Here is a 278,054-nt window from a genome sequence, read left to right as displayed (position 1 = left end):
CTGGATACATGTTAGCCTGAGTTCTTGGAGAGGGTAGTAGGAAGTTCTCTGATTTAATCATTTTGGGTAGGAAGAAACCAGGCATTTGCTTGCTTGTAGTATTTCTTTCATAAGCCTTTTTGGTGGAAGTGTTGTACAAATAAAAAGTGTGGTAATTATTTTACAATAAAACTGTCTGTGTATATTTATCCTGTACCCAAGACTGAGTATATTTGTCAGGACAGGAAGACAAAACAGAGGAAAAAGGTACCCCATCAACTAGTTCCCTCTTTGAAGTTTCAAACAGAAAGGTTAATTTTACTGGGACTGTTTTATCTGAACTTTGTGCCAGTCCAGCCTGCGTGGTAAAATGATGTTGTTGTTCTAAAGGAGCAATTTCCAGACAAATATTTAACATGGCACTTCAGTATTCTAATTCATTTCTTTGCAGTCAAAAGAGGACCACAACCAAAACCACTCAATGTGAAACTCCAGTTACTTATTTTTAAACAGTTCAAGCTCCAATCCTGGTATTTTACCACAACAGAAGCAGCACAGGTGAAGGCTTAGAATTCAGTCTCTTTTTTTTTTTATTATTATTAAAAATGTTTCTCCTATTGTATAGAAACAAAAACACACAAGCAAGGCTAAGCAGCAATACCTGTAGCAGTGACACTGACAGGAACAAAGTTTTGCCTTGTTTTGTGCAGCCTGCTCGCTCACTGTGCCTCACATTAGCTGGAATCCCCCTTAGCACACACGTGCTGTATTTGGGGACAGAAGTGGCTACACCAGCATGAAAATCCATCAGGCTGCTGCAGCCTTTCACTGGATTTTGCTCCTGCAGGAAGGGTGGCGGTGCTGATTGCGCAGTAGATCTTACAGTCTAGACAGCAATGAAGCCATAGAATTTTCCTGACAGGCCAAAGTGCAGAGCAGGGAAAGGAAGGTATTTCTCATTAACTTTTTAAGCGGCTGCTTAAAAATGTCTGAAAAGTATTTTAGAACTCTGTACAAATAAAACCAGCCTCCTTAAGTTTCCTTTGGAAGGAAATGACACCATCAGACCAGCTGAAAATAGAACAAAGAATGATCATCGTTCTGCATAACACTTTCCACCTTCCAAGAAACTTCTGTTAATTCTCATTATACCTCCAGGCAGAAAAAGCAGATTCAGTACTCACACACATAAGACACAGGTTAGAGTCTATGTATCATAAAAGCCATAATTTGTTCAATTGATAAGGTTTTTCTGAGATGCAGGTTTAGGCCAATGATGTTAACATTAGTGATGTGAACTGCTGACAAGGTGAGTTACAGACACCAGGTTGAGAGAAATAAAAGTCAGAGAGAACCTGTATTTTTCTCTTAAAAATGAATGCATCCAAAATACTTAGCTCTTGTACAAATGCATGCTCTGAAGAGCACAATCAGCCTGTTCATGGGGTAAGTGAACTGCACACTCAATTCTTTTTACTTGATGTGAATACTAACAGAGGAACCATCTGGATTCATTCTGGGGTCTCAAAGCCCAGAACTTCTTTGAGTGTGATGGAGCACTGGAGCAGGCCCTTCAGAGAGGTGGTGGAGTCTCCTCCTCTGGAGACTTTCAAAATCTACCTGGATGCATTTCTAAAACCACCACAGTTTAGAAAACAGAATTTTAGACTTGTTCACATAGTTCACAAGTGTGAAACTGCAGAGTAGTGGAGTGTACCATGGGACTGATGTTTGCAGCAGCCAAAATAATTCTGGCTTCATAAAGAGCAGCACTTACATTCACACAAAGGTCAGACATGCTTGTGATTCATTTGTGCCATGTGGTAGCTTTTTGGGAACTACCACTGAAATTATACAAAGATACCAGACATAAGAGTATTTTGCTAACATACTTCCTTGGAAAAGAATAAAGTAAAACAGAGTTTGTTTCATCTACAAGGTTTAAAAAACAGTAGTCTGCCAGGTTTGAACTATTCTCATTAGGGCTACTGCATGTTACAAATATGTATTTTGGTAAAGGACTCAACCCTGAAAACCACACAGAAAACAAAACACTTCAGTGTGGACGTGCTATTAACCACTGTTATCTTCAGGATTCCCAGCTCTCATTGGAGATGCTAAATTGTTTCCCCAGTTCTCCATCGCATTACAAGTTGATCCAGAGATATCGGCTCCAATAGGAAGCACTCTCAGCGATAACGTGATTTCCCTTGCTCAATAACAAAACCAGAGAACTGTCTCTGGGTTTTCCTATCCAAGCACATTTTGCCAATAAGTTATTGCTGCCTAGAGAGCAACCATCCTTTCAAACTTGCATCTGCTCACACCTGAGCGTAAAGAGTATTTTGACAGGTTCTTCTGTAAGTGTAAATGAGCATCTTGGTTGAAAGTGATAAAGCTCTGGTTTCACCTTGGTCACAGATGTTGTCACATGTGTGGATTATTAGGCTAATCTGTCATCTGTGTAATTGATTAGGCAAAACATGATGTAGAATAACCAGGAACAACTGGTAAGAGGCCTTGTAGAATTAATTAAACTTTTTCCACATTAACCCTCTGTGAAGCATGGGTAACCTCAGCCACCCAGTATTTGGCTTTCCACTCCAGCACAGATCTGCTTTTCTCAGTTCATTAATGTAATGCAAGACATTGAGCAAATAAGCCAAGATTTAAGTGACTCGGAGAAGGCAAAGCAAAGTCTGCCCCAACCTCACAAGGACAGCTTAAAAGCTGAATGCACTTTATGGCTCTAAACCTCTCCTGAGTAAACCCCCATGCATATTCTCACCACACTGCAATTCAGCCTGGCTAACTCTCAAGCCTCTCTGCTCCCATTAGGCCCCCAGTAAATGATCCAACCTAAAAATTAAGCAGCAGCATCTTCACATCACACACCCCAGTTCTTGGATCCTTATCATTTGCTTCAGTGGTTATTGACACAAAAGCTTTCAACTAATTAAGTCATTCCTTATTGTTTCCTGGTGACCCAAATTTGTTTCCTGTTGATCAAGAACTTTTCTAAAGCTCACAACTGAGCCTTCTCTCTGTGGCAGCAGAAAAAAGGAATTCTACCAGTAAGAATAGCAGCAACCATTTGCTCTCCAGCCCAGAAGATCTGTAATACCAACATAAGCACATAAACCCCCCCACATTCAAACAAAAAAATCAAACAAACAAATGAAAGAAAAAAACCAAACACTCCTCCCACAAAAAAGAAAAAAGCCAAAACAACCAAACCAAAATCCTGCTAATGTAATCTCCACATCAGGCACAGCCCGAGTCAGGGATAGAATAGAATTAGGATAGAATAGAATTAGCCAGGTTGGAAAAGACCTTTGAGATCATCGAGTCCAACCTATCATCCAACACAGTCTAATCAACTAAACCATGGCACCAAGTGCCCCATCCAGTCTCTTCCTAAACACCTCCAGTGATGGTGACTCCACCACCTCCCTGGGCAGCACATTCCAATGGCCAATCACTCTTTCTATGAAGAACTTATTCCTAACATGCAGCCTAAACCTCCCCTGGCACAGCTTGAGACTGTGTCCTCTTGTTCTGGTGCTGGTTGCCTGGGAGAAGAGACCAACCCCCTCCTGGCTACTACCACCCTTCAGGTAGTTGTAGGGAGCAATGAGGTCTCCCCTGAGCCTCCTCTTCTCCAGGCTAAACAATCCCAGCTCCTTCAGCCTCTCCTCATAAGGCTCGTGCTCAAGGTATCTCACCAGCCTTGTTGCCCTTCTCTGGGCAATGTCCTTCTTGAACTGAGGGGCCCAGAACTGGACACAGTACTCACGGTGCAGAACCCAGCACTTAGATGTGTTAATTCTCATACCGTTGGACTCTGCCCATCTGTCCAGCCTGTCAAGGTCCCTCTGCAGAGCTCTCCCACCCTCTAACAGACCAACACCTGCCCCCAGCTTGGTGTCATCTGGAAATTTACTGCTGATGGACTCAACCCCCTCATCCATATCATCAATGAAGATGTTAAAGAGGATGGGGCCCAGCACTGATCCCTGGGGGACGCCACTGGTGACTGGCTGCCAGCTGGATGTGGCACCATTCACCACCACTCTCTGGGTTCGGCCCTCCAGCCAGTTCCTAACAAAGCGCAGAGTGCTGCTGTCCAAGCCACGAGCTAACAGCTTGGCCAGGAGTTTGCTATGGGGGATGGTGTCAAAGGCCTTGCTGAAGTCCAGGTAGACTACATCCACAGCCTTCCCCACATCCACCAGAAGGGTCACTTGGTCATAGAAGGAGATCAGGTTGGTCAGGCAGGACCTGCCCTTCCTAAATCCATGCTGGCTGGGCCTGATCTCTTGGCCATCCTCTAAGTGCTGTGTGATTGCACTCAAGATGACCTGTTCCATAATCTTGCCTGGCACTGAGGTCAGGCTGAGAGCTCTCTAATTCCCTGGCTCCTCCTTCTGGCCCTTCTTGCGGCTGGGCATCACGTTGGTATTCTCTCCAAGTAACAGAATAAACTCAGTACAGGTAAATTAAAAACTCATATGCAAATATTTTATTCTCTAATATTTTGCAAATCAGGCAGCAGTGTTTGGTAATAAAAAATAATACAGATTTATTTTTTTTCCCAGTCCACAGTCATATATTACCAGGTTTTCCACACTACAGACAAAACCGTCTCTTGCAGCCTAGAGACAGCATTCACTTTTGGTATACTCTGTACTTTCGTCTTCTTCAATATTAGTCTTCTGAACTATTTACAAATATATTACAACCTTTAAACCTCAAAGCAAAGGAGTATTTCAATAATCAATCTGACATAAGGATCAGTAGCTCCTACGTAACTTCAGTGTTTAAGAGAAACTCTACACGCAGGGCGGTAGGACTGAATAATTTATATCTCTTTAAAAAAAAAAAAGGCATTGAAAGTTCTGAGTATAAAACTTTCCCATTGCAGTGGTACCTACTGACCTGCCTCAACTGGAGGACAGGAATGTGAGGTGATGTCACTGTGCTTGTAGAGAGCCTCATCTAAGTCTAGTGCCTTGTTGCTCAGCTTGATGGTCATGCAGCCGTGGTAGGACGCGGTGACTGGAGTAGAAGTGACGGGAACATCTGTGTGAAAGAGAAGACAAACAGCTCGGATGGTTGGTTTTGAGTAAGTATCTGCCCTACCTATGCTCAGATGATTATCACTTCAATGAATTCAAACTCTCCTCTTCTCCATTCCAGTACTTCTATCTCCTCCCCTGCTCCTCCTACCAGAAGGCAAAAGCACAATCCCAAACACGGGGAAAATGCCATTTACTTCCACGCACACAACACTTCTCCCAGCCTGAACCTTTCCTCAGCTGCTCTGTGTCTCTGCAAGGCCTCCAGTCCTTATGAAACTCTGTGCTGCACACTGTGTTCACACTGCTTCCTGTCTCAGTATTTCCATGATCCTGCATCTGTGGCCCCAATACTTTGTCATTACCAAAGTTCTTATACCTTCCTCTAATGCTCTTCCCCTCTGTCTTCAAAATATCTGCCAAAAGATTATAGGAAGGCTCCTTGTATAGGCAGCCTCTACCACTTGCTGGACTCATCCTTACTGTAATTATGCTATGTATCAGCACAAGGAGGTTGCTGGTGTTCACCTAAAAGGCACTGGAATATATTAGTTGAGTGGAGATCCACTAGTGACATAATCAGAAACAGAAAAATAGCAAGGAAAAAGACATTTAGTGCAATCCAACAGACTAAAATTAGCCAATCCTATTAATAACTACTGTAATATCATGTACACACTGACCTTAAGTAAACAAAAAAACCCCACACAGTAACATGAAAATCTATGTAAACTGTGTCCTCTACCCTTCCCCAAATGTTATTAGTTTATTGACAGCACAGAGCCAACCCAGTGAAGCTGGTCGTGCTACAGAAAGCAGTGAATGTCTCTGAAATTATTTAACTTCACAATGATGCAGGTAGCTAAGTAAACCTCTTATCTGTACACTGAAGCAAGGACAACTTGAACAATAGGTTGTCCTGTTGACCTGAGATTGTGTGCCATTTAAAGTGTGCCTGGAGACACAAGGCCAAATTTGAAGCTGTTAACGATGAAACACAGCTCAGATAAGCTTTAGGACTGAGTGAGAGGAAGAACATCTGTGGGGGAGCTGTAAGTCACAAAGAGGTACTAAAACATTTTCAACTTCCTGGCTGAAAAGTATCATTGCTGGGTAGTTTCCTAACTAATCATTTTAGCTGTTTCCTGTTCCTCCCCATTTACAAAAGTTCTGTGAAGTTTGCTTAAGAGGAGGAGGCATCTCTGTTGTACCACCTCACATGAAAGTGAACTAAATCTTGACTCAGAAGAAGCTGAAGTGTTGGCTTAGCAGCTTGAACACTTGTCTAAGGAATCATGTTCATCACTGTTACATGTGCTACAGGGCTGACTGAAAGGGTGGGCTTTTGGGTGGATTTGTAAGATACTACCAAAACCAGTAGTAATAAAATAATTTCAAATAGGGTTTTTTTTTGTCTTACAATTGCAAATTGGGTCAATAATTTAGCGTTCTGTTATGACTAGAAATGGATCAGTCTGAAATATGCTGCTGCAAAGACTCAGAAGCCTTGCTGTAAGGCTCCTTCAGCATATGCATTGCCTGAAAAAACATCCATGTATCACATACATTACATAATTTGGGATTTACCAGAGCTCAAAACACCATAGAAGAGGTAGCAGATGCCTCTATGTTCTCTCTTATCTTTTGAAATTCTGAATGATATTTCTTCCACATCTGCACTATTAGCTGTACTTGGGATGGGACATACTACATATTTTGGCCCAGAATTCTTTCTTTATTTGTGGCAAATGGAATAAAGACATTAAATGTAACTTTGTTTTTTCCACAGAGTATGGAAATAGAAAAAAGCCAAACCGAACATAATGTTCTCAAAGTTGGAATGAGTCAAACTTACTTAGAACTGGCTGTTTGGTATAGTTATTTAACCCAGAGTGATGAATCCAACCAAAGTGCTGAAATGTTTATTCGTTTGACAAATGACAAGTGCCTGGTTCCTCTCAATGGCAAAAGCAGACCACAGACAGAAAGTCATGCTGCTGAGCTGAACAGACCAAATGTGGAAGGGCAGCTAAACCTACAGAAGCCAGCTGGGTCTACGCAGCCATAGCTATAATGTCTCACACTTAGTTATGGCTAATTAAAAACTGTGTTTCACTCAGCAGAGTTAGTCTAAGCGAATCACAGAGGACTTGGGACCCTGACAGAATGGGATTGTTTTCTGAGCTGTGAAAGTATCTTCTGTGCATTTGGGAGCTATCTGGAAGCAAGCAGATGACCTCTCTTGCTTGTGCAATGGTCAACTTGGACAATTCCATCTGACATTGGAAAATGTTGTGGTTTGGGATTTAGTCATTTAGTTTCATTCCTGTCAGGTGTGAACATCTCAGAGTGGGTGGCCTCCCCCTTTTAGGTGTGACTAGAAGCCGTTTACAACACTGGCATAAAAGAATTTGTACACTCTTGCTCATGGTGGGAACACTCATGTCATGTGTCCTAGCACACGCAGCACCTCAGCCACTCAGTTCCAGACTGGCTGCCTCAGCACCTACCAGGAGGCCAATACTGCTGCCTGTCTTGCTTGGGCAAGTTAGGGCAAGATTTTGCTTAGGCGCTGCCAACAAAATAGGATGTACTGGTGTGCATCAGAGACATAAGTGTTTCTTTAACTGCATTCCTTAGCAGTTGGCACTGACAAACCAGTTCAGCCAGAAGAAACAAATCCCCAAACTTGGCTGAAATTCAAGATTCAGATGGAAGTCTGACCTTCCAGGTTTAGAACAGAGCAGCAAACTGACCTCTCACGAGAAGCCCTGTTGTTGCTGGAAAGCCAGTAAAACTGTAAATGGTGGTAGCCCCTTGGTAGTGCCCTCTGCTGAGGGGAAATCTGTTAAATGTGCCGTACTGTGATCAGTTCAAAGAGAACATCAGTCAGGGAGAATCACCACACTGAGCTTCCCAAGCTTCAGTCAAATCAATGTAAGGCCCTGATACTCCTTTCAAGGATTTCTCACACATGCTCATTACATTAATGAAGCACTGCAAGAACTGGTGGTTCAGCTCCTAAGGATTTGACCCTGCTTACAGCTATCCTTCCGAGAAATCATTCCTTTTGCTGACCAGCCAAAACCTCCTCTGTTTTTGCCTTCAGCTGTCCTCAGAAGGACAGAATCATTCAGGAAAAAAAAAATGCTCCTGTCAAGCACACCCTCACATCTGTGAAGATCACACACACCTACATTGCAGACAAAGCCTGCTCAAGCAGAAACAGGAGGCTCCCATCTCAAATGAACAGAGAGAGTTTTCCTGACTGCCAGCTCAGCAAGGTGAGTTGGGAGTCTGTAGTTCATGCTACAAAACTGGATGCTCACCTGGCAGTCCTCCCACATACGTCTTCACTGCTGACTGCAAAGAGCTCTCCAGGATGGATAGACTGTCCTCTAACTCAGAGTTGCTTAGTTCACTCTGTCCCTCTATTCCATCTACCCTCAGGGACAACTGATCTTTCTTGAGGAGCATCTCCACAGAGTGTTCTTTCTTATCACAGAGATTTATTGCCAATCTGGACACAACTGTGCTCTCCAAAGCCACGATGACAAACTGGACAGCAGGAAAAAGAAAAAAAAATAGATGGTCAGCAGAAATAGACTTAACCAAGCCCAGAATTACCCCATTGTGGCCTTGTTTATAAAGATTTTGCAGATAACCAGCCAGAGAAATAGCCTTATTACTACTGCTGATTGTATTCTGGGCTCATTTGCATAGAAGACAAATCAATGAACCAGTAGGGCTAATTGTTAGTCATAACCGTTGTCTTCTCAGAGAGCGAGGGGAGGTTTAGGCTGGATGTTAGGAAGTTCTTCACAGAAAGAGTGATTGGCCATTGGAATGTGCTGCCCAGGGAGGTGGTGGAGTCACCATCACTGGAGGTGTTTAAGAAGAGACTAGATGAGGCACGTGGTGACATGGTTTAGTTGATTAGATGGTGTTGGGTGATAGGTTGGACGACAATTGCAGAGCTACAGGATGGGGTCAGAGTGGCTGGAGAGCTCCCAAACAGAGAGGGACCTGGGGGTACTGATTGACAGCCGCCTAAACATGAGCCAGCAGTGTGCCCAGGTGGCCAAGAAGGCCAATGGCATCCTGGCCTGCATTAGGAATAGTGTGGCCAGCAGGAGCAGGGAAGTCATTGTGCCTCTGTACTCTGCATTGATTAGGCCACACCTTGAGTACTGTCTCCAGTTCTGGGCCCCTCAGTTCAAGAAGGACATTGAGACACTTGAACGTGTCCAGAGAAGGGCAACAAGGCTGGGGAGAGGCCTTGAGCACAAGCCCTATGAGGAGAGGCTGAGGGAGCTGGGATTGTTTAGCCTGAAGAAGAGAAGGATCAGGGGTGACCTCATTGCCCTCCACAACTACCTGAAAGGTGGTTGTGGCCAGGAAGGGGTTGGTCTCTTCTCCCAGGCAACCAGCACCAGAACAAGGGGACACAGTCTCAAGCTGCACCAGGGGAGGTTTAGGCTGGATGTTAGGAAGAAGTTCTTCACAGAAAGAGTGATTTGCCATTGGAATGTGCTGCCCAGGGAAGTGGTGGAGTCACCGTCCCTGGACGTGTTCAAGGGGAGATTGGACGTGGCACTTGGTGCCATGGTCTAGTCATGAGGTCTGTGGTGACAGGTTGGACTCAATGATCCTCGAGGTCTCTTCCAACCTTAGTTATACTGTGATACTGTCTTTTCCAACATGATTAATTCTATTCTATTCTAATTGCCTGAAATAATAATTCTTAGTGTGGCTTACAGAGGTGGTTATATTGCACTGGAACCAAACAGACGAGAGATGCTGTACTATAAATGAAAAACTGGCTCACGGGTTTTAGTGAACTCATTCCTTATGTACACTGATGAAGTGCCAGAATCTATCCCTTTGCTATGAACACCATTAAACCAGTAGCTTTGGTGCTCCATCATAAGTGGCCTTTCCCAGCACCTGGAGTGATACCTAAAGCCTGTCACTTTTACTGATGTGCTCCAGAGAATTGAAATTATTTGCTTGTAGTATTAAACACCTTCTGTGCCACAAGCAGATAACAAAATACAGCTGCATTCAAGAGAATAGTTCCATCTTTTGCCTTGCATATAGCTCCTTAGTAGCACCTTACACATATCCTTAAGAAGCAGAACTTTGATGTCAACCAAGAACCTCAATACATACATAGAATAGAATACATAGAATAAACCAGGTTGGAAGAGACCTTCAAGATCATCGCGTCCAACCCATCAACCAATCCAACACCACCCAAACAACTAACCCATGGCACCAAGCACCCCGTCAAGTCTTCTCCTGAAAACCTCCAATGATGGCGACTCCACCACCTCCCCAGGCAGCCCATTCCAATGGGCAATCACTCTCTCTGTATAGAACTTTTTCCTAACATCCAGCCTGAACCTCCCCTGGCGCAGCCTGAGACTGTGTCCTCTTGTTCTGGTACTGGCCGCCTGGGAGAAGAGACCAACATCCATTTGTCTACAACCTCCCTTCAGGTAGCTGTAGAGAGTAATAAGGTCACCCCTGAGTCTCCTCTTCTCCAGGCTAAGCAACCCCAGCTCCCTCAGCCTCTCCTCGTAGGGCTTGTGTTCCAAACCCCTCACCAACTTTGTTGCCCTTCTCTGGACTCATTCCAGCAAGTCAACCTCCTTCCTAAACTGAGGGGCCCAGAACTGGACACAGGACTCGAGGTGCGGCCTAACCAGTGCAGTGTACAGGGGCAGAATGACCTCCCTGCTCCTGCTGGCCACACTGTTCCTGATGCAGGCCAGGATGCCATTGGTCCTTTTAGCTGCCTGGGCACACTGCAGGCTCATGTTCAGTCTACCATCAACCAGCACCCCCAGGTCCCTCTCAGCCTGGCTGCTCTCCAGCCACTCTGACCCCAGCCTGTAGCACTGCACGGGGTTGTTGTGGCCAATGTGCAGAACCCGGCACTTGGATGTGTTCAATCTCATGCTGTTGGACTCTGCCCATCTGTCCAGCCTGTCGAGGTCCCTCTGCAGAGCCTCCATGTTCTAAACTGGTGGAGCCAAATAAGCAGGCAGGCTGCAAACTTGACAACTGTTTTTCCACAATTACTTTCAATTCCCAGGAAGTAGCCACAAACCTCTGGAAAAATATGTAAGTCCCTACCTGTTGTTTCAGTTTCTTTGTGGAGTGATAGTCAACCAGTGATAGTGACAACGGGACAGATGCTTCTCCTGTAACTAGAGCAAACAGCACACCAGTATCTGTTGCTGGTTGAATTGCAGCATTTACTTCGATTTCCCAGCTTGTCTTGGTTTCATTTCCAGAAGAAAGTTGCACTGCAGAAAAGAAGAGAAATGTGCAGCATGACAAGCATAGCACTAACAAGTCAAAAGAGTAGGCTCTGCAATTTCTGCCTGGAGAAGAGGACAGATGGATGAGCATATGGAGGGACTGCCAGATTTCTTTTATATAAAATAAAAAGTCCAATGCACCTGAACATAAAATCAGAGAAGAAAATGGCATCAGTTTCCTCTTGTTACATTCTGCATTCTGCTGCCTTTCATAGTGTCAAAGGACAAGGTTAAGCTTTCTCATGACAAAGAGATAGTCAAATTCCCATGACTGTCAATCCAACAGATCCAAAGAACTACTGCAAGATAGGGCACCCAATTTTTCAGTAGTTCTTGCCTGTCCAAAGATCATTAAGGAATCTAAGTAAAAATCTGGCATACAGGAAACATTTCCATGAAAGTCTGTGTTAAACAGAAAAAGGACATAAGCAAAATACATGGATCACCTACTTAATCATTTCCTGATCACCATCCTCTCAGCATGACACGCTTTGTCTAAGTTGCTGACCTCTGAATTAAAACTCTCTCACATCTTTCTTACTGCCCCAGTGCCCTTGTAATTAAAAGATGATGCTGGCTACAAAGAAAGGTTTCAATCCTGCCTCTTCAACCTCCCTTCACAGGATTATTAGCTTTGCTGGTTCACTACATATTGAAAAACAATAAAGAAGTTCTTCATAAAGCTTACCTTTACACAGGAAAAAAAACCTCATTATTGCTTCTAGAGAAAAAAAAAAGACAGACATGCAGGTGCCTAGGCCTCCTCTCTGCTGAGTGCTGTCATCTGCACTTCAGATACTGCCTTGTCTCTACTGTGAAATTTTGGTATCCATGTGGTAAAGAAGACAACAAACACTTGGTACTCCCTGATTCAAATGGCACAGCAGAAACCTACATAACTGATGTACAGAGGGCTTGTGCAGAGGAGGACTTTCTCACCAAACTAAAATAGATGGTTGGCATTTTCATGGTTTAACAATGCTGAGAGCTGATTGCACATATAAACAGACAGGATAATCTAGAACAAAGAAAAGGTGCCTTTCTGAGTGCTACATTAATATGGCCGAGTTTGGTTTGAAACTTGTATCTAGGCCAATTTCATTCAGCTTGCATCAGGGATATGCTTAATGTAACTTAGTCCCAAGCATAGCTAATGCCACCCAATGATTAAAAGTGAATCCAAGATTGGACATTTTGATACAGACAACATTGATTTTCTGCCCCTCATAAACCCAAGATATAGCACTGTGGCTTGAAGCATTCCCTGTTTATCAGAAAGCAGTGGATAGGGCTGGAATCACTTATGCTGTTGACAGAGATGTGAAGCCCCCACTGCTGAGGAGGAGCTGGAACCAGCCTGGTTGTGAAATGGATTACTGGAGCTACACACTGAGAACCTAATGTGTGCTGGGCATATTTGTACTGGCTCTAACCATCACACAGAGGCCCTCCTTCACTACAAAGCACAAGTTTAGTTCTCCTCTACATCATACAGTCTCTTCTGCATTGATGACCCATCAGTCCTGCATACTTATTAAAGTGTTTATTAACCAAGTGTGGCAGAACAACACACCAGAAATAAAAAAATACAATTACTTACTATATGTAAGATTGAACACAGCAAAACCTCGTCCAGGATAGAATGACCCTCGTCCTGCTACAGCAAAGCACTGCATCTTTTCATTCATCTTTATGGTCTCTTGGATAGTGGTGTCCTCTCCATTCAACCAGTTCCATGCCCTCATGCAACCATCCAGCCGTGGGTTTACCTAGGAGGGCAGAGCAGTATCTCATACCTCTAACTGCTGTGCAGTGAAAAATAACTGATGATTTTGGGTGCAGTGGGATACTAAATTATATTATGATGCTAAATAGGAGAAATAGTTTTGATGTGTTTTACACATGCAGAACCATCAGTGACAAACCCGGTCCAGCAACCCCCAAACAAGTAAGTGGTCATCATTGCCCAGCAAACTCCCCTGAGCTCAGCTTGTCTCCACAGGACAAAAAGGCACTGGCTGGTGCAGGTGTTGATTTGGTTGTATTGATCCTGTTAGCTGCTCTACACAGTACACATCACTAGTACAATTTACTTCTAAAGCTCTGTAGCCAAAGCTCTTTGACTCACTGGACTTGCCTTGCAAATGCTGCAGGCTCACTTGCAGTTAAAAACCCCAACCCTTTGTGTCACTGCAAACAACCTTCATGACACACAAGATGTTGGACCTGATCATGGTATAAGCTGCTGGGTTCTGGCTTAAAGGAGGGGTGCCTGAACCACAAGACTGGCACACCATCTGTACACATCTGGTCCTTCCAGCTTCTAGTTACATTATCCTGTACCAAATGTCAGCATTAAAATGTCAGTATGCAAAGAGGAAGCTCCTTGCAAAGCATCTAAATCAGCACCATTACCCCCAATTAACTGAAGCAGAGAATTGTCTGAGCCAGGATAAAAACCTCAGGAGTTTTTGGCTCTCAATCCTACATTCAGACCACACCCCAGGCTTAATGTCTCAGGCAAGCAGTGGCCCTGGATGACTTCTTATAGGGAACAGGAGCCTTCCTCAGCTGCTGCACTGACAGTCACAGAGCCAAAAGCTTGTCACCTCATTCAGAAATAGGTGTCAACTTGAGTTTCAAGGTGCCAACTCTGTGTGTGGTGGACATTCAAAACAGCTTAAGCAGCAGCTATCTGAGAAACACCCAATCATCCAATCTCACCCAAAGAGCATCTTAACTTTTACTCATGAGCCCTACCTACTTGAATTCAAAAGACATTAAGAAAAATAAGCTGCTGTTTTACCTTGGGTCTTACTAAAACAAAACAGCAAGCAGAAGCAGAAAACCTGTGATACAATATACATGAAGTACAAATTGGTTACAAAAAGTCCCCCCAACTTGTTTTTGGACCTAGTAGGCACAATGGTATCCTCACATGGTGGTGTTTCCACTGACCCCATAGGGCCACTCATGGTCTCCAAGCCAGCATGACCCCTGTTAACTTTGTCATGTGTTCCACTGTTGCAATGCCCTAATTCTGCAGGCCAAGAGTGGGATATATTTCACCCAAACAAAGCAATTAAAAGAAAATCAGGAGTCCCACCTCTGCTACTGGCTTATGTTCCCTCTACAGTCAATGATGAGAAACCTGTATCCAGAAGGTGGTAATTCCACCTGTTTCAGGGCACGTTGAACTGCTCTCAGAAAGGACCTACATTACCCCAAGAGAAGATGAAATCAAGCCCTTCAGGAATGCAAAACATGAAGCATCCTGCTGTACTTACCGGCAAAATGAGGTCCTTTGTTTTGAAAGGAATGCCTCCTACTGTCAAATTCAGCTGATACAGTCCTTTCTCTAGAGTAAACAGATCCCCTGAGACTGCGATTTTCATAACTGCATCTCTGTTGACCTTAATAATCAAACTTCTTTCAAGCTCTTCAACAGAGATCTGGAAAGGTAAAATTGTCAACAGAATAATTCAGTATAAAAATATATCAACACCTGCAGTCTCAACTAAAGGACAGACACCACCAGTGAAATCCTCAAGATGGAGAAATATTTCTTTCCTGCACCCAAGCCTCACTGTCTGTCTTTTAAATTACATTCCACCTTGATATGTAAATCTGTACTCTAGAGAGCAATCTGGGGTTGGCCTAATGTTGAAGACAGTCCAGTTACTTCAAATCAGCTACACAATAATGAGGGTGGGTTGACTACATGACACCTGTAGGGTGCTCTATGCAAAATGAAAATGCAGTAACAAGTTATTAATGAGAAACTCCCTACTGCAACTGCATGTGAAAGGAAAAGCTGAAATGACAGATGTTTTTGTTGGACCAATGACAGATAAAGCAGAAGCCTTCAAGCCACAGTTTCTTAAATATTGACCCTTGAAAAAAGAGCAACAGGTGACACCATCTTCGAGGGAGTAATACAAACGAGTAACAGGCAATATTTTTTCTCTCAGAAGGTCTCTGCAAGTTTTACCTCCATGACTCTGAAGAGCTACTTCTAGGAAGATTCTATCACCACTACATTAATAAATAAGTAAATCAATCATCATCTTTGTTATGACCAAGCTGCAGAGAGATGCGCTCTAAAGCAGCCAGCTCTGCAGAGGGAGAGGAGGAGGTGAAGCATAAAGCTGACATGCAGCAGGCTACTGAATAACAGCATGAATTCTGCTGCCTTGGGACCTGGGTCCTGCTACCAATGGGGTATTCTGTGGCCATAGCACAAGACAACAGCTTTCTTCCTGCAGAGAAGAAAGGAGCACACCTCCATTACTTCACAATCTGTCCCTGCCCATGGCAGGGGGGTTGGAGCTAGATGATCCTTGCGGTCCCTTCCAACCCTGACTGATACTAATCTTCAAAACAGAACTCTGCCTTCCCACTCTGTAAGAGATACCCCACCCATCCACTCAATCCATACAGCTCTGTTCCCTGAGACACTCAGATGCTGCCTCCATCCATGAACCAAGTATCTATTTCAGTCACTGTTAAGACTTGTTCTTCCCTCTCCCTGCTCGGAGGCCAGGTCATGAGCACCTTGCTTTATGTCTGTAACATAAAGGAGGACAGGGCTGAGCAGGTTTATACCTGGACACTCCCTTTGTATTGCAGTCTTTCAGTAATGAAGTGAGTTTGATAGCTGAAAGATTATTCACAGACTATCAAACTTTCTTCTCCTGCAGACTCCATTACAGTCTGGTTCATAGTGCTAAAACACTCTACACCTGGTGTGTTGCTCTGTGCTGTACCCTACAGGACATGAATTTACTTGTTTGAAGCTCGCCTGTTTAAAGTGCCATTTACACCTCCTGACTGTGTTCCAAGGAGACACACAGGCCAGTCTCAAACAGGCATTTTTAGGCATTGGCAGGGTGTAAAGTCCACTCAGTGGGTGGGAACATAAACCTACAGGTCCCGGCAGCCACAGCCCAACTGGCTTAGCTTTACTGGCTCTCTATTTCAAATTCACTCAGCACCTCTGCTCGCTGTGGCACTCACCATTGCCCTAATGTACTGGGGTAGGTAGGGAACATGACAAAGAACTGCCACAGACCATTTCCCAGCTCCTAGCACAGATCATGGACAGCCACAGAGCAAACAGGAACGGGGTAAAACCAGCTGCAGCAATGCCCATGTGCTTCCTCTATGAAGAAATCCTGCAACTTGCATGGCCACCAAAATTCAGGGCCTTCTAAAATTTTGACTGTATAGAAAGCAATTACATAGACATTTAAAAAAATTAGCCTGAGCCCCATCATTCATGTAAATATGGCCTCAGCACAAGGAGGACATGAACATGTTGCAGGAGGTCCATAGGAAGGCCACAAAAATGGTCAGAGAGCTGCAACAACTCTCCTATGAAGAAAGGATTAAGGAGTTGGGGTTGTTCAGCCTGGAGAAAAGGGAGTCCTTATTGCAGTAGAGAGTCTTTAAGAAAGATGGGGACAGTCTTTTTATCAGGGGCTCTTGTGACAGGAAAGGGGTAATGGTTTTAAACTAAAAGAGGGTAGATTTAGACTTTTTTTTATGATCAGGGTTGTAAAACACTGGCACAGGTGGTGTATGTCCTATTCCTGGAAACAGTCAAGGTCAGGCTGGCTGGGGCTCTGAGCAACCTGATCTAGAGAAATATGTCCTTGACCACTGCAGAGGCTTGGACTAGATGACCTTTAAAGGTCCCCTTCAACCCAAACTGTTCTATGATAAACAAAGTAAACCAGTGGAAACTTCCATAGGAGAAGGGGTTAAGCCCAATGAAAGCTCTTAACAAATTCCAGTTTAGGAAATTACATTTCATGCTGCCCTCTGGCAGTTTCCGCTTCAGTTCCTTATATACAAAGCTCAATTAGAGCTTAATTCCTGGTGCACCACCATCACCTACAAACCAAAAGGGGAAGCACTTTGTTAGTTAGTGAACTGCTCTAATTATCTCCTTTTGTTGCAAAGAAAAGCTAGCTACCACTTGTCAGTGTGCTTGGGGATATTCAGGTGGGCAATTCCTGTAGCTAAGGGTTTCCCTACACTTAGCAATAAGTGCATAAGGGCAGCCAGCTTTGTGGCTTGGATTCGAGCACAGGATGGCTCATTGCACACTGCCAGCCTGTCGAGTCTTTGCTGAAAAGCCGTTGGACAGCACTGAAATGGGACAGGAATACAAGCAGCTGCAGGGTTAAAGCTAAATACAAATCTGCTTTTGATTGCTTAACCTTCAATTCTGACATTTAACACTGCAGGTAAGCTATTATTTTTGCTAACCATACTGCCCTCAGAACAGTACTAAACTAAACATTGAAAATAAGACAAAATGAGGAGTGTGTTGGAACTGCAAAACAAACAGAAGGTGAATGTGCTCTCTGCTGTCCTCAGTTCACACACAGCACTTCATCCAGTTGGATTACACAAAAATAACTATATCAGAAGGTTTTTCCCGAGGCCTGTTTGTATTTTCAATGATAGGAATGATCATTATGCAATGCATTAGAAGAGAGCAACACCAGAGAAAATACCTAGGCAGAAATTTGGGCTGAAGTTTTGAAAACAAGTTTGCAGCTTTTGCTCAAAAGGCCAAAAGACACACACACTGATGGTGCTTTTACATGTTATGCTTTGTTTTTCCATCTGAAAGTTTTCTTAGAGTTTTTTTTCATTCTGAAAGTTTTCATGATGCAAGTTAAACAGTAAAGTTACTATTTTCTCACAACCCCTATAAAGTTCTCCAAGGATCCAAGGTCCACTGCTCTAGGTCCAACTGAAACGAAAAGCTTGATCCTGTCTACATCAAAGTCCATATTAAAGCTCCAAAACTGTATTGGAGTCTGGACTGTGACCTCCAAAGGTTTGGGCTTGTCCTTCACAGAAGGTGATGCTGAATAAACACAAATCCATACTTGAAATGAAACGTGTGGCTACATGCTTTATTTATAAAAGGAGTCAGATAAAAATGAATAATCTTTCCTCAACAAACTAAAACCCACAACAAACAGAGGAAAAAAGGGAGTAATGAGGGAGGGCATAAACCAGAGGAACAGATTTCTAGTTGTATCACTCAGACATATATATTACACAGCACTCAGAGGTAGGGATGACATTGAACATTAAGCAGAAGAGAATGAAGTACCTGGAAGCAAGTGATAAAAAATAGAGCAGAGAAAGGAGAAACTGACAACACCCCAGCACTAGTAGCAGCATCCCAAGTCTCAAAGTTGAGTCAACCATGAAGTCAGGAGACTAAAGGCTGTCATTCAGCTGAGGGTAAATCCTTCTCCCTTTGGCCAGTATCAGGCACAGCATACCAGCTTCACTTTGGGACAGTCACCAGAGCTACGGCCATCGACCTGCTCTAGGCAAGCGCTCAAGCCCTGCATGATGCTCTCTCACCAGCTCATGCTGTGCTTTGTCTCTGGCAGCTGCCAGGCCCTGCTCAGCTCATCATAGGGCGGCACTGCTGGCAGCAGGAGCACCCCTGCCCCCTCATCTGCAGTACATAGCAGCCACAGCTCAGTCTGCAATGTCCCAAAAAGCCTTGCAGAAGGGCTTCCAGGGGATGTATACAATCTCTCAGAAAATGTGCAAAACGCATTGCTGCAGCAACTCAGCCAGAAAATTTACTGGTTATGATAATACCTGGGTATAAGAGCACTGACAGCTGGCAGGAGATCAGTAATTCTTGCCTAAAAATGATACTTACTTTTATCACACTGCCTTCCCTCCCTGCAGAGAGCAAGCACAACCAATTGTTTACACCATAAATCCCATGATTGAGCACTTTTGTATTACTTGAAGAAAGAAAATGCATTCCAGCTGTCTCACCAAAAACTAACATAGGAAAGTTTGTAGTAACCTCATAATGAGGTCTGCCACTTAACAAGTACATTACACTCCCACGTTAAATGGTTTGACTTGGTAATGATTGCCTTTTGTGACTCCCAAGTCACCCCCGTGGCATCAGCTCTGCTTTTCACATATTCTATCACCACCCTCTTTGTGCAGGCAAGTACAATTGCCGTATTTCAAACCAGCAGAACAAATCTCACTACCAAATGTCAACAGCTGACATTGATGCACGCAAGGATTTCTTTATTAGGAACAAATTTTTTCCCACTTTACATATTTTTCTTTAATGTGCACATCTGATTTTTTTAAAAACTACAATAAAACCAACAACCAAAACAAAAAAAACAAAAAACAACAACCCACACAACAGAAAATTATTCCCCCTTACCGCTATCTGTCTTATATGTGAATTAGCTGAGAACTTCCCACCCGCTCCTTAAGCAACACATCAACTTAAAGGATCTAATTAAATAATAAAAAATTAAAGGAGAGGAAAAGGCAGATGTGAGAAGGCAGAGAGAAACTGCTAAGCTACTGTAGAACATCCAGTCACAAATGGTAACAGTCATGATGCGTCCAGAATCACCAGGAAATGTTCAGTCAGACAGTCAAGAACATGAATCTTTACAAGTTCTATGATCATCTCATGAGATTGCTGGGATTATGCTACTAGTGAACAGGTTCTAATAGACCCCAGTATCTTTACAAGGGAAGTGGTCTGTTTTGTAGATAAACAAACATTAAAACTTTTAAAAAAGGATAGTGTAGCATAAGAGATTTGTCAAAGGCTCAATCTGAACACAGTGACTAAAGAAACAAACAGAAGAATAAACAAAAGCAACCACATTCATGAGGGTGTCTAGCCACAGGACAAGAGGGAATGGTTTTAAGATGAGGGAGAGCAGGTTTAGACTGGGTCTTAGGAGGAAATTCTTTAGTATGAGGGATGTGGAACTCTGGAATAGGCTGCCCAGGGAGGTTGTGGATGCCTCCTCCCTGGGGGTGTTTATGGGCAGGTTGGATGAGGCCTTGAGCAGCTGAGTCTAGTTAAGAGGCATCCCTGACCATGGCAGGGAGGTTGGAGTAATCTAAGATCCTTTCCAGTCTAAGCCGTTCTATGATACCAAACACCCTGGCTACAGAGTGAGTTCCCCCTTACTCCCAAACCTCACACGGAGGTTTGACACAAAGTTAGCTTAGCACTGCTGCACCTCAAAGACTGTGTCTTGTCCAGCTGTGCAGATGAGTGATGTAGTCTAGTTTACAATGGGTATGAAATACAATTCAGTTTGTTAGAAAGAATATCCCCTTCTCACCTTAGAATGTATAATACTCAGGCATGCAGTGAATGGATAGGCAAAGCTGGGAAAACATCTCAAGAATACACAGAGTCTGGCTGCACTTGCCAGAGCTTACCAGGAAAAAGCCAGGAATGGGTAAGACCTCATCAGTGGTCAGGACTCACCGTTTGCCACATGCCATGGTTGATGAGCGGTCCGCTGCTGGTCACGCGGCCTATCCCATTGTATTTCAGCTGCAGCTCGAGCCGTCCCTTGCGCAAAGCCAACACTACCCATGTGCTGTCTTGATGGCCTCCAGCAAAGAAAAGGATACCTTCAGGATCAAAGGTTCTAAAGTCGAACTCAGCCACAAGTCTGACCACACAGGTGCCAAGAAATAAATTAGTTATGCAGAGTTCAAAAACCACAGAGTATTTTCCATACAGATAGCATCAGTTCTAGCAGCTATAAAGCTCTGTTAAAACATACTAGCTTTTACTGGTCTCCTGAAAGACACAAGCTGTGAAAACAGGTTTTCCATCAGGGTTGAGAATGAAGAGTACATTTCTGTAGTTCAGTAATTATCCTGGCAGCTCTGTGATCAAGGCTGCCTTTCTCAGCTACTGGTTTGGATAATGTTTTGCCTTACAGGGCTCCATAATAAAAATAAAATAAAATATGATAATAGGACTAATTGTTACTGTAATGACTTAACTTCACTGCATGCATTGAAGCCAGACAGTGCATCCAACCATCATTCTAAATTGTCCTCACCTCGTCAGCTGCTTCCTTTTGAAGCGCAGCCTGATAACAGGAGTGCCGCTGAACATTCTCCCAAGGTACAAGGATTTAATACTTTTTCCCACAGCAAAAGGCACACATGGTATTATGTTCTATAAACAAAACACATTTTGGAGTGCTTATTCTCCCCACAGAGCAGAAAGAGATTCAGAGTATGCCTTCTCCTCTCATGTAGTTGCTATGCACACAGTAGGTTAGAGTACTTCAATGTTTATATTTTCAAAACAGTTGTCTCAGTACTGAGCACATTTCCTCTTTCCTTCCCTCCTCTCCACCTTGGAATAACGTTTTCCTGTTGCAAAATTAAACCATGAGGCACAGTATAAGGTTTTCTACTGCAGCATTGTGCCTGCAACAAAAGATGTGCTAAGAACTCGCTTGTTGGATGGGTTCTGCAAAGGCAGCCCATGCCACTAAAATTCACCTCAAATACCTGGAGGACAAAAATGTCACAGTCTGGTCTATAAATTACACCACATGACCCAAGACCTTCACACTATCCTACTGGGTCTAACTCAGAGAAACTTGTGCAGCCAGAGGTAACTCATAGCCAAAAAAAGGGCTGGCAGGGCTATCACTAGCGTGCTCTTTTTGAAATGGGGACAGGAGGAGCCTGAGAAGAGAGAATTTAAGGAGAATGTTTATTTTCAAGAGAGCTACCATCCCCAGTTCAGATAGCTTTGACAGTGTGATTCCTTTCCGCTGACCACTCAGCTCAATGTCTTCAATCCAGAGCCTCACCACTTTTTCTTACAGGTCTGTTCTGCTACAGCAATGCAGACTAACGTACCTCACAAGTATTCATGTCTTGGGAAAGCTTTACTCCCCCTCTGCCATCACAATGACAGGTATAACTCCCTGGTGAGTTGACACAGGTCTGTTCACAGAGCTTTTCTTCACATTCATTTATATCTACGTAAAATCAACAAAGAAGAGGGGAGAAAATGGCAGTTGAGTTTTAGAGTGAATCATCTAGGGAAGAAGAAATTGTTTTCAGTGTTGTTTTGTAGCACCTTTTATTTGAGCGTGCCCAAGTGCTCCACAGACAGTACTTACCCTATGCCACATTTCTACAGGAGGGAAGACTTAGAGTTAGCATCTGCACAAATCTGTTTCCACAGATAGATTCCAGCTGCCCAGAGATACACAGCAAGTCAGTAGGAAGGCTGGAAGCAGAGCTCAACTCCTTGCTTGCTGGTGCAGAGCCCTGGGCTTTAACTTCTAGGTAAGACTTCTTTCCTTCAGGCCCCTTCTGCTACACCTGTGCTGACTGGCTTCTGCTCCTTCAACTCAGGTTCAACTCTGTTTGCTTCATTGCTACTCAGCAGCTGGATCCTCAACAGACAAGTGAAAATTGAGTTTCTCATTCATTTTTTTTTTCCCCTTTAGCTTGCTTTTAGCTGCTTCACAAACAAATGCAGTAAAACATACTGTGATGGTCCACAGAGATCTTTCCAGGCAGAGATAAACACTTAGAGGCCAGTAGGGCTGGCTGGCACGTGATTGAAGTCATTGCATTAACTTGGGAAAAAGGCAGGGAACAACACTGGTTTTGGAATACTATCAAAACTTACTCCATTGAGAAATCTTGCAGGCAGTGTAGCCAGCAGAACTGTGCATGGTTCCAGTGCATATTAAACTCCTAGTTCAGAGTAATACCACAAGACAGGTTTTGAAAGAACAGCAGCTACTGCTCTGTAACTTTTCTTGTCCTACAAAGAGAGACAGCAACATGCACAGATGCTTCTGAGCTTGTAATAAATCCAAGAAATCTCAGTACTGTGGCTCATACAGATTGAGTCAGGTCATCAAAGATCAGTGGAAACTTAATGAACTCAAAGATGAACTCGAAGATGACTACAAACTGCAAACTGGCTCACAACTAGAACATGGGAACTGAAGTCCAATGTGTAAGTATGACAAAAAAACCCCAACCAACCAAACAAAAACCCCCAACCTTCTACTAAAACCTGAAATTAAATTTCAGGGGGTTATGGCTTTAAATCATGTAATAAATGCTAATATAATGTTATTTCATGAGCTCACCATGACAAGTCTTTCTTACTTCATCGAACTTGTAGCCTGCATCACAAAGACACTCGTATGAGCTCAAAGAGTTTTTACAGTGAGCTTCTCCACAGATGTCCCCAGATTCTGCACATTCATCTATGTCTGCAAAATAAGCAATTAAACAACATGACTTCAGTGTAATTATTTCACCATTCACACACTGAAGTGGGTCAAGTGATCCCTATGTTATTTTTGTAACTGGAAAAACAATCTCCTTAGGAATCTACCTTTAAGGTCAACCAGCTGCAAGAAATTACTTCAGGTTTTCAAAACCAGTTGGTCTTTCTTTCTTCAAGCTGTTAACCACTGCTGGAAAATACACAATGCACAGGAGAAAAACTGGAAACAAAACAACTCCCACCACTAGATTATACACGAGAAAAAAATTCTTCACCATAAGGGTGGTGAGGCACCGTGACAGGTTGCCAATAGAAGTTGTGGAGGCTCCAACCCTGGAAGTGTTCAAAGCCAGGCTGGATGAGGCCTCGAGCAAGCAGGAACTGAGGAATGTTATCAAAACACAGAAAGAACATGCATCCTGTGGAGCACCACAGATTTTTGCTCTCATTCCTCAGACAGGCAAACAGTAATTATTCAAGCATTCACAAAACTAAGATCTAAATCTGCTGCTCTGTAGTGGCAAAGGGAACCTGAAGCAGCTCCATTTGTCACAGAGAACATCTGAGAGATGTTGTGGGGTTTCAACACAAAGGCAGGCAATGGACTGGTATCAGAGTCCATAAAAACAAACAAGTGTTTCGATAACATATTAAGTAATACTCAGAAAAACCTTAGTGTTGACAAAAATGTTTGCAGTTTAATATTTACTTTTGCTTTCTAGTACATCTTAAAACTACAATTACATGTTACACTTCATGATTTTCCCACGGAGGAGTAAACTGGCCAGCAGTAATCTATCTAGCATGCTGTGCAGCCTAGTCTATGAATGAACAGACAAACCCTGACGTTTTAGCATGTACACACAATGACAGGAGTAACATGAAAAAAACCAAGCTGAAATGTAATGATAAATCTCAGCTAGCATTAACCACAGCTGACAATCACTTCAGCAACCGGAGGGTCACATGCTGAAGCTACAGAATGCTCACACTCTGTGCTCACAGTGCTCTAACAGACAGTACCAGAGTACAAAACTAATTGTGAGCCCACTTGCCCTCCATCTGTCCACACCAACTGGCATCAGATGATATTTTAAATGTCAAGTTGGTGCCTCTAAGCAGCTACTCCAATTAGGAAGGAATACCAGGCAATCTGTACAGTCATCGCCTCACAGTGGAAGTGGCACAAAATCCTGCTCTTTGTCTTTTTGCTGGTAGCATTAATATGTCTTTCAGATCAGGTATGCAGACTCTCTAGAAATATGTCACCCCATCCGTCTCTAAGAGGAGAGGTTTATACACAGACTGACCTGGTTTCTCATGAGATACACGTAACTTTAACAGTCACCTGCGATCATTACTGAGTCTATGTTTCAGCATGCCATTTCTTAACACTTTTTAAATCTCAGTTGCTTGTGTTTTATGTAAATTCGCTCTGCAGTTTCAATCAGATATTCCAGATCCTCACTTTCCATTCTCAGCTGCTACATAAAATAGCTGCCAACCTTCACTAGGGCCTTTCTACAGCTGTTAATATTCAGTTGCAGTGAATTTATCCATCTGTATCTATCTGAACTTATTAGCTGCTTCACTTACCTAAATTTAGAGAAACAAAGTAAGAAACACAGCAAATAAACCCAAATGGCTCCTAAGCTACCACACTGTGAGACTGGAAAAAAATCACAATGTGTCAGGACAGCCCTTCCTCCTCTCAATTTCAGGATATGAGGACTGATCAGCAAAAACAATTTAGTACAGTCCAAGCCACAAATTCTCTGTGAATCATGCCTGTGTTAGGATATTGGAGAGTAGCATGGTGTGACCACTGACAAGTTCAGGCATGTAGTGCTGGCTGGAGCATCCAGTACAATCCCAGCAGAGTGCAGCTATGAGAGTTTTAGGCTGTGCCTGGAAAATTTTCCACAGATCTTGAACAGAAAGTAGTAGAATGCAAATGAATTACTACTGGATGTAAAAAGGAAAATAATTATAAGGTCTAAATAATCCCATTGGACAACCTTGGTGATTCTGTGATTCTGTATTTAATTGTATTCTATGCATATATGTACTTGAGTACTGTGTCCAGTTCTGGGCACCTCAATTTAAGAAGAACATTGAGATACTTGAATGTGTCCAGAGAAGGGCAACGAGGCTGGGGAGAGGTCTTGAGCACAAGCCCTGTGAGGAGAGGCTGAGGGAACTGGGGTTGCTTAGCCTGGAGAAAAGAAGGCTCAGGGGAGACATCATTGCTCTCTACAGCTACCTGAGATTGTAGCCAGGTGGGGGTTGGTCTCTTCTCCCAGGCAACCAGCAACAGAACAAGGGGACACAGTCTCAAGCTGCACCAGGGGAAGTTTAGTCTCAAGTTGAGGAGACAGTTCTTCACAGAAAAAGTGATTGGCCATTGGAATGTGCTGCCCAGGAACGTGGTAGAGTCACCATCCCTGGAGGTGTTTAGGAAAGCACTGGATGTGGCACTTGAAGCCATGGTTTAGTTGTTGTGAGGTGCTGGGTAACAGGTTGGACCTGATGATCTCTGAGGTTTTTTCCAACCTGGTTGATTCTATGATTCTATGATACCTAACATAAAAGTTAGTTTTGTACACCAGCTTTCTCTCTTTTCATCTTCTGTGCTCTGGCAGATACTAACTTGTGCTTCTGCTGGCTTTGCTGACCCTGAATGCATTCTTCTTGTGGTCAAGTACTAACAGCAACTCTCTGGTCTTTCTCTTGTCTCATGTACAGGATGGAGGGAAGGGAGCAGGGAGGGGAGAGCTATTAGTAGCCCCCTGGTTTGTCCAGGGGTGGAGAGTGTCTTGTGCTGTTTATAAATTGTATATATATGTAAATATTGTATATTCTGTACATATTCATTGCATTTCATATTTAGATTGTAGTTCTGCTTGTAAAAACAGCTTCATTTGCTTTCTAACTGAGCTGGTCCGGCAATTTTACGTTGGGGGAAATTTTCAACCCACCACAATCTAACGGGAGTTAACAGCAAGTCTCCACTGAGCTAGGCTTGCTCAGTGCAACCCAGCTCTCCGAAACATGGTCACAAGTCGCTAAGCACCTGCTGAAGCAAATGGAGCAGCCCAGAAATACTTGCCTTCACACGTTTTGCTGTCTTTAAGAGCATAACCACTGTAGCAGGAGCAATGGTAGCTGCCTAGCTTGTTGAGGCAGAGTTGGTTACAGCCGCCATTCTGCACTTGGCATTCATCAATATCTACATCAAAAGAAAGTGTTACAGTCAGCTTTTCACCTCTATGAGGGTGATGGCAGTATAGGCATTAGGAAGCAGAAAGACCAAACACGAAACACTGTTACAGGTGCAACATAATGCAGCAACAAAAGGCTGAAAGACTTCATTCAAACACTTCATTAGCTCATACTTCAAGATCATGTAATAAATAAAAAAGGACAAAGAAGGAGCTGTAACAGCATTTCCTTCACAACTCTGAGAATGCAGAAGAGTATCCTCAGTCACTGTGGCGGTGAAGAAGTTTGTTTGCAGAAGGAAACTAATTATAATGAATGTATTCTGTATCATAACTAACTTTGAAAATTATACTATGAGCGGTATGCTCAGGGTGAAAGCTCTAAATAAAACAAGAGCAACATATTCTTACTGCTACAGAAATCAAGAGAACACAGAAAGTTCTAAGTTCACAGCTACTGAACTCTGTGAGCTAAACTGTGCTCCACTGAAGTTAGCAGCAAAAGCCTGTTAAATCCAGCAAAACCCGAGTTCCACCTTCAGTCTCCCCTACCTTCTCATTATGTCTGGCTTGATATGAGACTCTGGAGTGAGATGATGGGTAGAACAGCACATTTCATATTTTTATGTGAAAAATAGGGGATATGCTTCAGACTCTGCTTCAGACTCTGAGCTCTCAAAGCTGATTGCATACTGATCAGTCAACTGCCTCAAATGCTTAGATAAGTTCATTGTGAGTGATCCTATAATTTCCTTTCAATATTGACATGAAAAGGAAAAGCCTTGGATCTCCTGCTGTCTTGGTTGCCACAATTCTGGACTGCCTGAATGCAATTTCTGGCAGTTGCTTAATACTGGCAGGCAGAAAAGCAGTGGCCCTGACAGGAAGCCTTGTAAGCACAAAATAAAATAAAAAAGGAGACCAGAAAACAAAAGAAGGGAAGATAACTTTGGTATCTCAGAAAGGAACAGAGAAAGCCCTCTAGGGGCCTGGAACTTCTTGCATAAATAGATTCTGTTTGAATATTCTCTTTGGAGGTGCTGGAAATACATACTGGAATTAGGCAGATGTGGAATAAGGTCCTACCATCAAGGAGGCTTTAACAGACTAATTTCATTAGTTTGTGCACCATCAAAGTCAGACCCCAACCAGCCTGCTGAAAGTCACTATTCCCATTGTAGGGATGCCACAAAGGAAGGTGTGCCAGCTTTTCTGGCTCTGCAGTCTGTGAGATGTTCCAACAGGGTTCACAGCAGCAGTTGCCACAGTTCTACTACAACTCTATTTATGCTGCTCCTTTCAGAGGGGTGGGTCAGAAAGAGCAAGAGCACAACTCTTGCCAAGACCAGGCTGAGATCCACTGAAGTCATATAAAAATGTCGATGTGAGTGAGCTACCCAATTCACAGAGGGGTAAAAATACAAGTGGTGCATGAACCAGGTTCAGTTATGTGAGTCTTGAATTGTGCAGCACAGTATCAGTGACCATTTGAGAATACAGCAAAACTCAGTACATCTTTGTTACAAGTATGAATGATAATGAAACCAAATTACCTTTTTCACATGTTTTGCCCTGCCAGCCACGCTTGCATTCACAATAGAAGTCCCCCTTGAGATCTTCACATTTGACAGTCCCCTCTTTGTGACAAGGGTCCGGAGAACACTGGTTTGGCAAATCTAATTTACATAAGGAACAAAAAAATCAAAACAAGACAGAACAATATTCTCAAGTCACTGACAACCAGGTGCTTCACCCTCATTAAAAGTCAAGAAGCTTAAACACTAATGGGGAATCACTATCAGAAATCACACCTGGCAAAACTGGAAGCTAATTCTTAGTGTTCACATACCAAACAAGATGTGCCAGGAGTTTTGCAGAACACATGCAGTAGAATTAATTTAATTCCAAAAGGGATTCAGCTACCATCCCCATATCTGAAAGACACACCCTGAAAGAAACAACTCTGAGTAGTTCATATTTAAGAAATTCTGGTTTCCTTAGTTGTGGAGAAAATAGAAAGCAAGCAGCAACTAGTTAGTTGGATGGGTATTCATTTTCATTACTTTTGGTAGTTGAACTGAGGATCATACCAGGGCTGATGGATTGGTGGCTAGCAAAGATTTATATCTTGAATTGTTAGAGCTGCCCATTTAGGCTTTTCTGTTACACCGAGTGAAAATAAGAAGAAATACCAAAGTGTTAACTGCATAAGAATAGCAAACCACTAATCCAGTTCACAAACAGCTCAGTGTTCCTATGAGGACAGAGTAAAATCTGCCACTGATTGTCAAGCCAAGTTTCAATAGCTGGGAAGGGATTTTCTCCATAGGAAATCAGCAAAATAGTAGCCACCACCTTTGGAGAGGACTGGGGGAACAAATATAAAACTATTATGTATCTGCTCAATGAATGGAAGTCACCTGTCCAAATTCACCTACCCACCCATCTACAAAACACAAAGGGACTCTACTTTGTAGAGATATCTGAAGGATGAGAGATTATCCTTGTCCCCACAAAAAATGATTTGGTAGCCATCATGTAGTAGTAACCTATTGCGTTGGTGTCCTAGGTCAGTGATCTTCAAAACTCTTAATGTGTTAACTATTTCAACAGCCTTAACCAGGAGCAGAGCAGAAGATCATTCTGCAGACTGCAAAGCTCACCTAGTCAAAGGGCCTTCTGTTTACAGATCCTCTCCCAATGGGGGCTCAGGAGAGAAAAGGCACTTCTGCTCTTGAGTACTCTGCAATGGAAGCCACCCTTCTACACAGAACATCTGAACCTGACCATAGGCTTAGTAATCCTTAATGAACACATTCAAAATGGGACTGACCTTCTACAGTTAAACAGTCAGCCCCACTGTCCACTGAGGTCACCAACACATGGATTGTACTGGAAAAGGAAGTCCTACAACATGAATTCATGATGTTCAGGCTTCTCTTCTGATAAACATACATGGGAGCCTGTGAGTGCAGGCTGAAGTAAATTCCTTTGATGCCTTAAAAAGCACTGAAAAACATCTTTCCACTGACTGCCATGGATTTGAATATGAGTAATCAGAGACTTGTTGAGGTTGGCAGGCACCTCTGGCGGTCCTCTTGTCTAATACCCCTGTTCAAGCAGGGCCATTGAGAGACAGTTGTCCAGGACCATCTCCAAAGAAGGAGACTTCACAACCTCCCCAGGCAACCCATGCCAGTGCTTGGTCACCCTCACAGTGAATAAGTGTTTCCTGATGGTCAGGTGGAACATCCTTTCAGATTGCCCCACTGCCTTCTGGATTTTCAATTTGCTCTTTGGACAGCCATTAAGATTGGTGTTACATTAATCACAAAAAATATGACAAGAACTCAAATGTTGGATAGGATTGGTGTTAAATCAAGAAAAAAGTGGTCAGATTCTTGGGCTGCACTGCACATTGAATTACCTGAAAACTGAGGTTTCACACACACAGTGTTGCAGTTCATTCAGATTACCATGGAATATTAACTTCTTATTTCTTTATACTTATCTCATTGCACAGCATGAAAGCGTTCACCATTCCTTTCTCTATCAGGTGTTTCATTAAGCTTTGAACATCAAGACTAGTGCAAGTTCAAAAACTGTGATAAACATGCCTGTCTGCTATGCATATGTTTACAATAAAGTTTCCACAGTTCTTCTGAAGATGACAGATACCAGAAATCATCAGGTGATTGGCAATGTCTGTCATTAAATATGGTGGACTGAATCAAGCAGGACAAAATACATGAAACAAAGAAAGGAGCTTTGTAAAGGTCATAAAGGATCACAAATCTCCTCCACAACTGAAAGTTGTGATTTCATCCACCTCTACCAAAACACAGTCATTTCATCCACTCTCGCTTTCTGTAACCAAAGCAGCTTCAATCCCCAGCTAGATCTATTGCCACTGAGGAGATAAGCATTTATCTGGAGTGTCTGCAAGGTCTTCCACTGCAGACAAGGCAGGAGGAAGCCAGAAGGCTGATCAGGAAGGGAGCGTGACGTGGCCAAAGAAATGCCAGTTTTCAGTATTTCATCTTGCTTCTCATAAGCTGAGGAAAACTCTACAGGAAAAGCATGGGTACACAATGCTAACAGCCTCATAGAAAGAACCATCCACTTACTGCAAACAAGGCTTGATTACATTTCACCCTCACTGTTCCAGCTGTGCAGAGTTGGAGCAAAGCCACAGCCAAGGTAGAGGACAGGCAACAGAAAAGCAAACACAGCTACATGGGCTGCCTCAACATCCACCTGCCAGAATACCTCCTGATACATCAAGTACCCAGTAGACACACTGCTGGAGGTGAAGGAGTTGGGGAAGGAGAGGCCAGGTTAAGGTGGTGATGAGCCATGACAGAGCAGCTCTGGTCATCATGTTTCTTTTCCTATACAGGCTAGAATTTACTGTGTACAGGTAACAGAATGGTTTGAGTATAGTAAGCCAAGTCTGGGTTTTCTTGAAGCAGCACAAATTAAGCCTCTCAGACATATCAGTGTTTTCAAAGTCACTTGATAATGCAAAACAAGTCAAAGTAATTATGCATGACTTATCTGGTGTATACTCAACTTTTGATTATTTCCTTCAAACTGGATTCTGATGTGCTGTGCAGAAGCAGATGGTAGTAACACTGCCCAGCAGAATAACACACTATTGCTACGCATGGTAAATAGCAGGAACAATCATGGATATTTCCAACTGTGCCAATAGTTTGTTCCTCTTATCCTTAGAGTTTGAGAGCACGCAACACAGATTTAACACCTTCCTAGTGCTTCACAGCTACACAATTCTGCCAGCTTTGTAGAAGGTGCTCCTGGTTTAAACCATTACAAGAGAAAACGGAGCTTTTGTTTCCATTCACTCACATGAATTTATTTTTTGATATGCACAAAATGGTGCCAATTAAAACCTCATTGGGAAAATGCTACATTGTGAATTACATTCAAAAAGCAGACACATTTGACTAAACAAAAATCTGTGGTTTTTAAGGCCACATGCAGTTTCTTTTCCAAAAAAAAATGTAGAGTTTTCCAAATTCTTGCAGAACTGAGTCCCTAACTCGTAGCTGACCTACAGGACCTCTTTTAGAAAATGATCCAGATCTGCAGGCAAAAGGACAGGTATCTGTGTGTAAGGTAAGCTTTTACCTCCAGTGATGGTGGCTCCACGACCCCCCTGGGCAGCCCATTCCAGTGCCTTTCCAGATCATCCATCCCAACAAATCTTTATAGGAACATTGGCTTCCTTTTTCTGACCCTGTGATAGAAATGCTTGATAATGTCTTTGGGTGAAGAGAAAGCTCCAGGTGCCCAGGGAGCAAACAGCCATGCTGTTGTGGGGCAAAGCTAGCAGTCACTGTCCCTGGAGGGGTTCAAGAGGGGATTGGATGTGGCACTTGGAGCCATGGTTTAGTTGTCAGGAGGTGCTGGGTGACAGGTTGGACTTGGTGATCTCTGAGGTCTTTTCCAGCCTTATTGATTCTATGATTCTATGATTATCTGCAAAGCAGTTGTCTTGAACTCTCACTGCAGTCAGTGGAGATCTGGTCAGTACAACGAAGAGAGTCCACAGAGTAACCTTCATCTTTCCTCAGAGCAGACACAGTTTGATGAGTAGAATCACTCTAGAACCATTGACTCTGCTGACTGTGGTGGGAGTACTGCTCATGGAGGCACATATACTGGAAACATCAACCTCTGATTCTGGAGCTGAATCCCACCAGTAACCCTGATCATCATAAAGATCTTATGAAAATAAGAATCCTCAAATACTTTGCTATGCTGTCTAATCACTGTCACAGTTAACACTTGTACCTTATTTCTAGTATAAACTAGTCTAGTTAATCACCCTCCAGTCCATAGTTGTGCAATGTCTTTGTATGCCAAATTAAGAGACTTCAAGTACTTTGTTTTGGGCAGAGAAAGACTGTTAAGAAGCAAAATTGAAATGTGTCTTGCAGGCACAAGCCCACAGAGCTACACAGCCTTTTGGCAGCATCTGTAAAAAATTAAGCAGCATACTGGAATTGGCCAAGTACAAAGCCTGTCATTCTTCCAAGAGAGTTTCAGGCTCGTTCTCCATTACTTCTGCTGTGAATTGACAACAGCTAGCCAAAACTCATCCATTTAAAAATATTTTAGTGGGGGAAAATATTATCATTTTATTTCCAAACCACTGCATCAACAATGGACAAAATTATTCAGCTTTTACTTTTTCAGACTTTTTCATCACCACTCTTTAGACTTGCACTTCTAAAACACTCATTGGCTATTTGGAGCAAGTGTTCCCAGCTGATACCACCATTTTCAGCAGAAACTCCTGCCTCTTTACTGTGTCCCACACATGAGCAAAAGAAAGCATTCAGCTTCATGTCCCCTTTTGAACTAGCTGGCATACCACAGCCCATGCAGGTACCACAGGTCCAAGAACTTCCAGGTCAGAGGACTCTTAAAATCCCTAAGCGATACTGCTGCATTATATGAGGGCAAATCTTCACAGTGCAGTTTTTAACCTTGGAATTCACTCTTCTAAAAAGATTGCTGTAATACAGTTTATACATGTGGAAGGTCAACTAAATCCTGATCCTGCTTGCACTGGTATGAACACATGACTAATCAATCTTGACCACAGTAAGAGACTGAACCACAGGGAGAGAAATGAAAATAAATCTACATACATATGATTTTCTCCTCATTTGAACTGATCTGTTTTCTGAGCACATTTAGATAATTTCTGCAGCTTTATACTTTTAGCACTGCTAAGCTTCAAGAAGACTCTGGGAAGGTATTAGAAGAGTTGATTTAATTCTAATCTCATGTGTTAGTGATGAACCTCTACACATACAAGTCTGACTTCCAAATCAATTTGAATTTATAAAGACTGCAATATTTAGCAAATAGTCACATGATCCATGAAACTGATCTCCTTAATGTAAAGAAGTCTGACATGAGCCTGTATTTGACTTCAGGCTTTTTTAAAGGTTCCTTAACAAGGGTGAGCCAAAGTTAGCATTCAAGAAAAAAGAAAACGAAAGGCCAAGCATAGTGTACAACCTTATAGTAAATCCCATTTCTTGTCCCTCTTGCTTCTCAGATTGTTCAGACCTTGGGAAACTGGTGGGAAAGAAATGTCTTGCATCATAAAAGACTAAAGCACTGAAATATGACAGTGAGATGTCAATAGTTTATGAAAGGGTAAAGGTCTTGTTTTGCTGCTCAAATGATGTGGAATCGCACATCTAGGGAGTAGGAAGACCAGTACTAAAATACTATCAAAAAATGAAGATGGCTGAGCTGGTCCCACTCCTCCAAGTAGAATGACAGAGCATTTAACCACAATAAACAAAATAGAAATGCTTACTATGAACACATGTAAGGAAATCTGGACTTCTTGTATAAGGTGACCCATAGTTCTGAATACAAGCTGAAGAACAGAAAATGAAATTGTTATTACAACGATGACACGGCAGCTATTCAAAGCATGTCAAATGACACCTGGCCTGCTGACACATTAAGCAAGGCTTTGGAAGGTGGATGCAAAAACTATGCAATATTTTAATCTCCCAAATGCCTTAAAATGTTTTAGGTCTGAGGTAGAGTGGAGTTATAAACCATCCAAAAAGCATGATCGCTTAACCAGATGCCACTACGATTCTAAAAAGCATGTTAGTGGTTATTCAAATTTGAACTACTTAGACTCTTTAAAAATCTAAAAAGCACACAGTTTTCTCAAACTGCTGGCAATTGGGATCTTAAGTACTGTATATTAAACACAAATAGAAAACTATACCATGCAGTCAATAGAGTAAGTCAGCGGTTCAATCAGTAAAGGCACTTAAAAAGATTAGTTAATAGCCAAGTTATTAAAGAGTTAATAGCTAAGTTAATTAAAAATGGAAAAAGCTGGACGATCTCAAGTTATCTACTAATGCCGCAAGCTACAAATGTAAATGCAACAGAAACTTTTTAACATGCAGAAAACACATAAAAGATCTCTGTGCACAATAATAATAAACACACCTCGAAATCACATAAGGAACATACAGTCTGTCTTAAAAGTTAGCAATGTATGTAGAGGGCAATCAGGTTTCCATCACTTTCCGTAGCAGTGACTTCAGCTGTGACAAGCCCCGGTGTTAGGCATCACAGAATCACAGAATATTAGGGGTTGGAAGGGACCTTGACAGATCTTCTAGTCCCTCTGCTAGAGTGGTTTGTAACACCTGAAAGGTGGTTGTAGACAGGAAGGGGTTGGTCTCTTCTCCCAGGCAACCAGCACCAGAACAAGGGGACACAGTCTCAAGCTGTGCCAGGGGAGGTTTAGACTCGAGGTGAGGAAAAAGTTCTTCACTGAGCGAGTCATTCGTCATTGGAATGGGCTGCCCAGGGAGGTGGTGGAGTCACCATCCCTGGAGGTGTTCAAGGGGAGATTGGACGTGGCACTTGGTGCCATGGTCTAGTTGTGAGGTCTGTTGGGACAGGTTGGACTTGATGATCCTTGGGGTCTCTTCCAACCTTGGTTATACTGTGCTACTGTGATACTGTGATAGAAGTGGGAGGTTGACCTCTGTGATCACTCAGTGCTAGGTAGGTGAAACCCAATTTAAAAAACAGCCAGGTGATTACATTTTTGCTAACACTAAGCACTGAACAAAGAAGCAACACTTACTTTCATACCAGCACTGCCACAAAGAGAAAGTAAAAGCTGCAACTCACCCAAGTATTTCGGGTAAAAATATTCCTGTAGGAGGGAAAAACAAAAACAAAGATTTATTGAATGGTATTTCCTTCTGTTGTCACACTATTTATGAGCTGCAGGTAGTTTGTTGGTTGCATGGTAGCTGTCTTTAACAGGGTCCCAAACACCAATATCAGAACTTCTTTTTATGCAGAGCCAGAAGCAGCACAGTATGATCCATGCATTTTGTCTTTTCAAAAGGAAAGAAACATTAGCTCCAGTCTCAAGGTATTTTTTGACAAGCTGGCAGTGGCTGAGCATGAAGCCACTTACTCGCTATACAAGAGGTAAAGGTGCTGGTGATGGCATGAGGTAGTGGAAGGAAAAGGTACCTAGAGACAAAACTCCAGAGGGAAAGTACAGAATCAATCAGTCACTCAGCGCCTCTCAAGATGCCCTCTGCAGATGCAAATCACAGGCAAGACCCTGACACCACAACCACTAAAATAAAAGGGCATGTTTTGCTCTTACCACAAGCACCCTACAGATCTAACAGCACCCACTGCCACACCGCCCGTTCCATCACATTGTGGAGATGGTCTGCTCAAAGAAGGGAATAATGAAAACTGACATTCATTAACCTAAATCCGAATTGCAAAAGGCATTTCCACACTTCTGGTGATACTCGGCCATGTGTTACTGTTCCCTACCTTGTGTCAGCAATGTGCAGCCATATAGCAGTGACTGGCTGGAAAGCAGCCCTGAGGGGAGAGATTTGGGGGTGCTGGTGGATGAGAAGCTCAACATGAGCTCTCAGTGTGCAGTTGCAGCTTGGAAAGCCAATCAGATCCTGGGCTGCAGCAAGAGAAGTGTGGCCAGCAGGTCAAGGGAGGCGATTCTCCCCCTCTACTCAGCGCTGGTGAGACCCCACCTGGAGCCCCTATTACAAGAGGGATATGGACGTGCTGGAGTGTGTCCAGAGAAGGGCCATGAGGATGATCAGAGGGCTGGAGCACCTCTCCTATGAGGACAGACTGAAGGAGTTGGGGCTGTTCAGTCTGGAGAAGAGAAGGCTCCAAGGTGACCTAATTGTGGCCTTCCAGTATCTGAAGGGGGCCTACAAGAAGGCTGGGGAGGGACTTCTCAGGATCTCAGGTAGTGATAGGACTAGGGGGAATGGAATGAAGCTGGAGGTGGGGAGATTCAGGCTGGAGGTGAGGAGGAAGTTCTTCACCATGAGAGTGGTGAAGCCCTGGAATGGGTTGTCCAGGGAGGTGGTTTGGGCCCCGTCCCTGGAGGTGTTTAAGCCCAGGCTGGATGAGGCTCTGGCCAGCCTGATCTAGTGTGGGGTGTCCCTGCCCATGGCAGGGGGGTTGGAACTAAATGATCCTTGTGCTCCCTTCCAACCCTGACTGATACTATGATACTGTGATAGCAAGAGTAACTGCTGATGTGACTTGGATGTAATTTCACACATTAGAAAAATATTCAGCCTGGGGAGACCTTACCAGTCACATGATCACTGGCACCAACACAGAGAAACAGCAGGAAAATGCAACCGTGCTGCTTGGAAGAGTGGGAGATTGGCCTAAGCTGATCATTAAGCCACATTCTTAAAATGATAAGAAGAAGCGACCACCAATTCATGGCCAGGAAAAAGCATTTCTTTCCAACTTCACTTCATATTGGATTTCAAGATGTTTAAGTCATTAGTTCAAGTGCTGTTAAAATTTTAACTGGGGCATGCAATGAGGGAAAACTTGTGGATTTTATCAGCACTTAGTATTTTTTGGTTAAAATAAATAATTTCTCAGCTGATTATGAAAGTATATGCATACAGTTCTCACACACAGTATAATTCTTTTTCATACAACATGAGCAATTTTCATATAAATATCTGCAGTGCAATTGGAACAGTATGCATCCCATAGTCTACAAAATTAATTTGGACTATGCAATGTGCAAGATAAGAAATTATTCTATCTTCTCTTAGTACAGATGTTTTGCTAAGCTCATGCATATATACAGGCGTGTACATACAACAGAGGCAGGCACACATTGTGACTCAGTTCGACCTGGACTGTTGAATGCAATCAATTGCATGGCTGTCATTCACCAGAAAAATCAATTGCTTCTGCTAAATATTCCCCAGTTGCTGAAATGCACATTCAGCCCAAATCATGGGAACATCAATAAAGAAGCAGAAGTAGCTTACACTTACTGTAACTTTCAATTCTGACATGAGGGCAGTAAGTTTGGCATCTTTTCTCTCTTCAGGGTAATAGAGAAAGGAGCTCTTAACTCTAGCTCTTTTATATATATATATATATATTTATATATATACACACACACACACACATATATATATGTTTAGTTATACACAAGTCAAAAAACCACAATCTAAACAGTGTAAGTACTCAGATGAGTGCCCAGCTGTGCTATAACCACAAACTGAACTTTATCCAGCACTCAGAGAGAAAAAGATAGCAGCATGTGATGAAATACAACATTCCCCACCCCCCCATTATTTCCACTTTATTCAATATATGTCACAAGAATGTGCAGATGTGTTTAACCAGCAGCAGAAAAATCCAGAGGCTGTCAAGAACAACTTCTTCAGCGCTCACAGGACAAGAAATAGGAAGTTTCATATTCAGGGCATCCAGTTTAATTGTTCCAAGTCAGCAAAGGCATAAAACTTCATTTTGTCCTTGACCTCTGATGAATAAATTGACTGCTAGAAAAGTTTACTTTTCAATGAAAGATTAAGGCAAGTAGTTATTTTCATTGCACAAATAACCTTCCAAATGCGAACTGACTGTGTATTAATTCAATGCCAGCTGAACAGCAGAAGAGCGAAACTCCAAGACTCTGTACTACCATAAGCTTAATTCCCTGAATTGATTTAATCAGGAGGTTATTAATATAAATTTAACTCTTCTTTATCCATCTTCCTCATTTGCTGTGTTACAGAAAACTACTCGCTGATGAGTAGCCGGTTCTAATCTTACTCATTCTTGTATGATTAATTTTTTGGGTTTCTCCATAATCAATTCTCCTTGTAATGGGCTTCTGGAAGTGCAATGACAACCTATTTCCACTCAGACAAAAGTCAGACAGAAATACATCCAGACATGAATTATTTCTGATATAAGCACTCCACAATGCTTTTTCAGTCTTTTGTGCTGTACCAAGTCTTACTGACCCATGGATGTCAGGGAGGATGAAAACATTATACAGGGTCAGGTCCCTGTTAAAACCCTGAGACTCATCTTCTCTCCAGCAGAAGTCTTCAACTGTATTTTCAGGATCCACAAAAATGCCAAAAGAAATGCTTTGAGGCCTGTCAGGAAGGAGTTAGCAATGATTCTGTTTGCGGACTTCTCACCTTCAGTTTCCAGGTCATCAGACATCTCACCATCCAGAAAGCCATTCACAGAGAGTATTTACAGGATCAAATTGCAGGAGGTTATTTAACTGTGACTGTCATGGTAGCAAAACTCACCAGAGAATTAGAGCAAGAGTTACATTTTCAGCTTGAACTCTGGTAAAAGAAGCCAACATTTAAATGTCAGCCCTACCCCTTTGAATTTGCTTTCCTAATTACTGCTGAAAACAAAAGCAGGAGAAATGAGCTTTTTTATTTAAAAAGCTATAAACAAATACATTGGACATAAACATCCTCTGGACAGGCTGCTGTATAGACATTGGCTGGAAAGCTTGATGATGTCAATCTGTCCAAAACTAAAATCCTAGTGCGTGCAAAAGGAAGACACTACCTTGCAGAAGCATGAACCCCCTCAACAGACCAACTTTAATGAAAGTTGTTTCAGCAGGTTCAACCTCTGTGTCTGCTCCTACCAAGAAATCTTAAATCTATTTCCACCCATCCTTTTTTTGGGACTCAACACCCCTTCTGTTTGTCTGATTCAATTTCAGTAGTCAAGGGCTTTGGGACCAGGACATCCACTGTATGCAGACTGGCATGTAGTACGAGCTACACACCATATGTTATGTGCCACCATTAGTTTAATTCAGCAGAGATCTCAAGTAGCACTTCACATCTACTGGTCTCCACCCTTCCTCCAGTGAAGTGGAAAATATGGCATAAAGCCAGTCCCTCTAAGTAGATCCTGGTATGCTTATTTCAACCCAGTTCAAGAGAAGTGCGGAAGTACCTGCATTGGCTTCCCTGCAAAAGGAAACCAACAATGTGACTAGGGTCATCCTCTATTTTTGACTCTATGGTCAAATTCTTCCTTGGTCATAAAATCCATAAGTCAATATACTGGGTATGCATTAGTCCCACTGCATTCTTAGAGAACATGGAAGAACACCAAATCAGAACAGGCATTAACATGAATCACTGCATAAAAACAGCCCTTCCTAAAACATAACAATGACGTTGTCTACACAAGGAAAATGTTCTCACTGTTCCTCAAACTGAGTGGCAACACTGAAAACCTCAGCCAAAAAGGCCTGCCAGCTGCTTTTGTTTTGCTTAAGTACCAGGTCAGGCAAGCCCAATCAGCCCTGAATCTAATGCATGTAAATCTAACAAAAATCATGTTTGAGCTGCAGTGGCAGCAGGTAAAAGACATAATTTACAGAACAACTGTCTCTAGGTGATTCAGCTTGAATGGAGGGGTTGGACCAAATGACCTCCAGAGGCACCTTCCAACCCCTACCACTCTGTAATTCTGGCACTGCAGCACTGCTACCACTGGAGGATCTCAACAGACTTGTGGTAGTTACCAAAAAGCACTTTCTTAGTTACCTAGTTACCTCTTAGAGAGCAACAACTGCCACATTATGTCTTCTCCTTCTTCCTCTTTCCTTCAGGACTGAATGTTTGTCTTGAGCATCGCCTGACCTCCTCTTTTATAAACGCACCACACTTCCACACTGCTGGCCTGCACTGCACTTGCAAAGAAATGGCTGCTACCAGACATAACTGGCTGTAATAATGTTATACAGTTGTTTAGCTGTTATAACCTGAGGATGCAAATCTCATTGATGTTAAGGAACCCTCTGAGAGCTTTTTATAACTGGGCTCATGCTGAATGATTAGACCTTCCTTGTACACATTATGTGTGTAATTAAACAGTCCTGCAATTCAGAAATTTAAATATATAGATCCACTAGATATAGAACTTATGCTCAAATTAATTGCTTGCACAAGCTTTCTTTCTCATTGTGAGGAACCCCAGAATTAGTCAGGTTATTTTGGACCAATTTGCATTCTTCTTGCAAGGCACAAAGATAACTTCTCTCCACAGTTTGGTAAGTGAAGCTTTAGAGAAGCAAGTGGGTGATGTTGCAATGCAAAAGCAGCCTCCCAGTCTCATCTCCTACCACCAAAGTTTTATCTGCTTAGGGCAGCTTTTTAGTTTAGTGTCCATTTGCAAAGTACCCACTTCACACCATCCAGCTCTTCTGGTATGTAAAAACTATGACTGCCCCTTCCACTGAGTTGTTTAGCTCCCCAGCCAAGAAGCATTTAGGACCACCTTCTCCAGCATCACCCATTTCATACAGACTGGACATCTCTACAGAATCCTGAAGGCTGGAACCAAAACCCGTCCATTGTCATAGTTTCCTTTGCCCTCTTCTGAGGGGCAGTTCTACTTTCCAACAGCTTACTGAGGTGCCACTTTAGCAAAGATGTTGCTCTGTAATGAGGAAAAACCCTCTAATAAAGTGAGCAATTACAGGGGGGGAAACAGCAATGAAAGAAAAGAAAATGAGAAAAAAAAAGATTTTGTATGTCACAGCCAACCAAAACATCTGTGAAGATGTAAAGGGCACAGGGAGATGATTTCTATGCGCAGCCTAAGGCAGGGTTTGACTGGACAGTAATGGCATGAAATGGATGCAGCTGGTGCCAAGGGACAACTATTCCAACAAAAATTTGTAGAGTGATGCCAGTGAGTTGGTTGCACGTACTTTTAAGCTATACTTACTGCAGTCTAATCACAAATGAATTGACGGTCTTTACACTGCTTCAGGATTGAAAGGCTACTTTTCCTCCAGCTGTATTAATGTGCAATTTGAAGATGATCTCAATTTGATAATAGAGCTTCACTCAGTCTTGCTTGTTCAAATCCTTCCTTGCTGCAATAGTTAAAATACTTGCACATGTGGCTAAACTAGCTCAGAAACTTCAGTGAAATTCAGCAAATCAAGATCTGAGAAAACAGTGTAAGTAAAATGTTGTCTCCCTTCAGCATCCTATATTACAACATTATTTTGCAACTATTTAAGCTGTACTTAGCACAGAGTATATATATACATATAAAACACATTATTTTTTGTGTATATATATTTTATATATATAAAATATTATTTATTTATATATATATATAAAGAGAGAAAATCCTATTCAACATAATTTAAATGCTTTCAATCACTTACAGGCCCTGTAATGTTTTGTCCACTGAAGTGAAGAAATATTCTATTTTCCCTTTCCTTTAATCTAAGTTATATTGTTTGTTATGATTTTGTTTACCTGCAGAGGTTGCAACTCACTGCAACAGCAGTCAGATGCTTTAAGACTTTGCCTCAGAGGGCATAGGCAAGCAAGGAACAGGGAAGTGACATCTGCGATAACACCAGGCCCTTGTGACAGAATCTGATCTCATACTTCCCTGTACATTATTTTAATGGAAAACAAAACAAAACACAAAAAAACCCCAGAACTTTTTCTTTTCTGCTCCTGTCCCAAATATTTTATGGACTTGAACGAGGACTCCCTGTTCCAGGAGTCAGCCAAATGTGGTAAAGTGTGGTAGCTCTCCAGATGCATATGATTTTGTGCTAGCATGACCCATTCTCCTCTTAATTTATTCACTCTTCTGTCCTGGCAGGTGTGCAGAGTGAAGACAACACTACACTCGTCCCCCTTCCTGGATATCCTCCTTGCATTCCAACCTTGGTCTTCCTCTGGGTCCCACTGCTGATGCTCAAAAGAACAGGAGGAGAACTCAAAATAAATAAGGAAACTTCCCCACAGCCATGTGTCCTTGTGGAGAGTCTGGAGAGCAGCCAAACAGAAAGGGATCTGGGCGTGATAATTGACAGCCGCCTAAACATGAGCCAGCAGTGTGCCCAGGTGGCCAAGAGGGCCAATGGCATCCTGGCCTGTATCAAGAATACTGTGGCCAGCAGGAGCAGGGAAGTCATTGTACCCCTGTACTCTGCACTGGTTAGGCCACACCTTGAGTACTGTGTCCAGTTCTGGGTCCCCCAGTTTAAGAAGGACATTGAGACCCTTGAATGTGTCCAGAGAAGGGCAACAAGGCTGGGGAGAGGCCTTGAGCACAAGCCCTATGAGGAGAGGCTGAGGGAGCTGGGATTGTTTAGCCTGGAGAAGAGGAGGCTCAGGGGAGAGCTCATTGCTGTATACAACTACCTGAAGGGAGGTTGTAGCCAGGAGGGAGTTGGTCTCTTCTCTCAGGCAACCAGCACCAGAGCAAGAGGTCTCAAGCTGCGCCAGGGGAAGTTTAGGCTTGAGGTGAGGAGAAAGTTCTTCACTGAGAGTCGTTAGCCATTGGAATGTGCTGCCCAGGGAGGTGGTGGAGTCACCATCCCTGGAGGGGTTCAAGAGGGGATTGGATGTGGCACTTGGTGCCATGGTCTAGTCATGAGGTCTGTGGTGAGAGGTTGGACTTGATGATCTTTGAGGTCTCTTCCAACCTTGGTGATACTGTGATACTGTGAAAACAGCAATGAAGGCAGAGATACAGAAAGGAGACCTGCTGAAAAAACTTGAATCAGATTCTCCAAGGCTTGGTTGTTCAGTCACATCTTTGACACCATGAGCCCTGGCAAACCCCTTCTGGCACCTGTCCTTCCCATTCTAAACCCATGCTGCCCTTTCCACCTTTTGTGAAGCAGCATGGAGAACACAACTGGGGTACTCATCCAGCTGCAAAATTATTTTTTTCTACAGATTACTTTTCTTCAGATTCCTTACTTAAACCACTCCATGTAGTTGCCAAACTGCTATGCAGGAAAGGTGAACAGAATAGGCAAATGGGTTGCTGACTCAAACTAGATCAGATCAGCTCCCAAATCTGAGACCAAAGCCTGGAAACTAATGGGAGTGGATGAGAAGTAAAGCTCCTTGCAGTGCTGCTTCTTAGTTTCTTCCAAATCTCCAATGGCAGTTCCATCCTTCTTCTTCTTAATATTGGGAAGTGCCTGATAAGCAGTAAGTTCACATGAACCACAACTGCCAATTCATATAGATTCAATGCTTCTCTTATCTGATTTACCTCAACATGAAGAGAAACTTCTTTACAGTGAGGGTGACAGAGCTCTGGAACAGACTGCCCAGAGAGGTTGTGGAGTCTCCTTCTCTGGAGACTTTCAAAACCCACCTGGATGCATTCCTGTGTGGACTACCCTAGGGAACCCTGCTTTTGTCAGGAAGGGTTGGACTTGATCTCCGGAGGTCCCTTCCAACCTCCAATATTCTGTGATTCTTAAGTAGCTGCATTAACAAAATGTACTAATTCCCAGTAGGCTGCTCCTCTTTTTATATATATATATGTGGCCCATGGCCACAAAACTCTTCTCTTTATTTTTTTTAAATGGCTTTTTCCCCTCTCAGACACTTGTTAAAACTTATTATATTCCTCTAAACCAAAATTACTTACCCTAACTTTATCTGCTTTTTTCCATTATCTTCCTTCTTGGCCCAAACTTGTGTAACACCCCTGCTTCAATTCACCAAACTTAGCATCTTCTTCCATCCTATCTTCAGCCCCTCTGTGTACTCTCTCATTCTTTTGTCTTCTCTTCTGCAAGTGTCATAGTACCTTCATGACGTGTTTCACTATTTCCAGGTCTACTCTGAGATTCTGGGCTAAACTCACACAAGAGGAAACAGATCAAGATCATGTAGACATGAGTCCAGCAGAGCTGATGGAGCTGTGTCTGCTTCTAGAAGCAGCACACTTTGTTCACCATTCTCAGTATTTTTTGCTAAAGCAGCATTTTGATAATAAATGTATGGCCTGCCTTCTAAGAGCAAGCAGATTTTTGTCACCCTCCTGCTACTGAATTCCACCACCATAAACAAATGCTAAGCCTGTACCACCATGCAGATAGAAGCATCCCATTTCATAGTCCAATGTGCTTGCCTTCCAGATCAGTTGGACCCACTGGAGTTTGGTAAGACTCTCTCCTATTCTGTGCCTGCTTTATAAGAAACTACAGAGAGGAGGAGTATAGGGAAGGGGGGGCTCCAACAACCAGTGCTCACTGAGATCTCAACCAGTGCTCACTCAGATGGCATACATCTGGGCACTCCCAACTTTTCTGCTTTCTTCTTTTCTTCAAGCCATTACTAGACAAAAGTCTAAATCTCCCCTTATTTCCTTCTTGAAATCTATTAAGCAGGCACCACGGTGCCTGAGAATCCATTCTTCCATATACCAAGTCCAAGGAGCTCAAAGTACTCTGTTAACTCTTTTCCTCTCTCAAATGAATTCTGCACCAACAAGAGATACAAAAAACTTATAACAGCTATAAACCTAGACCTTCCTCCACACTGCCAAAATGCTGTAACAAATCAGTAGAATTTTCACAGCAAGTAAATCCACATTTTTGCCTGATTCTAGAAAGGAATATGCTATACAGGGATGATGATATATGTGCTTAAAGCTAATATCAGTATTTTTCATGTCTAGACTACACCAACATTCACTAAATTACTCAAAGAAATCACAGAATCAACAAGGTTGGAAAAGACCTCAGAAATCATCAAGTCCAACCTATCACCTAACACCACCTGACAACTAAACCATGGCTCCAAGTGTCACAGCCAATCTTTTTTTGAACACTTAGAGGGACGGGGACTCCACCACCTCTCTGGGCAGCACATTCCAATGGCAAATTACTCTTTCTATAAAGAACTTTCTCCTCACCTCGAGCCTAAACTTCTGGTTGCCTGGGAGAAGAGACCAACCCCCACCTGGCCACAACCCCCCTTCAGGTACTTGTAGAGAGCAATAACATCTCCCCTGAGCCTCCTCTTCTCCAGGCTAAGCAACCCCAGATCCCACAGCCTCTCCTCATAGAGCTTGTGCCTCGTTGCCCTTCTCTGGACGTGTTCAAGTGTGTCAATGTCCTTTTTAAACTGATGAGCTTAGTACTGGGCACAGTACTCAAGGTGTGGTCTAACCAGTGCTGAGTACAGGGGCACAATGACTCCTGCTGACCACACTAGTTCTGATATAAGCCACGATGGTGTTGGTCTTCTTGGCCACCTGGGCCATTTATAAAATGCTTTTTATTCTCCTTCACAGAAGTGGCACAGTGTCTGTTGTTAGAGTTGGAATCACTGTTGGAGCTATTAGAGTTGTTCTGGGAAACTGAGGAAGTAACAGCCACCCTTCTGGTATTGCTACCTCAGGTTCTGCCACTCTGCAGTTCCCTTAGTCTCCTGAAAAGATCATTAGCTGGTTGACCATCCCATCTGTTCATGTTCTCACCAAACTGATCATGCAGAGTTATCCAAATACTCCCACATAATTGCCTCTGTTGTCTGTTTTGGTTTGACCTGATTTGGAATGGCCTCTGTAGAGGACCTCTGCTTCTAACAGCTGCAACTTGTATCCATCTGGAGGAAGAAGAATTTACATTATCTCCTTGGGCCAATTTGGATATGGATCTTTTTAAATTCCTCCTTCAGCTCTTTCATACAATTCTCAATTTTTCCATACAGAGTTTCAATGGCTGAAACCAAAGAAACGCATGTGAGACTATCCTCCAGTTGTCTCATTTGGTCAGTGGAATGGCCAACCATAGGAGGAGCTCCACCATAATTTCTTGCCCTCATCCGTGGTGTTCCAGGGTTTAGGATTCCATGGAAGGTCATCTCTGGATGGGTACCTCATAAGAGCTGTAAAAGGCATGTCCACAGAGAAACCTTACCAAGACACCTGCCTAGATGTCTATCTATTCCACTATCTTTTGAGAGAGTTCCCAGCTGAGATGCTGACTTGTCTCCCACTATTAGAGCTGGTGTACATGTATCAAAACACCTGCCAAGCCAGGTTAGAATTGGCTCATTCTCTGCTCTGATGTAATCATTTCTCACATGCCTAATCTCCTGTCTGGGGGCGTTTGCTGCTTGGATGTCATCATCTTCTGTGTCTGTCTCATCTTCCTGAAGATGCTGTCCCCATAATCCTGATGCTACTCTCCTAAGGATTTCTTTAACTTCAGAAGCACCTCCATTAGCTGCTGTCCTACCAGAACTTATATCTTGTCCTGCATTTCCACTATCCTGTGATGGTCTCAATAATTCAGCTATGTCTTTAAGACAAACCTTCTCTTCATGCTCAGAAGGATCTTTTTTAACAGAAGGTCCCTCACCAGTACAAGAATCTTGCTGCTCTCCTCTGTCTTGCTGCTCCCCTGCATCAGCTCCTGCATCTGCCTTTTGCCTACCTCTCCTATCTAAAGCCACTACTTGCTTAATTGGGACTGTGTTTGAATTTACAGCAGGCTTAACAGAAGCTGACAGGTTTTGAGACACAGCAGCTTTTGCAGAGGCCACTTCTGGTCCTGCTGATGATGAAGGAAATGATTTTGCCTCTCTTAATGCCTGCCAGTGACACTGCAGCCACCATCTTAGGTGCTGCTGCTGGCTGATTGCCAGAATTAGCGGTGGTCCCGTTCAGAGCTGCCTTACTGATAGCTTCTCCCTTTCTGGTTCTAACTGCTTCCCCTATCTCCTCATCACTAGAAATCTGTAGATTTGAGTTAGAACTGCTTCTCCTACATCTGGGTCTGCGTTTAAAAATGAAACAGGTCTTAGATACTCGCCTCTCACGGTACAGTGCAATTAACATGTACACAACTGTTATTACCAACAGCAGATTCACACACAGCAAATAAATCACTTCTGGATCCCAGCTATTACTGAGGATGGCCTTTTTGCCTACTGGAATGCTAAACTTGTAAATTTCATAGAATCATAGAATCAATAAGGTTGGAAAAGACCTCAAAGATCATCAAGTCCAACCTGTCACCCAAGACCTCACGAGGCAGGCCCCATCAGCGGGTAATGTCGTCGCTGTCACATTCCCGTATCTCTTAAGCCAGAAAAATCCCCCCAATCAATCATATAACAACTGAATTTTATACTTAAATCAAAGGTACAATTTATACATCAAGTATCTCCCAAGCTTATACAACATTAATCCAATAATACACTTGTAAACAATCACGGTCAGAGCAGAATATATCAAATGCCACAGAATCCAAAATAACTTCATTTTTGCTTTCCCTAATCTGAACAGAAATAAATCAAGCAATCTTGCCCCACATCTGGAAGCCAATTATTTTGTGCAATGTGGTAGTTTAGCCCACCAGCATTAAAAAAAACTCAGCTCAACTCAGTTGGGGAAAGCAAATGGAAGCTATATTTACAAGCGAAACTACACTCTACAATGGAATCATAGAATCATAGAATTGATAGGGTTGGAGGGGACCTCAAGGATCATCTAGTTCCAACCTCACACTAGATCAGGTTGCTCAGAGTCACATCCAGCCTGGCCTTAAAAACCTCCAGGGATGGAGCTTCCACCACCTCCTTGGGCAACTTGTTCCAGTGTCTTACCACCCTAATGGTGAAGAACTTCTTCCTAACATCCAATCTGAATCTACCCATTTCTATTTTCTTTCCATTCCCCCTAGTCCTATCAATACCTGGTACCCTAAAAAGTCCCTCACCAGCTTTCTTCTGTGGTTTTTTTTTGCAGTCTGAGTGGTTCCAGAAAGGTCAGTAGGTCCATGTGTTAGATAAAGATACAGCCTCTCCAAAGCTGGAGTAACACCACCAGTCAACATAATTGTCTAGATATGGAAGTTAAATATTTCTTTTTCTCCAGAATTCTGTTTTCCAGGATTTTATAAAATATAGATATGAATGCAAATGCAAATGCAAATAGCCCTGGAAAGTCTGATTGGTCTCACTGCTGCACTCATCATGAGTGGGAGACTGGACTAAATGAGCGGAATAGAGACCTTCTGAGACCCTTTCAGCTTGAGTTACTCTGTGATTCTTGGTGTACCTGAAAAGCTGTAATTTTTAAAAGGACTTTTGATGCAAGACCCTCAAGAAGCAAGAGAACTTTTCCTCTGTGCGCCTGTGAATGTTATTCATATGCAAGCATATGAAAACCAGCTGGCTTTCCATGCTACTCTCTTCAGAGACTAATCCATAAACAATAAACACAGTTGGCCAGGATGACTTACATCAGTATTTCTGGTAGGCCTAACACTTCTTAAAGTACTCAGCATGGCAATTTCAACTGTGACCTGCAAGAAGACCAGTCATTCTTCAATGGCAACAGCCAGCAAGACGTGCAGTGACAGACACTGTATTGATAAAGTATGGCACTAACAGATAAGAGGCAACATTCAAACACCTTCCCTGTGAAGAGCCTTTCACAACAGAGAAACTCCTTGCACAAGGATACTTTTTTGCAGTATTCATTCTTCAGTGAAATCCAACATTTTCAAGAACACCAACAACTACACTCCCTTCTGCCCTCTGTTTTACTGACAAGAACGGAGACAGGGACAACAGCACTCAATATGAGTGATAGTAATCATCCAACTTTATTGTTCCACACTTCATTATTTATAGTCTTATCTTATACATAGATAATTCTATTCTAATTTAACACATGCTATTGGTTTCTCTCTAAAAGGTTACATCATTGTTTTCACTATTCTGTGGAATTTCTCTGCTCAGTCTAATTGCTCTTTTTCCCAGCTCTTTGCCTACTCCTTATCTTGTTTGCCTCCCTTCTCAGGGGCAGCTGGACTTCAGCATACCAAGCAATCAGAACTTTTCCACAACTCCTACTCCATTGCTGTATTAATAACAGAAAATCCTTCAAGGCCTGGCTTGCACAGGTGTTCCTGGGACCCATGTCCCCTCTTGCTCAAACCAATCCCCAACATTTTACATGCTTGGATGACCACATTTTTAGAACAGGTCAACCAAATTCCAGAGCAGTTTATCAGTCAGTTAACAAGCTGTGATACCTTGCCTGCATACCAAGGTCAAATATTTCTCTAGTACTGCTTTTTATAAGGCCTCATCAACATTTTAAATAAGATAACATTCTTATCTCTACATCCAAGATATTTTGCAACTTTATGCCATCCATCCCACTTAGCATATCTTTAACAGATCACATTTAGAAACAGTCCACATACCTCCCAAGAATATGTTTTCCATCCTTATTTTTCCCACCATATTATCTTTCAACTTTTCTGTTTGCTACCTCTAACACAAATTAAATTATAAAATAGGAAACATCCCAGAATTCTACAGTATTGAAGTATTCATTAAAAAAGATAGGCTGCAGGACTCATTAATCCAGACTCACACTTGCTTTTACCATGTATAGTCATATAAATGAGTTTTGTTCTGCCTCCTAAAAAAATCCCAGCCTAAAAATGTTTCAATTTATCTTCCTTCCTCCAGTCTCAGCAAGCTGATATTTGTATTTTCCGTAACATAAAAGACAAAAGCTGTGCTGGCCTGCAAATGAATGGCTACTTAGCCTGGCCTAATACACTATTCTTAGTTGCTGATGTAAGTAATCACACATGTGGCAACATTTGCATTCAGGTTTCAGAGAATCCTCTGCTGCCTGCCTGCAGATGTTGCTTTGGAAAGCTGGCTAGTGAACCAACATAAGGTATGGGAAAAGGGTGCTCTGGTGTAGCACACAACACTTCATTTCCATTTCCTTGCCTGTCCAGTAAATAGGTATCTTTCCACAAAAAGTTATTTTTGGCTAGATGTTGTAACTGGCTGGATCAAGCTATCATTTTATCTGGGAAGCATCAAGCTATGCGACAGCCTTGGTTAATCTTACCTGAACTTCTGGACCTAACTGATTGAATCAGCTAATGCAATGCCACAGAATATCTTTAACTCATAGATTCTGAAATTAGGCCTTAAAATTCTCTTCACACAGCCATAGGGGAATTAGGAATGGCAAGGTTTGTAAGGAAGAGTCATACATTTCATTAAATCATCTGATGGATGGGGACTGGGAAGAGAGACAACACTTCCACGCTCACATGGCAAGCCTTGCTTGAGGTCAAAGAAAGAAACAGCAGCTATTAACCAATCTCAAACTAATTTTCACTTCTCAAGGCTGCAAAAACATGGTTCCCATGGGACAGTAAACAGTCAGATGCCTACATTCATGCTCATCTGGTGCTTTAAAACATAAAACCTGGGAAATGAAACAGCACAGATGAGTAGTGTCCTGATGTGTCCCTCACAGTTTGCCTATTGCAAGGTTAGTCACAGGGCTCAGTGTGGGGTAAAAAGTGCTGTAGCTGTTTCTCCCTGCTATGACATAAGTAGTTAAACCCTGTGACCAGGTTCAGCTGGCAGAAACAAAATATTCAGCCTGTCTATACTACAAGGAATCATCTGCTGTCAGCAGCAATCTCTGTATTTCCCTAGTCAATAAAGTTGTCACCTTACCAGTACAGATCAGCTGCAGCCCAATAATACGCTAAAGCAGTTAGTTTAATTCCTCAAACTTCTAAACATTGTTTATCAACAGTTTTCATCTTTCCTGAGACCAGTCTGTCTCAGATAGCTTTCCTCTTCTGTCAGTCACCAGGACAGGACATGCAATGCAACATTCCCACTACCTCAGGTGTGTATTATGGAGATGTAAAAAGATCGAGTCATATAAAAATGATGAAAATACGCTACCCCTCAAATCCTCAGATTCTGTTGGAGGACTAGTCCCCTATGCCTTACAAAGCACTGAAGGATTCCAAAGTGTAGTGTAGTAACAGCCCACAAACACCACCTCTGCCACCACACATTAGAAAACTGCTACTGAACAGCAGCAGCTGCCTTCCTATCATATACTGATTGCAAAATGGATAGGAAGGGCCATAAATCCGCCTGACAGGCAGTGGCACTTTGGTTTCCCAGTGAAACTGAAGTGAAGTAACAGCAAAGAGTAGGACATAATGTACATAATAAGCAATTTCACAACTCTCGGGAGGTTTGTGTTAGAAAAGGTCACTGCAGACCTAAAAGTATTATAAAATACAGTACTTTGGTGCAGAAGCACAGGTAAAGTAAGCAAGGGGGCACAGATACTAGAAGCTCATCTAGATATCATGGGTTATCAGAACTAGAGAAAGACCTAGCAGCAGTAACAAATGAAATGCACCAAAAATGTCGAAGCTATATGCAATGATAGAAAGTTTGTGTTGTCATGCAAAACATGCTTCAACAGCATGAATGGATCTTACAGAATTTATATTACACATGAAAATACTTTAAAACAAAAATAACATCACTGTTTTCATTACAGTGGAAGCACTGTGTGTTTTTTCCAACATACAAATCAGTACCAAACATTGGTTAAAAACTCCTGACACATTTACACTACTGCTCTCTAAACTGACCTACCAATGCATCGCCTTTGGCTGCTTTCTTGGCCAGAAGCCAGTTAGCAAAACTGGTGACCTCAGATCACCTTTCTTCCAGAATGCTACAAAATCACATTTGAGCTATTTCTTTTTTTCCTGCATTCACTGCTATATGGTGAAAATTTAGGCTGAGCTTAAAGGCATGCCGTTCAACCTGAATAGTTGTGCCACCCACTTTCACTACAATTATCCATATTCTGTATCAGCTCAGTTTTAAAGAACAGAAGCAAACACTGCTGCAAATATATATGACTGCATGTACACATAAGAGGTCACATGCACAGCCTGGGCAAGGGCTCCATATAAAGCTAGTTAAAAAGAAAAGAAAGTTAAAAGCTAGTTATAAAGAAAAGAAAAGAAAGTTAAAGCTAGTGAAAAAGAAAAGCCGGGATCACAATGGTTCTTCTGTATCTACTACTGCCTTTCTGACAAGCTACTAGTAGCACTGTGTATCCAGCCCTGAGCCTGCTAATGGAGCACACATGTCAAGACTTGTCTGAAGCATAAAACATCTTCTCAGATCAGTCCCTCCCTTGCCTGTGGTGTGTGTGCCTCTGTGTGTACACGCACACTATTTCTCTCTCTCTCTGCCCTATCTTCTCCCTAGAGCATCATACCATTAACAGGAACATGCTGTGCAATATCAAGCTTCGGTTTGAACACCAAGAAAATCTACTTCCCACTGCTAAATTAATGCCAGATAATCTCTGCAATGAGAACAGCCTATACAAAACAGAGTAGAGGGAGAAGAGCAAGCCAAGCTTAGTAAAGCAACACAACTACATCCACAGGCTGTCCAAAGTGAGAATAAGGCTGAAGTAAAAGTCAGCCTTAAGACCAGGTCAGCTTCATGACCAGTGTGCAGGTTGTAACTGCATGAAAAGTGCAGCAATACTATGTTCTCACACACACATATTCTGCTGCTGTCATAGTGACAGGTCCTGAACCACCTAATTCCAAAATGCTGACCAAGCTGAATATGGCCCAATAGGATTAAAGTGTGTTTGTGCCATACTTCTGACATATGCCACAATCTTAAGGAGGTTCTAAAGACAGGTGGAATGGGAGGGTGAAGAAAAAAGGGATGGTAAGCTGTCCAGGCACAGAAGCCATAGCATTATGTCACACTGGTCTTGTTTCATGGATTTACACCAGCAGTGAATAGGACCCTTCCACTCTTTGGAGACAGCAGTCATGCCAGCAGGCTGAGCGGCTACCCAAGACCATCCTCAACCAAGGCATTTCTCATCAGCCAGCCCTTTCGAAGGCTGTGTGCTACTTCTGTCATGTGTCTTCCAGTCATTCACCTAATGGTTCTGGTTCCTATTCCCAGCAGCTTCCCCAGCTGTGCACATAGCTGGCACCCCGCTGGAAGAAGGGCGAGAGGGCAGCCCTGGCCAATCCACCCAAATCTCTGTGCCCTTACCGTCTCGGGGTCGTTCTCAAACACCTCTCGGGCCTCCTCCTTGCTGCAGTGCTCCTCCACGCACTCCCTCTCTAGATGCCCTTGCTTGGTCTCCTCGAATATCTGGTAGGCTCGCCGCTGCCGCTGTCGCAGGAACTGGGCAGCCTCCGGGGCGCGCAGCAGCACGGCTGGGCCGCCGATCGCCAGGGCAGCGGCCGGGGGAGAGGAGGAGGAGAGAAGGGGAAAGGAGAGGCAGCGATGAGCGGCTAAGGGGGCACACGTACACACATCCCCCAAAACGTCCGAGCGGGGGGCACCAGCCGTCCCGCCATGGGGCACCGAGTCCTCTCCTTGTCCGACGCCCCGCCCGCGTGTCTCCGCAGCCTAGGCGCGGCCCCTCACACCGGCGACCCCGCTGCCGCTCCGGCATCCCCCGCTGCCGCTCCGGCATCCCCCGCTGCAACTGCTGCCGCCGCTTCCTTCCCCACCGCAGCCGTGAAGCTGCGCATCTCCCCTCTCCACACCTCCATGGCAGCCCCGGCAGTTCCAGCACCCCGCACACACAGAGAGCGACGGGAGGTGCTTGAGCAGCGTGTGCGGAGGGACGGGCACCCCCAGGCCCAGTCACCCCCGGGCCCCGACTCCCTCCGCAGTACTCACTCTGCGAAGAGTCCGCCACCAGCAGCACGAACAGCAGGGCGGCCCCAAGGCGCGCCGCGGGATGCGGCATGATGCGGCAGCGGCAGCGGCGGCGGCGGCGGCGGCGGCTGGGGCCGGGCCGGGCCGGGCGGAGCGGAGCAGTGGCGAGCGGCGCACAACGGGGCGGGCGGCGGCGCGGGCGGGGAGCACGCTGCTACTGCGGGAGCGCCGCGCCAAGCAGCACAGCGGGGGGACCGGGGAGCCGATCGCCCGCCCTGCCCAATCGCTCGCCAAGTCAGCGCCGAGCGCGGCACAGGGACACACCTCACGGCGCGGCAGCGGCCCGGCCCCGCGTTACCTGCCCGGCAGATCGGGGGTACTGACGCGGGCTTGATGGGCACGCAGCGTGGGCGGGAGGGCATGGCTTTTTAATAGCTCTAGGGCTCAATGGTAGAGAGGGAGAAGCTGGCACCAAACCCAGCCTGGTTCTGCTTTCAGGCAGAAATGTGGGTTCTCCACACATCCCAGCGCACGTTTTCTTCACAACTAAATTGCCAGTTTGTTCCAGTATTTTAGGATAAACTCCTCAGAAAATAGATGAATGTGCTTTATACCGACAAACTGCAACTGTTTTACTGTCACTTGTCCGTCCGTAGTTACAGGAGGCTCATCCGATGAAGGAAACACTCTTAGCTGTAACCCAGAGCTGTTGGGTGAGAGCCCAGAGGTGCATTCAGACTGCGTTTTGCCGCTGCTATGAAGCCACCCCTGTTACGTGTACTGTCCTGCGGATGGGTGAAAGTGACAGGTAACCCCAAATCTATACATTCTTCAAGAAAACTTTAATGGCAAAACTTGTATGAAAAAAATAACTCATCTAGTGTACTTTCAGTACTTTTTTATCTAATACAAAGTAGTGTCTCCCTAATAAATTTCTCCATCTACAATGTAACAAGGATAAACAAAATATTTATATTTCACACTGGCTAAGTAAAGTACATGAAAGCATACGAGCCAGCCTGCTTGTCCAAGAGAGCCATCCCATGGCTGGTATCCTCCAGTCTTGAGAAGAGAAGGCTGAGAGGTGGTCTTACAAATGTCTAAAAATATCTGAGGGGTGGGTGTCAAGATGAAGGTGATATTGTCTTTTTGGTGGTGCCCAGGGATAAGACAAGGAACAATATGTACGAGTTAGAGCACAGGAGGTTCCACCTCAACACAAGGAGACACTCCTGTACAGTGAGAGTGACAGAGCACTGTAAGGGGGTTCCCCAAAGAGATTATGGAGTGTCCTTCTCTGGAGAATTTCCAAACCCGCCTGGACGCATTCCTGTGTGAACTGCCCTAGGTGATCCTGCTTTGGCAGGGGAGTTGGACTCAATTATCTGTTAGAGGTGCCATCCAACCCCTGACATTCTGTGATTCTGTGATTCTACCCAACAACAGCCAATAGCAGACATACAGGTAAGAGGTATAAAAACATCTAAGCCATGATGGACTGATTTTTTTTCTTTCTATTTTCAGCTTCTGAAGTGCAGAGGAAGAGCTCTCTTAGGTAAAAACTGTGTCCACTGTCACACTTAGAGGCATGAATGTACCTTTTCTCCATTCATTTTTCAAATTTTCAATTTTTGATCTATTGGTAAAATGTTTGCCAGGTAACAGGATTTGAGTCAGTTATTCTAAATTCTGATGAGTATCAGTTGATTTGTCTTCCTTACCTAATCCCAAAACAAAAGTCAAGGTAGGATTTGCCTTTCGGTGCAAGTCCTTCCTTTCTTCTTTCCTTCTTCCTGGGTGCACACCAAATATGCTCAGCACATTTAGATCTGGAACTAAAGTGGTGTGAACTACAGTTTGTACCCTGATGCCGTGAAAGAAGCTGGAGATTTCAAGGACAGGAAGGTCTGCACTGTCATCATCCCCTCTGCACCTGTCTTGATTACAGGTCAATGGGATTTCTTTTCATTAGAAATCAAAATGGTGACTGAAAATGGCTTTAGACACCAGCAAAAGGAAATTGCTTATCTAGGCAGTGGCACTGCATCTGTGGCAAGTCAGCCAGTGTGCAAACTTCTGGGTAGAGCATGCCACTGTCCTCCATGTGTGACCTCTCAGATTGAATGCACTGAGTAAAACCACCAAAACTCCTGCCCCAGCCTACAGTACATCACAGCTCTCTGTTCCTTAAATACTGCTGTAGGTCTTAAGGGGTCAGGTGGGGATGAGGGGCCAGAGGGTGTGGGTTTTGTGCAGTTTGAGTCCCTACAATGCAATTAGCACCAAGCACATGGGAGGCAGCAAGCCCCATGGTGCTGTTGTATTTGTCATTACAAGAGGTTGAAGAGAAGGAGAACCTGAAAGAGATTCTTTACATAACTGATTCTGCTTTGTACATTTCACTCCCTTTGAAAAGACTGCTTTTGAAAAGAACAGCTTTGCTTTCCCCAGTTTTGAAAAAGACCTCTGGATCCCTGGGATCCAAGCATTGGGAAAGAGAGTGAAATACTTTGTCCAGGAAGCCCAGTTCCTTTACCATGCATAGCTCTAGGTAGATGTAGGATGTCCCTGACAGGTAATTTACCTCAAAAAAGCAGCATCTCAAAGGTCCTACTGTCTTCACATGCACAAACTTTGATTATGTGGAACATCACACACAAAATACCGACTGAAACAGTGTCATTTAGAAGAGATGAGGATTTGCATTTCTGCTTCTTCCAAAGGTCAAAGAGCTCCTGCAGCAATGTGTGGAGCTTCCCCCGAGGGACCTAAGTTAATGAGAAAAATAATTGGTTCCTGGGCTAAAAAATTAAGAAATCTTCTCATCAGCAGCAGGAACTGAACTCAGAGTGCAAAGCAGGAATCTTTCTTGGTACCTGTGCAATCCCTGCTGCTTGGGAAACCCATGTGGTAGAACAGTCTGGGCCTTCTCTTAAGAGACCACTGACACTGATGAGCTGCAGGCTTTTGCACAGCCTGCATTTTTCTTTTCAAAACCAAGAGAGTTTGAAATTCGTCAGCATCACTTAATGTCTGGCAATAAAATGAATCAGAGAGTGGTGGTGAATGGTGCCACATCCAGCTGGCAGCCAGTCACCAGTGGTGTCCCCCAGGGATCAGTGCTGGGCCCCATCCTCTTTAACAACTTCATTGATGATCTGGATGAGGGGGTTGAGTCAGTCATCAGCAAGTTTGCAGATGACACCAAGTTGGGAACAGATGTTAGTCAGTTAGAGGGTGGAAAGGCTCTGCAGAGGGACCTCGACCGACTGGACAGATGGGCAGAGTCCAATGGCATGGCATTTAACAAGTCCAAGTGCCAGGTGCTGCACTTTGGCCACGGCAACCCCATGCAGAGCTACAGGCTGGGGTCAGAGTGGCTGGAGAGCTGCCAAACAGAGAGGGACCTGGGGGTGCTGATTGACACCTGCCTAAACATGAGCCAGCAGTGTGCCCAGGTGGCCAAGAGGGCCAATGGCATCCTGGCCTGTATTAGAAATAGTGTGGCCAGCAGGAGCAGGGAGGTCATTGTGCCCCTGTACTCAGCACTGGTTAGGCCACACCTTCAGTCCTGTGTCCAGTTCAGGGCCCCTCAGTTTAAGAAGGACATTGAAACACTTGAACGTGTCCAGAGAAGGGCAACAAGGCTGGGGAGAGGCCTTGAGCACAAGCCCTATGAGGAGAGACTGAGGGAGCTGGGATTGTTTAGCCTGGAGAAGAGAAGGATCAGGGGTGACCTCATTGCTCTCTACAACTACCAGAAAGGTGTTTGTAGACAGGAGGGAGTTGGTCTCTTCTCCCAGGCAACCAGCACCAGAACAAGGGGACACAGTCTCAAGCTGTGCCAGGGGAGGTTTAGACTTGAGGTGAGGAGGAAGTTTTTCACTGAGCGAGTCGTTCGTCATTGGAATGGGCTGCCCAGGGAGGTGGTGGAGTCGCCGTCCCTGGAAGTGTTCAAGGGGAGATTGGACGTGGCACTTGGTGCCATGGTCTAGTCGTGAGGTCTGTTGGGACAGGTTGGACTTGATGATCCTTGGGGTCTCTTCCAACCTTAGTTATACTGTGAAATAAAAATTGTAAAGTGTTTTGTATTAATGAGAAGAGGAAGCTGGAAGGATAAAGGCAAATAGGATGCAAGCCTTCTAAGATTTCAAAGCACTTGGTGTGAACAACGGATGGTCATACAACGCTGTTGAAAGATGTTACTAATGCAAGTGTGAAATCTTATTAAAAGATAAAGCTTGATGTAGAAAGAATGGTGATGAAAAAGCATCTGTCAGAAAGATGAGGAAGTGCAGCTAAAAACAACTAGAAAACATGTTTTGATTCAGACTATTTTCAGATCCCTGGATAAATGTGAAAAATTACTCTCCCTTTCCCTCTTCCAAATTTAAATCCTTTTCTGCAGCCACACAAACATGTCTTTGTTTACACCAGGTCAGTTTGTGGGAGGATGTGAAATTTCATCAAGAAGTCTCAAATAATGCTAATGGCATAAAATTCCTTTTATCTAGTATGTTTCAATTTTCTAGTGAAAACAAACACAAAAGACCCCATTATAGCACATAACTGCTTCACCCCGGTGATGAAGAAACTACAGTGGCTTGTCCAATTGCCTGGAAGGAGTCAAGAGAAAAGGTGGTGTCAGCACATGGAACCTGTTTCTGATTTACACTGAGGACAAGAGTTCAACAAGCTGGAACCCCCAAACCAGGCTCCCTGAATATGAATGAGCTTTTGAGTGATGTAAGGTATTTCCTAAATATTAATAGTGGATGTGATCTGTGTTTTATTAGCACAGATGCATATTAGTATACTGTGTGTGAAGTCATCATGGTTTCTTTTCCTACGAGTTCCATGTGTGTTTGTTTCTAGGGGATTTTTAGACACGTAAATAAAGCCTAACGTAAGTATAAATGAATTCAAGGGTGACAGGAGTAGTAAAAGAACATTGCAGCAAACCAGTAAGAGCAACCATAAGCCCCTACCATGTGTTATGCCCTACAAAACTGCATGAGGGATAGCATAAATCCTGGGTTGGATAGTAAATGAGTGTGAGCTGTGTCTCAGAGGCAGAAGGGAGTTGACTGGTGTCCATTACTACCTTTGAAACAGGTTTCTTTGTGGAAGAGCATGATGCATGATGCGTAACTTAAAAACTATGCAGAACAAAAAGTTGGCTTAGTGGAAGTCAGTGACTACATTCCCAGTTATATCGCCCAGTATAATAGGGCAGTGAGGGGTGAAACCATGGTTTTCAAGAGATGCAACTCTTGCAAATGCTCTGAGCTCTTAGAGGAGACCCCATACTGAAGCAGCCTCCATGCGCTGATAGGGATTTGGAAGAAGGGAGAAGAGCTGTCACTGCAGAGCAGCTCCCAAAGCCCGTTCCCTAGAGCAACTGCTGGTGATTGGGAAGAGTTGCCTGGTAACGAGGAGTTGCTTTCTTCTCATTTCCACCTGTTAAAATTGCATGGAAAGGAGCTGAATAACACCAGAATAGAAACCTAGCTTATCATTTGTCAGGTATTGTAACAAAATGTATGTAACAGGTATGTAACAAAATAGGAACATCTCTAAATTGTTTACCATGCTGACATACTTTCTTACTAGCAAAGTAAACAAGTAAGCAAAACTGTTTCAACCTTGTGCCACAGGGACATTTCTTCTGTGGATGTGTTTTATTTAAGCGGGCATAAAAGCTAGTAAGGGCTTGTGCTGATCAGTGCAGCAACACTGTGGTTTTCATGGAATCATCGAATCATTAAGGCTGGAAAAGACCTCTAAGATCACCAAGTCCAGCTGTCACCCACCTTTTTCTTATTAGCAGCAGAAAGCAGTGACCTCCTTACCAAAGCCAAGCACATCCATTCTTTTATTATCTCTAAATCAAAGTCAAACAAATGGGGTAAGATGAGTGAAAATCCCACAGATGTGAAGACCCTGAAAACAGAAGCCAGTTGCTATTTCTGGTTTATGTGCACATAACTGGCCATCTGTTTTTGTGTATAGATAGACGTACAGATTCGGTGGCTGAAAATACGTTCACTAAATATGACAAAGATGATATTTTGCCCTCTGGATGACATCTTCATTATTTTGTATTTAAAGGAGACAAGTCTTTGCAGTAGAATTCCAGTGGGCTGATGTTGCAGAATCGAAATGGGGATTTCTGTAATCTTAAATAGATTAGCTCCTTCTTCCAACAAGGTTTGTCAGTGGGATGCTGTAACCTCTGGCATGTGTGAAGGATGGGGAGAAATTAATAGGAGAAGGTATTGTGCCAGAGCAGGACAAGAAATAGACACAACCAAGACACTGAAAAGTCATTTCTGGAAAGTGCATGATAAGATAAGTATTAACCATCAAAATTTGGATTTACTGTTGAATGGACAATAGAATATCTGCTGTGCTGGTTTGTCCACTCAAATGAAAATAGATAAATCTGTTTTGATAATATAATATACATATTAATATAACAATAGTATTTTCTTAAGCCCTCAGCACAAGAAGGACATTCACTTTTTGCAGCAGGGAAGGGCCACAAAAAAGGTCAGAAGGCTGGCACACCTCTCCTGTGAGGACAGGTTGAGAAAGTTGGGGTTGTTCAGCCTGGAGAAGAGAAGGCTCTGAGGAGTCCTTATTGTGACTTTCCAATATCTGAAGGGGGCCTACAAGAAAGCTGGTAAGGGACTTTTTAGGGCGTTGGATAGTGATAGGACTAGGGGGAACTGATCCAAGTTAGAGGAGGATAGATTTATATTAGACATTAGGAAGAAGTTCTTCACCATGAGAGTGGTGAGACACTGGAACAGGTTGCCCAGGGAGGTGGTGGAAGTCCTATCCCTGGATGATTTTAAGGCCAGGCTGGATGTGACTCTGGGCAACCTGATCTAGTGGAAATAGTCCCTGCCCATGGCAGGGGGGTGTAACTGGATGATCCTTGAGGTCCCTTCCAACCCTGACAATTCTGTGATTCTGTAAAAGAGGGTGGACTTAGACTAGATAAAACAAATTTTGATACACTAGGATAGGGTGCCCAGAGAGCTGGTAGATGCCCCATCCCTGGAAACATTCAAGGTCAGGCTGTGTGGGACTCTGAGCAACCTGATCTAGTTAAAGATGTCCTTGTTCACTGTGGGGGACTTGTACTAGATGACCTATAAGGGCCCCTTCCAACCTTTTTTGTGGTAGGGCAAGTTCTAGCTGATTAATTTGGAAGGGAATGAGAGGTGACTGAGGCCTGTTAACATGTGTGTGGGATGCAAATTAAAATGGAAGGGATGGGTCAGACTGGAGCAGATGAAAAAGCAGGAGGCATGCACAAAATTTAGACCAGTCTATACCTCCACCCACAGAAGTACACAAATATGCACTGGTCTGTATCTCTGTATCCACATATGCATTGCCATGTCCCGTCATCCTATGAACCTGAATCCATTAAGATTCTTACAACGCTTCTCACAACACTTCTCTGAGACAGGAAGGTATCATTCGTGGTGTTGTGCTTAAGCACTGGAAGTCTTAACCATGGAGACAGAAAGTCCTCCAGGGGGTGCATAGGCCAGGAGGTGGACCCAGGAAATTGTAATTTTGTTATTTAATCCCATAATTCTGCTATCTCTTTGTAAACTGGCAGCAAGGCCAACTCGGTCTCTTTTCTCCTTCCTTTCATCTCTCCAGAGGGAGTCCTTATCTGGTAACATGGGGGAGTAGGGCTGTTTATGGCCTGCAGAGGCATGACTAATTTGTCCTGTGCAATGCTGGCCTGCTTAAGCCTAATGGAAGGAAAGCAAAAGGGGGGGTGGGGGGAGAAAAAGAGCACTGGGGCTTGTGGGAAAGGTTTTTGGGGTTTTTCATGCATTCCTGTATGCATATTAGGCATTAAGGATTCACATATTCTGTATTTTCCTGTACATTTTTGAATATAATTCTGTATTTCTCTCCAATTCAATGAGAGCATCTTTACTTGACTTCCTTTGGGAGTAAAATTCTCTCTGTCTGCTCTTTAAACGAAGACACCTGTTTGCAGGCTAGAATGTTGAAACCTCAAGGTAAGGAAGTTCAAACACAAAACCCAGGAAGAGCTGGAACTGACTTTGGTTTTTTTTAACTCCAAGGTTGGATGGTGTTGGTTTTGATTTTGTTTTATATCCAGTGTTTAGAGTACCATCTTTTCTTCCCAGTGTTTGACCTAATTTTGAAATTTCTATGGCACAGACAGAAAAATCATGGGATAGAGTGGTGTTCCAATAAAAGGAGAGAATTGTTTCTTTTAAAATGAGAGAGAAAAAGTAATTTCCTACTTTAGCTTCTATCAGAGCAGGAATTTAAAAAGGAAGGTCTGATTCTTCAAAAAGCAGTGTATATTTTTATGTTATTGATGCCAGCTGGGTCTGCAACTCTACCACAGGAAGAGGAAGCAGCTGACTGAATTACTCTTCAACAATGGGAATTAAAGCCGTTCTTGGATCTTAAAGACTGGAACCAGAAAAACAATGGTCTGAAGGATCCAGTCTGAAGGATCCAGTGCACCATACAAAACACATTAAAAGGAATAAACAGGGCACAGAAGGTCTAGAGGGGGCAGCAACCCCTTTTACAAAGTGCAGCAAGGGGTGAATTAACCCATCTCCACCACTAGACACAGACTGGGGCTTTCTTCAGCTGGTGGTACCAACCTTTTGACCCTGAGCATGCTTTCATGCACTCTTTGGTTGATAGTAGGCTGAACATGAGCCAGCAGTGTGCCCAGGTGGCCAAGAAGGCCAATGGCATCCTGGCCTGTATCAGGAACAGTGTGGCCAGCAAGAGCAGGGAGGTCATTCTGCCCCTGTACACTGCACTGGTTAGGCCACACCTTGAGTACTGTGTCCAGTTCTGGGCCCCTCAGTTTAGGAAAGATATTGACCTGCTGGAACGTGTCCAGAGAATGGCAACAAAGCTGGTGAGAGGTTTCGAGCACAAGCCCTGTGAGGAGAGGCTGAGGGAGCTGGGGTTGCTTAGCCTGGAGAAGAGGAGGCTCAGGGGAGACCTTATTGCTGTCTACAACTCCCTGAAGGGAGGTTGTAGCCAGGTGCAGGTTGGTCTCTTCTCCCAGGCAACCAGCACCAGAACAAGAGGACACAGTCTCAAGCTGCACCAGGGGAGGTTTAGGCTGGATGTTAGGAAGAAGTTCTTCACAGAAAGAGTGATTGGCCATTGGAATGGGCTGCCCAGGGAGGTGGTGGAGTAACCATCACTGGAGGTATTTAGGAAGAGACTGGATTGGGCACTTGGTGCCATGGTTTAGTTGATTAGATAGTGTTGGATGATAGGTTGGACTCAATGATCTTGAAGGTTTTTTCCAACCTGGTTAATTCTAATTCTAATTCTAATCCTAATCCTAATTCTAATTCTAATTCTAATTCTCATTGCCTATAATCACCACTATGAAGCTGTGGAGATGATGGACAACTGTGATACTGTGCAGTATGGAAAAGACACTCAGCAGGGAACAATCTGTCTCTTATGTTAGTAGTTTCTTTCAGTGTTTCATCTGGTGACTATATTGTATACAGGACCCAGCCTAACACTGAATACTGGGGTCTGCTGCAGGTTCTTTGCTAGATTTACTCATTAATGGCTTGCATTTACCCTCTCCAAAGAAACTTGGTCACCCTGTGGTTGCCTTTTGTCCATCATCACTTTGCTTTCATCTGTGGTTTGGCACCAGTTGCACTGGGAAAAGGCATATAATTATATATTCAAATTTTAAGTCACAGAAAATACACATTGGTTATAACTGAGAAAAAAGATTCAAGTATCCCTTTAAGGAGCCAGTGTTGAGAAGACTACTCCCGAGTAAGTCAAACCTATCACAACCCCCCCCCACACCTTAATATCTAGAGGAAAACAAAACAAAACCAAAAACCCAAACACCCACCCTTTAGTCATTATCTGGCTAGAAAATTAACTTCAGCTGTTTTCTTACTAAAGTTTTCCAGCTCTCATTTTTATTAAGTGTGCATTGTTTATACATTGTGCTCAAGAAATATTTATTACATAAATGTTTGTATTGAGGAAGGGAGGAAAGGGTGGGGAAAGAAACAACAAACAAATCCAACCTATTTAAGGCTTTTAGTCTGTACATACGCTGCAAGAAAGATACTCACGGCATGGCTCACTGCATGCTAGATGCATTTGCTGTCTGGGAATACCACCAGCAACTCAAAATTAAGAGATCTTTGATACTTCCATCACCTACATGGGCACCACCTTCCAGGGAAGGTGCATTAAATGCACAGCCAATGCACATTTTGGGGTAGAGCACAAGCCCTATGAGGAGAGGCTGAGGGAGCTGGGATTGTTTAGCCTGGAGGAGACTCAGGGGAGACCTTATTGCTGTCTACAACTACCTGAAGGGAGGTTGTAGCCAGGTGGGGGTTGGTCTCTTATCCCAGGCAGCCAGCACCAGAACAAGAGGACACAGTCTCAAGCTGTGCCAGGGGAAGTTTAGGCTTGAGGTGAGGAGGAAGTTCTTTGCAGATAGAGTTGTTAGCCATTGGAATGTGCTGCCCATGGAGGTGGTGGAGTCACCGTCCCTGTTCAAAAAGGGATTAGACTTGGCACTTGAAGCCACGGTTTAGGAGTCATGAGGTCTTGGGTGACAGGTTGGACTTGATGATCTTTGAGGCCTTTTCCAACATTATTGATTCTATGATTCTATGAAATCCCATGTGTAGTATCCTAAAGGCAAGGGACTCACTATGTGTGGGCTGTGAGAGCTACACACCATCGGCAGAGGAGCTGCCCTCACTGAACGATGTGGTGAGTTTGCAACAAGCCCAGCAAGAGATTTTCAAGGCATTTGTTAGGAGATGAAGGCTAAAGTTGCCATACTTGCTGCACTGCTGCTACCCTGCATCTCCTTATGGACTTTGTCACACTCTAGTCTTCAGGCAGAAAAAGTCTTATGAGGTCAAATCTTTGTGTTAGGTGCAAAATGTGAGTCTGTGACAATGCCAGTGGCATGATTCCTGTGTGCTGGTTAACCCATAAGACACATTAGTTCATGTGTAGTCCCATGCGCATACATCTTGCTTAGCTGATATTTGTTTACTGAGTGTGATGAAAGTGATTGCCCTCTGTGGCACTTCAGGTTTCTCAGCTCAAGGTGCTCAGCTGTGTCCAGACCACTGTGTGGGGAGTGATAAAACCTGCCCTCAGAACCAGCACCAACACATGTGGAACCAGTCCATAGACCCAGCATACACATACCTGACAAGCAGAGGCAGCTCTCTCCTTCTTTTTCTCCCTGTGTGCCAAGGTATCTCCTGAGTGACCCCTGCAGCCTGATACCTGCTGATGGGAGCCACAGAGAAGCTGCAATGCAAGCCATTCCCATGGGATAATCCCTGTACCCCAATCCTCTATCCTCATCCCTCACTGCACCAAGAGAGTGGTGTCCCTATCACACTGGGGTTGTGGGTGGCTCCTCTTTGCCCACCAGTTGCAAGGAGGGTGCTCAGCTCCTCCTTGGGAACACTGTCTATACCCCAAAAGGACTCACTTCAGGCACCCTCCCTTTTTCCTTCCCTGTGTTCAACATTAAATATATATTACTATAGCATTGAGAAGCTTCTGACAGGGGCTGATAAGCAACTTGCAAAAGCTCTTTTTATTTCTGGAAAGGCAAAAAACTAATACAAATGACATTCACTGGGGTTTCTGATGTGTGCAGCTTAATGTTTATCAGCCAGCTGTACACCAGGGAAAGAAATGGCAGCATTGTTCTCCTTGTCCTATATGGAGTTTAACAAGAAAAACTGTGAAACTCTTTGTGTTAGTTAGGAGTAACTGGGGCCTTCACATTTCCAGAAGTAAAGCAGGTTCTGCCACCAAATTAAAGAAAGTGGAGAACTGCCAAAGCAAACATTTTTGTCCAGCTTAGCTTATCTGATGTTACCAGCATGTAGTGATACTTTTATCGTAGTGAGTTATTTCCTCTGTTAAACATAGCAGCAAGAGCAAGGATGGATAAACAATGCATGCAACCAAACCCCAACTGCTTAACTATTTTAGTTTGCCATGGTGGGAAGCAGGGGTGGAGGGGAAAAAGATAAAATTAAGTGTTCCTCAAAAAGCCCAGCTACTGCTTTCTGTGCTGGAATTGTCTCAATCAGGGAAGAAAGTCTGAAGCACAGAGCGAGTGCCTGGCAGCCAAAAGATCTTGCAAAATTCTAGTGCTCTGTGCAGAATTGGGATGGGGGATTGGGAAGACATATCTCACCTCTTGTGGTTTGGAAAATGCAGAGGCAGAAACATAAGTCTCACCTGCCTTTAGATGTGTGTAGAGAAGATACTTGTGTCTGATTCCCTCACCCTAAGCTTTTCTCATGACAAGCAGGGGGACGTAGGCACCTTGAGGGGCACAGTACATCTCAGGTATTTCCAGTGTCTACTTTGGGATTAAATGTTTTACACCCTAAATTCATGATTGTTGGTTAAAAAGATTTTACTTGATAGTGAATGTTGGTGCCATAAACATTGATATTTCACCAGAAGAGCCCATGGGTCAGCACAAGACTTCTTTGTGGCAGCTACCAGCAGCCAGCAAGGGCCTGGAGAATAAATCTTACAAAGAGTGGTTGAAGGACCTGGGGCTGTTTAGTTTGAAGAAGAGGAGGCTAAGGGGAGACCTCATCACTGTCTGCAACTACCTGAAAGGATGTTGTAGAGAGGTTGATGCTGGTCTCTTTTCACAGATACTTAGAACAAGAGGGGATGGCCTCAAACTGCAATAGGGTAGGTTTAGACTGGATATTAGGAAAAAAAGAATTCACAGAGTGGTCAGACATTGAAATAGGCTGCCCAGGGAGGTGGTAGAGGCACCACCCCTGGATGTGTTTAAAGGTTGTTCAGATGTGGTTCTTGGGGATTTGGTTTAGGGGTGAACATTGTAGAGTAGGGTCAGTGTTTGGACTTGATGATCCCAAGGGTCTTTTCCAACTTGAATCTTTCTATGATTCTATGATCATCTTTGGCCATTGGCAGCTGTATGTGTTTGCCCACCTGAATGGAAAAGGGAGGAACAGAAAACCAAAAACCTTTCTTCCTATGAATAAGATCCTAATTCTCCAAAGCAAACGTGTAAAGCTGCACTGTTACAAGGAGGAGTGGCAAGGATTATCTCTCCAGATAATGCAGTTTCACAATTAGTTATCCTTCCATCCCTGAATTCTACAGCAAAAGTATTTAGAAAATTCTGGTGCAAGTAAGGCCAGGAACCTCTGAGCAATCCAGCACTTACAGGAAAAATTTAGAAGAAAAAGCTTGTGGTACAGTAAGTGTTACTCATTACCACCACCTTTACCTCAAACGTTTTGCTGCAGAGGCGTTTTTTAGGAGCATAAGATTTTATGCTGCTAAAATAATACACAAATGGCTGAAGAGATTTTCCAGGATGAAGAGCTTGTGTGGCTTGAACAAAGTTTTTGGGTGGTAGCACCCAGTGTCTCTACGGCTGGAAGATGAGGACCAGATCCAAGCGCCCTTAACATGTGAAGTCACTGGGAGGCAACCAGCGCTCCAGCATGAGGAGAGTCTGATCCTTTCCACCAGGGAGGCCATGACTAGTCTCATTTGATTTACAACTGCTTGATACTCTTGATGATTAATTGTGATCTGGTGTGATGCATGCATGGTGAATTGCATGAGGTTATGAAAGGTAAGCTTTGACTGAATGTCCAAAACAAGGTCTGAGTTGTGAAACCTATGTGTGGTAGAGCAATGGCTGCAGGTAAGGCCGTGTGAGCACCCAGCCACCTATCCCATCACCTGCAGAGTAAGCCATGTCCCAGCAGGTCAGTTCCTTGCTGATAATCCCTATAACAACTGTCCTTTTTTTGCACATAAAAATGTACTTTGACATGTTAAGGTCCAGCCCCTGCCTGTAATTTTTCAGTTGGGCAGGCACAGTCTCCTCCAATAGCATATACCAAGTCCTAAGTTAGGACATTCTTGGCCCAGCAGCAAAAAAATGTGTTTGCTAACCCTTATGCACATCAAAGAGGTGCTGATGACAAATACATGTTCTGCAGAAGGTTCAAAGGAATGTCAAAGCTGAACAGAGCACCACGGAGTTGCCTCATTCCCTGCCAGCAATTCTTGGACATCATCCACAATTACCTGTGCTTTCTTGAGTTTATTTCATCTGGAATTAAGAATTAGCAAAAGAAGCATGTGTAAACATTCATGTATAGAGAGGTAGAAAAAGCAGCATATAGAAGACTCTGTAATGGGTTAACACCCATCCTGGAAGTAGCGGGGAGAGGGCTTGTAAGATCATTGCCCTCCCTGCAGGGCGTTTTCCCCCTGGGAAACAGTTAATCTGTTCCACTCCCACTCCCCTGTCCCGCAGGGGTATAAAGAGGAGGACACTGCAGCCATTAGCTCTCTTGGGCCCTGCCTTTGCCTGGACGAGGACTGCTGGTGGGTCCCTGCTTATCTGCCACTTGGTTGGACCTGATCCTTCTCCCTGCTGCCTCCATGCCTCTTCAGAGAGACTGGTTTTGTCCTTCAGATGTGCAAAAAATCTTTGTGCATCTGTGGTTTGAACCAGGCTACTTAATATTCTTCTGAGGTGTAAAGCTGTACCTGTAGATTCATGAGATTATGTTAATAAGAAAGAAACCAAACAAATCACAAATCTAGATGCACACTAATGAAATCTGAGTCTACAAAAATACACTTCTTTCATCAAGAAAGGGAGAGTAGGCTGAAATCTGCAGAAGGTACCTATAACTCTTAAGTCTCTTAAAACTAATTCAAAAATAAACTCAGCATAAAAGCCTAGTCCAAGCAACCTCTGGTTCTCTTTGTGGGGATTTTCTTTAACTCATCAGTATAAATTAAATTAGAATAAGCCCTTACAGTACAGAAGGATACAATCTCATCGAAGTTTTTTAGTGGTTTGCAGTAGACTGTGATGGGATTCACCTGAATAGGACACAGAAATGCAAACAGCATATAGGTATCCAACAGCACAATAATTTTCTTTATGTGCATGCATCCATGTCCCTGTAACATCTGAAACTGAACCTTGTGGACACCAACAATTCTATGCCTGAGCAGAAGAGAAATAAAACTAAGCAAAACAAGTCAAAAGATAGATTGCACTTCACATGAGAAGCTACTCATTTCTGCAGGGACACAACAGCTACACACCCCCCAAAACACCCACATACTACACTCCACCTGCCAAGTGCAGTGTCCCGAGTGGCACATCACTTCAGAGCTCATTCAGAGCTAGTAGAGAGTCATGGTGAATCCTCTGCTAAAATCCTCTGGTGTAAGTGTATTTTGACATTGGAACAGGCAAGTTTAATGGGTTGCTGTATGGATCCAGTTATGATATCTGGTCTGGGACGCTCATAGAAAGAAGGATGCTGAATGAGGTTCCAGCAGCAAATAAAGATCTTAACAGTAGCAGTCATGTGCTCAAGATTACTTTCATGTGTGGGCTTCAGACTTACTCAGCCTATCTTGATTTGAAGGACCTTATGGCTTCCTGCAATTATAAATGTGACTGACTGAACATTTCATCACCTCTGTTTGTATTTAGACATTCTTGTCTGGTTAAAAGTTATTTGGAATTTTTTTTAGTTGTTGTTTTTGTGGGTCTTTTGTGTTTTGTCTCTGTGACAGCAGCATATTTGAAAGCAAAACAAAAAAACCACCTAAAATGTCAACTATGTCAAGAGAAGACAGCAGCGAGTGTCTGGGATTACTCTAAGCATTTTCATTCCTATGAAAGGAGAATGGTAAATTTATACCTGCTTTTATGCACAGGAGAATTTCTTAAGTGTTCTATGAATTGTCTCCTGTTCTCCAATTCTATCAATTGTCAATGATGTTGTCATTGGGGAAACATCAACTTTAGCCAGATATGGCGACGACGGAGGTTCTTGGAATCAATACGGCTGACCAATATGATCGGGTATTGATCCTTTATTGTTCCAGTGTTGCAGGCCTATGGCTCAGGCCTATGGTGAAAGCATGGCACAGTAAAGCATGGAAGGAAAGGAGATAGGACAGGCAGAAAAAGAAGTGCGCAGCAAGGAAACTGCTACAATTTATATAACCTTGGTATGCCTTGTTGGCATGGACTCATTGGTCCCCTATGAGTGACCACACATCACACTATTGTAGATTATTGGTCCAACTATAGATGACACGTGAGGTTTGTTGATGCAGGTGCATGTCCTGTTGTCCCGAGATAACTCACTATGTTTCTAGCTACCAGCATCTTGTTTTAGTTACAGTGCTGCAGGCACAGCACTGTTTTGGCATACTGGTAGCTGGCTCTGCACTTATGCTGAGCATGGCCTGCCACCATGTCAGGCTCTGGGCCTGCACTGCCAGATTGCTCACACCGCTCGTAACTGGTGTTCCCACAATCAACTACCTGAAGGGAGGTTGTAGACAGATGGATGTTGGTCTCTTCTCCCAGGCAGCCAGCACCAGAACAAGAGGACACAGTCTCAGGCTGTGCCAGGGGAGGTTTAGGCTGGATGTTAGGAAGAAGTTCTATACAGAGAGAGTGATTGCCCATTGGAATGGGCTGCCTGGGGAGGTGGTGGAGTCGCCGTCATTGGAGGTTTTCAGGAGGAGACTTGATGGGGTGCTTGGTGCCATGGGTTAGTTGTTTAGGTGGATTGGATTGGTTGATGGGTTGGATGCGATGATCTTGAAGGTCTCTTCCAACCTGGTCTATTCTATTCTATTCTATTCTATTCTATTCTATTCTATTCTATTCTATTCTATTCTATTCAAAGTTTGTTACATTGCTAAGAGGTGCTTGTGTCTTCAGAATCTCCTGAAGACTCGTATGTGCTAACCAACCTCCAGGCTCCTCCTTCCATCGCAGCCATAGGAACCTTCACTTACAGAACCTTAATTTGGCATGGAAGCTGCATGTCAGTGCAGTAGTCATATGGGGAAATTTTGAGGGTTCTCTATTTTTCAGACAGGATATCACAAGTCACCATTTTCCATTGTCTCTGTGGCAGAATTTAGGGATACCTGACACATGTTATAGTAGACACAAAGTTTAGCTCTACCTCTTCATTTTGAATAGTTTTGTTTCCTCTTATTTTTCTGACTTCATGTTTTAAAGTTGATTTGCTTTCCAAAAAAAACCCCATATGAGAGATAAACAGTACAAATATATTCTCCCATAATAAAAACCATCTTGAAAAGATGAATATCTCTCTGTTAAAACTGTGTTAACCACTGACACCAGTAAAATTGAGGTAAATTCTGCAAGTGTTGGGATTTTCTCTATTTGACAGCATTTCCTCTGTTTTTCCCATCAAAATTAATAGCAATTATCTGGCTCAGAGCACGCCAATTGAGACTTTTCTGACATCTCCATAATGCAAGTGAAGATCTAGAAATTAAGCATTTGTCAATTCTTTGTTGAAAATCCTCTATGTTACCACAAATATTTCTGGTTCTGTCTTTTTTTTTTTTAACAGGGAATACTGTTTCTACCCTTGCTTAATTCTCTTCTGAAACTTGTTTTACTGTGTTTTCTTTGCTCCTTCCCTTTTATGTCTGCAACATACAAAATGCATTTTCCTTTCACCTTCTGCTTCTATTTTCCATAATCTTCTCTCACAAGAGGTGTCCAGCAGTTCAGAAGAAAAGGAGTCTGTCATCTCTTGTACAGAAGAGACAGGCACAGCCCAGCAGAATATGACTTACTGTTCCCTCCCGTGACAGATCCATAGACATGGCCCCACGTTGGGCGCCAATAAAAAAAAGTGTGGTGGTTCGAAAGGAAAGGCTCTGCTTTCCCTCCCCCACTGAGAAAGAAACCACGGCTAAACCCAGTCGGAGAAATGAGATTATATTTTACAAGGAAACAGATCAGATGTAACGCAACAAACACAGGTATTTTACAATATATACAGGAATGTACAGCAAATGAACTCAACCAGAAACCAGACCCCCCACAAAGGGGGCTTCCCCCTGTGCCCCCTTCAACCCCCCTACCTCCCTTCTCCCCCAAAAGAGGTAGAAGAAGAGACGAGGACAGTTAACAGGGCAGGAAAAGAATAAAGGCCTTGCACAGGGAGTTAGTATCTTATCTTAGTTGGCCAGAATCCCAGAAGCAGATCCAGCCGAAAGGGACAGCGAAGGAAGGAAGACTGAGAGAAAGTTCCCAGCTCCCCCGGGTCCAATCTGACCTCCCACAATCCTTGGCCAATGAAATTCGTTTAGAATACCAAAATATTTTACAAACATTTAGCCAGTGTGCCCCTTTCTTAAAGGCACAGCGTCAAACGGCCACACCTCCAAATCAGGCCTGTCAAAGTCGCTATCTCAGAAAGGGGCACTGAGGGGGGCAGGGGCACTGAGGCAGGTCACAGTCAGTGTAGTACTTGTTTTGTACCCCTGTAAAGGGACATAACCTGCTCACATGCTCCAGACTTGGCAGAATTATGACATCTTATTGTATACCAAAGTGGTCTGCTCTGCAGGTCACTTCAAGCCTATTCAGGTTGGACTCGATGATCCTTGGGGTCTCTTCCAACCTTAGTTATACTGTGATACTGTGATGCTACTTCTGACTTTAATGGGAGTATTGGCAGTACTAAGTAGTCCCCTTGGTAATAAGTGAGTATAGCCTGTTCATCTGACTTAACAAAAGTAAAATAAACATAATATTTTCTTTCTGAAAATAAATGGAAATAATATCCTTAAAAGTGAATCTAAAATAGATATCTATGTAATGAAAACTACCTTTCTGTTTTATTGTTGTTGTTATTTTAAACCATAAAAATTTGTATGTTTTTGGCTCCTTTAACAGCAGCTTAAATAATTAAGATTAATTAAAATTAAGGAAATTAAAAAGAGCATAAGTCACTGCATTGGAGCTTAGTAAGCCATGTAATATTGTGGCCTATAGATTCCTACTAGGAGACTTGCTATACTTACATGTTTACAGAATACAGAATTAACCAGGTTGGAAGAGTTTTGAGATCACCAAGTCCAACCTATCATCCAACACCATCTAATCAACTAAACCATGGCACTATGTGCGTCATCCAGTATCTTTTTAAACACTTCCAGTGATGGTGACTCCATGACCTCCCTGGGCAGCCCATTCCAATGGCCAATCACTCTTTCTGTGAAGAATTTCTTCCTAACATCCAGCCTAAACCTCCCCTGACACAGTTTGAGACTGTGTCTTCTTGTTCTGGTGCTGGTCGCATGGGAGAAGAGACCGACCCCCACCTGGCTACAGCCACCCTGTTCCAAGCTGAAAAGAATGTTTAGGAACATAGAGCTAGGTGGTTGGGCAAAAAGCATATAGAGGATAAGAACAGAATAGAATAGAATAGAATAGACCAGGTTGGAAGAGACCTTCGAGATCATCGTGTCCAACCTATCATCCAACACCACCCAATCAACTAAACCATGGAACCAAGCATCCTGTCAAGCCTTGCCCTGAACACCCCCAGTGACGGCTACCCCACCACCTCCTCAGGCAGCCCATTCCAGTGGGCAATCACTCTCTCTGTGTAAAACTTCCTCCTAACCTCCAGCCTAAATAATAAACCAGTGTGCAGCTGAACATGGAAAGACAAGGCTGTGAGTTACTGCTGTTGTACTTTTTCTCAAAATCCATCTGTTCAGCACAAATTTTAATGTCTGTGCAAGGGTATTGAGCGATATTCAGTGGTGTGGTAGTTACTGGAATCGTTACAAAAACAGCAATCCTGAGAAGAAAGGCAGTTTCTCAGCATTTTATTTGCTATGCAAGACAAGCAATAAAAAGGACTTGTAAAATTTTGAAACTCCAGAGTCTCACTGAGCAAGCACTCAGTGAGCAAAGCCCAGTTTTGCAGCAGGTTTCAATCTATAGTGAATATCAGGACGGTTACATCAGCTCCTACATGCTGGGCAAATCAAGAGGCTGATTAGAATGGATAAATTGTGCAAATAGGCTGCTTGTTGTCCTTCTCTTGGTTACTTAACCATCCTTTGCTTTTGTTAAAACACAGGTTTCTCAAGAAGCAGTTAATGCCTGTTCACAAAAGATTAAATTATTAGTTACTTGGTGATGTTTTAAAAGCAAACCGAGCACTGGGGGGAAAAAATAATAATGGCCTCTACAAGCTTTTTAAAACCCTCCTGTAGACAGTCCTACCAGGCCTTTAGGAAGACAATTGCAAAATCAGCAAGCCAAACATATTATCAATTGTTTGTCCAGATATAGTCCTCCCATCTCCTTTCCAGCCCTTGTCTCTCTCCATGGACATTCCTGAAATACTTCAGTTTCCCTGTGCATCCTTCCAGAAGAACAAGGAATTCCCCAGCAATGGTCCAAAAGTCCTAGCAATTTATTTCTTCTTGCCATTTGACTTGGGAAAGAAGTTTCTTCAGAGGCAAGAAGAAAGTCAGGAGGAAGCATACACCTGAAAGAATGTTCTTCTGGTAGGAAAATGTGAATGCACTGCAGGAGGTGTTTTATGCAGACCCAAGGGTGCTGGTGTGCCTGTGGTAAGGGAGTATCTGTGAAGATGATGAAGTTGCCATGCTGTCCAAAGAGAAAATCATTGTTACCTCCACCAGTGCTTCCAGATGCAGCCCACATGGGCTCTGGGTTTCAAAGTGACTGCAGCAGATCCCAGTCATAGAGAAGGGGTGAGTGGGAGGATGTCTGGTTGCCTGGAAGGTCCCAGGGCTGGTGGACAGCATGGTCTTTGCATGGGCACTGGGACAGTTAGGGGTTAGTGGGGGTAAAGGGCTCTCAATGGTCAAGAAAGCTGTGAAAAGGGGTTTGCAGGGAGCTGAGGTGGAAGGTTGGCTTTGCTGCAGAAGGATAGGGTTGCTGCAACCCATAGAACCATCAAATCAGAGCACTATGAAAGGGCTTAAGTCAGTTGAAGACTTCAGAGACCTGGTGAAAAGCAGGACAAACTCTCATCCAATTGTTGCGTGGTTGGCCAACGATTTGAGCAGAGATTCAGTGCAATTTCCTTTCCAGAAGTAGATGCTGTTTTGAAGTAAGCCTGTACATTTCACAGATGTGCCAATATACTGGCTGACATAGCTCCTGTTCCAGAAGAAGAATATATTATTTTTTTCTTGATAGGAGGTCAAATAAAGACAGGAATGGACTGAAACCACATTCCAGTATACTTGTTATTTCCAAGAGAAAAACAGAGTTGCACAACATTTTTTGCAATTCCATCCATGATTGTTCTCTGAGGGATCAAGTACTGCAAGAGACACTCATGTGGACAGCTTGGGCAAATATCTCCTTAAAAATTCCATCAGGATGAAGAATGAGTCTTTCTGGAAATCATTTGATGCAAAACACTGTCCAAATTCCATTTGAATGAAAAGAAACATCCACAAATGAAACATAGAGACAGCTTTCAGGCTTCAGTGGCAAGTCCTGTTTAGATCAACCTCTGCTGTCAGGTGGGAAGACTCTCGTGCTCTTAAAAATGCTGTAAGCAGCAATATCTCCTTTGGTGGTTTTGGTTGGTTGGTTGGTTGGTTGGTTGATTGGTTGGTTGGTGGGTTTTTTGTTTGGTTCATTGGGTTTTTTTTTTCTTTCTTCTGACAGGATGTTGAGGTTTTAGCTTCTCACTTTTGCAGTCTTCAGAGTGAGATGTTATGGGAATAACACCTATTCTACTCAAAAGAAAAAGGCTAGGAAGACAGCTAGAGCCCTGGACATCTGATTGCCTGCATACTTCATGTTTGGCTGTGCTTTGAACTGCTCTGCACAGGTCTCTGCATCATGAGCTCACGCTAGAAGAGCCCTAAGCAGCACAAGCATGACATGAGCCCTTCAGTGCTCCTTGTCCTTGGTACATGACCCTCAATAGTTTACCTGTCAATAATTGTCCTCCAAGTCCTGACTATCTGGAAGAGCTGAGTATCCAGGGTCCACAATGGCTTTTGTGGTGTATTCATGGCATTTAGGGATCCAAAGTCCTTAATTTCCTTTGAATGCTTTCACCTGGCTTTTTAAAGAAAACAGTGAGCTTTGTTGTGTATATGGATGATGTAGGGTTATTGGTCATGTTTTCTTTTTGCCCTGCAGTTCAGTGCCCTGATGAAATGTACAGTAGGTAAGTTCTAAGAATCCAAGATCTTTCTCTGCTCTGTATCACAATATTTGGCAAGATAGTGCTTTGCCTGCAATGCCTGTATGCTATGTGTGTCTAAAGGGATGGATGGTGTTTCATGATTATTTGCTGTACAAGTCACAGGAAGAAGAGCACACTCATGCCTAGCCAGAGAAAAAGAAGTTAAACCATTCATCCTAGCCAGATATGGTTCAGCATGACTTAAATGAGTATGTCAGCAGAAATCACCTCAGTCCTGGCAACAATGCTGCAACAGTAGAGGAATTTACAAATAGAAGTCGTTTCACACCTTCAGAAAGGTGGGAACTGCAACATGTATTTTGGCTGAAACTAGTACCATAAAATTCATATTGAGGAACTATCCTTCAGACTAATATTAAGAGAATAATTACAGATTAGAAAGACCATTCAGGTTCTCCTTCTGCCCATCTTCCAGGCTAACACAGGATATCATTCTGTTTTTGATTTCTTCAGCTGTGAGTTTATTTGGACAGTTTTCCACCACCTGAAGGACTGCTTGGAGGAGTTTCACCTAATCCCTCTGGCTCCAAGAGTCAGATTGCAAATTTCAGAGGCACAGTTGCATTTCATTATCAGGTAGCTAACATTAAAAAGTCATTGCTTTTCTTCATGAGCATCAGCTGCTCCTCCTACGGCTGCCTTCCTATCACAGTGCATATTACGAAAACCACCTTGCCTCTAAAGTCATGATGGTGAATCTTGTCACCACAAGGAGCAACTCTTATCCACTTCTTCATCAGCCCTATTCAATCATGAAATGCTTCAGCTGTGGACCTATTGCTGCAGAGTCATTTTACAGAGAGGGGAGCTACAGCCAATTCTTGGACAAAGCATGTTTGGGAATCACCAATACCTGGCTGGAATTCAGATTCTGCATCCCAGACACTAGTTTCTGCACTGTGTCTAGATGACGCTTGGCTTCACCACTTTCCATTGCTATCTACAGCTTCCTGAGGAAGAGGAGAGGGAAGTGGTGATCCCTTCTCACTAGTATCCAGTGATAGGACTGGTGGGAATGGTTAAAAGCTGTACCAAGGAGATTTAGGCTGGACCTTAGAAAGCCTTACTTTACCAAGAGGGCGGGTGAATTTAGAAACAGGCTTTCTGGTGATGTGGTCTGTGCTGTAAGCCTGTCAGTGTTTGGTCAATGGCCTTAAAAACCCACTTCAGCTTTTGGTCATCTCTGAAGTGGTCAGGCAGGACCAGATGATAATTGTAGGACCCTTCCAACTGAAGGGTCCTATTCTATTCTATTCTATTCTATTCTATTCTATTCTATTCTATTCTATGCTATGCTATGCTATGCTATGCTATGCTATGCTATGCTATTCTGTGCTATTCTATTCTAAATTTCTTTTGGGGCTCATGCCTCTGCAATTTTGTCTTATGTTAACTTTCAATTTATGTGTGAACACAGTTTTTGTCCTCATAATCTGACACTGTTCCTTGGATTTCATTTAAAGGGGAGATCTTTTCTCTCAGTCTGCATCTGTCTTGGCCCACAGAACAGAGTGGGATATTTACACTCTTTACTTCTCTATGAAGAAAATAAGTAGGTCATGGCCTCTCACGGGTCAGCGTCTCAGCTCAGGTTGGATCACAATCACTCTGCAGGGACCACAAAATGTAGTAGACATGATTTGAATTGGCTTGTTGCATTTTCTGTTTGTAGTTTCGCCAGCAGGAGCAGGGAGGTGATTCTCCCCCTGTATGCTGCACTGGTTAGGCCACATCTCCAGTTCTGGGTCCAGTTCTGGGCCCCTCAGTTTGGGAAAGATGTTGACTTGCTGGAGCATGTCCAGAGAAGGGCAACAAAGTTGGTGAGGCATTTGGAACACAAACCCTATGAGGAGAGACTGAGGGAACTGGTGTTGCTTAACCTGGCAAGGAGGAGACTCAGGGGTGACCTTATTGCTCTCTACAACTACCTTAAGGGAGGTTGTAGACAGGCAGAGGTTGGTCTCTTCTCCCAGGCAACCAGCACTAGAACAAGAGGACACAGTCTCAGGCTGTGCTGGGGGAGATTTAGGCTGGAGGTTAGGAAGAAGTTCTACAAAGAGAGAGTGATTGGCCATTGGAATGGGCTGCCCGAGGAGGTGGTGGAGTCGCCATCATTGGAGATGTTCAGGAGGAGACTTGATGGGGTGCTTGGTTGCATGGTTTAGTTGATTAGGTGGGTTGGGTGATAGGTTGGACACAATGATCTTGGAGGTCTCTTCCAACCTGGTCTGGTCTATTCTATTCTATTCTATTCTATTCTATTCTATTCTATTCTAGTGTCAAATGTATAGCCCTGTACTAAAAAGCTCTAAAGAGAAATCTGCCTTCTCTGAGTAAATAGTCAGCAGTCTAACTCTGCATATATCATACGGTTCTGACCTTAGTGGTAACTTTATAAATGAAAGAATCATTCCTCTTTCAGTCATTTTGCAGCTAATTCTCTCCTGTACGCTTAAGAAAAGTCAATAAATCATCGTAAGTGAGGGAGTTAAACGAGGAGAAGAAGACTCTGCAATGCTATAATTAAAGCAGCCAAAGAAAACAGAGTTCTGGAACTGTAGGTATTTAAACACAAAAGCTCTTCCACACAAACAAATTAAAGTACATATTAGACTGATTTCCAAATGCAATTTGACCTGTTCAGGCATGGTGCCTGTCTGTCTTTAACCTCCTTTCAAACAAATTTTGACACACGCTCTCCCCCACACCAATTCTGGATAGGCAAGACTGCAGGTCTTGAAGCTGCCATATACTTACAAAATCAACAGCCATGCAAGAGAGGAAAATTAATTAAAAGCTTTGTAAAAGGGAAGACAGACCTCCACCCAGATAGACCTCCATCCTTACCAGCCTTTTGTTACTTCAGCCAGGGTGTGCATGCTATTGGGCAGTACAGCTGAGAGAATGACACTAACAGGTACAGGTGACATGGAAAGGAACTGGGAGGAGATTACAAATATTGAGAAAGATGCAGGGATATTACTCTATTACTGTAGCTGGTTTAGTTTTAGAGTTATAGTTCTCTTCCCTCTTCTTGGGCTTTGTGGGGGTTTTTTTCTTATTTTTTAAAATATTGCTACATGAAATCAATTGTATATGGGATAGACAGTAAGGATAGCCATAAAAATAAAACAAAATCAAATGAAAGTGAGTGCAGAGACTGGGGCAGTGGATGGAGTTATTGCTGTAGGATGGAGTAGGTCACCAAATAGGGAAAAACCAAACCAAATCAAACCAAAACACAAGAAATCAGACTTTATTGGCTCTCGTGCTTCCAGAATCAGCTTGGGCTCTTCCTGGTAATTTTTCCCTTCTTATTACTTTCCAGGCTGCCTAAATTTCTCATTAACTCCTCAGATTCAAATGCAAAGTGTGGCTACAGAAGCATATCTGTCTCAGCAATTACAGAATCAGACATTCTTGTTTTCCCTTCCACCACCACCAAGAAGCTCTAAATCACAAAGTTTAAGTCACAGCTTTAATTTTTGCACTTTTCAGTCTATGCAAACTTGGGGCTTTATGGCACGAGGATGTCAGCTCCAAACCCAAAATGGATTGAGGCAACATTGTCTTGCATTGCAAGTAGTCATGTGCATCCCACAGAGTAAGGCTAAAAGTGTTATCAAACCAGAACATCACCCCTGTGCCTCAGGGAAGTTGGCAGGCTCTTGAAGTGTGAGGCAGCAGAGAGGCAACTTCCAGAGAGGCTGGGGCAGGACATATAACTTTTCTGAACAGAAGTCTTTACTGTTGCCACAAGCTGTCCTGAACTCACCTACTTTTAAATCTACTGTAAAAAGTCATCCTTAAAGGCAGTGTTTATGGGGCAACGTTTAAATGAAGCATTCACAAAAATTTTAGAGGAGCAATATATAAAGAAATATTTAGGTTTGCTTCTCCTTCTAGGTGATAGCTGCCAGTTATGCACAGATGAACATGCAACAGTTCAGCTCCACTCTACCTTCTCCTGAGGTTCCCAACCCTTATCTTTAAGCAATCCAGTTAAAAAGTATGTTCAGTTTTACTTCAAGCTGTCTCACTGGGGAATCTCAAACATCTTTATTCCCTCAGGCATATACCATTGCAGTAGACCCAGTTTACAGGAACTATCATCTCATATGCTGGGAGGAGATTGCATCACACTGGGAAACTGGTCTCCACTTTTCCACCCCTGCTAAAGCCATTGATACTTCTGTTTATGCTGCACCACTAGTAGGAGTAAGCCTACCCCAGGTGTGAACCCACTGATCTGTAGCTACGGCAGCTGGGCTGTCATGAGGAGTGGAGACTTTACATTTCTCTGTCACACCAGGATTAAGTTTGTCTCATCTCATGTCAGCAATCAGAAGGAACAATCATTTCCCTCCAAGACATACACTGAAATTATTTATTTATAATTATTATTATAATATAAATTTCTCAGTTTACAGCTTGCCTCAATAAAGGACAAAGACTGAAAAAAATTCAATACATCGTTTTTCATCTCAGGGAAAATTCATCTTTCTCATCTTTGGGAGAGGGCAGGCCTGTATGAGAAGGACACCATGTGCCTGAAGAGCAGCAGAAGAGATGAGCAACCCTGACTGGTTGCTGCTTCTGTAACTGGTTCTCTATAGACATAGATGTGGCCTAATTACTGGAACAAGAATCAACCCTGTACATGTTTACTGTACCATAAAGACTAATGAGTCCTTCTTTTCTCAGCATTTTCACATTTTCAAGGTGATCAGTAGGCAAGAGGCACTGCTGCCCAGCCACTCCTATCCTCCTGGGTGATCTCAGATGTGCAAAAGTCAGTGATTTCTGCTTCTTTGAAGAAACAAAACAAAACAAAACAAAACAAAACAAAACACAAACAAACAAACACAAAGATCATTGTTTCTGACTCAGAAGATTTTGTCACATCTGATTTTGCCACATCTGATTTTGCCAGAGGCTTCCAGCCCTTGACGCCAAATTACAGTATCACACAGCAAGAGCAGCTAAACAGCCACAGATGGCCTGGTTGGATAGTATTAGCCACCTAGGGTTTTAGCAGCACTGTCATATACCCTGTTACTCTTGGATAGTGTAAAGGTTGTTTTTCTGAGCCAGATTTGTCAACAGTCTAGGTTGATTCTCCAGGGCTCCATTCTGGGACTTGGTACGCTTTTGCTTGGAATGTGTTTTAAGAACACTCCAGTTTTGAATAAAACATATTCCCATGTACTACTATGAAAAAGTGTGGCTGATGCCCTTGCAGTTATCCACAACAGCTTTGTGGAGATTTGGGGAACTGGAAAAGAATAATATAAAACCCCACCCTTCCAGATATTTTGGACTTGTTGAGGGCTTTTCCAACCTTATTGATTCTATGGTTCTATGACTGTGAGGGAGAAAAAGTTTAAAGAGAAGTTAAGCTGTCATGAGTTGTTTGGACTAATAACCACTGGTAGAAGAATAAGCTAGCTTCTAAAAATATTGCTTAGCTGAAACCTCTGTGGCTGATGTGTTTTAGTGATCCATGCAGTAATGAACATACTGAAAACAAAGGCTAAATATTCAGTGGCTTGGCAGTTAGCTCTAAAAAAACATCTTCATTACACAGAGGCTGATCTGCATAAACTGAAAGACATGGCAAATTTGGAACCAAGCATTGTGGAACCAAGCATTTGGTACCAAGCATCAGCTTTTCAGGTGGATCGTTTTATGGGTAAGAAATGCAGCTGTGGTCTCAGACAAGACACCCTACCTGCAAAGGATGAACTAAAAGAATACGCAGAGACTTCTCAATGCACTGTGTTATAACAAATTTGCTAGATTTACTGTTAGGTCTGAGATTTGCTGTACAAGCATTTCCTCACTGGAATGCAGTGGATAGTTTGACAACTCTTTTAAAAGAAAATCTGGTCTCCATTATGTGCAAGTGCTATGTCATATTAAGCTGAAGTAGGAAGACACTATTCTTTTAGCTCAGGTTGGGTCATTCTGACTGTATCCTGTCATTGATCTATATCTGGACCTCCAAGCTACATCCATTAAGAGACCTGGAAAAGTATCAATGGCAGGATATAGCCCTTTGTTCTTTCACATTACAATCACCAGGATTTAGAATGAGATCTGGCTCCCAGAACTTCTAGCTGGCCTGCAGCTATTAGCTTTATGAGAATGACTTGCATTCCTCAATGAGAAAAGCCTTTGGCAAAACAAGCCTTCACCCCACAGCTTCCAAAGTCTGGTACTGCCAAGTAGTAATTACTTCCTCATCACAGGAGCATACCAACCATTGCAGAGCATTGGTGGTTGTTTGTATTTAATAATGGCGTGTTCTTTGGTCCTTCTGGCAGCACTTCTCGACCTACCTCCATTTATTACATTTTGATCCCTCATCAAACATTTAATTTCCCCAATTGCTCTTGCACACTGCATTAGTCCTATGTGTGCATGCTTGGCTGGAAATCAGCAGAGGGGAGGGAGGGGAGAGCTCAGAATGCATCCTTCTTTGAGTGTCTGAAGCTGTCTGGCTGATAAGGGCTCCTCAAGGTCATTAGATCCCTGATACTTTTTCCACAGACCCCACAACCTTGCATCTTCTGTGGTTATGCACCATGAAAAGGAAAGTGGTGGACATACTCTTGGTAGCCCCAACGAAAGCTCTTTCTTGCCAATGTCAGATCCAGCCTCTTCCAGTGCTGGGACAGGGTAGGCCTAGAAACACTTTAAACATGTGAAATACATTTGTTATCGCTAGATGGCACAGTGCTGGCTCAGTAAAGCAAGATTGGATCTACTTTTGTAGAAGGCTTTGTAGATGTAAACTTTGCAGCTAATGAGCCAAGGAAAGGTAGCAATCAGCATTGCAATCAATGATCAAAATCTGTTCCACTCACTTCTGTTTACAACACATTTGATGTTTTGCTTTTAATGCCAACCAGAAACCCACTGAATCCTTGATGCAAGTCCCTCATTATCCCAGCTCTCTCTCTCTCAGGGCAGTCTCTCTCTCTCTCTGGTGCTGGTCAGTGGTGGTGCTTGAACTGGGCAGGGATGTGGAGAAGAATCAGGAATCAGTCTGTCTTTGAAAGGGAAAGAAAAAAATCAGGAACAGTCCATTGCTGTAGGGAAGCAGGCACAGGTGCAGGTGAGAAGACCCAGGAGCTCTCTGGGTTGGTGTGCAGTGTGTGTGTTGAGTCCTGGACGCTAGGCTGGTATTAAGCTAGGAGGGAAAAAACTTAGAACAACTTATAACTATTCACACAGTGACTATAATACATTGATGTGTGTTGCCCCCTGAGTTCATCCCCTCTCAGCCAGAGTCACATTCCGCTGTGGGATACACTGAATGTCCCCCAGTTTCTAACACAACCCAGGCCCTTCAGCCAAGACCACCCATTGGGTTGGTTTGCCCCCACCAGCAGCACAAAAAACCCACACTGACTTCCCCAGCAGGTTCTTCTCAGCAATCACAGGAACTCCATCTCCATCCACTGTTTGCAGCAGGTCAGACTGGGCAGGACCGGTTCGGTTCACAGATCCTCTGCTGTTCACTAACCAAGTGGCTTGAGCTAGGTGTTTTTCCCAGTTCCTATAGGTTCCACCCCCATGGCTTTTAGGGTGGTCTTTAGCAAGCCATTGTAGTGCTCAACCTTCCCCACAGCTGGTGCATGGTATGGGATGTGGTAAATCCACTCAATTCCATGTTCCTTTGCCCAGTCCCTTATGAGATGGTTCTTGAAATGGGTTCCATTGTCTGATTCAATCCTCCCGGGGGTGCCGTGTCTCCACAGGACATGTCTCTCTAGGCCCAGGATGGTGTAGCAAGCAGTGGCAGGAGGTACTGGGTAAGTTTCCAGCCACCCTGTACTTGCCTCCACCATGGTTAGTACATACTGCTTGCTGCTGTGAGACCGAGGAACGGTGGTGTAGTCGATCTGCCAGGCCTTTCCGTACCATCTGTACCTCTTCAACCATCTCCCCCCATACCACAGAGGCTTCATGCGCTTGGCCTGTTTGATGGCAGCACAGATGTCACACTCATGGATAACCTGTGAGATGGCCTCCATGGAGATACCCACTGATCTGTCCCAAGCCCACTGGTATGTGGCATGTCTCCCTTGGTGGCCAGAAGTGTCATGGGCCCAGCTCGCCCTTGTGTTCCCAGTCCAAGTCTGTTTGGGAGATCTTAGCAGCCAGATCTGGTTGGTGGTTGTGCTTGTGCTCCTCTGTGGCTCTGCTCTTGGGGATGTGTGCGTCGATGTGCCGTACCTTGGTTGGCAGCCTGTCCAGGCGGGCAGCGATGTCTTGCCACAGGTCAGCGGCCCAAAACAGGCTTCCCTTTTCTTTGACACTCGTTCCTCCTCCATTCCTTCAGCACCCCCCCAAGGCATTGGCTACCATCCAGGAGTCAGTGTAGAGGTACAGCACTGGCCAGTTCTCTCATTCCACTACATCCAGTGCCAGCTGGACAGCTTTTACCTCCGCATACTGACTGGATTCGCCTTCTCCATCCCTTGCTTCCACCACTTGCCTTGTCGGGCTCCAGACAGCTGCCTTCCATCTCCGCTTGCTGCCTACAAGCCAGCAGGACCCATCTGTAAATAGAGCATAGCCCTTCTCGTTGTCAGGGAGATAGGTGTATGGGGGAGCCTCCTCAGCACAGGTCACTGTCTGCTCTGGTGGCATTCCCAAGTCAGCACCCTCTGGCCAGTTGGAGATCACTTCCACTATGCCAGGGTGTTCAAAGCTCCCCATCTGAGCGCACCGAGTTATCAGGGCCATCCACTTACTCCAGGTGGCATCTGTGGCATGATGTGGGGTTGAGCCTCCCCCTTTGAACATCCAGGTGAGGACTGGAAGCCTTGGAGCTAGAAATAGAGGTGACTCAGTCCCAATTACCTCAGAGGCAGCCCGGACACCCTCATAGGCAGCTAGGATTTCCTATTCTGTTGCAGTGTAGTTGGCCTCAGAGCCTTTGTACCCCTTACTCCAGAAACTTAGAGGCCTGCCCCTGGTTTCACCAGGAGCCTTCTGCCGCAAGCTCCACGTAGGACCATTCTTACCGGCCGCAGTGTACAGCACATTCTTGATCTCTGCTCCAGTTTGAACAGGTCCCAGAGCCATAGCCTGGACCACCTCTCATTTTATCTGGTCAAATGCTACCTGCTGCTCAGGTCCCCACACAAAATCATTTTTCTTCCTTGTTACATGGAAGAGAGGTTTCACAGTTTGACTGTACCCAGGAATGTGCATTTTCCAGGAGCCCACAAGCCCCCCAAAAGGGCTGTGTCTCTTTCTTGTTCGTATGTTGCACCATAGTGGCTACCCTGTTCACCACCTCCTGAGGGATGTGGTGGCAGCCATCCTGCCATTGAACACCCAGGAACTGAATCTCCCTGGCAGGCCCTTTGACCTTGCTTCTCTTTATGGCAAAACCAGCCTCCAACAGGATATTGATTATCCTCTTACCCTTCTGGTAAACTTCCTCTGCTGTCTTACCCTATACCAGAACAAGGAGACACAGTCTCAAGCTGTGCCAGGGGAGGTTTAGGCTCAAGGTGAGGAGAAAGTTCTTCACCGAGCGAGTCATTCGTCATTGGAATGTGCTGCCTAGGGAGGTGGTGGAGTCACCGTCCCTGGAGCTGTTCAAGAGGGGATTGGACTTGGCACTCAGTGCCATGGTCTAGTGATGAGGTCTGTGGTGACAGGTTGGACTCAATGATCCTCGAGGTCTCTTCCAAACTTAGTGATACTGTGATACTATACAATGATGTCATCAATGAACTACGGATGCTCAGGAGCTCCACCTTTCTCTAAGGCAGTCTGCATCACCTCATGGCAGATGGTTGAGCTATGGACCCAGCCCTGAGGCAACCGATTCCATTGGTACTGTACTCCCCTCCAGGTGAGAGCAAACTGTGGCCTGCATTCTTCTGCAATGGGAATGGAGAAAAAGGCATTAGCAATGTCAGTTGTGGCATACCACTTGGCTGCCTTTGATTCCAGCTCGTACTGCAGCTCCAGCATGTCCGGCACGGCAGCGCTGATCGGAGGAGTCACTTCATTCAGGCCACGGTAGTCCACGGTCAGTCTCCATTCCCCATTTGCCTTCTGCACTGGCCATATCGGGCTGTTGAAGGGGAAGTGAGCCTTGCTGTTCACCTCCTGGCTCTCCAGTCATCGAATCAGTTGGTGTATGGGATGCAGAGAGTCTCTGTTGGTCCTGTATTGCCTGCGATGTACTATGTGAGAGGCAATAGGTAACTTCAAATCCTGCACCTTGTGGCTGCCCACTATGGAGGGGTCATCCGACAGCTCGGGCATGGTGGACAGCTGTTCTTTGCCTGCAGTCTCTACAGTTGCTACCCCAAATGCCCACTTGTGCCCCCTAGGGTCCTTGAAGCATCCCTCCCGCAGAAAGTCAATGCCAGGAATGCAAGGTGCAGCTGGACCAGTCACTATGTTGTGCTTTCCCCATTCATTCCTGGTCAGGCTTATCTCAGCCTGCAGTACAGTCAGGTCTTGTGAGCCCCCTGTGACTCCCTGAATGCTTATGGGCTCAGCCCCTTTGTAGCTCAATGGTATCAGGGTGCATTGGGCCCCTGTGTCCACCAGAGCTGGGTACTTCAGGGCTTCTGAAGTGCCAGGCCATTTCACGTAGACATCCCAGTACACTCTGTTGTCCCTGGCCTCCACCTGGCTAGAGGTAGGGCACCTCTAATGCTGGCAGCGATGCCCACACTTGTCACAGGGTCCTGTGTGACTAGGGGAAGGGTCTCTTGAGTGAGAAGGACCACTCCAGGAAACTGGGGCAGCCCTTCTCCTGGATGAGTTATCCCCGTTGTGGCCACCTTGCAGTTCCTGCACTCTGTTCCAGAGGGCAGAGGTGGGTTGGCCATGCCAGGTGTCCATGTCCATGTCCTCTCCGTGGTCACAGAGGATCCTCCACAGAGACCCCCTTGACATCCCCCTAATTGGCTTGGGGTGATTTCCTAGGGGAAGGTCGCCTATTCCTGATTGCCAAAACCTGGACCCATTCTGAAGGAGAAGGGGCAAAGGAGGCATCACTCCCCTTTTTCAGTTCAGACATGGAGGTCTTGATCTCTTCAACAATGTCTTTAGCCATAGTTTCTATGGCTGAGATTAGGGGTTTCTGATTTACACTGTCCTCGTATTCCCTTAGATCACTGTCAAACTTACAGACAGTTTTAGGACTTCCATCCTGTCCAGTCAGGAGTATCCCTCCTAATGTGGGAGCATATTTCTGAGGAGCACCCTGGGTGAGTTTCTTTACGAAGGGCCGTCTCATGGGCACCTCATCTGGGTCCGAAGGGAGCTGGCCATCCCCATAAATTATTTCCAGCAGGGCCACCTGTCTCAGGTACCGAATGCCCTCTTCCATAGTTGTCCATCTAACTGGGGCCCAGGACAGGTCGTCTCTTGAGTGGTACCAGCTCTATATGGCATTGAGAAGCCAGGCCCAGAGAGTGTGTGTTCCATCGAGTTTGGCTCTTTGTCCAGACCAGCATCATGAGTCAGGGAGTCTAAAAGCTTTGCCTCCCTCTTATCCAGGTCCACTGTGTCCACCCCCTCATCCCAGCATCTCAGGGCCCAGCTTAGTATTGGCTCACCCTCTTTCCTTGCATAATCCAGACAAGTTTGCTGTAGTTCCTTTCTGGGTAGAGATGTAACAGTTATTTCCTGATCTGACTCATCTTCATACACTGCTGGATTCTGTCAAGTGCTGGGCCCCCCTGAGGTGCCTTCCTCACCATCTGTGCTTGGTGATGATTTTTGACTTCTTTTCCTGCGTGTGGTGACCGGTGCTAGAGAAACTGTGTTGGCAGGAGCATCAGGGTTGAAGTGTGGAACTGCTGGTGGTGAGGCAAACCCTTGTGCCTGGGGCTCAGGCTGAGATCTGGCACACTCATTACAACCTGAGCCCTCCCTCTTTGTGTTTACAGAGTATTCACAATGACCACAGCAGACACACCCCAGTCATTAAAGAGTACAAAGGAGTGTGTTATCACCCTCCAAACATCTCTTAATGGTCACAGCAAATGCCCCTATAAGGATTATATTTAAGCATAGAGAGCATATTGCAATGTAAAGCAATTTTCCATCACAGACATTTTTATCTACACCATTGGTTTCATAGCTTGCTTCAGGAAAATTTCCTGTGTTAGAGAAGTTACCACTGCCAGTAAAATGCAAAGAATTCAAGAGGTACATGCCCAACTTCATTGGTAAAGTTTTTATCCAGTTGAGCAGCATCTCCATCATTAACCACACCACATGATAAGTTATTAATTTGTAGATGTGGGTCCAAAAGATCCAGCCAAACACCCATGCAAAAGCTTGGACCACCAGGTTCTTTAAAATTGCCATCTCTACTTCCAGCCCCTTTCTTTCAGAATAAGTATTGCTTTCCAAATACAATATTAATTTCCAAACTCCACGTTGGAGGTGCCAAGAATTGTAGTGGTTTGAGCCTTAACTGGGAGTTAAGAGCTCAGATGGGGGCAAGGCTGAGAATCTCTCCCCAGCTCCCCTCTCCTCCCTCCCAACAGAGGGGGAAAAAAAAGGGAAGGAGCAAATCCACCAAGCAATAATTTGGAGTCAGCTTGGAAGTAGAGAGGTAAAGAGTATATCTATATAACAGTAACAGGTAAGGTTCACAAGGGCAAGGAAAAAGGATGGATGGGAGGGGGGGGAAAAAAAAGAATATAAAACCAGTCTCTCTGAAGAGGCATGGAGGCAGCAGGGAGAAGGACTAGGCCCGACCACGTGGCAGAGGAGCAGGAAGGCAGCTGCAGTAGCTCTCAGCTAGGAGAGGCAGGAGCCAAAGAAAGCCTAATGGCTGCAATTTCCTCCCTTTTATACCCTAGCTGGGCAGGGAGGGCGGAGTGGAACAGACTCAGTTTCCCAGGGGGAAAATGTCCTGCAGGGAGGACAAAGCACTCACAAGCCCTTCCCCCCTTAGTTTTCAGGATGGGTGTTAACCCACCACAATCTTTTATTAAAAGATTCACAGTATGCAGCATCTGAGGCATTCCAGACATCAGTTTTACCAAGAGACACTTGTCAGTGAAAGATGGATAATTTTTATTATATTATTCTGCACAAATATTTTCTAATCACAGAATTTTTGTAACTTATTTCTGAATTGTAAATTAAAATGTCTTTATATAGATATATGTTTGTATATGTTTTTATATACATAGAATACATAGAATAAACCAGGTTGGAAGAGACCTTCAAGATCATCACGTCCAACCCATGAACCAATCCAACACCACCTAAACAACTAACCCATGGCACCAAGCACCCCATCAAGTCTTCTCCTGAAAACCTCCAGTGATGGCGACTCCACCACCTCCCCAGGCAGCCCATTCCAATGGGCAATCACTCTCTCTGTATAGAACTTTTTCCTAACATCCAGCCTGAACCTCCCCTGGTTCAGCCTGAGACTGTGTCCTCTTGTTCTGGTACTGGCTGCCTGGGAGAAGAGACCAACATCCGTCTGTCTACAACCTCCCTTTAGGTAGTTGTAGAGAGCAATAAGGTCACCCCTGAGTCTCCTCCAGGCTAAGCAACCCCAGCTCCCTCAGCCTCTCCTCGTAGGGCTTGTGTTCCAAACCCCTCACCAACTTTGTTGCCCTTCTCTGGATTCATTCCAGCAAGTCAACCTCCTTCCTAAACTGAGGGGCCCAGAACTGGACACAGTACTCAAGGTGTGGCCTAACCAGTGCAGTGTACAGGGGCAGAATGACCTCCCTGCTCCTGCTGGCCACACTGTTCCTGATGCAGGCCAGGATGCCATTGGCCCTCTTAGCTGACTGGGCACACTGCAGGCTCATGTTCAGTCTACCGTCGACCAGCACCCCCAGGTCCCTCTCTGCCTGGCTGCTCTCCAGCCACTCTGACCCCAGCCTGTAGCTCTGCATGGGGTTGCTGTGGCCAATGTGCAGAACCCGGCACTTGGATGTGTTCAATCTCATGCCGTTGGACTCTGCCCATCTGTCCAGCCTGTCGAGGTCCCTCTGCAGAGCCTCTCTACCCTCCAGCAGATCAACTCCTGCCCCCAGCTTGGTGTGTATATATATATATATATATATATATGGTGTGTGTATATATATATATATATATATGTGAGACACTAACAGATATGAAGAACAGTGCAGTAAAAAATTATGCAGAGCAAAAGGTCTTCAAGGCTAACATTATGTGATGCTCCAGATGATTTATAGGAGAATACTACTGCTGTAGTGATTTCTTACATGGACATGAATTCCAGAGGATGTACAGCTGACCAGCCTACCAACTGCAGATTAACCAATACTGATGTATTGGCTATGTACAACTGTTAATGTATCTATTTTAAATTCTATTGTAGTTTAAAACAACACCAAAGGGAAAAGTTCTTGGTGCAACCCTTTAAAAATAAGGTCTGTTTCACTCTCAGTCAAAACACTAGCATATTACAGTCACCTTCCCTGTCAGAGTGACAATGGTAATGTGCTGTCTATAACACATAGGAAGATGTTTCAAAGATGACTGCTTTGTCAGGTGCAGGGCCCAAAATCACTGGAAAGGGCAAAGAGAATGGAACACATGGAACTCAAGTGAGTTCACTATCTGCCCTGTCTCTTGACTCTTGCACCTTTGCTTCTGCCAGCCTCAGGTCTCTGATAGCTGTATAGTTCATGAGGTTTCCCTTTGCTCTTTCTTTTGATATTTGGAAGGGAGAATGTGCTGTTTCCAAGAGCTGAAGGCAGTGAGTTCTAAGCAGTGCAGGCATGGAGCTGTAGGTTCGCTGAGAGCTTCACAACCTATAAGGCTCAGCAGAGAGCCTATGGCATGACCTTCACCTCACATCCCATTCAAGCCATTTCCTTGTGGTGTATTGAAGGAAATTCCAAGGAGAGCAGGAACACTGGAATTTGAACATAAAGAGTCATTTGGAGAATTTCAGGACAGAACATGAGGTTGACTGGTAAACATCATCACACTGAGCTTCTTTCCCTTGCAAATCTCAAGTAAGTGAAGATGCAAAACTGTGTCTCCTGCTGGCTCTGATTCAGTTTCCACAGTTGAGATTTATTCTGCTTGGATAGTGGTTAAACACAGTATTTGGGGTTTATATTTCTGTCTTGCCTGAAGGAATGCCTTCCCTGCATGTCCCAGACTACTGCTGGTGTATGATGGAGACACAAAACACAGGCCTTTGTTTTGGACTGTTCATGGTTTGGAGGCATTTCGTGCCTCATCATAGCCAATGCTGGGACTCAAATCTCTCCAATGTTGTGCACACTACTAACCAGCCCACAGTTTCAAAAATATTTTTTATTACTGCTAATTACATTTCAGGGACACTGTAAAACAGAGTCTCTGTGGGAATCTCTGGGCTGTCGATGCCTGGAGAAAAAATATGAGAGAGATTAGCAGCATTTGCTAACCAGAACATCACAGTGACTGCCTCTGTGTCCCTTCTTGGGGGATGTTTGTGGCTCACCTTTTCACAACTATTCCAAATGCTGATACTCACTTGGGAGGGGAAAGGGTCATAATTCATGAACTATCTGCCTCTTTCTGAAATCAGCATCCCATTCAACACTCTGTCAGTGGACTGCAGACATCCCATTTTAAAGTAGCTATACTGCAATGGATTGGTATGAAGCAGCCAAGGGCAGTGGTGGGGTGCTGTGGGAGAAGGATGCTCATGCAGTGCCAAGGCTACAGATAAATTTACTCTTGTTGTCCATCTCCACCATATTATCCATGACATTTGTGTGAGGGGTGGTGCTGAGAAAGAAACTTCTGTGGCCCTCTGAGGCGCTGCAGAGCTATAGCTCTATCCTGACCTGTGCTACTCTGCCAGGGCTGCCTCAGGCCAGGCTAAGTCGACACACAGCCAAAAGACAGCCCCTTGCCTGCTCCTTTAACTCTGGCTGTACAGAATTTCCCCATTTCTTTAGTGCCAGCACAAAGGCTGCTCACACCACGGCTGGCATGTGGCAGGTGATGAGTGAAAGACGGATGTTCAAAAGGCTGAGAACTAGAGGGTGCATTAAAGTGCTTCCTTCGGTCACTATACAGATTCCATAAAGAGAGAGAGAGGTTATACCTTAAGCATGTCATTAAGCTGCACCACAGTGCCTTTGAACCACACATCCAGCCCTACATCCTGCAGAACAGGAGCTGCCCCCTGTCTCACGGAGTTTCTGTGACACGATGCTGAAGTGTAGCAAAGAGCCAGCGCTGAACGTTGCTGCAGCTAAGGAAGGGTTTATTTGTGTTTGAGAGCAGAGGAAAGGGAGAGAAAAGAAATAATTTACATAGCATTAAAGAAAATTTAAAAAAGAGAGAGAAGTGGATTGAGACATTAGCACACCCACCTAAACACGAGCCAGCAGTGTGCCCAGGTGGCCAAGAGGGCCAATGGCATCCTGGCCTGCATTAGGAATAGTGTGGCCAGCAGGAGCAGGGAGGTCATTGTGCCCCTGTACTCTGCATTGATTAGGCCACACCTTGAGTACTGTGTCCAGTTCTGGGCCCCTCAGTTTAAGAAGGACATCGAGACACTTGAACGTGTCCAGAGAAGGGCAACAAGGCTGGGGAGAGGCCTTGAGCACAGCCCTGTGAGGAGAGGCTGAGGGAGCTGGGATTGTTTAGCCTGGAGAAGAGAAGGATCAGGAGTGACCTCATTGCTCTCTACAACTACCTGAAAGGTGATTGTAGCCAGGAAGGGGTTGGTCTCTTCTCCCAGGCAACCAGCACCAGAACAAGGGGACACAGTCTCAAGCTGTGCCAGGGGAGGTTTAGACTCGAGGTGAGGAGAAAGTTCTTCACTGAGCGAGTCATTTGTCATTGGAATGGGCTGCCCGGGGAGGTGGTGGAGTCACTGTCCCTGGAGGTGTTCAAGGGGAGATTGGACGTGGCACTTGGTGCTATGATCTAGTTGTGAGGTCTGTTGGGACAGGTTGGACTTGATGATCCTTGGGGTCTCTTCCAACCTTAGTTATACTGTGATACTGTGGTACTGTGATACAGTTCCTTCTAAGGTAGTGAGATAAGGAGGGGTGAAAATAAAAGATAGTGGGAGAAAGTAATCTTGTCCCAGCAGCTCTTCAAATCCTTGGAGAGCCTTGCAGGGGCAGGACTGCCCAATGTTACTGAAAGAAAGTTGGTGGGCAGCATGAGGCTGAGGAATATCCATGCCACACTGCCATGCCTGTCCCTCTGGGTAGGCTGCCCAGCTACTCACTGTCCTCAGCATCTCTCAAATGGAGATGCAACCACAGACTGCTCCCTTCACGCTTCTCCTTGGCCTCCACACAAACCCTGAAGACATGAAATGCTGGTTCTTGCCTCCACCCATGGAAACCTGGATCTGCTTGTGGCCCTGGCCCAGAAAAGTCGTGCTGGGCTGGTGGTGTGAATAGCACCTCATTTTGTGGATTTGAACATTGGAGCGCAAATTAAGGATAAAACATTTTCTTTAAGCTTAAAATTGTGGTTTTGCTGAATTTGAGTCACAACTGAGCTATTTTAAATCTCTTTTAGAATGCTGTATTTTATTTTTCAAGAGTGAAGATGGGCCAGATTAAAAGCTGCAGGCCAAACAGTGATGAGCTTGGGTGGGGGTCAACAGAAAATTTCATTGCAGTTTTCCAGTTTGGCTCATTCTGTTTCAGTAGACTTTTGGAAACTATCTTGTACTTGAATGCTCTTTGTGCTCGAGGTTTTTCTTCCACAACTTACTTCTTTTGCAACTCTTCAAAGTGCAGCTTGAGTGAGTATTTACTTTTTAAAGGAGCAAGGCTCAAAAGGCTGAAGATCTGGTAGATCCCTGCCAGACTGAACTGTGGAGTGAAAACCAACAATTTTGAAGTCACGTATACAAAATCCTTCCTGTCCTGAGGGAGCTTGAACCCAATCAGCAGTTTCTTTGAAGGAGCCAAAAATTTCAGCATGAAACTCTTCCTGGAATGATTTACTTGCTTAAGCTGATGTGATCATGGGGAGAAACTTTGTCTGTAACCACAGAAACCAAAAATCAGAATATGTTTGCAGAGACTGAGCTTTATTCTAGCAGGAACCATTACCTTTCCTAGGTCTGGATGCATGCTTCTTATTCACCTGTGCTATGCTTGGTACTGTGAGCCCTGAGCCACCAGGAAAGAGGTCTCCAGCAAGTACCTGATGTTGCCCACATCAATTAGGAACTGATGCTCTCCTAGTTCTTATCCTACCCACTCCTATTGATGCCTGCCTTGGGATGGGGGCAGCAACCTTTGAGGTTGTGTCCTGAGCAGCAGTGTCTCCAAACCACAAAGTCAAAGTACTGGCATCTTTAAACATGCACCTGGACATGCAGTGAGTGGCATGGTCTGCTTCCAGCTAGAAGTGTGTGGTAAGCATTGGGTTGGTGCCATTCCTCCAGGATGAACACACTCCTGTGTTGGCCACTGAAACCAGCTGCCAGGAGCCAGTGTGGTGAGGCATGCAAGTGGGGCAGGTGCAGTTGCAATGCAGGAGGTAGGTATGGCCACACAGAGACAAAATGAGTACAAACTGAAGGTCTTGGTGGGGTTGGAAGGTCACATGAACGCGAACATATCACAGGAAAGGCACTGGACTTTCAGAGATGCCAGGGTTCAGGAAGACTTTGTGGGCCAGAGACAGAGGAGCTGAGGATCAGTCAAGGAAAACACAGCTTGATGGCATTGATGTAGTCACTTCAACCCATGTTCCTGTGTGTCCTTCTCCCAGAGTAGCAGTCTCATAAATAACCCGCTCAGAGGGTTATCTTTCTCTTGAGAGAATTCCAGGCCATAACTTTGAAGACACAGTACCACAGTATCACAGTATAACTAAGGTTGGAAGAGACCCCAAGGATCATCAAGTCCAACCTGTCCCAACAGACCTCACAACTAGACCATGGCACCAAGTGCCACGTCCAATCTCGTCCTTGAACACCTCCAGGGACGGTGACTCCACCACCTCCCTGGGCAGCCCATTCCAATGACGAATGACTCGCTCAGTGAAGAACTTTCTCCTCACTTCGAGTCTACACCTCCCCTGGCACAGCTTGAGACTGTGTCCCCTTGTTCTGGTGCTGGTTGCCTGGGAGAAGAGACCAACCCCTTCCTGGCTACAACCACCTTTCAGGTAGTTGTAGAGGGCAATGAGGTCACCCCTGATCCTTCTCTTCTCCAGGCTAAACAACCTCAGCTCCCTCAGCCTCTCCTCATAGGGCTTGTGCTCAAGGCCTCTCCCCAGCCTTGTTGCCCTTCTCTGGACACGTTCAAGTGTCTCGATGTCCTTCTTAAACTGAGGGGCCCAGAACTGGACACAGTACTCAAGGTGTGGCCTAACCAATGCAGAGTACAGGGGCACAATGACCTCCCTGCTCCTGCTGGCCACACTATTCCTAATACAGGCCAGGATGCCATTGGCCCTCTTGGCCACCTGGGCACACTGCTGGCTCATGTTTAGGTGGGTGTCAATCAGCACCCCCAGGTCCCTCTCTGTTTGGCAGCTCTCCAGCCACTCTGACCCCAGCCTGTAGCTCTGCATGGGGTTGCCGTGGCCAAAGTGCAGCACCTGGCACTTGGACTTGTTAAATGCCATGCCATTAGACTCTGCCCATCTGTGCCCACAAAGTGCTTCCAAGTGATGCTGAACACAAGGGAAGCAGGTATCTGTTGCTGGGACTTGTCTTTTTTTCGTGACAAGCTTTACTAACACGTGGAGGTAGCATTGGTTGTGGGGTTGCTGAAGGCAGCATGTTCTTCAGTTTGTGTGCATTTTTCTGGACTCTGTAAAGAGCAATGACAGAAGTGCTCCAATAAATGAATTTCAGTGGTTGCCAGGAGGCAGCTGCAGACAAGCCTCACTCACAATGAGTCTCGTCTTAGATTATTGATTGATGTATTGCTTGTGCAGTACACACCTTCACGTTTCAAAAGCCAGGAAAATGTTTACAACGCTGCCAAAATATGAGCAAATAGCACAAAAAATAAATATCCACAAGTAGAGGAACAGTCACAGGAGGTGCTTTTGGGTCCTGCCCAGCATGAGCCACTAGCCTGGGGTGCCCTGTGGGATAACCTCATGCAGATAAAATGACAGATTGCTGCATTGCCTTTCCAAGAGGATTACGCACTTGCTAGGAGCCTTTTTCAAAGTGTTATCCTCTTGAATCATCCCATTGAGGTTTTTAGATCAGGCCCTTCAAAATCAGAGGTTAAAGGACCCTGGATGAGATAATTTTTAGCAAGAGCATAGGAGAGGAGGAAAGGTCTGTGTCTTATTTTCCATGACATTTTCCTGAGTGGGAATTGGAAGTCCTTGGCTTGAGCCCTGCCAAGTCACTATGCTTCATTTATGGAAACTCGTGAAGATGAGAAGAATGTCAGACTTGTAAGTTGGGTCACAAACCAATCAGGTACCTCCCTCATGAGCAGCACCTTTCCCATCTGGAGAAAGACATTGTCCAGTGAGGTGAATTGGTTATACAGAAATCTCTGCTTTTCATGTTAACTGAGTATAAAAGGTCCAGGTTGGTACAGTCTTAAATTGTAAGACTTTGCCTATGATTTCTGATCATTCTTCCCATCCTCAGTGCTAAAAACATGGCTGAGGTACTGACTTTTGGGTAATGGATGGCAAGATGTCCCTATCTGCAAGACATGCCAAGTTGTAATTTTAAGACTACCAGTGCCACAATAAACAGAGTAGAAAATGTGGTTGCTCTCCTTCCAGCACAGGGTAATAAACTCTTTATGAACATGGTAAATTCAGTCCCAGAATGATGCAATGATTTAGACAATAATTCACAACAACCAGCAAAATGAGACAAAGTTCCATTGACTTCAGCGAGGGCAGGATCAGTCCCAAAGGACACTCTGGCTTGCTTGTGGCCAACATCTTAGAGTATTTAACCTCATGTTTTCCAGTGGAGAGAGCCACGTAAGCTGTCTCTTACTTCACTCTGTCTCAGTGCTCTGAGGCTGCTGTAAGAAAACTTCTGCTGAAGAAGCACAGGGAAAAAAAATTGACCCACTGGGCCTGAGTTAGGTACCAAGCTTGAACATGTGTATCAGGGGCCAGCTAAAACCATTCTTCAGCAGTAAGTGCCAAAGTGCCCTGTATGGTTAAAGGTGGCTTTCAGGTAGATCCACACAGAGAAGATGCCAGCCAAGAAGCATGGGTGTATGAGGCGAATCCATGGGTGAGTGCACAAACCCACTGCTGTGGCGATGGCTGGGCATAGACAGTCCCCCATTTCTAAATGATCTCTGTTGTGATAAAAACCTGGCTGATCACCACAGACAGTGAAGTTTCCTGATTGCTTTAGATTGGTCTAAACAAGGGCTGCTGGATGTAGTGGATGCAGTCCCTATGTACCACAGTAATGTATTAACTTACACCCTCAACAGCCATGCTTGAGCAGATTATGGAAACCATATCAGGAGCAGGGAGGTCATTCTGCCCCTGTACACTGCACTGGTGTGCTGGTCCAGCTCGGTTCACTGAACCTCTACTATTCACCAGCCAGGTTGCTTGTGCTAAATGCTTCTCCCAGTTTTTCAAAGATCCACCTCCCATGGCTTTGAGAGTGGTCTTCAACAAACCGTTGTAGCGTTCAATCTTCCCTGCAGCTGGTGCATAGTAAGGAATGTGGAAAATCCACTCAATACCGTGCTCTTTTGCCCAGCTCTTTACAAGGTTGTTCTTGAAGTGAGTTCCGTTGTCTGACTCAATCCTCTCTGGAGTTCCGTGTCTCCACAGGATCTGTCTCTCCAGACCGAGAATGGTGTTGCGTGCAGTTGCGTGTGGAACTGCATAAGTTTCCAGCCATCCAGTGTTTGCCTCTACCATAGTAAGCACGTACTGCTTACCAGAACGAGAACGTGGTAGAGTGATGTAGTCAATCTGCCAAGCTTCACCATACCTGTACTTGGACCATCTGTCACCATACCACAAGGGCTTAATTCGTTTTGCCTGCTTAATAGCAGCACAAATGTCACAGTCATGGATGACTTGTGTGATGGCATCCATGGAAATGTCTATGGATCTCTCACGAGCCCACTGGTATGTTGCATCTCTGCCTTGATGTCCTGACGAATCGTGAGCCCACCGAGCTAAGAATATCTCACCTCGGTGTTTCCAGTCGAGATCAAGTTCAGAGTCCTTGTCTACTTGAGAAACTCTTGCAGCTAAATCTGCCTGATGGTTGTGTTGCTGTTCCTCAGTAGCTTTGCTCTTAGGAATGTGAGCATCAATGTGTCTCACTTTCACTGGAATTCTCTCGATTCGATCAGCAATGTCTTGCCACAGGTCGGCTGCCCAGATGGGTTTTCCTTTCCTCTGCCAGCCATTCTTTTTCCAGTCCTTTAACCAACCCCACAGAGCATTGGCTACCATCCATGAGTCGGTGTAGAGATAAAGCTTTGGCCATCTGTCACGTTCAGCTACGTCAAGAGCTAGCTGGACAGCTTTTACCTCTGCAAACTGACTGGATTCTCCTTCTCCATCCTTCGCCTCTGCAACTCGGCGTGTTGGACTCCACACGGCAGACTTCCACCTTCGCTTGTTCCCGACGAGACGACAGGAACCATCTGTGAACAAAGCATATTTCTTTTCATCATCTGAAAGGTCATTGTAAGGAGGAGCTTCCTCAGCACGAGTTACTCTCTCCTCTGGAGGTTTAGTACAGTTGGTATCTTCAGGCCAACTTGAGATCACCTCCACCAGACCAGGTCTTTCAAGATTTCCCATTCGAGCTCTCTGTGTTATCAGAGCCATCCACTTAGACCAGGTGGAATCTGTAGCATGATGTGGTGTGGAACCTTTGCCTTTGAACATCCAATTCAAAACTGGCAATCTGGGAGCTAAGAGAAGTTGTGACTCAGTTCCAATCACTTCAGAAGCTGCTTTCACTCCTTCATAGGCAGCTAGAATCTCTTTCTCTGTTGGAGTGTAATTAGCCTCTGAACCTCTGTAACCTCGACTCCAGAAACCAAGAGGTCGTCCATGTGTCTCACCTGGAGCTTTTTGCCACAAGCACCAGGTTGGACCATTGTCACCTGCAGCCGTGTACAAAATGTTCTTAATGTCTGGACCATCTCGGACAGGTCCCAGACCCACTGCTTGAACTACCTCTTGCTTTATCTGGTCAAAGGCTGCTTGTTGTTCAGGTCCCCAGTGGAAACTGTTCCTCTTTCTAGTCACATCATACAGAGGTTTCACAATCTGACTGTATCCAGGAATGTGTAGTCTCCAAAATCCCACTGTCCCCAAGAAACGTAGAGTTTCTTGCTTGTTGGTGGGATTTGCCATGGTAGAGACTCTATTTACCACATCCACTGGAATGTGTCGGCGTCCATCCTGCCACTGCACTCCCAGAAACTGGATCTCTGTGGTAGGACCATTCACTTTGTCTCTCTTGATGGCAAAACCTGCATTCAGGAGAATGTCCATGATTTTGTTACCTTTCTCGAAGACTTCCTCAGCAGTTTTACCCCAGACGATGATATCATCGATGAACTGGATGTGTTCTGGAGCACCACCTTCCTCCAGAGCATCATGGATCACTGCATGACAGATGCTGGAGCTGTGGATCCAGCCCACTGGCAGTCTGTTGAAAGTGTACTGGATTCCTCTCCAGGTGAAAGCAAACTGAGGCCTGCATTCCTCTGCTATGGGAATAGAGAAGAATGCATTAGCAATGTCTATGGTAGCATACCATTTGGCCTCTTTGGATTCCAGCTCGTACTGGAGTTCCATCATGTCTGGTACTGCTGCACTCATAGGCGGAGTTACTTCATTCAGGGCTCGGTAGTCCACTGTCAGACGCCAGTCTCCATTCGGCTTTCGCACAGGCCACACTGGGCTGGTGAAAGGTGAATGAGTTTTGCTGATGACTTTCTGACTCTCCAACTGACGAATCAGATTCTGAATGGGCAACAAAGAGTCACGGTTGGTTCTGTATTGTCTGTGATGCACAGTCCGAGAAGCAACCGGCAACTTAATGTCCTGAATCTTGTGTTGTCCCACAACTGCAGAGTCATCAGAAAGCTCAGGTCTAGCAGACAGTTTCAGTTTTTGTCCATCAATTTCTACAGAAGCTACTCCAAAAGCCCATTTGTAACCTTTAGGGTCCTTGAAACGCCCTTCTCTCAGAAAATCAATTCCCAAAATACAAGGTGCATCAGGTCCGGTCACAACTGTATGCTTCTTCCATTGTTTACCAGTTAAACTTATATTAACCTCTACCTTACTTAACTCTTGAGATCCACCAGTGACTCCCAGAATAGTTATAGGCTCTGATCCCTGATAATTTGATGGCAATATGGTGCACTGAGCTCCTGTGTCAACCAAGGCCCTGTACTTCCGAAAGTGTGAAGTGCCAGGCCACTGGATGTACACATCCCAATAGATTCTGTTATCTGTATTACCCCTCTCCTCCCCCTGGCGGGAGGCAGGGCACCCCTAGTTATGGGGAACATGTCCACAGGTGCAACGAGCACACTGTGCAGTGTTAGAACTGGAGCCACTGTTGGAGCTACTAGAGTTGTCCTGGGGAACTGTAGAAGTAACAGCTACCCTTCTGGTATTGCTACCCTGGGTTCTGCCGCTTTGCAGTTCCCTCAGTCTCCTGAAAAGATTAGAAGTTGGTTGACCATCCCACCTGTTCATGTTCTCACCAAACTGATCACATAGAGTTATCCAAATGGTCCTACGTGATTGCCTTGGTGGTCTGTTTTGGTTTGGCCTGTTTTGGAATGACCCCCTTTGAGGACGTCTATTCCTCACAGCTGAAACCTGCACCCACCTGGAGGAAGAATTGGAATTATCTCTTTGTGCCAATTGGCATATGGAATCTTTGATTTCATCCTTCAGCTCTCTCATGCAATCCTTTATCTCACTAGACAGAGCTTTAATGGCTGAAACCAAAGAAACACGTGTCATGCTATCATCCAATTGTCTTAGTTGATCAGTGAATTGGCCAACCGTAGGAGGATCTCCACCATAATTTCTTGCCACAATTCTACTTGCCAAAATGTTTGCATAATTGGAGGGAGCAAGTTTGATGAGCTTTTTAGCAAGACCAGCTGCCACAGGGATATCGTCAGGATTCAGAGTATCATGGTCACCATAGAGTATCTCTCTAATGGCAAACTCCCTCAGACGCTTAATTCCCTCATCTATGGTAGTCCAGGGCTTAGGATTCCATGGAAGGTCATCTCGGGAAGGGTATCTCAGGGAAACCGCCATTAAAAGGCGTATCCACAGATTAACCTTACCGAGAATCCTGGCTAGATGTCTATCTATTCCATTATCCTTTGAGAGAGTTCCTAGCTGGGCTGCTGACTTGTCTCCAACTATTAGAGCTGGAGCACCTGTATCATAACACCTAGCAAGCCAAGATAGGATGGGTTCCTTATCTGCTCTGAGGTAATCTTTACAGACATTGCGAATCTCCTCCCTCGGTGACGAGCAGCTCTGCAGGTCATCCTCTTCTTCATCTATCACATCTTCCTGAACGTTTTGTCCCCATAATCCTGCTGTCACTCTCCTAAGGACCTCTTTAAGCTGAAAAGCGCCACTGCCAGCTGCTGTCTTAGCTGCATCTCCATCCTGTGATGATCTCAATAACTCAGCTATATCTCTAAGACAAATCTTCTCTTCATCTCCAGCAGGCCCTTTCCTAGCAGAGGTTCCCTCACCGGGATCATTCTCCTGCTCTTCTCCTCCATTAGCTCCACTAGCTCCTGAATCAGCTTTGGCCTTTCCACCTCTGGTCTTTAAGACTGCTACTTGTTTAACTGTGTTTGAATTTACAGCCATCCTGATAGAAGCTGACAGGTCCTGATCTAAACCAGCCGCCGTGGGGGCCCCTTCCGGTCCTGTCATGGCGGACGGAAATGACCTTGCCTCACTACCTGTCGCCATCTTGGGAATGGGAGCCGCCCCTGGCTGCTTGCCAAAGTCATAGAGTGGAGCATTTAACGCAGCTTTTCCAATAGGTTTTGCTATTTTTCTAACTGACGCAGCCCCTTCCTCGTCACTCGAGGACTCTGGGGCAGATTTAGAGGAACGCCTACGCTTCCTAGATTTTTGTTTAATCACAAAACATGGTCAAGAAACCTTTTTCTCTCTATGTAGAGCCCACAGCAGACACACAATAATTATCAGCAACAGCAGGATTACACCCGTCAAATAAATCACCTTAAGATCCCAGCCAGCACTTAAAGTTACTCTTTGACCTCCTGAAGCGTTAAACTCCCTTATCTCGATCAGCAAAGTGGAAGATGTTCTATTGCCGTAATTAGTGAGCTGAAAAAACCCCAAACAGTGTTTATACAACAGCTGGATCCTATGCATAAACCACAAATAGATTTTACGCATTAAATATTTACCTATCTGGTCTAACATCAACCCGATGCAGTACCGGTAGACCAACATGCCACAGACCGAGAAGAATAAACGTTCTAAAACCCAGAGCACCTTCATTTTGTTTCTCCGGCTGAGACAAACAATAAATCAACTTAATTACTTAATTACCCGGCCCCACATTGGGCGCCAATAAAAAAAAGAGTGTGGTGGTTTGAAAGGAAAGGCTCTGCTTTCCCCCCCCCCACTGAGAAAGAGACCACGGCTAAACCCAGTCGGAGAAATGAGATTATATTTTACAAGGAAACAGATTATATGTAACACAACAAACACCGGTATTTTACAATATATACAGGAATATACAGCACGTGAACTCAACCAGAAACCAGACTCCCCACACAGGGGGCTTCCCCCTGTGCCCCCTTCACCCCCCTACCTCCCTTCTCCCCCAAAAGAGGTAGAAAAGAGATGTGGACGGTTAACAGGGCAGGAAAGGAAGAAAGGCCTGGCACCGGGAGTTTGTTAGTTCTTATCTCTTGGCAAGAAGCCCAGAAGCAGATCCAGCCGAGAGGGAAAGCGAAGGAAGGAAGACCGAGAGAAAGTTCCCAGCTCCCCTGGGTCCAATCTCACCTCCCCCCTATACTTGGCCAATGAAATTCGTTTAGAATACCAAAATATTTTATAAACATTTAGCCAGTGTGCCCCTTCCTTAAAGGCACAGCGTCAAACAGCCACAGTCCACCCCTTCTAAACAATTTCATTGGTCGTTCGCACTGTCCATCCAATCAGAAACAATATTTACAGTTCGTGAGCAAAGTTCATAGTCCGTTCCGGCTATACTCAGATGTAGATGATTCAGAAGTCCAAAAAAGTCAGGAAATAAGAAAATGGAAACAGCTTGTCTCTCTGCAGACGAAGTGAAGAAAAGGCAAACAGGAACACAGGGACTCTCAGTTGACTCAGGGCTCTCAGGGTTCGTGCACTGTAGATTCCTCAGGGATTCTTCCTTTGGGCGCGTTGTAACTGTACAACAGTCTGAAATTAAACTCTTTCAGCTAAAGTTAAATTTCTTTGTGGAATACACTGAATTTGACCATTCTCCTGCATTACCCAATAAGTGTGACCCGGACCTTCTGCTGAAACCACCCCTCGGACAGGTTTAGCCTCTCCTGAGGGCGAAAATACCCAAACAGTTTTACCTAACAGATTCTTTTCTCTAACAACAGGAACTCTATCACCTTCTACTCTCCGTAGCAACTGGTTAGGCTGCACCTTGAGTACTGTGTCCAGTTCTGGGCCCCTCATTTTAGGAAGGAGGTTGACTTGCTGGAGCGTGTCCAGAAAAGGGCAACAAGGTTGGTGAGGGGCTTGGAGCACAAGCCCTATGAGGAGAGATTGAGGGAGCTGGGGTTGCTTAGCCTGGAGAGGAGGAGACTCAGGGGTGACCTTATTGCTCTCTACAACTACCTGAAGGGGGGTTGTAGTGAGGCGGAGGTTGGTCTCTTCTCCCAGGCAACCAGTACCAGAACAAGAGGACACAGTCTCTGGCTGCATCAGGGGAGGTTTAGGCTGGAGGTTAGGAGGAAGTTTTACACAGAGAGAGTGACTGCCCACTGGAATGGGCTGCCTGAGGAGGTGGTGGGGTCGCCGTCGCTGGGGGTGTTCAGGGCGAGGCTTGTCAGGATGCTTGGTTGCATGGTTTAGTTGATTGGGTGGTGTTGGATGATAGGTTGGACCTGATGATCTTGAAGGTCTCTTCCAACCTGGTCTATTCTATTCTATTCTATTCTATTCTATTCTATTCTATTCTATTCTATTCTATTCTATTCTATTCTATCCTACAAGACAGCAAACAGTTATAATCTTACCAAAAGTACTAAAGCAGCTGTCTAGAGAAGGTATCAGCTCTCCCAACCTGTTTTTTTTTTCATTTATGTTCACACAAACTGTCCTGAGTAAAGGACTGGGATGCTGGAGTCGGGTATCATTACCACACTGGGAATACAAGAGCCCAGGCCAAAACATGACCTGCTGCACACCTGAGATATACTGAATCACTCACATGTAGTCTGGCTCCTGGAGACGTGCAGAGTGTTGGGGCTGCAGGCAGAGGCTTGATGTCATCCCCAGGTTTAACAGGCTTAGTTAAACCAGACTGACAGACATGAGAAGGACTAAGTTTGGCAGATGGCAGAATCTTGAGACAATGCAAAACTGTAAAAAGAAATTAAGGAGCGAATCTCTGCAGATGTACTCTCCCAACCCCATGTTCAGTGGGACAAACCAAAAACATGAGCAGATTGTTCTGCAGGCCTAGCTCCATGGCCATGTCCAGCAGCTCAGCACTGGCACAGCCAACCAGCAGGTCTTGGTTAGACTGCAGGTCTTCTGCAGCAGTGAAAGCAGGTACAGGTACTCTCTTCCCAGATGGAGAGGAGCAAGTGAGCTTCATTAGTATCACTGAATGAATGAGATGACAAAGAGAAACAACAGCAATAGGTGAGGGTTTAAATAGTGCAACAGGCTGGCCACAGAGTGGGCACCAGAGCTCTTTTCCCTTTCTTTAGGGGCTGTGCAGATGCAGCAGCTGAGAGACATTTCTATTAGGTCCTGGTTCAGTTTCAAAGCAGGCAGTTAGAAGAGATGAAAATATTTAGTTCCTCAGGAACTCCCAGGGTGAAATTCTGGACATAGTGGGAACACTGCCATTGCCTTCTACTGAGCCACAATTTCAGCCCATAGGTATTATCTTTTTCTCTCCTCCCAAGACCATTACAGAAAACCACAGCTATCAGGGTGCTGCAAATAAATACTCCACACCACAAACCTGGGCTCTTTCTCAAGAAGGACAAAATGAATCTAAGAGGATGGGCCAGAGAGCAGTGAGGATGTATCAAAACAGGGTTAACAGAAGGTGGAAGAGATAAAAATAAAGCAGATTCTGTCCTTAGTAGGAAATAACACCATGTTATGCAAAAATAATCAGCTGACACAGACAGCTTAAACATGCTGTGAACTTCATTTTCCTCTGGTTATAAACAGCAGCACACTGTACATAGCCTTCAGCTGCCTTTCTGCCCAAGAAGCACGCAAATCAGATGAGCTGGTTCATGACCCAACGAGACAGGCAGAAAGGCCTTGACTAACAAAAGATCACTTTCTTGCTGAACTAAGTTTAAACTCAAACCAACTGCTCCTTTTATCACCACAGGGTGTGTGAGACGGCAGTGTGTGGCACAGAACCAGTGAGACAGAGATGCTCCTGTTACCCTTGGGGTTTCTCCAACCTAGGCCAGGAGATTCACCAGGTCCAGTTTTCATGCAGGGAGAAGAACAGTTACAATGGCTAAACTGTCTTCGTCCTGCTTTTTAGATCCATGCTGGGGGACCAAGTGATAGTGACACAGACAGTCACAAAGGTGCTTTCCACAGGTGACCCTCAGAGGCTGTTCCCTTAGGCTTTATCTGTGAATTAACTGTTTTAAGGTGGGCTAGTTGAATACATAGAATACATAGAATAAACCAGGTTGGAAGAGACCTTCAAGATCATCGCGTCCAACCCATCAACCAATCCAACACCACCTAAACAACTAACCCACGGCACCAAGCACCCCATCAAGTCTTCTCCTGAAAACCTCCAGTGATGGCGACTCCACCACCTCCCCAGGCAGCCCATTCCAATGGGCAATCACTCTCTCTGTATAGAACTTTTTCCTAACATCTAGCCTGAACCTCCCCTCGTGCAGCCTGAGACTGTGTCCTCTTGTTCTGGTACTGGCCGCCTGGTGCTGAGGAAGTGCTGCATAGTCAACATGGATGCTTTCCAAAAGCATCCATGGGGTTACCCTTGGGGTTTCTCTAACTTAGGCCAGGAGATTCACCAGGTCCAGTTTTCATGCAGGGAGAAGAACAGTTACAATGGCTAAACTGTCCTCGTCCTGCTTTTTAGATCCATGCTTGGGGACCAAGTGATAGTGCCAGATAGTGCCAGTGACACAGACAGTCACAAAGGTGCTTTCCACAGGTGACCCTCAGAGGCTGTTCCCTTAGACTTTATCTGTGAATTAACTGTTTTAAGGTGGGCTAGTTAAGAATGTCTGGTGTTGAGGAAGTGCTGCATAGTCAACATGGATGCTTTCCAAAAGCATCTCATTGTAACCTGGACCACTGCCTGTTTCTGTTGAACACGATAAGGAGAATAGCTGCTGTAATGAGTATAAGCAAAACTAAACAGGAAAACAAAATTGATGTTAATATTAAAAATATGGATTTGGAAAGAAGGCTTTTTTTAGACACTTCTCTTATTGTAACCCAGAGCAGATCTGCTGTGTGGCACTTTTTTTTCCACCCCAAATGACCCGGGTACCATGTGGATGGAGGGGAACACAGTTCACTTCAGCTGCTAGCCCACATATATGGAGGGAATTTTGCTCAGTATTGCATCTGGTAACTGAAATGGGGAAATAAAACCCTTTTTTTTTCACTGAAGATCGCTTGCTTACGATAAAATCTGTTGAAGATTAATGACCTTTCTCAAGAATTTCTGAAGATACAAATGCATTTACATGCTGCAGTCAAACATGGCCATCTTATTTTCAGTGCCTCTTTCATACTTGACATGCATATCAAGGTAAGCAATTATGCTGAAGGCTCTTGCCTGGCCAGTCTTCAGGAACTTGGACAGACAAAAGCCCAGCACTGAGTCCCTGGCAGGGCTGCAGCTTTCTGCACTGGTCTTGAAGGCAAGCTAAGCCAGTCAATGAGATGTGGACAATGTCCTTGCTCCTATGATCACTGACGACTTGATAATCCAGAAAGGGGCTCCTCTACTTGGAAACTATAGCGTCTTAGAACTGGTTTGAATCCACATTTTACACCAGGGTGTTATCTCTGCTAGGAGCAAAGTGATCTCATGGAAAGCCTTGGGAAGACTTGCTTCTCTCCCTCAGTAGAACAAAGAGTTTGAAAAGGTGGAAAAATTATCTCAGCTTTGATCAAGTTCCATACATTTCAGTAGTCAGCAGCACTGAGACCAGGGCAGCTGCCTGCCTCAAACGTAGGGAAACAATTTTCCCAGCTTCTTTCACAGAAGAAACCAAAGTTGAGAAGTTGTCTCTTTTAAGGGGGTGTCTAAAACTGCCCTGAAGGCCCTCCAGCAAACAAGGCCAGAATACAAACATTTTCATAGCCAGATCTTTTCAAGCCTGGGAGGAAATCTCACATGCACCAGGAACCGGGGGATTAAATATAAAGACTGTAGCCAGACATATCCAGATGAACATTATAAACAACCCCATAGATGTCTTACAGCAGTGAGCATCCTGGCACAGGAAGAGGTTTGTGTTTTTCCCCCCTCAGACCTGCAGATTTTGCATGTTTTGCCTGTGCTTGAGGTGCCTCTGGTTCAGAAACTCCTTTGAGTCATCCAGGGTCCCTTAATTTTCAGTGTTTGAAGTAATGAGTGGGGCAATAGCTTTCAAACTGGGCAGTAGTTTAAAAAATGCCAGTGAAAAATACTCATAGAAGTAGTTTGAAACTTCAGCGAGATCAGTAGGCTGAAGAACAGGCAGCCTGCAAGAGGATGCCTCATGTGAAAACTGACAAAAGTGTCTATCCATGGCATCTCCTGTCCCAAGGAGAGGAAGGCTGAAGGAATTACCAAACCAGGCAAGACTTTGTACTGGGTCTCTGGGAAAGACATACTTGGGTTAGTATGAAGACAAGTGGGGGCTGGATATCTGAGCTGAGTTTAGGTGCAGGAAGGTCAGAATGGTCCAAACACATCAAAGCAAGGTCCATGCAGACCAACACCATTTCTGAGCCAGTCACCAACAGATGTTTTTAACCTCCCACTCCTTTGGGTGCCCTCAGTTCACAGATACACACATTCAAGAGCCAGGGGAATCCCAGGTCCTGAGAAGACTGCCAAAGGCTGACAGGGTCCAGAGGGAGGTGCTTGAACCTCTGGAATTTGGAAACCAGATGGGATGCACAGGGAGGATGGGGATTCACCAGGGGCATGCAGTGAGGTGACTCACAATACTCTAAGCATCTGTGTGAAAGGTATGCAGTGAACATATAGTGACATGATAAAAATATAAAGCACTGGTGGATGGTAAATAGAAATAGAGAGAAAATGAGGTGCTTGGCACTGCATCTGATGTAGGTGCCATTGGTAGAAGTTGTTGCATCAGTGGGTTTTATATTTTATACACCTAAAAATGCCATGCTCTTTAACTATTGTCTGTCTTGGGTACTGTAGGGTGCTTTGGGTGCAGGCTAAGGGGTGTGTTTTCCTTATATTCCGTGCATTAATTAATATTCCAGTCCCTTTCACTTATGTTTTTTTGGCTGAAACAACTCTGTGTGCTTAATTTGGTGCCATGGGTTAGTTGTTTGGGTGGTGTTGGATTGGTTGATGGGTTGGACGCGATGATCTTGAAGGTCTCTTCCAACCTGTTTTATTCTATGTATTCTATGTATTTTTCATCAGCATGTAGGTCCCTCAGTCTTTGCTGTATTTTCTAGATGTTGTCTGTCACACAAGGCTCTGTCCTGTTTTGGTTTGAGCTCATGTACAACCCCCCCCATACACCCCCCCTCCACCACCACCCCCCCATATTTTCATTTGGGATGGTCTCTGTGAGCTTTGCAAAGAGATATCCACAAACACTAGAAGGAATAATGAAGGTGTTAATGCCAGACTAGTTACCTGATGGGAGGGCAGCATTTTGGAGAATTAGGCTGTAAAATTTGCTCTGGGAACTGGGGACACGAGTCGTAAGCTGGAGCTCGACAGTCACATGGCTGTCATGCATGTGAAGTGCAATGTCCAGAGGAAGAACGTCACACCATGCATCATGTCACATCTGATGCTAACAGGACATGGCTCCACTGCAGCTGATGTGCAAGCTGTGTTTCTGCAGAGCAATCCAGAGGCTTTCACAAGGGTTTTCCTCATGCAAAACTGCAGGGCCAGCCACTCAAGCAGTTGTCCTAGCACTGGCAGCTTGGAGAGGGAGTCTTGATAATACAAAAGCCCAAAGGAGAAAAGTAGGATTGTCACCCACTGATCCTCATACACAACACCTGTGAGAAAATGCATCCACACCACAGGCTTGAACAAGTGGGGCTCAGCAAGGGCTGTCCTAGGACAACATCATACACACCACCATCACATCAGGAACAGGAACCACAATCAAAGAAGTCTCTCTAATCACCAGGAACTCACTCATGCTGCCTGACTCCACTAGTCATGTCCCTATCTCAGGACACCAGCTTTTTCTGATTTCCAAAAACTATTAGGAAAAGTATTTTGAAGATGTTTTATTTCTTCTCTGTAGGTTGTTGGTACATATTAAGACTGGAACATTCTAGAAAAAATGGGTTATCCAGCTCTCACAGGTTATTCTGTCAGCCCATGGCTTGGACCACAACACTCTGCGCTGGGTTAGGAACTGGCTGGAGGGCCGAGCCCAGAGAGTGGTGGTGAATGGTGCCACATCCAGCTGGCAGCCAGGCACTAGTGGTGTCTCCCAGGGATCAGTGCTGGGTCCCGTGCTCTTTAACATCTTTATTGATGATCTGGATGAGAGGATTGAGTCAGTCACCAGCAAATTTGCAGATGACACCAAGTTGGGAGCAGGTGTTGGTCAGTTAGAGGGCAGAAGGGCTCTGCAGAGGGATCTTGACCGGTTGGACAGATGGGCAGAGTCCAACATGATGACATTCCCCAAGTCCAAGTGCCAGGTGTTGCACATTGGCCACAACAACCCCATGCAGAGCTACAGGCTGGGGTCAGAGTGGCTGGAGAGCTGCCAAACAGAGAGGGACCTGGGGGTGCTGATTGACAGCTGCCTAAACATGAGCCAGCAGCGTGCCCAGGTGGCCAAGAAGGCCAGTGGCATCCTGGCCTGTATCAAGAATAGTGTGGCCAGCAGGAGCAAGGAGGTCATTGTGCCCCTGTACTCTGCACTGGTTAGGCCACACCTTGAGACCTGTGTCCAGTTGTGGGCCTCTCAATTTAAGAAGGACATTGAGACACTTGAATGTGTCCAGAGAAGGGCAATGAGGCTGCTGAGAGGCCTCGAGCACAAGCCCTACGAGGAGAGGCTGAGGGAGCTGGGATTGTTTAGCCTGGAGAAGAGGAGGCTCAGGGGAGACCTTATTGCTGTATACAACTACCTGAAGGAAGGTTGTAGCCAGGAAGGGGTTGGTCTCTTCTCACAGGCAACCAGCACCAGAACAAGAGGACACAGTCTCAAGCTGCACCAGGGGAAGTTTAGGCTGGAGGTGAGGAGAAAGTTCTTCACAGAGAGAGCTGTTAGCCATTAGAATGGGTGGAGTTGCTGTCCCTGGAGGTGTTCAAGAGGGGATTGGACATGGCACTTGGTGCCATGGTCTAGTAGGCATGAGGTGTTGGGTGACACGTTGGACTTGATGATCTTTGAGGTCTTTTCCAACCTTGTTGATTCTACAATTCTATGATTCTGTCATGCTGCACTGTGGTTCTCACCAGAGCAGGTCTCTTCCAGAGGGTGATGGTTTTTGGAGGGTGATTGCCTCTAAAGGGTCCCTGAACCTAAGAAAAGGCAAGCTGTTGTTCATGGAATGCTAGGAACCCACACTGCCACAGGGAACTGCTTAGGAACTGGAGACACATTGGTAAGCAGTGCCAGGGAATAGAGTTTGCTTACCCTTTGTGGTTTATCCTGAGGGGGTTTCTCACCTTTTTTTATTCCCCACCCCACACACACCCCTGCCCCTGCAATACATCTAGTTTGTTTTGGCTGTCATTTGGTGTAGGTGTGCAACTGGCAGACTGAGATAGAGAGTGATATTTGCACATCCAAACCAGCTTGCTTTCACACACAGAGTCATGGTAAATGCTCTCTGCATGCATTCTTCAGTCATGGCAGCCTCGGAGACCCACAGTTATTACAAAGGGCAGTGATGTTGGAGAGGTGTCATAACTGCCAGCTGGTCTACACTTGATTCTACAGTGAATCAGTTTTATTATTCCCTGCTCTCCCCATTGTTCTAGTAGATATGAACACATAAAAGCAGATAAACAGGAGAAAACAGGAAAGCCTTGTCTGCTTCTTGTGTCTTGAGGACTGGGGGAGAGGGGGAGTTATACCACTAGCAACTGGATCATATTTTACAATCTAAACTTCAATGTTTTATTTTCTTAGGCTGAGGCTGCTGGGATTTTGCACTCATGCAAAGGCAGGACAATGACTGTGTATCGCTGCACCAACATTACACAAAAGAAGACAAGCTAACATCAAACCCATCATCTGGGAAGACTGAAACCTTCTGCACCAAATGTCAGCTGAAAGCTCCCGTGTGAGCAATACTGAGTCTCTTCCACAGGGCTTTCTAATGACTTAAATCCATCAGCTTTAATTTCTGTTTCTGAATGCTTTCTTTTGAAAGAAAAATACGCCAAAAATATACTTTGGACAGGCTCCTCCATCCTACTGGCTGTGTGGATGTGCAGAGCCAGCACCTCTACTGCCAGGCAGCAGTTCGATGCTTCTCAGAGGAGCTTGTGGGATTCTTGGAAGCCCTGTGTCCCCACACAACCAGGAAGCAGGCAGCACTGGGACATTGTGTAAATCTTCCTGTTAGTCACTGAATGCTTCTTCAAGGTCCTAAAACAGAGAGAGGAGGAGCCTTCCTCAGCTGAATAAGCCTTTGTTCATGTTCAGCTGAGAGGTGACCTTTTCTTACCTTTCAGGGATCTTCTCTTCTGCTGCTGCTTCTCCAGTAGCCCCCAGCTAGGGGTAAACATCTTCAGGGCTATCTGCTGCTTTTGAGATACACCATGAAGATCTAGTCAAACAGAAGTGCTTACTCTACCATTACCAAAAGCCACAAATTTCAAAGAGATTGATGAATTTCAGAGATTGACTCCTTGTCCTTAGGCCTGTTTCCATTCATAGCATCTCCTGCCCCATGCCTCTTCTGAGAGGGATGCTCAGGAAGGCAGTGCTGTTAGGGCTGTATTTTTGGCACAAGTCAGAAAAGTTATCAATATAAAAGTCAGAGTCCAGTGGAGGAGTCCAGCTCAGCTCCGAGCGTGATGGTAGTGCTGACACACAGTTGTGGCCCCCCTGTCTAGCTCCTGTAGGCTGGTAAACAAAATCTTATGAAAAATAAAGAGTTTCAAGTAATTTGTTGCAGATAGCTGGCCATGGCCCTTAGCATCATTGCACTCTATGTCGGTTCAGCTAATGAGGTGTGCGCAGCACATCTCCACAGGAAAGCAGGAGGAAGACACCAGTTCAGAGAAGATGCCTCCCAACACAACCTTCCTACGAAGGTTGACTATTTTTATCTCATAAATACCTGATGTATCTCCATCACTGAGACCCAAAAATCTTGCATGTTATCAAGTCTGGGGTTCATGAGCGGCTCTGCTCTTGTATGGAGCCACTAGAGAGGCTTCTGGCAAACAGAGCTAATTTCTTGTGAAGAAATTGAACAAATACTACTCTCTCTGCTGCCCTCCAGAGAAGCTTTCTTGACAGAGGGCTCTCAGTGGCTAATTTGATAAAGAGAGATAACTCTGTTCCCAGAAAAGGTGTGGCCAGCCCCAGCTGGTAGGGAATCACAACAGGCTTCGCTTTGCAGACCTTGCCACTGGCTGCCACAAGCTTTGAATCTCTTTGCAGCAACTGCAGTTAGCTCACAAAAGCATTGAATGTGGAGACACTTTCCCATCTTTGGAGTCTGAGTATAAAGCACCTAGTTGTGGGGATACACTGTTTGTTCTGACTTTGTTTTCCCCAAGATAAGGCATGGGGGGGCAGCTGCAATGCCAGCCAGCGGCAGTGGCTGCACTACTGTGGCCTATCCTTCAGGAAGCTGGGCAACAGAGTTCAGATGTGGTTACTGTGCCAAAGAGATGGGCACATCTCTGTGCCAGGTAACAGGAGAAGGACAAACAGAAACTTCATATTTGACAAAAGTACTTCATAAACTTTGCACCTTTTAAGTCTCACCCCCTGCCAAAAAACTATAATTAAAAACATCCCATTGTATGCAGCTGGATACATTGAGTGTACTTGGAATGGTGCCACATCCAGCTGGCAGCCAGTCACCAGTGGTATCCCCCAGGGATCAGTGCTGGGCCCCATCCTCTTTAACATCTTCATTGATGATCTGGATGAGGGGGTTGAGTCAGTCATCAGCAAGTTTGCAGATGACACCAAGTTGGGAACAGATGTTGGTCAGTTAGAGGGTGGAAAGGCTCTGCAGAGGGACCTCGACCGACTGGACAGATGGACAGAGTCCAAGGGCATGGCATTTAACAAGTCCAAGTGCCAGGTGCTGCACTTTGGCCACGGCAACCCCATGCAGAGCTACAGGCTGGGGTCAGAGTGGCTGGAGAGCTGCCAAACAGAGAGGGAGCTGGGGGTGCTGATTGACACCTGCCTAAACATGAGCCAGCAGTGTGCCCAGGTGGCCAAGAAGGCCAATGGCATCCTGGCCTGTATTAGGAATAGTGTGGCCAGCAGGAGCAGGGAGGTCATTCTGCCCCTGTACTCTGCATTGGTTAGGCCACACCTTGAGTACTGTGTCCAGTTCTGGGCCCCTCAGTTTAAGAAGGACATTGAGACACTTGAACGTGTCCAGAGAAGCGCAACAAGGCTGGGGAGAGGCCTTGAGCACAGCCCTGTGAGGAGAGGCTGAGGGAGCTGGGATTGTTTAGCCTGGAGAAGAGAAGGCTCAGGGGTGACCTCATTGCCCTCTACAACTACCTGAAAGGTGGTTGTAGCCAGGAAGGGGTTGGTCTCTTCTCCTAGGCAACCAGTACCAGAACAAGGGGACACAGTTTCAAGCTGTGCCAGGGGAGGTTTAGACTCGAGGTGAGGAGAAAGTTCTTCACTGAGCGAGTCATTCGTCATTGGAATGTGCTGCCCAGGGAGGTGGTGGAGTCGCCGTCCCTGGAGGTGTTCAAGGGGAGATTGGACGTGGCACTTGGTGCCATGGTCTAGTTGTGAGGTCTGTTGGGACAGGTTGGACTTGATGATCCTTGGGGTCTCTTCCAACCTTAGTTATACTGTGATACTGTGGTACTGTGAATATGTAGCTAGTGGTAAGAGACTTGCACAGCAGGAGTCCCTCATGCCAGCGGTAAGAGAAGCTCTGTCACTTGCAGGAGAAATGAAAAAAAAAAAAAAAGTAGGAGGACAAAGTAGTTTTTGGTCTGGCCATGAGGTAGCATCATTGAGCTATTCAAAGCAAAACCTAAAGCTGTCTCCCTCAATTCTAAAAGCAGCACTTCTGGAGGCACAAGCTTCCTGTCATTTTACCTCTACGAGCTCAAGAGATTGGGTTAACTACTGTGCTAATTTAGTTTTGGTGCTGAGCCAGACCATGCCTACCTCTCTTGGACGTCTTACTGATCGTGTTTATGTCATGCCCTTTGCAGGGTACCTCTGGGCCCCTAGCGGGTGGTGGTGAACGCTGACTCTACCAGGCTTTGAGCAGCCCAGTGCTATCAGCAGCCACCCCCACCACACAGCTCCCCGAGGGACACAGGATGAACAAGGAAAGCTGGAAGGGCTCAAAGGGTAACAAAATGGAAAGCAGGAGCTGTAGAAAAAAAATGCAGGTTTCAGTGAGGAACTGAATTTGAGCTTCTAGTTTCAGGCTGTGGCCAAAAGGGTTAGTGTGGGTTTTGGTTAAGCCCATGAAGAAATAGACAGAAAAAGGGAAGCAGTGGCAGATTTTTTTTCTGGGACAACCAAGTCTGATTATATTATCCACCTCTTTAAGATGCTGAAGAACTGGAGAAGAGCACAGTTTACTGCCAGGCAGAGACATTGTCTGGAAAACATCAGATCACAGCCTACAGGACATCCACTTTCCTCCAAGGCAGCACTCTGCATTGTTTTCATATGATGTTGCCAAGCAAATCAGTTGGTCAGAACAGGGAGATGAAATCCAGACTGCAGAAATGCTTTGCTGCCCTCCTGCAAGCCCATTGCTATAAATGTCACATTTCTTCCAGTAAAAATGATCTTAGGGAAAGAATAGAAAGTCTGTCTGATAAAAAGCTATTTCCATCTGCAGCTGCAAGGTTGATGAGACCTATTCAGAGGCAATTAAAGCAACAATACTCCTAGTGTTTCAAGGAGGCTGCATGAATACCAGATGAAGTTCTTCAGCCCAGAAAGACTTTTACATCAGGAGAGGAAAATGATGCTCTCCAGAGCTTCTAGGGACACAGGATATGCTGAGATCTGAGGTTTACTTCCCCGTGCAGCACTGCCAGGGGCACTGTAGTCATTACTCAGCATTCACTGATGACATATCTGACATACAATTGTTTCTTTGCAGTGACTGATTTGGTTGCAGCAAGAGATAGTGTGCTTTTGAGGAATACAGCCAGACTTTCCATGAGCATGGGAAACTGGTGGTGGATGTATCCTGGTAACTTAGAAGAAAATGAGTTACCCCCATTGATGGAGGCAGGGCAGAGAGAGGGAAATGTTACTAGAGGACCATGGGGGAAATGAAGGATTTTACCCAGACTATTCAACACCAAGCCTGATGTTTATAAAATAGAAAACGAGCTGCAGTTCCAACAAACACTGTAGGGCTGCTGACATGGAGGCAAGCCCTAGGGGAAGGAAAGCTATCATGACCTTGAAATATTTTTTTGATGCCTCAGTCTGAGCTGGAGCAGCTGTGAGCTGTGTTGCAGACAGCTCTGCACCACTGAGGACGAAGTGGCAGCCTCGGGGGTCAGCGCTGCTCAGGCTCTTCAGCTCTCTGACCACCTGCTTGCATGAAGGTTTTGGAAGAAGGCAGCCTCGGGGGTCAGCACTGCTCAGGCTCTTCAGCTCTCTGACCACCTGCTTGCATGAAGGTTTTGGAAGAAGGCAGCTTTGTCATTTCTTTCATAATTCTTACACTTGGCAGACACTATGTCTTCAGACCTCCCTCACTGAAAAGCTAGCTGACAGACAAAAATCTCACACTTTAGTCCCTTCTAATCCTCTGAATATCCAAGTGAAAAAGTGGTGCTCTAGTTAAAATGCTGCAACAGCTCTATTCAGTGCTGTTGATACATATGAAGTGCAGACAGTGGTGGCAGTGAGCAAGCATTACTGAATGCACATGTGTGATAAGGCTACATAACTGTCCTCCTCTGTGCAGTTCTTCTGTACTAATAGTGTGTCCCAGTGTGACCCAGTTTAGAGCAGGACAGAAGCTCTGTTGCCCCAAAAGGGGCAAAAGAATGATGCTCACACAAATGGATTGGATAGTAATGAGAAGTTTAAATGGAAACCCAATTAATATTCTACAAAATTGGGGAGCATATCCCAAAACATACAGAGTTCCCTTTCACCACACCCAAAAGCCCAACACTTCTCTTCTTCCCATCTGAGGGCATACCCAAAACCCCCAAGGCTCGCTCTTCTCTCCCCTCCCCAGGCCTGAGACTGTACCCCACCCTGTCCTTCTTATCCTGGCATTAGGCCTAAACAGGCCAAAAACACCTGAGACGCTGCCCCACCGTTACCCAACAGGAAAGAAAGCATCTCCCATGTCTCCCCTGGACTTGATCCAGAAGCTGATCTTCAGGGTCAGGAGGTGTACAGATGGTGACACATCATCTCTGCCTCTCCACTTCCACAACAGAATTGCATTGTGCTTAGAAGTGAGTGCTTGAGGTTTGCTCAGAGCTCACCCAAGGAGTCACCACCAACAGGAGGAACCTAAATAGCAGATGGGGGTGAAAGCAAATACTCACCTAAACACAAAACTACACATCAAATGAAAAGGAACATAGCTTCATCATTGCCTTTAGAGATAGGCCTTACAGATCACAGCCTCCCCCTGCAGCAGCATCATAGAGTGGGTGTTACTCCTCTATGGAAGATGACCCATACCTTTGAACAAACCAGGCTGAGTTAGTTGGACATATGAATAAACCAAGCTGAAGCGCTGTTTTTCTGTTTTAATTAGCATCTGCTTCTCAGCTGGTCCTTGTCAGCCCTCACAGCCAAGGATGAGATGCTGTAGCATCTGCACACAGGCATCGCAGCTGGCCAGTGCATAAAACATCCAGTCTGTGGCTACGCAGCTGAAAGCAGCCTGTGCCATAAATGCACAGCTCTTGCCAGCCCACTTCTGATCAGCCCCAGGCAAAAGGCACAAACCACCACAATTTAGTGGTGTTGCAAGGAGGGGCTGGCTGAGATGTGCTCTACTCCCAAAGTGCACTTTTGGCTCGAAACTCAGACAAACATTTCTTAAGAAGGGATCTCTGCAGATCAGGCATCACGTGCCTTCCAGGGGAAAACACACAGTACAAACAAAAATAAATCAGCTGACCTGTGTGGAGGAGGGGAAGAAGTCACACATTCAGCGTAGACCATGCTGCCTCCTCTAGGATGTGCCCTGGAGAGGTGCTCCATGGACACATATTACAGACTTGCCAGTGCCAGCCAGGCACAACTCTCCTTGGCAAACTCCCTGGCCTCACACAGCCCTCCCAGTGGGGCTGGTAGCCTGTGGGGAACTGCTTCTTCCAGAATTGCTGCCAGCAGCTACCCCCAGTGCCACAGGAGAATGCTGACAACAGAAGTGGCTGGGAGATCAGGTTTGGGTTAAGGTGTGCCACGAAAGAAGTCTGAACGCATGGAGCAAGGGAGGGGACATGAAAGAAGGCTGGTGGAGAAACTTTCCTCCCTTGTCCAGCTGAGATCTTCAGTCGAGGTCTGAGCAGCTGAGACATGGCTGCCTGTTAGCATCTCTCCTTTTCAGCTTTGTCCAGCTGGGGAGGCAGGCTACCTCCCTTGGGGACTAGACGCCAGGGAAGAGGCAGAGATGGTTTGCCAGTAGCCTCTGCTAAGGACCCTGCACTGCTGATAACCTCATCTGACCACTGCAAAAGAAAGAGTAATACAGAAAGCATGCTTAGTCCATCCTAAAGAAGTGCTTGAGAGTTGTTGTTGGTCAGACAGCTGAGGGGCTCTGAAGAAGTCTTCACCTGACTGCATTTCACATGGCTGATCAAGTATTTTTTAGAAATCCTTTTTAGACCTATTTTCAGACCACAAGTCTAAAGTGGATGTGATGGCTTCTGTATTGATGCCACAGGCCCTGCAGTGTTGGGTTTTCCTCCTAGCCATCCAGAAACGACCATGGGGCCAGCTCTGGGCTTGCAGTTCCCAAGCTGTGACCCACACGACAAGAACCGCTTGTAGCACTGGAGAGCTAAACGTGCAGTTGTTCCCAGTATGAGTTCAAGAGTCAGGATGCACAGCCCACCCAGTCAAGCGAGTTTCCCTTCCCATGCTGGAAAAGAGGACAGCAAAGGCTGATAAGGGGGAACAGAGAGTCTTAAAATAAGATCAGTATCACACCCACGCAATGCAGCAATAAATATAAAGCAAACTGAAAGCAACAACCAGGAAACCCATGCTGCTTGGGAACCCTGGATCTAAGTGATACTGCAGGAGAATTGCCACCCTCCTAGTTTCAACAGTGCTGAGGCATTGATGAGGGCATCTTTGGCTGCCCTCTGCCAAGCAGCAATTGCCTTTTTCTGGTACCCAATACCCAGTAAAAACCACTACGGAGACACCACACAAGGTTTGAACCTATCCGTTCAGATTCACTGAGCCAGTTTGAGCTTGCTTGGGAGTGGGCACTTTGTTCTCACAGCTTTCATGATGTATCAGGTGCTATCAGAGCAGCCCCAGATTTGTACCTGACCAAGTATGGTCCTGTCCTGCTATGGCAGGCAGAAGAAAAGAGAGGTAGTCAAAGCCTACGGTGAGCTCAGCAAGAACCCACAGTACACTCACACCCAACCTGGGTCAATCGTATGGCACCAGCTGAGTCAGCAAGACTCCGATCCAGTGCTGGTGCTCACAGGATAGTTAATGCTCACGGACTTCTGTTTGGGATCATTGCAAAACAGCACGCAGAGGAGTGCCGTGGGGTTGTGGGATGGATCCTGTGTGAGAGCACCCCCATCTAGTGGCCTCAGCTGTCCTGGTGGCACCAAAGGCAGGAGGGAAAAAACCCCGTGAGGAGAACTAGGGCTTGCAAGAAATTCACTGCTGCGTGTACGATGAGGTCTGAGACACGGGAAGTGGCAATAGGCTGGGCCTGGCACTTGGGAAAAGAGGAAGGTGCTGGGAAGCAGGGACTGTCCGTTTCTTTTTCTCCCCAGGTACCAGGTGGGAAGAAGAGATGGGGACAGTTTTGGAAAGGCAGGGCCAACCTGGTACATTTAGAGGAAGGTAGGAAGTTAGGAAGGACTGGCACAAATGTGCCATGCAGCGCAACCTTGCCTGCAGAGACTGGAGGGACTTTTGTCAGCCCAGTCCGGCAGCATCCACCTTCAGGAAGCCAGAGACGTGCCTCGCTCTTCTCCTTGATGGCCCCAGGTATGTAGATAGCCACTGCAACTGCAGGTGGTCCATGCAGATGCAGCTGTGTGGTGGCTCACAGGGTTCTCACACAGGTGTTGCACTGAGAAACACAACTGAAACCAACAGCACTCCCTCACAGCAGGAAATGCTTAGGCAGGAGAAACAGGCAGAGAAAACAAATTACTAAATATCTTGATTGAAGAAGCATTGTTCAGCTTCAGGAGCCTGGTGGGTAAACCCAGCTCTAATTCTTCTGCTTGTACCTGCCCAAGGCCTCTGTTGACTATGTCAGGTTCCACACCTGACAAGACACCTAAGAAGGCTTTGCCACCAGAGTGAATGCATCTCCCAGTTCTGCTTGAAATCCATTTGCTTCCAGCAGCATCCCACCTATGCCACCTGTGATGTGACCTTCTAAAACCAGTACTGCCTGTGGATATATCCCTTCCACCAAAAACCACACTGTTATTTGACTCTCACACTAGTCTTCATCTTTTGTGCTGTCTACTTGTGCAGTGCCTGGTGGCTGCTGGAGACTCTGACTGTTCTGCTAACATGACACCCAGGCAAAACCAGAGAAATTCAGCTCCAAGATCTGGCTCTTCCTGCGGGCAGAATATTGTATTTCCTCAGGATTTTCCAAGGAGCTGGCCTGTCATAATGGCTCACCACCACCATCAGCCCTTTGCTGCCTTAAACTCCCCTCATGAAGACTGGCACAGGCTCAAAGACAGGTTTCCTACTGGAGAGCTTGGCCTGAACATCATTTGTCTGGAAAAATGTTATCCCTTTTCACTCCAGAGACATATCCTTGGCATTTCTCTTGTAGGGTACCAGGTACCAGGAAGGGGAAATAGTAAGCAAAAGGCCCGCTTTCAGAGCCACTCAGCACAGAGAGCCCTCTGAGAGAGCACAGAGTGTCAGCAGATGGTAGCTGGTGTCCAAGCTACTTTGTTGTCAGAAGGAGATGACCAATGCTTTCACTTTATCTGGAAGCTGTGAATGCAGAAGAGAGAGCATAAAGAAAAGTGACAGGCTTGGGCAAGTGGCAGGCTTGGGCAGGTATCAGCCTTGGACAGGTAAGTATTAGCCAGTCATGTTAAGAGGAGGCAAGCAAGTTTGCAGATGACACCAAGTTGGGAACAGATGTTGGTCAGTTAGAGGGTGGAAAGGCTCTGCAGAGGGACCTCGACCGACTGGACAGAGGAGCAGAGTCCAATGGGATGGCATTTAACAAGTCCAAGTGCCGGGTGCTGCACTTTGGCCACGGCAACCCCATGCAGAGCTACAGGCTGGGGTCAGAGTGGCTGGAGAGCTGCCAAACAGAGAGGGACCTGGGGGTGCTGATTGACACCCGCCTAAACATGAGCCAGCAGTGTGCCCAGGTGGCCAAGAGTGCCAATGGCATCCTGGCCTGTATTAGGAATAGTGTGGCCAGCAGGAGCAGGGAGGTCATTGTGCCCCTGTACTCTGCATTGGTTAGGCCACACCTTGAGTACTGTGTCCAGTTCTGGGCCCCTCAGTTTAAGAAGGACATTGAAACACTTGAACATGTCCAGAGAAGGGCAACAAGGCTGGGGAGAGGCCTTGAGCACAGCCCTGTGAGGAGAGGCTGAGGGAGCTGAGATTGTTTAGCCTGGAGAAGAGAAGGATCAGGGGTGACCTCATTGCCCTCTACAACTACCTGAAAGGTGGTTGTAGCCAGGAAGGGGTTGGTCTCTTCTCCCAGGCAACCAGCACCAGAACAAGGGGACACAGTCTCAAGCTGTGCCAGGGGAGGTTTAGACTCAAAGTGAGGAAAAAGTTCTTCACTGAGCGAGTCATTCGTCATTGGAATGTGCTGCCCAGGGAGGTGGTGGAGTCACCGTCCCTGGGGGTGTTCAAGGGGAGATTGGACGTGGCACTTGGTGCCATGGTCTAGTCGTGAGGTCTGTTGGGACAGGTTGGACTTGATGATCCTTGGGGTCTCTTCCAGCCTTAGTTATACTGTCATAATGTGATACTGTGAAATCCTTGCGGAGCCCTTCCTGGGCTGGATGGGGCAAAGTGCCCTTGTATTTGAGAACCTGCTGAGAACTGATCCAAAAGTTTGTGAGACCATCAGGTAGATTGGTTCATTTTTTTTCCCCAACTCTCCTTCTCACAAATCCCAAGTATTTCACTCATTCAATTGCATCAGTGCTATTAATGGGATGCTGAGACACAGCCAGGGTGGGAGAGCAGGAATCTTCTTCAAGGCGGGCTTTACCACAAGAGAAAACATACCATAGGGTTGTCCTCACACCACCATGGCTCAGTGGGAGGCGAAGCATTTGCATCTCCAGACATCACAGATGAGCCTGTCTATTTTTAATGTTGCTTTTCTCAGCTGTGAGCCTCTTCACTTCCATTGCTGGCATAGTATGTCATGGCTGCCAGAGAATGGCTTCTGGAGAGGACAAGAAGTAGGAATTATAGCTGGACTGTAGCACAGAGAAACTTTCTAAAGCAAGCAAAACATGAGGTGTTTCAGGGTGGGCTTTTCTGTGCACAGTTTGTTTTCATTCCCCATAATCCATAACATTCACTCAGAATTTTATTGGAAGGATTCCTGTCAGCAGATTTCTGTACATCAACATGATGACTACATTTTTAGTTCTTCCCCCACCCCAAAAGAAATTCATGGCTACACTTACAAAGTGCCTTTCTTAACTAAATAAATTTGTTTAGTCACACCTCTGGTACCTGATGGCAACCATGCACCACTGTCACCTCTACCAAGACTTGACTTGTTCTCACATAAGGGCCCATATCCAGGCAGTACATTCGTTGGGGCCTCAAGTGAACAAGAAAAAACATACTTCCTTTTGACAGCTCTGGTGCAGAACAAACTGCAACACTGCAGCTGCAACAGAGGTTAAAGATATTAAGTGAATTTAAAGTTAGCCAGACACCTTACAGGCCCCACACTTAACAGAGAAAATTTGCCCTCAACATAAACCAGCACTGTCTGCATCTGGGCTCTCTAAGTGTGAATCTGGGCTAAGATTCAGCAGAGCAACGTTTTCAAACTAGTAGAAAGTCAGTTTCCCTTTTTATCATTTAAACATCCTTTACATTCAGCCCAGGCTACTGGTGAGCTTTTTGTTCAATCAACACATCCACATTCACTTTGCTGGCAAACCTGCTAATAGCTGACACTTTGTGGCTAAAACTAATAAATCTGTGAAAAGATGACTGAATTTTCCAGATAAATCAGTGACTCAAGTGAAGCAGAAAGGCATATGCAATTTGTTCAGAAGTTAGGAGGGCTAGGACTTTATTTTGGTTTAGGCTATTTTAGGAACCTAGAACCAATTATTTGCTCTGTGATGGCTCCTTCCAGTCTTTTCTTACACAGCCCAGACACACAGAACCAGAATACAGCGCTTCTGCCTTAAAATCTTGTATTTTCCTGGTACCTGCTTGAGTTCTGGAATAATCTGCTTATTTACTGTTTAATGACAGTAGCTCACAGCCAGAAAGAAATGTCTTCTCCAGTCTGCTAGCTTTTTTCTCCAGCTGTAATGACTACAGAAGGTGGATTGTGAAAAGATGCTGTCCTTTATTTGCAAGAACCACCCACCATCTGATCCAGCCTCTAGGACTGCCCTATGACATAGTCACCCTGGCAGCACCCATTTCCTGGAGCTAATAATGGGGACTGTCAGAGTTCACACATTGTCCTACTGTCCAGATCAGGCTCTCGTGCATGGGACAGGCTGAGGCTTCCTAGAAGCTCATAAAGAAGCTTCCTAGAAGCTTGACCCCTCGCAAACATTAACTGGTGCCTTGGGGCCCAGAAGTTCCAACCTTGTTTTCCTGTTGCTTGGAGGGCTCAGCCCTCCAGCTAATTAAGAAACTGACCACAGTGCACCCTCACCTGCTATAGAGAGTGTTGGGTTCCATGCAGCAAGGGGCCTGGCAGACAGACTTTCTCCCTGTAGACTGGGACCTCATCTAAGGAGTCCTGACTCCTCTTTGGTGAGTGCATGTATTTTGGGTACCCCTGGGGAGATTTTCCCTTTCTGAGCGATTGCACACTTTGGTTCATCTCTCTCCAGATAGCTTAGCTGGTGGTGCAGCAGTATATTCCCAACTGACATCTGAACCTGGAATTTTATTGTGTCAGAAGCACAGGTTAATTGCAATAAATCCAGAGCTGCCAGGTGGCTGCAGCTGGCTGTTTTGTGAGTGCTTCCGTGATCGGGCAGTTCTTTATGAGCATGCTCACAAGCTCAAATGACTTCTTTGAAGCTCTGTGGAGAATTGCAGAGAAGGGATGGAAACAGGAATCAAATCAGCATTCAAGTGTCTCAGACAGCTGCATTGCACAGGCAGTGGCCTTAGCCTCCAAACTCAACTTCTCACATTGACAGAAGTTCTGATTTCGAATAGCTTGTCAGATAGCACTCACTGACTACCATGAATGTTGGCCCTGGGTGCTCTTCACATTAACTGTACCCATCCATGCCCACAGCACATTGCTCTTTTCCTTTTTTCCATTTGGTGACTTTGATATGGAAACATCTCCAGACAAGAACTGTGTTCTCCAGACAAGAACTGTGCTCTCCAGCCCTCTCATTAACACAAACTTCATTAAAATCATACTGCCAGGAGAACCAAGAGCTACAGGTGCCAACACAGCTTTGAGACATCCCTGGCACACACAACATCTGTCACACCTGCAGTCCAACCAACTGCATCCCAGCACAGCTTCAGACACAACTGCCACAGCATGAGAGAGTTATTTGTCATCACTGCAGCACCTGCTCTCCATCTGTACTACATGTGTGCTTCCTAGGTGGATAAGTAACAAGATTTCATCTGTCAGCTAAACTCCCATCTATTGCCTTAAGAAACTAATAGAAATTTTGTTTCTGTGGGTGTGCAGTTCCACAGCCCAATCTCCCATTCTGACCTCTTCTGAAACACAAAGCCATTTGGCTGGCCAAAGACAGCACCAGCCTCAAAATGGAATGTACACAGGCCAGAGTCAATTGGGTCCTGTTGCCAGGTCAGCTGTGCACTGGTTCGGCAAGGGAGATGCTGTGGCATCAGGAGTCTTGCATTTCAGGCTGGGATAGAGGAGGAAAAGAAGGAAAAATGACTTGACATGCATGCTTACAGTTATGCTATTTTGTTGTTGGGTTTGGGGTTTGTTTGGTTTTGTTTTGGGTTTGGGGTTTATTTATTTTTTTATTTTGGGGTATTTTTTCCCCCACTCCAGATAGGACAGCATCCTTTGTAAGTGTCCCTTTCAAGCCATCTGTCTTGTGGGCAGGATTTCCTGAGTATTTCTGAAGATAACAGCAGAAACATATGCTGCAGACAGACAGGAGATGGAGGCTAAGCAAGTATTGGAAGCTTGGTTTTAACACAACCCCCTCACCAGCCCTGTTAATTAAGTTATGCTCTAAGAAAAGCAGCTTTTAAACATTTCCTATTGCCTTAAGCCAAGACATGTTATCAGGAAAGCATGGTACATTGTACACACTGAATGAATATAAAAGAGAGAGACTTGGGAATGGTGTTAGAGTAATTTTGCATTTAACTCTGCTCATTTATTACAAATCCTGTGTCAGTTTACTACCTCATCTTACTTAAAACCTTGCTTGTTTTTAAAACATGGTTTTCAATGCCTCAGCAAAAACACACACTTGTATAATTGTGGTCGAGTGCACATCACCAGTATCTTGGGGAAGGTGTCTTTCACCCTTGGCTTGGTTTTCATTCCTTGCTGTAGTCTACTTGTTAAACCACTACTGTCACTCTGCTAGAGGGTCCCTACAGAAGCTCTGCTCCAGAAGTTTCTCAGCAACACAGGCCTGTGTTCTGGTGACAAAGATACATGGCACAGCAGTGGGATTTGCCTTGATCACCAACTAGACTAGCACACACTGAATGAGCCAGTCAGCAGCTTTCTATACCAAAGGGGCCGCTGCTCAGCCTTCCTGCAAACACTGTCTGACAGAACCAGTGAGTGCAGCTTGTCACACAACACCTTAGGGCTAAAGCTTAATTGACATGAGTATCCAGAGAGGACTGGTCAGCTCCAGAAGACTGACTTATGAAACCTCATCATGCCCAAGGTTTTGACGCAGAATAGGTCCTGTTCAGAAGGGTAGTGGTTCCACAGGTTCATAAGCCATTATGCATGTGCTGTGCTCTCAACTCCTTTCCTTCTGTTCTTTCAACACAGTCTCACCCCTCCCCCTCTGAGCAGCAACAGGTGTGTAATAACACAAGGAACCAGCTCAAGATGCTTATCTAGCTGAACGATAACTGTTTTCTTTGCTAGAGTAGTTCATGGCTGTCTGAGGTGCCCACTCTGGTTTAGTGCAGAGCCCCACAGGTGCAATGCTGACCCAAGGAAAGGTTTGGGGATGGGAGAAGGAGCAATGATGACACTCAGCACCCCAAAGAAATTTGCTTACATTCACAAGGATCTCCACCCAAGGTCCAACTCTGAACAGCTGTGCCAACAAGCACCCTGTAGCCACCATGAATCTAAACAGACCCCAAATGGGCACACAGTTTTCAGAAATAAAACATTTCTTTTAATTGGCAAGTAGAACACACATTACAGGTCATTAGTATTTTATAAACAATATTAAGTTACAAATACATGTTAAAAATTGCAGTTCATGGCAGCTAAAAGCTTGGAGTCCAAAATGCATCTCAGCAATGCTTCATTACTTCCCTTTCCCCAGTCTGCTGGATGAAGACGAATAAAAGATCATTTTATCATCTACTCGGTGGCCTACTCTACACTCAGAAAGAAAACCTCATTTCTAAGAGCATCACTTAACAAACAGAGGCATTCAAAATACTTCAGCCATCTTAAATCAAGTCAGATGCAATGAGGACACAGTTAAGAATTACTCTGTAACACTTTAAACAAAGATACAGAAATCTTCACATTAAACTGAAAGTTCAATGTTTTCTGTTCCAATTCAGTTTAAAACCAAACACTAGCTTCTACCCCACAGAACCTTGAAGTCCATCATGCAGGCTTCTGTGCTATCAAAGCTAGGTGTTTCTAAATTGGACAAAGGAAAGTTAGGGCGTACAACTAAACAGCATACATAAATATGTATCTTACATTTAGCAGATCTTTATTCCCTTCCTCAACAACTTTTGTTGGTATTAGTGAGACACATAGCTCATTCCATTTTTCACTACACTCGGAATATTAACAAGGTATCATTATGCATGTTAATATACTAAATATCTTTTAACAAAGTCTCTTAAAAAAAGTATTTAAAAACACTTTTGGAAACGTAGAAATCTATTTTCCAGAAAAGCCAGTGGTACTAGAATAGCTTGAACTCCAGTGCTTAAGCATCCCTTCTGAGAAAACCCATCTTGATGGCTTTTTTGCCTGGGAACCAATGTCTCAGCTGCCAGACTTGGATTCTATTCATCCTTCTTGGTGATGTGGTACAAGGTCATCAAAATCAGCTTATCTTGCCTTTCAGTTGGCAGACTTTCAGAGATTACCACGTGCTGGACTGCACAAGAGACCTGTAGCTTTGACATGGATTCATTTCTTCCTACTCATGAGAGTCAGTTTTATTATACCACTGAGACTGCATCTTCAAAACGCAAGTCTGCTGAGCGCATCTGGAGAAACTACTGTGTATCTCAAAAACATCAAGAGTACCATTTGGATCTGAATTTCTATTAAAGACTGTGCACGTGTAGGAAAACCTCTGCTGCTGTAAAAACAAAAGGCCTGCTCAGAATACAAGCTACAATGCAAGGGATTCCACCAGAGGGGTTTTTCTCTGCTTTTCTAAATGCAGGCGTTAGAAGTGTTATGAAGCTTTCCCAAAGAAAACACGCAGGGCTGTGGCACAATATACATTAATCAGGAACAAAAAACAGTAACAAACAACCACTCTAGAAAATGCTGCAGATCAGCAGCATGCTTGGTTTCTGAAAAAGAAGGAATTGCATGGGAGTTGTCAAGATGAAGTCCACACACCTTGATCATTGAACTGATCACTAGATTCCAAGAAACCGAAGCAAATTTAAAAATACACATGACAACAACTGCCTAGAAGGCAGAGTTTTATCATCTGTGAATAACCAGATGAATAAAGTGCATAGCAACTATTATAAGTTTCTTGAAAAGAGAATACATTTAGCAAGTCTCAGAGTTTGTAAGCTTGACACTTATCCATACATTTTGCTACATGTGTGGCTTCCCTTTTGTTTTGCTATTTAGCTTCACTGATCGACCCTTCAGCACTGTCCTGTGACTTCCGTTGCACTTCATATAGAATGTGCTGAGATCTCTGACTGCTGCCTAATGTATGTCTGGAAGCTCTTGTCACCAATGGGATGTTCTCTAAAATAAAAGGTAAAAAAGGAAACAGTATTACACATAGAGTTTTTTGTCAGCACATCAAGATGACAGATCTGAAAAAGAACAGATAAATCCTTTTCACTAAGGTTGACTTTTAAAGTTGTAACTGTAATGATAGTACTTCATCTTGCTCCAACTGGAAGAACAGACTGATTAAACTGATCCTCTGTTTTGTCACTTGGATGCAGAATGCTCCTTTATTTACAGTCACGTGGCTCTATCAGCCACTCTTCTCCATCTTTAAATCAACACTCTAAAAGAAGCTAGCAAATACATGCATCTTCCGGATGTGCTCCATGAGCAGAGCTTCAAAATCGAAACAAACCAACCAAGCCACCCAAACAAAACACACACCCCTGACAAACAACACCCCCCAACCAGGGAAACAAAACCCCCAAACTCCATCTCATTCATTTTCATTTAAAAAAAAAAAGGCATTTAAAAATTCCTTACAATCCTATAAAATATTGTGATACCAATCCTAAATCACAACTTCACTTTGCACAGATTTCAGGATCTTTTCTTGAACGCGATTACGATGAAGGCCAGAACATAAGCAAGGGAAAGACCATTTCCCAGGACTGCTACCCTGTTTGGACAACCCATTATACTTACTGGCTTCCATATTTTGTCTTCTTAAATTTATCTCTCTTATACTGAGCATGCTCCTGCTCTAAGGTTCCAACACCTTCAATAATAAGCTTTAGTGTTTTATACGTCTCCTTAGGGTCATCGATGATGAATGTGGAATATTCTTCCTCTTCAGGTCCATCATACACAGACTTGCTGCCACAGGCCTCTAGAGAAAAAATGAAGTACAGGAATAGCTATTAGATAGGCAGGGGGGGAAAAAACAAGACATGTAGACTAAAAATACTCAGTCTGGGGTTCATATAGTTCCTTGGTTTGTTTCTGCATGACCACTTCAGAACTGCTTCCTGTCCTTCTGCTGGGCTGTTGGGAAGCCTATGCCCATTCCCTCCCTCCTCATTTTGTAAGAAAAGGGCAGCAAGGCTGGCAGCTGCTCCTGGCTTGGTGCAAAGTTGCCCTTAGCTGCAAAGTTGCCCTTTGCTGCACAGGCAATACTTTCATCTCAGTTACCACTAGCAGTGCCCTGTGCACATGCTTTGGGAACTCTGACATCCTAACTGCCACTATGCTGTAGGGCTGGCCTGCACAAAGTCAAGAATTCACTTATCAGAAGGACAGGTTCCATCTCAAAGCAGCAGATGAGCAGCATATACAGCGCTGCACAACAGACTGACTTCAAAACAATTGCAGGTTGAAGTGGTCACCAAAAATGCTTTACTATGCTACCCTAAAAGATTCACACAATAAGCATAAGCAGAACTTCCTGGCTGCCTGCTTAAGGATATGTCCTAAAAAGGGACAAGTCACACTCCCTTCTTAGCCTACTAGGGAGCCTTCCTGGCTAAGAGATCAGGACACTGATTATTGATCACTTCAGGAACAGTAAGGTTGTGGAGTCTCCTTCATTGGAGGTATTCAGAACTGGCTTTGACCTGATCTTGTGCAACCTGCTCCAGGTGAACTTGCTTTAAACAGGAGCATTGGACTAGATGGTCGAGGTCCCTTCCTACACCTACCATTCTGTGATTGCAGTTGAGCATATTAGAAGAGGAAAGAGATTATTGTACTTTGTGTCTATTTTTCCCTAGCTTTACTGCTGCCTCAGTCTGAGCTTTTGAGTTACCTTCCCCTTGCCGCACTGTCTGTGTCAGACCTGTGTCCTTTTCCCCAGCACTGCAACTCGATGCTGGCTCTGGCAGTGAAGATTCAGAACAGGGGAAAGCTGGGCATTGGCTCAGACAGCTCGGAAGTGGTGAGGATCTTAAGTTTGCAGTTGCATGGCGGCCAAGAATGGATTAAAGTGCCTTCCAATCTGTGTGTTTGACACCATTGGCTTATCTCATATTATAAAATAAAGTCCTATTTAAAGACCAGTGCCACAGTGAAGGCTTCCCTGCCACTCCCTGTGCTAAATCGGGATTTTGAGTCTGGCACTGTGTACACCGGATACTTTTCTTGGCATGTGTACCAGTACTGACTTCCTCTGCTGTCTCTTCTTTCTTTAATCCTTCATGTCACATCTCTGCTCCTCTCAGCTCCTTAGTTTCCTAGCACAAACTTCAGTTTTCAACATTTTGTAGACAGCCACAGATCATCTTTTGCTACTAATTCTGAAAAAGCCTTCCCAGTGAAACCATTTGTATCCAACCTGTTCTTGGGATCTGAATCAGGGAATGTGCACATGACTTCTGGTAATACAAACCCATGTTCTACTGAAACCTCAACTTTGCTGCAGCTTCTTTTCAGGATCAGTGAACTTCTGGTTTAGTGCAATTTGTCAATTCAGAGCATCCAAGCAATGCTCTGTGCTTATGCTATTTTAGGATGCTGTGCTCAAGACCGTATTTCAAACAACCGTTTATTACGCAAAGAACTTTGAACAGACTATGAGACTGCACAGTGCACTAAAAATAATTCACACAACTGCCTCAAGACATCACAAGGGGAAACAAGTTAAATATCTGCCACTGTGCTCCAGGATCTGATTCACAAGGCCAGTCTAGCTAAAACACGATTTTTTTTGCATCGCTAAGTGTATCGGAGATGCATCTTTCATCCTTACCTTGCATTTTCTCCAATTTTGGCATATACAAGTTGAAAAGAGAGTAGATGCGCTCAGTTTCTCTATCTCCATCTATATCCAGTTGTATATTTGCTGGAAGGCTTCTGGAAGGCATCAGGAAGAACGGTAGAAGTTACATGCTGAACAGTATGTTATGGCACAAAACGCACTTAACAAGGATGACAGTAAAGCGAGTACTCGTGAAAGCCAACAGAGAGTGTGAAAGAGAGCTCAAAACTTCCTATTTTTTCCAGATGAAAAGGTAGACAAGTTCAAACTTCTTTATGCCCAGATTTATCGAGTATGCTTTCTCTCTGACTTCAGAGGACTAAGTATCCTGACATTCTGGTGAATTAGTCTGCTCTAACCAGATGGAGGAGCCAAAGCACTGAACTCCCAGCTGTCCAGGACTTGTACTCTGAAACTAATACTAAAGATGAAAATTGTTTCCTATGAAGCAGACAGTACCTCTTCATTTAACAGAGAGCATGAGTGGTTCCCTCAGAAAAAGGTCAGCTTAGAATTAGATCTAGAAGCAGACAATTGTTTCAGGAATTTACAAACAGGACATTGAAGTTACTAATGACGGAACCAAAGAACCTTATCGTACAGTCAACACCTATTAATGTCTTGAACTCTAAAAGTGTCAACACTTTGATAGAGATATGCAGATACTGACACTATCAGAAATAACAACAAAAAATGGCTTTCTGAAACACCACAGCATTTGTGCCCTTGGCAAATCTTCTTGGTAACCACACACCTGCAAGTCATGCTGCAGAGATGCACGTATCCCTGGCAATACCTAGACCAACAGTATGTTACCAATCCTTACCCTGTGCAGGGTGTGCAGCCAGGAGTATTATCTGCAGTAGCTTTACAGCAAAGCCAGTGGCCATTAAGATAGGCAGAGGGATGATATACCGTGAGGCGCTTCTTGTTACATTGGCTGACTTTGGTAAGGATATCAATCCAGTCCTTGGCCTCCACACAGTTATTTGCTTGGATATACAGGACTCTTCTTTCAGGTTGGATCACCTGGAACATCTGCAAATAAGGAAATAAATAAAAAATGAACAATCAGATTGAGTCAGTGAACCTAAGACTGTTTTTTTCCTAAAGGGAAAAAGAGCAATTTAAAAGAATGCTCCAATAAATACATTTCAACATAAAACCAAGCAACAAATCTGCCCTTAAACAAGAAGACCTTTCACCTGGTACAAGGAGTAAGATACTGTTCCTGTAGGAGATAATTTACAAACAATATCAACTTGCTGGTTGGCCCTCAACCAGATTTGTTGTCAGCCTCAGGGATGCAATTTTAGTAATGCTGCAGCTCCAAGTTTTGGAAGGCTGACAGAGAACCTAATGCGAGGTTGAAAGGAAATACTAAGTCAGCAGGGGGCAGAAAAGAGAAAAGTGAGAGAGGACCCAGTCTTAGTCACAGCTTTCCTTTAATATGCTTTTTAACACATCTTTGTTTTTAACACTTATTTCAGCATGATTCCTTCATTTTAATAACTTCCATGTTTCTGTATCCAGCTATAGCTTCTGTAAACAAATCACAGCAATACAGTTTCTCTTTAATCATCAATGTTCAAACAATTACACATTAATTCTGCATTGTGGCTTGGGTGCTGAAAACCTAAATTAGAGCTCTCCTATTTGTTGAAAACAGCTTGCAACCTAAAGGTGGTACAATCACATTTGTTCTCCTCCTTCTGAAGAAATAAGTTTCTTATTGCTTGGTTATACTGATCACGCTGAAGATAGCTAAGCTCAAGTGATATGGCATTATGAGGTCTGTGGTGACAGGTTGGACTTGATGATCTTTGAGGTCTCTTCCAACCTTAGTGATACTGTGAAGTTTGTGATCTTAACTGAAAATTTTGGAAAGGCAAATGTCAACCATCCTCATGTCCTCTAGCTTCTGCAAATACTTAATTTTAATGGGTTTTCTTCTCTCTCAGGTACTCCTAAATTAACCTTCCCCTCTCTGCTTCTCAATTTGATTATTCAAATCATTTGATGTTACACACAATCAGAGAACTGTCAGGGCTGGAAGAGACCTCAAAGATCATTCAGCTCCAACGCCCCTGGCCACGGGCAGAGACACCTCACACTAGACCAGGTTGCTCAGAGCCCCATCCAGCCTGGCCTTAAATGCTTCTAGGGATGGGGCTTCTACCACCTCCCTGGGCAACCTGCTCCAGTGTCTCACCACTCCCATGGTGAAGAACAATGTCCATATCATGTGTAATATTATTTTCCAAACAGCTGGTTTCTCTGTGATACTCTAAAGAGAAAAAACAAACAGACACAAAAAGCTCCCCAAAATACCTCACACAAAAAAAACCCCAAACAAATAAAAAACCCCACCAAGCAAACAAACAAAACCAAAACACAAATCCCAACAAACCAAAAGCCTCACCAAAACTGAAACTCACTTTTCCCTATTGCAAAGACCTGAAACATTGTCCTGAATTTTACACCTAGCTGGACAGGAAAATGTCGTAGACTGGCACTTAGGCCAATCTCTTCTCCCCCTGTGACACTTACATATACTTGCTAATTTGTGAATGAACAGGTTTTTTAATTACAATGCCTATTCTAAGAGGAAAGAGAAAGCTCCAGCAGTCATTTCCCTTGATTTAGTATCATTACAGATGTCAGGCAATAATTAGAAAGGCAAAACACAGCATCAGTATAGGAGCTGCCAGAGCAATCACTCCAGCACTACCAAAATGCATGCCATAGAGAATCTTTCTTTTCAGGACAAGTGGAAATTTGAGTCTGGGGAATGGGGAAGGTAAAATCAAGCAAGGCAGAAGTGTGCTGCTCAACCCTCAGTTAACACCGAGCTAAAGGGAAAAGAATTTTAATGTTCTAATGGGGTAAATGGAGCCCTCTGCATTACAACAAAGGAAGAGATTTGAGGAGTATGGCTTTGTGTAAGGCAATACCAATCTAAGTGAATTAACATATGGCAACAGTTACTGAGAAGCCCACAACTAAGCCAAGAATTTCAAGTGGTTGCAAGACCTTTACACTACCAAACCCACCAGCTGCTTCTCAAACAACACAGAAGACCTGAACAGTACTTACAGCCACCTCCACAAACCCCCAGACTGGACTTCAGTAAGATGAAGGCTACAGGCCTCACTGACTGACAGACATGCAGATTTATCAGGAGTGAGGAAGACACTTGGTGCACTTCAGATACATGGACAATATTTATAGAAAATGTGGCTCTTTAATTACACTTAGCACCCATGAAAGAATATCCATCACAAATACATCTGCTGTGGTGCTTTGAGAATTCTGTTCTGGCTGCACTATATTTATATATGGCAAGATAAATGATTCTGCATTAGCACAGCACAGTGATAATGGTATTTTCTACTGCTTATGGAACGATTCTGAACATTTACTTTCAGGATTGGACACAGTCACCTTCATTTCCTTGGGTAGTACTAAATTTAAGCAAACAAAATAGCACACAGTTTCTGATGTTAATGAAAAAAAAAACCACAACACCACAACATTTTTTCCCTATAATAAATCTTCACAATAAAGAATTATTTTAGATGCATTCTATCCAGTAGATTCAGCTTAAGTTAAAAGACTGCTATCACTGAAGAGTTGACCAGTATTATAGCTCAACTCTCCACATACAGTGAGATTGCATGGCTACTTCTAGTTCAGTCAAGTTATTTTGTAGGGTACAGTTGGTAACAGTCCACTATGTTACAGCTGCCTTCTGATAGCTTGAGAATTGTTTTGTGGTTTGGTTGCTTTTGCCTACATTATTAACATGAGTTATAAACACCAGAGCCAGTTACTGTACAATGAAGATGTGCTCCAGAAACTGTCAGGTTGGTCAAACATTACTTCCCCCTGGAAAAACCATGTTGACTGCTAATGAACCTTTTATCCTTGATATGCCTTGAGATGGCACCAAGGATAAGTTGTTCCACCACTTTCCCAGGGATGGAGGTGAGGTCCTCCTTCTTGCCCTTTTTGAAGGCTGGCCTCGAGTCCTCAGGCACACCTCTCCTACAACTTACCAAATATGATCAAGAGTGGCCTAGCAATAACTTCCATCAGCTCCCTCAGAAGCCAAGCACTGTATTTCACTTTCATAATTTGCTGTCTGAGGAAAGTAGTACCTAGGGCAGTTTTGAACACCACCTTGCCTGGTGTTCACAAACAGTATAAATGGCAGGAGAGACTAAGTCATAACTATTTATGTATAACAAAGTTTGTAGTAGATGCACATTTACAGCTTCAAAACCCTGAGATTTTGTTTCTTTATTTAAAAACTCTTAAAGGACTGTACTCAGCTTTACAAACAGAAGAGTATGAAAAAGGCTTCCAACATCACCTAAACCAATCATGTCTAAGAACTGTTCTTATACAATGGAGGGTATATCTCACATACAGAAGTTGGCAGTAGTGTTCCACATATGATCTTTGCTTTATTACCTAGTGTGGCAACCAAAATGTTGTTTTGGCACATGACTCCACTCAAATATATATATGTGTGTATATATATATACACATGCACTTACATTAGCCAGTAAAGAAGCCTTGATAGCTGTGAAAGAAGATGTGTTCTTTCCCAATTATATGCAGCCAGCTCCATCCCAACAGAGAGGTCTGACAGAAAGGGCAGGGACTTGATCATCTTACCTGTGTCTGACATTATGGAGCCCAGACAGCTGATCAGCAGTGGTCAGTACTGAGTGTGCTGCAGATCAAGAAATCCAAAGACTGCTGACTGGGCTGTTAAGAATCTGAATGGGCTGTACTTTTGGAAACTCCTGCTACTATATACAGAACGAGCAGCTGTGGTTGTACATCTTTCAACAGAAACCCAATCCAGGGCACAAAAGGGAAAAGGCGATTAGGCTGGTGGATCTAGACCAGCCTAACAAGTACATTAATGAAGATGACCTACTTACATTTTTCATTTTAAAAGATTCCTCCTCCAGCCGTTCCACTGCCAGAATGTTTTCAATTGGAATGCTGCACAGAGGGTGATCGCCTGCAGAATACACACAGAGAGATACTGAGCAGCTTATTCACAACTCAACTTCACCCTCTGCCCTTATTCTAAGGGGTGCTCCAGTTCTTTTGAAGATGATTTTGACTGCATAATAAAAAAAATCTTTTACTTGGCAGGGATTTACTAGCATGGTCCTTAAGCATTATCTTAGGCTCATTTCTGTTTGCAGCTGCACTATGCTGTGCTAGCAAACCTCTTAGAGACTGACTGCTGCAGCAGGATGCAGTGTATTTCCTGAGAAGGTGTCAATGAAAGAAATTATTCCTGTCAGCTTAACTGAACTAGGCTGATGGTGATGATGTAAGATCTCAAAGCTGAGTGTGAAATGACAACTGACATGATCTGAACATGTTTCATTATCTTTCTCACTCCCTATGTATTTATATAATGGAAGAAATTGGTATTTGTTGTATGCTACTGAACAGACCGGAACAATTTATGAAGAACAAAATCCTTGATAGTAAGCAATGTTATGTGAACACAATCTTGCCCATTTGAAACTTGCAGTAGGCAGGGCTTTGTCTGCAACTTTTGCAGACAATTGTACCAATGCTACAGAATTTATGGGAAACAGCTGGGATGTTTCTGAGAATGTTTATTTAATAAACCCCAAATCTGAATGTAAGGTATTTGCATCTTGAGTTTCGTTTCCTTCAACAATTTACTAGGTAACTGTGAAACCAAATGATGATGTTGCTGACTGATATTAGACAAGTATTAGCCAATATTCTGCTACTATATAGGGCACTCTGCTATCCAAGAAGCTTCTCTAGCAGTCATCACACATATACTAAAAACCAGGCAAGAACATACAGGATGACAGACTTGCCTGAGCAGTGCCTTCTCTAGTTACAAACCTGTATCTCAGACTTTTGTTCCTACACTACCCTTACATTAAATCTTTGCTTTAGTGTATCAAAAAGACTGTTAAGGCCTTTGTTACCTTTGCTTTTCTGGTAGGTAAACTCATGGTTTGTCAGGCGAAACCATCTCTTCTTGAAGTTTTTCATACCAAATCGTTTTCTTCCTTGTGCTCTCTTGATCATGAACCTGGTAAGCAGGACAACAGCTATTACAATACATCAGATTTTACATAACTATGCACATAAATATATGCATGCATATAAAATATGCATTTATGTATATAGATATATACATATATGCATATATATACATACATACATGAAGGTACTTGCAAAGCTTTAGGAGGGGACACACAGTGTTCTCTAATTACTGAGGCCTTGTCTTGATAAGGAAAGAAAAGTTGCATTTGGATAGGTTTAGTGCATTTGTTAGTCAAGCCTGTCCTCCTTCCAGATCTAGGTTAAGAGGGGCAAAACATGTAGCGTGATTTGTAGTCTACATAAGTGTTCTAGTTAGTTAGCTGAACTGCAGTTTGTGCCCCTTCCTCAGGTGTAAGTCCAGCTAAATGGTTTCCTACAACAGCAGTAAAAGGGCAGAACACAGTTAGTACTACTCTGCTAAGCTTGACCTTTATTTTTTCTTTTTTAAGCTGTGAGAAAGCCCAAAAGGTTTATAGTATGTTTAATAATTAAAAGACAGGTGTAAGTCATCTGGGACCATACCCTTACATGCTTTAGTCACTCCCAAGCTCTAGAAATAAAATCAGGATTTCCACAGCTCCATTTGCCATTGCATATTGATGCTGCAGTTGGAAATGTGTTTTCAGTAACGCACAAAGCAATCTGACTGCTTCAAGCTAGAGCCCTTCATCCCCCCCCGTCTTGGCAGAGGAGGGGCATTCATTCAATGAGTTGTCAGTTTTAATTAATTTCAAACTTGAATTAGCTTACAAGAAAATGTGATGCATCTACCACCTTCCTAGCCACTAAATCAATCCAAAAGCTTCAAGGTGACTTTGAAAAGCCTAGTGACTTCATACTGCTCAGCATAATTTTAGTGAGAAAAAATGTGTATGCATATGCAGTAGAGAGTTGGTAACAGCTACTCTACACATTACATCAGCTACTGTGTCAAATACAGAGAACTGCATAATGGAGCGAGTCAAAACTACATACTACAGAGTAGTTTTATCAAGTAGGAAGGCACTACACAGCACAAAGAGCACACAGAGAGAACAGCGAGTGCTTTGGTTGAGTATTCTCAACAGCAGAGCTAAAATGCTTGGAATAGCTAATACTGTTTCTCACCTCTGGTGTCTTCAGTCAGAAACAACTACATTGCATCTGACTGAACCGCAGATCTGTTTAAAGCTCAGATAGAAACCCAAGTTCTTTAACTGTTTTGCAACCAGCTGGGCTGGTGCCTGCTATCCATTCCAAGTTGTATGGCCAAAAACTAACACAGACTGTATACAGCAACAGATTTTTTTAAAACCTCCTATAGTTACACACCTCTCACATTCTTAAAATGGTCAGACAGTTACTGTCTCAGTCCTTAATCTTGGATTACTTGAGAAATACTGAATAGGACCGTATGATTCAGTTCATCACCAGGCTCACTGGCAGAAGTCATCATATTTTCAGGTTAAGGTAAATTTCAAGGGACAACACGCTCATCAAGTTAGTTTCTCTTCCTTTTCATACCAACATTTAAAAGGTGATTTAAAACTGTAAACTCTTACAGACCCTCCCTCTGAAAAATGCCACCTCCATACTGCAGAGCTAAAAGCACACTTCTAATTACATTCTTCACAGCTGACACAGCCAAGAGAAGATTGTGCTTTTATTTCCCACAGATAGGTGACAAGCATTCAAAGGCACAGATGTTATAAAGGTCAACTTAAAGGATTTGTTTCTAACATTCACAGAATGTGTGAGAAGTCAGAGCAAATGGTCAGAAGCACAAAGCAAAAAAAAAGGTGTAAGATAAACCCCGTTTCACTGTTGGAAACACTGCTGCTTCTCATGTTTGCAGTAGGTCTGAGTTTGGATCTGCCTTGGCCTTGCTTGGGAACATCAGCATGCTCCTTTCACCTACAAGAAGGCCAGGGCTAGTTCTCCTTTTAATTCTCTTCCTCTTGGAGAGAATCAGGCAGACAGCTGTTAAGCAGCAATGGCATGATGAATGCCAAAAAACTCAAGTGCCAGTGACTAATCTTTGGTACTGTACCTTCATTCAAAAGTACATATGCTATAGCTTTCCATCTAGATACCCTTAATAGGAGCAAAGAGATAAAAAAACCCAAACAAACATCGCAGACAGAAACCTGATGAACCAGCCAATCAGTCTGGAAAAGAATCAAATCAAAGGCTGTGAAAATTCCCATCCACTCCCCAAGCCAGAACATGGCAGTAATACAAAATGCCAGGAAAAACAGACAGCTGAAGGCCACTGCTCACCCTTGAGAACAATTTACATGAATGCTGTGTAAGAAGTGCCTAGAAAACGTAAAGCCATTTCTGAATTTCTTCCAGTGAGCTGACTGGGAGTATTGCATACACTGAATGTCAAGCAAGTTTTAGTGCTTCTTGAAGCCTCTGCCTAAACATAGAAGTCTTTTATTCTCTATTTACAGCATGTTTAAGGAAGGGAAATAATTAAGCAAGCAAGTAAATACATAAATAAGAGTTGGTCAACATCAAGAAACAGGTAACACAATGTTCTCTGCTGGATTTACACAGGCATTTCAGAATTGCTAAACAGTGTATTTTCTCCCCTAAGTTAAGTTAAGTCAGACAAGTCTGTTGCTGTGAAGGAAGGACATGCTGTCAGCCTTGCTTGGAAGCCTTTGCTACAGCAAAGCACCAACTGCCCCTACCATCTTACCTGCATGAACTATTACCATCAACTTTCTTTACTGTTAGTTTAAGAGTCCTTACAACAGCAGCCACAGGCCGAGCAAGAAAAGACAGAAAAAAATCAGACAGGAGCAAAAGAAAGACAGAGGCAGAAAAAAATAACGTTTCAGAATTACAGGGGAAAATGTTACAATAAGTTTATTTTCAAAACCAAAAGAATGATACAGCTACAGAATTAAATTAGACAAGCTTGCTTTGAGGGGCAGATGCTTACTAGAGAAGTGAATTGAACTGCAGAGGTTAACTGGAAGGGGTAGTCGTGTTCTCACCAAAAACCTAAATTTTGCATGACTTGGAGCTACCAGAAAAGCTTACTTTCAATCACTGTTTCAATTTATTAAGCTCTGACAGAATGAATCTGGATTTGTTACTTTCTACCTCCCAGCTCAAAGAAGTTGTTTCCAAAGTGCACTTCAATATCACAAGTCAGTTAAGTAACACAAAAAATGGCAACAACTGGTATTTAAAACTAATATGTTTGGAAGCATGTTCCATATGCCAAAGTGAAGCACTTAAACTGTTCAAATACATCACAAATTCCCCTCAAAATGGGCATGACAATCATAGAACAATTTGGGTTGGAGGGGACCTTAAAGATCATCTAGTTCAAATAATAATGATTAGCATATGGATCTCACAGGGCAGCAAAAGCAAATTCCATTCACAGGCTTTGCCATCACTAAGATATTCAGTATCTGCCTTCACAGGAGAATTTTAGAGCTCTTATTCACTGCAGTTCAGAGACAAAAAAGAAAACCCAAAAAAAAGCAATGCAAGAATTTTTCTACACTCTCCTCTGAATGCATGGATGGGATGGAATGGCAGGGGAAGAAGAGATCGCTGCCTTAGAATGGTAGCAAACACACAAGTGGAGGGTTTTGCTGCATGCTTACCCTTCTTTAAGCAATATAGGTTGCTCTATGCTCTTGTGATCCTTCCTTCCCGAAGAGGAGATTAAATCTAGAAACTAAAAGGTGAACAAAAAGTAGAGATAAAAATTACAGGATTGCACTATGAACCTAAAATCCTCAGTGCTTGTATGGCATAGAGCTCTGCAAGAAAGTATTGTAAAATTAGTTAAACAGAATATAATGGCAGAAGCTTGAGGAATTTGGGGAGGAGGAGGGGAAGGGGGTTTCCTGGGTTGTAAATTAGAAACAGCACAGAAGATCTGTGCGCAGAAAAACTGTAGATGAGCAACATTTCTTGTGCTTTTTCCTTTGTTATAAGTATCTTTCACTTCCTTTTGGCTTAAACAATATTCATTACAGATCTGCAGCATCCAATAAAGCATGCATATGTCAAGCTCTCAACAAACAGCAGTTTGTTAATCCAATCTAATTATAAAGTAGAAGTAAATCCAAAAAGATTCTACTGCTGACACGCACATAATTTGGTAAGTTCATTGAATATTAGTTCAGAACATCCACATGCACTACTTACATTTTTTACTGCATCTGCGTATTTCTGCTCATTGAAATAGTCATAAAAAGTAGCCATGTAGGATTCCTTGAAATTGGCCTGAAATACAAAGCCAAACCCATACTTATCATAATACAGTTTATTCAGAAAATATTATTGTTAACAGCAGTAGAGCATGAGGCAAGCCACCAGAGATAAGAGTGGGGTTTTTCTTCTGGCCAGAGATAAAATAAGCAAAGCACTGCTTTCATATTGTACAGCACACATTCAGTAGTACTGTATTTTTATTTCAATGAGGTAGCAGAATGCATTTCATTTTCTACAGTTAATAACTCGATCTTCAAAAGCTTCAAACTTCTGCTTTGGCTTTTAATGTTGGTCCTGAAAGATGCTGACAAAAAAGTGTGGGAGAAGAAATTCTACTGACTCAAAGGATTCATAATCAAGGTACGGATTCATCTACAGTTGCCTCTGTGAATCCTAACTAGACCATCAGTGACCCCAAACAGTAGTGTGGTGCCTTAGGTACACAAGTTCTACTTGAATCAAATACCTAGAGCATGGGTGTCTAGATTTAATCTCACCACTGACTGGCAGAAAACCCAACTGCTATAAAAAGAAAAGCACAGCCCTCATTGTTACTGGGTGATTCTCCTCAGCTAAGCTTTAAAATGCGGAAACAATCAGCCCTGTAGAGCTATTATCATGTCCCAGAGGCAAGTAGAGAACTTACAGGTTTTCCTGATCACTATCTTCCAGAAGGAAGAAATTAAGAGCCCTGGAACAGATTTCTAGGTTGATCACATAATTTTGCTTTACTGGAACTGAGTTCAGATTAAGACAGATTTAGTTTTCCTGTGCACATGAGAGGCTTATAATCAAGGCAAACATAACCAGTTTTGTGTAAGCCTAGTGCAACTCAAGCATTTTAAAAGCTTAATTACAATGAGTGATAAAATATCATTTTAAAAAAAAGAAAATCACTTTTCTAAATTAAGCTGTTAAATGAAAGCAGCATACTTACAGATTTAGATTTTGATAGGCTGCCTAATGTTTGAATGGTTTTAGAGATAAGTGTCAAAGTTCGAGAAGTCTGAGGATCCTAAGAAAGAGAATAGTATTATATGGATTGGCTATTTAAAGTAATGGAATAGAAAGTAAACTACATTTCTTATTTCACTTTCAGAAAAGTAACATCAAATTAAAAAAGACCCCATAAAACACCACAGCAAAAAAAGTAGCCTTTTTTTTTTAAGGGTTTTGACTCTTATCATGCTTCATAGCTACCTTACTGCTCTTAGAACCAAAGGCAATCACTTGCAAAATAGAAACAGGTCCTCTCCACTCCCAGTAAGAATAGCTAAAATTCTTGGATGAACTCTTTAGCATCCAAAACACTTCTCATGTTGCTGACAATCAATCCAGTATCAATGTAATGCAACAAAAATGAAGCCAGTGATCATCTTTCCCACAGCACCTCAGACTTGTTTGTCCTTAAATTTCACTGTTCCTCCCATATCTCCCAAGTTCTCATATACATAGTCATTTAATATATGCTTCATAGCCAAGACAGGCACAGCAGATCAAACTAACAAAGGTACTTCTTCTAAAGGCTATTAAAGAACTGAAGAAATAATCTTTATAGACAGACTATAGTGACAGAACTGTATACATTGCCAGAAAAAAATAATACAGTACTTACTGGATGGTGTGGTGTAAGTTGAAAGAGGTTTGGAGAAAGAATGGCAGGAGCAAAGAATCTCAGGAAGATAAAGCTGCTGACAGCTGTATACCTCACATCTAGGTCACCTATTTAAAAAAGACCTCTACTCAGCATTTCAATAATCCTTCCTTAAAACCTTCTGAAATGATCAGAATGCCTTCAGAAAGCTCTCTCAAGCAAGTGCTGGAAATGTATGTATTTGCATGTTACAGGATTAATGGATGCTGGAGAATTTGGATCCAGAGATCAGCTAGCATAAGCCAAAGAAATGTCAATGGCAGCCCTTTAAAAGTAGTTCACAACACAGCCTACAAGAAAAACACCATTCACTTTTCTGTCACACAGGGAATTTCATTCAAACGTCTGCTATTCCCTTTATGCTACTACAGCAGGATGAATAATTTACATAGTTTATGAAATGTTCAGCACTGAGGCCAACTCTCAGTTATCTCAATATAGCCCTGAGGACAAGTGCTGCACAGACTCCTAATGTACCTATGACAGTTGGTAGTTACAGAAGATGTGGGGTTATTTATTTATTTTTATGTAAGGAGCATAGCAGCAGAGTCAGTGGCTTTCTGTTTGAGCTTCTCTACTATGAAGTGACTGTTTAAAAGCTGAACTCTTACTACTCTTTGAAACTTCCTTACTGTAATCTGATTCCCTTCATGGAAATACATAGGTTGGTTGTTTTGTTCATTTTACATTGCCAGCTCCTTCCCACAGTCAAAGCAACTATAAACGGGCTGAAAGAATTCCCTTGACAGAAAAATCTTTCTAGCACATGGGCCTTGTAGGGCAATGAGCTTGTAGTAACTCCTATAATTTATAGATTAGACTTACAGATTGGCCTAAACCCAGAAAACATTCCAGCTGCATGGAGTCTGCAGAATGAGCCATTACAAATCCTGAATATTTGAAAACTGAGCATACTTTGCAAATATTGAAACCATAAATAATGCTCTTTTAAAATGTTTTTCTTTGAATGATGTTAAAAGAAAACTTGTACAATCATTAAAATCCATGTTCTTTGTGTAAAACATAATCAGGGAGCGGGGGGAAGCACTAATACACACTCCAAATGGTATTCTGGATAAGCTATTGCTCGACCACCAAATCCATCAAGGATCATGCAGACTGCCTGCCTGTCTACACCTGGAAGCTACCAGTCATGTGAAATAGAACAGTATATAGAAACTCACCTTGAAAACGTTTGGCAGCTGATTCTCTCAATGAAAAGAAAATATCACACATGACTGTAGGACAGCTTACACCAGATTTTGTAATTACAGTAAAAATTCGATCAACATATTGCCTCAGATTTTCCTGGAAAATGCAAGAACCATGACAATAATTAGTGTAATTTTCTGCTGTGGAAAGCAGCGCTCTTCTTGGGTTTATGCATAATGGCATCATTAAAAGACTCTCAGCATTATATACTTGCAAAATAAATCTCACACTCTATGGTACTTTCTCTGGTAAATGCTCATAGTCAAGTAAGAGTAAAAATACTGTTCTCCTATCAAAACCAAACAGGAAGTGATATGGCTGTATGGCACATGGTTAATTTTCATAGCACCATATTCTATGCTACCAGCAGAGGTACCGGCTGTTACCCTTGTCCTCAAGGGCAGGAGAGCAAGTGATTAACATTCTAAAGCTATTGTATTCATGGCATAATATAAAGCCACTGTAAAATAACTGTAACAGTTGCCAGTGTTAAGTTTCCAAAATTATTTGCAATCCCAAACACCTGAGGATCTCAGTTAAACCTGATAGTGTAAACAGAGATTAGATCTTCAAAATACAATGCATACCCTGTTATTTTCCAAGTTTTCACCATCTTTCAATTTCACAGGATCAATTTCACAGGTTTTATGGACCTGGCAGATCTAGGGGGGAAATAATAAAGCGAACAGTTAACATATCAGCTCAGTTTCAAATAGAAGTTTTGTAAGAAGCATAACCTGTTAGATTTTTGAGGTACAAGACAAACAACAACTTTATAAATTGCATTTTTTTTTCTCTTTTGTTACAGCATTGAAAGCAAATTGCATGTGATTTTTTTGCCCCAAAAATGTAGCATTGATTTGTCATACCCTTTTTTCAAATGAAGAATTGTCCTATAGAATCATTCAAGCAAGGCTGTTCCAGATATGTCCTACTCTGCCTGAACAGTCAACTTTTTTTTTGTATTTATATATACATATACACACACACTTATATATTCTTCAAAAGCTTAACATTTTCTAATGAAACATAAGAGGAGAGGTTCGGAGAGGTTCGGTTTGGTTCGGAAGGTTTGGAGAGGAGAGGTTCAGAGAGGAGAGGTTCAGAGAGGAGAGGTTCAGAGAGGAGAGGTTCAGAGAGGAGAGGAGAGGAGAGGTTCAGAGAGGAGAGGAGAGGTTCAGAGAGGAGAGGAGAGGTTCAGAGAGGAGAGGAAGGTTCGGAGAGGAGAGGTTCGGAGAGGAGAGGTTCGGAGAGGAGAGGTTCGGAGAGGAGAGATGATTAACCAGGTTGGAAAAGACCTTTGAGATCATCAAGTCCAATCTATCATCCAATACCATCTAATCAACTAAACCATGGCACCAAGCACCCAATCCAGTCTCTTCCTAAACACTTCCAGTGATGGTGACTCCACCACCTCCCTGGGCAGCCCATTCCAATGGCCAATCACTCTTTCTGTGAAGAACTACTTCCTAACATCCAGCCTAAACCTCCCCTGGTGCAGCTTGAGACTGTGTCCTCTTGTTCTGTCAACAGTTGAAGAAATTGTCAAATCATCTAAAGGAAGTTTGTGGTTTGAAACTATTGCCCAATTACTGCACTAAAATACCCACATCCACCATTCTGGACTGGATAGATAAGAAACCACTGTTACAATACATGCATCACACACTGTTATCTAAGAATAATTGTATTTCTTTATACCCACTGGATTAACTCTCTTATTTACAGCTTCCCAGAAACTCCCAGCTGAAAATATTCTTTATTTGTCTAAGTTATTACTTTATTAATTTCTCAGAAACAACATAAATGTTAGATTTTATACACCAGAGTACTTCAGTTAAATAAATGGCAACTTTCTTCTTCCTTTAGAGCAATCCACCATTTTTGAATTGAGTGACTCAGCTGTGGCTAAACTAGAACACAGGATTTTAACATAGAAGCAGGCTCTTAAGCATTATTCCTACAAAGTCATCTCCACACAGGAAGGAATAAACAGTATCTGCTCTCTGAAGGCCTTTTACAAGTGACATTTTATCAAATAAACAGTCTAAACTGCTCTTACCTCATCTATAATTGGCTTCAGTGTGACTTGCAGATAATGCATCCCTGCCAGTTTCATTGTCTCATCAATGCACTTGGAAGTTAATGAGTTTCCTCTGAAAATGGTGTTTGGATCTCTGAAAGTGAACAATTTTCTGTAATTTAGTCTCTCTATAATAAATTGCTAATATGGAGAAATAACAAAAAGTGGTGAAAGGTGATGGCAGGCTAGATTTAAATGCACAAGCAAAAGCTCCCTTTGACACCAGCCTGCCATTAGACGCAGACACATAGCATTTAGTGCACTTCCAAGTAACTGAGAAACAGTAATGTGGGAAACAGTAGTTGTGGCAAGCCTGGAGGGAAGACAGATTTTTTTCTTTGCATTAGCACAGTGTGGTCAGTGCACCACTCAAACACATAGCAACAGGCAGGCCCAAATCAAAGGGGTTTACAATATAAATGGGGGGAAACATGTCTGTCTTGTGCTACTGAACAGTGTAAACCTGAGTAGTCTCCTAACAACACTGAACTTCACACATGACCTACTACTTTCTACCACAAAATAAGTACTTGTAAGATGTGAAGGAGAAGCAAACACCATTCCAGTGAGATAGCCATCTGAGTGACTTAGAGCAGAGTCCTAAGATAGCACTATTAATCACAGTGCAGAGAACTATGTGGATAGCTGGTGCCATGCAGACTCATTTTTCTGAAAATCTGCTTGCACACAATTATTCTGCTAGATGTATGACCCACTATAATTCATTAAGCCTTAGCTAGCTGCACTGCTAGGTGCACTCTTCTTGCACCTTGCATCTTGAGAATGCAAGTAATTGCACATTAATTTTGTACCTGCAATTCTTTGTGTGGTAATTTCTGTTACACAGGTACATAATCAATGCTCTCATCTACAACCCAGCAACCCATAGGATCAAAAATCTGTGCCTACTGACAACAGACTTGAATATGAAGTAATTTCCTTGTTATTGCACATACACCAATGCATTTTCTGTTTATAGATTAGCAGAGTTGCACCCATTTACAACCAGTGAATAATGGGATGAATTCCTTTGCTTGATACATTGTTTTATTTCATATAAAAGTAAGCTCACTGTCTGTTCCCAATACCAGAAAGCCCTGAGAACAAACACTGTATTTGCTGCTTTGCCACAGGAGTGTATCTGACTAGCAGCAAATTTCCTCATACTGCAGCAACTAAGCTGTTTCAGCCAACCTGCAGCACAGAATAAAACACGCCTACCTAAAGGAAGGAAAACACTCTGTCTCCCAGACACACTGAAAAAAGCCAACCCACACAAAGCCTTTATTTTGTACTGAGGAAACTGTTAGAGTCAGTATTTGTCACTTTTCTTCAAAATCCAATTGTCTCTTCTACTGTCAGTCAAGAGCACAACTACACAAGCATGAGGCTTGTGGTAACAAATGTTCTTTAGGACCTGCCTGGTGTGAATACTAGACTTTACACTACTAAATTGTCAGCTGACCAGTAAGTCTAACAAGACTTATAGGAAGTGATCAGAAAAAAAGGTTTTATTTTTGCTATCCACTGCCAGATCCAATCCTATCTTTGTTCTTCAGCCCTCTAATTGGAAAGATTAGACACACAGCTTGCCTTAAAACATTCATGCTAGGAAGAAACTTTGCTTTGAACAAATTCTACAAACAATTCTATGCAGCACTAGATGATGTATTAGCACCCTATAAAGCTGCAATGATTTCATATGAACAGCTGAAGGTAATGTAGAATTTCACAGTTATCATCAAATATAATTAAGACTGTGAGGAGTAAAAATCCCTGGTTTCAGACTTTATAATAGTCTTGCAAGTAGATTTTGCAAAACATGATGGGAATTCCTCCTAAAATCAAGATAACCAGATCTTTGGAGTAGTGAATGCATTTACAAATGCATTCTGCCACTCAGCTGGGAGGAAATTACATACACTTCTGCAGCTTCATTAGAGGATCCTAACCTTAGCCTATATGGAGTAGGTATATTTGATAGTAATTTGGGTTTTGGTACTTACTGAGTTCTCTTCACTTCAGCATTTGCAATGGCACTTATGAAAGGCACAATTCTGCCATAGTGTAAGAAAAGCCTGACAAGGGGTATGGCTGCTTCTTGTTTTTCTCTGCAAACTTCACCCAAAATGTGTGCAGCTGATGCTGAAACAGGCTGAACAGCGGAAAGAAAAAAACACACTTTCAGAGATCTGTCCAAAACAAGCATCCATTCTTTCTTTATCCCTTAGCTCCTTTAGTGGTGAACCCCACACAACATTTGCACCAGCCAGTCACCCAAACATGCCTGTACATACCATGGGTGGGCATTACATTAGTTTTTATTGGCTCTAAGCTCTGATCACAAGAGGGCAGCAATTTAAAAACCATTATAGTACAGTCTCTATTTCCTCCCCCATTTTTAATAGCTGTCTTTTCACTGAATGTCACTGTCACCTTGGAAGCAAGTGGAGAACTCTAACCCTTCTCCATTTCAAGTCAGTGTAAGTACAGAAGTCAGTTCATGTACTACTGAAAAAAGTACTGTTACAACTGCTGAAAGTATACATAATGGCACACATGGTCGAGCTTTCTGACATTTAAGGACTACTTCTTGGTTTGGGTTTGTTGGGGTTTGGTGGTTTTGTGTGGGTTTGTTGTTTTTTGGTGTGGGTTTTTTTTTTTTTGGGGGGGGGGGGGGGTGTTGCTGTTTGGTTTTTGGGGTTTGGGGGATTTTTTTGAGTGGAGGTTGTAGTTGTTTTGGGGGTTTTTGTTTGTTGACCAGACTAAAGTTTACTTTGCATTTTCACATGTGAAATTAGAAAACCACGGAGAATATGCTGCTGCTAAAACCACTGGTGTTCCTGGGTGTGCCCTCACCCACCATACTGCATGAAAATAGAGATCTTCTCTGCAAGGACTGAAAACATGCATCAGGGATATGCAGAGCTTAACAAGGCCCTCAGGTCTGAAGAGGAAGAAGCAGAAGTCTGATATTTACACAACAATGGTCCCACCAAGGGAATGACAAATAGTCAGGCACCCCTGTGAGGACCACCTGCAGGTAAACAACAAGCAGTGCAAACAAATTACCTCAACATCTGCAGATTTTAGCAGGAGATCTCTAAGTGGACTGTAATAGTCTGAGGAAAAAACATGGTCCTCAGTGTAAACCACATTTAACCTTAAGGAGCCGAGGTCATCAGGTTTCAATGATTTGTTACCATTATCTCTGGGCTGCAGGAAATACCTGTTACACAAAAAAAAGAAGACAAAAACTTTGTGTTGAAATTATCCCAGGCTACACACAAACATATATAAAGTGTACAAATCCACATAATACTTACACATGTATCAAATTCTTCAGAGATCTGAATCAGACTTCTTAATTAAGTTTGCCAGCCTATTTTGCACCAACTGCAACATGTAAAGGTCTGATCCTAAAGACTTAGGTAGATATGACTAAAACCCCCTACCCACCGAAACTACGACATTGCTGATGAACTGCAGCAAATGACATCATAAAGACTACATATTATACTCCCACATACCATACAGAGGCAGACTGAAATCTCTAAACCACATTATCAAAACCTCTTGTTGCATTTGTGTGGTGGCTTCCTCACAAAAAAAAAAAAAGATACACATTTAATCCATTTAAACTTTATCATATAACAGCAATTAAAGTCTCCATAGAAAACATATGTTCCAATTTATTCTCCAAAAGAAAAATGTCAAATACCATGCTTCATAAGAACTAGACTGCCGGAGAAATTTCAAAGGGAGTCTCAGTTCTCCCAGAAACTCGTCTCCAAACTTCAGGTTACTGGCGTTCCAAAGATCAACTCTGTAACAAAAATAAGTAATTTTTAAAAGATTCATAATACAGTAAAACAAAACCCAATTCAAAAAAAGAGAAATCCCCCTCAAGCCTATGAGGCAGAAAGTCTCAAAACTGTACAATAATCTTTTCACAGTGTCACAGTATAACCAAGGTTGGAAGAGACCCCAAGGATCATCAAGTCCAACCTGTCCCAACAGACCTCACGACTAGACCATGGCACCAAGTGCCACGTCCAATCTCCCCTTGAACACCTCCAGGGACGGTGACTCCACCACCTCCCTGGGCAGCACATTCCAATGACGAATGACTCGCTCAGTGAAGAACTTTTTCCTCACCTCGAGTCTAAACCTCCCCTGGTACAGCTTGAGACTGTGTCCCCTTGTTCTGGTGCTGGTTGCCTGGGAGAAGAGAACAACCCCTTCCTGTCTACAACCACCCTTCAGGTAGTTGTAGAGGGCAATGAGGTCACCCCTGAGCCTTCTCTTCTCCAGGCTAAACAATCCCAGCTCCCTCAGCCTCTCCTCATAGGGCTTGTGCTCAAGGCCTCTCCCCAGCCTTGTTGCCCTTCTCTGGACACGTTCAAGTGTCTCAATGTCCTTCCTAAATTGAGGGGCCCAGAACTGGACACAGTACTCAAGGTGTGGCCTAACCAATGCAGAGTACAGGGGCACAATGACCTCCCTGCTCCTGCTGGCCACACTATTCCTAATACAGGCCAGGATGCCATTGGCCCTCTTGGCCACCTGGGCACACTGCTGGCTCATGTTTAGGCGGGTGTCAATCAGCACCCCCAGGTCCCTCTCTGTTTGGCAACTCTCCAGCCACTCTGACCCCAGCCTGTAGCTCTGCATGGGGTTGCTGTGGCCAAAGTGCAGCACCTGGCACTTGGACTTGTTAAATGCCATCCCATTGGACTCTGCCCATCTGTCCAGTCGGTCGAGGTCCCTCCAAACAGTGAAGAGACGATCATGCCTTAGATTTCTGGAGTCTTGGAATTCACCTCCGTGAAACATTAATGAGAAAAAAAAATAATCCAGCCTGCCCTTTTCTCATCTGTACTGTTTCCACCATCCACATTGATCAAGACTCAGAGGGAACTGTTTGGCTGTCCCAGATAATGGAAAAATACAGGTAAAACAGACGCTAGAGGAAAAAACGTGTAGAGATATTTAAGGACTCAATTCATCACTCCTGGTCTAATTTGGGATTACTAGAGCCTAAGCAGCAGCTTTAAATAACTTGGTTGAATGTCTGCACAGTCATAGAATGGTCCGGGTTGGAAGAGACCCCTGAAGGTCACCTAGTCCAACCCCCAGTAAGCAGGGGCATCCTCAACTCAATCAGGTTGCCAGAGCCCTGTCAAGCCTCACTTTGAGTATCTCCAGGGATTGGGCCCTTTTCCACAGGGCTGCTTTCTATCACCTCATCCCCCAGTCTATACTAATAGTGAGGATTGTTCCAGCCCAGGTGCAGAACCCTGCACTTGCTCTTGCTGAACCTCATGAGGTTCACCAGGGTCCACCTCTCCAGCTTGGCCTTGTCCCTCTGGATGACATCCCGTCCCTCTGGTGTATCGACAGCACCACTCAGCTTGGTGTCATCTGCAAACTTGCTGATGGTGCACTCCATCTCACTGTCTATATCACTGATAAAAATATGAAACAGTACAGGTCCCAGTGGGACACCACTTGTCACTGCTCTCCATCTGGACTTCAAACCATTGAGCATGACCACTGGATGCTACCATCCAGCCAATTCCTTATCCACTGAACAGTCCATCAAATCCATTTCTCTCCAGCTTGGTGAGTAGGATATTGTGGGGGACCATGTCAAAGACCTTGCAGAAATCCAGATAGATCACACCCATAGATTGTCCCTTATCTATTGACATAGTCACTTTACCATAAAAAGCTGCTAGGTTAGTCAGGCAGAATTTTCCCCCAGTAAAGCCATGCTGGCTGTCTTGAATCACTTCCCTGTCCTCCATGTGCCTCAGTACGGCATCTAGGAGGATCTGTTCCATGACCTTCCCAGGCATGGAGGTAAGGCTGACAGGTCCTCCTTCCAACCCTTTTTAAAAATGGGTGTGATGTTTCCTTTCTTCCAGTCACCAGGGACCTCACCTGACTGCCAGTGCTCTAGCTTTAAGCAAGATTCACTATGTTAAGCTTAGAAATTTGTTGTACCTAAACTAGTTCTGTAGGGATGCTCAAAACCTGTTCTACCACCTCATAGAATCTGTACATTTACTGAAGGCTACACAGTGTTTGGTACTCAGTCCCTCATGTTTGGAAAGTTCTGGTATGTATTTCTAGATAGTACTACTTCCCTCTCACATGCTTTGTAACATTAGGATGTAAACCAACTGCACTAAGACTCAAAGTAAAAGTACTGGTGTCTAATTTGGCATTTGCAGATAAATGCTGCAATACCCAGCTTCAAACTCCAGGGCAGTTGTTGCTGTACCTATTGTAAAGTTTCCTTTGAGAGGCATTTTTATTTTAAAACAAGAGCAGCTGAGAATTTTGCAGCTAAGTGACAATGTGCCTTAAGCTTTGAGGGAAAAACAGATATATAGGGAAAGGCATGGGGTTCCAAATACTGTGATTTTTAGAAGAGCAACTTTAATCTGGACAAGGTGCAAAGTCATCTAGTTATGCACAACTTTCCTAGTCTTAGGCGAGTCACAGTTGGCTCGTCAAGGAATGGATAATGACAGTCCTGCTAAAGGTTTATTCTGCCTGATGGAATTGCAGAGAATGTCACTTTTAAATCCTCTGAGTTTTGTATCTCTCAACAGTGTCTCATGCATCAAGTTTCATACACCAGGCACGCCATCAGCTCACATTGCATGCCTGCTGGGTAAAGTTCTTCAAACTCTGATATTTTGACAGTATTTCTGCAAGGCAAGAATCCCCAAAAGGAAAAAAACAAAAGCACAAAAAACCACACCGCCACAATCCTCCTTTGAAAGGTCAACCTCCTCTCCCTTTTCTCCTTATCTGGCTGGTTAATACCTTGCTAACTAATTCAGAAAGCTAAAAGCTGCTTCGGAAGGAGAGGAATCTTTGGAGAAGTTTATTTACGCATTGTCCAACTTACAATTTATTGTGTATTTACAGGCTACCAGTTTCTAGTTTGTCCAAATTCTTTCACAAGGCCTACCACCAATTAGACTTTGAAACACAGGCAGCCAAAGGGTGCTCTCCCACAGCAAACTACAGAGAAAGATCCGTGCAAAGAATCTGTAGGAGAGGAACTAGTAACTCGAGGTTGATCTCATGTTGCACAATAAGCAAAGCGGGTGTGCAAATTCTGACATCATTTTGTGTGCTTGGAATACAAAGCACAAACAGCATTTTAAAAGTCATAATACACAGCTCTGAGAGCCTACAAATTACTGCTTCCTGAGCTTTGTGAAAAACAAAATTATGACAAGTATTATTCTGAAACTGGTCAGACCATAGTCACAGAAAGACAGAAACAGCAGAGAGGGGGAGGAGAAACAATGAATTCACCAGAACATCTGGTCTCAAAGTGTTTATATGCCCTGCCTGGAACTTCCTACACCCACTCAAAAAAGAGAAACTTTCATAGCTTTAGAGAGAAATCCTGAGAGACTAAGTCTCCTCTTTACCCTGTGAGATGGTATATTTTTCTCAGGAGAAAGAAAAAAAAAGAAAACAAATCCTCAAACCCATAAATTGTATGATCTTGTCCAGAGGGCATGGGGGCAATGTAACTCTGACTAAAAGACCAGAAGAATTGAGTGGGGGTGGAGGGGGAACCTGAGATGGAAACAAAAACACTCTTGTCCTGTAAGGGACAAAACCTCTGAGCAAAGAGTTTGCCCAACCGAGACTAACACTTTATCTGCTTTTGTCTATTATTTAAATGCTTAATCTTTTCCCAACTATTTTGCACGCCTCCTCACAAGATATTCATCTTTACCACACTGTAATATATTGGTTTTAAGGAATGAAATTCTTCTTCTGAAGCTCAGCTCTACACACACCATTACTGCAGTCATTTGTGCAGAAAATACACAAAGTAAAACGACTGTATAATTCCATTTAGACCAGTAGGTCAAAATAATAATCAACTCAAATACTAAGCCATGTGTAAACCAATGTCCAGGATCCCCTTCCAGTCACAAAACTATTAAGAATCTAGATTTCATTAAAAAAATCAACACATGGATGAGCACCTTGATTACAAAGACTAGACTGAGGCTCCCAAGGCACTGCTCAGTTGTCCATTTCATCATGTACATCCCATGGGATATGGGACACACTACTTTACACCTGGCTACATCACGCAAAACTTTGCGGAAATACGGTCTGGTACTAAGCTATTTGCTGCACTGCACCACTAATGCCATCAAAGCAGCATGGCACTGAACCTGGGCCTTTGCTTTCTCTCCTACCAATTGGCTGTGAGCTGTCCTTAAATCAGCTACTCTTGCACTGCCTGGTGCAAATGTTCTCTGAGAAACAGCACAGCTCTCACCTCTCTCACATATGATAGTTTTCCTTTCCTGTCTCAGAAAGCTATGGCAAATAGAAACCCATTAATGATCTTTTAGTGCTGCAATGCTACACTAAGAAGCTACATGTACCAGCAGCTGACCACTGAATTAAAACAGACCTCATCCATTCATTTGTGAATATAGATGTGACTTGCCTGCTGGGAGTAAATATTGTTCCCTACTACAGGTCTCCCTTTCTTTCCTTACAGCCAATTGTGCATCTGAAGGTACTAAGGCATGTTTGCAGAGGAAAGCAGTCAGTCTCTATCTAGTGGGAATATCTGTGGATGAAGGTGCCACCATTCTCCCTCAACCTTTCCTCCTCTGAATCCTAGCATAAAGGAGAGGGTTATTTCTTACATCCAGGTTACCAGATGGCCTAAGCCTCTAAGTTTCAATGTATATGACTTTATGATGTATGTGATACCTTTAGGTTTAGCACCTGCTATTGTTTCTTCCCCACTCTTTCTATTCACCTGTGCCACAGACAAGTTTGATGAACCTACGCAGGCTTTAAAACAGTATTAAGTCCACAGCAGCTGTTGGGGCTGTTTTGGTTTTGAAATCAGAGTTGCTTCTTTCCTGTGCAATAGATTTTACATGTATAATAGTCAGCCTTGCAAGAAAGTCTGAGAGGCAAAAGAGAAGAGAAGAGAAATTGTCTCTGCCCCAGAGAAACTCCAAGTTGTTTTCTTCTAGGGAAAAAGGGCATTCTATGAGTTGCAAAAATTAAAGTGATAAAAGAAAACACTCTTTAACAGAGAAAGTCATAGAGCTTCTGGGCTCTCTTGGGAAACTGAAAGGGGAGAAAGGGAGGGAGGAAGGAAGGGAGGGAGAACTCAGACATAAAAGGCTGTGCTTAATGACAACCATACATTAGTATACACACAGTGTATATAGGCTACCAAGGAAAATAACAAGGATCTCTCCCACAGCAGAACCATCAAACATACTCAGATAAAATCTACAGGACAACAGAGGTAAATGAACACACAAATACAGCGAGGAAGACTCACCCCAGTTTATCAGCAGTAAAACCACGTTTGTAGCTTTGAAAACTGAGTTTGCTATGATATTGCACAGCTTTGGCAGACAGCTTTATGAGTATAAAATGTCTTACATTACCTAATCTCCATTTTGTCAACTTCGTCAACATCTTCAATATCAAAATGGGATTTCTTGTTGTAGCTACTGGGTCTTGTAACCTAATGAAAAGGAGGAAGCTTTAAGAACTTGATCTGATACAAAAGCATTCTGATGTTATGTGCACAAAGCTCTGGAAAATTGCAGCCTTTAATTACCAGCAGTGACTTCAGCCCTGATTCTGAAAACATTCGTGCATATGAATAAACACGTTGACTACACAGATTCCTGACTACACAAAAGTGGTGGTTACATAATCATATCCAAGGGTAACTAGATACTTTCTTTACAGAGGCAACTTTAATGTTACTAGAGTACTCTCAGTTTACACTGACAAAAGGGAAAAAAAAAAAACAAACATGGAAAGGAGTACCACTTTTATAATTGGGTTTTGAATAAACTGTACAACAGATGTCCTGAGGCACTCGAGAGGGAAAAAAAGACCAAACCCACTTTTAAAAACATTTTACAATTAATCCAATTAAAAATCAGGAATTCTGTCTGTCCTGATATCCTGGAAGCCAGTATCATGCCTATACAAAAATTACCAAGCAGATCCATTGTCCAAGAGATGCTAGCCTGTGTTATGCATATTAGAATATAGAATCAGGTGTGCAGTTCACCAATCATATTTGCAGACTGATAAACAGCAATGCATGGGCAGAAAATAGGGGGAAGACAGCTGTAAGCATGTAGAGCATTAGAAAAGTTTTTGTACAAACATGTCTTGTTTTCTAGTGTGATTTTAAAGAGACTTTGATGGTTGTATTTTTGTAGAGTGCTTCAGAAACTTGAGAAAAAGGCTACCCCACCCAGCTGAAACCACAGCAGGAACTGATCAAATGCATCTACGATACATGGGTTCAGCTCTTGGTTGCACATAGAAGCTGAACTGTATTGTAGGTTTAAATATGCTTGTGGCTTAATACTTCCCACTCAAAACCTGTGTTTTTTACTGTAAACTTGACTTCTTGGTTTTAACTGTACATCAGGTGCAGAAGGTAGAAACGAGGAAGGCAAAGATACAGCTGCATAAGTGGAGAAGAATCAGTGTGTATCTATGAGGTGGGCATCACTTTCAAGACAACACATAAAATCCAAAAGGTACTAGACAGCACTGGAGGCCAAATCCTCTAGACTATCAAAGCAAATTCACCTTTAAGCCCAAGAACACAGAGGATTTAAATGCAGCCTACACTTTCAGCAGCTCAGCACAACTTTTCTCACCCTGTAAATGACATTTTCTACTACTGTTGTGAAGCTAATGGTGCAATTCTCAGTAAGAAAGCAAACTTAAATCTTTTATTACCTGTAACATGAGTTGTAAAAAAAAGAAAATAAAAATTATAGCACAGGTTCAACTTAGAGCATGTTAAATAAACACTTTTTGGGTAAGTTTTGTTGGAGTCAACCTGTATGAGGTCTCTGTTCGTCTGTATGACTGCTCAGTGTGCAGACTAATACAGCTCAAGAATGGTATTCCTAAAAAGATAGGAATGAAGTTCATCAGTTCCAAGGGTGGAACTGGAGATGATGGAACTCCCAGTCCACAATGATGAACTAGCTGCCATGTACTGTTTTACAAAGAGGGGAAGAAGTCTGCTGTGCTGCTCTCTTCCTTTAAGCAAAGCTGGCAAGCCATTTATCAGCTGTTCTTTTATTATTATTACTATTATTGTTATTATTGTTGTTGTTGTTGTTGTAATTCAGCACATGCAGGTTTGCAAACAGGTCCCCAGCACTATATTCTTCAGTTTCCACAAGAGGGCCATTTTACTGTAGCTGCATATATAACTCCAAGCCCTCAGACAGTGCTGCAGGTGAAGCAGTGGTGAAAACAGCTCCTAACCATCACGTGCAAGTTTCAAGTCGCAGCACCCCTTAAATAAGTCCTTAGGTTTCCCAAACCAATGGTAAGCTATTTGCCATTTAGAAAACTTAATCTGTGTGACTTTTTGGGTGTAGAAAGAAAAGCACCCATTCACTGCCTTTTACAGATCAGCTTCCTTGGAGGAATAGCCAATAACTGTGCTAGCAGACTGCAGGAAAGCTGATGAAGCTGTTTGGAAGCAGTGACACCAGCGTTAATGGTATGGATCTGTACAGCTCCAAGGAATCAGAGTACTCTGTTAGCATGCACCAGCCACAGGTCTGCCCCCATCTCCATCACTGTGGCAGCAGACTGCAGGAAAGCTGATGAAGCTGTTTGGAAGCAGTGATACTGCTGTCAACAGCATGGATCTGTGCAGCTCCACAGGAATCAGAGCATGCTGCTAGCATGGACCAGGCACAGGTCCACCAATGTCTCATTAGTGAGTTTCTCCCAGTCATAGCAGTTCTACTGAACCTTTTTCCTTAGAGGCATTTAGCTTGATACGTGCTAACTACTCTCAAAATGACATAAATCCATGATGGCTTTGTCTGCATTAAGAGTATGTTTATCTTTCAGAGTTCTGGCTGATTCAGACATTTCCCAAGCTCTGCTTTTATCCGCACAGAAAACATTTTGCTCTGAGTTAGCAGAGCAACTGGGGCATGAGCTTGACTTCAGGTTTTGCTTCTGCTGATACTTGCACACAACCCAGCTCTCAGCATAAAGTCAAGATAAGCAAGTCTCCAGCCCCCTCCACAACTCCATCTTTTAAGATGTTTTCTGTTTCTCTCCTTCCTCTCCCAGTATGGTACCACCTGCCAAGTTCAGTGTTTAATACCAAATATTCACTGATTCTGCAGCACACAGAAGGCTGAGGAGTCAGACAAGTGAGAAGTATTGTGGTTTACAGTCTGAATTCCTGGGCTACACTCTCATTGAAAAGCTCTCACTGACAGATGCCTCCGGAACAGCCTATGGTAAGAGCAAAGCAGCCTGTTTTAGTTTATTTACACATAGCATCACTCCTGTGTCACTGTCAAAGGCTTCACCTCTGGATGACGTGACAGACTGAAACCCTGGACAGCCTAGAGTCAATGCACAAACACCTCAGTGCAGTCTCAGCATCTCTCCCTCACCAACCACGCCCATGCTGCACCTCCACAGAGTCTCATGAAGTCAGGCAAACACAAGGCTCACAGCACAAAGGCTCACTGCTAGTGGAAGTTAAGTCTGCAGAGAAGCTCTATCCTAGGAAGATACTTGTTGGGTTAGTGAAGGAAAAATTACCTTAGATAGCTTTCCTGGACAAGCCTCATGTTGGGCTGTACAAAAGTGGTCCTGCCAACAAAGAACTTGCTGTATCTGTTCCTCAATTCCAAATCCATTACATTAACAAGAGCACTTTTCTGCTGGTATGACAGACTTTAGGTTAGGCAGTACAGCTGTCAGCTTCTAGGCTTGTTTGGAGGAGGAAGACAGCAATAAGCCCCTCACTGGCACTGCCAAGAATGACATGTGCACTTCAGCTCTGCACACTGCAACCACGCTTGTATGGTTCCACTCTCTCTAGCTCTTCTTCCTGATGTGGCTGCCGGTGCCCCCAAGCTGATTCAAGAAACCATAACCCATAGGTGCCATCCCTATGCCAGCAACAATTTCTAATGCAGATGTGACCTGAATAATGCAAGCTGTATGTGCAGAAAAGGCTTTTCAATTACATGCCAACTGCACTGCACTACTCTGCTTTTAATCAGCTTTATCATGCCAGATATGTTCCTGAGTTATCTACCAAAATAGAACAGTTAAGCACAGACCTAGACTAAGATGTCCAAGAAGGAAAGAAAAGAGAAAGATACACATACTTTAGAAGACATTATGAAAAGTTTCAAGAGGTATCCAAATTATAAACACATGTACATATATATGCATGGACACACCACAATTACAGCTACTCTTGCCAGAATCAAAATGAGCACTTCTATAAAAGTCACTTTGTCTTAACTGGACTTCTTGAAAATGCTCCATACTAAATAAAGCTGTGGAGGTTTCACCCACTTGGAGGAACAGCACTGGTATTGCAGTAGACTGGTAGACAGCCAGAACATCCAGTTCAAGTGTATTCTCCTCTACAGTTTTCAGTAATCCTAGAAGATAGCCTTCCTCCCATTGACTGGGAAAGACAGGGTGGAGCAGCTATTAAAACACAGGCTAAAGAAAAAAAAATCTGGAAGAAAAAAACCCAACAAAAACCCAAGCAAAAAACCCCCAAACCTCCCATTTTTAACTATCCTTTTTGACACCACTTCTGAGGTGAGTTGCAATGGAGTGTAAGGCGCCTGCTTCTCAGAAGTGCCCACCTTGAAGTTTATCCTACAAAACACCTAAGCTGAAGCAATCAACATACTGCTTCCTTGGCAGACGCTGGTCTGTTCCTGGGTGCTTCTCTCCCTTGCACCATGCTTTGAAACAATCTACAAAGAAGGCAGCTGGCACAACATGGAGCAGGATGCTGTGCCAACTATCTGCAGGATAGTATTTCAGCTTATCACCCGTTCCTTTGAAATACCAACCTCAAAATAAAACACTTCATCAAAATGTGGATTGTTGGTCTTCTTCTTAACTTTAGTCTTTTTGGCTTCTGATCTGAATTAAGGAAAGAAAAAAAAAAAATAGAGTAAGAAACAACATTAGAAGAAGCATGATCCTAGAACAGAGCCACTGAGGAACAGTCCTCCACTTGATTTATCTGATAAAACTGGAATGCCACGTGGCTCCAGCACAGCAAGGCATAAACACTCGCACACGTTTAAGAGAGGGATTCATTGCATGCCTATTTCTCTGAATTGTCAGTAATCACAGTTTGTTATCCTCTCTTAAACACAAGTCCTTGAACCCCAGTTCTGTTCACTTGCTTCATCCAGTCAAATCTTACATCTGTACAAAGCAACTGGAAAGAACAGGGCTCTGAGCAGCAACATTTGGGGGACAGTCTCAGTCTTGATGCGACTCAAAAATTCCTCATATTCTAAAAACACAGGACACAGGAAGGTTGACAGAGCTGTTGCTGTGTTTTATATTTTATAATCCTAACCTCAGGAATCAAAGAATGCTTTTCAGTGATGCTAAATAATCAAAAAAACCCAGAATGACTTCTTCAGTAAGAATAGTTGTATTGCTACAATACCACTCTTTTCCCTGCAGTCCCAACAGCAATTAGTTAACGATACTTTGTTGAATTATGAGCAGCGCTGAGCAGAAGCGTCTCAGTTTCTGCTGCTCTGTAGGAACAAGGCATGGCAGACCTCCTTCAAACCACTCACTGGGCAACAAGCCTGACAAAGCTCAGTGCTGCCCATTTATTCTCTATGGGTAGTGCCACCTGCCTTTCAGAATACAGACATCTAACTGCTTTGCACTGAGCTAGAGCCAGCCAATGCATTTCTGACAGGCCAGGCAACAGCTGTTTGATGATTTCCAAATGTTATGGAGATATGCTTGATTTGCTCTTGTTACATTCAAGTGAAAAGCTCTGTTTTGTCCTGTGTCACCAATCTTCCCCTACAGCTCTGCAGGCATAGATAAAACAGACATAGATGGAGAGGCGCATCTGGAAAACTGACCTACTAATAATGTCATCCCAGAATCTATCCCTCATTTCTCATGCAGCAAAGCGGCTTAGATAGCCAGTAACTGCTTATATTAACCACACAATTCTGTGTATTCTTTCACAGAGGTCACGTAAAGCTGGGTCTAATTCCCAGTGCTGCTCAGGCTTCCTGTGTGCCTGAAAGGGGCCAGTCCATCACTATAGAATGTTTCTCCATTTATAATACAGGCATAGAAACAGGAAGGTTGGGTCCGGAAGTCTGATGGCTCGAAGTACAAATCGCACAATGAACAGCAGCATGTTTGTCGAACTGCAGCAGAATAAAGCAGCTTTCCTACTCTAAAAGGAGAGTCATTGAAAAATCCAGAGAGAAGAATGATGTACAGATTAAGAATATCCCACTGTTCCTAGGAGAAGCTGAGAGATAAGAGAGGCTAATCGCCTCCAGGACGTAGGGCAGATTGCCTATCCCATCTCATCAGTCACACTTGCCAATCAACCTCTTTACTGATAAGCCCATCTGGGGAGTGGGAAGCAGGATGTAGAATGGGGGCTGATTAAGGCAAGCCCAATTATTGGGCAATTACAAAGCAGTGGATGGGAAGGAGCTGCATGCTGCTTGCTAGAGATAGGAGGCAAGCCTTCTCCCTCCACCAAAAGAACAGCTAGGAATAGGATGAGGCTATACTCCTTACTCTGACAAGAAACACATTAGCAGTTGTCTTATGTTGTTTGGATTGGGGGACTGAGGGGAGCAGGCAAAGGTGTCCTTTAATGTCCAAACTTACAAGAGTTAGTAAAAAATCTCTATACAGTTTCAGTAATAGTCACACAGTATCATCTAAAACAAGTTACAGTCTTAAAACAACAAAGCATAAAACTGAAATACACAGCTCATTAAAATGAAGGTAAGGCATAAAACACCTAGAGAGGGATGAAGAACACACACCAGTCTCAAAGATTCCTCTGCATGCAAGCTAAGTATTTGCCAGGAATGCATCTTACTGATAGTATTTTCAATAAACTGTTGTGAAGCATTATGAATAACCCAAGCTACTAAATCTGATTCTTTATGGTCACAACACAGCTGGTTGTTTCTAACATGACACAGGCATAAAAGATAACCCTAGATAAGCAAAAACAAAACAGTGACATCCAACAGCATAGGAGTATTTTTTTTTATAATGGAACATGAAAAAATTAATCCCAAATTTAAACTGAGGAGTATTATGCAGAATCTCATTCCTACAACCTCATTCCAAATGTTATCCATACTATTCTGTCCACACACACCAAATTACAGGATTGAGCCACCGAGGGCTTTCAACATACAAATGAATTTGCTTCTTCTTGAAAGTGAAAATATTCACATACAAATGTGCACACTGTGCAAGGTGTTGATGTATTCAGCTTTTTCTTCTGCCTCTGCTCAAAATTAAGTAGGAAATTTGCTCTAAAACTGGCCTCCAGCTGTGAGGTGAAGAGATGCACAAACAAAACCTAACCACAAATTACTCCAGGATATTCAAATTATTCAAGGATTATTGAGACCGTTACATAAATCAAAGCTGAAACAAGACTCAAATTACTTACTCTAGTATAACTTTCTAGTTCGTACATGTAATCACTAACACTTCACATATTCTTGTGGTGTCCAAATACTCCCTTCTGTCCATCTGAGAACACAAATTTCTAACAGACAAAGGAAATGGAAATCATCCTTATAAAATAGAAGACCTTATGAGTGCAATACTTGCCTGGAGGGTCCTGCTAAGGTAACAGTGGCATAGGGATCACATTGCCCATTCACAATAGGTAGCCCTTGGCACTCTAAAACTCTGGAAAATAAGAAAATGCAGACAAATCAATTAAATGAGCAAAGACTGAAGTGAAAATAAAAGAATTGCATTTTCCATTTAGTTTCCTTTTCATAATACTTTACACTGGGGAATTGAAATGTCACTAAGCACAAGCCTTCAATTTATATGTAAACATGAAAACACATTTTGGTCTTAAATACTAACTTTAATGAGGTAAAAAATGCTGTTAAATTACAGAAACTTCAATTCAAACGATTCTTATTATTCAAGTACAACAACTTAAGGTTTATTAAATACAAGTCTGCTGTCAAGATGGGAGCTGTCAGCACTTCAAAATTCTGTGACAGCTTATTCACCAAGAAATATAACCAGAATTCCCTCTAACAAAAGACTCAAAAACCTACACAAACAGATCCTGGCAGCAGTCAAGTAATTTCTCAGAATCACATTCATGAAGGCTCCAGTGCTTCTGATAAGGCTTGGCATGAGCTTATTTGTAAAGGTGAGTTAACTACAGACTAGGAGACGTTATGACAGCCATGTTTCTCTATACAACTTCTAAATAGCAAAATTGAAGAAATACATTCAGCAGCTCTGCACTGAAGAAGTCAAAGAGACAGTGGAGGGACAAAATGGAACAAATTAGGTTTTGCTGAAAGTCATGGTGAGAAATCTGCACTTCCACACTCTTATTTCAACATTATTATCCAACACAGTCTCCAGAAGAAGGGAAAAAAAGCATTTCATGTTACACAGCTTAAAACCTACTGAGGAATTCAGCACCAATTGGAAACAAAGGCAGACAAGCCAGTTGCCAGGACTCTCGCTCCTGAAACAAGCTCTGCTTCCAACAGGAAAGCCTGTTTGGCTGATGTATTTACACAATTACAGATGGAAAATTCTGCTGGAGACAAACTCTTGATGCTATCTGAGCAGGTGAATAGTACTACACTTACAGTGTTAATTATCTTGCAAATTTCTAGGTGCTCTATAAATCAGCAAAAATACTAAGATCCATTTTACTGCTTTGAGAGCCAGCAGCTTCGATACACACACAAGAAACTCAAACATAGTTACACAATTTTATCCACACAGCAAGTGACTTGCTAAAATATGATGTGAACTTCAGATACAGCTTAACTACAGACCTATTATTTACTTTGTGTTAATACAGGAGTTTTTGGAGGTACAATCTAGGTATGTTCACACACTACTAGAAGCAAATGAAAATTGAAGATCACACTAAGGGGACGCACACAGCCAGCCGAAGTGATAGATTACATTCATAGCTGGATTTTCACACCAATGATCCTGCAGAATAAACACTAGACAATTTGCTTAATACAGACAGCCCCCAGTAATGCACTCACAAGCTCCTCATTTGCATAACCAATATATGCATTTAGTTATTAACCTAGATGTAGGAAGAACTATGTGAAATTTAAACACAGAAAGCATGTTCAGAGAGAGTATGGTTCCTGTTTTAACAAAAGCAGTTCTTTCAAGGATATTCAGACAATGGAACGTGATCCCACACACCATTATCTATACTTGAGGACATGCAGGGCTTATAAACCACTACACAATAACATGGCAGATTAATCTGAATGAAGGGAAGTGTAAGTCACCAACACACTAAAGTCTGCATACCCTAACTATACACTGTACACAATGATTGGATCTCTTCTGGTACTGCCAAACTGAAGTATTTTTAACATTTTCTGTGGATAGCCCTCTGTCATTATCACATCAGAAATGGTTAAAGAAGACAAACAGTATCATTAGCTGCTTGGAGAGAACACAGTAACATAAACAACTGGGCACTTCCATCTTAAATTGTGCGTGCTCTATGAAACGTATGAAGAACAGGATGACTTATAATGGTTTGTGGCTCTCCCAAGTTTTGTACTCTCCAGCTTGGAAAACATACTATCCATTCATGAAGGGCTTACAAAATCATGAATGGTGTGAAGAACACTTCCTCACAAAACAAGAATTAAGGGGCACATAATGAAGTTACCAGAAAGCACGCTTAAAATAAACAGAAGTAAGTACTTTTCCCACACAATGTGTAATGAAACTGCAAAACTTATTGCCGTGGGATGTTGTGGAGGTCAAAAGAATACATAGAGTCAAACCAGGACTAGATAAAGTCATGGATTGTAGGTTTGTTGAAATACCTCCCCCAGCTCAGGAAAGTTCTAATTGCTGATTGAGAAGGGTGTAACATTAAAGCAATCATACCATACTTGAAATATTACTCATCAGCAAATATTAGAAGCACTAATAGCTAGACTAGAGGGGCCTTTAACACAATAGGCTAGGTTATGTACTTTGGAGAAAAAATACCCAGCAAAACCCACAACAAAATACACAGATGTTCTCATACAGTCATGATGACTTAAGAGCAAGACATTCCTTTGTGTGCAGTTGGAAAAAGAAAAGCAAAAAACAACCTTGAAAGAAACAAAATGTGGGAAAACAGGAAACAGATGCCAATGTAAACAGTATCCCAAGCCTTTCAGGTAATTTAAAAGTAGCTATTGTTTAAGGATGTTGGAGAAAGCAGGCAAAAGACTGAAGACTTAGGATTTTGAGAAAGGAAGGCTATGTCTGGAGAGAAGCTCATTATGCTTCTTACATCCTACGAAGCATTCCAGGGAGAGGCAATAAAATTCAACAAGGCACAGGTCTGGTCCACCCATGCTAGTACACCCTCATTAGCTGCAGGAAACTGTAATCCTAGAGCTGCTGTAGCTAATGGCCATTTTCTTCAGTCACAGGAAAGTTGCTAGGTAAATTAACATCCCTTCTCTCTCAAACTGGTACCAAAATACTGGCTCTTAATTGGCAAGCAAGAAGAGAACTAGAACAAAAATGACAGCTACTCAGAGACATGATACAATGGCACCTCAATTCTGCCACACACGTATCACATTATTAAGACTGACAGTTCATATCTGGGTTAGATAGAAGAACATAGGAAAACATATATATAATAACAGCATAATTGGGGGGGGACAACACAGCACACTGGAAAGCAGTGAATAAATCCAGTAGAAATTAAATTCCTTTGCTCTAATAATCTGTAGAATTTATTTAACATATGTGTACTAGGATACCAAAAAAAACAGCCTTAGCAATCAAGATCATTCAAGAATAACAAGGCCCCAGAGGAAAAATGTCTGGTGGCTGCTAGAATTGTTCTGCCCAACTGATAGTTTCTCATCATTAGTTGTCTCAAGCCCAGCTGGGGCAGGGTCAAACATCCCTTGAAGCTAGCCTGGCTGGTCTGGGTTAAGGTTAGTGCTGGGTCATATGGGGAAACTCTTAATGCAGCTGCTCGCTGTATTTTGTTTGTGGTTTATAGAATTAACAGGTATCAAGGAACAAGACATTTCAGTTTCCAATCTGGTTCATGACCAAACCTTCACAAGAGTAAATAAGCTATGGAAAATGCCCAGAGGGTGAAAGAAAACCTCAAACCCACACACACCATGAACATGCCCTCTTGCCTTTAAATTACATGATTATAGAAGCTGAGAGGGAAAAGGGGGGAAAGGGTGGGTTTTTTAGGGGGGGTGAAGAAAATATTTTTTAACAAAGGCATTCCCTCTGCCTCTAGAGCTACAGGCTGTAATCTCCAAGACAGCACTTACACATTCATACTCAAAACCAGGCTTAATCCAGGCAAGTAACTAACATCAGGATGATTCAAGCCTGTGGGTGTTCCACACCCCTTCCTTGGGGTTGAAAAAAAAAATAAAATTAAAAAATAAATGTTTTCTAACGAGTTCAGGATGCACATGTGTCACCAGCATCCTTGTGCATCAAACCGGACAACCAACCCAAAAATGGACACAGAGAAAAGAAAACAGAAGAGATCTAACTGTTCTTAAAATATGTATCCATATTTGCTGTTATTGCAGATCACATCACTTCCAGTGCACCTTGTCAGGCTCAGTTCTTCCCCCCATTTTCAGCCTAAGACAGGGAACAGTCCATCGCTCCCATTCTCTTTTCTCAAGTCCATGCTCTCACTGTGATTCCGTAAAAGAAAATAAATAGATCTTTTTCTACACAATCTTTTCTTTGCATCTGTGGTAGGTTGAGAGAGGGCTTAGCTCTCCCTCCTCCACAGAGTAAGAAACCACAGCTAACCCAGTCGAAGGAGAAAAGTTATATATTTACAAGCATATATGGAAAGCAGGTTATATATAACACAACATATACAGGTATTCACAATATATACACAGAAATATACAGCAAACAGAAATAACACAACAAAAATCCCTCCCCCATTGGAATGGGCTGCCCAGGGAGGTGGTGGAGTCGCCGTCCCTGGAGGTGTTCAAGGGGAGATTGGACGTGGCGCTTGGTGCCATGGTCTAGTTGTGAGCTTTGTGATGACAGGTTGGACTCGATGATCCTTGGGGTCTCTTCCAACCTTGGTTATACTGTGATACTGTGATACTGTAACCCCCTCTCTCTCCCCCTACCTCCTTTTTTCCCCAAAAAGGGGTTAGAGAAAAAGAAAGGCTAGTTATTAAGGAAAAGAATCGTTATAAAGCTTTCAAAAGCCCATGCAGGATTAGTTTTTGCTTATCTGAAGGCCAACTCCAGCAGTTCGCAGAGAGAGCAGGCAGGGAGAACAGGCTGAAACCCAAACTCCCCAACTCCCAAACCACACTGAACTGAGAGAAAAAAAAAATTCCGACTGCTCAACAATTTAAAGTTGCATTTTGTCTATCCACCAATGAAATTCGTTTAGAATATCAGAATGTTTTTGTTCTAGTACCGAAAACATTCAGCCAGAGTGTCCCAGCACTGTTTTGTCTTAAAGGCACAGCCTCAAACGATCACAGCATCACTGTACATAATCCATGTGTTTTACATGTACTTTCACATACATACTGAGTTCCTGGATTCAATTTTAACACTTGGCAAGTTTACTGACACAGCTTATTAATGTTTTCTTTCCAGTCTTGTTCCACCTCCCTTGCTTTTCTTTATCTTGAGCTTTGTCCCATCTCATAGGTGCACTTTTCGGCTGTACTCAGGTTCTTCTCTGTGTAATTTCAAAGACAAGAGACTTCCTCCTCACTGCTTGCTCCAGTCATCTAGTTATCACTTGAACACTCAGTACTTTATGTGGTAAGTCTGACCAGACAGAGAAGTATCATCTTAAAAGCAAATTTGGTGGCAGATTTGTCAGAACTGTCATCAAAACAATGCATTTTTGGCTTATGTTAAGTGCTTGTTTGGTAAGTGCTAGGGGTGTGACTTACTTTAAGTGTCTCTGAATCTCTTTTCCCCACCCCTCACCTTTTTTTAATGCAGTTCATAGGGTCATCTTGTAACGTGTACTGTGCTGAGTACCTTGTCTTCTAGGGGTAATGGAGCACCTCTGAATAGGTTCCCTTCATGAATGGGCTTCTCAGGACACAAAATAATGCTATTAATCTTTAACTTCACAACAGAGCAGTCCAGTCTTTTTCTCTAATCTGACAGTAAATAAGCGCTCATTCTTCAATATCCTTTTCTTTTAGTGCAGCCTTGCTTCACTACCTTGAGTTCCTTACTCATTCTCTGTGGTTTAAGAGAAACTTTGGTGTAATGCTGCATGGTACACTTCCATGTGTATCTTGGCCAGCCTTGCATTTGTCCTGGTACATGGCAGCTACTCTCAGACCAGTGAACTGACTTGCTGTTTTCCACTGCAAGAAGGTACAGTTCCCAGACCTCCTTCTTATTCCCTTGATCTGCACATGAGTAGGACCTTTACAAACGAGTCATATTCATCTGTTTTAGGCAGGCTGTGCCTGAATATATATGTGTCTGTCACTACTAAGCAGAAAGGCACTACATCTATCTCGGAAATTCCTTGAATCATAAGTTTCTGGAGGCCAAGACAGTGCATCACCATATGACTACTCATAATTTTTCATCTCCTACCAGACATACTCTGAGACAGTGTCTGACAATTGTTATTTCTGAACTACTGTTAGTGCACCTTCAGAGAACTCTTGCATTTCCTCTTCACACCCACAAGATCTGCTGGATCTTCATTTAGAACTTAACGTTGGACGCGATGATCTTGAAGGTCTCTTCCAACCCGGTTTATTCTATTCTATTCTATTCTATAAACACAATCCTTTTTATTAAATAAGATTATCAAGTGGTCTGTTTCTTCTGTAAAAAGGTAAAACCTTCCTAAATTTACTCAGTCCAGATTTCAGTTACACTAAGATAATTTGTCCCAATCTCCTCAATATTTCTTTACCAATCCGTACTCTGGCTCTGCCTTGATCCTATCCCCAGGGAACAAGGAGACTAGGAGACTGTATTCAGGTACCAAGTCAAGCCTTTGTCCTGTGGATAAATGCTTGAAGCTAAGGATCATGCCCATTCCCAGTAAGTGGACTCTAGCAAAATATTCCAGAAGTACCTATTCCTTGACTTGACAAAGGATCTACTTATACAAAACAAAATTACTCTACTACTCTTCCAACCTGCATGCTTTTTGTACTGGGAACAGAGCAGTTTCCTCTGAAAGTGGTTCTAACATATTGGAAATTTCTCACAGTAATGTGGCCTGGTTCACCTTCATCTTATGTCCCACTCAGATATGAAATCACAGAGACCTCGAGGATCATCGAGTCCAACCTGACCACAGTCCTCATAACTAGACCATGGCACCAAGTGCCACGTCCAATCTCCCCTTGAATACCTCCAGGGACGGCGACTCCACCACCTCCCTGGGCAGCCCATTCCAATGACGAATGACTCGCTCAGTGAACAACTTTTTCCTCACTTTGAGTCTAAACCTCCCCTGGCACAGCTTGAGACTGTGTCCCCTTGTTCTGGTGCTGGTTGCCTGGGAGAAGAGACCAACCCCCGCCTCTCAGGTAGTTGTAGAGGGCAAATGAGGTCACCCCTGAGCCTCCTCTTCTCCAGGCTAAACAACCCCAGCTCCCTCAGCCTCTCCTCACAGGGCTGTGCTCAAGGCCTCTCCCCAGCCTTGCTGCCCTTCTCTGGACACGTTCAAGTGTCTCAATGTCCTTCTTAAACTGAGGGGCCCAGAACTGGACACAGTACTCAAGGTGTGGCCTAACCAATGCGGAGTACAGGGGCACAATGACCTCCCTGCTCCTGCTGGCCACACTATTCCTAATACAGGCCAGGATGCCATTGGCCCTCTTGGCCAGCTGGGCACACTGCTGGCTCATGTTTAGGCGGGTGTCAATCAACACCCCCAGGTCCCTCTCTGTTTGGCAGCTCTCCAGCCACATTATACCCTCCAAGCCATTCCCATTTACTCTTCTGGAAGCTGGGTAGAACTTATTTAGATCAGGGAAACAGGCCATGCAGAATAATATTTTAATTTTTCTCTTTAGAATAGCCTCTGAAACCTTGAGACTGAGATTATAGCAGCAACCCCACTCTCTCCCATTCCCAGTTAAGTGCAGAATAGTTCCAGTTCAGTACAGTTGCAGTCCAGCAAAGCATCTAAACATGTTCTTAATCTTGTGTTCTCCTGAGTATGTGTCCTGTCCAACCATTTTTGCAGCTTCATGCAGCACCCAAATTAGCTTTTTGTTCTTAACTGGAAAGCTCTGTATATAGAATAGAATAGAATAGAATAGAATAGAATAGAATAGAATAGAATAGAATAGAATAGAATAGAATAGAATAGAATAGAATAGAATAGAATAAGACCAGGTTGGAAGAGACCTTCGAGATCATCATGTCCAACCTATCATCCAACACCACCTAATCAACTAAACCACGCAACCAAGCATCCTGTCAAGCCTCGCCCTGAACACCCCCAGCAACGGCGACCCCACCATATGCAACATTTCTGTCACATATATACGCTTCTTAACACAAGGGTGTTAATGGTGATTTCTCTCAGACACAGCAGAGGAAAAGGAATTGACTGTTAGTGTTTGAGCAACAATTTCTTTCCCAAGTATTCAATGAAGAAATATTATAGCAAAACAGGAGAAAATATTCATACAGAGCTAAGCAACATCACACAGAAAGAAAATAAAAGGTAATAAGCACAACCTCTGCTTCCCCAATTGAAACCAAATATATTAAGGGTATTAGAGTAAAGCTACAGACAACACAAAAAACTGATTCATTAAATGACTAAACATGAGCCTGCAGTGTGCCCAGGCAGCTAAAAGGGCCAATGGCATCCTGGCCTGCATCAGGAACAGTGTAGCCAGCAGGAGCAGGGAGGTCATTCTGCCCCTGTACACTGCACTGGTTAGGCCTCACCTCGAGTACTGTGTCCAGTTCTGGGCCCCTCAGTTTAGGAAGGAGGTTGACTTGCTGGAGCGTGTCCAGAGAAGAGCAACAAAGTTGGTGAGGGGTTTGGAACATAAGCCCTACGAGGAGAGGCTGAGGGAGCTGGGGTTGCTTAGCCTGGAGAACAGGAGACTCAGGGGTGACCTTATTGCTCTCTACAACTACCTGAAGGGAGGCTGTAGACAGACGGATGTTGGTCTCTTCTCCCAGGCGGCCAGTACCAGAACAAGAGGACACAGTCTCAGGCTGCGCCAGGGGAGGTTCAGGCTAGATGTTAGGAAAAAGTTCTATACAGAGAGAGTGATTGCCCATTGGAATGGGCTGCCTGGGGAGGTGGTGGAGTCGCCATCACTGGAGGTTTTCAGGAGAAGACTTGATGGGGTGCTTGGTGCTGTGGGTTAGTTGTTTGGGTGGTGTTGGATTGGTTGATGGGTTGGACGCGGTGATCTTGAAGGTCTCTTCCAACCTGGTTTATTCTATGTATTCTATGTAAATATAAGAAATACTGCCAATATATACACATCCCTAAACCCACTAACACTTCAAATAAACTGCAAAGTTTTCTCCTGTCAGTAGACATCTAAACATTTCTTAATTTATTTAAAAATCACATGGACTTTTTTCTGCTATTAATATGGGAGCTGTCCTCCACGTTACAGCTCAAAACATCCAATTTGTTTCCTAACATCAACTCCAGAAAGACTTTTAAACCCACACATTTTCAGAGTACCATCTGTACTCTGTACTAAATAAAGAGAAGAGACTAAAAAGTGGGTGTCAGCCTTTCTGTTCTCACAGGACAAGGAGTTAATCCATTAGCAGTTAAGCCAGTTTATGAGTCAATTACAGAAGAGTTGCAATCTTCCTAAAAGGCATTTCAGAGAAGGTTTTAGTTAGGTTAATATAAAAAAAAAATGCTTAAATGGTCTTCTGTGACAGTGCCCTGAGGCCCTCAACAAAGACACAAGCTTGATGAAATTTTGAACTCACTGATTTAGTGACTATTACTGGCACTGACATCATCATTTCCTCCTGCGCTGGTCTCAGACTTGCAACCTCTGTTATTAACAGAGAGCAATAGATGAACAATGGGACAGTAAAGAAAAAGGGTAAGTAAGGAGAAGGAGTTATTATTTTGATGAGACACTGATTTTCAGAGGAGACAGAACACCCAAACACAAGTTGTGGCAAAGCAAAAAACATGTAAAATTATGAGAATAGTAATGCACACAAAAGGTCAAATTAGGAAAGGATAAATCTACTGAAGGACAGTAGTCTGTTGGTTCTTGTAGGGAAGAAATTTGAATTTGATGTAGTATGGCAGAAAATCCAGGAATGGGTCCAGATACAATACCAGCTACAGAAGTATTTGTGCTAAAGCATAGTGATGAGGCTTGCAAGAGGAGTGCAGCACAAAACAATTACAATATGCAGTAAATGGTTAGAAGCTAGTCAACAGCTTTAGCTGAGCTGACTGTGGCCTACGGCAATATTAAATGGAAGCAATGATATACTGTCTGTACAAACTGATAAGGAAGAAAGAAGACCAAAAGGCAGCATGGGAGTCAGACAGAAAAACTTCCATACAATAAAGCCAGCCAGTGACAAAAAATCTCCCATGTTGTTTTTCTTTGCTTGGAAATATAGGTTGGTTTATAAAAGAGACACAGTGTGCTGTACAGGATATTCAAGGTTTATGCACAGCAAACTGCAATGATTTCTGACTCTCTAATCTCAAGGCCTGCCCAAGTTTAACTTGCTCACAGGAAGATGCTGCTGGCACACAGCACAATCCCTCCTTTCAGGCAGTGCCTGCATTCATTGTATACATGGCATGAGCACATTGGACACAGAACTACTGGAGACAGTCCAACAGAGGGCCATGAGTGTGATTAGGGGACTGGAGCATCTCTTGTACTGGGAGAGGCTGAGAGACCTGTGGCTCTTCAGCTCAGAAAAAAGACTGAGAAGAGAATCTTCAGCTCAGAAAAGAGAAGACTGAGAGGAGAATCTTATACATGTATGTAAATATCTAAAGAGTGTCGGTCATGAAGATGTGGCTCGGCTCTTTTCAGTGGCAGACAGAAGGACATGGGGCAATGGGTACAGACTGGAACACTAGAGGTTTCATTTAAACTTAAGAAGAAACTTCTTTAATGTGAGGGTGACAAAGCACTGGAACAGGCTGCCCAGAGAGGTTGTGGAGTCTCCTCCTCAGGAGATTTTCAAAACCCATCTGGACATGGTCCTGTACAACCTGATCGAAGCACAACTGTGTTAACAGGGGGGTTGGACTAGATGATCTCCAAAGGTTCCTTCCATTCTATGACAAGCAAACAAAACAAGCTGCATGAGCACGTCCTGGCTTTTCCCCTCTGCCAGCCAGTGGAGCCACAAATATGTACAACTATGACATTGATTGATGACTGTATGACAAGACGGAAGACAAAATGAAGAAGCTAGCTTTACAAGGACTGAATTAGTCCCAAATACAGTGTGTGATACTTGGCAGGGCAAAAGTTACCAAGAAATCACTAAGAGGTCAGACAAAAAAACTTCTGAGCCTACTGGCAGGGATCTGATTATGAAGTAAGCAAAAAGGTAAGAGAGGAAGAGACTAACACTAGAAGCTTTAAAGAACTTATGACAGAGAAGGAAATAAGCCACCCCAGGGAAATGTGGGTGGGTATTCATCTATAATAAATGGAACATCAAAAGAAAAACAGCATGTTCTCAGCTTACCTAGGGGGTTCCTACCTAGCTGGTGAGTAAGGGTTTCCTCTGAAGTCTGAGCATAGCCAAGCCAAACAATTATCCCAGGCTGGACATCTATAGTAGTAAATTAACTACAAATTCAGACATGCTGGTGACGTGACCTGAACAGGTAAGACATCTGTAAAAACCAGGAGAGCATGAAATACACCAGACTAGAGGAAAGCATCTAAATCTTATGCCATAACACACTTGAACCACAGGGCATAATAACCCAGAACTCTTAGGCCAAGGGAATCCATCAGCTGAGAATGTGGATCAAATCTCAATAACTTTTAGGTGACAAGAAGTGCAGACAGCAAAGGAGGGCAAGTGAATGAGATGGTTTAACAAAGGCTGGATTTCCAGCCTTTGTTGGTGCCACAGCTAGCTGCTTCTCATTCCTACCCAGTCCAAGTATAATGATTTCTCTACTAAACTCCTCAGACTCTTTCATGTAGATTCTTGTAGTATGTATTTAACTATGCATTATACTAGCAAATACACCTTTCTAAACTAAAAACAAACCCAAAAAGAATAGATCAGTTAAAAACTAATTTATTTGTGCACCTAAGAAATAACCAAAGGCACTTTCAAACACTGCATAGAGGCTGCAACCTTCTGCACTGAGCATGCCTTGGCACACCCAAGGGAGGTGGAAACATTAATGCTTTAAAAACACAACTTGAAACAACTCTGAACAACTTTAGATTAAATTTATGTGAATAATCAGACAATCTGGGATCGTGATTAACAATACTTATTATCAAAGGGCAGAGATCTTCCTACATATGCGATATTTTCATTAAGGAATTCAAATTAAGCTGATTCATCACCACTACTTAAACCTGCTGGCAACTAAGTTGCCAACTGAGTTCCAAAGTAAGGCTGATGCATTGGATTCATTTTGGTAAGAGAATTGGGCTAAGGTTATACAAATACCTGGGGGTGCTGGTTGATGGTAGGCTGAACATGAGCCTGCAGTGTGCCCAGGCAGCCAGGAGGCCCCTATACACTGCACTGGTTAGGCCACACCTTAAGTACTGTGTCCAGTTCTGGGCCCCTCAGTTTAAGAAGGATGTTGACTTGCTGGAGCATGTCCAGAGAAGGGCAACAAGGTTGGTGAGGGGCTTGGAGCACAAGCCCTATGAGGAGAGATTGAGGGAGCTGGGGTTCCTTAGTCTGGAGAAGAGGAGACTCAGGGGTGACTTTATTGCTCTCTACAACTACCTGAAGGGGGGTTGTAGTGAGGCAGAGGTTGGTCTCTTCTCCCAGGCAACCAGTACCAGAACAAGAGGACACAGTCTCAGGCTGCATCAGGGGAGGTTTAGGCTGGAGGTTAGGAGGAAGTTTTACACAGAGAGAGTGATTGCCCACTGGAATGGGCTGCCTGAGGAGGTGGTGGGGTCGCAGTCGCTGGGGGTGTTCAGGGCGAGGCTTGACAGGATGCTTGGTTGTATGGTTTAGTTGATTGGGTGGTGTTGGATGATAGGTTGGACATGATGATCTCAAAGGTCTCTTCCAACCTGGTTTATTCTATTCTATTCTATTCTATTTCAAATTGTCACAGTTATGAAAATGCTCTGCAACCAGAATTCAAGAAATAGTATTAATAACTTTGATGCTTTCTAGATGTAAGTAACTAAATAGTTGTTAACATATTTCATTGTGATTACTGACAATGCATTAAACCATCAGGGGAGTAAAAAAACCATCCAAATAAAAATAAATCACAATGCATCAGGTGCTCAATGAAAATCAAGGCTTTATAGTCTTAAAAAATATCTTTTACTAAAGAAAAAAAAGTACAGAAATGTTCAATCCAAATCAGCATTCAGATTACTCACACAGATACACTGTGAAAGGCATGAAGCAGAATTCTGGAGTCTCCTTTAGTTATTTAAACAGCTAGAGAGGTATCAGACTTTGAAAGTTTCATTTACCTATTTTATTTTATTTTTTACAGTGACATCTCTGCAATACCCCAGCTGCAAAGCACAGGACTCCTAAGGCTCTCCACTATTTTGAGGCGTTGGGAAAAGACTCGCCTATAATGATCCTGCCTGATGCTTTCTCTTCTATAAACACACATAAGTGTGTGTCTTAAAGGTAGTGCTCCAGAAAAAATAACACTGAATGATGGCCTCTTTCCAACTAAGCAATACTCGGAAAGTGTCTGGAGAGGAAGGCATGGACTTTTAATGGAAGACAAAATGCCTTGTCCAATTGCATAGGATGAAGCACCAGGTGAGATTTCCTGCACAATGAGAGCACATCAGAATGGCAAACCTGATACCCTGCCGGGAACAAAGCATTACACACATTGCAAACAGTTCCTGCTGGCACACTGCCCTGTTTTACTTTCTAGCCTGAAAGGTCAGTCATGTCCTAGACTTAGCTAAATCCCATGATTTCCAAAGAAGGCTCTGCTTCACCAAGTGGTGGCTATACTGGTTTTTTTGTACAGCATTAAGGTCCCTGGTGTTAACAAAACAGTGCAAAGTGAGCACTCTTTAAAAACTTTTTTAATGTCTTGTAATTTTAGATGTTCTTAAGGGAAAACAAGATGCAAATTAGAACATGGTCAGGTAGGCATTCTGGAATAACTAGCTGTAATTACGAGCCCACATCCAGTTGTTGCATAAACAGATCATACTTGCATTAAGTTTTTCCTTGTATTTTGGGACTAAAAGGAATCACTGGCATCACATAGTCTGGCCTCTTCTAAAGACAGCGATGAAAGATCTCACTTAGTCAAGTTACGCAACAAGTCCATAATGTTTACTGCATACTCAGAGCACCTTATCAAAAGAAATCAACACTTAAAGGACTCACAAAGACTATGATATTCTTACTGTTCTACAGGAAACTGTTCACTGATTATCATGACTCAAAAGAAAGAAAAAAAAAAAAGAGGACAAAAAAGTCTTTTGCTACTATCTGCTAGATTATCTTCCCATTAAATTCAGCTTCCAACCACTGGGTATCACTGTGGTAAGAATAAGCAACCACACTGTCAGAAGGATGCTCCTCTGTGTATCCTACATACTATGGTTTCATCACTTTGAAGTTATTCCTGTATAACTCAAAAGCTCACACACTGAGAGGTATTTACCAGGTCTTCAGTTCTTCTTTTAGCTCTTCTACAAACCCCTCTGAGTTTACCAGCATACTGGTAAACTCAGAGACCAGCCTGGTCTCCTAAACATATATGCTTACTGGAAAATGCTTTGTCTACATTTGGCCATCAGTCTCCCACTGATAATTTTTTCAGAACCATAGAACTGTCAAGGTTGAAAGAGACCCTCAAGATCATCAAGTAGAGCTGCTCACCTAGAGCTTGCAATCCCACCACCAGTGCCAAGCCACTACCACTAAACCATGTCCAAACCACCACATCTACATGTCTTTTAAATACCTCCAGGAATGGTGACTTCACTTCCCTGGGCAGCCTGTTCCAATGTTTGATAACCCTTTCTGTGAAGAAATATTACTTAATATCCACCCTGAACCTCCCCCTCTTGGCACAACTTGAGGCCATTTCCTCTTGTCCTGACATTTGTTGCATGTGAGAAGAGACTGACTCCCATCTCCCCACAACCTCCTTCAGGATAGCTGTAGAGGGCAATGAGGTCTTCCCTCAGCCTGAAGTCTTACGAAGACTAAACAACCTAAGTTCCCTCATCCATTCCTCAGAAGACTTGTTCTCCACACCTTTCACCAGATTTTTTGCTCTTCTTTGGACAAGCTCCAGTACCTCAATGTCTTTCTTCTAGAGAGGGGCCCAAAACTGAACACACTACTTGAGGTTTGGCCTCACTGGTGCTGAGTAGACAGGGGATAATCACATCCCTAGACCCGACAGCCACACTATTCCTGATACAAGACAGGATTCTGTTGGCCTCCTTGGCCACCTGAGCACAACTGCTTGCTCATGTTCAGACAGCTCTCAGTCAACACCCCCAGGTCCTTCTCTGCCGGGCAGCTCCCCAGCCACTCTTCCCCAAAGGCTTTTGAATTGTTTGGTGATTTCCATAAAACCTGCAAGAGTGGTAGTGATTCCAAAAGACACTCCAGTTCTATGAATTTTAAATTCAATGGCTGTGTGGAGAGACAAGGGCACCCCCAAATGTAGCCTTTGACTCAACAGCACGTAGTGAGAGTCAGCCATTGCACTGTGCCACCTTTTACCAACATATTTAGATAAGCAGTGCAGGAAACTGGACAATAAGTCAGTGACTGTCAAACAACAAAAAGACTAACAACATGTTCAGTCAATACATCTGCAGCTGCATAAAGTCTAGCTGGATTCTTGCTTCTGTTTGAAGCTGGTATGAAGTTATTACAAAACCATCAGCTTGGAAGCAAGTCAACTGTAAAATGAGTTACAATTAACTGCAGACACTACTGCCTCCAAAGCACATCCTTCTTGCCAATTTCTGTGCTTGTCAGAATGGTATCTTGTATTTTCTTTCAAAATATTTCCCTTCTCTCTTTTTATTTGAGAGAACAAAATGATTAAAAGAAGGAACTAGCAAATTACTCTGTACAGTTGGAAAGAAAAAGAGTGGGACAGTGAAAATGACTGATCTCAAAGTACTATTAAAAATGTATAATAAAAGACTTCTAATCTTTCCCACTCACAAGTGCTTTGTATATTACAAACACGTAACTAGCAACACCAATGAAATATTTCACAATCAGCTCTTACTAAGAACACAGAAAATGCCATCCAAGTAAAAGGTTTACACCAAGAAGCAGGGCAGAACACTGTAGATGTGAGGTGATTTTAGCACTCCTCTATTCCTATCCTACCTTGATATGCCAAATTCCCCATTGTGCTACCTAAATATCACCTTGGCAAACGTTGCTTTTGGAGTAACAGAAAAAGAACTTGCAGAGAAGAGAGTGGTTTTTAAGTTGTGTCCCATCATATTGCTCCTTCAGAAGCTTCTTCAGCATTGGTTTTGGCTAGTGCCTGCCACAGAAACAGTATGAATTCCAACAGTCATTCAGAATGAAACAGCATATAAATGTACCTTTGTTATGCTAAACACCATGTACTTCAAAGAGCCTTTTCATACAGGTCCCATGGCAAGACAGCCAACCAATTATTCCAAAGGCCCTACCTCAAACATAATTGAAGTGCCCCAGCCAAACACCATTAAAGGACATCAGTGATGTAAAATCTTCAGATGTTGGGGGTGCTGTCAGCATATCAAGGTGATCACAATTCAGAGTCATAAAACTGTCTTGGTTGGAAAAGACCTCTGAGGATCACAGAGTCCAACAGTCAACAAAACACCACCACGGCCATTAAAACATGTCACTGTCTACATGGTTTTTGAACACCTACAGGGATAGTGACTCCATCAGTTCCCTGGGCAGTCTCTGCCAATGCCTGACCTATTTTTCAGTGAAGAAATTTTTCCTAATATCCAATCTAAACCTCCTTAGCTACAACTTGAGGTAATTTCCCATTGTCCTGTCACTTGATATTAGGAATAAGAGACCAACTGCCACCTCACCACAACCTTATTTCAAGTAGTTGTAGAGAGCAATTAGGTCTTCCCTCAGTCTTCTCTTCTCCAGACTAAACAATCCCAGTTCCCTCAGCTGCTCCTCATAAGACTTGGCTCTCCAGGCCCTTCACCAGCTCATACTCCAGCACCTCTATGTCCTTCTTCTAGTGAGGGGCCCAAAGCCAAACACAGTATTTGAGAAGCAGCCTCACCAGTGCAGAGTATAGGAGCATGCTCACTTCCCTACTCTTGCTGGCTACACTATTCCTGATACAGGTCAGGATGCTCTTGGACTTCTTGGCCACCTGAGCATACTGCTGGCTCTTGTTCAGCTGGCTCTCAACCTGCACCAACAGGTCCTTTTCTCTACTGGGCAGCTTTCCAGCCACTCTGCCCCAAGCCTGTTGCATTGCATGGAATTCTTGTTACCCAAGTGCAGGACCAAACACTTGGCCTTTTTCAGTCTCATACAACTGACCTCAGCCCATTCACCCAGCCTGTTCAGATCCCTTTGCAAAGCCTTTCTGCCTTTAAGCAGATCAACACTCCCACCTAATTTGGTGCCATCTGCAAACTTACTGAGGGTGCACTCAATCTCCTTATCCAGATCATTGATAAAGATGTGAAACAAGACTGGCCCCAAAATTGAGCCCTGGGGAACACCGCTTGTGACTGGCCACCCACTGGATTTAACCCCATTCACCACCACTCTTTGGGCCTGGCCATCCAGCCAGTTTTTAACCCAGTGAAATATCCACCCATCCAAGCCATGAGCAGCCAGCTTCTCCAGGAGGATGATGTGGGAGACAGTGCCAAAGGTTTACTGATGTCCAGATAAACATCCACAGCCTTTCCTCATTCATGAAGCAGGTCACCTTCCTGTGAAAGGAGATCAGATTCGTCAAGCAGGACCTTGCCCTTCACGAACCTATGCTGACTGGGCCTGATCATCTGGTTGTTCTGCATGTGCTGCATAATGGCACTCAAGATGATTTATCTGCTCCATGACCTTCCCTGGCACCAAGATGAGACTGACAGTCTGTAGTTTCCTGGGTCTTCCTTCCGGCCCTTCTTGTAGATGGGTGTCACATTTGCCAATCTCCAGTCAGGTGGGACCTCCCCAGTTAGCCAGGACTGTTGGTGAATGATGGAAAGTGGCTTGGTGAGCACTTCTGCCAGGTCTCTCAGTACCCTTGAGCACATGCCATCCAGCTCCATAGACTTGTGTATGCCTAAGTGGTGAAGGTGGTCACTTTTTGGACGACGGAGGTTATTGGAATCAATACAGCTGACCAATATGATCGGGTATTGATCCTTTATTGTTCCAGTATTGCAGGCCTATGGTGCAGGCCTATGGTGAGAGTATAGCACAGCAAAGTAAAGCATGGAAGGAGAAGGGATCAATACCCGACCATATTGGTCAGCTGTATTGATTCCAATAACCTCCATCGTCCGAAATCTGGTGCCCCACGTTGGGTGCCAGATTTAGCGACGAAGATTGGAGGAATCAATATGGCTGACCAATATGATTGGGTATTGATCCTTTATAGTTCCAGTATTGCAGGCCTATGGCGCAGGCCTAAGATGAGAGTACAGCACAGTAAAGCATGGAAGGAGAAGAGATAGGACAGGCAGAAGTGCGTAGCAAGGGAACTTCTACAGCTTATATAAACTCGGAGTGCCTTGTTGGCATGACCTCATTGGTTCCCTATGAGTGACCACACATCACACTATTGTAGATTATTGGTCCAACTACTGCTGACACGCGAGGTTTGGTGATGCAGGTGCATGTCCTGTTGTCCCAAGATAACTTGCTGTGTTTATAGCTACCAGTGCCTTGTTTCAGTTACAGTGCTGCAAGACAGCACTGTTTTGGTACACTGGTAGCTGGCTCTGCACTTATGCTGAGCATGGCCTACCACCATGTCAGTCTCTAGGCCTGCACTGCCAGAGTTCTCACACTGCTCGTCGCTGGCATTGCCACAGTCACTAACCGTTTCTTCTTGGATTATGGGGGCTTCATTCTGTTTCCCATCCCTACCTTCCAGCTCAAAGTGAACAAGTGGTCTTACTACTAAAGACTGAAGCAAAGTATTGAGTATTTCAGCCTTCTCCTCATCCTTTACCACTATGTTCCCTCCTGCATCCAACAAAGGACAGAGATTCTCCTTACTCCTCCTTTTATTGCTAATTTATGTGTAGAAGGATTTCCTGTTCTCTTTAACATCTGAAGCCAAATTAATTACCAGTTGTGCTTTGGTCCTAATTTTCTCCCTGTGTAGCCTCATATCAACTTTATAGTTCTCCCAAGTGGCCTGCCCTTTATTCCAATGACCAGAGACTCCCCTATTCTCCTTAATTTTCAACCAAATCTCTATTCAGTCTGGCTAGCCTTCTTGCTCACCATGGGGACAGCCTGTGCCTTTAAGAGTTGCCTTCTTGGCCCTTCAGGACTGCTCCCCAAGGGACTCTGTCCACCAGTCCCTGAAACAGGCCAAAGTCTGCCCACCAGAAGTTCAAGGTGCCAGTTCTGCTGACCCCACTCTTCTCTAACAACTGACAGCTCTATCATTTCATGATCACTGTGCCCAAGACAGACCCCAGCTATTACATCACCAACAAGTCCTCTGTTCACAAGCATCAAGTCCACCAGGATGCCTTCCCTAGTTGGCTCCATCACAAGCTGTGTCAGGAAGTTATCCTCCACACACTTTAGGAACCTCCTGGACTGCTCCCTCTCTGCTGCATCGTATTTCCAGCAGGCATCAGGGATGTTGAAATCCCCAACAAGAACAAGGGCTAGTGATCTTCAGGTTTCTATCCTCACCATCATTAACCTCAATACAATCAAAGCACAGACACACTGGGCCATACCACCACCTCTCGTTCCTCATCTTTCCCCTTGCGAAGAGGGCTATCCATACATCTTTTACACATACAGGTAGTACAGGAATGCTCTCTAATGCCCCAAACCACCTTAACACAGTGACTTGGAGCACATTTCAAAATTAAAAATAATTCATCAAAAGGATTTCTGTTTGAATAATTTGTCTCCATTTATAATCCCATATTTACTTCATGTAAAAGAGGAAATACCCTCATGTTATTTAAACAGTGGCACTTACTGTTAAAGCAGACTGATTTAGAAGAGTTACATTCCAGTCCTGAATTCCAAATTCAGGTTTATACATATTCCAGAGACTCATGCGATGTCAATTCAGTTTCAACATGGTAAGCACTTCAAAACATGTTCTGCTGGAGGCTGACAACTTCCAAAGGGTATAATCAAAGAAGCTGCTCTTAATTAGTGTTAGAGATAAGATGGTACCTGTTTATTAATTGAGCAAACAGACTTTCATGAACAGGGAAGAAATGTTGAATACAAAACGAATGAAGAGTGAAACTGATATTTCATTTGGTGGGAAACCTGACAGCAGGAAGAAACAGTATTTATATATATTGGGAGGTTTGATGGAGACTGAACAATTTAAACCTGATTTAGGCTACAAAGCAGGACAAGTTTTGGTGGGGATAGAGAAGGAAGGAAGAAAGAACCACTTAAATGGCAGGCAGTGCAATCTCAAAGCTACCTGAACTAGGAGTTTAAAAAAACCCACCAACATATGTTTTCTGCTAAAGCCTTGGACAGAGATACACCCCTGCTTTCTCACTTTCCCACCCTACTCCCCAAAACCCACAGCATTGCAGCACTACATGATAAAAATACGAGATACTATGTGAGTTAATCTTTGAGCAATTTCTCCCCACCAGTTGTGAAACACATACAAGATTAAAAGCATGACCAAAATGCAATCCTGCAGGAAAAGGCACAGCTTGTTGCAGAGTATGCTCCCCAGAGAGAAGATCATGACACATTTTAATAGATGCATGAGTTTATTGAAAACAAAGCCTTGAAGCCTCTTTATGCTCTCATTAATGTTCCCTACCAGAAGCAACCACAAGTTGAAAGTTTTCAGACTACTGCGAGGTGACATGATTGATGCATACATTAAACTGGCCTGGTTGCAGTTTATTTATTTTCTTGCTTAACTGATGCAGTTCATATTTCAAGCAGGAAAATAAGCTTCACTTGACCCTGAAGTGAGTTAAATGACGTCTCTGCAATGGAGTAGAAACTTCTTGATCATAAACATATGTTCTCAGCCTGTAAGTAGCAAACTCAAGAGACAGAGTGGCTCAGGGATGTATTTTGAATGTAGTCAGAGGGCTGAAAGCTATAGTATCACAGGAAGAGCACCTATTGTCAGCTCTACCCTCAGGCTACTTCCAGACTCAGTAAGAGGTGCAGCCTTGCATCGACCAACATACCATAAAGAGCTTGAGACTGAGCACTGCTGCCTCGCACAGTAACAAAATACCATCAGCAGCACACTGCCTTTATAAGGGAGCACCTCCTGGTTCCTCTTGAATGCACCATGTCTAAATCAGAAAAGGAAACCAGCATGGCAGGTCATGCATGTCTCATGAGGAACAAACCTTCCCCTACAACACTGACAAGTAACTAGAGTCCACCCAAGGCTACCATCCTCTATGAAAGAAAAATAGACTACACTGAGATTAAAGAAACTGCATCAAGCTAACGGGCCCCATGTATTAACTGCATTAAAATTGAACTTAGTAAAAAAACAACCAAACAACAACAATACCCACAAAAAACCCCATCACAACACAGCACAGAAAAGCATTATCTAAAACTCTGCTAGCTATCCTTCTGGCACTCCCGCTTTTTATTCTTACCAGCATCAGAGACGAAGCCATGATAAAAAGCCAACAAAATTTGGTCTTTGGCGTCATAGTTACAACACAGTCATGCTGTGATGGGTTGAGGCAGACCCCCTCCCCACCACGGGCAAAAATGAAACTCAAACAAATGGATTGCAAAAGTGGTGGAAAGTTTAAATGGAAAGTGGTGAATGTTTACAGAGAGCCAGAAGCAGTGACAAAAGAGATCCCAAAATAGACCCAGAAATATCCCATCCCCACCTGAGGGTACACCCATAACCCCCAGGGCTCTTTCTTCCCCCCCTCCGCTGCTAGGCTAGTCTCAGCTGGCCTGATCTGAGACTGCCCAGCCCTCCGGCCTTGGGCCTAACCAGGCCCAAAAGGCCAGGATACATCTCCCCCTAAGTTACCAGGTGGGGTCGAGGGAAGAAAAGAGGAAGTGCTAGGACCCCCACTGAGATCTTATAGGGGAGCAGGGTATTATGGGATGAAATACCTAGCTTCCTGTGTCCACCCACTGGGCTGGACTCCTTCAGGACACAGGAAGCATCCCTCATACGAACACAGCAGAGGGCACCCAGCCCAAACTGCTACACATGCATTTCCAAGTTCTCTTTAATCATACCCTTCACACAGTTCCATTACCTGTTCCTGGGATCTGATGAAGATAGTTATCCACAGGAAAGTAAACTAGCTCCAGTGTAGACAGGAAAAGCAGGAAACAAGCTAGTTAGTAAAAGAAAATTCTCAGCTGGATCAAAGATGATGCCTGTATGTTTTTATATAAAAGCATTTAAATAGATTCTGTGATTGAAGGACTAGCTGCACTCCTGTATTTTGTCAAGGTGACTCCAAATGCAATCATAGGTGACAACAGCAAACCTTCACCAGACCAGACGGAATCATGTTTCCTTCTTACTCGTAGATTAGGATGCAGGTTGCTGATCCACAAGCAGGAATGGCCATTATCTCAGCCCCTCCAAGTAGACTTGATATATGTGGCTTTGTCCTTCAGGAGCTGTGACCAGCAGAACAGAGGCTAACCCTCTTAACATTTTCAAAATGGAGCATCATTTACCTTAACCTTAGAAACATCACATTGTATAAGAGAATTTTAAACTGTTATATAAATTTAGACTGATTTAGGGCAATGGTGCTGTGAACAAGGTGCTGCCCCTGCCACTTCCCATCAAAGCTCATGGACACAAAATTCAAATACTATCATGTGAGCAATCTCAAAGAAAGGCCAGATGCTGTGCACTGCATGCTCTGTGCTCTATATTCACAGGGCAGAAAAGGATGGGAAACCATCAGAGTCGCAGTATTCCAACCTTCCTGGAGAGACCTTCTGCCTTAACCACACCTGGCAAATGACACCTTCTTTATTACCTTTCTCTTCCTCAGAAGGCCTTTTCAAAAATGGCTCTTAAGAACATTCTAAAGGCCTTACATCTACAAGGGCCCTTAAATGCCCACAGCTGAGTCACCATTCTCTTAATAACTCCTGAAGTGTTTATCTTAGGGATGTCATATCAACTTATTGTTTCCTTTGCTGCTTGCTCTTGCAAATAGCCCATTTAACTTCGTTCCACATGGTCAGAATACATGTTGCTAATCTCTCAAAAGAGCTGCACAGCATTTAATTAATAAATTAATGTAGAGCAGCCAGGTCCTCCACATCAGAGCTAGAAATGCTTTCTTTATCAAGTAAGAGCACCAAAGCTGGGGAGCGGTTTGGAACACAAGCCCTATGAGGAGAAGCTGAGGGAGCTGGGGTTGCTTGGCCTGGAGAAGAGGAGGCTCAGGGGAGACCTTATTTCTGCCTACAACTACCTGAAGGGAGGTGGTAGCCAGGTGGGGGTTGGTCTCTTCTCTCAGGCAACCAGCACCAGAACAAGAGGACACAGTCTCAAGCTGCACCAGGGGAGGTTTAGGCTGGATATTAGGAAGAAGTTCTTCACAGAAAGAGTGATTGGCCATTGGAATGTGCTGCCCAGGGAGGTGGTAGAGTCACCATCACTGGAGGTGTTTAGGAAGAGACTGGATGGGGTGCTTGGTGCCATGGTTTAGTTGATTAGATGGTGTTGGGTGATAGGTTGGACTTGATGATCTCAAAGGTCTTTTCCAACCTGGTTAATTCTATTCTATTCTAAAATTTCCACATTAACAATGTATTTGTAGATTCACAAATCTCTTACTGGAAAACTGTGTTACTACATATAGAATTGGCTACTAAATCACATATGTTGTTGTTTAGCTATATAGATTTACTGGGGGGAAGGAGAGGAGGAATAAGAGAAGGGGAAAGATGGGGGGAGCTCTCCAAGCAGATGTTTCCAAGCTTTATTAAACCTAAGAGACAAGACATAAGACAACACTTAAAGGAGCAGCTGGGGACACTGAATAAATACAGACATTTAAATATGAATAATTACATACACATGCTGGAATTCTCAAAGGAAGATTAGGGATCCAGGCTTCCAGCTCCTGCTGACTTTCAAGAGGAGTTCAGTGGCCTGTTCCTTCAGGCATGCTAGAAGTCAGATGTCATCTTACTAAATACAGAACACTGCTTCTAAATGTTGCCTCTGGTAGCTTAACCTCAGTGAAGCCTACAGATTTCTACAAAGATCTCTGCAGGAGTCCTGCTCTTTAGTTAATAAACATGAATACACATATCTGCTGATCCCAACTTACGTTGCTCTGTGAGTTAACAGGAAGTTGCCTGGACCAGCCCGTAGGCCTTAAAGCCACTGGGGAACCACCTTTCTGCGCTAAACACAAACGCACTACATGGAATCTACTCTAAATGATGGCAGGGAAAGGTTTACAAAAGGTATAGAGATCCCTTCTGAATACTTCTGTTGTGAATCAGGAATTATCTGCATATGGCACGTGGTAACTCAGGGGTGAAAAAGGGAGAAGCACGTGCCATTGTTTTTCAGATGTATTCATGGAATATGGGCACAACCTCTGTTCATGACTTGGTTCCAACACTCCAACCTGGCATGGCTGAAGAAAAGAGAATCCTTCCCTGGTCCATGCTGCTAATTTTCTTTTCTCTGTATTACAGGAAAAGAATAGTGCAGTTTCTAGGATGCACAGTATTAAGGCCTGATTCACCTTCAAAAATTTGAGGAGAAAAAAATCAAACTGAAACACGTCATTGCTCAAGCAGCTGCCAGGAGCCATGTGTCAGCACAAAGGGATGGGTATGAACATAAGCAGCAGTAAGCATGGGAAAGTCTTGATCACTTCTTTCCATGGCCTTAGAAACTTAAAATATTCATAAAGTTATGGAAGGATTTCTGGCAGGTGACAAACCACTCGACAAACAAGAGATGGCCTTCACTTTACAGCCTTTGGAAGGTGAAGCCAGATGTTGGTATTCACAAGCAGCAACTGATTGTGCAGAGGGCCGGGAAGCTGTGGCTGTTGGGAGCATAGAGGAAGACAATATGAGGTTATTTATGAGTGAAGGACAAAGAGGGAACAAGCCAGAAACTACTGATTACAATGTTCTTTTTCCCATTATTGAAGACATGGCACAACAGGAGTTAGTACAAATGCAGTTACACAAAGATACCAAGCTGCAAAGTCCGTGCATGCTGTCTTTCATAGGACAAACACCTGCACAAAGGTCTGTGCTTAGCAAGTTTTAGGTCTACTCTCTTCTGTATGACATGAACATGCAAGACATCAAGAGCCTGGATCTCTTGAGGACATGGGACACTTACAAAGACCTGGTTGACAACTGTGTCCAAGCCAGTCACTAGAACTATCAAGTTTCACAGCAGCTCCACAAAGGAAGCCCACAAGTAGCAAAGTGTTCCCGGAAGGAATGTACAAAACTGAAAGCTGTGGTTCTTACAGAGCATGACAGCAGCTGTGAGGGGACAGAAGAAGTCTGAGTGTGGTGCTTGCATCTGTACTGTCAATGTAACTTCTAAGTCCATTAATGCTTCTCCTTATAATCTCTTTTGCATAGATTCAGTTGAGGACACAGATGTAGCAGCTGGCAGAGGCTAAGGCCTCTGAAGGGCTCATAGTGGTTTAGAGCTAAATGGAAGTCTTGAATACCTAACAGCTTTTCTTTAGAAAAATAACAGTTTTTAAACTGATATTTTGCTTCCTCTACAGAGGCTCAGGGAGCTCACATGCCTTTTGCATTTTAAAATAATCCACTACTTAATGTTCAAGCATTCAGCACTTCACAATTTTAACTTGCCCTTCCATTCAGATTAATTTTCCCACCCACCCATCCAGCTGACTGTTAACAGTGCACTTCACTGGACTACAGGCTGGCTCAGCAGGGCCCCAGCTCCTTTCAAGGCTTTCTGGAATGCAGAGGTGGATGGCACCAATGTGCATAGACTCATAGGGCACACTGGTGAAGCCCTAAGGGCGAGCATGTAAGAAAACTGATCTCTATTTTCTAGATAGGTAAAGAAGTTTCCTAATTAGGCCTAGACATCATTCAGCCTGCATACGTGCCTCTGAAAACAAGCACTATTCTAGGGCTTCAAAAAAATAAAATAGTGTCTGTTAAATGTTTTGAAACAGCTCCCCACTACAAGCAGCTTTTGTTTTACACCAAGCTGGAGGCAGGAGTTGATCTGCTGGAGGGTAGAGAGGCTCTGCAGAGGGACCTTGACAGGCTGGACAGATGGGCAGAGTCCAACGGCATGAGATTTAACACATCCAAGCGCTGGGTTCTGCACATTGGCCACAACAACCCCATGCAGAGCTACAGGCTGGGGTCAGAGTGGCTGGAGAGCAGCCAGGCAGAGAGGGACCTGGGGGTGCTGGTTGATGGTAGGCTGAACATGAGCCTGCAGTGTGCCCAGGCAGCCAAGAGGGCCAATGGCATCCTGGCCTGCATCAAGAGCAGTGTGGCCAGCAGGAGCAGGGAGGTCATTGTGCCCCTGTACACTGCACTGGTTAGGCCACACCTCGAGTACTGTGTCCAGTTCTGTGCCCCTCAGTTTAGGAAGGAGGTTGACTTGCTGGAGCGTGTCCAGAAAAGGGCAACAAGGTTGGTGAGGGGCTTGGAGCACAAGCCCTATGAGGAGAGATTGAGGGAGCTGAGGTTGCTTAGCCTGGAGAACAGGAGACTTAGGGGTGACCTTATTGCTCTCTACAACTACCTGAAGGGGGGTTGTAGTGAGGCGGAGGTTGGTCTCTTCTCCCAGGCAACCAGTACCAGAACAAGAGGTACTGGTTGCACAGAGAGAGTGATTGCCCACTGGAATGGGCTGCCCGAGGAGGTGGTGAGGTCGCCGTCGCTGGGGGTGTTCAGGGCGATGATCCTGGTTTATTCTATTCTATTCTCCTTGCAAACCTAAATTGTTAAACCAGTTATACCTATGAGGCCATTTGTGGGGTAGTGCTTATTTTTGCAGCCAAGAGATACATCAAAAACAAACAAGCAAAACACACCAAAAGAAAGTAAGAAAGAAGAAACACCCCCAAAAAAACCCCACACACCACAAACAAATCACAACCACAAACCAAATAACACACACAAAACCCCAACAACGTAGAATATTTGGTTAGAACTTTTGGGGGGGGGGAAATTACAAAGACGCTCACAAGACAAGCATTAAGATTTATTAGAACAGTTTGGCTTTAAGATAAAGTGATTCTAGGCACTTGCTCATGATTTTATGGCCTTATCTTACTTGCTCAAGAAAACCAGTTACCTTCACAAATCTTATTTGGAGACTGGACTCCCATACTATACTCAGTTTATGCTTTTCATTCATGAACTTCCTATAACTAAGATTGTGTCTCCCCTACCTTTGCTGCTCTTTCCATGAGCAAATTCTAGACAACCGGACTCCATGTTCAGAGGTCACTTCCAGCCCCTACAGTTCTGTGATTCCATGAAATTTGGGCTACACAGACATTTATTTGAGCATTGCCGCATTACTGTGCTCTTTTTCACATCCCAAAACATCAGACAGCCAGCCTGGTTGAGCAATGAACTGGGTGAATTAAGGGGGAAAAAAGAGGGTGTATCATCTTTGGAAGGAAGGTGAGGTAACCCAGGAAATGTTTAAGGATGTTGCTAGGTCATGCAGGAAGAAAATTGGAGAGGCAAAAGCCCATTTAGAGCTTAGACTGGCCTCTGCTGTGAAGGACAGCAAAAAATCCTTTTACAAATACATTAATGGCAAAAGGAGGAGCAAGGACAACCTCCACTCCTTGGTGGACATGGAGGGGAATACAGTAACTAAACATGAGGAAAAGGCAAAGGTACTCAAATTTTAATAGCAGGATAGGTTGTCTTCCTGACAACTGGCCTCCTGAGCTGGTAGATGGATTCAGGGAGCAGTATAGTTCCCCTGTAGTCCAGGAGGAAGTAGTTAGAGACCTCCTTAGCCACTTGGGTCCCCACAAGTCCATGGACCAGATGGGTACTGGTTGATAGTAGGCTGAATATGAGTCAGCAGTGTGCCCAGATGGCCAAGAGGGCCAGTGGCATCCTGGCCTGTATGAGGAACACTGTGGCCAGCAGGAGCAGGGAAGTCATTGTGCCCTTGTACTCAACACTGGTTAGGCCACACCTTGAGTCCTGTGTCCAGTTCTGGGCCCCTCAGTTTAGGAAAGATGTTGAGTTGCTGGAACGTGTCCAGAGAAGGGCAACAAAGCTGGGGAGGGGTTTGGAGCACAAGCCCTGTGAGGACAGGCTGAGGGAGCTGGGGTTGTTTAGCCTGGAGAACAGGAGACTCAGGGGTGACCTTATTGCTGTCTACAACTACCTTAAGGGAGGTTGTAGCCAGGTGGGGATTGATCTCTTCTCCCAGGCAACCAGCACCAGAACAAGAGGACACAGTCTCAAGCTGCACCAGAGGAGGTTTAGGCTGGATGTTAGGAAGAAGTTCTTCACAGAAAGAGTGATTGGCCATTGGAATGTGCTGCCCAGGGAAGTGGTGGAGTCACCATCACTGGAGGTGTTTAGGAAGAGACTGGATGAGGCACTTGGTGCCATGGTTTAGTTGATTAGATAATGTTGAATGATAGATTGGACTCGATGATCTTGAAGGTCTTTTCCAGCCTGGTTAATTCTATTCTAACAAAACTATCTATGAACAAACCTGAATGAGACTTCAGATCATGCAGAAAAACATTAAGAGCTGCAGTTTGCTGTATGCTTTCCTTTAGTAAATAGTGTTGCAAGAAAACACTGGACTCCATGACTAAATGCTGAAGGCCTTTATTTTCCCCCTCCACCACAGTTATTCCTTTCTTTGTCATTCTCTTTTTCTTTCTTCCTAATACATTGTCATGAAAATGAGAACCACAGGAACTGCATATTGTGGAAATATTTTCATTTCCCCCATTCCCTTTTCTAAACTGCTAAGCTCTGCTCTTGTTACCACTCAAATAGATGCGGAAACTAGCCAGGGCCAAACAGAGTGCCCCGGTCAGCAGCAGAACAGAACACAATAATGGGAAAAGATGGTGCCAGCAGACAAAAGCTTGCTGGGGTTTTGATTTTTGAGTTAAATTTTCATTTTCTAAGGACACAAGAGCTGGTTTTAAACCCAGACAGACTCTGAACATTGTGATTCAGTGGTTAAAGCCTCAGGATTTTTCTATGCACTTCAACTAGTACATTGTATTTACTGAACAATACCTCGGAAATCACAGATACAGAATGCTTCACAAGCCAGCCTAAGTATTTTCTCTGTAGGGTAGAAAGTGAATGAAACAGCCTTCAAATCAAGGCCATAGAGGCAAAGATCTGAATAAAGATTAAAACCCTGTCTAATCAAATGAATAGAAAGGTAGAAAAGCACACTGCTTGCTGCTATACTGTTTAAGTTGCCTTATTGCTTTTCATGAAGCAAGAAACTGCATTGTCACATGTTAAGGAGGACTGTTTCAGACACCTATTGCTAGCATTTCAGGAATTTCACTGAAAAATCCATTGCTACTACAAGATTACCAGGTCTTATTTAACTGAAGACAAAAACCTCTAAAAGAAAGGTGGCCATAGTACAGCATAATCCCTCAGAATAAAACAAAGCAAGGCAAACTCTTCTGAAAGTCCTTCAGTGCAGCACCTAACCATTCAAAACAAGCCACGCTTAGAGTAGAAGGATGTTCCAGTTAATGCCTTGCTTGAAGAGTCTCACACATCAGTCTTGACCCACAATTAGGGTTCAAAAGACAGAGGTCTTTGTGTCTGCATCACACCACTAAGAAGTGCACTACACACTTACAGAAAGCCCAAAGTGAAAAAAAATACACAAATCTGCTACACAGCACAATTGTGCTTCTTTTCCTTCTCTTAGCACAGTACCCTCCAGGTCTGCTCTGGCAATTCAAGCTTAATAAACCCGTTGTCCAGTGTGTCCCACACACGTATATCCCTCATAGGGCTAAGATACAATAAGGTTGAAAGAGAAGAAACTGTCTTCCCCTCCCCCCCCCCCCCACCTCCTGCAATGCCCTAGAACCTACAGCAATGAGAATAACACATAAAGAAAAGATGCCAGTCTAGGACTTGGCAGATGCAGGTTTGAATCTGGGTTTCTCAGACTGCATGTGATCATCCCCACTTGGTCTTACTCAAATTGCACAATAGAAAATTACAGAACAAGAGTCCTCAGGTAGTAGTTAAAGGAGGGCTGGATGCTCCAAATAGTGCACAGCTATACTGACATTGCAACTTTTGTTCCCAAAGAGTACAGCTGTGTTCCCAAGGCCTGGTTAATAAGTTCAGAGGTCACAGCCTTCACAGTAACTTGTACCAGAGCATCCCGTTATTCACCCTGCTCACCACAGCAAAACTGTGGAAAGGAAGATCTCAAATGTACCCACTCACAGAGCTTTGGCAGAACCTGGATGGCTACAGCGTATATGCACAGGCATGTAAGACCACATAACCCAGCACATCCTCATATCAACATCTGCCTAGAAGGATGGAAGTCAACCACATGGCTCACCTGCATTTGTTAACAGACAAAGACTATCATGACAGCTTAACAAAATCTTAGCACAGGCAGTAACAAAATTACATCACATACCAAAAGAAGGGCTGGTCAGAACTTAACCTTAACAGACTATTTTTTCTATTGACTCAATTGCCAAATAGCTATAAGTGTGCCAACACTTCAATTTTGACAGCTATTCTCCAGACAGATAATATAGACTCCTGACAGAAACCAACCAGCTCTGCCTCTAGTCCTGAAGTGGCCACCCAAAAGGCTTTGGTAAAGTCAGACAGCAATGGCCTTCCAGAATCCTCAAAGGAAGATGAAATCTTGACTCCCATCTGAGTTCTGTGGCTTCCAGTTTTAATTCACTTAAGTGAGATTGCATGGGTGATTCTGAGACTGCTTTAATAATTGCTTGCAGATTTTGGTTTGTTAAGTCAGCTCTAGCACTGTCACCACTCAAATTTGCTCAGCTGGTGTGCTGGGTTACACCCATCCTGTGGGGGGAGGGTTGCAAGAGCTCTGCTTCCCCCAAGGGACAACAAAGAAAAACCTGATCCAGGTGGACGTGGTTTCTCCCTCCTGGGAGGAGGGGTCCCCCGGGGTCCAAGTTGGTCTGTTCCACTCCCCCTTCCTGTCCAGCAGGACTGTGAAAGGGAGGGCAGGGCAACCATCTTTTTTCTTTGCTCCTGCCTCGCCTGTTGGAAAGAGCCCACCGCTGCTGCTGGCCTGTTGGTTCTGCCACGTGGTCAGGCCTGATCTTCTCCCTGCCACATCCATGCTTCTCTAAAGGACTGAAATCCACATACATGGAGGGAGATACAAGGCCATCCAAATTGGTTTTGTATATTTTCCTATGCATCCTTATTCCTTACCCTTGCAAATCTTCCCTGGTATTGCTATATATTTATATATTTTGTTAAAGAATTTACTTCTCCTACTTCCAAAACAACTCCAGATTATTTTTTGGTAGATTAAACTCCAGTTAAGGCTCAAACCACCACAGCAGGTAAGATCCTTAATGCAAATCAGAAGGGCATTAATGTTATCCTTTGATGTCGTCTTTATAATTTATGCCATGACTAAATTGGGTAAGTACTTTATTAACACTGAAGACTATCAGGAAGAAAAATAAGTAGGTTATGTGGTGAAAATCTCACATCCTATCAATTCATAAAGGTATCACTGATTAAGAACATTTGATGCCCAATCAGTGTTTTGCTTCTTCCAACTGTTTTTAAATGCAGTTCTGCACACCACCCGTAACAAGCACATCTCATGACTCTGTAGTTACATTTCAAATCCTACCGTGTTGCAAGCTTATGGCAGACGACACCAGTGTCTGTTATGACTTCACTCAGCCTCAGCTCGAGGTGGACCTTCCCCTGAAACACACCAAAAACACCACAAGAAAAATTAGTTTTATGCATAGCCAATCATACCGCTGCCGCCTAAAACAAAGCAAGTCAGCTAATGCAAGTAATTTCAGGAGTTCACAGATTAATGGCTGTATAGTGAAGGTACTTACCTGCTGGAGAATCCAGATTTGTAGCCATTTCACTAAATTCCAGTGCATGATTTCCACCATTATCATATCCCTGTATGTTTTACCAGTTAAGGGATATGGAGGGTCCATGGTCTGACACAATACTGTGGCAGAGCTTTATTGATATTAAACATTTTAAATATTAAGCAAAGATCTGCAACACAGTAATTTAAAGGATATCACAGCAGTGTGTTACAAATTAGTACTTTACAGATCTTAAACACTAGAAAAATTGAAATTATTGAATCATATAAACTGTGAGGCAAGTATCAGTAAAAGTACAGTGGGCAACTGAAAAAAGAAATGTTTGTCCCATGTTGCCAGTAGTCCTAACATCTACTACTCCTCAGTCGTCAACTCTTGTACTGTTACATTAACTTTACTATGACATCGGCCAAGATGTTATGCTCAGATAAGCTAAGAAAATAAAGGCAATCATGAATGCAAACTGCATTCCTTTTATTAACTCTATTATACTTCAACACACGAGTACTGTCACAGTAGCAAAAATCCAGCAGCACTGTCAGAGTGCACATATAGCAAAATGTATCTTGCATTTATTACTGACCCATTCTGACATGCCAGCACTGCTCATTATTTTCTGCAAATCATCCTGGACAACACTGAATATTTCACCTTCATAACCACCTCTCCTCCACCCCTTTCACCAAAGCACTCTAGAACCCATGCTGCTAGTTCCAGAGCTCTAATGCAACTCAGATCTATATCAACCCATACACAAGTTTGTCACCACCCCTTTCATAAGATCTTACAAATTTAACCTTTCATTTTTTTGCACACAAACAGAACTCTTGCCAAAGAATTCACTGTCTCTTCTGACTGGTTACAGCAACCTCCTGCTCTAGGAGGGTATCTTGTGTAACAATGTAGTGTGAAGATCAAATCTTGGCCTCAAGTTGCACCTGTCCTACGAAGATGATCTTCCTCTACAGCAGAATTTTCTGGACAAAAGCTGGTGAGAATAGTTCAAAGCAGAGAAGGCAGTGCCATAACAACTAAGTAGCAAGGACATGTAAAAGTTCAGTTCCAGTCCATTCCCTGGTTCTCTTACATTTAGCAGGTATAACTAAACATTGAAGTCAGTGCCCAATTCCTTGTCCCGAAGAAGCCTATGTGAGATTCAGTTTCCTACTGCAATAGTCATTCTCTTCTCTTCCTTGTATATCCCTTTCCCAGTACATTCTTTCAGCACTACCTTGACTGCACACTTCATGCTTTCACTCCTCAAGCTTCTGTCACCTACTTACACCTTGAGTATTTTGACTCAGTAGCAGTTTTTCCTGTCAGAGGGCTGGAACATAGGCCTTTCAAGTACATGGGGCAGATTATACTGGTTGGTTGTCCAGAAAACAACAAGAGACCTCTCCAAGCTGTACAAAAGCCCACATAGCAGAAACACAGCAGCAACAGCTCACTGGCATTTTGAAGAGGGACTCAAGCATATGGCACTTTATAAAGATGGCTCCCTGCCAGGTGTGTTTTCCATCATTTGAAAGTAATAATAAAACAAATAAAGCATTTGGCTGTCAGACTCCTCCTTCTTCATGTCTGTTTCAGCAAGACAAGAATCCTTCTCTGTGATGTCAATGTACACAAATGCCAGTGTTTGTATTTTCCTTCTAAGCCAAGGTCTTTCTTCATGGAGAAGAGAAGGATTTATCTGCACAAATGCATAAAGCCTCTTCTAGACTCATCTCTTTAAGAGTCAGTACCACTACAGCACCCTTAACACCCATGCATAAGGACTAAACACACCACCAGCTGAGAAATTCAGTTAAACGGGAGTTTTCTGGCTTTAGTTTTACTACAGTGTCCCTTACTCTTCACTGCTGTCTTCTCCACTGGTCACATTTTATCACAGTAGCTAAACCACAAGTCTATGGAGAAAAAGTTTATGTTATGAACCTGTATAAAACACTGTTGTTATCTTTGCTGATATCCTGCATATTAGCCCTACTAGAGAAATCAACACTAACACAAGTTTTGAAGAAATTAAGAGATGGGAATAAAGATTTAGGAACTCTAGAGAAAATATCCCTTTGTAACAACATACCAAGAAGGTGAGATAATGTTTTTATTGAAATACTTCTGCTGATTTTAAACAAAGGTGAAACTGACCTCCCTTAGGAAAGATAGAATGCTCCAGTACACTTAGGTGAGCCTGAATGCAAACTTACTTTCAGTGCCAATTTTCTCAGTCTCACAGACCATGACAGAAGCTCCCTATTTTAAGCCATCACTACTTCAAGCCCAGACAGTTATTTCTACCATAAACCACACTCACAGTAGACTTTTCCCTGGAGGTGTTCAAGAGGAGATTGGACATGGCACTTGGTGCCATGGTCTAGTCATGAGGTTTGTGGTGACAGGTTGGACTTGATGATCCTTGAGGTCTCTTCCAACCTTAGTGATACTGTGATACTTCACACGTGTTTCCAGTACAAAACTGCCTTCTTTGAGCTGAGAGTAATTTTTTTCTTGTAGCTTTCATTTTTCTCTTCTGAAGTCCTTGAAAATGGTCTGCTCATGTGGTGGTTCAGGCTGGGTGCCCCCCTGCTGTGGTCACATTAGACACACCTCCGGTGTCCCGAAGGGTCCAGCCCAGTGGATGTACACAGGAAGCAGCGTATTTCATCCCATAATGTCCTGCTCCCTACAAAAGCCACCTGCAGGGTCCTGCATTTCTCTTTCTTCCCTCACCACTGTCTGGTAATGGGGGAAGCCATCTCACAGTATCACAGTATAACTAAGGTTGGAAGAGACCCCAAGGATCATCAAGTCCAACCTGTCCCAACAGACCTCACAACTAGACCATGGCACCAAGTGCCACGTCCAATCTCCCCTTGAACACCTCCAGGGACAGTGACTCCACCACCTCCCTGGGCAGCACATTCCAATGACGAATGACTCGCTCAGTGAAGAACCTCCTCACCTCGAGTCTAAACCTCCCCTGGCGTAGCTTGAGACTGTGTCCTCTTGTTCTGGTGCTGGTTGCCTGGGAGAAGAGACCAACCCCCTCCTGTTTACAATCACCTTTCAGGTAGTTGTAGAGGGCAATGAGGTCACCCCTGAGCCTTCTCTTCTCCAGGCTAAACAATCCCAGCTCCCTCAGCCTCTCCTCATAGGGCTTATGCTCAAGGCCTCTCCCCAGCCTTGTTGCCCTTCTCTGGACACGCTCAAATGTCTCAATGTCCTTCTTAAACCGGCTAGGCCCAAGGCCGGGTGGGGAAGGGCAATCTCAGATCTGGCCTAACCAGTGTGGGGCAGAGAAAGAGCCCTGGGGGTTTTTGGGTGTACCTTCAGGTGGGGATGGAATGCTTTTGGGTATGCTTTGGGATGTCTTTTGCCACTGTGCCTGTGGTTCTCTGTAAAATAGTCACTGCTTTTCCATTTAAACTTTCCACCACTTTTGCAATCCGTTTGTCTGAGTCTCTTTTTTTTTGCCCGTGGTGGGAGGAAGGGAGGATCAGCCCCTCAACCCACCACAGCTCAAAATTGACTCAGAGCTTCAGAGAGCAAAAGACTGGGACCAGGATCCCCAAAAGCTATTCCCAGAACAAGTCCTTGCTTACAGTTGAAAAGTCAAATACATAAAAATATTAAACTAAGGCTAGAGTAACATACTTGAGGGTTCCATTCACAGAAAACACAACTCCTACATAATGAGAATGCTTTTCCCCCAATTCAATTACACCATCAGGCAGAACATAAAGACTCATCTGAAAAATAATTTAGTCCTGAAAAATGCTAATAGTTGGTTTACAAAATACTAGATCATGGATTTTTTAACAGGAAGACAGAAAACTACACAATCATAAAATCTAACCAACAGAAGGTCAGCTGATCACCTGGTACTGTTTCTGTGGTACATTTAATCCAGAAGTGGCCAATAGTTTTATTCACTGAGAATTTCATAGAGTTATAGAATGGTTTGGGTTGGAAGGGACCTTAAAGATCATCTAGTTCCAATCCCCCTGCCATGGGCAGGGACACAGAATTGACCAACGCTCAATAAACAAGGAGGGAACAAAGGAATTCTGACTTTTATTATGAAGAGAACTACTGTGATAGTAAGAGTCTCGAATTGTACGAGGTGCACACAGTGATTGACAGCATTCACACGCAGCAAAGATCAGATAATGCGGCAGAATAAAAAGTATGTTGTCTGCGTTTTATAGGTGACACAGTAGTTTGGTCTGGCCCAGACAGCATCCCGGCTGCAGAGCCTGAGACTGTTTAGGATCAGTCCCAGGCCTGTTTCTTAGCTATAAAGTTGTTTTTTTCCCTTCAGCACAGAGTAGAAAACACAAACCAAAATAAACAAAAAACAAACAAACAAACAACAAAAAAACCCCACCCAAAACAACAAGCTGGAGGTTTGACAGTTTTGAAGCAGAACACATTGATTACTAAAAGCATGTCCATAAAAACACCCTACAGGATATTCCCAGAAGCAGCTATGCTCATTAGCATACCCTTCACATTTGGAAGGCTAGGACTTTTTCAAGGAATAAGCTGAGGGAGCGCCAACTCAACTGCTGAACGCTTCCTTTTCCATGAACTCCAGTTGAGATGGATGGGTGGGGTCATATGTCCTCCCTAATCACATCTAACGTCATAGAATAGAATAGAATAGAATAGAATAGAATAGAATAGAATAGAATAGAATAGAATAGAATAGAATAGAATAGAATAGAATAGAATAGAATAGACCAGGTTGGAAGAGACCTTCAAGATCATCGTGTCCAACCTATCATCCAACACCACCTAATCAACTAAACCATGCAACCAAGCATCCTGTCAAGCCTCGCCCTGAACACCCCCAGTGACGGCGACCCCACCACCTCCTCAGGCAGCCCATTCCAGTGGGCAATCACTCACTCTGTGTAAAACTTCCTCCTAACCTCCAGCCTAAACCTCCCCTGACGCAGCCTGAGACTGTGTCCTCTTGTTCTGGTACTGGTTGCCTGGGAGAAGAGACCAACCTCCGCCTCACTACAACCCCCCTTCAGGTAATTGTAGAGAGCAATAAGGTCACCCCTGAGTCTCCTCCTCTCCAGACTAAGCAACCCCAGCTCCCTCAATCTCTCCTCATAGGGCTTGTGCTCCAAGCCCCTCACCAACCTTGTTGCCCTTTTCTGAACACGCTCCAGCAAGTCAACCTCCTTCCTAAACTGAGGGGCCCAGAACTGGACACAGTACTCGAGGTGTGGCCTAACCAGTGCAGTGTACAGGGGCAGAATGACCTCCCTGCTCCTGCTGGCCACAGTGTTCCTGATGCAGGCCAGGATGCCATTGGCCCTCCTGGCTGCCTGGGCACACTGCAGGCTCATGTTCAGCCTACCATCAACCAGCACCCCCAGGTCCCTTTCCACCTGACTGTTCTCCAGCCACTCTGACCCCAGCCTGTAGCTCTGCATGGGGTTGTTGTGGCCAATGTGCAGAACCCAGCACTTGGATGTGTTCAATCTCATGCCTGCTTCCATTTTTCAATTCTTAATTAAGAAGTCACCAGTAGACTGAATTTCATGTAGGGAAGTAGACAGGATTCAAAAGGAAATTGGTAACAAAGCTTTTAAAGGGCCTTAGTGAGGAACACCAAATAAATTATACTATGCTTCTTAGATATCCCCTATACTAAAAACTAATAAAATCAAATTCCAGTCATGTTAGGATTCTCATAACACTAACAACTACTGAGGGAGAACTACACCCACAGTTATCTGAAAAACAAAACTGAAATTTACCATAAGCTTGCAAAGAAAAGAAGTAGTAGATTCAAAGTCCTGTTTTTATAGATACAGGAAAATCCTGTCTCCAGCCACCTCATTTCTCCTTGGAATGCAGCTGCGAATTACTATGGATTCAAACACCAGAAAACAGCTGTCAAGCAAGTATATGCATGCTACCTACCGCTATCATGCTTCCAAACAGTTGCAAATCTGCGGTTTAATTTAAATGCAGTATGCTGAAGGAGAAACGAAAACACATGACCATAAACTACCATAAAGTTATTCTTATGACAAAATTCTGCCATCCTCAGATGAAGCCCTTTCAGCATTCTGAACAAGTGGTGGGCCTCAGAGGCAGTGTTTGCAAGGTTAGCAGGCACCGCTGGGAGCCATTTCTGAGTGCAGCTACACGCACTCATTTTGGCCTGGAATTTGACACATACCACGTGATGCAGCGACTGTGGATTCACGCACAACGTCTAACTCAGAACAGATGTGATGTGGGTTTTCAGGGAAAGATTTAGGAGGAAACACAGATAAACACTAGGAAACTCTGTACTCTTTATCTGAGCCTCTAGTAAATGCACAAAAGATCGACAGTCTAAGATCAAAAAACAGGAGCCTAATCTACTCAAACCTCTTAAATCATGTGTTTAAGGAAGTATCAACCAGATCTCCATCCTTTTTGTTACTGTGAAACAGTTTTTAGGAATCTTTGACTTCTAAGAAACATAGGAAAATAACAAGTCTTCGCTGTTGATTTTAAACAAACCCCCAAAACCCAAACAATCCACTTCCTTAAATATCAAGCATCAAGTCAGTTACATTCATATACAGGGCTCACAGCACTGTCATTCTCTCTTCTACAAAAGAACAATGGCTGATATCACAAAGACTCCTTAAAACAGTATTTGTCTACTATTAAGACTGCTGGACAAGAGGTTTGTGGTCACCCACCATTACACTTCTCACTAGCCTCCCGAATTTTGCTAGGGACTTTCTCCTCCAGTGTGAGTGCATCTGCATGGAAGTTTTCCAAACACATGGGGACCCCAATCTTATAAGCTCCTCAGCTCAACGCTACTCATAGCTTAGGAGTGTGGAAAGAGGGACAGATATCCACCTTTGGCTCTTTATTCTTCCTTCTGTTGGCAGAGAGTGACTTCAGGCAGTCTCACCCCAGCTCCTGGAGATGGAGGACAGAGGGGATGTAACAGGGCTGGATGTTGTAGAAGACTAGGCTTAAGCAGGTGACATGAACCACAGCTCTTGACTAATACCAGCACCTCACTGATTTAGAATCTCAAATTCAGGACTGTCATACTCTTCATGTGTTGATTCACTTTCCCTTACTACAAGTTGTCTGGAGGAAGGAGCATTGGAAGACCTCAGCTCTGCACATAGACCACTCCAAACTATGGGATAATGCTCTTTAATATGCTTTATCTTATCTTTACCTTTAATATCTTTATTGATGATCTGGATGAGGGGATTGAGTCCATCATCAGTAAATTTGCAGATGACACCAAGCTGGGGACAGGTGTTGATCTGTTAGAGGGTGGAAGAGCTCTGCAGAGGGACCTCGACAGGCTGGACAGATGGGCAGAGTCCAACAGCATGAGATTTAACACATCCAAGTGCCGGGTTCTGCACATTGGCCACAACAACCCCATGCACTGCTACAGGCTGGGGTCAGAGTGGCTGGAGAGCAGCCAGGCAGAAAGGGACCTGGGGGTACTGGTTGATAGTAGGCTGAACATGAGCCAGCAGTGTGCCCAGGTGGCCAAGAAGGCCAATGGCATCTTGGCCTGTATCAGGAACAGTGTGGCCAGCAGGAGCAGGGAGGTCATATTAGGTAGAAGTTCTTCACAGAAAGAGTAATTGGCCATTGGAATGGGCTGCCCAGGGAGGTGGTGGAGTCACCATCACTGGAGGTGTTCAGGAAGAGACTTGATGGGGTGCTTGGTGCCATGGTTTAGTTGATTAGATAGTGTTGGATGATAGCTTGGATTCAATCTCAAAGGTCTCTTCCAACCTGGTTAATTCTATTCTACTCTATTCTATTCTATAATGAGTGCTGTTGTTTACTCTGTCATTCCAAGTTTTATTTCAGGATATGGCAAATGTTATTAGACAGATCCCATCTACTTTGAAACTCTCAGGGAACTTTGAGATGTCAATTTCTGACACTAGTAAAGCTTAAAAGAGAAGTAGTAAAACCAATCCAAACTCTATGGGCCCACTAAATGCTGTCATGAGGGTGCTGAAAAGACCAAAGGTGCAGCTACTAGTTTAGGTAAATCCTGCCCTACAGTATTATCAGCACAGCCTAACAGCAGGTTCAAGAGCAGCAGGACAAGTTTCTCTGCTGTCTACATGTGCTGCCATGACAGCTGCTCCTTCCATTAGCAGAGGACAGCAGGCAGCTGGGAAAGGTCTAAGGATCACACTCCAAATTGAGGCCTGCCTGCTCAACCACAGCACAACACACAGGAATCTGGAACAAAATCCAGTCTATCACTGAGGAAAGTGCAACAGCTCCAGTGAAACACTGCATGGATTCACAAATGCTAGGCACAGTAGAACTGATGTCTGCTTCATCTCCGTATGTGCAAGTGTGTCAAAATTGCTCAGTAACTGACAAACATCAAATTACACAATGGTAGCCTTCCTGTTCCTCCAAAGGAAAAATACCATCATATGGGCAAAATTCTTGCAATTAGTCATGTTTTCCTCTCAAATGCTTTGATACAGCACAATAGGTAAGCCACTGGGCTTTCGTTTGCTGAGATCAACTGTGTTCTGTGGATAGAGAACTCAGATGTTAGGGGTTTTTTAAATAATGAAAACTTATTTTTCAGCAGTAGGTGCTCCTTACCACATTTCATGCTACAGCTTAGCTTTTTAAAGCTACAGACCAAAACCGGATAGACTGTCTTACCCCTTTGAGCTCGTAAGACTGAATACTGTGCACTTGCATTCACACAGGGAGGAGGAACTCTTGCCACAAAGCAGGAGCTGGTCACTAACATTATTTTCATTCGAGCATGATTCAATTCTCTGAAGTAATTTTGTTGGTAGGCATGTAGCCTTAAGAATCTTCCCACCCTATCCAAATAGAGATTTCATCTCTTTCCAAAACAACTAGAAGAGAGAAACCTAAAAACCACTGTTCATAAAATATAGGGCAACACCCATTTATTTCCTGTGTGTGGTATAAAGCTGACACCAAATCTGGAAGCAGCTTCTTCTTTTTACAATTTGCATATAACCATGCTTGCAGTAGGTTATCCAAAAAGCATCAGCGACTCATCTTGATGCCAGAAGCACTTAAATACCTACACAAAGATAGTTAATGGCAGTGTTGGGCAGTGGGTATGCAATGCTCCTAACTGTTTAATAGACTAGATAATTCTGTCAGTCACTGGAGTGTAACAGCCCTAAATAGTTGCTCCTAAAGGCAATTTGCTCAACCTAGTTTATCTTCAAACCTGTATTCTTAAGAAAAGTAACAATTAGCATCAGAGCCATTCCAGTTCAACAAGATGTGTTCTACATATACAAAAAAGCATTAACTTATACAGCACAGGAAGCAGGCAAGTATGGGAGAGACTGTGACAAATTCCACAGTATTATGATGGCAGGGCAAAACAAAACAGAGTAACACACTGCCAGCTTCCTCTGTTGACCCAGCATAAACTTCTCTGTCACACAGAACTGAATGGAGAAGAGCTAATTCAAAAGCTTATGGTGAAACCTTGGCCCGGCTGAACTCATGGCAGAACTCCCACCCTGGCAAGGCCAGGATTCCATTCATGAAGCCTGACACTTGGGATACAGATTCTGCATTCAGTGGGAAGGTGCTGACAAAGGAAGAGATGGGGCTTTGAGCAGTGCACTGCCCTTGATATATTATTCTAGCTAATATACACACAATGCAGCAATTCTGAGTCAAGAGTGATTTCCAGCACAACAAAAGGATTTTAGACGTACTCTCCAAACACAACTGTATGCAATGCTTTCCACTACAGTATAGTCCACTGCTTAACACTCATATCCATCCATACTCAAGAATAGGCATGTTTAATCAACAGTGGTCAAAGAGCTGTGCAGGCAAAATGCTGATATGGTAGGAGGAGGAGGAAGGGCTTTGGGTGTCTGAAGAAAGTACTTCTTAATATCAATAAATCTTTTGCACCAACTCTGAGTACATAAGGTTAAAATGTGAGCATTTGCATCCTCGATGTTGGTTATCTCTGCCCTTTACACACCCTTTTTTTTTTTTTTTTTTTTTTGGAAGTTGATAGCCAATGTTTCAGACACATCAAAGTTCTTATGAGGAAGAAGGGGAAATGAGCAATTTTCAACTTTTTATGTCAGTTGTTTTTTGGTTTTCTTTTGTTCCCCCAACAATGAGTTTTACATAAGGCCTTGAGCGTGAGTGGCTTCGGAAAAGCAGTCTGCCATGTAATACTGAGGTCTCGGCTGTAGGAGAACAGGACCATTTCACATTTGTCACTGATGTGGAGGAAGTAACTCAAAGCACACTTGAAAAGGGGAACTTTAATAAAAAAAAAGAAGAGCCTGTACAGGAAAACATGTCAGAACGATCTAACTTTCCTTGCATTTCTCCCCCACTTTGGCACACACAAACTAGAGGGTTTGGTGTATGCTGCAGTATTTTGCCATTAATCAGAATGTCTCTGGATCTTTAACCAACTTCACTGATTACATGCACAAATGATATTAAGGTTGCAAAGCTCAAACTTCTCAAAACAGACTTAAAATATGCAGGGCTGAAGTTACTGAGGGGAAAAAAATGGAAGAGTAAACTACTCAAAACCAGGAAAGGGCTTTTAAAGATCCCATGTGCACTTGGCTGAAATTCTGCCGAGAACACATGGTCCACTGAGAGCATCTGCCGTCTACTGCCCCAAGCAAATATCTGAATCAGTTACTGCTGGGTAAACTTCTGCCTGTGAAAGAAAGGCAAACATTCATGGATCAAGAGAGATGTACACACAATAGCATGGCATTTTTTTTGCTTCCAGTCCTCAGAAGGCATGAGAATGGGAATATAGCAGGTCCTGAAAGACAAATGACTAATATGAAAAGGGTGTAAGTTCCACACAAAGTATGCAACATTCCATGCAAACCAACCTCAAACAGCTCAGAAAGTTGTCTCTTCCGCGGCTAATCTTTCCCCTCCATCCGAGGCTGCCCAATTGTTAATATTTTATTTTGATGCAAAATAATGCCTCAATTCCTGCTTTTACTTCCTACTGAAATATTTGAGCAATTGTCCTGCCAGACTCTGGGTATTTAGCTTCTCCCTCTGAGGAACAGGCAGGCACATTCAGAACACAGAAACCTAGAATTCCTTCAACTGAATCTGCACAAACTGACCTGGTTATAGCTTCATACTTTCAGAACAAGTTTTCCAACTGGAAAGTTCAGTCATGAATCATGCATTGAACAGCTGCTGTTAAGTTTCATTCTACACTTTGTATAATAAATCTTCCTGAGAGCATTTAACATGTTTTACTCTATTTAGAATCATAGAATCAATAAGGTTGGAAAAGACCTCAGAGATGAAGTCCACCCTGTTAACCAACACCTCAGAACTACTAAACCATGGCACCAAGTGCCATGTCCAATCCGTTTTTTAACACCTCCAGGGACGGTGACTCCACCACCTCCCTGGGCAGCCCATTCCAATGGCCAGCAACTCCTTCTGTAAATAACTTTCTCCTCACCTCAAGCCTAAACTTCCCCTCCACAGCTTGAGCCTGTGTCCTCTTGTTCTGGTGCTGGTTGCCTGGGAGAAGAGACCAACCCCCACCTGGCTACCACCTCCATCCAGGAAGTTGTAGAAAGCAATAAGGTCTCCCCTGAGCTTCCTCTTCTCCAGGCTAAAGAATCCCAGCTCCCTTAGTCTCTCCTCATAGGGCTTGTGCTCAAGGCCTCCCACCCACTTTGTTGGCCTTCTCTGGACAAGTTCAAGAGTCTCAATATCCTTCTTAAATTGAGGGGCCCAGAACTGGACACAGGACTGAAGGTGTGGCCTAACCAGTACAGTGTACAGGGGCACAATGACCTCCCTGCTCCTGCTGGCCACACTATTCCTAATGCAGGCCAGGATGCCATTGGCCTTCTTGGCCACCTGGGCACACTGCTGGCTCATGTTCACCCAGCTGTCAATCAGTACCCCCAGGTCTCTTTCTGTTTGGCAGCTCTCCAGCCACTCTGCCCCCAGCCTGTAGCTCTGCATGGGGTTGTTGTGGCCAAAGGGCAGCACCCGGCACTTGGACTTGTTGAATGCCATCATGTTGGACTCTGCCCATCTGTCCAGCCTCCCAAGGTCCCGCTGAAGAGCCCCTCTGCCCTCTAACAGATCAACACCTGCTCCCAACTTGGAAACATTCTGAAATCATGTAATTTCATATCTGTATACCAAACACACAGTTTTGCTGGAGTTTACTAATTTGTTTTCCACGGGGGAGCTTTAACTTAAACCACTTAGAGCACAACAGTTTAATTACTGAGGCTGTATCTAAAGAGCATTCAGAGTACACACTGATAGGACTACAGCAGACTATGCAACATGCTATTTTCAAACCAGCACAAGTGAAATCAGCCAGTATGATGTGAGGGCATTGATTTACCAACAGAATGAGAGCCTGCTGACCCCAGGGGGAAATTATGGTCCATTCCTGAATGACACAGTGCTGTGTTCTGATGTCTTCTCTTACCGTCCACCCAGACCAAGGGAAATTTAGGTGTACCCGATTATACAGATTATCTCAATAAGCTAGTTTGCTAGATCAAATGATGAAATAAAGCTACAAAGGGCATGGGGGTGGCTAATACTCAAATTTCAAGTGTGGGCTGAGCACATGCACAAAACCTATAGTCCTTCATGTGGGACTGTGCACCACACTGAGCAGCGTCAGTGGTGGTAAGATGACAGGCCTCTCTGCCTAGATGGACAATGCCCTAATTTCATGATGAGCAATAATGTCAGTCTCTGGCACATCTTCCTGTCAAGCAATAAATGGATGTGGCATTAAAGCATCTGACAATAATGCTGGTATCTGTGCAGGCTGACAACTAACATAGTTCTGCTGTCAGTAACATCCTAGTGTGCAATAAAGTTTAATAAATTCATAACCTCGCTTTGTGCTCCTGACAATACAAAACATCTTTTGTAAGACAGGAAGAATTAGCAGTGTTGGAAAACCATGAAACTCAACACAGAGCCTCGAGCTAAACACCTTAGCAACTATGTCAGAGTTATACATCATTGTCAGTTATATTATTTTACAATATATAGCATTATTTATTTTGTACAGCCTCAGGACATTTAAGAGTTATAGCTTCTGAATAAAGAAGAGAAAACAGCACAAAAAATCTAATCACATTTCAGCAACACTAGAATTTAATTTCTTTGCTTTACTATTTTGCACTCACAAAAGAGAAATCTCCACATAGAATAGAATAGAACAGAACAGAACAGAATAGAATAGAACAGACCAGACCAGACCAGACCAGGTTGGAAGAGACCTTCAAGATCATCGAGTCCAACCTATCATCCAACACATATACTATTCCCTCTCTGTGTATGAAGACACAAAACAGTGTTGCCATTTGAAAATTTGTACCATTTTTGGAACTCATGCAAGTGAGGCCCCAGCCTTGTCCAGAACAAAAATCTAAGTGCTACTCATTCAACTTCAGGTAGTTCAAAATACCTTGCATCACAAATGCTATTGTCCGTAATTTCAAATCCATACTTCTCTGGAAAATGAGACCAAATGTGTCCCAGAACTGGGCATCTGAAAACCACAGCACCCAAGATCACTAATATTTCAATAACCCATGGATTTTAAGCTGGTTTTCAGTTTGACAGTTTAACAGTGCTGTTTGGTCTGCTTAAACCCTTTAAATTATAGGGGGGAGAAATGGTGTAGCATCCCTAACTACTATTAACACAAATTAGCCTTTTTTCTCTTTTAAATGAAAAAGTGTTCAGAAAAAGATACAACTGAGCTAGGACATGCACACACAAAATTACAAACACAGAAATACTCTCTTACTGCATCTTCAGTTATGTAAGAATTGTGTACAAAACATTTACAAATCTGCTTCCACTATTATGGAAGACAAAGCCCTCTTGCAGACTCCTTAGCATAAAGGCCGCAGAACACCTAAGTAAAGGCATAAATCAGAGTGCTGTTCATATTTACACTAGTTGTAATAAATGCTTATCATGGAGCCCAGAAACAGCTTTTAACAGTTGGGCTCTTGTATAGCTACAAACAGCGGAAGTGATAAACTGTACAAACAATGACAAGAGAACATGCTTTCCAGCAAAGATTGTGCTCCTTGTCTCGCCAAAAGCTTAGAGCTGCCTGCAAGCTTCTCTGTTGCGAGTTCACAGTTTACTTTACCAGTGCTGTCCTAGAAAGCACCCTGGTTTGAAAAGCTTCTACAAGCTCACTCTTGGTAAGTATTTTAACAAAATAAACAATGCAGAAGCTTATCTAAATACTGGCCTTCTTCAAATGATAAATTACAAAGGGAAAATTTTCATATCCTACAGGAAATAAACACTAAATCTATTGTTTAAGTCACTGTCATAAGAGGCTTTGGGCTAAGAAGAAAAGGACACCAGGGTAACTAGAATAGACCGCAAATTTAAGCTGTTAAAAGCCTTCCATCACAACTGGCCTTGAAATGTGGCACTAAGAGGACCAGTATTTTATAAGAGAACTCTACAGACCAAGCAGGCTGTCACGACACTTTCTTTGCATCATGTTCAAATGAATCTATTGCTCGTTTCTCCAAACAGATAGAAAACCTAACTTTGAGTGCATGTTCACATATGCTTCATTACACACAACCACACACGTTGGAATGAGTGTGCATTGCAAGCATAATTTTCTGACCTGCATGAGACTGAAATCCAAATCATTATGTCCAACCCTACCACACAGCATTTATTAGTGTAGTGAAGGATGCTTATGGTCAGGATTGTGCCACAAACATTTCTGGAACATACTCTTCTGAGTGTTAACCCTCCTTTGTTTCCCCCTCCTTTCTGGGGGCAACAGGGGGGATCCTGGCACCACTGAGTCCAGGTAAACAACCTGGGCATAGCATATACTTACACCATATTTGGTAGGTGTTAGTCCATTGGTTAATCTTGCGTTAGCAACAGACTGCTCATTGGACCAGTATTCACTGAGGCAAATGGTAAATAGGGGTCATTTGGTAAATGAGCCCCCCCCAAATCGTGTTGGAGCCTGTGAGTGTGTGCGTGCCAGTGCTGCCGTGGTCCACCTTGCCCGAGACTCAAGCCAGTGCCCCAAGTGACCTCACGCTCCGTTGCCACCGTCACCCAGCTGCATGCGGTGCCGTGGACAGTATCCCGTGGGATCAACCACGACGCGATCCCTTGCTGCAGGAGGAACGCCAGTAGCCCGTGTGAGCCAGCGTCACTGACCTGCCACAGCCCCGCCTCGAGCGGGAGACCTTTGTGTCCTGGGAGGAGCAGCAGCCACGCGGTGCGGCCACGCGGCCAGCGCCATTTCCTGTCTCTGTCTTACGGCACATTCGTGCCACGTTTCTGGACTATAAATATTATTAAGGGGAGACCTCACGAAGTTCTCAGCGTGTAAGTCAAACCTTTCTTTACAGAGTTTCCAGTTAAGGTAGCGTTTGGAGTGCTCCGAGTGGAGGGTTGCCGGTCACCGACCAATCCCTCCCCCCGCCGCTTTCTGAATTAATTCACAGAACTTAGAATCGAAACTGTTTGATTCAATTGCCCATATTTAAACATTCTGTAAAGGTTGTTTCACTAACCAGATATTGATACCTGTGAAGGGTGACTGTAAATACCCCGTTATAGAGTTTGTATATATATATAAAATAAATTTAACATATATTTTCGTTGGCTTATCCGCCGCTCATTTTCTGAGGGCATATTCACAACAATTAGAGATGGTTGCACAGCTCAGACATTCGTATCTGTGGCCACCCCCTAGGCAAATACTGTGGTTCAAAAGTGACCTGTAATATACAGAGGGGAAAAAACCCCAAAAGGATAAACAAAAGTAACTGATTTATATTGACTCAATATCCTGCAGCATCATTTTAATTTCTTGCTTTCTGTAATAAAACAGAATCTGCTTCAAGAGGCAAAAGAGGATTCTCACTGTGTATCAAAAATCTGCAAAGTACCAAACCCTAAATGGAGCTGAAGTGATGCAATTATCACCATTGCCACAGTTTGCAGCAGCCCATGGAAATCTGGCAAGAACTGTTTTTCTTATCTGACATGTATGTGTTGCCATTCCTGTGACAACTTAGAATCATAGAATCAGTCAGGGTTGGAAGGGACCACAAGGATCACCTAGTTCCAACCCCGCTGCCATGGGCAGGGACACCTCACACGAGAACTTACCTAGATAATGATTTAAAATAGTACCTGTAGACACTATTTTCAAGCTGGCTCTGCTCCCCAAGGAATCAACAGCTATTTATAGGTTTTTGAAGTTGCTCAATCGTTGAGATAACCACACCCCTCCTTGTACCAGTGATAGTTCACCTAATTTTAATTCTTTCTGTAGGCAGAATCCTGCCCCTATTGATTTATGCACAGTTATAATTCACCCTGCACACACAAGCTGCACAAGATCACCGAAACCTAAGCCACATGTGGTAGTTTTAGGCTTTACCTTTAAATTTTTCCACAGATCTTGAACAGAAAGTGGCAGAATGTAAATAAATCACTATTAGGTGTAAAAGGAAAATAACAGTAAGTTCTAAACAATCCCATTGGACAGGTGTCTACCATGAGATTTAGTTTGGTAAACAATCTTTCTCTCTTTTGATTTCCTCCCTCTGGGAGACACTAACTTGCTTCTGCTTGACCTTGGCTGTGTTCTTTATTTTGGCTGAGTACCCTAACATAATAACTCTCTGCTCTTTTCTCTTGTCCCTTTGTGTCCAGGGGAGCAAGGAGCGGGGCAGGGAGTGGGAAGATAGTAGCAGCTCCCCTGGTTTTTGGTCAGGGGGGGTTCTTGTACTGTTTACAAATTGTAAATACAAATTCTGTGTATTTGGTACATATTCATTGCAGATTGTAGTTTTGCTCATAAATAAAGCTTCATTTGTTTCCAGCTGGTCTGGTCTGGCAATTTAATGTTGGAGGGAATTTTCAACCCACCACACCAATGAGCAATGCTGCTTTTTTGTAGGGAAGCAATGCATCTGTCCTAGAGCCTTGGAACCCATAAAGCTGCCATGGCCCTGTTACAAATAGTCTTTTTTCAAGATAATCTCACCTGCACTTCTGAATCAGCATCAACATGCTGGAGTTGAAACCAGGTATCTCTGTTGTGATACTTCTGCAGATCTTCTTTCTGTATAGCTACCTTTCCTGGAAATAAAACAAATCAGAAGCTGAGTTTAAGGCATGCTATAGCTCCCCCACAGTACATTTCCATTAAATCCAAGTTTTAAAACAGTAACTTCAGGACCATCCTATTAAAGAAAGGCTTCAAGGCAAGAAAAAAAATTTCTTCAGGGCATACAACTTTACAGAATACATAATTCTGATGAGCATTTTTTTCCCACTTCATATTGTGAAAGACTTTGAAATTCCTAAGGTCATACTTACCTAACAGACTGAGCTCCCTGGATAAGCCTGTGAGTACATTTAAAGTAAAAACATATTTGCTACTTCTTTGACATGACAATTAGAAGAACAAGCTAAAAAATTACCAGAGACTTTCTTGAGGCAGATGTCTATAACAATCCCAAAAGAAAGTCCCATGCATGGGGCTATTGCTAATAATATTTTAGTATGAGGCTTTTCACTATATAGTTTTGTTGGTGCAGGACAGCAACCTGAGATATTAAGTCACAGCAGATTCCCAGATCTGCATTTTCAGGTTTTGCTGACCTTCACTCAAATCTTGCAGAGTTTGTATTCTGCAACCCAGAGCCACCCAAGTATCACCCCTGACTGTTCAGAGGAAAACAAAACACACCACAAAAAAAACCCCAAGCACCCACCACACCAACCAACCAAGTAATATTGCACTTTTTTCCCTTATCTATTTAACCCCCTCTTGTATCTACCAAATTAGGTGGCTTTAGTAGTTACAGCAACAGCAGCCAGTTCCATGCTGTGAACTACTCTGCATGCATGCTAAGGGCAAATATATACGTAAGGATGAAACTTCTACCTTTCCCAGTCTCTTGGGCACTATGTAAAGCACACTCTCAGGGGCAATGAAAACTTTTTTGTAAGACTGTTTTTGTGTAACAAGAGCAGAGCATGGCATGCCTGGGGAGCATGTGGTCCTCAGAAAACGACTTTGGGCTGGGTGGTTCCCCCAGCACTGAGCAAAGCAGCATCTTCAGAATGAAAGAATCCAGGACAGCCAGAGACATTCACGAGACTCGAGAAAGCTGGTTTTTGGCAATGTGGTTTGGTAGCAGACCTTCTCTGCTAAAGTTGCAACCACTACTTTGGTACAGAAACAGACTTTAACCAAATCCTCCTAGATAAAAATACATTGATGAACAGAGTCTTAGTGGGAGAGAGGTTTTGAAGGCTTCCCAAACCCACGCACTTTGGCCAGAGTTCGGTATCCCAGAAAATGTTAAAAGAACGCATTAAACAAAATAAGGCAAGGAAAGATTTCTTCAACCAAACCAAATGAAAAACCCCTGCCAATCGACACCATAGAGGACTAGGAGAACAGCAAACACGAAACATTTTCCCTTCTGAAAACTATATGCTTACAAAAGACACAGCACTAAGTTACTATAACCCCATGTTCCCTCAAATGTTGCCCTTCTCCATTAGCTGTTATTGGATGGCTCCAGCCAGCCCTCCTGTTTGCTGGGCTGCTCCATGAACCCCACCACAGATGCTGCTGCATTTTTCTGTAGCCCTTAGACTGTCTTTGGTGACAGTTTCCACAGAGTGCTGACCCATTACTCCCAAGTCTTGTTCATTCTGTCTCAGCACTCTCCTTACAGAGATTATCAGATCCATCTCCTGGCAAATGCTAACCTAGAAATTAACGAGGCAGATTCATTACCAGGCTTGTTACTGGATATACAGAGCCAGCCACTTGAAACTTCTTAGAAATGCAGTAACTGGATTACACAAACCCATAAAATATTATGGCAGAAAGACTAAATAAGACATATGAACTGTGCTAAACAGAGAACATCTGAGAATCTTTCTAATGATGAATGTGTATTTTCAAAGCTTATACTTTTATCCTTTAACCACAGCAGTTTCTGGGCAACCTAATTTCTCAAAACATTTTGAGAGTAGAATGCATTTACATGCATGACCTTCCAATAATTGCTTTGGACTTCACGTGAAATTGTTTACTTTCACTGCTTGCTATCCTCACTGTACCCTTTAATCTCTTCCAGAAATCCTCCACCCAACTGCAGTGTGGCATGCACTTCCCAAACACTATTGGCTGTAATCATGCATTCACAATCACCTCCCAGGGAGGGAATGTCTTTGCAGAAAACTTGAGGACAATTTCAGCAACATCTGCACCTTTATGTAGCATAAATAGTGGTGTTATCACTCTTTCACCACAGTGTTCCACAGCTCTCTCATCAAGGATGGCAAGGTAACTCAGGTGGGACTGACCATATGGTGAGCACACAGTGTTTGGAGCCAATGGTACATGCCTCCAGATCCAAGACGGTTAACATGATGGTACAACTGTTTTGATGAGGAAACTGTTTGAACAGCAGTGTTTGCTCTGCACACAAACAAGCAGTGAGTGAAACTTATTGACCAGGCTGGCTGGAATCCAGGGGTTTTAACTGCATGCCAAATGATCCACAGAGGAGAAAAATTAAAAAAGAAAAAGGCAGGGACTGGGGGAAAGATGATAAAAAGGACCTTGCCTTTGGCTAATCTAAACATATAGAAAAGGTATATTACTGATAGGGCAGGTTGATCTGCCCCGTTAAATAATTCTGCATACAGGAGTGCCCTGCGCAATTTCTGTTTGTAGCTTCACTCGCACAGGCCACGTCCATATGCTCGCCCAATACACATTCTTGCTGCTCATGATGCCTGCATAAGCCATTCGGTAGATGCTAAGCACAGTTAGGCCCTGCCCTCCTCTATACAGTCACTGCTCTGCCACCAGCTTACCTATGTCTGACCTGGCTCAAACAACTTCAAGCATCACCACAACTAGGTTAAATCTAGGCAAATAATTTCAAGCTGTTGGCCCTTGTCATTTGACCTGGCACTACAGGATAAGAGCTTACAATTCTCCTTGAAGATGAACCTGACAGAAGAGGTTAGAAAGGTTTACCACCAGTCATTTACAGGACACTTTCCTCTTTGTGGTTCTTCAGCAACCCCCTGAACTCAAGCCCATTGTTTCTGGCTCTTTCTCAAGACCTGGCTGGCTGCCAAGCAGCAAGAGATTCCAAAACTTGTACCTGAGGCACCCAGCCACTCCTGCTGGTTTCCTCAGAGCCGTCCCAGGCTGCAGTCTGGGTCTGTTTAAGCTTTTAGACCTTGCAGGAGGAGATGGGCAACAACAGATGAGGCTGAATGGTATAAAGTGTAATTTCAGAACTTCATTAAGTGGTATTTTTAAAAGTTAGATTCTCAGCAGTAAGACCAGCAACAATGAGGTAAAAGCATTCTTCTCATCTGAACACATTTCTTTCCAAAGTCTAATATTCATCAGATTTCAAGATGGAGGAGAGGAGGGAAACCCCCACACTAATGCATTTTTTTATCCACATGGCAGCAATTCCCCTATGTCACTCCAGTTTAGACTGAGTCGATCATTCCTGGCAGATTCAGGTCCTAAGCCCTGCATTCAAAACAACAATGTGAGACGCCACACCTGACCCCTTCCTTCTGTGGATCTCTTTATGGGGTGGGGGAAGGAATAATAAAATTTACCAAAAAATCCACAAACAACCTATTATTTTAAACATGTGGCCAGCTCATGGATGAATGAGGGGCCTGCATGGTTCTAAGGGTGCAAATTCTACTTTATGATCCCTGGTGCAAAGTGATCTAAGAGCCTCCTACTTTCCCCACCCATGCACTCCTATCCTTGTGGCTGGCTGTTCTGAAACTTGAAGAAATTAATCCAAACTAAAAACCACTGAACAATAAAAATAAACATGAGAAGAGAAGGGAAGAAGAAATAAGTTTCAAGGGTTATGTGTGGGTGTTGTTGGCATTTTGACACAAAGATCATTTCAACTGCCCTGTTTAATGGCTTCCCCGCTCAAGAGTCACATTAACACTACTAGAAGATAGCAAAGGTCAAAAATGTGGGCAGAGAGACTGAAACATGCAACAGGGATGAGCAGGGAGTTTTGGCCACACTGCTCAAGAAAGTGTGGAAGCACCACGCCCTCAATGCCCACCCCTTACTGGAGTTTCAAAAGCGCTTCCCAGGCAAGTCAGTGCAGCCCATTAGCTATTCCCGGATGTGTCTGGGCTTGTTAACTCAGGGACTAACATTTCCATACAAACATTAACAGAACTAATAATTTGGTTCAGACATTCTCCATCTAGTCACAACTGCCTTCTGCCTGGCTTACCTGATGGTGACAAAAGGATTAGGCACAGGTTTGAGTATTACATCTCACTTTTTAATACTCATTTGCCAGTTTGCAGTATTTACCTAGGATATGTGAATATTTCTATCAGATACTAGATTAGTAGAAGATATATTCCTTCACAAAAAACAACAAACAAACCAACCAACCCCATGAATTTAGGACAGCAACAGGATTATAAATTTAAAAGGGCAAAAGGATTTACCTGGAAAATGATCACAGGATGTTAGGAGTTGTAGGGACCTCTGGAGGTCATCGAATCCAACCCACATGCCAGAGCAGGACCACATAACCTAGTGCAGGCCACAGAGGAACTCATCCAGATGGGTCTTGAAAGTCTCCAGAGAAGGAGACTCCACAACCTCTCTGGGGAGTCTGTTCCAGTGCTCTGTGACCCTTACACCAAAGAAGTTCTTCCAACAGTTATTTCACAGAACACTAAAACCAGAGCATTTCAGAAGCCCTTTTATAACCTTTTTAATTTTTCTTTATCTTGGAATACTTGCACAGTGAAAACCACAGAGCTTTGATTTTTGCTGCCAAGTGAGCTGAAGCAATAACGCAGTATTTTTAACATTCTCCTATACTGACTGCAGTATAGTTAATTTATACCGAAGGGTTAGGTCTAAGTCACAAGTTAAAAGGCCCCAGACACCTAATTAATTCAGTCTTCTCTCAGACTACTTTGTCTCCCATGTGCTGCAATATTAGACAGTAAGAGGACCTGGAAGTTGCTTCATACTAATATATAAGCGCATAGACACAGTGTATCAGTGGATTCATAGAATTGTCAGAGTTGGAAGGGACCTCAAAGATCATCCAGTTCCATCCCTGCTGCCATGGGCCAGGACACCTCACACTAGACCAGGTTGCTCAGAGCCCCATCCAGCCTGGCCTTAAAAACGTCCAAGGATCGAAAATCCTCCACCTCCCTGGGCAACCAGTCCCAGTGTCTCACTACCCTCAGGGTGAAGAACTTTTTCCTACATCAAACCTAAATCTACCCACTTCCAGTTTTGCTCCATTCCCCCTTGTCCTATCACTACCTGACATCCTAAAAAGTACCTCACAGCAGCTTTCTTGTAGGCCCTCTTCAGATACTGGAAGGCCACAGTAAGGTCTCCTTAGAGCCTTCTCTTCTCCAGACTGAATAGCCCCAACTCCCTCTGTCTGTCTCCATTGATATGAAGGTGCACAAAGACAGACACTTTAAATAGCTGAAAAGACAAGGACAAACCAAAATAATATTTTAACAGCATTTTAGGCTGCAAAAGTCTTATGAAACTAACTACCTTGAAACCTCCAACCAAGAAGCACTGCTGCTATTCCAGACTACCTAGAATTTTATAATTATCTGTATGAAGGGTTATTTGCCACCAAATAAAAGTACAGAAATTTTGCAAGACAGAAATAGCTAGAGGCCTGCCTTGTTCAAGAAGAGCACAAATTCACTCAAATCCTCCCATAACACAGGAAAAGATTGAAACAAGCCATTTCCCTACTTGAGGATTAGAAAGATAAGGATAAGAATTAGGGGCAACATAAGGCTTCAGAGCCTTAGAAGCAGCAGAATAGCTCCCTCCTGGCTCCCGTGCAGTGCACCATGAAGCACAAGCACTACGAGACCATCTGCTACCATGGGTAAGAATGGTGATAATGACAGAACACTTCCATTACAGCATTGGTATATCTTTCATCTGTACATGTGTACTGCATTCAGGACCCCAGCTTTGTCTGGTTTTTGAATAACTATCCAAATACAGTAAGAAGATCCTTTATGAAACCTATTTTCCCCTGTTTGTGGGATTTATCTTAGACAAGGCAGAGAAAAGTATGCTGTGGATAGGACATGGCATCTGTCTTAAAAAGAAGTAAGCTTCGTAATTGCATCGACTATCCTCTATCAGAGAAGTCTTGCTGGCCACAATCCTAGAGATCTCACCTAGCTCACATTACAATCTCTATTTCCTGTCACAAAAACCCAAACCAGCCCAAAAACAAACAAGAGCTAGAACAAAAATAAAACCCTACCCAACCACACCTCTGATATCAATTCTCTGACAGCTGTTCTCTGGGTCCTTAAAGCATACATGCGTTTGAGAAAGGTGATATAGCCTGTGGCTGGTTGCAATGGGAGAGCAGTTTGAAAGTCACTGCTGTCTGCCTTACAGTAGGCACCCAGACCTAAGCATGCTGCCTGCACTGAACAGCCATCTCCTTTGTTCTATTACTAACCCCTTCCAGGTCCTGCCACCAGAAGCCACCACTACTACATCATCTTCACAATCCTAGTCTTTAAATTCAAGTGAGGCATAAACCAGAGAGAGACTGCTTAACATCTGATAGTGCTGAAATAAATCACATACTGCAGGAAATACAAAAAGCCCAGCTCAAACTATAGAAGTCAGAGATAAGCTAGGAGGATGGATCAGAAGTGGATATTCCAAATACAGGTAGTAGCAACACTGTCATTTGGTAAGGAAAAGAGATGCACAAAAGGACAATCAAGGTTCTAGCACAATATGCTCAGTAGTTTTGTTTATAACATGTATGCTAGCAGAAGGAAAAAGGAAAAATATGCAATTTTGAAAGTCCAATTTTTGTTTTCCTGCTTTTGTGACCATCTGTTAGGCTAAAAACATGCTAAGTGCATCCAAACAATTTATTCTATGCAGAAGGTATTTATTTTAGGCTTTCTATGCAACTTCAGAAAATCTTCTCAGAATAATTCTCATCTATAACTTCTCCAGACAGAGACAGAGTCATCCGTTTCCTTTATTTCATTAGTAGCTCTATTTATACCACACTAACTAGCTGCTATTCCATGTCATCCAACAGTACATTACAGAAACAGTAAACCAAGGCATGACTGCTGCCTAAGCCACTGCTGGGGTGGAGGAAGCAGAGAAACACAATTTTCTATAAAATACTGATCTCTGCTTCACACTGCATTGGATGATCTTCCACTTAGCTAGCAAGAAGCATAGTTTAGCAGGAATAACCCTTTCTCAAATTGTCTTTTAAAACAATAAAATAATCAAAAGGTGATGCTTCAGCTACATATAGCAACAGATGGTTTGCTTGGATGCTTGCTAATAAATGGTGGCAACTCTACAAACACACCTCCTCAGCTTTGGAAGTAGTTTCTAACAAAGGCACAGTCACCTCAAGGATGCCTCAAACACTTTTCAGTTCCAGGGTATTTTCATTCTGTGAGAGTGTCCACTCTAGTGCAGAGCAGCTAAATTCAATTACCTCTAAAGGCAAATTTGTTTTATTGCCTTACTTTACTTAAACTTATCTAATATCGAGCAGGAAGACAGCTACAACCTGCCAGGATAAGATATCCATGAGAGTTTCAATTTACAGTATCACAGTATAACTAAGGTTGGAAGAGACCTCGAGGATCATCGAGTCCAACCTGTCTCCACAGACCTCAAGACTAGACCATGGCACCAAGTGCCACGTCCAATCTCCTCTTGAACACCTCCAGGGATGGTGACTCCACCACCTCCCTGGGCAGCCCATTCCAATGACGAACGACTCACTCAGTGAAGCCTGGCGCAGCTTGAGACTGTGTCCTCTTGTTCTGGTGCTGGTTGCCTGGGAGAAGAGACCAACCCCCACCTGGCTACAACCACCTTTCAGGTAGTTGTAGACAGCAATAAGGTCTCCCCTGAGCCTCCTCTTCTCCAGAATAAGCAACTCCAGCTCCCTCAGCCTCTCCTCATAAGGCTTGTGCTCCAAACCCCACACCAGCTTTGTTGCCCTTCTCTGGACACATTCCAGCAAGTCAACATCCTTCCTAAACTGAGGGGCCCAGAACTGGACACAGGACTCAAGGTGTGGCCTAACCAGTGCAGTGTACAGGGGGAGAATGACCTCCCTGCTCCTGCTGGCCACACTGTTCCTGATACAGGCCAGGATGCCATTAGCTTTCTTGGCCACCTGGGCACACTGCAGGCTCATGTTCAGCCTACTGTCAACCAGTACTTCTCCTTCATTGAAAAGCTTAGGAATTTCATATCTGTGCTTCATTCAGTACCATTTCATCCCCTTCAGCACAGCCACCAAGATTCCCCCTCATTCAGGAGTTCCACAGACTTAAAAGGAAATTTCTGACTCCCCAAAGTGCAGTATGGAGACCAAGATTTGACACAGTGAATTCACTTTCTCCCTCAGAACTTCAGAAGGAGATGCATTATGTGTGAAAACATATGAAGTGCTAAGGCAAAAAGAAAAACAAAACAACAAATTTTTATTTTAGATAAATAATTGTGTCCTTGTCACTTGAAGAGCATGAGATATTAACTATTCTCTCTGCCCAGTCTTAAATGACTTTGGGGGGCACACTTCCTTTTTTTTTAAACTGATCTATATGTTCAAGGTGACAGGCTGATCACAGCCTGACAGCCTATACACCACCTCAGAGCACATCACAGAGATGGTTTTCTTTGCTATCTAGCTCAATTATTAAAGGGAGAGAAGAGCCTTCTGTCCCAATGTATTGGCAGAGCATGCCATTTCTACAAAGCTGACAACTAAGTATCACAACATAATCATTAAAGGACATGTATTTGCTTTATATATCAGCACTACTACCTTAACACTCCTACTGAATCCAGTCAGAGGCATCTTTTCTCCCGTTACTGCTGAAGGGGTACCAACTGACAGTTTTTCAAGTGAACCTCATCTGCTCAATGTTTTCCTCGTTGTAACAACTAGATGGAAATAGATATCCTATGTATTATACACACACACCTTCTATCAAATTGGCCTACTACTCCTATTTGATCATTTGAAAACAAACAAATCTGACTTTAAATGGAATTTACCGTTTCAGTGTTACATTTCCTACTCAAAGCATGTGAGTATGTTACAAAAAATCAGTACATAAATTCTAGCCAGTTAAGTCAAGACATACAATATCAACTAAACAACAACCTAAAGCTAGAGAGGGACCTGGGGCTGCTGATTGACACCCGCCTAAACATGAGCCAGCAGTGTGCCCAGGTGGCCAAGAGGGCCAATGGCATCCTGGCCTGTATTAGGAATAGTGTGGCCAGCAAGAGCAGGGAGGTCATTGTGCCCCTGTACTCTGCATTGGTTAGGCCACACCTTGAGTACTGTGTCCAGTTCTGGGCCCCTCAGTTTAAGAAGGACATTGAAAGTGAGGAGAAAGTTCTTCACTGAGCAAGTCATTCGTCATTGGAATGGGCTGCCCAGGGAGGTGGTGGAGTCGCCGTCCCTGGAGGTGTTCAAGGGGTGATTGGACGTGGCACTTGGTGCCATGGTCTAGTCGTGAGGTCTGTTGGGACAGGTTGGACTTGATGATCCTTGGGGTCTCTTCCAACCTTAGTTATACTGTGATAGTTTACTTCCATAGTAACCATGCTGCAAATTTGCTACATTTTATCTAAAAGACAAATAATATTTCAGATTTACTGAGCTATTCATTTTCTTCGTTGTATTAGCAATTCAACCAGCCTTCAAGGTTTCTCCAACACGCAGTTGTTCAGGAGTTGTATCTATTTAGCTGACGAAATCCTAGATGACTTAGCAAATCATGATTAGGAAAATGCAAATGAAAGAAACAAACATGCAGACTCAAAGATATCTTTATCTGCACAATACTCCCATCCTGTATGCCAAAATACTACAGCATGTTCCAAAATGTATCTGCTACACGTGTTCCAGTTTCTGAATTTGTTTGGTTCGCCTCGGAAGTTTTTGTCAAGAAGTTTCAGGGGGTTCTTGTTTTTCATTTTCTTGCCCCCACTCCTTCCGCTTCTGCTGGCTTCAGCAGTCTCATCTGTCACACAATGGGTTGCACTTGAGATGTTAAAGAATTTACCATCACAAACTTGCACTTCATATTTGACTAAATAGAAGCTTGCCTACCCTCAGCTCCAGTCATCTTGGAAACCAGTATTACACCACCACGAGAAAGTTCTGACAAACTAAATAGTGATTGAAAAAGAACTCTGCTAACCAACCATCTTTAAAAAACAGCTACTTGCCAAACTGCCACCATTTTGACACACATGCACCAGGTTCTCTATCTCGAAACTCTCTTAAAACCAACCAAAAAAATGCAAACAGATGTCTTAAACACATCACACAGGAAAACAGGCAAATTCACAAGTTTGGTAACATCTGAACTTAAAATTATTCTCCCTGGATGGATGACACCACCCCTAACTCCCTTCTCTGAGGAAGTTCATTGCTGGATGAGCAGAGGTAAACACATAAGTATCTCATGATGACATGATATGACAAGAGATCTCTGTAACACCACAAAAAGGGCCCACATCTGCAGAATTCAGCAGTTCAGCGTGAGTGAGCTTCTTGTAGCGCTACTCTGACCATTATAGGCCCTTTTCCAGGAGGGATGTCTTCCAAACCTCCCTTGCGCAAACTTCTTCAAGAAAAGGACCAAGCTGAAGATACACACAGAGCAGGTATTTCTTCTAATCATTACAGACTTCATTCCAATTAAAGAACTCCCCTTCTCAAGAGAGCTCCACTGTTTAGCTTTGTTGCTGCTCACTCTGCTTCACTAGGAGCCACTGAAAATAACCACATGCAGTTACTCCAATGCACTGTTCTCTTTCCAGTATGATTTCCTATTACAAGCAGAACTTAGAGTTAGTATCAGTGTGACACTAATTCTGGATTTTTTCTTCTCTCCATTGCTGTTTATCATATTTCCACATCTTTGAAATCAAAACATGTCTGTAGTAAGGAGGGAGGGGAATAGAAAGAGGAAGGGGGAAAACTCAAACTGCAAGAGCTAATATGCACTGTAAAATTTCAACATAGCCAGATAACACTGGTGTTCTGACTTTCAGTGCTACATCAGTACAGCAACACACCAGTCTGCCTACCTATGGATTCTGCAACCCATACAAAAGTAAGCATTGCCTTTTCCTGAAGTAGTGCAAAACAAATACATGACCAATCATTCCAGCATCCAAACAAAAGTCTCTCTACACTTTCTGCAAGCCCTTCCTTTCACAAAGTGCTCTCATTAAGACAAGATTATTCTAGCTGCTCCTGAAGAATTCCCCTTCAGTGTCAGAGCTTGATTATTAAAACAGGATCTTAGGAAACACAGAGGAAAGGAAACAATTTACACTTCTCCATTTGCAATATCATGGGTCTGGCTTGTATTAAGTGTTCAGAGACCCTTGTTTCAAGACAGGGAGCAAAGCCCTGAGCCAAAAAAATACAATAAAATTCTAGTCCATGGGTCACTGCAGCTGTGGAAAAGTGGTGACATACAGGAGATCAGATGAAGCAATTTCAACATGAAAAACCTCATCATTTGAAAGAATGGAGGTATTACTCTCATGTTACAGGTGGGAGAGAAAGATCAGAGATACCAAAAAGCTTTCCAAAACCCAGAAACTGACCTCCTCCTCCTCCCCAGGATGCTAGATTGCTCGGTGCTGTATACATAAACCCAGTTAGGGACATACAGGGAACGACAGCTCCAATTCCTGGCTCATATGTAAACCATTAAACAATAACTAAAAAGCTAGTGACTGCATGATGAACCAGCATACTGTACAGATACACATACTACAAGCTCTGTCAAGACATACACACCTCATTGACAGCTACAGTCATGTTATACTGGAATTAGAGAAATAGTGTCACAAGTTATTAATTTCAAAAGTTAAGAGATGCAAAATGGAATAATATCCAAACATTTACTATTACTCAAACTGAAAACTCTTCCCCTCAGTAACAACTAGGCTTTTACAAGATCTTTATCCCTGAGGACATAAATGAAGCGTCATACAATCTGCTGCAGGTGAAACGCATAGCAAATACTATCTGGAAGAGCAGAGGTCTTGACCATGTCAAATAGGCATTGGAAGTCTTACAGAGTTGTTTTGTAGGCAATAGCTTGCCCTGATACTCTCTATAATCATCATTGTACTGTGGGTACTTATAACCACTAGCAATTACTCTGCATGATTAAGGTAGTAATAGTTTAACAATACTGCATACAGTAGCCCTGGAAAACTGGAAGACACAAGGACTTGCATTCAGAAAAAAATAATGCAGTAATAAATGATGTTGCTAGAATTTAAACAATGCTTTAGTGCCTGATTAATTTAACCTGCATTTGTTATCATAATAGACAACATTTCTCCCCCAGGGCTTTTCTTATAATATGCAATACTGAAGGTGTTTCTGACAAAGAAAAAGGACAATACTGAGTAACACTTAACACTGTCATTATCAGTCTTATCAGGATACCAGCCCATAAGACTACATAGGATACCAGCCCATAAGACTACATATGATCTAACAGTTAAAATCCAAGAGAAGTAAGCTGCAAAGAAAATAGTAATTTCTGAACACATACCTATGATGGAATCCCTTCGAAAAACATCTCTGTCAAAAATGTAAAACGACAGATGGCGAAAAGTCCGAGGAATTTCACAGTAAAAGTCTTCTCCATAGAAGGGGCTGGGTAAACAAACAAACAAAACATACATGAAAAGAAGTTAGCATTCATATCCTGAAGGAGCCAGTATATTTATGCTTCACACCCAGAACATCACTGTATACTATGATGCTCTTTACCCTGCTGAACATGCACCTTTAAACACTGTTCCATCTTTGAGTCTTCCCAACTATCTTAAATGCCCACAGAACAAGATTTCTTAATGTGCCAAAGAGAACAGGTACTTCTTTTTATCTGGAAATCAGATGTTCCAAAGCCAAGCAGGCAGAGACCACATTGTTAACATACAAGTGACTTGAACAGTGAAGGCTCCTACTGCCACACTATGCTTAAAACCAACCATTATGACAGTGATCACAAAAGCATGCACATGAACAGGACAAGCAAGATACAGCATGGTTTATGGTATATATATTTATTTTTAAACAATTTAGTTTATTTAAAATGAAATGCCTATAGCTATTGCCTCCTTTCTTACCCTCTGCAAAATTTCTTACTTCAAGTCAGATTCAGTCAACCGATGGCAGCTAAGCCTTGGAGCTGGCACAACGCTCATTACCTGATAGTACTACTTACCTTTCTATTTTTGCTTACTGGAATTGCATAGAGTAAGTTCTTCTACAGCAAGACAAGATTTAGAAAAATAAAATAAAATACTATCTCAGCATGAAAAGCTCTTTAGAGACTTGGGAGATTGCTTACTGGAATTGCATAGAGTAAGTTCTTCTACAGCAAGACAAGATTTAGAAAAATAAAATACTATCTCAGCATGAAAAGCTCTTCAGAGACTTGGGAGACTTTCTTTAGATCTCACCAATTTAAATGGAAAAAAAAAAAAAATCAATCACCTCAGACACCTAATAGCAATCCTTTTAGTTCTTCTCTATCCAGTAATATATGGTTAAGGATTTAGTCCTATGAACTACCAGCATATATCAATGTCACTTATTCATTGCCAGGTCTACCATTTTAAACAGACTTTTCATTCCAATTCATTCATGCTTCAGTAGATCTAAATGATTAAATGCAACTTGAATCATACAGTCAAATACAGCAAACACTTCAGATGTAGCCTTGAATAGATCTAATTCCAAAAGGCTGAAAGACAGCAGGTTTTTATCTTCCTCTTTTAAACATATACTTCTTTAGTGTCCTGGCTAAGCACAAAAATGGGAGATAATTGTGCTGTAGCTTTAATCATTATCAGGCTTTTGATATTAGAAGATTAGATAACAGTAAGTTATTAATATTTCATGGCATTAACTTTAAATTTTTCAGCATTTTTTCAGGAAAGGTCACTTCCTTGACTTCTTTAAGGATATTTTACATCTGCTTCTATTTCTGCCTACCATAAAAAAACCACTCCCCTAGAATTGCCGTATTCCCTCAAGAGGTAGCTGACAATTCTCAAACACACAGGCACTGCAAATTAGCTAACCACTCTTGTGTTTGAGGGGAGTATGCCACATTAATTTCACGAAGTCCAGAGACATCATTCAGTATTCAGTAAGAACATTAAGTCACTATTCCACAAGCCCTGTGGAAGAACACATATCGGATAAACAATGAAGCCCAAGGCGTAACCACAAGTTAAACTTTCATCACTGAAACAGCTTCCCATTTCTTGAAATAAATTAATCCACCCGTAAATTATGGCAATCAACATAAGCCCCACTCAGTCATGCCTACTGCAAAGACAGGGAAGAAAATCTACCTGCCAGAAATGGCAGCTGACTTGACTATTCATCCCAACTGCCCCCTCCAGTTCAGCAATCTCTATTCTGTCCTCTACCTATTCTGCTCCAAGAGGTTTAATTTGGAATCAAGAATTTAGCAGCCACAACTGCAGCCATAAAGTACATGAATTCTTTGGTAGGTGCAGCTTCTACTAAACTGGGAACTATCCATCTGACTGCTCTAGCAGCCATGCCATGCTGGCAGTCCCAAGGGCCTCATTCTGTGCACATCACTTAGTATAAGTTTTCACGCACAGGCTTAACCCAAGGGGGCTACAAAAATGCATGAACATTGCCCAAATATCTAGGGCACTATACATGTAAAACATTTGCATTGTTCTGAGCCCAAATACTCTGTTCAGCCATAAAATTGTCTCTTCTGCTGGAAGAATACGACAGATGAACTTACTCACTAATGACCTGAGAATGAAATGATACTTAATGAACTGTGAATTATATACCAAATCCTCTACCATGAATATAAGGGAAGCTTCAGTATACTGGAAGTCTAAAGTCCATGTCAATGCAAGTGGGACTTACACTGGGCATACTTTAATTCAACTCAGCTGATTCTGGGGAAGGAGCAGGGAAGAGACAGCTGGAGCCTTTGGCAAGTCCCTTGCTAATGTTTGTCACTGACGGTGGTCAGGTGCAGAAGACAACTAAGACCACACCATAGCAAATCCAATACGAGACTCAGAAAAGAAAAGTAGACAACATAAAGTGTCTAGTCCAGTGCATTGTATCAGAAAGAGCCAGACTAACAAAAGAAATGCTATTAAGGCTAAATTATTAGCTATGCAGGGATGGCATCTGGTCGGTACTTTCAGGCACAAGGCTTACTAGCCTGAGCAGAGCCTGATGGCTGGTACTCTTCACAGGATGTGTTATTTGTGGCCTCTATCACCAGAAGAGAAGCCTCTGAGCTCTTGCATCTCTTGCAGATTCACTACCTCTTAGCACTTGGATAACACCCCTGAGGTGCACTGAGTTCTTAATATAATAAAGCAGATTTCCAATACAAGTGCACTCACTCAGCACTGGGTAATTAGCAAAGTTTTAACTGCAAGGATGCACATCAAGATACATCTGATATCCCCCTCCTCCAATCTTGTGTAGCTCTGCAGAAACATTATCTTCTTTATGAAAGAATCAAAAGTAACCACACAAACGCTTCCAGCTTCCACTTAAAGGCCTGCTTTTCCTCCATGTATCTCTTCAGAACAGTGCTTGCTTTGTCTCCCACCCAGACCTGAAGAGCAAGAGGTCGCAGCAGTCAAATCCTGTGATTTATTTCCCAAGCTAACTTATCTTGAGCATGAGCCCTAAGGCTCCAGAATGGTTTCTCCAAAAGAATAGCTACATCTCTCCATGTCCCTTCTCTTCCAAAAGCCAGATTTAGTCTGATGGGGCTTCAGTGAGTACTTTTATTTTGACATAGCAATTAATAAAAAGCAGCAAGCATCTGCCCACACAGCCCTCAGGAGTCTGACAAGATCCTCCAAAACAAACACTAGAACTCATCTGGCTAAAAACTCAGGAATCTTTGAGAACTAAGTGAATTTAGATTCAACTATCAGGTTTTGAGTTAAGCTTTACTTGTACATTAACCAACTCCAAACTCATGAGAAACTTTAGTCACTCAAAGAAGAGAAGAAATAATGAGGTCCTCCTCCCCATCCTTGCAGCATAGGCTACACATCAGTGTGGTCACAACAAAAGATCACAGATATGAACAGTGTTGTCATTATTTCAGTTTCTTCAGGACTTCAAACAAGTGACAGAATGTAACTGATGAAAGTAGGATCTTGCAAGGACAGAAACAGTGAAATTCTGCCCTAAATGCAATTCAACTCCTTCCAAGCCGAATATAAATACATTTTCAAACCCAGCTTCTTCAATAAAGACTACTAAGTTTAGGACAGCTTTATTAATGTCTTTAATTTTTATCACAGTGATGAAAAGAACAGCAGTGTAGGCATCAACTACTCTTAAGGTGTGCAATAGGCCTCATTCCCAAGTCACTGTATCTTGTTTTCCTGATGGGATTAGAAACTACAGAGAAAGACCTGTGCCAATTTTTAAATCCTTGCTCCAAATTTTCAGGCAGACAAGGGCCTGACTCTATAGCCTTCTACTCCACATACCCTCACCTTCACATCCCTTTCTTATCTCTTTTCCAGTACACCTTGCTACGCTCTCAATTTCTCCTCAGGACACTTTCCCTAGGATGCTTCTACAACTCTCATGAAAGAAGACAAACACACACAAAGAAGTCAAATTAAAGCATAACAAATAGCACAATCTTCAGGCATACTCTACCATCACCGTAAAACTGCTTGTTCTGAATGCTGACAGGAGCAGGAAATTCAGGAAATCAAAGCCAGAAAGTTCCCTCTAGGCATTGTTTCACTCACATTCAGCTATCCAGCTTAAAGCCCTTCCCATTTCAAGGTATCTATTTTTTAATCTCTTCTAGCGTGTGTTTTGGCAATGGATATTTTCAGGAACAAAAGAGGGAAGAAGAGAAAGAAATTACTGTGTAGATCAAGTGGAATGAAAGCAAATAAGGAAGAAAATCCTTGTTTCAAGCATGATGAATGGGAACTTCTTCCCCAGAAAATGTTCACAATTTTTCCACTCTTACATGTTTTACTGAACTCCAGAGGCAGATTTGCAACTTTAATTCTGTGATGTCAAATATCTACTTAAATCATCACAAATATTTACAGAGAAAGACTGCATGAAACAAACCTCAGTGTAGAAGCATTTATTTTGTTTCAGGCTGTGTTGCAAAGCCTCATGCTTGTTTCTCAATACTTAGGATTCGCTAAAGCAGTTTTGTTTTTGTTTTGGCACCAGTACTTCAGTGGATGAAGTGAAAGAGTTGCATGATGAATAATAATGAAACCCCTTAAACCAGAATTCTTTGTGTGGGGATTATTTTTTTTTTCCTCAAACTGCTTTTGTGATTGCAAGTAAGGACTATTAACATGCCACGGACAACTCCACATCCTCTGACTGTCTTAAAACGTTTAGAAATACTGGATTCATCCTGCTGCATGAACTGAAGACCAGAGTTCACATCACCATGTGAGTGGGAAGCAAAACCAGTCTGTACAAAGGAGTACACTTGTTTGTTTCTACTACTCAGCTTTTTCTGTTACTTGGGTAATATGATTTATACTATGCTTTGCAGTTCATGTAAAGGGAGTCAGGCAGAGAAGGTTTATTCAAAGCACACACAGCAAGCCAAATAAAATCTGAATGCACTTCAGTTGCCTGCTATACCGGCAAGCAAGACAGGCTCTGTAAGATTCAATGTTGGCAGATGTCATGGCAGTTTCCTTACAGAATTTATTAAAAATACCTAGTATTATATTTGAAGAACAGATTTGGCAGAGGACATGCAGCAGGAAGTACATGACAAAGAAAGCAACGTCTAAATCTGTACATAGCACTTATGCCCACTCTCAGAGTGCAGGCTGTAGTCTTCCAGATACTCACTGAGCCCAAGAAAATTACTCCTAATGTTGCTGGGCAGAGACACCCAGATGGGCAGTGCTGTGTTACAGCCCAAACCACCCCTACTACTCAGAGAAAAGATGAGCAATATGCATTTTCTCAATCCCATGCTCAGAAGAGGGAGACAGACACGTGCGCTATAGTTATCAGCCTCACTTGACAGTTGCTGGTTTGGCTCAATAAGGCTTACAGGGATTATGATAACGTTAAGCAGCAGCCATTTGGCCCATAGTCACCTCCCAAAATATTCTGTAAGATGTCACACACAAACAACAGAAGTCACATTACAGCTGCCTTTCCCCACCCCCCCCTTTTCGAATCACTCAAAGGAGCCTACAATACCACAATTGTTACTCACATGGTGGCTTTTCACATGGATAAACACTCTCATTCATAAACCCTGCCTTGGGTCTCAAGGCTCACTTCATTCTCCTCCTTCCATTAAGTCTTGCTTCCCTCCCCAGCACCCTTCTCTGCTGTATTAATTCCCTATGCAACCATGCAGCCCTCACCTTCAATGCATGACCAGGCTGGAGTTGTACCATACCCATCTTATACCTTTCCCCTCAAAGGCTGGAAGTGTTTTAGAATTGAAATCTATTGATATTAGGAATTCAAGCCTCAGATAGATGTAGTTAACTGTGGGCAGACAACACATTGAGAACTGATCTGAGAGCTTACAGGAGAGAAGTTGCAGAACATGCTAAAGCATACAGCTCAAAGCTAAGATTAATTTAAGGTCTATGGGCTGGGGAAAGCTGTATCAAGAAGGTGAGCTGGCAACATCAGAATATGTAAGCAGCTAATGGAACTAAGATATAACCGCTAATTTTGGCAATGTTCCAATTAAGAGAAACAACTTTATGATTCAAATTTGAGAAGTGGCCTGCATCCAAGATGTTATCAGAACATGAAAAGTTTAACTATACAGCCATGAACTCCAAACACAGGAAAATAAAAGGTTTAAGCAACCCTAGAACTAAAAAGTAACAACATTAAATATGGCAGTAGAATTACTTAAAAGAAAGTTCTGAGGACTACTGCTTGAATTTGTTACCTGATTTAACACTAAAATAAAGATACAGCAACCTCTTGTTGGAAGAGAACACAGCCTTAACTATGAATTTACAACACATTTCACTATATATTCACAAGCACACTAGACTTGCAGTTCTTACTGTTACCTTCACTGGAGTCCAGGAAAAAAAAGACTGGGGGTGGGGAAAGTGCCTCTGGCTTCATCTGCTGTTTCATTCAGGCTTTGATCACTATGTTTAGCATGTGAAAAATTCCTTAGTGAAACAGTGGAGAACTAAATAATCACAGACTCAGGACACTTGGCTCATCTCTCTAAAGCACACACTATCAGCCACTGGCTTCTTAATGTACAACAGTTTTTGCCTTTATTCATATCCTTGAAACAAATTTAGAGATGGCACATTCCTTCCATTCTTCACCTATGATTTGAGAAGCTGCCTCAATTTCCTGTTGCAGCTGACACTGCCCTTTAAGTGAACGGAAACACTGGATGCAAACAGCAAAGCCAAAAGTCAGTCTTAACACCAACAAGCCAAGAGAGTTTGTTCTCAGGGAAGATCTGTAGCTATGAACAAGTCCTGAATGGTAGAGCCTGAAGTTTGAAGGTACTCAAAGGGGAAGCTAAGTAGTTGGTTCAGCAAAGGAAATAAATAAGCAAAACTTTTGTTGGGCTGTCTACTTGTAGCTCAGAACTAAAGAGAAGTTGTAGATCTGTGCATTTAAAATAAATAAATAAATGTTTAAAAACAAAATATGAGGCTGATTCTCACATGTTCCTTAGGAAAAAAATTGGCCAAGCCCCTTCACATACATCTCAGCTAGGTTATATGGAAGGGACAGAATTCTGCTCAGTGCCTTTGTGGATGACAGCAATATCAATATTGAACAACAAGTACAAAACAGAGGAGAGTATTAAAGCCTAGCTATAACTGACCTCTCCCTCGTATCTTATGACTTGCATGTGACCTTCTTTGAATTTACTAAAAGCTTGTGCCAAGAAGTTTATGAAAACAGTGTTGCTTGAAGCATTGAAGGTTCTCTTTCTGGGAACCTGGAGATCTTGCTCTAACCAATACACATTCACTGTGCTTGTTCAAAGATCCCCAGAGAAATCTGGGGACTCTGAACCACCCCATATAAACAGTATTTCTGCATTGCTCTGTGGTTTCTTAGAAAGGCCTGCCCATGTTGCAACCCTTGACTTGTTTTAGTCAGACAAGTTATCCTCAATAGCAGCCCTCAGATCTTCCAGGACAGGCAGCAGTCCTATCATCCAGTTTAACAGAAACCAACAGAGGCTGGATGGCAAGAACAAGTTCCTGATTGTAATTTACAAGTCCAACCTGACTCTGAATGGAGGAATTTAAGTTCACCCTGTTAGCTACACCCAGTTTTTGAGATGCCCTATCTAAGTTTGCATCAGGCTCAGAAAGATTCTCTTCAGAGCACTGGTAAGGGCACCAGCCTAGGCAATGGGATGTGCTGGTTCAGTTCTTAAAAGTTCTGAATGATTCATGCTTTGTTGACTTATGAGGTTACTGCTCTCAGCCATCGTCTCATGCCTCTGCTCTGTTGCAGAAGATTAGGACAGAGCTCCAGAAGACAACTTCTTACACTGGCCCAGTATAAAAACACAGAAGATTGTGAGTCAATCTGAAGGCTCTGCCACAGATATCCCAAGCAAGCCAGAACTGGACATCCATCCATGTCCTTCTGGGAAGGGGGGATAACTGCTTTCTTTCTCTCACTTGCCACTTCTATTTAAGCTTTACATCAGGAGAAGGACTGGCAAGGCAATATATAGACTTCTGCAGTGCTTAGTAGAAGCTTAATGAAGCTCAATTGAGTAAAAAAATGAAAATAAAAATCAAGCAGGCACTTATTCAATTCCCAAGTACACAAGACAGTGTTTCAGTATGACTTCAATTATAAGCCTTTTCATGCAGATAAAGAGTTATTTTATGCAGATATTCTATTAAAAATAGGCTTCTCCAGTCAAATCTGAGTGAGAAGACATTGTTCTGGAGTCAGAAGTGCTAAGGCTGCACTTGAAAAATCTTTCAATCCAGACATTCACACAAACCATCTTTTTCACAGATGACATGAAAATTGTTTTCTGAGCTTACTGGAAGATAGAAGAGTTACCAGTACGAGTGTCAATACAGGCAGTTCTTAAAGCTTGCTTTAGGCTGTGTCACTCACTCCAGTGCCAGCCAAGCAGATTGTCAGGCAGGATTCAAGCATTTTAGTCATGCATTGGCCCAGCTTCACATCCACGCTCTCACCCAACATCATGTATCCCAGCAATGATACCTCAGGAAAAGGGACCAAACACATACTCCATTACAGAAGCATCACACATGAAAGCAGGTGTTTCTCTGCTGCACAAAAATTACATGGGCCTTAGGGCACATAAGTCTCGCCTGCCCAATAATTCAGTTACTCAGGGGGTTAAATCAATTTACAAACAAGCATAAAAGAATGCAACAGTATGGCTAGCTCCTCAGCTACGTGCTCATCTCAGAGTCTTACAAAAGCATAATAGGTCTGAAATAAGTCGAAAAACGTCTTCCTCTGGAAGCCTGTGCACTTGTTTTAATAGATGTAAACACAGTCACAGAAGATTAAGCAGCTGTCTGAGTGTGCCTCACTAAAGAGCAACTACATTCACAGACTGGGACGACACCCCAGTTTTACTATTCTAATGTTTGGTGCTTTTTTTTCTGCTTTTCTTTTATGCAACGGGGAAAAATAAGGTCAGAAGAACACTGTGTGAATAAATGTAAATCATGTTGATAACAGTATCTATATAAGTGGATATTCAGGGACTGCAAAGAAGCAAGTGTTTTCAAAAATAATACTTGCAGATAGAGGCTCACAGAAGGTGGCAGACTACCACTGCAGACAGGAATTCTCTGCGAGAAGAAACAAAGACTGAGGAGATCACATTTAGTCAACCCTTAGATCCAAGAAAATAGGACTGTAAAAGAGATCCTAAGTGATTATCTGGTCCACCACTGTTCCAAGGCAGGAAGATCCTCATATATTGGTTAGGACTTTGCAGAGCGACCTCAACAGGCTGGGCAGATGGGCAGAATCCAACGGCATGAGGTTTAACACATCCAAGTGCCGGGTTCTGCACATTGGCCACAACAACCCCATGCAGAGCTACAGGCTGGGGTCAGAGTGGCTGGAGAGCAGCCAGGCAGAGATGGACCTGGGGGTGCTGGTTGATGGTAGGCTGAACATGAGCCTGCAGTGTGCCCAGACAGCCAGCAGGGCCAATGGCATCCTGGCCTGCATCAGAAACAGTGTGGCCAGCAGGAGCAGGGAGGTCATTCTGCCCCTGTACACTGCACTGGTTAGGCCACACCTCGAGTCCTGTGTCCAGTTCTGGGCCCCTCAGTTTAGGAAGGATGTTGACTTGCTGGAGTGTGTCCAGAGAAGGGCAACAAGGTTGGTGAGGGGTTTGTAAGACAAGCCTTATGAGGAGAGACTGAGGGAGCTGGGGCTGCTTAGCCTGGAGAAAAGCAGGCTCAGGGGTGACCTTATTGCTTTCTACAACTACCTGAAGGGAGGTTGTAGACAGGCAGAGGTTGGTCTCTTCTCCCAGGCAACCAGTACCAGAACAAGAGGACACAGCCTCAGGCTGCACCAGGGGAGGTTTAGACTGGAGGTTAGGAGGAAGTTTTACACAGAGAGAGTGATTGCCCATTGGAATGGGCTGCCTGGGGAGGTGGTGGAGTCACCATCACTGGAGGTGTTCAGGAGGAGACTTGATAGGGTGCTTGGTTGCATGGTTTAGTTGGTTGGGTGGTGTTGGATGATAGGTTGGACAGGATGATCTTGAGGGTCTCTTCCAACCTGGTTTATTCTATTCTATTCTATACAGAACCTATTAAAAGCCCTTAAGCAATAAACATGAAAAACAAAACAAAACACAAACCACAAATGAAGACAATAACTGAAACAAACAAACAAAACAACAACAACAAAAAACACCCAACACACCACACAAAAAAAACAAGCAATCTAATCTAGTGCTTCAGAATCTTTTAAAAAAAGTAAGATTTTTCTTCACAATAAACCTTAAACTGCAATGGGGAAGGAAATTTAGGTTAAGTCCATTATTACTTCCAATACCTGTACTGGACATACAGAACAATTCCCTCCCTCTCAGCTTTTGAAAGGATTGTTTGTGGGTTGCTTTTTTTGCTGTGGGGTTTTGTTGGTTTGGGTTTTTTTTTCTTGTTTGTGGCTTTTCTGTTGGGTTTTGGTTGGTTGGTTTGGGGTTTTTTTTTATATTTACACAGTTGTATCTATTCTCACCTCTCTTCTCCAGGCTAAAACAATTCCAATCTTTTAACCTTTCCTCATCAGTTATGGTTTTCAGAATACTCATCATTTTGTTGCTCTCCTCTGAAGTCACCTAAGCTAATGAAAAGAACTTAGCTCCACAGGAAACCAGAAGCCTTTCAGTTATGCACAGCCTCAGTGGACCTCTTCATCTTTATAATGGTACCTACAGATAAATGGATTTTTTCCCACTGAAGGAATTACACTTGTTGCGTACCCCCGCTACTAAGAGTTTATTTTTCTCAATAGAAAAATGCTTGGATTATTTCAAGGAAACCACATCAACTATTCTCATACTCCCACTCCCTACCTTTCACTTCCCTGCAAAGCACTCATGATCAGCCAGCAAAAAACCCCACTTCTAGAATTGCAACCAGAAGGGCCACAGCTGGTTGATCCAGGAATGACTTTAAATGAGTTGCAAAGTCACTTTCAGAGAAACAGCTGGGTCAGGCACACTTCATGTCAGCTATTGTGTGAAAAACACAGGAGAACCTACCCCCCCAAAAGAAAACCCACAACCCCACAACAAACCAAACCAAAACAGGCATACCGATGAGCCTTAGCTTTTTTCACCTTTTCTTTTTTAAGTATAGTACAGTACAAACAGGAAAGTGTTAGCACCACCATCATTCAAAAACAACTCTAATTGTGTTTAGCCAATCCAAATGCCTCAAGAAACTAAAGACTCTAACTGCCATTTCAAAATGCTCACTCTTTTCTCACTTTGCACCTCAAGAGTTATAAACTTGACTGTTCCTCACTACTACTTTGCCCCCAATTCCAGAAAAAAAAGGCCTTACTTGTCAGAGTACACATATGCCCAGCTTTGCTCCTTTTAATTTTTTATATTTGGGGATTTCCAGGATTTATATTTGTGGATGTGCCTCATACTTCTCATTCTGTTTCATTCTACATTTGTTTTCACAGTCCCACAGGAAGTGTCAAAGACGATCAAACAGGCATCTTATGTTTGAATCTCTCCTTTCAGTTGCAACATCGCAACAGGGAAAGGAAAAAAAAATTCCAGGGCAAAATTCTAAGCATAGGCAGATGCAAAATGGCGTGCAGTGCTTCCTCCTAAGCTGAGATCTAAAAGGCCTAGAGATGTTCAAAATACAGTATCACAGTATAACTAAGGTTGGAAGAGACCCCAAGGATCATCAAATCCAACCTGTCCCAACAGACCTCACGACTAGACCATGGCACCAAGTGCCACGTCCAATCTCCCCTTGAACAGCTCCAGGGACGGCGACTCCACCACCTCCCTGGGCAGCCCATTCCAATGACGAATGACTCGCTCAGTGAAGAACTTTCTCCTCACTTTCAATGTCCTTCTTAAACTGAGGGGCCCAGAACTGGACACAGTACTCAAGGTGTGGCCTAACCAATGCAGAGTACAGGGGCACAATGACCTCCCTGCTCCTGCTGGCCACACTATTCCTAATACAGGCCAGGATGCCATTGTCCCTCTTGGCCACCTGGGCACACTGCTGGCTCATGTTTAGGCGGGTGTCAATCAGCACCCCCAGGTCCCTCTCTGTTTGGCAGCTCTCCAGCCACTCTGACCCCAGCCTGTAGCTCTGCATGGGGTTGCCGTGGCCAAAGTGCAGCACCCGGCACTTGGACTTGTTAAATGCCATCCCATTAGACTCTGCCCATCTGTCCAGTCGGTCGAGGTCCCTCTGCAGAGCCTTTCCACCCTCTAACTGACCAACATCTGCTCCCAACTTGGTGTCATCTGCAAACTTGCTGATGACTGACTCAACCCCCTCATCCATATCATCAATGAAGATGTTAAAGAGGATGGGGCCCAGCACTGATCCCTGGGGGACGCCACTGGTGACTGGCTGCCAGCTGGATGTGGCACCATTCACCACCACTCTCTGGGCTCGGCCCTCCAGCCAGTTCCTAACCCAGCACAGAGTGCTGCTGTCCAAACCACGAGCTGACAGCTTAGCCAGCAGTTTACTGTGGGGGATGGTGTCAAAGGCCTTGCTGAAGTCCAGGTAGACCACATCCACAGGCCTCCCCACGTCCACCAGACGGGTCACCTGATCATAGAAGGAGATCAGGTTGGAGAGGCAGGACCTGCCCTTCCTAAATCCATGTTGGCTGGGCCTGAGCCCTTGGCCATCCTTCAGGTGTGCAGTTATTGCCACCAGGATAATCTGCTCCATCACTTTCCCTGGCACTGAGGTCAGGCTGACTGGCCTGGAGTTTCTGGGTTCCTCCATCTGTCCATTCTTGTGGATGGGGACCACATTGGCCAGTTTCCAGTCATCTGGGACCTCTCCAGTGAGCCAGGACTGGAGGAAAATGATGGAGAGCGGCTTGGCAGCTCATCTGCCAGCTCTCTCATATACATATATAAATAATAAAGAAAGAAAGGATTAATGGCTGTACGTTAAGAAAACAGTTAGTATGTCTTACCTTGGTGGAGACATTTTTCCATATATACAGGTAAGAATCATGACATTAACAGTTCTACCACCAGTGTTCTTAAAACTGGAAGAAGGATCATATTCAGCCTCCCTCATCCCTCCCAAAAACTATTTTTGGAGAATTAAACAAACATAGTAATCAGAAAATTAGAAGAGTTAACAGAATACATATTTGTTACCATAATGACTTCTCCACTATTTTGGTCCTGAAAACCTCCTCCTGGTCCAGGTTTACTGTACAGTAGCAATCCCTCATCTTGTTTGGCCCCGGATATGTAGGAAGATTCTTGGCTTCACCTAAAGACAAGAAAGATAAAAGCCCAGAAGGATTACATCTTAAAATGTTATTCACAAATTAGTCATCTGACAACTAATGCAGTCTCAGCAACATGGCTAACATGAAGCATTAAGTTATAGTATCACAGTATAACTAAGGTTGGAAGAGACCTCGAGGATCATCGAGTCCAACCTGTCTCCACAGACCTCATGACTAGACCATCATTCCTCTTGAACACCTCCAGGGATGGCGACTCCACCACCTCCCTGGGCAGCACATTCCAATGACGAACGACTCGCTCGGTGAAGAACTTTCTCCTCGCTTCGAGTCTAAACCTCCCCTGGCACAGCTTGAGACTGTGTCCCCTTGTTCTGGTGCTGGTTGCCTGGGAGAAGAGACCAACCCCTTCCTGGCTACAACCACCTTTCAGGTGGTTGTAGAGGGCAATGAGGTCACCCCTGAGCCTTCTCTTCTCCAGGCTAAACAACCCCAGCTCCCTCAGCCTCTCCTCATAGGGCTGTGCTCAAGGCCTCTCACCAGCCTTGTTGCCCTTCTCTGGACAGGTTCAAGTGTCTCGATGTCCTTCTTAAACTGAGGGGCCCAGAACTGGACACAGGACTCAAGGTGAGGCCTAACCAATGCAGAGTACAGGGGCACAATGACTTCCCTGCTCCTGCTGGCCACACTATTCCTAATGCAGGCCAGGATGCCATTGGCCTTCTTGGCCACCTGGGCACACTGCTGGCTCATGTTTAGGCAGCTGTCAATCAGTACCCCCAGGTCCCTCTCTGTTTGGCAGCTCAAAGTTGTATTTTTCTTCCCAAATGTGATGTGAAGTCTCTATTAAACTTAGAAGCAGTATTCCATTTCCAAGGCAGCAGAGTTCTGACAGTTGCCGAGTTCAGTACTCAGCTGTGGCCAGCAACAACTTGTTTGCAACAGTTTGTTGCTGGCCAATTTATTTGGAGGTACTTGAGTACAGACTGCTTCCTTCCAAATATGTGTTTAAGTTTTGGTCAGCCCTACCATAAGGTAGCATGAACATAAGACAACATGCAAATAAAGGTTTCCAATACAGCCTACTGATTTCACCCTAAAGGCATTACCAGAACACAGTAAATGTGGACTGACCCCCAGCTTCACCACTCCACAGAGGAGGAGATGGAAAACAGTGACTTCAGTTACAGCCAACAGCCTTACTCCACAAGATGGACTTCAAAGCACTTTGATGAGGTAATTAGCTCTTATGAGGCTGCCTAAGGACCTTGCACAAAGGCACTATGCATATCATGAATATTCTTCATAATTACACGGTGACAAGAAACACATATGTATCCCATATTTTAAAAGAGAAAGAAAGAAAGGAAGGAAGGAAGGAAGAAAGAGAGAGACACAGGATCAAGGAACTAAAGGTAACCAAGTTAGTACAAAACAAGAATAAAACCACTAACAACCAAAGCTGAGCATTAAATTTCCTTCTCAGACTGGTAACATCAAAACATTCAGACAGTAATCAGTGTATTGCTCCTCATAGCTTTGCTAAAGTACCTTAGCACCATGTGGATGCCTGATTTAATTCTAAAGGCAAAACCAAGAACTGTCAAAGAATGAGTAGTGCAAGTCTTACAATGTGTGAGGTCTTATTTACCTTCACTTGCAGTACTCAGAGGTTATTAGCACATACCATTCGAACTAGATCATCCTCTCCTGGTATAAACGTTAGGAGTAAAAATAAAAAATGAAAATGCATAGACCAAGGGAACACAGGCTTGTTTGCCAGTAAAGAAAGGAGCTCTAAATGACACTAACAAATATAACTTTTTATTGGGTGTTTGCAGCTCAGCTGAAGTGCATTTTACTAGACACATGATTTCCCAGTCTCCAGCTCCCAAATAGCTTTATATTATTAGCAGAATCATCTTGCTGCTTTAAACCCTACCTTCAGTAAGACAAACTTTTTCCTTTCTGCAGACCTGTTCAACAGCACTCAGATGCATGTGCATGTAAATTCTGAAGAACCACGGGTAGGAAAAGTTAAGCCAACCTGCATCTTTAGCTTTAAATAAAGTATAAAGTGACACGCAGAACTCCATGTCTGCTTGTCTGTTCCTGACAAACAGTTTGCACAGTTTTGCTAACAGACTCATGACATGCCATTAGAAATGCCACACATCCACTCTTCTTACAAACAGCCTGTATATGGCTATCATACAGGTGTGTTTTCTAAAGCTAATCATAGAACATTTGAAGAGGCAGTGAAAAAGGACATGATACAGAGAGTAATGTCTCACTTAAGGGTTCTCCTAAATAAGTTTGCTCTCTCAAGTCAGCTGATGCAACTTGATAGCATTCTTCCAACTTCCTTCAGAGTTGTGAGACACTGTATAAAAAAAAACCAAAGCCACCTCTTCTGTAACTCAAAGGTGCAACTGGAACATCTGTTGGCACGCCCAATGTGGCTTTAAACTAAACTGTTAGCAATAGTTTAACTGTGGCAAAAATATACTGGATTGCTCAGCCTGCACTGAAGTCTATTCTGCCATAGAAAAACTTTCAACTTTTACTCATTAGTCTACATTCAGCCAAGTTACAAATCAAATGTAGTAGCCTCACATTAACTGAGTCTCTGTCTCCTCTCCACAGATCCTAAGCATCCAAATTTCTCTTATGTATTCCCACATTAAAGTCACATGAAAACAGCCTCTTTTCTGGATGACCGGGTAAAGTTCCCCAGAGGGAGCAAGTGTGTATGTCAACAGGAAGAGCTTCAATAGCAGAACGATAAGGAAGTCTTCCTCTGGGGCTGGCACAATATTCTCACGGTTCTACCAAGGGAATAGGAAAAGAAAATTCAAGCTCAAGGTTAAACCAAAAAACAATATGGAGTTTCCCTGTTTCTGCACTATTCTACTTCAATATGAATGCACACACACAAAACCAACTCTCCACTTTGTGATCTTGATTTCCAGTTTTCTGACATGCACAATATCCACTTAAGTTAATACTTGGTCATGTCAGAAGGCTCCATAAGAACTGTAGTTGCAAAAACCATTTCTCCTCTTTGTTAAAAGACTAACAGTAGAAAAGCCCACAATGCTGAAACCTAGATGCAATGCAAAAGACACCACCATTCAGCATCACTAGAGCAATTACTACCTGCACAGTCTGTACAGAAAATCATAGCTCACAACCACCAAAATATTAGAAAGTGGGGCAGAGGGATGATAGAGGGAGAAGATGTTTTACAGTAATTTCTTTCTTCAAATGGGTAAAAGGTCCTGAAAAATCTCTGAGACTAGAACAAGGGACTAATTGACCAACACAATATATTAATCATGCGACTGACTTAAGTAGAAGCTTACAACAACAAAAAAAAAAACCCACCACAAAACCCAACCAAAACCCCCAAACAGCTTCTTCCCAATGCTAGAAAGAGCCAATGGCTGTTCAGGTTCCTCCATCACTGAGGAGCTGAGAAAAGAAAAATCTGTCAGGCTTTCTAGCATAGCTAAAGACTCAGCTCTCTAGTCAGACATTTTATGTCAACAAGTACGCTCTGTTATAGCTTCAGTCGCTCTTTAGCTTCCTCCAAGACAAAAATGTACCCTCTGTGGCACCATTTTACGATCTACAATGTAGCTGAACAATTTGCTCACTATTTTTGTGGACCTGCTACTACTGAAATGAAAACAAAAAAAACAAAGCCCAGAATACTTGATATAGTCATGGACCATTTATATATTCTCAACAATCAGAGATGACGAGATGATTTCACCTGGGAAAGAATTTCATCATTCACTGCCTCTTCTATGTATATCAAAGAGGTATCTTCATCAAAGAGGCAGCTCTGTGTTTCTTTCCCCTCCCCTTCATATTTGTGAAGTACCTGATTGCTAGAGAATTTTGGGAGACTTTGCAGGAAAATGGTCAATACACTCACCTTTAAAAACTTCAGTTTTCCACTAAGAAGAAACAGAATGTTTCTTAAGATGCCTAAGACCCTGACAATTCAATATACACAAGCACAAGGCTTTCATTTGGAGTCACAGTAGCAAAATAATCAGTTTGAGTTTGCAACAGCTTTTCTCTCTATTCCTGTACTTCTAATACACAAGTCCTAATTTAGCTGTGTGATGCACTCAACTTAGCCCTAAGTATTTAAACATAGCAAAGCTGATGTCTGCCATGGAAAAGTTGTCATTAGGTATTTTGGTCAAGTCTTCAAAACCAAACTATACAATTCTCAATAGCTCACCGGCTTGCTATCTTCTCTCCACAAAGACTGAGTTACTACAGTTTAAAAATGGACTGCCATGGCAGCACAGATAGCTTAACTTCAGATAGGCACATGGAAGGCAAGTAGCTGGAAAAAGAGGAAGGACAAACTCAAAACCATATTCTTCTTCCTTGTTCCTTCCAATTTTATACATTTCTGCCTGTTAAGACATAGGCAACAAAAGAGAAGCATGAAAAACGGTCTCTCTTGCCTACACAGCAAAGAACAGCATTACTTAGATGCTTGGGAGAACAAGAAAAACTTTAAAGGTGTTTCTAGGAATACACAAATGCATGCACAGGCATACATTTCCTTAAGGTCATTCCATCTTAAAATTGTTTGAAAAGTAGCATTTTTAATTGAATTTTGATACTTGGCATTATGTCATCTTTGCTTCTGACATATTTCCCTAGGTGCAACTTTCTGAAAAGCAGGGAATGCACAACAGCCAGACATTATTTCTACTTTTTGGAACAAAATTTGTTGCTCCTGTGTTTCTAAGTAATAGGTCACCAGCACATACAGCTTTAAGGTAGAACACAGCAAGTTCCACCTCAACATGAGGAGACACTTCTCTACTGTGAAGGTGACCAAGCACTGGAACAAGCCGCCCAGAGAGGCTGTAGAGTCTCCTTCTCTGGAGACTTTCAAAACCGATCTGGACATGTTCCTCTGTGCCCTACTCTAGGTGATCCCACTTCAGCAGGGCAGTTGGACACGATGATCTGTGGAGGTCCCTTCCAAACCCTAACATTCTGTTGATTTCTGCTAACTTGTGTGCGTTAAGGAAAACATTTGTCATGTGTCAACAAATTTAGCTTGCTGCCTTATATCAGCAACAGACTTGATTTCATCAAGACAGTATGGAGAATAATTTCCCAAACTACTTCAGAAAGCAAGTGAACAAAAACCTACTTCTAAGAAACAAACCAAATAAGAGCTCCTGAGCTTCTAATGCTGCAGTGTTTTGACTTCAGGGCGCATGCTGAGACTGCAGTACAGAAACAAAATACCTAAAGTCTGAAAAGGGCAACATATCCAGACCAACAACAATCCACTTCTTTTCCTGCTATATTCAGGAAAATATTCTCCGAAGAAGCTCATAGGCACGCATGTCAAGAACAAAAACAGAGCAGCGATGTATGTCAAGAATGAAAAGCTTCTCCTGTTCTCCTTTAAGCTCTCTAGACCAATACAGATGCTGGAAGCTGAAAAAAACAACAACTTATCTCAAGCATTCCTTTCAAGTTGTGTTTTTTTTTCTTCTGAAAAAGCATTACTCCTTTAACATTCATAGATCAATGAAAAACAGGAACAAGGAAAATGTGTATACATACAGTTCCAACTCTCTACCATAATTAATGCTTAAAAAGCTCTTCATGCACAAAACCCAGCACAGACATGTAACATCAAGAAGTCAGTAAGTTCATAAAGTAATTTCCATTAAAACAGAAATACCAGTCATTGTTGATTAAAACATGTAGAAAAACCTAGAAGCACATTAATCTTTGTCCCTATGCATGAATTTAAACTGAAAGAAACCAGTTGCAATTACATTACACGTTGAGAAAACTCATTCTGAAAGGTGTGCTTTTTGAGGATGAGGTGAAGGGAAGATGAAGGCTATGACTGTAATACCTCAAGAGGGATACATTAGTATCAAAATGGGATAGACAGAAAATTTCTATTCACATCATGAACCAATTTCACTAAACAGCCAGTGTGATAACTATGCCAAATTAAGATTAAAGTCAGAATGCACAGTTACATTTATGTTATTCCTGTATGCAGTTATACTGTGAGTACCCCTCAGAAAGTTTCAATTCATTTTGGCCTTTCTAAATAGGAAAAAGCAGTATCCTTTTTTTTTAAAAGGTGGCATTCCAAGAACCAGTGTGCCACTATGGAGCTATCTAAGCAAATCTTCTGTGTTTTTGTAGCAACCTAAAAACAATAAATGTGTTTTAAGCAATATATGCCAAGTGTCAAAAACGTTCCCTCCCCTCCTCCTACGTATATAGGTCACACTGCCTGAAAAAAAGAAAAACATGAAATTCATAAATATCTAATAGATAAAATGGATATATTAAAACAAAAAAGTAAAAATAAGTGGGATTTCTTTTGAAACAGATGTGGCTAGAAACACTACTTGCCCAACAATTTCTCTATGCTTTAGCCATAGGTATTTATGTGTGCACACACACACTTTGCTCTCATGAAGAGATACATCGCATTAGATTTCTAAACCAGGTCAAAAATAGCCATCTGTGAACAGATTTCTGTGATCTGGAAAATGAGATTTTTAGATGACCCATTCTTAATCTAAGCCCTTGCCTGCCAGCCTCTTTCCACGTGAAATGGTTATCACATTAGAAGACTCAGGGAAAGCACCTCCTCAACAAAACAATACTGACAACCTGGGCCCCAGCTATAACCCCAGACAACTGAATATGACAGCTAGCACAGCTTAAGCAAGTAACCTTTCCCTCACCAAGGAAACAAAACACACTAATTATAAACTTTTTAGACAAGAGCATTATGATAGTGGATACCCTCTTAGCTATGGGGGAATAAGAAGCAACTACCCCAAGTTCTTTGGAACTAAACTGAAGACCACTACCAGCTGACATTCTGTGTCAAAAACTACTTATCCCTACCTAGACCTAGCACTTCCAGTGGTGTTTTACTGTCTTCACAGCCTCCTAACAGGAACATTTAGCATTTGTTAAAAATCCCTTCTGTGGAATCCCCATCATCAGTGCACATGGTGTCAGACTATTATACTGCCTTTCCCCTAACAAGAGTAAATTTATTTTAAACAGTAAGGAACCTTCCTATAGACCTTTTTCTAATCCAAAACCTGTTCTGAGACTGCAAATGACAAGCCTTTCTATGAGCTGTAATGATAGCCAAGTCTAACTAGCTAGAGACACCATGAGGGACAAACTCAGACCAATCACTCAGAATGGCTAGTGGCCAAATTCCCTCTTTTTTATACACATGCAGTCAGACATCCCAGCTCTCCTGCAGCCCTGAAGGTCCAATAAGCCATCAAAATACCTTGCCTTTACTGTTCTGTGCATAACAGAAGTAGCTGAGGATTCATTTCATTGGAGAAAAATGAGAAGATGCAGACTGACAGTCTTACTTTTCCTGTAATATGCAACCAACACCAAGAAGGCTCAAAAGATCTTGTAATGATCTGAAGTACTTAAAGTGATCACAGCACAAAGGCTATTAATCAAAACCCAGGGCTGCGGGGGAAGAGGTCTGTGTGGTAAATTCCATGAGAGCTGCTTACAAAATGAAGATTTTTAGCTTGTACAAGAAGAGAAACAATTCTCTTCAACTCATTAATGTAACTGGTTGTATGTTACTTGCCAATATTGTGGTCTGACAGCTGGAATCAGGTTTCTCTAAAGATTCCCTTAGGATGGTAACTTAATCCCACAAAATAAAATGTACAGCCCAGCTGCTTTTTAACAAGACTGAAGCTACTTTCTGTAAAAGCACACTTTGAAGAGAACATTTTAAAGTAGGATACTGCTGGGGGGGGGAGGGGAGAAACCACAACCAAATGTGTTCTCAGGGAGTTTTCATTCAAATTCAGTTTTCCTGTGGCACTCTGGGGTTTAGCATTCCAAGTTTCTTTGATGTGACTTTCCTGTATTTCTGCAGAAAAACTGATGAATTATCCAAATTGTCTGTGTTGACACAGTGTTAAATTCAGCTCCCCACATACTATTTTTCAATCCAACTTGCATTTTGATGAAACTTTGCATCAAGACACATCTTATTCAACTTCCCAGCTGCATTTGATAAAGACTCTTGAGGTTTTCCCTACCAGTTTCAGTAACAACCAGATTGGCTACTGGCTGTTCTGTGCCTCTGAATTATGGCTTCTGTTTAGGTTGCTGGCCTGGTGCAGCTTTTCGTAGTGCTTTTGTTGTTGTTTGAGGCGGCACTTGAGGGTGCTGGGGTTGTCTGGGTTTTTCATTGTGTTGTTGTGGAGGTTGCTGGGGTTTTTTCTTTGGGGGGGGTGTGTTTGTTTGGGATTTTTTGTTTGGCTTTTTAAAATAAAAATCAGCTCCCTAAAGTTATAAAAGAACTCTCAGTAAAGTTTAAGTCACTGAACATCTGTTGCAGGAGGACGAGGGAGAGGATTCAGGCTGCAGGAGGGGCAGAGGAGCTGAGAGGAAGCAACTTTAAACAGGCTGTTCCATCATGGAGCTGCACTGGGCAAACAGTGAGTAATTTCAGCTATTTTTAGAAGAATAGTATGAGACAGGAAATACAAGCAAATTATTTACACTATCAAACAAGATGTGACCAAAATCCAACAACAATCCAATCACTTTTTAAAGTTTTTATACTTCAGGGTCAATTTAAGACAGTTACTCCATAATAAAGAGCCTAGCCTTTGCTAAAGAACAAAAGAGTAATGTTTTTAAAAAACATCAGTGTAAGCAAAAAGTCCCTGTGGGGGGGAAAAAAAAAAGGATCTATTTTTACATCCCCTCATCTATATTATTCACATACAAAACGGAAAGCCAGGTGACCAAAAGAAATACAATACAAAAAGACATTTTTTAATCTATGTACATCCTATTTTTTTAAAACGTAGCTCAAAAAGCTATAACCATGTGAAAAATAACCCACCAGCAATGGAGAAGAAATTATGTCCTCTGAATGAAGGACTTCCATGACAGTAAGTGACATCAAAAACTTTTACAGCAACATGAAAAACACAAATCTGCCAAAAGTTGAGTTTTGTTTAGATTAAAAATTACTAACAAAAGGAGTGATTGCTACTAAGTAGAAGCTTCATTGCTAATTTCTTCTAATGATTCTGTTTTCCACAATCGTTCTTGCTAAAGCAAGAGCAAATAATCCTAAAGGAATTATTTATTTACAAAAGTCTTCATTAACCAGAGTTTCACAGGATCAAGTTTAGATCAAGTTCAGTTTGGCCGTTTGGCTCCACATCGTTCAAAATCAAAATAGAATTTAGCTACTGAGAAACAGGGTGACTCAGAGCACAGCAGTTCAAAGCAATCTTGAAAACCACCTAAAATTCAGTAATTAACCAACCGAAGAATGTCTTCAGAAGAACCTTCCTACTGTAAAATGAAGCATCACAAAGGGACAGAAAAAGGTTTCGAAATCTCCAAAACTTGCTTTACTTCAGCCTTTCTTCAAAAAGAGTGGAAACAGGCATTTCCACAGAAGACAAAATTCCTTTTTATCACTTAAAGATCCAAACTCAGAAACATCTTCTCCCAAATTTGCAGTTAAGTAGCAACTTCCCTTAAACCCAGTAACAAGCAAGAACACAACTACTTGACATGGCAAGTAGCCCAGGCAACCAGCACCAGAACAAGGGGACACAGTCTCAAGCTGTGCCAGGGGAGGTTTAGGCTCGATGTGAGGAGAAAGTTCTTCACTGAGCGAGTCATTCGTCATTGGAATGGGCTGCCCAGGGAGGTGGTGGAGTCACCGTCCCTGGAGCTGTTCAAGGGGAGATTGGACGTGGCGCTTGGTGCCATGGTCTAGTTGTGAGGTCTGTTGGGACAGGTTGGACTTGATGATCCTTGGGGTCTCTTCCAACCTTAGTTATACTGTGATACTGGTTTTGATATTCCATTAGTCCACGTATTTCTCATGTTCCTTCATATACAAAGAGCATTGTATGTACTAAAGAACAACCTAACAGGTAATCCTTTATTTTTAAGAAAAATGTGATCATAACCAGTCCTCAGCTATATGCTTAGAGACAGTTTCTTAAATTAAAACATTGATTTAAGGAAAACCATAACTTTCCAGTTGCAGTTTTAGGCTGTTGAGAAATACTATGGTGCAAACACAACTCTGTATTGAATAGAATGCGCAGATTAAGACATAATCTACATCACCCTGCTTTAGTTGCTGAATCTTCATTTACACAGCATTTTTTCTCCAGCAGAGAAAAACAAAAATAAATCTCATTTGGTTATTCCTAATATTGGTGCTGTATATGACCTATAGGTGATTTTTCCATGCTGTCAGACTTTAAAACCACTTTATCTCAAAGAAACATTTATTTCACTATATTGCATAGAAGCAGGCTGACAACACACAAATTTTTACATTGAAGCTACTCATTTCTTGCTGCTACCTTGCAGACCTGTTAATCAAAAGCAATAGCACCTCTGCTTATGACACTTTAAGAAGTATTTGTACTCCATCATCACTGCTGCTAATATTCAATACCTTGCTGCCATCATGCCAGATTCAAAATGAAAGTGGTGGCAAAGTATAATGGTGCTTGAAGTTCAGATTGGAACATGAGAAGCTTCCTGTTTTAGTTGCTGCTTCCAGTTTCCAGTTTTGGGTTGTTGGTCTTTTCTGACAGGTGGGCTGAGGGAGTGGGGTAGGTCACTGGGTTCTGCTGCTGCGTTTTGGTGCACTTTCTGTAACTTACATTTTTTCTGTAAATAGGCTAAGGTAATTGTGCATCTTATAATCTCATTAAGCTCTTTATCTCAACCCAGGGTTTTTTGTGTTACTTTCCTTCCCATCTGGGGGCAGGGAGGCGGCTTGTGAGAGCAGGCTGTGTTAACTCAGGACACTGACTAACCAAGAGATCACTTACCAGTTTGCATTTCTGTGCAATTAAATTCTTAAAGCTGCAAAAGAGCAAGGATACACTTGCTCTCCTGTTCTTACTTGACCTGAAGTCACAGGCTCACAGTCCCCACCTCACAATATACCAGCTGATTCAGTTCAGCTAAAGCTTTTACCCAAGACACTCATATCTGCACCAGAGGTAACTGTCAAAATACTGCCAGAGGAAGCCAATCCAGTAGGAGCCAGCAACCCTCAAAGAAACACAAGTCTGTTTTATTTCAGTATTTATTCTTACAGTTTCAAAGATAAATTTTGTTTCTAGGTAGTCACTCAGAGGCTGAGCATTTTTCAAAAAGTGCCAATGATTTTCAGAAGCTGGGCATTCCCCAGGAGCTGCTCCTCCACACCCACAAAGTTCATCCAAAGTTGAGTTTTTAATATGTCCGTTTCAACATCACATGCATCTGTCTCACACAGAATGAAAGGAAAACTAACAATCTGAACTAATACTTAAGAGTTTTGAGTGCCTGGTATCTGTAAGAATCAGCTGAAGATTAGAGGCAGAACAAGATGACCACAAAAAGCTTCACAAAATAACCCTTTACCATTTGAACTTTCTAATAATAATCTCATTTTCTTCTCTGCTGATCTGCACCTTTGCCTTCTCCATGAGCATTTTCCTATCAAAACACTGTTAACAACTTACAAGATGGAAAATAACATGGTTCAAAAGAGACAGAATCAAACTTTAATGTGGAACAGAAATTCATCTTTCTTTCTACTCAGGCTTTAATCTATGAACTATGACAGTGTTTAGAACCATTTATTTCATCAACTCCTGACCCTCTACTCTGTGATAACCCAGACTCACACTCAATGAAGACACTCCCAGGGATATTCATACAGTTTAACCTGCACAATTCAGGTGCCTGTTTCCTGAATCATAATTTGAATTAGTTCCTCTCACTGTTCATAAACTAGATAGGGAGTCTACAGAGCTAACATCAGTGTCCCAGTTAAGTGTTTGCAACCACACAGTAGGTACTTTCCCCTCTCTTCCTACACCTAATCTGGACACCTCATGTTTTCTGCAGGGCTATAGCCTTTCAGACTGCCATTTCCCACAACAAACGATGAGCCCTAAAACAGTATCCAGATAAAGAACTTCAAGAGCCTTTGTAACAACATATTGCACAACAAAGACTGGAAACTGCCACTGTCCTAACGTTGTTTGAAGCCATCAAACATTTCAGGCACAGATAATTCTGCAAGGAGAGTTTCTGCCCTAAATACTTCAAGTCTGATTCAAGTACCAAGATAACAAGACATCTGTGTCAATAACTGCTATTATTACTTTCTTTTTTTTTTAACATTTATGTCAAAGTTCAAGCTACTACCACAATTGCAGTGTAGGTTTTGTTCTCAACAGCATAATGAAAGAAGTCAAAGTTGAAGCTAGATGTACTTCAGCACACTGAACTACTGCAAATTCACCTGCCCTATGGACAATTTCTTGCTAGTACTGAGTCTTGAATTTAATATGCTAATTTCAGTGGGACTCAAATAATGTAACAGTCACCATAACTGTAAAACCTTTTTCAATATAATGATGCTGCTGAACTCAAACAGCAAGGCAGGCCAGAAGCATGTAACTGGTAAGCAAGGCATTAACCTGTGGTGCAATTTATTTTTTAAACAAGATTTCAAACAGTGACTAATCTGAGTGCACTGAGAGAAGGAACGTCACATGAATCTCGGCCCAAGGAACAAACCTAACCAACAAAGAATGACTCATTGTTCAGCTAATGTGATGAAAACCAAATGCTAGATTGTCCAACCTTCAGTATCTACAGGAAGTGAAAAAAACATTTACTTCTTCACTCCTCAGCACTGAGTATAAGATAACACGGGCACAACAATGCACAGAAACAAGTAGCTGAGCACAGTCACTTATAAATAAGCAGTGATCAAAACCACAGAAGTCAGTGTAGCTGGGTTCACCTAAAATACATCACTGGTATAAGCAGCTGAGGTTTTGAAGATACATTTAAGCCAAAAACACAATGCTGCCCTGTAATTCTGTAAATGCTCCTATGATCAAAATCCATATTTACAGGGAAACATATAACCTTCCATGAAATGCAATCCAGATGTTGTGGGGGTTTTATGCAAAGTGTAAAGCAGGGTATTAAAAATAGAAAGTGACCTACTTTCTTAATCCAAATAATGCAAAGTGTTAAAATAATGAAACTCAATCAATGCTAGCTTTCTGTTATTCTTCTAGTTTCAGTTTGTAAGTTCATCATATCAGCTGCAGGAAAGGGGGTGAACAAGATATGCTGCCTGTAAAGTATTCTGGCACTGTTAAGTATTTTGCATAACTACTCTAAGTGACAAAGCAGAATTCATTTGCCTATGCAGAAGTGAGGGAATTCACGAGAGACAACCAGCAACTGCTCTTAAGTACATTCACAAAGTTTTATTTTTACAAGCGTGTTCAGTTCCACAAATCTGTCTAACACAGAGCAAGCCTGCTCTCGCTTTGCTCCAGCAGCAGAAACCCAACTGCAGCAACACAGAAGACATTCTTTCCTCTAATGCTTAAGCCTACAGAAACATTCATACATATGGGAAGACAGAGCTTTAAAAAATAAGGAGCAGGTGAAGCATATTTGACAGGATGGAAGTATAAAGGCACAGCATTCCCAAACATAATGCAATACAAACTATACCTAGAAATGTGGTATTAATCTTCATTAAGTGTCTTATACCGAAATTTTTTTCAAATCCAGCCAAGGTCCAAGCTTTACGGTCTTAGGGCCAACACAGCTAGTTAGTGACAATGGTTTGCTATAATGACACACAGGCAGAGCAAGCACTGCAACTGAGCTTACTCCTCAGCCTCATGACCACCAAGGACAACACACCCAAGTTTAAATTCGCAGCTTTAAATCCACAGTTATGTGGCTGTACCTACTCAGTCACCGCAAATCCAAAATACACAAAACCCGTCAACCCTGTCTTCAGCAGTTTACAGAACACATCAACCAGGCAAACAGTGATAACTTACAATTCAGTTTTCAGAATCCAACAGAAGTGATACTATATACATATAGGTATCATGTTTTTTCTTGTAGATACAGCATGTACTAGTGTTAAAAATAAAAAGCAAAAAGACCTTTTATATTTACTCTGAGAGTCAAGCGAAGCTACGGTATCGCAAGTGTCAGTAAGTATCCACAGGGCAAGCTATACCTGTAGAATACCTGCCTGCCTTTAAATAATCAATTGAAAGCCCTCTGCAAATTCAGGTCTTAAAAAAAGAAAAAAAGAAAGGCAGATTGGAGTTGGGGAGCACTTCTGGCAATTATGTGTAAAATGAAGTTGATTTCTGGATTATATCACACTTCCACTGACTGTGAGAAAGTTCTCGCTGACATTTACAATAAGCAGCTGCAAAACTTAAATCATGTAAATAGACAGGCTTATCCAAAGACTGTTTGGCAGAGAAAAAGATGCCCATTTTTACCTTTTAAGGTAGAACATGTTACACAGAGTAGATGCCCAAAAATCCACATCCATGCTGTAAGTCATTCTTAATGCTGGGGTATACAGATGAATACACTAGGTATCTGGCTACCAAAAAGAGACCAATGCTTCTTCACAAAGGTCACCCAAGAACAGAAAGCCATTCAGCTTTAATTAACCCCTTACTCATCACGTGTAGTTTCTGAAACAGTGCATTTGTTTGTACAAAGCAAACCACAGAGCAAACCTTTTCTGTGCAAGAAACTTGTATTTCCATACAAGAAGTTAGCTCTTTTGGTTGAAGATATGGATTCCATCCTAGTCCTGATGCAGACTATCTGTGATTGTGCAGTTAGTCAGACAGATAACTTGTGTAGCTGAATTCTTTCTCCAGCACTTCAAAACGCAAGTTCAGATCTCTCAGCTGAAAAAGCACACTGGAGTATTGCATTACAGTATTTACTAGTGCAACTGCATGAGATGTTGCAGAAACTGAAAATGAGGGTTAGCTATGAAGAGGCCAGCAAAGCCAACCCAACCTGAACAACATGCCTTACACCAAAGGACTGTCTTGAACAGCATCTAAAGATCAATATCCTCTTGGTCTGGTAAGCCCCTTGCCTACTCACGTAACAGGACAAGTAGGAGGAATCAAACACAAACCAGGATTTACTAGCACAGTTCAGAAGACAAAGCATCTGGACTATCTATGAAAAGGTAAGGTAGACAAACAGCTCCCAGTAATGATGACAGGAAACATCTCATTACTTGCAGCAGAAAGTTTTTTGGGTTCTTGTTTTTTGTTTGTTTGGTTTTGTTTGTTTGTTGTTGTTTTGTGGAGTTTTTGGTGTTTTTTTGTTGTGGTTTTATTTTTTTAAAAAGGCTCCCAAAGGCATTGTTTGCATTGTTTTGGAAAAAACACCAATTCAGCCATGAAAAAGCTGCTACCACTGCTGCAAAGCAACCTGGCTAAAGAATGCTTTACAGCAGAAATTACTTTGGTAGGAAAGACACTCTTTGTGGGAAGCTGCCTGAGGTATGCTGTACTAAAATAAAAGGGCAGAGGAACTCCAAGTGATAAAAAGGTGGGCACACAGAACAAGACTAACAGAAGCCCAAGAACAGTTTCTACCAAGGCATAAATTCAGCTCTACATTTTCTATCACCATTACATTCCAGATGACCACATCATAAACACCACTATTCTGTCAGCTATAGAGAGCTACCATTCAAGAAGATGCACTACTTCTGAATATGAATGTTAAAAGCCTTCACCACCGGAAAGCACCTCTTCTGACTTCTGCACATCTTTTGAAATACCTTACTAGTGGGAGCCTTCTGCAAAAAAAAACAACCAAAAAACCTACTGGGTTGCTATCTTCAGCTCTAATTGTTCTGAAACTAAAGTACTTCCATTGTACATTTAGAAGTGAAGCAGTGGATATAAACAAGTTCAAGTTTGCTAACCAGCCAAAGAAACTGCACACAAAGATAAGCAAAATCATCAGTCTTCTAAAGAAGTACCTGCTTAGGTGACAATATTCTGGGTTACTCCTACTTGCATATTTCCTGAGACTTTTCATAGTCGTTAATCAGATCTTCTCTCCTTTGAAAGCCAGATATAAGGCTGAGAGACTGGGAGTAGTCTGGAGAAGAGAAGACTGATAGGGGATCATATTAACATTTACAAATATCTTAAGGGTGGGTGTTAAGAAGGGGCCAGTCTCATTTCAGTAGTGCCCCATGACAGGATGAGAGGCAAGGGACACAAAGTGGAACACAGGAGGTTCCACCTGAACATGAGGAAAAGCTTCTTTACTATAAGGGTGACAGAGCACTGGAACAGGCTGTCCAGAGAGATTGTGGACCCTTCTTTTCTAGAGACTTTCAAGGGGGGGTTGGGGGGAGGCTGGTTTGGACTCAATCTCTGGAGGCCCCTTCCAACCCCTAATATTCTACAATTGTATAACAGAACAGGTTTCTGTAGTAATAACATGTTAGCACATACAGGCTACTCCACCAGAGCAAGACAGTAAACACTATTTAATAGAATAAAACTGGTAGGAGATCTCAAAGGCAAGTATTATAGCTAATTTTTAATATTAACTGAATGTCAAGGTAGCATCTCTTACTTTCTTGAATTCCAAGACACTCATTTTGCTCCACACATTAAAAAAAAAAAGGCTTCTTAAGCAGAGGGCAGTTATTTCCTCACCTGTAGCTTCACAGCTGCTTGAGCCACCAGAAACCAGCTGACTGCTCACTGCCTGTCTTCCCTCAAATGGTTGCAATCACGTCTGTTTTGCAGAACAGAGGACATCAGGCCAGAATGGACCTTGTGCAGCCACTGCACAATGTTAATTGTTATTAACAATTGTGGGGTGGGGTTTTTTCAGTCTCTTGGTGCAGGTGTTGCATCTAAATCTGTACAACTGAACAGGCTGTGTCACTGGCTCTTCATCTCCATTGCTTTCTCTGAGGTTAAATACAGCTAGCTATTGCCTCAGCTTTCATTAGCAAACTGAAGTTTGGCACGGTGGGACCATGAGCTCGTTCTACATTACATCACCAGGTTCAATCAACTCCCCGGCTGCCTGCAAACCACTGCACCCAGAGAACGGAAGCAGTAGCGCACAGCCCCTTTACAAGACAATACACAGTTACAGCAAGTGAAGTGTGCCCCATTAACACAGACAGATCTCTTCAGCTATATTCAAATCCAGCTGCAGAAGGCCAACCAGAATCCCTGCATTTCCAAACATTATCATTACAGTTCCTACCATAAACCCACATTTCCCTTCCTAACCAGCACATTTATTCAGTCTGACACACAAGCAAGCTGAAGGTAAGCAGACCTATTAGACTTTATTAAAAATACTGTCTTGAGATTATTCACAACAGCTGTTTCCTCTTCAAGCTAGAGGAAAACAGATGGCAACATAACAAGAGCTAGATAATTTTTTTTAAATTGACTCTAAATCATGACACTTGTACAGGACATCTTCCACTCATGCATCTCCAAATGGGATGATAGAAAGAAAAAAAATTATGCCAAATGTTGTTTTGCTCATGGAATATGTAACAGCATGATAGCATAATTAACATTAAAAACAAGGGCAGAACAAAGAATACATCAAATCACACAGGAAAAACTGCAGGTTGCATATAACCCTAGATCACAAAGCTGTGGCTGTATATTCCCCACAAAAGCACACAGAACATTGTTTATCTCTTCTCTCTAACACCTAAAAAGCCTGATAGTACCAAGATAATACACTTACATGTGTCGGGAATAGGGGTGTACTCGTTTTAATATTCATTAGCAACTTCAATTAAAAGTCACAAAGGTAAAAAAAACCCAAGAAAAATATTTGAAGTTACGCTAATTATCCCTGTGAGCATGATAAGAGGATCTTACTTGTGTCGGTCTAGCATCAACTGCAGTCCATCAATTGCATTTTGGACACGTTCCATACACTTAAAAGCAGAACTTAAGAAACTATAAATACATGACTATAACACTTTAAACATAGGTTGAGGGAGATCATGTATTATTGAGCTACCACATGTTGAAATGGTTTACAGGTTTCCAAGAATTCCTACCAACACAGCAGTATTTTTGGACAGACAGCAATAGATACTCAATTGCTTGCTCCTTTTACAGGAGCAATATAAAGCAGAGGGAAACATTTTGGACAGAAATGAAAGCCTCGTTTCTGACCACCCACTTCACAGAAACATCAAATTTTGGGTAAGTACAGAATTCTGACATGCTTTGATCTGAAATGCAGTATGTAATAGACTCCTGAACTACCAGCCCAGATTTTAGGATCTACTAATGTCTATTACACTCACATTCACGAGTGAAGAAAAGGGTGCTACGCTTCACCATTTTTCTGGGCAAATTCTTTTCTGGAAGTGGTATACACTGAGAAACTTAGAACACATCTTTTCTTCCAAGTAGAATAATTTACACATTTTTAAACCAACGAGGTAGTCTCTGCCATCCCAAATATCCTTTCAAACTGCACTGAAGATCCATGGAGAAATATTCCTCCTACTCCACTAACATGACAGGTACAAGTCTCCATCACCTACTATATCAACATTTCTAAATAACTAGAAATTAAATAACCAAGGCTGTCAGACACCAGCTTTACAGTGACAATAAAACTGGAACAAAAGAAAATGTTCATTTTATATATGTATGTGTATCTAGTCATCCCTCTGAAAACAAAACAAAACAAAAAAAACCCAAACACATCACCACAAAACAACCACCACACACAGAAGTTGTGCCAGATGACTAACACAGAAACAGAGACGGCCCTAAACTCATCTCTGGATAAACTCAACTCTATCATGACAGCATAACCCAAGCTATAGTCCTTCTGATTCTCCCACCCATAATGTTTAATTGCAGCAATTTGCAGGTAATATGCTTCAAAATTGCAGAGCTTGTGGTCAGTGAAGCGTGTATACTGAAATACTGTTCTCCATCATAACAAATAGAGAGAGAGAGCATACGTAATAATAAAATATACTAAAGGTAATATCACTACCTGTATATAATACATTGCAATAATGATCTAATTACAATACCTCATATATTTTACATTGTACACTTGCATGTTATATTGAAATGCATGAAAACCCTACACAACTATCAAGCAGTTTTTAGACTCTGAAGCTCTGTTTGGCTGACATTTTTTCCAAACCCCATCAATTTCATTTCTGACTACTTATTCTGCTGGTGACAGAGTTGTCAAGAGAACAGAGGGATTTTTCCTTCTACAAGCATAATCAAGTATCACACGGCACTAATCTTTAACTACATTATAAATACATCTGAACTGTCTGGAATAGTAGAATTGCTTGTATTAAAAACCCAAGGAGCAAACATAACAATTTCCAAAACAAAAATATTTCCTTTTATGTCATTTTGCCTTTCTGACCTTCACTGTAAGGGTAGATCAGATTTTGCAACTTGACTGTCATGTTATTCAGCGTGTTTATGATCTCAAGCAAGACAGTGAAGTCTCAGACAGGCTCATGTACTCCCTAGCTACGACTGTATGAATTAACTTCCTCTATTTATGGAAAGTGGGTATTAAATTAACTCTTGTGTTGGCATTTATCATCTACAAGCTTCATTCTCAAGTTCACGGGATATCCTCTGTCCAGCAGTCTGCCATTCCAGCTAAGTTGTGTAACTCCTGTTGGAATAGCTACCCAAAGCCAACACAGCCAAATTGTACCAAAACCAAACAAACCAAAAAACTCAAGCCCAAAACAAAACTCAAGAAGTGTTCAGATTGCCATTCCTCATCATCAGCCCCACACACAAACCTGTTTAAATGGTACTTCTTCCATTAATTTCCTCCCTTTTGTAAAGTCAAAATAGATGTGAATACAGATATCAAAAATTCATCTTGTAGATTAGAAGCTTTATTTCTGATCTTAAGCACAATGTCTTGCTTTCCTCAGGAATCAGAGATAATAAATACTGTCAGTCAAGCTTACATTTAAAATGAAAGAGCTGGGGACACATGTACAAACGATAACTGCAAAATAATCACCTAAAATGCCGAGGATGCCAAAGAATCCAATTACATCACTGGGCTTTAACTAGAAAGAGCGCACTTGCAGGAATGAGGACACTCGTTTAAGAGCATCCCCTTCCTCCCCCAACAGATCTCCATCAAAAATGCTTTATAACAATCACCTGCGTCATGTGGATTATCTCAAATAAAGTTCTCTTACTTGTTAACGTTAAGAAGTGCAAATTATCAACAGCTAACACCCAGCAGAAGTTGCCTACTGAATATATAGTACAGCTCTGTGGTCTTCCCAGCAGCAAGGAAAAAGCTACTTAACCAGATAATCGTGTCCTTTCAACTTCTCTCCACTTCCACCTCCTTGCTGTACCCTTCAGCTCAAAGGAGTCCCTAATCTAACCTAGACAGTGTCAGAATCGACACTTAAGAGCTCATTTTAAACCCCAGTAATAACAGTAAAGACAAGCTATAAAGGAATGCATGAGTGATCATTCACCTTTCTAAAAAATAATTAACACTGATTAATCCTCTCTGCTTAGAAGAGCTAGAAGAATTTCAGAGGAAAACTGAGGCACCACATGCTCATCTATAAATCGTTGGTCATTAGCCTCCGTTCTGTGGTAAAAGCACACTTCAAGTACTGCTGTTACAAGACACCACCGTCTTTCAAAGCAGCAGGAAACTCAAATGCAAACAAAACTCTTTCATCTCAAGTCGAGGTCCACATGGAGAAGAGCTCAAAAGCTGATTTTTACACAACCCTTCTGTCTGTTGCAAAAACTCTCAATACTGTTCCCACAGAAATAGCACAAAAGTCAAAAAAATCCTTTTGGGGAAGGGGGGGAGAAAAGAAACAGGAAAGGAACATTACACTGAAAGTTCTCTTCTGCTAACCAACAGAATAGTGCTGACATGATGTAACAGCAGGCTTACCACAGCCTGGAGAGAAGTAAGAACATGCACCCAAAACTTCACAAAAATCAGACAATGTTGTTTTCAAAAAAAGGGGGGTGAGGGGGGAGAGAAAAAAAAATCATTTGATGCCATAGAATGAGAGCAAGATATTAGTCAAAATACATGAATGGACAAAAGACTGCTGCAAAAGATTAAAGAGGCTTCAAGAGAATTTACTTTCTTTCCATCCCAATATTTCAATTAGCAATCATTGTCGCATACGGTAGCTGGAACTACCTAATACCCAGTGCCTCCCTAACACTCCCTATCCACAAAACCTGTGGAAATACCTTCCAATGTAAGTCAGCGACTTCAAGAATCACAGCAGGGGGCCGGCTCCCCCAGCACACAGGATGCATTTTATTGCTACAGTTAGTGTTACAAAACACACAGACTTATTTTCTGTTGTTGCATCTGCACTTCCTCTTTTCACCCCTTAGGATTCTGACCATGGCTCAGAACTGCAGATTTTATGAGATAAAGGCTAGCCCAAACAAGATCTTACCAAAATATCACTGGTGCCAGGGCTCTGAGCACAGTCTCTCCCCAACCCCTCAGGGGTCAGAATGCCTTGGCTCAAGGCCAGCTGCGACACAGTGCAGCTGTGTAAGCTCAGATCAGGCTGCTGGGAAGACAGCTGTGCGAGAAAGCACTGGAGGAAGCCTTACTGGGCACCTTTCTTCACATCAAAGCTGCATTCCAGCTCAGACGCTTGCCCTTGGACCTTGCCCGAGCTATTCAGCAGGTTTGTCCACACCTGGTCATTTGCCTTGCTGATCCTGACCCTGAATTGCCAATTTAATTTCTTGGATCTACCCATGACCACAGACTTGTTTGGTGATTGCCAGGCACTTGATTCACAGACTTGCTCTATTCTTGTTTGGCTACCACAGGACTCCACACTTTATTGGCAAGATCACTGCCCTGCCTACTTTGCTGTCACAATCAAGTTTGCAGCTTGCCTTTCTTCACCAAGTGATCTACTTTGTGCTCCATGACAAGTGGGATAGGATGGCTTCACGGCTTAACAGATACATTAAATTCATCTTTTGTCCCTTCAATTCTGATTGAAAATAGTAAAACACCCTCCTACACCAGCAGAGCACTGGGAGCTCTGGTACTAAGGTCACAAGGATATTTAAGCAAGAATACTTAAGCAATCCAGAAAAGGCTGCACTTCAAGGCCAAGCAAAAGGTGGTATTTGAAACACAGCAGCTCTTCAGAAAAGTAAAGAGCATGAATGCAAAATGAGATTTATTATTAAGGCTACTATGCAGACTTTACATTGCTTAGACTTCAAGCAACTAGAACAGGTATTACATGCACAAAGCAGTGCCCTGCAGCAGGATTGGGACCTTTATGCAGAACTGCAATGATAAAAATTCCATTACTGCTAGTGTACAGAAAGGCAAAAAGTGATGTTAAATCCCACAGAACAGGAAGAGTCTGAACAAGTTCTGCTCAGGAAGGGTAGGGGAAGAAATGGTACACAGGAAGAGGAAAGGGGAAAGCAATAATTTAATACCAATTTCTTAATACCACCTTAATAATAGTTTCCTGCTTAGCTTTCACTTTCCAGACCCAAAGAGTCACTAAAATTGTTTTGTCCTAAACTCTTTTCACTTCTCTCAGGTGTTTCAGATAAAACACATAGCACAAGTTTGTCCTGCAATGTCCAGATGTCAAAATAAAGCACTAGGCAGCCCTTGGCTTTAGAATAGGAACTTAAACAATTAAAATGAAGTCCTGAATAATCCCAGAAAATAGCAATCAGCACCTTTTCCGATCCTTGTGAGAGCTATCTGCTCTAGTACTGCATTTCATTTCCCCAGTACTTGATATGCTAGGCAGGACTTTCACAGCAAGAGTCCTACCGTGTCTAGGAGGACACAGAAAGCATTTGACTCAAAGTGCAGACTGACAAGAGCAGGATCTTGCAAGGAAGGAAACAAGACTAGGCTAAGGAGAGAAACAAAATCCTGCTTGTCCTCACCTGTTCCTCCCACTAGCAGGGCTCTCTCACCACCCTGGGCATTACTTAACCGAAGACAACTAGTTAATTCCACCTGTACATACAATTGGGAGAGTTGCCTGTGAGGCACTTGCCCTGTAAGTGTCAGGAGAGGGAAAGAACATCACAAATTAAGTAAACAGGAGGAAAGAAAACTTCACAGTGGAATAGCAGTGCCCAGTGTGGTACAGGGATCTGAGACACTTGCCATGTGTATAAAACAGCCTTCCATAAAAATCTAGAGTGAAGACTCAAATTGGTACCATGACTGTTACATACCATTTTCCTACCCTGTCACCCACTTAAAAGAAATTCAGCTGTTCCTCAGAAAAGTCTAGAAGATAGCTCAAAGAATTCCACCTTATGGCACAGAACACAGTGAAAGAGCTAATCAAAGTGCTGGAGCAGGTTTTGAACTGAACATATATGCAAGAAGCCACCTATACCGCTACAGAAACAGAATAACTGCTTGTTACACAGTGTATCACCCATCCCACAGACTGCAGGCTAAACACGTTCTTGTGTAAGCTTATATTCCCATAGTGGCAGGAATTTTGTACCCACAAACAGATCAGATCAAGATTACAAGGGACAACCCTCATGATGGCAGCCCTCAATTTTCAATTGTTTGGCTCTGGAAGTTCACCTGTGCTGGGCAGATAGACAATGGGATAGACAATGCAAGCCTTCTAGATACTGGCTCCAGGACCATGAATGAAGATGTAGGTCTGATACTATAATTATGTCACAGAGAGACAAGCATCCAAGGCAGCATTCTGACATGCCTTTCAGTCACTTCCTAAATTAGACTGGTTTTCAAATAATTAATATTAAAAAATCATTAAGGTTAATTAAGCAATTAATGAACTGAAAAAAAATTATGCTGGAGAAGAATGTAAAATGAACTAAGTGGGCCAGCCACGTCAAACTTACCATCTAATGTCTTGAAATTCTGGGTCTGAACCACCCAAACTGGATTATCACAAGAATGCAAACCAATAGCAACATCATTACACTGTCTACTGATAAACTGATTGCTGATATGATTGTAAAGCCTGGGCATAAATAAAGACCTTTTACAGGCTATTGCAAAGAAGACTTACAGCAGCATCCTCTTGAGTTATTTTTAATTTACTAAAACCTCAACCTCCTTTCCTCTCTCCCCTAAAAGCACTCAATCACAGCCCTACAGCCTCTCAATCACAGCCAAGTACTCCACTCCTCAAAAAAATACTTAAGCACACACTCAATAAGCTAATAAGCTATTTTGCTCCAAGAATTTTACTTGAATGTGTGTTAAAAAATAAATCCTGATTAAACTAAAGCAAAGCCATTGCCTCAAAACGATGTTTTGAAGCTTTATATTGTCGTCATTTTCATCCTAAGATGGCCTATTTTACTGTTAATCTCATGTTCTCCAAAGAAAGCTATCATTCAACAAATAAAAAGCACTGCAAAGCTACAGCTCATCCATTCTTCTTCCCTGCCATGCCCAGCCTCAAAAATCTAACTTCAGGGAAAAATGATTCAGCAGGTAAGACACCAAAAAAAGACATCCATGCATCCATGTCCAAAACAATGAGAAAAAAAAATTAACAAATAGACATGACACTTGCACTAGATCAAAATACTTTGGTGTGCTTTGCTTCTGTACAAACCCAACCTGTCCCAAGTCAAATAACCCCAATTCTATCTTCTGCAGCCTTATACTCTAGAAGATGTGTACTGTGCAAAATACATCAGCATTTTGGTCATGACACTAAAGACTACCAAATGCAACAAAAGCACTGATAGAATCACCAACACTGCCTCCTCAAAAAGCACAAAGGGAACCAAATTCCCATCTTTAAAGCACAGATACAAGGTCCTGCTTTATGACTAACTCCATGCTTTGAATAGAGTGGGTGTGTAAGCTCCTGTCACTGTCTCACATGCTGGAGGTAGGGAAAGAAACAAGGGATCAGGTCTAGCCCCATACCCAGTACATCCACCATGCAAGTCACCTCAAAGTACGAAGTTTTTCAGATGATATTCTGAAGCACCTAGTTAATCTCACACAAAACAAGAGGAGTTTTGGTATTTATGTAGCCTGGCACTAATTCAGACATGAAAGTTCTCACTGGATTCTATGTCCTTCTTGGATAAGATGCATGACCCTGCTTCCTCCTGCTACTGTGTATGGTCTGTTACACACAGTATTTGCTCCTACATGGTTCCCAATGTAACATGCTACAACTATACCCAAGTAATATTTCATGGAATTCAGAGAAAAAAAAAAATACACTTCCAATTACAGAGGTTCACTTTGTACAAGGAAGTAAAGCCCATATTCAAGAGCATGAAGTCAAGCTACCCACAGGACTAGGTTACCAATTCCCATCACCAGAAGGCAGGGCATCAGCATACCAAAAATTTGGAGGTGTTATCAGGAAACTCTAATACAACACTTCCCACTACACTGTTACACAGATTGGTTACATTTTGTACTGGAGCTGATTTTAACAGTCATTTCTTTACTTGCAAACCCACAACTTTCTGGAACACTGTCACAGAAGTGGATGTCAAAACATAGTAATTATCAGTCTGTTAGAGATTCACTTTTGCTGAAGTTATTTCACTCTATTGCAACATCCCAAATTCCCCCAGGCACTTTTTATTCCCTGTCAAAAACTTGTGCTTCACCACTTAAACAGACTGTTGGGAGTACTGGTCTGAATAAAAATTAGCTTTCTTTTTAACTGTCTCTTTCAGGCATTTTTGCTTAGTAGGTCTAAAGAAAAAAAAAAAGAGAGAGAGAGAGAAGCCATAGGGGAGTAGGGAGGGAACAAGTATACTACTTACTGTTCTGAAATCTAGTTCTTTCCAGCCCTAACATACAGCACAAATTTCCTGATGTCTACTGCAGGGATCACCCCAGAGAGTATAGAAGTGAGCTCCATACTACATATATTTCTATACATATGAGAGGAAATAGCCATAAACAGTTCCTCTAGCTTTAGTCAGGGGTGAAATTCATGACCACTGACTACAACCTTCCTCCTCTCTGAAGCACTAACAGCCTAAGTGTAGCACAAATGCAGTTCTTTGGGTATCTTAACAACTTGACATCTGTATGTTATGTAAGATCAAACTGTCCTGGGCATCAAATATCTACACTACAAAACACATCAGAGAACATTTGCAGAAATAGCTGATGGATCCCTTCTGCTTATCTATTGAGGAATACTTACCACAAGTTAGAACTTAACCATTATGTTCATGGAGGCAAAATACAACTCCCAATCTCAAGAGTGATCCAGTTTACAGTTAATCTCCCTGTACTGCAGGGAAATACAGTCTGAAGGAAGCCTCTAGGAACAGACTTGGTCTAGGTCATTGACAATTTGCATAGATTAAGACAAGGACCTTACTGACAGTCAACATAGGGCACAAAACTTACAGGAGCACAGCTCCTGAGCAAGGGCAAGTGTTTATAACCTTTACTGCTTCCTTAGAGCACAATACAGCCTTACTGGAACAGACATCACCTGCAGAGCAAAATAACTGGTTTTATCCACTCTTCAGCCATACTGAGAAGCATTCTTACTTTTATATAACTGCAGAGAGTCCAAGAACTTAAACAAACAAAAAAAAAGACAATAACACACAAAAAAAGAAACCACAACAACCACCACCAAACACCACCCATACAAAAGAAGATAAGCAATGAGACCCAGATGTGAAAATCTGTTTGGTAGTGAAGTGACAAGTCTCGCAGTGATAGCATTCTTTACTTCTCTCTGCTAAATTACATTAAAAGAAGCAGGTAAAAATACAAATATTTCCTTAATATTAAGTTCACCATGAGAGTGAATGCTGCAATTTCAAAAATGGAAGGGAAAATACCTAATGCATTTATAAAGAAACAATGCCTACAACACAAGCATCATCTTAATAACAGGTGCTTTGCGAAGAAGTTTTTGAACATGTATTGTGTTTCATGACTACAGACAGCATGTAGAGAGCAAAACTACAATCTCAGAAACGGCACTCAACAGCTGGCAAATGACAACAACAGAAGAGCCAACCACTGGACTACAGGGAATGTGTGTTCTGGAAGAATTGGGCCAGTCACTGAGCTATCCAAGTACAAATAAAAGCTTTTTTTTTTCTCAGATGTTTTGTTCTTATAACAAAACACAATCTTGCAAAAAAAAATATGACCAATTCCACTAGACCACTGCATCCCCACTCTATTTGAGTGACTATTATGGCTCTGCAACAATGCAATCCCAAACAGTAAATCCAACTTAAACAGTGCTGGTTTGCAGAGGATGGGTTGTTTGCTTTCAACACACGCAACTCTCACATTGTATCATACTGTCAGAGCTCAAATTTCCAAGGCTGGGTTTGCATGTTCTGTAGCAGTCACCAGCTTTTTAAACAAGGACCTAAAAATCAACTGTAGGATGTCACACCCTGTGTCTCTTGCAAAATAGATCTAATTTTCCATTACAAACTGGTGATTGTTCCGGGGCAGGGGAAGGAGGGGGAGAAAGGGAGACTAAGAAAGGCAGCTTTTATACTATCTACCAGATTTTTCTTCTCTTTCTACCACCCTCTTTCCTACAATTCTGCAATCTGAATAACTGCCAGGAAAAAAAAAAAAATCAACAAAAGTATTTTTCATTGAAATACCACACACACAAACACCATCAGAAAAGTTTCACGATACGGGTCAATTACACTGTTAAACACAAGGACCATATAACCACCTTCAAGAACTCACTAAATGCCTTCAAACATACATCGTAGAAGAAGACAGCGGGAGAAACAGCTTTCAGAATGCTGCACTGTAGCACTGAATGGAACAGGAAATGAGGAACAAAGAAAGGAATTTCATAGATTCCAGATGTACGCTAACACCAGCTGGGAAATACAAGCAAGAATCAACTAAAGCCTTGTAAAAGGCTACCACTAACTGTTTTCTTCTGGAGTTCTTGAACAAAAGTAAGTGGCAGTAAACAATTTGTAAATAGAAATATTTTTAGAAGAAATTTGAAACAGCAGTGAAAATAAACTTCTTCCCATCTCTGCCATCTTTAAGGAATTTATAACCCAGCCATCAGTGCATCTGTTTTCTGGAGCTGCTTTTTTCAGATGTAAGAACTCTGTATAAGCAGCCATAACAGAAGCTCAGCTGTAAATAAAGTTGTCAGTTTTTCAATACTTGGAATGTTAAAGCTGAATGAAACTGGAATGGAAGGCAAAATCAAAACCAGTGAAGTTGAGCTATAATACATATCTTCTGTGTAATGCACTGAATGGGAATTTAAATTTGCAAATTACTAAAAGCAACTTATTAGTCACTAAAAAAAAAAACTTTGCTCCTGCAGCTATAAATTAAAAAATTAACCACTCCAGATTACAAAACCTGGGCATAGGGCAAACATATTTCTGCTTACTGTACAGCCCCATGTCTCCAATGTTTTACATTCCTTTTCTCAGGCCTTTCAGCACAAACTTCTTTTAAACAGATTTTGAAATCTGAGCAGAAAATACAAACAAGTATATTTCACCCTAAGGTCACTGCAAAAGGTGAAAAGAGTTAATCACGCAGCTTATGGAAAGCAGACCTGCGTGTACAGAAAATTCTCCCTCCTCCCATTTATGCAGCAGTGTTCTTTCCAGCTTTGAGGCTTTCCATGAATTTGTTGCATGTGGCAGAACTGAAATGCTTCATCTAATGTCTACCCACCTACTACCAGCTTATAAAAGTAAAACAAATGAGTAATTATGCAAATTAAACATTGCATCAAATGTTATTTGTTCAAACATACCAGGCTTTCATAAAGAAGTGAAGCACTGTCCAATTCCCATCACATCACACTACTCCATTTTGGTTAATGGTGATGCAGTCACGGTTACACAGCCCATCAGGTAGGGAATAGTAAGATTCAGATGCTAGGCTAATGAAGGGATCTTTGTTTTGTCTTACTGCTCCCTCAGAGGCAGTAACAAGCAAAGCCAGAGTCACTACTAAAGTTGAAAAAAAGATTTCTGAAGTCTGGAATGAAAACCAAAGAGCAGAACTCTTAGTCAACTTCAGAAGTTAGGTAAGTCAGACCATGCTGTAAGTCTTCAATATTCCTGTTCTTTCCTCAACAGACCTCAAAGATACACTACATATTTTTCCCTTTCAGATAGAAAAGAGGGGGAGAAACGCAAATACCTCAAAGATTCAGTGGGGAATTTGAAGTGTTTGACACTTGGCAACAATCTATCAAAAATTTAGAGAAACAAAAAGAGGAAAAAAGAATTCAGTTCTTCATAATTTTGAAGCACCACATCTCATTTTGCAAAACTTTCACCCAGAAAGCCTTCTATAGGAGGAAAACAACATGTAAAGTTTCAGGGAAGTTGCTTTCCCTTGGCAGAGGTTAGGATGGGAGAGGAAGGAAGTTAGATTTGTTGTGGTTTTATTCCAAAACAGAGCTCTTAGTTGGATCTTAAATACAGTCACCAGTCCACTATGATAAAGGATCCAAACAGGTACTGCCAAAACCAGATATTTCATAAGGTTTAATAAACACTGCTAAAAATCAGAAGGTAAGAAAGTGAGAGCTACTCAGAATGTGCAAGTCTATGATCAGCTTTTCAGATTAATAAAATGTAAAAAGTTATTAACTCAAAGCATACCTCAAGCTTCTCCTTAATGTAACCAGAAGACAGATTATCCTCTGGTGCTAGAAGGTTTTAAAACACATCAGGTAGCTACATTAAAATATACTAGTGCATGTTTTAAGTATTGATATGTGCCTTGGGTAAAACGCTTCCCAGATGCATTAACAGTCCACTGGCACACACTAACATTAATTTATGATCTATATATTTGGCTGGACATTTGTTGGTCTGAATCTGTCTGATACTTTCATCTCTTACAGTATTCAGTAAAGACTAGATTCCTGTGTCTTTATTCTAAGTTTCTTGATCTCACACACAGCAACTTTAAGATTTATTCTCCAAACACAAGAGTTTGCAGAGGGTTTTTTCACAAGTGAATTGTCACAACTTGAGATGTATATTAAGTACACCTAAACAACCCCAAGTGGATTTTGCATCACTCTTTTCCCAAACTCCTCCAACGGAAAAACTGCCACACGCACTACTGAAAAACTTAATTGCGCTCTCGCAGAAGTGTTAATTACTGGCCTGAACATAATTATTCACGCTTTATACTCCTGTAACAGAAGTCAGTCATTCCATCAGCCAGACACTAAGAACAGAGGGAATACCTGAAGGTCCATTTGCAGTCTGCAGTGTCTATCTGCTCTAAGAATTTTAATGTGATGTATACTACCAAATGTATTTAAGGAGGTTTAAAAAACACGCCGTATTTCCTAATCTTGTGGTAGGCAACACCCTTCAGAGTTTGCAGGAGAAAGTCTTCCTTAAATAGGAGCATCAGTGCAATAAAGGGCTTTGTCTGATACCAGTGTTTGACAGCATAGCGGCAGTAGAAGTCTTGATGGAATGCAGAGGAGGGAGGTCTGTTTAAGCATAAACATGATGATCAACATTAGGTGTCTCATCATTAGAAGACAAGTGTCTGATAGAGAAGCAAGGAAGGTTGTGTATTAATCAGTTAATATCACTAATACATCTAAAATTTCATAAGCAGCTATGGCTCCTGGACCAAGTATGAGATACAGGCAATTCTCAAGTGGAAGGTGACACATCAGACACATCAGATTATCCCTGTGGTGGTCTCACTGGAGTTTTGACATCTGTTCTCCCAAGCATCTAACCAAGTCACTCTGTATCAGAGGCTAACAAATACAGCATCGTCAAGAAAACATGTACTATGAAAGGAGAGTGACTGAAGAATGTAGAAAGATTCAAGCAGTATCATGATGCTGCCAGTATACAGACAATGAGAGCAGGGGATGTACCTGCCATCCTCTCCATCTGATTTCCCACAGATGCACACTCCCCACAGATGCACACTCCCAGTCAAGCTCCTGATACTTGTCCAGAGACTCACATGCACATATTCAGGTCACTAAATTGGAAGACAACAAAATCTGACAAGAAAAGTAAGTTGCATTCTTTAGGCCTGCTTTGCAAACTGAACTGAATGGACTTTTGTCAGTGGAGGTATGTCAGTCAACAACAGGTGTGTTTGGGGTGTGGGGATGTGAAGAATGTTTCATAACTGAGGGCAGGATGAGTAGGAAAGGAGAGAAGCAAGCAACAATAACAAGCAAGCTACTTATCTGGGTTAACATATCATGATGTCTTGGACTGCAACTATGAGAACAGAATCACAAAGCAACATGTGAAACATGAACAGCATCAGGCAGAACAGAGACTCAAGAACAAAGGAAGAGAAGCTAATATTGAGATCTGCCTAAATCCAGTAAATTCAGAAATAGGAATTTGTTTTCAGTCAGTAATAACAAAAAAAAAAAAAATATTATTTAACTAAGATAAAAAAGGCAAAAAGAAAAAAGCCACACAAAACCAACCAACCACTCTGAAGAGCAATTCAGTGCAGTGAAAAGTTTTCAAAGGCATTTTCAGGAAAATTGCAAAGCTAAGACGTCCAGCACTTATGTAACACACTCATGTAAGAGCATTTGGTACTTTGACCAGAAGATAATCACCTCAACAAGAAGACAAGAAAACACTATTGGTTCTCATGAGAGAGATTAGAGAACACTTTTTTCCAAATGCACTAATTCTGGAAGAGGACAAAAGAGCTAGAAAGTCAGCTCCCTGGTATCAGAGACTGAACAGATCTGGTTAATGGTTTCACTCCTGTGAATTTACCTCCATACATTCTAAAAGTCACATCACATTGAATTCTACTCACACATGAGAGTCAATTACTACTTAAAAGACAAAGATGTGATGCCAGGCTGGAAGCCCCCAAACACAAGCATCATTCCCATTTTCAGAACAAAGTTCACTGAAGCATTTTTCACTGCTACCTTTGTTTTCTTCTCTCACTTACATGAACTATGCTTCGGTCTCCATTTTAACTCAGCCACGGCTGCTCCTGACAGCACACAAGCAACCACAGCACTCCTCCTCTAGAAATAGCACTGGCCCCAGATCTTTTCCATTCAGTACACTGAACACAAGTCAGTCACAACACAACAAATACCAAATTTAGCAGAGTTTCAGATATTGAACCAGCGGTGAAAAATCTGCATAACCTATTCTGCATCCTCCATAGCCTGTCAAACTCAAGCCTTAAATAGCATTGCAGTCAATTAATATGCCACTTTATCTGTGCAACATCAGTTTAAACTGTACTTGTTAACTTCTTAATGTGCAGAAATGATCTTGACAAGCCTTAAATATATTCAGGGTGAAGTGCAAATAACTTTTCTATCTTTGTTTACATGTTGGTCCACAAGCTTTGACAAACTAGGGGGGGAAAAAGTTATCTTCACAAGAAACATTCTGCATTTCCTAAACAACATTTTTTTTATATAACATAGATCTATATAGAGGTACCTGGGGAAAATGTTCTCTTTCTAAAAATATCTATTCAACAACCTTATGTCCATTTTAAATGGGGATAAATCCTTTTACAGTATTATGCAGGAAGCATATTTAGTTGTACTTACTTCCAATAGTAACCACTTAAGACAAGGAACTAAATCCCAAGAGACGACATTAAAAGGGACATCTTCTCAAGGCAAAATGGATTTCCCTGATCGACCTTAGGATTATTAGACTTAAAGGAGGCCTTAAGTTTGTCTGAGACAAGACAGGTCCTCCTTAACCTTACAGAAATGCAGACAGGCATCTCTCAAACATTTATTCCATATCAAGTTTAAGGGTGGAAGGGCAATAAATATGTTCTCTTGGCCATCAACTTGCCTAAATGGTAATATACAACCACTTAAGCATGTATTCTGCCTAACTCCACCAAAGACTCTCAGTTTCCCAAAGACAAGTTCAATTGCTTTTGCAACGTCTTAAGCTACATAGCTCTGTATGAATTAGTAAAAAAGGCACAGCAAAATTAAAGAGTCAGAGCAACAGCACAGTCTATAGACCAACAATGCTCACCTAGTCAACTGGTCCCCCACAAGGTAAATAAGATTTAACTTCTCAGAAAATGGTGGTTTTGCCCTTTGAATAGGGCAAGCTGTGAGTGGAACACCAGCCCACATCAGGTAGCAGCCAACATTTATGCCCCAAATTTCACAGCTTAATGCTTCTGATCCCAGCATTAAGGAGAGATGATGCTCATTAAGACCCACATTTTAGACTATGACTTCAACACTTGTAACCACAAAAGCTCCATCTCTGCCCCTTTCTAAAGATAAGCGCTTTAAAAGTTTATGAATGCCTTAAATTGCAACAAGCCCTCAGTGTACAAATAGACCATTACAATCTCTTAAGTCAACAGAGACATGACCAAAAATTCCTTCTTGTTATATAATGGCCTCTGGTAGCATCTTGATAGGCAGTATCTTCCTGTCCGAGTTATCACTCCAAAACAATGGGACAGTTTAATCTCTGTAACAAGTCCTTCTACCACTTTAAAAATAGAAGTTTAGAGTAGAGCCTAATAGTCCTAGATATAAGAGTACCAGGCTTCAAGACACAAACATTCTCTACCAACCAGTATACAGCCTTCCACAGAAGAAATGCTGAATGTGAACTTTCATTTTTTCAACTGAAAATTCAATAGTTGATGCCATTTAAGGAAAGAAGAAGTGGCAACTAGGTACAGTATATTTATTCAATATTAATAACAGTATAAGCCATGTTGTCAAGCAGGAGGACTCTCTTTGTACTTTTACCAGCCAATCATCAGCAATAGAGCCTTATGTCATTTCCTTTCAGGTTTTGAAACACTGACTCATGGAAATATCAGCACTGCACACTTCCTCAAAGTGGCAATCTTATAGGAAGTGTTTGTTTAGTCTTATATGACACATTGGTTTGTTTATGTACAAGGGATTCCGGTAAAAATAATTCTCAATTAAAGAAAAAAAGACAAGAGGACAACAGTTTCGCTTGTGGGAAGCTAAAATAAATCAATATCAAATAGACTTTTGAACAGTGCAATCATCAGCACATATACTACTTCATTCTTTTTTAATTGTGTGTTAATTCCTTTCAACAGACATGAGCAGAAGTAGCCAGGCACTGAGTCCTCCACAAACTAAAAAAGAAACCAGAATATGGACAAGAGGTAGCACAGTAACAATTCATCTGAATATTGCTACCTACAATGACTGAGTTTGTATCATTGCTCCACAACTTCACTATCTCAATGACGTATTTTTTGCAAGTGGTACATAACTGGCAATTGAATGAGGGAAAAATGGGTTCACATTTTCAACAGGTGTCTCAAGCCAAATCTAAACATGACTAGAAAAAACACTATTCAGAATGGGAAAGCATTTTAAGAGATCTGGAATATAATTGCCCATCTAGCTAAAAATACGACCCATGAGTCTCAAAAAGAACAAGTTACACCAGCAGTAGAAAATGTCTTCATTTACCTGCAGCTTCTTGGAAATACCAGGCAAGACCCAGCCATAGAAAGGCATTACATTTAGGGCATTCAAGTATCTCTATGCTACAGACATTTTGCACAGCCTGAAGCCTCCAAATTGCATCAGCCTCTCTATTAAGAAAGGCTTGCCACCCCAAGTACCGCATCCTGATCTCAGAGTGTGCTTGCACTGGTTCTTCAAAGCATCAGTCTTACATTTCTTCATGTTTATTCCACCAAGGCATTCTTGTGTATCAGTGCTCCCATTTATGATTTGCCAGCAAAGATGCTACAGGGAAAGACATGCCTTATCAGATCAAGGACAGAATATCTGAAAGTCAGAGATCAGTCAGAGCTTGGCCATGAACAGATCACTTGTAGAGCACGATAAGACAAAACAAATCAAAACAGGAAATTACTTATCCTACTGCCTTCAAATAACTTATAATACATCAAAAGATTCAAAGCCTTCTGCCACTTAAGGGGGAAACCTACTAGTGAACAGGAACTGCTTAGGCAAATTTACTCTTGGGAACAGCTGACAAAAGTAGTGTTCCTCCAATATTCAGTTCCTCTTGCTGGATACCCTCAATACACAATTTCTTCAAGATTAGGCTGTACAAGGCCTGTTGGATTGGAAATACTCCTTCAAGCCATCATAACAATCCTGCCACTTCTGTTTTTCCGACAGATTTCGTAGTCAGCTACAGAGCAGGTTCTAACTTTCAAAAACTAATCCAAGAAATTCGTGCTTCTGCCAGGAAAACTGATGACGATATTTCCAGGTACTTTCTAGTGAGCAGCAGGGAAGAGCCCGCTATCGCAGTACCTGTGATCGCCCTCTGCCGTACCACAGCCGCCAGCCTGGGCGCAGCGGAGGCATTGTTTCTGCAGTTCCCTCAGTAAAGACCTTCTGTTCATAAAGCAGAACCGACGTACCGGTATTCCAACGATTGCATGCAGTTTTTTCTACTCCCTCATCTATGCTAAAAAGACAACATGAATCCTCACTGCAATACTGCACATTAGTCAAACACTTTGCACTGATGAGGACTCTGATAACTGAAGTCAGTGGTCAGATTAACTTCAGTTCATGATTTAATGGGATTAATCTCGGGAGTTTTTGCTGCTGTTATTATCTTCCATCTTCTCTACCACTCGAAGACATTCCCACACTCCAGTGACAACAATCATTTAGGTATGAAAACATCACTGTTTTCTTCTCAAAAGGGGAAAAAAAGAAGAAGAAGAAAAACCACCACACAAGAGTCATCATCCTACCATGTGCGATATGTTCTTACTCCTTTCACTAAAAATCATCCAATAGGATGCAACAGCATCACTGGCATGGTGTCCAAATTTCTCTTTTCTATTTTCTGGATGTATAAAAGAACACAGAATCTACACGGTTTTTAATTTTGTGTCGTAGCATTTTACTTCTTAAAAGCTGCTATTACTGAACTACCTGCAAAAGATTAATAAAGAAACAATCTTAGCAATAGTCTAATAGTGGCAAGGGTAGTGCTAATACCACTATCCAATAACAAGATTGTCTATGCAAACTCGTTTCAGTGTTACCCAACATGACAACTGGTGGCTGCAAATTTGCTTTTACATGCACGGATATGCAAGAGGACATTTTTCAACAGTGCTAATAGGAAGTTAAAAGCCCAACTCTCTTAGCACCCACCACTGCGAGTCCGGCGCTAAACTTTCCTACTTCCCTTCAAGCTGCCAGCCACCATGTCCCATCGAAAGAGACAAACAGCTCTCTCCGCATGCGGGCTTGATTCTGACTGATGAAACGAGGGATTTCCCTAGCAGCCGGCACAGACAGAACTCTACCAGGGAGAGTTTAATCCGCACGCCGACATCTGTCGCTTACTTTCTAATAATATGGTTTGGAACTCGATCAACGGCATGAAGAAGAATGCATCTCCAAACGCAACTAGTAGGAAGCCGAGCAGCAGCAGCTTCAGCCCGTCCCGCTCACTGAGGCAAGGGGCTGAGGCACCGGCTCCTTCTCATAGCCGCTTTTTGGCGGGTTTCGCACCAGCTTTGCCAGTGACACACAATACTGAGATTCGGTGACCGCCTTCAAACTTCTAGCGGGTAGCTTAGCAACAAAACGGAAAAATTTTAAAAATAAATTAAAAAAAAAAAATATCGCGAAATCTGCTTAATATCCTGCGCCGTCCGGACACCCGCCGGCGCCGCTCGCCAACCGGACGCACGCCGCGCTGCCGGCCTGTCACTGCGGCCAACCGGCCGCCCCTCAGGGCGCTGCTCCCCAGCGGTCCCGCACCGCCGGCCTAAGCCGCGGACTCTGCCCGCCCCCCAGCCGCGACCCCCTGCCACCGCCCCCTAGCCGCTCCCCCGGCAGGACGTAGAACGCAGGGGAGCGCGAAGAAGTCAACACCGCCTCGCCACACTGGCGCTCCACAGAGCGGGACGCTCCACCGGCAGCTCTCGGCCCGCTGCCAGCCGCCCTCACCGATTTTGATCCTGACGCTCTGGAAGACCCGCAGCCCCTCTTCCTCCACCGCCATGGTGGTGGTGGTTGCGCCGCCGCCGCGCCTGGCACTCAGCAGTACTCGAGCCTCGCGGCAGCAGGGTCCGAAGAAAAAGAGGCGGCAGGAGGCAGGCAAAGTACCGCGCCGCAGAGGGGAGAAGGGACAAGGGCTACTGCACGGCTCCCAGCGGGCCGGGGCCGCGACCGCGCTAGCGAGAGACAGAGAGCAACCGAGCGGAGCGCAGCCCAGCGCCCCCCTCTCCCCCCTTCACGCTAGCAGCTCCCGCCTCCGCCCTTGTGCCGCCTTCTCATTGGCCAGCGGGGCAGCCGGCCGCGGCGCTCATTGGACCGCTGCCTTCCAGGACTGGGAGGGGAAGCGAAGTACCGGAGCACCAGGGTGGGGGCGTGCTGCGGTGCTTTGCAACAGCTGGAGCGCGGCGCGCCGACCGCCTGCCCGCCGGCACAGATGCGGAGCGCGCGCGCCGCGCTTCGGCCGCACCCGCACCCGTCCCCGTCCCCGTCCCCGTCCCGCCGTCGGGGGAGGCTCTCTTCCTCCTGGCCGCGGCAGTTCCGAGGGGGCAGCGGGAGGAGGGGGAAGGCTGACTAACTCTATGGCCCGTCTCCAACGCCGTCCCGGACCAACCGTCGGAGAGCAGCCTTCGGTCCTGGCCGCGGGGCCTGCGCGTCATACAGAAAGAGGGAAGGGTCTTCAAGTCCTCTGTCCCACAGAGCCATAAAGAAAGGGCACTTGTCCCCAGGTTGCACCCTATTCATTAGTGGGGAAAAGAAATCCCATGCAAAATAATCAAACCCGTATGGGCGTTGCGAGCAGACCAGTCTGTCTCTGGCTCCATTTGATCAGCAACAAAGCTCGCTCTACCTGATTGCACGGGAAGAGCAGGGAATTCAGATTTCAGACATGCATGATTACACCTTAACAGCAAGAAGAAACAGGACCTGTGTCAGTACTCGGTGCCAAACTTCGGGTCTTGTAATGTCAGTAATTGAAATACTCCTTCCCTAAAGGTCTGGCAAAATTGGAGCACAAAGTTCAGTGGAGGTCTACAGATTACATTGTTTCAACAAGTAGAAAAAAATAAAAAATGAAAAATTTACCCTTGGTGCAGGCAGTCACAAGCCCCCTGAAGAGGCTTAGGACATCCTTATGAAGAAGAGCCCAGGTACATCGACTCCCATACATCCAATAAGCCAACAAAAGCGTGTCCAGAGAAGGGCAACAAGGTTGGTGAGGGGCTTGGAGCACAAGCCCTATGAGGAGAGACTGAGGGAGCTGGGGTTGCTTAGCCTGGAGAGGAGGAGACTCAGGGGTGAGCTTATTTCTCTCTACAACTACCTGATGGGGGGTTGTAGTGAGGCAGAGGTTGGTCTCTTCTCCCAGGCAACCAGTACCAGAACAAGAGGACACAGTCTCAAGCTGCACCAGGGGAGGTTTAGGCTGGAGGTTAGGAGGAAGTTTTACACAGAGAGAGTGATTGCCCATTGGAATGGGCTGCCTGAGGAGGTGGTGGGGTCGCTGTCACTGGGGGTGTTCAGGGCGAGGCTTGACAGGATGCTTGGTTGCAGGGTTTAGTTGATTGGGTGGTGTTGGGTTATGGGTTGGACTTGGTATCTCGAAGGTCTCTTCCAACCTGGTTTATTCCATTCTAATTTCTATTCTAAAATGCCCTTTATCAATCCTGCAGCAAAAACAAATTTTAAACCCCCTCCACTGCCAAATGCTTTCCCATTCTATGTCTAATTTCAGAAGTGAAAGGCAAACAGACTAAACACAGCCTCTGCTTACATTAAAAAGCTGATACTGAACCAAACTACTCAAAAGGACAGCAAGAAATCAGAAGACAAATCCTAAATTAGTTACACGTAGTATGAAATATATAGACAAAAAGTTGTCCAGGCAAGTCCATCATTGCTTGAATCATGGCATGTATAACACATAACAAATTCCCCTTTTTTAAAAATAAATAAAATTTTCGAGAGAGGTATTAAAATATGTAAGAGAAAGTGAAAACTTGAGAAGGAGCTACAATGGCAATGGAAGTCAGCTTGTAGGAAAGCCTGGGGCACCTTGGTTTTCCAACACAGGTATGGGTCTAACTCTGGAGGAAACTGGCGAGCTCACAAACAAAACCAAAAAAACTAAAGGAAGCAATGAGTTATCTTAAGGCACTTCCTGACTTCTTGTGTTCTCCTCTGCATACCCAAGTGACGTATGTAATTTAATTACAGAATACAATTTGATCAACACACTTCCATAGCACAAGACTATGAAGAAATCTTGTAAAGCATAGGCTTCCATTTACCAACATCATGCTGTAATTCCCTCCTCCTTGATACAAGAGGTCCGATATCCTCAGTAACCTCTTTACATTATCCCTGTTCCTCCTATGGGAAGTCACCTTTTCTCCATAATGCAATACCTTATCTTCTCTGCCCACTGGTCCTTTGCATCCCCCATGATACCTTCAGTGCTGTCTATCCTTTAATGTTGTCTTCACTATAGGCCAAATTTCACCTCCCACAATATTTCTGACTCCCCCTTTTTTGTCTCACCTTCCACCTGGACAACAGGCAACACAAGCAGCAGTCTGAACAGGAGCTACAAGACCACTGCTCAGATAGCTGACACTTCAGGGACAGCCTGTTGCCTCTCAGATGCTATGTGGAAAGCAAACAAACAGTTTTGCAGTATGTGCATTGTACAGGTCTGGTTTAAGACTCTGTACCCATGGAAAGGAGTATACAATGACTGTTGGTTTTTCTTTTTGCCACACAATGCACACTTTAAACTTATTTGCACAAAATAAAAACGTGGCCACTGAAGAAGAATGGCAAACAACTGTTACTATACACAGGCAGAAACAAGGACTTGCAGACTTGCACCTATTAGCAAGTGGATAAAGTTTAGCTATAAGCAAATGAA

The 278,054-nt window shown here is 43.1% G+C and overlaps 2 protein-coding genes across 7 annotated transcripts; both read right to left on the bottom strand.

Moving 5' to 3' along the window:
- Positions 1-4,489: 4,489 nt before the first annotated feature.
- On the bottom strand, positions 4,490-54,069 carry GAS6 (growth arrest specific 6). The gene is made up of 15 exons (XM_054162889.1): positions 53,980-54,069; positions 53,341-53,507; positions 35,447-35,471; positions 34,092-34,154; positions 28,282-28,404; positions 26,617-26,736; positions 23,365-23,490; positions 22,109-22,230; positions 21,292-21,410; positions 20,703-20,892; positions 14,674-14,838; positions 12,987-13,155; positions 11,199-11,371; positions 8,387-8,615; positions 4,490-5,061 (listed from the first exon to the last, which is right to left on the bottom strand). Exons 1-15 carry the CDS (start codon positions 54,047-54,049, stop codon positions 4,910-4,912), a joined length of 2,013 nt encoding a protein of 670 aa, XP_054018864.1. The 5' UTR covers positions 54,050-54,069; the 3' UTR covers positions 4,490-4,909.
- A 72,410-nt stretch (positions 54,070-126,479) lies between these two features.
- On the bottom strand, positions 126,480-275,302 carry RASA3 (RAS p21 protein activator 3). 6 transcript variants are annotated; one of them, XM_054162875.1, is made up of 25 exons: positions 275,096-275,302; positions 238,064-238,181; positions 224,684-224,787; positions 212,001-212,095; positions 194,662-194,738; positions 163,011-163,091; positions 160,217-160,289; positions 155,756-155,835; positions 150,001-150,105; positions 149,352-149,508; positions 148,286-148,434; positions 146,259-146,391; positions 144,784-144,858; positions 144,169-144,292; positions 142,946-143,052; positions 142,268-142,345; positions 141,265-141,342; positions 140,715-140,788; positions 139,790-139,837; positions 136,983-137,089; positions 135,936-136,018; positions 131,807-132,018; positions 130,972-131,075; positions 128,934-129,117; positions 126,480-128,300 (listed from the first exon to the last, which is right to left on the bottom strand). In XM_054162875.1, the coding sequence occupies exons 1-25, from the start codon at positions 275,148-275,150 to the stop codon at positions 128,225-128,227; spliced, it is 2,577 nt and encodes an 858-aa protein (XP_054018850.1). In that variant the 5' UTR covers positions 275,151-275,302; the 3' UTR covers positions 126,480-128,224. The 6 variants fall into 6 exon arrangements, with proteins under 6 accessions (XP_054018850.1, XP_054018851.1, XP_054018852.1 ...); XM_054162876.1 differs by having other exon boundaries at positions 126,481-128,300; positions 146,259-146,373; XM_054162877.1 differs by lacking the exon at positions 139,790-139,837 and having other exon boundaries at positions 126,481-128,300.
- Positions 275,303-278,054: the final 2,752 nt, after the last annotated feature.

This window comes from Dryobates pubescens, chromosome 7 (assembly GCF_014839835.1).
Source record: "Dryobates pubescens isolate bDryPub1 chromosome 7, bDryPub1.pri, whole genome shotgun sequence".
Lineage (NCBI taxonomy): Eukaryota > Metazoa > Chordata > Aves > Piciformes > Picidae > Dryobates > Dryobates pubescens.
The sequence above is the reverse complement of the archived record's forward strand: the minus strand, read 5'-3'. Positions and strand labels throughout refer to the sequence as shown.

Excerpts from the sequence above, each read along its gene's own strand:
- GAS6 (XM_054162889.1), bottom strand. The coding sequence starts at position 54,049 with ATGCCGCATCCCGCGGCGCGCCTTGGGGCCGCCCTGCTGTTCGTGCTG. Across the intron at positions 53,508-53,979 it reads GGTGGCGGACTCTTCGCAGA|CCGTGCTGCTGCGCGCCCCG; the intron begins GTGAGTACTGCG and ends TCGGCGGCCCAG. Across the intron at positions 21,411-22,108 it reads AAGACATGAATACTTGTGAG|AACATAATACCATGTGTGCC; the intron begins GTACGTTAGTCT and ends TTTTGTTTATAG.
- RASA3 (XM_054162875.1), bottom strand. The coding sequence starts at position 275,150 with ATGGCGGTGGAGGAAGAGGGGCTGCGGGTCTTCCAGAGCGTCAGGATC. Across the intron at positions 143,053-144,168 it reads AGCTGCCAAACGTTTTCAAG|GTGACCTAGATGTGAGGTAT; the intron begins GTGAGTTTCTAT and ends TTTTTTAAATAG. Across the intron at positions 129,118-130,971 it reads AAAATTGGAGAAAATGCAAG|AGGCCTGTGGCAGCAAGTCT; the intron begins GTAAGGATGAAA and ends TTTTTTCTCTAG.